The sequence below is a fragment of the Periplaneta americana genome, chromosome 16 (genome assembly GCF_040183065.1).
Source record: "Periplaneta americana isolate PAMFEO1 chromosome 16, P.americana_PAMFEO1_priV1, whole genome shotgun sequence".
Lineage (NCBI taxonomy): Eukaryota > Metazoa > Arthropoda > Insecta > Blattodea > Blattidae > Periplaneta > Periplaneta americana.
Window position 1 is genome coordinate 164,475,407 of NC_091132.1, and position 286,683 is coordinate 164,762,089.

Genomic DNA, 286,683 nt, shown 5'->3' on the forward strand with positions numbered 1-286,683 from the left:
AATAATTTTGTCGAATCTGGATTTTTCTGACGCGAATAGTTTATTGAGCCTGTGAACCTCAATCAAGATTGTTTGTATGTAGACCTTGTCAGCAAGATCCTTGTACATATTGCACAACATTTCCGCAGTATGACAATGATCCTTCGACCGCGCGAAATCAAAATATAAAATCAATTCATGATATTGTTCCAGAATGTTATTCTGTTCATGGTTGGATCACTGGACCACTAACGAGTGTTGCATAATTCAGGAATTCGTATCATTGTTTGGCACTCATTCGTAACTTGATCATCTGTTATTAGTGCAATTTGAAAACTGTGAGGAAGACAATGGACTATTTTCGTGATGAAGTTTGGTTAGTTATAGTATTCTTTACAGTTCTATGGCTAACTCAACATGATTTTACATACCGGTACTTACAGTCTTTATCTCAAATTTGAAGTCCATGAAAAAAGTTTAATAAATAGTTCAGAGATAAGAAACGGGATAATGAGTAAAGTTTCTACGCATTCGAATGTAAAATTTTATTGTGATTCGGAATATGTAAATTTTAATATATTGTGCAGTAAAAAAAAATTAGTTTACTGTCACAGCCTGTATGTCTAAAGAACTAACTGTTTTTGAACACTGATACAATATTGTACGGTTTATCTCCAACAGTTTTTGTATAATTTTTTTTTATAAAATTATAATTTAAGAAGTTATTAACAATATTCCATATTTTTTTCACTCTGTATAATACGATATTAAAGTTTAATTCCTCAGAGTTGGAGTTCGGACTCATTTACTGCATCTGCCATTAAGAGGACCATTTATTCCCAATACAAAACAAGTTTCGTTCCTAGTTTGCTTGATATACACAAAGCTTTGAGGGAGGCTAAGTTAGTTGAGGGTAGCATATGGGTAGTGCGACAAATATTTAAAAAAATATGAATTTCTGTTATGCTAAAAACAGTGTAGGACGAAAATTTTTAATGGAAAAACCCGACATTGTAGTAAAAAGGTGTCATTATTTACGAAAAATGCAAGAACTGAAAGCAAGTGGTCGACCAATCGTTTATCTTGATGAAACTTGGTTGAATGTGAACCATACTACATATATGACACGCCAGATGGTGAAATTGACATAGAGTAACTATGTTTGTCCCTCTGGATAAAGGGCATAGATTTATTATAGTACACGCAGGGTTTTCTGAAGGGTTTGTTCCGAATGGACTTCTATATTTTCTGTCTAAATCCACAAAGGACTATCACGAGGAGATAGACGGTACTGTATTCAGGGATTTTTTTTTTCAAACAAACTCCTTCCAAATATCCCTCCAAATAGTATAATTGTTATGGACAATGAACTTTATCATTCGGTGGAACTAAATAAGGCCCCAATATAATCAAGTTTAAAAACTGAAATGGAAATCTGGTTACGCGAAAAGAATATTGAATACGATCCGAAATCCACCAAAGTAGTATTATATGACATTATCAAAACTAAGAAGACAGGTTCAGAAAATACGAAATTGACAGTATTGCAGAGTTAGCAGGGCACACCGAAGTGCGTCTTCCTCCATATCATTGCAACTTCAGTGCAATTGAATTAATTTGGGCCCAAGAAAAGAACGATGTAGCCAATTATAACGTAACTTTCAGACCTAGTGATGTAAGACTTCTCTTTCAAACAACATTGCCAAAAGTGACACCAGAAAACTGGAGAAAAGCGTATGAAAGTGTAGGAAAGGAGGAAAAGTTTTATTGGGAGAAAGATGGTTTAATTGACGAAGTCATCGATCGGTTTTTGATTAATTTGTAATCAACATAGGAGAGACAAATAACGAGGACGAAGGATGTGAACCAACTAATTAGAAACACGGCAGATAAACCTACCGTTGTAAAAATTCATCTGCTTACAACGTTGTGTATACGCAGGTAGAGCTACGAAAGGAAAAAAAAAGATACTTGTTGTGTGTGCTGCATATAACTGCAATATCTAACGGAAAATGACAACTGATATATCATATTTCAGGTAAATTTTATGAAGTTAAGTCCATAGTTTTGTTAATTAGCAGCATTTTTTCATGCGTAAATGTGTAACAAAGCCCGGCATACATACCGTGTGTACTACGGTATTTTTCTGTTCTTGTAGATTCTCTTTAAAAAAAAAAAGAAAAAGAAAAGAAACTGGTGAAACGTGAAACAGTGGGTAATAAATATGAAATGAGACAAATTGTGTCCCTCCGAGCATTGCTTTTTGTGTTCACGACACTTCTTGTGTCCTTCCTTATTCCTTATAGAAGAAGACGATGTGCTATTGCTTATAAAATGTAGGCATAATTCGAAGACAAACGATAAACGAAATAAATGGTTCACTAGTAATGGACTTAAACTAAATACGGATAAAACTAGTATGCTGCAATTCCGTTTCAAACTCGGTGAAAAACTAATAGTAATAAAATATCAAAATTATATTTCGACACTCGCATCCAAAATTGCGCAGGACTCTCGGGTAGGCCGTATTGTTGTTAGTATTTTGACTGGAAGGACATGAAAGAAGATAATTGGTAACCCACGTGTAATAATTGGGTAAGTATGAATGTATTTCGTAACTACTTATCCCATTATTGCACGTGGTTGTTAATAGTAGTAGTAGTCATAATAATAATAATAATAATAATAATAATAATAATAATAATAATAATAATAATAATAAGCTTGGAGATAAAGATTGTTTACTACAGTTGTGGCCTACTTTCATTCTATCTCTTATGGTATAATAAATAGTTTTGCAACGTGTAGAGACTGGGAAAACAATTTAATAAAATCATCCGAATCATACTCGTTCATTTTGTAGGCAATGTTTTTCTTTTTATTTGGTTATTTTACAACGCTGTATCAACATCTCAGATTATTTAACGTCTGAATGATATGAAGGTGATAGTGCCGGTGAAATGAGTCCGGGGTTCAGCACCGATAGTTACCCAGCATTTGCTCATATTGGGTTGAGGGAAACCCCCGGAAAAAAACCTCAACCAGGTAGCTTGCCCCGACCGGAATTCGAACCCGGGCCACCTGGTTTCGCGGCCAGATGCGCTGATTAGGCAATGTTGTAGGTAGTATTAAAAAAAAAAGCTAGAAACATTAACAATTTCTTCAGTATATTTGCTAGTACTTCTTATACGCACATGACAATTTTGCTTAGGTTATTCTTTTAAGCGTTTCTTCTAGGAATAGCTCAAGTGTTTTAAATTTAGCGCACATAAGTTCTTTATTTTAGATTAAGTTACTAGCACGTATTTGACGAAACACTAGGTTTTTCCACTTCAGTTTAACCGATTAATGCTAACGAAATTTGGAAGCTTTCTTGATTTTAACCTTACTTATCGCCACGCCCATTTTGTTTGGGCGCTTAAGCTAATGGCGGACGGTCGTTCAATTTTCTTCAAACATGGCGGCGCAATGGGCGCTCTATAATCCAACGAGCACAGAATGCATAGAGTAGATATAAACAGCTTGGAGGTGAAGCCGCTTTTGTGGACAGTCGCCATTATGATGCTACCAAAACATTGCGCTCCCGGTTAGCACATGGGCAGTTGATTGTGATGTTGCATCGTTGTTTTAATTAATAAATTAACTAATTTCAATATGCCTACATGTTCTGCGTATGGCTGCACAAACAGGTTTCCAAAAAAAATTCCTGGAATAACTTTTCACGGGTAAATATGCATGTGTGAAATGTACTTATTACCGGTAGGCTAGATACGGTAATGAATGATTTAGCCTAAGCTAGTCGGTTAGATTCGTATTGTTCACGTATTTGTTTGATTAAGAGAAAGGATTAGTGTATTGATATTATTGTAATTCATTTTTATAATCACGAAATCAGACATGCTTTGCAGACTTAGCATTTACGAGCGAAGCTAACCTAACAACCCATGTTGGAAGTTTGTGTCGAGTGCTATAGAAAACTGGTGTACCGAGGTTTCTCTTAAACCGAATGCACGTATTCGTTTGATGAAGAAAAAGAAATAGTGTATTAATATTATTGTAATTAATTTTTATAATCACGAAATTAGACTTATGCTTTACAGACTTAGTAGCTTCATTAACTCGGTCGTGAACTGACTTGACACACTTGGTAATAAAACTTCACTTTTGTTCGCCGTTATAATCTAATTATATACTATAAACGAAGAGCCTATCAAATATTATATGGTTAAGAGCATTCCATTTTTTCTCTAAACAAAATCGGGACATCTATACGAAATACTGGCAAAAGGAAGAGAATGATAATTTGCGTTAAGAAGCAAGTTTCATTATTAAATCGAAGCAAATGGATCAACCTATAAAAGTAATTATTATAGGGTAGCATTTTTATTGGACTAGTAGCAAAATAAGGTCAAACTGTTATTTTCCTTTTTTATCATTATTGTTTGTTTAACCTTCCAGATTATCTATTAAATACCATACTGCAATTTGAAGAGCTGCCAATTTAAATAACCTGTATATATGTGATTTATCGATGACAGTTTCGTAATTTTTGCTAAAAATACGTGCATAGCGATTCTGTATTACGAAACAAACAAGAAAGTGTGAGTCCTACAAGAAATTAGGGACATATGGAATTCTTATTATCATAAGATCTTCTATAACGTAATAGCTATTTTGCAATGTTTTGGTAGCAACAAGATGGCGTCAGGTCCATCAAACCGGCTTCACTCCGTCCAATGGTATTAAGATGCTAGTGTCTACTCTATTGTATTCTGTGCTCGTTGCTATAATTACTAACTCGATGATGTGAACAGTCTAGAGAGGAGTAGGCCGCCACTGACACTTCCACGAACATGCTGGATGGGATTGAGAGGGAGGGGGCAGTACATACGCTGTATCTGTTCAAAATTTTGTCTCAACTTGTTCCTCAAATAGGCCTACTGTAGTGAAAGAGATCATGTGACTAATGGAAAATTGTGACAAGTTACTAGACATGTAAAATAGTTTGAGGAACAGAATCTACTAGATGGTGAACTACAGTAGTATTTTTGAGAAACAGGCCATCTAAAATTACGTACAACCTAAGTTACCTGTTGTATTTTCTGACCGCGGACTATTTTTTAAATATTTAATTAAACTTTTGTTGTCTTATTATTTTATATATGTCATATGATGTGTTATGTAATTTATTATAATTATATTATATTTATTTATATTATTGTCGTGTTCTTCTCTTTTATTGAATATAATCAGAAAGTCCTTATGATTGAAACTGTATCCAGTACAGAACGTTATTGAAGCAGCGTTCGTTACGACAATGAATTTAAGTACCAGCTGCATATTGTTAGAAATGGCCGATATTTCACAAACCGATATTTTGTCACGGGTATTTTTTCATCACAGATAAACCTGTGACTGATGACGCGAAATATCTGTGACAAAATATCGCTATCGAAATCTGCTCCGTATTCAGTACTCTGTCACCGTTGCAACGTCTGTGACTGATATTTTCTCCTCTACGTCGTGGGTTTGCGCATGCGCATGATACAATAACAGCAATCGGGCGGTGGTATTTGATTATTTTTTCGTGATATTTTGTTCAATATTATTTTTGTCATGAATCTGACATTTTGTTTTCATATTTTAGTCTGTATATATGTTTTATAAATATTTTATGTGTTCCCTGAGATCTTCACATTTTCATATTAAGCTTACTGTCAATTTATATTAATTTGTAAGTATTTTCCACTCAATTAAAACCGAACGAGACAAAACTGGTTAATATGATGGGCAACTTATTTCGCTAAACTAACCTTGAGGTAGTTCCCTTCATATTCCCCTTACACACCTTGCATATGCGAATCTGTGACAGGTCAGGTTTGGTTGGTTTAAGCTTTTATTATGCCTAGACATATAGGATCAACGACTAAACTAGCGTTGAGGTAGTTCCCTTCGTACTCCGCATGTACACCTTGCATATACGAATCTGCGACAGGTTAGGTTTGGTTAGTTTAGGCTTTGTTATGCCATGGATATACGATCAACTGCATCTCCACAAAAAATTAAATTCAACGATTTTCACTTCCGAAATCACCTAAACTACCTCAGCGCTAGTTTAACCCGAGGAACTGTCTCTCCACAAAAAAAAAAAAAAAAAAAAAAAAATCCTTATAAATGCAACGATTTTCACATTCGAATTCGCCGAAACTACTTCAGCGCTAGTTTCACCATCTTATTATAAATTATATAATGACTACACGATTTAAATAGTGATAATACCATTGGTTACCAATACTTTATCTTGTGTAAAATCCTGTCTGAACAACAGTTTTGTTTTGTAATTATTTTCCATTGTTTTTCGGAATACTGATGTTTCGTTAATTTTTATTCTGACTCAATATTATAATGTTAATGCAGGATCAATTTTTAAAACGATTAGGATAATCACATAACCTCAATTTCTCCATACCCAACTACATTAAAATATATATATATATATATATATATATATATATATATATATATATATATATATATATATATATATATATATCTACAATCAACTACGATATAACCTCTTGGTATATGAGGTTAACTTTTTACATGTTTCTGTTGAGTTGGCTTAGTATTTATTTGTTAATGGTACATGTACATAACTTATTTGTTGCATTTTCCCATATACACCACTGATGTGTGGCGTGTATAGAGAATTCGTATTCACCAAAGACGTTTTATAGTTTAATTCACATTGCACTGCTCTTCAATATTTCCTGTTAATTTTTATCAGTGTGACAAAATATCGGTGTAATTCAAGCATATTGTGCTTACTTATCGATATAAAATATCGGTGTGACAAAATCACAGATAAAAGTTACAGATATTTAATTGTCACAGTCACAGTTGTCACAGATACTTGGAAATATCGTTTAAGCTCAACTCTACATATTGTAGCAACACCTGGAGGTAGTACAGAGTCATAACAACATTTTAATCATATGAATTCAGATGAACAAAACGAAGTTAAATGAGAAGTCGTGCACAACCTAAATGGGGTATTTAGTGAACCCAAGTCCAAATATTCGAAATGCGATTACAAATAAATATGTAAAAGAACAAATATATACAAAGTGATTTAGAGAGTGTACAGACGTGGACATACTATTAGACTAGTACGTTTTTCTTGGAAACATAATATAATTCGTCATATCAACTATGAGTATAATTTACAGTCTCTATTGTTGTAAATATGATTGTTTACATCTTCTGGTACATTTTTCCAATGGTTAAGTATATTTTGTCTGGCTGTGTTGTTTCTACTGGTGTTTGAATTATATACTGCACAAGATATTCAACAGTCTGTTCTCCCGTGGCCTGCGAGAAGATCGGACATGAACGAAATTGAAAATCTGTGATCTATACTGAAGAAGGAAGTAAACAAAAAGAGGCTTACAACAAAACATAGACTCATTTAAGCATTGTCTGATATCTAGCTAAATGATGCTGATATTCAAAGAAAGTGTCAAACTTTGGTTTCTAGCATCCCTGACAAAATCAACGTGTTAATAAAGAATGAGGGAATGTTCACAAAATATTAGCAACCTCCAGACTCAATTTTCTGTTCATTATTTCTGTGCAAAATATATTTTTTGTTCATTTCTGCCGATAAATACAGCTCAGTTACACATAAAATCACTTCAGTCTAATAATTTGTTTACGTCTGTAATAGTAGAAGCATATCTAGAATAATGACTGAATAGAATTATATTCTGCCAACTTGCAAGCTTATGTAAAAAGTATGGGGTCAGAAAAGACTCCAGATAGGTTGCGAGAGTTAAAAATTGAAAATAAAACATTCTGTCTTTCACAAATCAATTTTGTTTCAACAACGAATAAGTTAGAATGTGTTTCTTTGGATCGAGTCTAATGTTCTTCGTCAGATCGACTTGATGGCATCATCAATGCTTTCTCTGTGAAGGAAGTGCGAAGGAAATCTTTATAATTCACAAGTAAAGTCTTCTGAATCCACTAATTTATTGCTCTGAATTGTAAATTTAAAACTAATTTAAACTATACGTGACCTGTAGGTATTTACCTGCTTTTAAATTTTGTGAGAGTTGGGAGGCGGCAAATTTTAACACTGCTTAGGGGCCGCACTATACCTGAATTCGGCCCTACTGGCAAGGAAGTCGTCACAGACCTTTCCGAGGAGGAGATGAGTGGAAGAAGAGATGCGAGAGGTTAGGAAATCCCGGGGAGACCTAAACTTACTGGGTAAAAATTAGAGGAATGTGAAGAAGATTTGTTGTGGCCCTTTGCTCCAGTGGGAGACAAGGAATTTGATGAATTTGTAAATAAATTTGCATTCTATTTCTAATTTTTCACATACTATTATGATAGCCATGATAAAGCAAGTGTTTTGCTTTCGAAATTCTGAAAATTAGAGAGTATGGAGTAACTGTGCTAGATGACACTTATTTTTTTTATTGTCTCTTAAAAATTTTGTGGCTAACACGACAGAGAATCTTTGGCGCAGTGAGTTCTAATCGCCACATTCACAGAAGCATTGATATGTTTTGTTCCTGAGAGTTCAGGCAGAGGCAATAAAGTTTGCAGTTTCGGTGTATAGTTCTGCATTTGTTCCGTAAGACTGCAATTGTGGGAGAGGTAAGTTCCAATTTTTACGTCGGTGAAGGTTATGTATGCACCTGTCACTATAGGAAATTGCTGAAATGCCTTGGATTTATAATATGGAGTATTGGAAATTGGATGTGATCACTAGGAGAGCTGTATGCTCAGCCAACCCGCCCAAAATACATACCGATACCTTACTTAAATATAGACTGAGCATAATTGCTTTGAGTCAAAGTAGGACTTTAATCACTTCCTTTAGGGAAAAAGTGGGACACCATGATTTTTCTAAAATTCAGTATTAATTTCATTTGAACTTCATCATAAGACAGATACAGATACTAAAATTAAACGTAAATAACATTAAAAGAAGAAACAAATGTTAATTGCAAATTATACTTGATTAAAATAGTATTATAGGAATAAGAAGAAATTAAATGCACTTTCAAATTTATTACTCTCTATTCAAGTCAGAAATTAGACTTCTAAAGGGATTAATTTACTTTCTTTACTACAATCATACTTAACAGAAGCTGCTATTGCATTCAGCAACTCAGGTTTTGCAACCAATATGAATAATTAATACTGCAGTTATATTTGCTGAAGTTGAAACAGTAAAATACACTTTACACTCCTCACAGTGAACCTGTTTCTCTCATCTGTCCATTATGATGACAGTAAACTGAAAACTCTCTCAAAAAGTTTACATTATGTGCTGAGATTGGAAAGAAATATTGAGCTATGTGAAGTAATTCAGTCAACTGTCCATCACATTGGCAAGAACTGAAGAAGCTACATCATTTTTGATGTGCCATAAGCTGATTTCAGTGCTCACTTTCAAATTCAGTTTTGTTTTAAATGAATGGTTTAACATTAATTATTTCAGTGATTAAATTGCAAATTTCTTTCCCGTGTTAATATTTAGGATTTACTTTGCTTGACTAATTTCGAAGTCTTGTGCTTCATTGTCCAATGCCTAGTGGAAAACCGGTAATTTCCTAGAAGACGGGCAAAATCCAACATGGCTGACGAAAACTACCAAAAACGTTCTGCCAACTACGAAATCCAAATGTCACCAAACATCGCAAAATCAAAGATGAAAAATCAAATATATATTCATATTTTTAAAGAAGAACAAGCCCTCCAAAAAAATGAAAATATATTTAATTTTTCGCCTTTGATTTTTTTGGCGTTTGGTGGCATTCGAACTTCATAGTTGGTAGTACTTTTCTGGCAGTTTTCGTCCGCACTTTACCCCCAAAAATCACTAAAACACAAAACAAAACATAATAATTTATCATCTTATGAAATAAAATTCAATTCTCATCGACGTCTTCAACTACAACCTCTTCACTTCCAGTATAAATGACACAGGCTTTAAGGCAATCTAAACTTAAACCATGCAGGCAACAAAGAACTAAACCAACACTTTGTCGTACAGTCAACTTTGCATAAATAAACCACGTGTTTACACTAAATGAAATTCTTTTCGAACACTTATTACATCTTAACTTCTACAGAAAATTCAGTAAATAATTCCTTTAAACCACAGAAAAACAGTTTTCTTCTCAACATTCAACACAATCCTTCTTCACCAGCGAAAGAACTAAACCAAAATAGACACAAAATTTAATAAATTTCAAAACACGGTTTCCTTCCTTTCCCTCTTACTTCAAAATTCCAACCTTGTGCACACAAAATAAATTATTGGCACTGAAAAGTGGCTTTTCGTAAGCATGATGATGCGCATTCGACAAATGCAGACAAATCTACAATGTAACACCACTCACGTCAAACAACCAAGAACAACAGGACAACGTCATTATCCATGAAAAATTAATGAAAATTTTAGAATAAATGATAACTATAACCAATCAAATCGAAAGAAAATAACAAAAATCATAAAATGAGAAACTTTCAATAGCTTTAGCCATCAGACACAACATAACACCACTCACGTCAAACAACCAAGAACAACTGATAACGTCATTATCCATTCAAAATTAACGAAAATTCTAGAACAAATGACAACTGTAACCAATAAAATTAAAAGAAAATCACGGCGACACCTAGTACAAAAACCTAGAACTAACATGTAAAAGTCACTAAAAGATCACTAACATTTAACTCTGAAATAAAGACGTTGGTAATACTTACTACATTCAACCAAGTGCCCGTCTTCTATGAAATTACCGGAAAACCATTATTACATCAAATAATAAACTGTCATTCACAATATTCTTCTTTTCGACTGACCAATTTCGCGGTTCTTTAAGCAACATCCATGAGAAGGTAGAACTTACGTATTTTAGCTAACCAGGAAGGCAAGAACTCAACAACATGAATGAATGTACAAAAAGGAAATAACACTCACTTATAGGAAGATGCCGATCGAAAATTGTTTTATTTTTATCAGAAGCTCCATGATGCTTCAAGTCTGCACTTCCACCATGAGATGCAGACACAACACTGTTACAAATTTTACATTCAGCTGAATAGTTATTTGTCGTAGCTTTAAAACAAGGAAATTTCTTATCAAGCACTTCTGTAAATTTACATGGCCTCTCTAGCATTGTTACGAGTATTGTGCACTTGTTCCAAACACAGTTCTAATGTTCACTATAAAGTCGCATTAAGTTGATTTAAAACCCACACTGATCTTGGCTTGGCAACTGGACAGAAAACTGTAAAAAAATTTGGAATATTCGTTCTATCAATAAACAAAACAGTTAGTACCAACTTAAGAATTGCTATTATTAATAAGTCGATAACATATAGAACTATCTTCCAAGTCGACAGTGTGCAAGTATAATACGTAATAATTATTTTCGGCACACGTAAAAAAGTTTATAACTTACAAACTTACGCCAAAAATTGGAACAAAAGCCTATTTAGGCCTATTAAAAAAAGTCGAGATAGGTCTTTGAAGGTTAAAAAACAGGACAATCCCGACTAATCGGGACGTATGATCACTCTACTTATGTACCAAAATCTTCGTGCATGAATGCAGAACACCACCATAGTTCATGAATGTGACGTAATTTGGGGGACAGATAGAAGGGGGTTTTAGTGTCGCTAACATAATAATAATAATAATAATAATAATAATAATATTATTATTATTATTATTATTATTATTATTATTATTATTATTATTATTATTATTATTATTATTAGTGAGAGGATGCTGATGAAAAGTAATCTTATTTTTCACGTTAGGACGATGCCTATTAATATAGAAATCCTTTCTATGTTAATATCAAAGTAAAAAAGTGATTTATTATATTGCATTTTTTTATGTTTTTGAACTAATAGGTCATTTATATATTTTTCGGCATTTTTGGTTATTTTTAATACTTTGAAAACCTTATAGATCGTGTGGAATGCATTTTACTTTCTTTTTTACTTACAGGTCTCTTAAATCATTTTCTAACCAAACAGGTCAGTAGTAATTACCTATTGAATAAGTGAATAACAGAAGTTTGAGTTTTATAGTTTGGAACACACTCTAAAATTCATCCCTCATTCCACTGAAGGCTTCACTTCACACAACGGAAGTAATATAAAATGCTTGACAGCAGTTTAGTTTAAGTGAGGACTTTGGCCGCTACTATTCTTTTGTCGGTACGAGGATGTCTTCAGAATTTATGTTTGGAAGGGGGGAAACTTTCACCATGTCCTGGACAGGACGTTGTGTCCTCAACATGGTTCGGAAGGGATGTCTATCGTAGTAGACAGTATTTTTAACACAAAGATTGCAAGAATGCACGCTGCGCCCACAATTTGTTTTGTCATTCACGCTTTCTCATCTGGAAGATCTGGTAACAAAAGTGAAGCGCGGAAGGAGACAGAGAATGAAGGCACTGACATGGACACTCTTGGTTGAAACACATTGTAAACCCTGTTTAAAATCTATAGTTTTCCCTTAAAACTTTCATTTTGTTGCATGTTCTTTTCCTTTATCTTAGCCAAATTCCAGAAAGTTGCCTCCTCTCTTAAGTAGATTTTTAGGTCATCAACATCCGGCCTCTAATAATAATAATAATAATAATAATAATAATAATAATAATAATAATAATAATAATAATAATAATAATAATAGCCTACACACCTTACCTAACCTATCATATAATATTATACACCTAACCAAACCTAACCTAGTTGAAGGGATATCTGAGTGACGTGAAGCCGAATACTATGAATTCAATAATTTAAGTGCGTTTTCTCTCCCGTGTATAGTGATGGGGAGATGCCGAAATTTCACCTATGGGATTGTGTTGATATCCTATTTTCAATAAGATCTGCTGGGTTCTGTGCCAGAATGGGACATCATAAAATTTTATGCAATTATTGTTTTTTAGATAGTTTTATTTACTTACATTGTTTTATGTCTCACAGGTTGTGACGTCATCGTTTGTTAAACTTCACGAAAATTAAGCTATATCCAATGATAAAAGAATCCCCAAAAATCGAATACGAAGTAAATTCCAGCACCCTTGATAACTGACAAATTGCAGTGCGATTTTCACAGTTTTTTTTGTTGGCAAGCCTGATTCCTATATTTACTTACGTAAATAGTGTCCCAACAAGAACGCCGAATTCAGTAATGTGAATACTTGGAACGAAACAGATAACAGAATAGAAAACAGTACCATCAAACCAACAACAAGACAAAGGCGCAATATCCCAACAATATCGTGTTATTATTGGGTTGGCGGCACTGCTATCTGCTTTGTTATCTGTTTTAGTTTCATTAAATTTATTCACATTATTAAATCCTGCGTTCTTATTGGGACACGCTATATTATAAGTCCAGAAGTTCTTGTGGACTACTCTCATTGTCAGAATTGCTTACACAAACCGATGTTAAGTATGAAAAAGTGAAACAAAATAGCCTATTTAGGATCTATACAGCAGATTTTGAAGTACAAACAAGAGATTGACAAGACTGAGTGCAGGCGATATTTATTTATGACTATTGTGACATTATGCATAAATTGAATACAAATTACAGTAACTAGAGACCGGATTTTAAAGGGAAAATTTTTCATCAAAAAAGGACAAAAAAGGGGGGGGGGAGTTATAGCCAAAAAAAAAAAAAAAAGGACTTGAAAAAGGACTATATTACTCCCCGAAACATACTTCAGCACATTCATGGATATACATGGCACACACAATCTTACATTTCTCTCTTCACAACATAAGAAAAGTGTTGTATTTGATGTAGTCAAAAAAAGACTTAAAAAAGGACTATATTACTCCCTCGAAAGGGTGCAATTTTAATTGAAAACACACTTCAGCACATTCATGGATACACATAGCACACACAAGCTTATATTTATCGCTTCGCAACATAAGGAAAGTTGTATTTGAACACATTCAACATTTCATTATGTCCGCCTCTTTGAATGCAGAATGTCTTTATAAACATGTAAACTGCTCAACATCAACTGAAACCGGATGTGAAAATTGTATTTTTATCTCGAATCTAAATCAGCACACTTTATTAGTTTTTCGATGTCTGGAATCAGAAGAAGAACGATATTTATTTTTGCTTGCTCAGGAAGTTATAGGCCTATTGGAAAAAAATATAGGGAAAATTATTTAAATGTTTGCGATATTCTGTCAAAAAACGACCAAAATAAGAGATGTTAAAAAGGGGGAAAAAGGGAAGTCACAACCACATAATTTGGTCGATGGGTGATAGTTTTGAACATCTAATTAATTATTTCATTTTTCGTGTTGAAATAAAAAAAGGGATTCCCTTTAAAATCCGGTCTCTAACAGTAACATAAAATTTACAATGTACGCACTAAGAGTAACATTTCCTTCAAAGGCTTAATAATATATGCTTTTGGAGTTAATGGGCAAACTTGGAACAGTGTTTAACTTGGCAACATAATCTTCACTTGTTACTTTGTTGTGCAGGACATTGGTTCTATTACAGTTTGGTGTTACTGTGACAAAATGAAAATACCCTGTGATAACGTTCCAAGTTAAACACTGTTCCAAGTTTGCCCATTTGACGGTACAGTGTGCTCAAATAAGCACATCGAAAGTGAAACACATAGTAAAAATAAACAGATGGTTGATATGTGTCTCCGTGTAATATCTGCATTTTTCAGCAATCCCATTTAATGATAAGTTTACCAGTAGATATATAATTTCTAATGCGTAGAAAAATATTAAGAAAATAATGCAATTATTTTCAGAAAAATATTTAGTCACCACTATTATTGAATTCACTGTTCCTTTGCTTCGAGTATATTCTCCTTAGAGAAAATAAGTGTAGTAGCTAAATTTTTCGTCGTAATATCTGTACTAAATATGTTCCAAGCTTTCGTGTAAGATATTATCAGTTCCTGACGTGGTTAGAAATTGGAGAAGAATTAGTGACAGCAACTTGTAGTAAGCATTTCTCAACTGCTCTGTGTCTTTAGAGTTACCATCCGTCCGGCAAAAGGATGACATGTCCTCTTTTTTTAACCATTTTATTCTGTCCCGCAAGCATTTAAAAAAATTTGAAATGTTCGGTATTTCGCATTTCAACTAGAATTAACATCAATATTGCATAATGTGCGATATTATGCATAGTATATATAAATAAATGGTTAAAACCTATGAAAGAATTTAACTGCTTTCAATGGTTGAAGCTGGAGCACAAAAAAAAAAAAACAAACTATGATGAGCTATTGACATCCGTTGAATTCTTACACTCTAAAAATGTCACTATTCATGAATCTAAGCTATTTTATCAATTTTATTCTGCAATGTACAAAGATATGCCAATCGAGTTAATTTGGACAAAGATTTAAGTTTAGATAAATAATGGTGCAAATTCTTCAATTCCAATAGTTCTGCGAGCACTGAAACTTTCTCAGAAGTCTTAAAAATATGTCAATTCCATTTATTTATCCCAAGTCGCAATGGAAGTGCTGGGAGAGTATTTTTCCCTAATATCTGCTCAATGGACAAAAGAACGAAATTGCATGCTAATATGGAGACAGTCAGAGGTATCATCATGGTGAAGTATAATTTCAAGGACACGTCCTGTGAACAGTTCCATAGTTATTTGTTACAAGATATAAGTTGGTCCCTTCAGGCTCTTGTGCACAAAGTGGGCTCCACCAATAAGTAGGGTACAGATGTAATGCTGATCCAGCAACTAGTGAGAAAACTGACTAACTTGAGCCAATCTTTTTATCTTTAATTTTGTTCATATCAATTTTTTAAAAAGTCCTCCTTTTTCAGTAGTGTCCTCTTATTTTAGATTCCATGTCCACCTATAGAATTTCTTCTCATGGTAACCCTATGTTTGTTTTAATCACTTTCAATTACAGAACACTTTTCTCAGGTGTGATGGATGTGATCAAGATAGAACCTGATGTTGTCCCATTGGACTTCCAACCACATCATAACACATGTGAAACAGAAGAGACTAAGGCTTTACCAGAGGTAACTGAAAAATATTAGAGTATTTTTCTGTCTAATAGTGGGAGAAGTGCATGCATTATTCCACTTTATATTGAGTAGATTACATTAGATTCCCACGCCGTAATTAATTGTGCGATATAATTTGTCCCCTGTGGGTCCCTATCACCAGGGCATGGTGCGTCTTCAGGTTGCGGATAGAGGAGACGCCCTCCAGATATATAGGGTAGCTGCGAATAGCAGTTGCGGACACCCGATGAGTTGGGAGTTGGGAGAAGAGCTAACAACCAATCACCGTAAAAAAACAGCTTGTTACAAAACTCCAACATAAACGATAAGGGAAAACAAGAGAATTTTACTTGAAGCAAGTAAAGAGATAGGTTTGGAAAGTAAATTCCGAAAAGACAAAGTATATGATTATGTCTCGTGATCAGAACGTAGTACGAAATGGAAATATAAAAATTGGAAATTTATCCTTCAAAGAGAGGAAAAATTCAAATATTTTGTAGCAACAGTAACAAATATAAATGACACTCGGGAGGAAATTAAACTCAGAATAAATATGGGAAATGACTGTTATTATTTGGATGAGAAGTTCTTGTCATCGAGTCTGTTCTCAAAAAACCTGAAAATTAGAATGTACAAAACCGTTATATTGTCTTTGTTCTGTATGAAACTTGTACTCTCACTTTGAGAGATAAAAAAGGTTAAGTGTGTTTGAGAATAAGATGCTATTACGCTGTTCAGTCCTGTAGTTTTGTACGAGCATTACTTTTATTACTAGAAACATCAGCAACCACATTTCTTAGTTTGCATATTAATAATACATTAAATTGGGAAAATCATGTTACAGAAATAACCCCCAAACTTAGCTCAGCATGCTTCGCAATTAGGTCGTTACAACAATTTCTAAACAGCAGTATCTTAAAGACAATATATTTCGCCTATTTTCATTCCATTATGTCCTATGGAATAATATTTTGGGGAAATTGTAGAGATAGTAAAAATATATTCTTATTACAAATAAGAGCCATTAGAATAATAGTTGGAGCAAAGGCTAGAGAATCATGTGGACTATTTTTTTAAAAATTAGAGATTATGACCTTAACAAATCAGTACATGTACTCTTTAATAAATTTCCTCTTATGTAAGAAAGAAAATTTTCCAACTAATTTAGCCATACATAATATAAATACCCGCAGAAAAAATTATTTTCATACGCCATCATCAAATTTATCATGCTATCAAAGGTGAGTAAGTTACATGGCGATAAAAATGTTCAATAGTCTTCTTGAAGACATTAAGAATCGTAGCCAAAACCCTGCATTATTTAAGGTAAAACTAAAAACTTACTTAATATCTCACACTTTCTATTCTGTAGATGAATTCTTGACATTTTATAGTACTGTGTAAATATTTTAATACTATTAAATGGTAAACACATTGCATTGTATAAAATATTATTGTCATTAAGGTATTAATTCTGGTCATATGTCATATTTGTATTTTATATGTTAAACGTAAGAATTGGACATTTTCTTTATTCTATGCTAAAAAGCAAATGTAAGAATATTATGGAATGAATATCTGTCTATCTATCTACTAACCTAATATGGACTCCCACGCCCTTATCTTTTGTTCAGAGGTTATGACATCAGTTTGTCTGTTTTCTAGCACTTTCTTATAGTCATTCACTGTCTCAACTAGCTTAAGTGTATCTTCTGCGTTATAGTTTTGATTTCTAACTCGTTTTGAGTTACTTGTTTCTTTATAATAAACTCCGCAGATAAGTGAGTGATGACAAGTTCAGAAATATTTCAACAATTACTGGTATTGTGAATACATTTTATAAACAAAACATCACTGATTACTGATTGGGGCTAGAGGGACCATCACAAAAAGATTCGCGCATTTTTGCAAGCAGTTTGGTCTAGGACAAACTCTTGTGACTGGAATACCTGTCTGCAGTGAAGGGATCTATAAAAATCCTAAGAAACCATCTCTACACGTAAATAGATTGATCTCTTTCCTATGGCGATCTGCTCACTTAAGTTGGATCTTGCAACTAGTGCTAAATAGACGACTGTGATCACCTAATAGCAAATAGATACCGTATTAGGAAATTTTATGTTTTTTTTTTTTCTGGAATTAATGATCTTTTGTTTAGTCGTTTTCAATTATTCATAATTGCGTTATTTCTTTTTCTTTTCTTCTCCATTGTTTTTTTTTTTTCATTATAATTGTGTATCTACCATTTACTAAAAAAAGACAACATTTTTTTGGTAAGCTTTGTCTTCTAGGCAGCCTTCACTTGGCGGAAGCTGAATAAAATAAAATTCAAAATAAATACCAACCTATGTTTCAGTTCGCCAGTTACGGAATAGGTAACCTTGGAATAAACACACTATTCCATTTATTCTACAGATGGGCTATTTCAAGAATAGCTATTCCAATATTTATTCCACGATCGTACAAGTGGGTCTTACATTTATTATAGTATGTAAGTTATTTTCAGATGGAACACCTTGGCTGTTACTAGTCGTTGCTTGTGTTCCTTAAGGTTTGGTTCCCATTCTACCTCCATTTTTTCTCAGAAATTGTTAGCAAATGACTGCCATGCAGAAGCAGATTGATGGCTAGTGTACATGAAGTCAACTTTTAAATAGCTGAATGAAGTTATTTCTTGTGATGCCTTTATGTTCTGTAGGAAATAAATTTATCGAATCTGCAAGTGGAGTGCATGAAGACAGAATGCGTGGACCACAGCTGTAATCCCACATCAGATGTGAATTTTGAAGACACATCGGTGGATTTTAGCTTTGCTGTGGTGAAGTGTGAAGTTGAAGACACTCCAATGCCTATCAGCTCTCCTTTGTTGAAGTCTGAAGTTGATGTAAGTGGTTCATTATCAGTATACAGATGTACAGACAGTGCATTTTGAAGTATATGAGAGCCATTAATTAATTTATAATATGCCTGGCCCATTCAATGCAAAAAAAAAGTATGTTTTTGAACTGTGATGTCTCAAAAGTTAAAAATATTGTAGTAGGTTATTTTGTATGTTCTAAATAAGAATTTCAAGCAATACTATATTTATATCTTTCATAATTTGTCAGCAATCAGAATTTAAAATATTGGTTTAACAAAGAACACGGTTTCATTCATTGAAGTTTTCTTATTATATAAAGGAAGATGGAAAAGTGATTTCAGTGCAATTCGAAAGAGGAGAGCCTTGTTTATAAATATCCTTAAAATGAAAAAAATGTATATATATAATTTTTTAAATAGTTACCCACCGTAAAATAATTAAAAAAAATATAGAACACAAAATGCAATTCATTTTTACAGACGAAAAAACATGCGCTTAATTTTTAGCATATATTGATTCCACTGTGGTGACATAAATGTCATGTCAGTTTTAATAAAAATAACTCACCGGAACAAAGGAGCTCAGCAAGCACAGAATGTTACGTGATCAAGGTCAGGGAGACGGATGTTTGAAATTACTCATCGTTATGAAGTCTCGCGAACACTGTGACCACCACACACATAGCAAGCGATTTTCAACTGTCGGAACAAAAATTAATAGTTTTATTACGTTAATTATTCACAGGTTTTTTAGACAAAGTCATAAAACTTGGGAGATGGATTAGGAATAAGATTTTTTTTAATACGAATGAAATTCGCATGAATTTAATTTGTTGCATTCGAATATAAAACCATTTCTTTTTTTCAATGAGGCGTTTTTATAAGCATGCCTTAATATTATTCGGATTAGTCTTTAAGGTATTAAAATATGATTATTCAGGTTTACAATGGCGTCTATTTAGTTTCGATGACACTTCATATAGGGTGTCTAGAATATTTTAAATGATGGATAACATGTAATTGGTACCCATTTGTCAGTCATCCATATAACTAAAATATGAATGATATGGCGGTCATAGTTCATAGTTTAATTTATTTTTATAATAATATTATTATATTAAAAGTCCAAAAAATTCATGACATCGCTGCAATATACTTAAAAATTTGTGTGGAATAACTGGCCTACTATTAATATTAAATTGTTTGATTTTTTTTCGATATTTCCTCAACTTAAACTGATTTCATTGTTTATTTGAAATAAACTAGTTATTTGCGAAAATATATTTCTGGTAGACAGGAAACAATAATCTAGAAAGCGTGGAGAAACTTTTTGTTCTTAGGAAGAGGATTTCATTGTCACTTTTCAATATATATGGGTAACTAAATCTTTCTTCATTATTTACTCACTTTTGTAGGAAGATTTGTTTCATCTGGACAGAGTTCAGGAGGAACAGAAAGTGGAAGTATCTTCAGTCGAGGATGAAGTGTTCTCTGAAAGGTGAGTGTAATATGCTGGTCATGCTTCTTCTACTACTGATATTTTATAGTTTCATTTAATGATGACGCAGGAAAAATTTTATAATGTGTAGTACAGCTTTATTTCTAATATATTTATGTGCTTATTTATATTGGCGTGTGGACCTGGCTGGCGAGTTGGTATATCGCTGGCCTTCTATGCCGAAGGTTGCGGGTTCGATCCCGGGACAGGTGGATGGCATTTAAGTGTGCTTAAATGCGACAGGCTCATGTCAGTAGATTTACTGGCATGTAAAAGAACTCCTGCGGGACAAAATTCTGGCACATCCGGCGACGCTGATATAACCTCTGCAGTTGCGAGCGTCGTTAAATAAAACATAACATTTAACATTTATATTGACATCTGAACATATTTTGGTACTGAATTGACATAAGATTCAGTAAAATTACCATTACCGTATGTCCTGCTTTACGTATTATTCTACTGTCCCTTGAGAATCATGATGTCTTTTAGTATGCGATCACATGTTATTGCTTTGATTGGCAATATTAGTATTGCAGCTGCAATCTGTGTGCATTGTGCTGCTAGTTCGCTCCTTTTCATGCTGCGCAATTCGAGTGCTGCAAATTTTTCTCCACAAGTTTTTGCATTTTTGTTATAATGCTGACATAATGTAATATACCAATAGCACTATATCCCTAAGCAATGTTGGCAACTTTCCTGTTTGAAATTGTGCCATGGAAAGTATAAAAACTAATTGTGTCATCATCACATACCGTATACGTGTATATATCTTTACTTTATTGCTGCATAATATCAAATATGAAGCAGGAGTTTTTTAGCTGGTACTTCCCGAGTTGCACTGTTGTTCACATGTTGTGATAAGTGCAGTAGAATGAAAGTTCCATCTCCAATTTTCTTAGAGATCTATCTCATTTCTTTGGATTTTTCCATTAGAATAAACATCTTTAATTTCTAACTACGTTCTTACTTGATCTTCTGACTGGTTGTGTTATATCTGCTTTATCTGTCATTCAATTCTATCACTTCACCTACCTATATCAGTGTTCTTTTGGATTTTTGTTACAGCAACAGCACTTCTATATAATTTGTTCAGCCATCATTTCATCTTTATTCACCAGGAATATGTTTGTACATTTTAATTCTAATTGTATCAGTTTCACTCCTTCATTCCATTTTCCCTTACTTCATACTTTTATTTGTTATTCTCTCTAAATACAATATTTATACTTGCCCGTTTAGACTGAAAAATGTTAGATATTTAAATCAAATATAGTAACAGAAACTTTACTTCTCACTCTCATTTCATTATCTACTTACTTACTTAGGCTTTTAAGAAACTCGGAGGTTCGTTGCCGCCCTCACATAAGCCTGCCCATCTCAAACGTCTGTATTTAATGTTCCTAATTATGTCACGTGAATAGAATACGTGCAGTTTTGCGTTGTGTAACTTTTAACAGTTCACACCTGTGGAGTAACGGTTAGCGAGTCTGGCCGTGAAACCAAGTGGCCCGGGTTCGATTCCCGGTTGGGGCAAGTTACCTTGTTGAGGTTTTTTCCGGGGTTTTCCCTCAACCCCATACGAGCAAATGCTGGGTAACTTTCGGTGCTGGACTCCGGACTCATTTCACCAGCATGATCACCTTCATCTCATTCAGTCGCTAAATAACCTAAGTTGTTCATAAAGCGTCATAAAATAATCTACTTAAAAACAGTTTCAACATTCTCCTGTAACTTCATCCCTCGTAGCCCCAAATATTTTTCTTATTCTCGAAAACCCCTAACTTCTGTTCCCCTCAAAGTGGGAGTCCAAGTTTCACAACTACACAGAACATTCTCATTTCATTAGCATCTTATATTTATTTTTCTCGTTCACTTGAAAACTGTGTCGTTTAGCTCCTTTAGCTTTGTTGTAAACATTATTGTTGCGTCCATATGAGAAAAATAATGCCTCTTGGTCTGTAAACATATTTCTGTTGGATTATTCTCGATATTTGTAATGTTTTCTGTGTATTTTTGGAAATTATATGAATGTATCAGATGAAGGTTACATAATGATAGCGTGGATACAGGACACGTGCACTTTTATTCGTGATAAAATATGATACATTTGTGAAAATATTGTTTAAGCTGTTTCGAGTATTAAAGATCTTAAGGAAATTGTTCGGATTGAGAACCAATATAGATCTATTGTTGTTTTAATATGCAAAAGAGCTAAGCTTTCACAATACTAAATCACATTTATAGGCTCATAATCAAAATATTTATATTTTTACATAAGTATGGTAAACAAATGTTATTGTAGTCGAAGAGGATGTTTGCAGTATATTTTGAAGTGTACAAGCTGGTGCATCAATGTATTACAATGGTCAGATATGAACTGCGTATTGGTAAGGTCACCAATATTCAAATTAATTTGTCCTTGACCTTCACATCTAGTCTGCGAACGTAACCCTTGTGTTCTTGATTTGAATACTGTGTCCTCCCATACAGGACTTGTAAGTAATATTTTAACAAGATCACTATAGAGAAAGCACAACTAGAAACTGCTATTAGAGAGAAATCTATTATAACAATTAAAAATATATCCAAACTTTACCTAAGCTTGTAAGCTTTACCCTGGTAGAGGGGAAGAGAAGGCCTGATGGCCTTATCTCTACCAGGGTAAATAAATAAATAGATAAATGATATTTTAACCAGGTCAAGATAGAGGAAACAGAACTATAAAATTCTCGTATGAAATTAAAAAAAAAATACCTGCGCTTGTTATTGTATTTCTAATCATATATAGATTATTTTGCTGCAGTAAAATGTTATAAAATCTACTTATCTGTAATAATATGTACAGAATCTTACATTGGTTGACGTTTCATGTATCAAAATAGATCTAATTTGCAGTAATATAATATAACTGATTTGGAATAGCTGAAAAATTAGGAATGTATATGAATTTTTTGTTAGAGTTCTTATTCATTTTGAGAAAATATTTCTGTTTTAGTCCATGTTCAACTGTGATTGGATTCTACGTATTTTCCTATTGTATTCCGAATCTTACTTCAATTTATTTCGCCATGCAAATTCCCTGCCAGGAAGATCTATTCTAATACAGTACAAGGAACAGAAGCTGATAATCCATTTCCATCTCATTTGGGTAAGGGTTTTGATTGGTGACGCACCATTACATGATCTCTTTGCTGAGGATAGGGACTGATGGTGGGTATATGTGAGGGCGGCAATGAACCTGCAGATTCCTTAAAAGCCATTTGTACTTAAGTATGTAATTAAGTTTTCCAGTAAGACTTCGGAAATATTTAACTGATGTACAGCTTGATTCAGGGATTTTGGCCCCTGGGTTGCACAGCTCAGGCCGCGCAGTCATAATACCTAACACTTCCTCCTTATCATGTCGCAGTACACTCTGTCTTAGAATACAATATTCTTCCACACACCCCGTTACTAACCACTACGTCTATTGACTAAACAATCTCATGATGAGTTATGTTTTCTTGACATAAGTGTTCCTCATCTTCGAACATTGATATTATTTTCATTCTTTCTGTTCCTTCTTCCTCTTCTATGCACGTTTGTGATTAAATTTCTTTCTTATGACACAACACACATCTCGCTCACTAGCCTAACAACCAAGGACAAGGATCAGTAACTTTGAATCGAGCTGTACGTCCAGACAGAGAACTAATTGGTGTTACGTTGTAGGTACCATATAGAGCTCCTTGTCCTGCACTGGGTAGGAAGGACTTCAGAGATGTGCGTTTATTTACATATTTCTTTCTTAAATGGAATGAAGATTAGATTGGAATTTTTCCATTGTTGTTTTTTCAATTAGTTATTTAACGACGCTGTATCTACTACTAGGTTATTTAGCGTCGATGAGATTGATGATAGCGAGATGGTATTTGGCGAGATGAGGCCGAGAATTCGCCATAGATTACTTGGCATTTACTTTACGGTTGGGAAAAACCTCGGAAAAAACCCAACCAGATAATCAGCCCAAGCGGGGATCGAACCCGCGCCCGAGCGCAACTTCAGACTGGCAGGGAGGCGCCCTAACCGACTGAGCCACGCTGGTTGCTCCCATTGTTAATAAATAAACATTTCACAATCAAATGTGAGAAATTTTGTGGAAAGTAACAGTTGGCAATTACACTATCTCTTGGCGTGCCATATGTGAATGTTTGTATGTGTTGCAGTTGAAGCTGGTTATAATCACCATGATTACTGGATTACCTTGGCAAAACTATATATATATAGATTCTTAAAAATTTCATGTTTTTCGTACATTAAACAGCGACTGTTGTTGAGAGCAACTCACTGAAAATTTGTAATGTCATTGGACACCAGTCCTGTTTTCATTTATTGAGAGCAAAGGCTTTTTCGAGCCAAAATCTGGAATTCTAAGAAAAGAGGAAGCGAAACGTTTCTTACAGCAACATTCACACGAAATAAAAATAGTGCTAAATCTATTTTTAAGTTTAGTAACGAGTGGTGTTAATTCTACTCCAATGGTAGCAATGCAGATAGTTACCGAAATCATTCCCATTATAAAATAAATATAAAAACAAAGTACCACACTATTTAGGTACTAATGACACTTCCAAACAATTACTAAAGATCTTATCAGGATAGGAAACTATCTCATATCCCAAGAAGGCTCTTACCAAAGAGTTAAAAATATCCTTAAGAAACATTATTTAGAATTTCCAAATAAATTAGAAAAACTCCCACTTACAAACCATCCACTATCACATTTTACAGTTACAGTTCAATTTCAATGAACACAAAATATACGATGTAAATTATGCCAACCAAACTGCTTTAAAGCAATAGCTTTGTGGACCTCAAACAGGATGCCTTGAAACAGAATGGATTCATGTTTACACAGATGGATCACTTAAGATGAAAATGGGAATGCAGGTACAGGAATTTACAGTAAATTCTTTAGTTTCCAGCTCCAAATTCACATAATTTTTTTAACAACGTGGTGATTTTGAGTGATTGCAAATCAATCCTGCAAGGAATTACACGAACTGAACCTACAAATAGCAAAATTATTGAAATTCAGAATAGTATTACAATTTTATAGATAGAAATAACATTGGACTCGATACATTCCCATTCTAAAATCCAAGGAAATGACATAGCAGACTCCTTGGCAAAGAAAGGAACAAAAATGATATAAAACTCCCTTACAAATGTTCTGTTTCATAAGGTGAGTTTATGCATCAACCACATATTATGGAGACCAATAAAGTTCTATATTCATTTCAGCATTGTGGATAACATTGACGAGAGAGTATCACAAGAACACGTTGACATAGATAATGAAGAAGACAAATTGACACAGTGTGGCAGCAACAGAACAGACGATTCAATCCTACAGACACATGGGATGCCATTTCATTGCGATGAGTGTGGGAAGTCTTTCAGAAGATCGTGGGATTTGAAGAGACATGGACGTATACACACCATGGAGAGGCCATTCATATGCGAGGTGTGTGGAAAGGGTTTTTCAGAATTGACACATTTAAAAATACATGCACGCATTCACACAGGCGAATTGCCATTCAGATGCGAGGTGTGTGGAAAATGCTTCTCAGCATCGGCAAATTTGAAGAAACATGCACGCTTACACACAGGCAAGAGGCCCTTCAAATGCGATGTGTGTGGAAAGTGTTTCTCAGAATCGGCAAATTTGAACAAACATGTACGCATACACACTGGGGAAAGGCCCTTCAAATGCGAGGTGTGTGGAAAGTGTTTTTCTGAATTGGGAAATTTACAGAAACATGTACGCATTCACACAAGAGAAAGGTCATTGAAATGCGATGTGTGTGGAAAGTGTTTTTCTGAATTGGGAAATTTACAGAAACATGTACGCATTCACACAAGAGAAAGGTCATTGAAATGCGAAGTGTGTGGAAAGTGTTTTTCTGAATTGGGAAATTTACAGAAACATGTACGCATTCACACAAGAGAAAGGTCATTGAAATGCGAAGTTTGTGGAAAGTGTTTCTCAGAATCGGCAGCATTAAGTAGACATGCACGCATACACACACGAGAAATGCCAATCAAATGCGAAGTGTGTGGAAATAGTTTTTCAGACTCGGAACTTTTAAGTAGTCATACATGCATACATATAGACGAAAGAAAATTCAAATGCGATGTATGTGGAAGAAATTTCTCACGATTGGGAGACTTAAAGCAACATGTACGCATTCACACTGGAGAAAGGCCTTTCAAATGTGAGGTGTGTGGAAAATGTTTCTCAGCATCGGGGGTTTTAAGTAGACATTCACGCATCCATACAGGCGAAAGACCATTCAAATGCGATATCTGTAGAAAGTGTTTCTCACGTTTGGGACACTTACAACAACATCTACGCATCCACAGTGGGGAAATGCCATTCAAATGCGACGTGTGTGGCAAGTGTTTCTCTGGATCGTCAGTTTTAAGCATACATGTTCGCACTCACACAGGTGAAAGGCCATTCATATGCGATATGTGTGGAAAGTGTTTTTCACAATTGGGAAACCTAAAGAAACATGCACGGATACACAGTGGCTAAATACTTTCAAATGTGATGGGTGTGGAATTTTTTTTTTACAAGCTGGACACATACTGGGTGTTAATTTCAAAGTCTGACATGACGTCACTGTTGTGAGCAATTTGAAGCGAGTTTGTTTTTATGTCAGAGAAGTTGCCTATTAATCAAGGCGTAGTCGACCTGGTTGGCGAGTTGGTATAGCGCTGGCCTTCTATGCCTAAGGTTGCGGGTTCGATCCCGGGCCAGGTCGATGGCATTTAAGTGTGCTTAAATGCGACAGGCTCAGGTCAGTAGATTTACTGGCATGTAAAAGAACTCCTGCGGGACAATTCCGGCCAATCCGGCGACGCTGATATAACCTCTGCAGTTGCGAGCGTCGTTAAATAAAACAAATTAAATTAATCAAGGCGTTGAATCTGAACTCGAGAACGAGTAGGGTATAACTTGAACGTCGTAGCAACAGATGGTGGTCTGAATGGTCTGTGTGCTACTATAACCTCTTTCGAACTCTGTTTTGCTCGGACAAGTCGTACGCAGGGTATTTGTTATCATCGGTTGCGTAAGGCAACATTCCACAATAAAAATCAAATGCTCCGTGTCCATGTTGACCGTCGAAGTTAATGTCAACAAATACGTAAGTAATCGTCTTAACCCTCTCCACATATCCCGACAGTAAGAAAAAAACTCGCCTCAGGACGTGTTTTCAAACAGTTCACAATTCACATTCCTGCCACTACAGGTGTTACTGTACGTATCGGTAAATACTCTTCAGAATGAACGCCGTACTTGCCAGGCAACTTCTCTGGCACATAGGTAATACGCCTCTGTGGAAATGTAGGAAGATTGAATTCTCTAGGCTCAACGACTAGCCACATGACGACATACAGCGAGCCATGATACACTTTGAACTGAACACGCAGTACAAACATGTTCACCTACACATAGGCGAGATATTGTTTAAGTCTTACATCCGCGGAGTTTCTCAAATTTGCGTTGGCTATAGTTTCACGCCCGCTACAGTGAGGCAAGAGACCATTTAAATATGATGTTTGTGCAGTAATCCAGAATCGGGAATTCTAAAGAAACAGTTTCCTTCACAGAGGCGAAATGCCTTTCAAATGATGTATCTGTGCAATATGTTCCAGGTTGAATAATAAGCAAAAAAGTATAAATGTTTACAAGTAAACCAGCGATAATATATATATATATATATATATATATATATATATATATATATAATGTCTTTATAAATCACTGCTGCAAAATTGTGAGTTTCAATATATAAATACGGTGAAGATATTTGTGTTACTTGCTGTTTATCGCAGCTGGTTATTGGGGAACTGATGCAACTACAACCGGAGTATGTAGGGACGGTCGCTGCACATAAGGTTACTACTTTCATTTAGTATTCATATTTTAGCCGAATGCGTAAAATGATACTGTATTTAAAACTAACAATAACAGGCAATAATTTAAAACATGTGCTTCTCGGCGGCAACATACTCCTGCAATGTCCATTGGAAATTTGTTGATAAATCATAAGCACTTCAGGTCTGATTTTAGCAATTTGTCCTCTGATATATTCTTTTAAATTAGCTCAAAATTTACACACAGTGAATGCATCTAGTAACACAGGAAAGAACAGCCACTTGCTGTCAAAGCATCCCTCAATCTACGAGTAACTACAAGCGGCTACCTACATATGCATTATCCTGCCTTGATGATTGAATCCTTGCAGTACACAGCCGTGCTCAATCGGCGCGTTACTCAACCTCACTGTATGTATGCCTTCTTTCATGAGTGCAAAATTTGTGAAAGTGTTTTCTCGCTATGATATGAATTTGGCCAGGGTTTGCTTACATATATTGAAAAAAAAAATTGTCTTACACCATATACAATTTTAAAAATTACAACAGTAGCAATACAAATTCGTTTTTAGTTGCACCTACACTCTTTCTAGCAGATATTGTATTACATTATATTTCCATTAATTTTGCTGATGGAATTGTTACATGGTTTTACAGTAAATTCTGTTACACGCGATGGGCGCGGTAACGTACAGGGGCAGTGAAAAACACACTGTTATGACACATAATATATAAATGAAGTACCCCAACGGATTTTGATGAGAGATCGCCCGTTTTCGGGAAAAAATATGACAATACCTAGGAAAACGTAAAAGTGAAAATAATGAAATTTTTCTTAATTCCTTTCCTTCCATCCTCCCATCTTCCCACACAATCTCCGACCCATACATTCTTCCGCACTTCCTCACATTTCTCCATACTCCGCCTCTCTACTCTTATCTTCTTTATTTCTACATTATCTAGTTTCTCATTAACACATAGTTTTACGTACCTTACTGTTGTCGGCACTCGAACCTTCGTTTTTCCTTTTTGTATTCCGTGATTTTAGCCGTTATGCTGCACGATCACTTACGAACTAGACGCTTGAATAGAACGCTTGGAACTCAAATGTTGTCACGTCACATATTACATCACGCATTAAATCACATCTTACGAAGAAAGACCTTTCACTTCACCGCACAACACGTAATGCCAACATCCGCTGCCGTAAAAAACGACAATCGTCGTGAAAAGCTCTTTTGAATAATAACTTCGTGCCCATATTCGGCAGTAAATACAAACATCACTCCAAAAATAACAACGTATCCCACTAGTCAACTATCCTTGTATCTCGAAAAACAGCAACACCATCACTCTAACATTCAGACTTCGCTACATGATATCCGAACAGAAATATTGAAAGGAAGAGATTCTGTTACATTCCAGACATCATGTATCACACGACTGGTGCTCTGTGCAGGATTTTGTCTCACTTTCTCATTATGTTTATTTGTTTCCTGTTTGTTAGCTGATATGCGACGTTTACTTTCCCTAACATGGCCAAATCAATGACATAGGCCTACTTTATATACATATTTTGCAGAATCCTCCTGTTTCTTTATCCATCTTCGCTAAATGTTTAAAATCATGTACCGGTATACCCCTGTTTTTGTCGAAGCCGCATCAGCTCCGAACAATAAACACGGAAAACAAATTACCGCATTGATATTTTGAAGTTATTTAACACTGTTCTTATTGATATTCGTCCTAAAACTGAAACAGGTTAATTAAGCACAATGTGCAGTCTTAAAAACACAATAACATGACAGCATATTCACTGAAAAATAATGTTTTTGACACAATAAAGAGAACACAACAAACCACGAAGAAATTTGAAATCGCTACATGCATCGCCGTACGGTCCGCATTGGCTGCAGTCCGAACCTGTTTGAATTTACAACACCAATACCCCCACCCAACCGCTCGCACACTGTAGTCAGTCTACAAGCGCGTTACGTGGGCACAGCCCGAGCCACTACGTATAGCCACAGTCTAAGACATACAGTCACGAAACTTCAACACTTTTTCTGCCAACATTCGCGACACTAGCGCCCAAGCGGCAGGCAAGGCACTGGCCATAGTCTCGTTCAGCCAGCACGTGCTTTAAAGGGATGCGAGATGTTATAATAACCTTTTAATCATACATCGGAATAAAGGCAATGTGTGCAATGACGAAAATTGCAGTAACAACAAGTTTAAATCTCCGAATTTGTCGTTCTTCAGATTCCCTAAAGACCATGAGAAAATCATAACTCAGGAATAACCAATAATCCACGTTGTAGGTAGCCTACGTATTGTGTTCTATAAAACATTATTATTACTTATCAGTTACCTATTTGTATGTCAGGAAGGAGAGTTTAAATAAAAACAAAGTAAATACCTGTTACAGTATATTATTTTTTTGTAGAAATCATATGTGTAAATGTGTAACCATTCCGATTTTGGATAATGTATCTACAGTTTTTAATGCAAGTAATTCCATACTTTTTATATTCGTGTTTTTTTCTATATATTTTTCAAAAGTTGAACGTTATATTGCATTCAAGTAGGGATCATGGTGTTAATTTTTCAAGAATTCATGGAGTATTGTAATCCTTTTGCAAAATATTCACTTCTTGAATAAATTCAGACTGTGTCGATAGATTTCTGATGTGTTGGTGTAGATTCATGTGGCAGACGTGTTAAGTTCTCAAGAGCCTTTTTAAATTTAATATAAAAAGCAATCTTTTCTGTAATAATTTGCATGACTGCTATTGGTGTTGATTTTACATTCCCAGTGATTATTTGAGCTGTTCAGAGCAGAAGTGGTGTAAGTCAAAATTAGGTAATGAGATTTAAAGTAAATATTCTGTAAAATACAGCGCGAAGTAGCAATTAATATATCCTTCGTGCTATTCACTGACTACTAATAGTTTAAATAAATTCAATATTAACTGCTACTTTGCGCTGTATTTTAAAGAATGTTTACTTTAACCCTCATTACCCATTTTGACTTACACCACTTCTGCTCTGAAAATAAAATTAGGCCTACATTTTCTGAGTTAATTGAAGTCACAATTTTTTCAACAAAATTGTGTGTTCATTTATTTGTTTTCACCTACGTCATATTAACAGTAAGGGCATGTAAATTACGTATTATATAGGTAGGATAAGTTAAAATTAGGCATTATGTGTGAAAACTGGAAATGTAATGTAAAATGCGGTAAACTTGCCATAAACATTTAAACCATAATATCAGCACTATTTGTCACTCAAAATAATAAAGGAAATACCGGTTCTTAAGAAATGAAAAATAATAAACTTCATAAATCAATGTCTGTCATATTAAGGTTTAAATCTTCCCCTTTTTTTATTTTCAAGTTTACCTCAGCGGCCGAGTTTACCCCAATTTGCGGTATGGAAAATAGTTAATTTCTCAGGAAATAGGGAGAGGCGTTCACCACGCAATGTAATCTACAATTTTGAAGCTACTAATTTTGATTCTTCTCACAGGAAATATAGAGTTCTAATGATTCATAAATATATTCAGGAATGAATTTAATTAACCATCCACGTACGAACAATTATATTATTTCAAACCATGATACGTGAACAGTTCCATGATTCAGTTGTAAGGAGCAGAAAGAATTACGTTTATTCTCAGCTTCTGAAACTTGTAGATTAACTGCGTGTGAAATTCTTCTAGGATTCTAATTTAAAATTAATAAGAATCATATACACTTACTGTATAGCATAAAAATATAAAACAAATTACGCAAAACCCGTTTTCTGATATGTTATCATATGTCGTGTGCACACTTTTAACTTGCCTGCCGCTAGAGGGCTACTGTCGCGCCTGCTGTCAAATGTTGGCATATTTTATACGTATGAGTTGCGTGACTGTATGTCTTAGACTGTGGTATAGCTTAAGGCCCGTAACACACTTGCAGAGTTTTCGCCAGCGAGAAATGTGTTGCGAGAAAATTAAAAAATTGATAACATGGATTCAAATGGACGTCCACACACTGGAAGAGATTTTCGTTCGAGGCAAAAACCTCGCGCGGTTTCTCGCTGGGATCGGTAGCTCAGCGAATTTTCTTGACACATTTATCAAAGATGTTTGACATATTTTATACTCTTTATGACGATTGAATGTAGAAAAAGATATCACAGGTGGCGATGAATTGTATTGTTTTTATTTGAAAATGAGGAAAGATGGCTGATAATTGCAGAAACTTATCGAACTTGTACGATGTCACCCGTAGGCCTATTTATATGTTACACGGGATGAAAACTATAAAAACACGAAACTTAAAGAAGAAATCTGGAGACAAATATCAGATTATCTGAAATAAATAGGGCTATATTTTATTTTGATGAGATTTAATAGCATTGATTAAACAACTGAAATAATGTATCTATATGTCTTAACAGTTTATGTAATTTTAATCAGAACATAGCAAAGAATCCTGTATTATATCATGAATGGCAAAAAACTGAGGTCCATTCAACTTGAAATAATGCCTAAACGTATCATTATTCAAATCGAAACCAGTGTCCAAAACTCGCCCTTATTTTCGTAAGATACAATGTGATTTTCAGGTATTTCTGGCTTTAAGGTTAAGCCTACTTTTTCTTTTCATTAACGAAATATGTTCATGTCGCTCCATTTCCTCATCATCTGAATACTCAGATTCAACAAAGCGTTCGTACGTAATTTGTAAAGTACGACAATATACTTACAGGTTATATATTTAAGTACGACAATATACGTAAATACATAACCTATAATATTTCCCCCAACGAGTGATTACTATGATCAGAAAAATGCTTTCTGCATGAAGGCAGTGCATAGATGATCATAGCGAGGTGTGATCTGTGATAGCGAGAACTCGCCAAGTGTGTGTGGAGGAAGGCTCTTCGCCTCTGTCTTGCAACACATTTCTCGCTAGCGAAAACTCTTCAAGTGTGTTACTAGTCTAAGAAAAGTATCTGCCGGCAGTGCGCTACGTATAGCTTGACACGTTTTGAGAAGACGAAGACAATAGAAATTAATAATATATTCAATGCATAGGCATATCTTTCAGGAATGGCTTACTATTAGATAGGGCTGCAGCTCAGCGGCACCATTTCGTACTTTTTTTAAGGTTATTTTACGACGCTTTATCAACATCTTAGGTTATTTAGCGACTGAAGAGATGAAGGTGATAATGCCGGTGAAATGGGTCCGGGGTCCAGCACCGAAAGTTACCCATTTGCCCATATTGGGTTGAGGGGAAACCAGGTAACTTGCCCCGACCAGAAATCGAAACCGGGCCACGTGGTTTCGCGGCCAGACGTGCTAACCATTACTCCATAGGTGTGGACCTTACTGCTTACTACAATTTGCATATTTAAAATGTATTCCATCAGATAGCTCGGTGTGTCTCACAACAGCAACATCGCTGGATGTAATCCACACAAGGTAAGTTGTACATTAACCCTTTCCGCTCGAATGAGTCCATTTGGAATCAGTAAGTCCAGAGTTGCCAGACGCGAAGAACTCTGTGTGTGTGTGTGCGCGCGCGCGTGGAGGAAAGGCTCTTTGCCGCTTTCTCGCAACACACTTCTTTACTATTTTAGCGAAAACTCTTCAAGTGTGTAACGGGCCTTAGTCGTGCACAGCTGTGTTTGATGGGGAGCCACTTTCAACAACGTCTATGAAAGGTGAGTCCTTTTCAGTAATTTTCTTCTGTATTTATTCTATACTTACACGGGCTACTTTTATCTGCGGCGTCTGTATATCGTAAACAATACTATTTAATCACTTTCCAGCATTTACATTATATAATTCGATAATCAAAGGTTTATTTCGCAAAGAGTTGGAGATTATTTTTCAATTTACTTCATACTTCCTAGGTATCGATATATTCGTAATAACTTTACCATCAACAACCAATGCTTAAAAAGAAAACACAGCCTGGCTTTCACAAATCAATTTTGTTTCAACAATGAATACGTTTGAATATGTTTCTCTGCATCGAGTCTGATGTTCTTCGTCAGATCGACTTTGATGACATCAACAATGCTTAGTGAGGGAAGTGCGAAGGAAATCTTTATAATTCACAAGTAAGATGTATGTATTTTGATTCTAGTAATTTATTGTTTTCTGAATTGTAACATTTAATTTAAAACTAATTTAAACTAAACATGACCTGTATAATAGGTGCTCATAAACTGTTTGTGGTAGTTGGTGGGTGGAAAATTTTAGCACTGCTAAGGGCGGCACTGTACCTAAATACGGAAGTATGACTTGTCGATCTGAAGACGTATCGTCTGTACGAGCAGTTTCATTTTGGGCTGTGGACTTCTGATTAGGTAACTCAACTATAGAACAATTAAAAATTGCACGTATGTGCCTATCCGGAATTTGTTCTTCCACAGTCACATTGATAATAAAAACAAAAGCATGAAGGTGAAGTAATTATTGCAAAATAATTCAAATTTTAGGTTCTATTGTGTCACGGCCATCTGAATCTTAAGTGGGCTAGGATTGTTATAGGCAGTAATAATTTTATTTGTTTGACTTAATTTTCGAAGTACCGGGATCATAAATCTGTGTGTACGTTTGTATTGCTTTGAACTTTATTATCTTACAACACATCATTTTTAATCAAAATTTGCTTTTTTCGTCATTGAGAATTTAGAAGTGAAATAATAGCAGTTTCAAATTAATTTGCAACTTGGTTGTTGGGTACGATATCAGTATGGAACATTCATAATCTCATTAGTACAACAGTATGGTAAATACTAGTTTTAGCTGACTAAACTATTTGTGATTCATTTACTGATCTATTAAATGAACATCAAACTCGTTCACTTACACGAATTGTGGGAAAATAATTAAAATATTTTGCTACTAGTTCTCTTTCATTTATTTTTTTTTACTGTAAATGATACCCCTGATTACGTTATATTGTGATCAGGGATGATACGCATAGGAACGCCAATTCGTAGTAAGTGTACATTGTGAAATCACTCGCATAACCTAGCTATATACGTATTACATATCCCGTAGAAAATATAAGAAAACAACTCCGAGGAATCTATGAAAAGATTTAAATGATTTGAAGATCCTCGGCCTCACGTCACTTAGATATCCACTGAACTAACTCACTAACCTTGTCACATACCGGCGGCCCCTTGCTAGTTACCTTTTCGTGGAACAAATTTCTGGCAAAACTGTTTAAATTCACATTAGGCCTACCGTGGATCACTGCAGCTGTTCATGGCGTTCCTTGTCTTCTTCACTGTTACAAGGATGTTATGTTAAAGTGCAGTTTCTTTTATGCGATGATCGCGAGCAACTGCTGTACGCGTCACAGCATTGACACGGTGAATGAAAACCAGTAGAACCGGTTTGGTTTGTGCATCGAGCCAAGGGCATCGCATGTTTCCGCTACAGTTACTCGTCGGAGACGTGAGGCTGCGGCAGATGCGTGCGTTGTAGTGTTTTTTGTGCAGTTCACGTGATTCAGTTTTCAAAGATTTTGTCGCAGAAATGGATTTCAATATATATGATGACTCAAAACACATAGAACTTGTTTCAATTTAACGTGTGCTCTATGATCCTTCACACAATGATTATAAAAATGTTGTATAAAGAGACAACATTTGGAAAGAGATCGCCTTCAATTTGAAAAAAGGAAAAATCATATTATTTTTTTAGAAAAGTTTTAACTTCAATTTTTATTTATTTATTTATTTATTTTTAGTATAGGTAAATCACAATAAACATGAAAAGTAATTTTCACAGTAAAACCATTTTAACTCCATTTGTAATTATATTGAATTAAATTATTTCATTTCATTTATTATATTCCATAGATCTTACATAAGCAATGAAGCTTTAAGATGTGGAACAAGTCAAAATTTTAGAATATTACAATTAACTTACAATTTTTACAAATTTTACAATATTTTACAATTTTTACAGTTTTACAATTTTGTAATTTTCTACAACTTTTTACAATATTTTGACGAGATGTAGAGAGATAAGGAGAGGTGAGGTGAGGCCCGAGGATTCGCCAAAAGATTACCCGGCATTTGCCTTATGGTTGGGGAAAACCTCGGAAAAACCCAACCAGGTAATCAGACCAAAGGGAGTGAAATGAAGTGAGGCCGAGGACCCGCCATAGACCATCCGGCTTCAGTACCACTGCTGGAGAAAATCTCGGAAGAAATCATTCAATGAGACCAAATGGGGGATCCAACCCAAGCCCAAGCACAGCTCCGGATCAGCAGGCCAGCGAATCTGCAGACTGAGCTACATCGATGGCTCTACTAAAAATAAACAGTACATAGCCAATAAGATTATTTTAATTTACAAACGCGAACGATTATTCATCATTTGAGCTATGACATATCTTACAAAACAAGTCTATTTAAAATCACTAAATTACACTACTAGATACGCAACAATGCAGTACCCAGGCTAGATTCTTGCACATGTTTCACCCCTTGCTTTCAAGTCTTGTTTTATGTAAAAAAAAATTGATAAAATATGTTTTTTTTTTTCTTTATAAGACACTGGCACGTATCTGGAAACATAATCTATTACTCATGTATCATTTTAAATATATTTCTAATGTACATTAACTTTCACAGTAAATACAGTTTAACTCTTTGTATTAAAAATAGTATTGTATAATGTAAGAGAGTAAAATTAGATTTTATCTGCTGTTGGAAAATTTAGCATATAGAGTGTTAGTTGCGAGGCCGGAGGGAAAAACACCTCTGAGGAGGCCAAGACATAGAGATGGGAGGATAATATAAAAATGGATTTGAGGAAGGTGAGATATGATGATAGGGACTGGATTATTCTTGCTCAGGATAGGGACTGATGGCTGGCTTATGTGTGGGCAGCAATGAACCTTTGAGTTCCGTGAAAGCCATTTGTAAATAAGTGGAAAATTTAGTGCCAAAGCGAGGCCGAGGATGATAATTTCCACGAGTGCATAAAATGTGTTTACTCTCGTGTGCCATATATTATTTTATCCACAGCTTGTATCTAAATTTAATTTTAAATTGTACCTTAGCCCTTTTCTTTGTAATGTCTTGTTTGTGAAGAATTGAAAATGTATGAATTTTATTGTTGCTAGTGTTGTTTGTAATGGACAAAGTGATTAAAAAATAATTCACTGCTGTGAATAAAGTTATTGTTTAGGTTGATAAGAACGTCGAAAGAAAGACCAGTTTAGATATCAGTCATCGATAACATATTAAATCTATTTATATCTTGAATTGAAGTACAGTAGTACTGAATTGCACTACTAAAACGCAACAAAATGTAGTACTCAGGGTAGGTTCTGAACATGTTTAACTCAACGTTTTCAACTCTTATTTAACTATGTTCATATAGACTATGAATTTTAGTATAGAAATGATGGTGGGAAATGGAAGTATTTGTAGTCAATTACTGCACCTCACGGACTTATAATTGCATTTCAGGTATGACTGATATATAAAGCTATCTGAATTGATAGCTTTTTATTAGGCCTAAATTAAAGCAGAGCATTTCCAATGTACCACGAACATCAAATATTTAATTCTTTGACACTGTTCTTTCAGTTGTAATGGATGTGTGCAAGACAGAACCTGAGTTCGACCCGTTAGCTGTACAATCAAGTGATGACGCACATACAAAAGAGGCGAATCTTTTGTCAGATGTAAGTGTGAGGAGATCCTGTAGTAAAGTCCCTAAACTCCATATTTCAGTTCACTTTATGTTTATTGGGTGATTCTTACATTATATAATGCAATAAGATTTTATTACATTTCACATATTATTAAACTCACATTTCATCTGTCAAAAGTGACAAGATTCGTATAATTACTGCATGCTGAAGGTCATTAGTCACGGCACGTGCCATTAAATTTGGGTAAAATATAGAGATTCCAGATTAAACTTATTGTGTTATTGGTTGTAGGTAATAAGGAAGAAAATGAAAGAAACTAGTAAATATAATAGAAAACTAATAGTGAATATGATGCCAATATCAGTGGCGAAGATCTTAAATGGCTTAGCCTACTCAAAAAGTTTGAGTTATTATTTTTTTTAAGTAGATTACGACGCTGTATCAACATCTCAGGTTATTTAGCGTCTGAATGAGATGAAGGTGATAATGCTGGTGAAATGGGTCCGGGTCCAGCACCTTAAGTTACTCAGCATTTGCTCAAATTGAGTTGAGGGAAACCCCCGGAAAAAACATCAATCAGTTAACTTGCCCCAACCGTGATTCGAACCCGGGCCACTTGGTTTCCCAGTCAGATATGCTAACCATTACTCCACAGATGTGGACAGTTTGAGTTATATCTAGTAACAGTATAAGTTAAGTACAATAAATTAAATCAAATTGACAATTTAAGGAGGACTTTGGAAAAATGCTACAAGTATAAGATGAATGTGCATTTATTCTTCATCGACTTCCAATAAGCCTTTGATAGCCTGGATAGAAATAAAATCTGTGTTATACTTGAAGAGTTCGGAATACCTTGGAAATTGATATGCGTGATTAAAATGAAATTAGATTTGAGATTAGCCAAAGTAATAGTAGGCATTCAAATTACGAACGCATTCACAATAACCTCTGGAGTAAGACAGGGTAATATTTTATCTACTACTCTTTTTAATCTACGATTACATAAAATAATTAGTAAATTAGAAGTTACAGGAACAGTTGCATGCACATCCAGGCAAGTTTCTGGGTTTGCTGGTAATATTGTGATTGTAGGACGCAACATCTTCAATTTAAAAGAGATGTTTAGGATTTTAGATAATGAAGGAGAACAGTTGGCTTAAAAGTAAACGAAAGAAAAAAAATATATATATATATATGAGATTGGATAAACAGAGAAATGTAAGAGAAATTGTGAAATGGAGGATTATAATTTCGAAAGTGTTAAAGAATTCACCTATCTTGGATCGTCAATCAGTAATGAAAATAAAATGGAGAATGAAATTCATAAAAGAATAATGTATGGAAATAGAGCTTATTTCTCGTTCTCACACTGTTCACATCAAGAAGGCCATCTGAAGGAACAAAACTTAAACTATACAGAACACTCACTCGTCCAGTAGTTACTTATGGAGCAGAAACATGAACAATGAAACTGGAAGATGAGAATAGCCTTCTCATGTTTGAAAGAAAAGTTGTACGTAGGATTTATGGTCCAGTGTATGATAGGAGAGATTGGAGGAAAAGAGTGAACAAATAGATTGATCAGCTATTGAAAGGCGAGAATATTTTAAAGCTTTATTAAATCTATTACGCAGAGATGGTTAGGACGTGTAGTGAGAATGGAGGAGGAAATGCTTCCTAAGACGATGATAAACTGAAGAATGGAGGGAGAAAGCGGTTGATGGACGATGTATTGCGAGATGTTACAAGCCTGGGAGTGAGGAATTGGAGACTGGCTGGGCACAAAGGGAAGTGGAGAGCAGTTGTGAGAGAAGCAAAGGTCCACTTTGGACTGTAGTGCTATGATGATGTTGATGAACAGTATATGTTCGTAATAACGATATATTGTAACACTTGGTTTCACTTCGATCATTTCATATATTAAAGTCACTGTTGCGAGAGGCTTGTGGCAAAAACTTTGCAGCAGTGCGTGATGGCCTCGCTCACAGGGGCTAGCACTCACAAGCTCGAGGGAAGGCCAGAGAGGAAGTGGAATCGATTTGCTACGACTCAGTAGCAGGATGCAGGGCTAGCCTCAACCGCGATATAATATTTGTCTTCTGTGAAAGTGCTGCAGTGTTGAGTGTTACTTTAATCAAAAGTGTATGCGTGTTACATACTAATTTTGTGTAAAATGGCTCATACTGAGAGAATATTGAGGCCATTCTTTGCAAAATTGAATGAAAAACCCTTTTCATATTGGACGTATGAAACAAAACGAGCTTCCAATGATAGGAGATCGAGATTACATTTACATATTAAAATAGCGGCTGGAGGAAGACAAAAAGAAAATTTCAATTTTCTTGGTATAAGAAATATCCCTTGGCTAACAGAGTGTTCAGAAACAATTAAGTTGTACTGTTATACCTGTATTCTATTTGGGAATGAAAATGAGTGGTCATTATTTTCTTGTGGGATCTTTGTCACAAAAGATTTTGATAGAATAGCCGAGAAACATTGGCTGAATAAAACGACATAAAGTAAGCAGATTTTTTCGGCCTACCCAATATTTGTACCATATCTTTTCCACAGAGCAGTCCACACCTGTAGAGTAACGGTTAGCGCGTCTGGCCGGGTTCGATTCCCGGTCGGAGCAGATTACCTGGTTGAGGTTTTTTCCGGGGTTTTCCCTCAACCCAATATGAGCAAATGCTGGGTAACTTTCGGACCCCGGACTCATTTCACCGGCATTATCACCTTCATCTCATTCAGACCCTAAATAACCTAAGATGATGATAAAGCGTCGTAAAATAACCTACTAAAATAAAAATAAAATCCACTGTGCAATATACGTATCTTTACGTAGTTTAGCATGATTAATTAAAAGTTTCCTTTCACCCATTAACATTGGATTAAATATTAACGACATTAAAACAAAATATATGGCAATCATTAAAACAAAAGGAATCCCCAGTAGCCTTAAAATAAAAAGGTTATACTCTTGAAACAGTCAACCAGTTCAACTGTCTTGGTGTTTTCATAGACAGTTCTAATAACAGAAAATATGGAATACTTCACAGACTACATAATGCAAACAAAACTTTTATGCTGTTCATAAATTATTATCTTGCTTTTTTTTACCAGAAATTTAAAAATCATTTTGTACAAAACACTAATCTATCTTGTACCCTTAAATGGATCGGAAATATGGAGCTTAACTAAAAGGAAAAACACAAATTAAAGGTTTTTGAAAACAAAGTGTTGAGGAAAGTTGTTGGTCCAATTTTTTACCCACTTGAAAACAAGTGGAAAATTCGACATAATAATGATATTCACAAACTTCATAATCAACCGTCAACTTTAGATGTAATACAGACCAAAAAATTAAATTGGGCAGGACATGTTACACGTATGGATGACTCCAGCAGCAAAAAACGAATATATATGAACACCTTTAACAACACAAGACCACTGGTAACGCCTCGAAGTAGATGGGAACATGAAATTCAGAAAGAATGTATGAAAATGGGAATTACCAATTGGTGAGAACTAGCAAAAGAGAGAGCAGAGTGTAAGAGTTTTGTGAAATCGACATGGAGTCAACATGCTCCATAATGTCCTTTGATTGATTGATTGATTGATTGATTGATTAATTAATTGATTTAACCCATGCAAAATGTAAACAGGGTGAAATTCCTTATTTTTATTTTTCTAAGAGAAGCTTTTGTACTGCACTCTAGGAAAACGGAATATCTGATTTCGTGTATTTCACTACATTAGCATGGGATATACATCACAATGGTCCACAGTAACTGACACTAACTTCCCTGCATTAAGACATCAGATATACGAATCATCACAGTTGAAATATATAGTCAATCTAGTCTCGATTGCAGTGACATCTTGGGAGGAGACTGAGTTTTACATCATCAAGATAAACTATACGCTGCTCTTCATTCTTATGGTTTGCTGCATTCTGTGTGTCGTGTTAAGGGCCTAACAAATGAATTGATCTTCTAAAGGAGTATTATTATTAAGGGTCGTATTCATAGACGACTTTGGACATTTTCCTATTCATAGTCGACACTATGACGAAAGTAAACTTCATTGGTGACTTTACTTCGAAGTCGCCTAAAATCTAGACTTTGACTTTGACTTTCGTTCGTAGACACAAGGAAAATGACTGATATTTGGGAAATTATTGAATTTGCCGAGAATATTGAGGACATCCAGAAGGTTATTAAAGCTTCCCATGTACCTTAGCATATTATTATAGATTATAAATTCAAATCAAGTTACAGATTTGATAAACACAGTATTAAATCTGTGGTGTTTGGGTAAAGGGAGATAAGTCATAAAAATGAGTTCGGAGATAAATGAAAATTAAACTTGGAACCCTTATTACAAATAATTTTCTACGCAAATAAAAAACATCAACTGCTAGTATTCTTTGATTTTTGCACACCCACTTGTATAATTTAACTTGTGTGTTCATCTGGGGAACAAAATTCCACCTGGACGAAAAAATGACTTATACCCCTTTACTCGAACACCACAGAAATATCCTCGTCATGTTTCTACTTTCATTGATGAATATGAAAAACGATTATCTGTTCCACCAATAAATAATACAGTTTATTTTATCGCGATTTTACGCTATAAAGATTGATAGCTTATAATGATTTTGACAATTTAATTCTATAAAGGATAGGTTATACAGTTGGCTATGCAGTTAATTTATAATCCTGCGGTCGTCATAATAATGTTTTCTGCATATTGATTTCAGATAATTTTTAAGTAATTTCTGCAGACATGCAGAGAATAACTCTGCCAACTGACAGCAGGATAATATGTCTCTTTCATAGTCTGTCATTGGTGGCAAACTCTTATCTTCTATATCTTCAGAATAAAATTATTTTATATTGAAATAATTTGAGAGCTTAATGTGAAACTAATGTAACTACAATCGTTGTTTTAGTCACAACAAAATTCTTAACAGGCAATACTATTTCCTACCATCATATTTTGTAGTTACGAATTGTGTTATATACAAGACTTTTCGAACTAAGTTACGATTTTTTGTGGCCAGTTAGAAGAACAAATTATTTTCGATTGGTGTAACGACCTAAAAATGTCAATTTTTGTACTTATGTTAAGTTCACAATAATCCCTCGAATAATTATTCTTATGTAAAGCTGCAAGAACGGTAAACAATCGCTTAACATGTACCGATGTTCAATTGTTTCATTGATTTGTGACTCAAAAGATGGCTTTGATTGTGGCAGTGCCTACTCTATTTCAACTATCTATTAATTTAATTCGTTTACAAAGCAGTGATTTTGATTGTCAACATTAGAACAAGATCGTCAAATCTCGACTTACCAAAGTCAAAGTCTCGGGAGTATTGTCTATGAATAGGACTTTTAACAAAGCTAAACTTTACTACGAAAGTTGACTTTGGGAAGTCTTCATCCAAAGTCTCGTTTATGAATACGAGCCTAAGTACAAATGTCTGATGTCTGTATTTTACAGGAGGGGTTAGGAGCCGAGAGCACGGACTCCAACTATGATTTGAAGTGGGAAGTGAAAATTGAGGACACTGCAGTGCCAATTACATTTCCTGTAGAGAAGTGTGACCCTGAGGTGAGTAAATGTATTGATTGTTATGTTCTTAAGTCTCTTAATATCGAGCTCGTGTTGTGTTTCGCCTCTCACAACATCCGCACAGAACTTCGCTCACAATTCTCTGATAGACATTATTAAGGCTTAAAAGTATCACGACACTGTTAATTATGTCTCATATTTATGGGCTGTAGAAGATTTTCATTTCGGTTTGAAGAGATTTCCTCACTTATTTTACTTGCAATGGTTCTTGATGATACCCACTGAACATTGCATGAAAATTTTTGTAGAAAAAAATATATACAGTATTATAATTAAAAAAACACCAGGTTTCTGGCTGATACGCAAATCTATTATCAGGCAGTACATCTAACTTGACGATATGTGTCAGAGGAAGAACAATTTGTGTGTCCACACCTGTGGAGTAACAGCTGGCGAGTCTGGCTGCAAAACCAGGTGGCCTGGGTTCGAATCCTGGTCGGGCAAAGTTATCAGGTTGAGGGTTTTTCCGGGGTTTTCCCTCAACCCAACATGAGCTAATGCTGAGTAACTATCAGTGCTGGACCCCAGACTCATTTCACCGACATTCATAGATGTCGGGGGGGGGGGGGGCAAAGCAAAACCATAGAATCCCCATATAACGGGGTTATGGGAGACATCATTTACCTCCTCATATGTTATAGCTTGACTGTGGTACAGTGTATCGGAATATGATCATTTAATAAAGGTATTTTCAGGGGCATATTTCTTACAGTGTTACATCCATATCCGCGATGTTTCTGACCGAGTTGTATAGGACTTGAACTGTAGGTCTACTACAAATTATAATAGGGCATAGCTTAAAACAATCTCCCTCTTTTTCTCTCTCGTACAGAAACACATGCGTACACGAATAAAACTACGTAATAGTGCTAACAGAAACTTTTTTATGTGAAGTTTATCTTCCTGAAGATATATTATGTAGTGTAAATTCTAATTATTTTATTTAATCTCGTCTTTAAGTTTACACATTATACCGGGATCACTTTACTTCTTTCTGCATTGCTGTGCATTATGTTATTATTATTTCTCTAAGTGGCGGCCTGAACACCTGCAGACTTCTAACACATGAGTACAGGCTGCTACAAAAAAAATTACATTCCTCAAATGAGCTATAGAAATTCTTACACATTCAGAAATTTAAATAAATTATAGTCCAGACACATGGTCTGAAGATATTAATTCATCAACTTAAGCACAGAAACTTAATCATAAACAAAAGCAAAAAAGATCTTTTGAATTCAATATTTTCTAATGTTAATAAAAAAAAAAAAAGAGGTCAGACAACTTTGAGGGGGCAGTGCCCCCCCCCCCCATGCCTCTCCGTAACTCCACCTATGCCGGCATTTTCACCTTCATTTCGTTCAGACGATAAATAACCTGGGATGTTGAACAGCATCGTAAACTAAGCCCCTTAAAAAAAAACAATTTGTTTCTATGCATCTGAAGTCTGATTAGTGTAATATGTAGCTAGTCTGCAATGTATGCAATGGAGGGGGAAAGGAACTGTGCCTTCTTGGTATCATTGTGAAGTTCATATCTACCTTTGGACAGTTGGGAAGATATTCTGGGTCTCGTTTAGTTTCTGACGAGAATGCGCTGTCGGTTCATCCACTAAATACATTCGATGAGACATATTATTTCGGCATTCTGTAGTGCATTTGAGTCATACGGAATAGGGAATAAACAGCTGGTGCTTTTCGAATTACAGTCGCATTACCACTAGTCAGCAGAAGTGAGGTATCATTATCGAACTGTGAACTGCTTTAAGTTTAGTTATTATGGGTATTGGTCTCTCCACCGAATCACCGAATAGGGATTACAAAGAATGAACACTGAGCGAATTTTCCTGTTTTGTTTCTCTGTATACCGGCATTTAGTTTCACTTTCAAACGCTAGAGGTTAGTGTAATCGAACACACTCTAAGATAATAATTGAGTTTAGAGTTGAGACACAGGATCCAAACATCACCTACCTTATTCCATAATCCTGTAACGCTTTGCTTCAAATAAATTCAAGTTAACAGCTTTTCCTTATTTCTCAGTGACAAACTAGTTGTAATAATAATTTTTTATATTTTATATATAATAAATTATATTATAAAATAATATATTGCATTATGAAATTATGCGTCAAATTCGTTTAATATTTGTATACAATATAATATAGGTATATATGGTTTTACTTCTCATAGGAGTTTTGTTTTTCCATTTCGAGCGCTATCAAATCATTACATATTTTAATTGTTGTTCGGGTCATCGTCTCAACTGTCATTATGAAGGAACTCTAGTTAATGACGGATTTATTATTTCATCGGTCCAATTTATTTTATTTGAGTACATAATGTAGCTAGATGTATTAATTGTATATGTTGTATTTCCGCTGTGTCGACTGCTAGCTGGTGTGATGTCAGTGCCAATTCCTGGGAGAAAGCAGAATCTCACGCTCAAACTGGTTTGAAGGTCATTGAAATCAGTCCTGCTACATCAAAGGTACCGACGCGAAGTGTCCATACTGTATAATTATGTATACACTGGTCTCCCTAACAGAGTGTTGCAGCAGTTGAAACGTTTGCAAACAAGTTCAGTTAAGTTACACAGTCAGAGTTTAAGTAATATTACGACACACAGGGCCACTGGCGTAGTTCAGTCGGCAGAGGTGTTTACTTTCTGATCTGAAGCTGTGCTGTAGTGTGAGTTCTATTCCACTTGGGTTGATTACTTTGTTGGGTTTCCTCGAGGTTTTCCCCAACTCTAAAGCAAATGTCAGGTAATCAATGGCAAATAGGGATATTTTATGCGAAGTTTTACTGTTAGATGGCAGGAGCATTTCTTGCGGCACAACATGTTGTAGGGCTATATTATGTCGTATGCTACAGTTGATTACGTTTTCCCACTTTCTGTGCGTGTCAAAATTATATTTACAATCATTCTGTATAACCTAGTATAATTTAATATAATTCGGTATTTTCTTATCTCATACTGTAATTTAATTTAATTTCAATAAATAACAGCGTAAATCTGTATTACTGAGCGATTCCTCTTAAGAGATGAGTGGGGAAATCTGCAGTATGCAGAATATACTGTAGATACGAGTAAATTGAATGTTCATGAACCAAAACAAGAACTTTGAGAACGAAGTGCACGAATTAAAAAATACCGTAGGAACTTTGTCGAAGGTGAATGTTGCCTCTTTAATCATAAGTATTTAAGTACCGGATATGCAGCCACCAATGTGTTTTTTTTATAGCGAAGGGATTATCGAGATTGAATTCCTCGTATTTTTTCTGTAGTTGCAGAGAGATGAAGTGCAATGTTCGATAGGTTGATGTAATATGATCGCAGTACTGTAGTATCACTATTATTCATGCGTTTTGTAAGTTAAGGACATGCAATTTTGAATACTGTGTAGGATGATTTTGAAAATTTGAAGTTAGAACGTGGTTTTAATAATTAGTCTAGAGTACATTAAAAACATTATTCATGAAATGGATTTCACTACGGATTGTCCTGGATAATAAACATCACAGTTTATCGAGAGTTTACTGCAGGCGTAAACTTCGGAGATTCCTACAACTACTGCATATAATCTATGGTATCTAAGCTAACATAACTCGCTGTAGAGGTTGCATATGTTTTTATTAAGTTTTTTTTCCCCTCTTCCTAAATGAAACTGTAGCCAGCAATTCCTTATTTGAAGTAGATACTTTTGTTTAATAGCGCAATTTAATTAGGTCTATTTTTTAAGGTTTAAAGCATATATTCAGAATATTTCGGGACCTGAATGAAGATAAAAAGCTTTTCCTAGTTTTTACATGTAGTAACATAACAAAACTTTGGCATTTTGAGGTATTTTTAAGGGTATTTAATATACTAATACACTACGTATATCCTCAATGTTTATATACCGAAAAACAAATGCACACGAAAAGCGCATCCCTCAAAGTACACATGCGCTATCTGTTGGTGCTAGTTCAAGATATATCTATTATCAGCCTCATCTCGCCAAATACTAACTCTCTATCACCAAATCCTTCTATGGTAAATAAGATAGTAGCTGATACAGCGATGTTAAATAACCAACTGAAAAGAAAACAAATTAAAACGGATCACCTAGAAAAACTTCGTTATTGTCATTCCTACATGACATAGATGAGTTGTGTATGACACCTTACAAAATTCAGCAAATGGCCTTACATTAAAACCAATGGGAAATCCTCCTAAAGCTTATAATGTTTTCCTCCTAGAATGGAACAATATTTGCAAAATCAGATGACATGTCACGCAGATTGTTTTAAAATAGTAATTCAGGAGTTAACTTAAACTGTGTAAAATTTTTTATCCTTGTACGTTAATGTATAGATCTCGGAAGCAGGGAATACCGACAGAAGGATTGCGAATGAAACACTGCAATAAGGAAGAGCGGGCGACAGGAAACGTCACGAGATAGCTTGAATTATATTCAAGAGTACAGTCGGAAGAGAAACGACTTCGATAGAATCAGTCTTGCGTTGTGATAGTTACATTACGGTTTTAGTTTGTTCACATTGCATATAAGTACGTGTCTTGTATCACACGGTATTATTATTTCATTCGTAAACATATGTTGTACGTTTAATTAGTTTCAAATTTTTCTCTTGCTACGTTCTTTATTTTCACAGCGATGTCCTCATTTGTTCATCTTCTTGGAAGAGACAGTACTTCCATCGGCTCGCACCTCTCCCTCCTCGATGTGCCTACATACACACGTCAAAACAGACAGCAACGCCAGCATTGCTTTTCGGTAATCGTTCCTTGTGCGAGCTATATCTACTAATTATTGTAGTAAACATATTGTTCCAAATTTTGTTTTTCTGTCACGTAGTTTTGCGACACACTATATTTACTATCACAGATTCTTTGTGCAGGAACAGTCAAGTGGTGTTGGAGCATCACGTTGAGTCTTTCCTACTGTCACAAGACATGATTCAGTCAGGATCTGTTTAGAGTGTGATAAATGCTGAGAAGACATTACTTGATTTTACAGTAAATCGACTTACAAGCAAACATTCTTATGGGGGCAGAAGTTAATTTTTTTCTTCTATGATGTTAATATTGTCAAAGGAAGTGCTAATACAAATTTGACCACTTGACCGCAATTATGAGACCTTTCAGTAAGTGATATTCCCTGGGGCCGTTTACAAAAACACACAATTTCATGGAAAGATTTATTGAAACAGATACAAAAATTGTTGCGCTATTTGTCAGCATATCCTCCACTGGAATTGAGACATTTGACATACCATGGGATCAATTTTTGTATCGTTGTGTCGTAGAAGTCAGCTCCCTCAGATCGGAATGAGCATTTGTAAGTTCTCTGCACCTCTCTATCGATCCCATGATATGAGAAAAAAATGTCTCAATTCCGGTGGGGAATATTCTGAAAAATAGCTCAACAATTGGTGTGTCAATTCCAATAAATCTTTCCAGTCAAATTGTGTTTTCTTTCTTTTAACAGCCCCTGACGAACTTATTTTTTTACGGCCCTCGTAATTGCGGTCAATTGGCCAAAATTTGTGTAACATGATGAATTTAAATATTTAACTTTTCTATCTGCCTCCATCAGAATGTTTGCTTGTTGGCACGAATGGCAAACAACTGGCTCAAGTCTCCAACCATAATAATGTTCAATCTACTAAAACTTCGTCTGTCTTCTGCACTCTGCTTCATTCTCCCATCCACTTGATGATAAAGTTTAACACTGATCATGCCGGCTTCATCTGTGATGAGAACTGTAACATATCTAAACAGAGGGGCAGAGAAGGCCTGACGGCCTTATCTCTACCAGGTTAAATAAATAAATCTAATCTAATCTAATCTAATCTAATCTAATCTAATCAGAGTCTTGTACTGTCGCAATGCATATTTTAAGATTTCTGTGAATGGTCGCCCATCAGTAGAGGCCGCCACTTCTCTGGTAACATGCAGCATATGTACAGTAGTGGCAAAAAAGAAAAACAGACCGAATCTCGTAGCTGATTTCAGAGCCTTGTTCACTCCTGAGCACGATAGACTGGTAACTAAGACTTTCGTGGTTCGAATCCTGCCTGGGAAGGAAACGTTTTTTGTTCCTTATTAAAATTTATTCCCAATACTTTCCGATAGGTGGCAAAATTCATGTTCTGGGAATAATAAGTTAATTAAGTAGTAACATATCGTTGCAATCGAAATGTATTGGGAATAAATTTGAATAAGGCACAAAAAAAGTTTCATTCCCAGGCAGGATTCGGACCACGAAAGTCTTAGTCACCAGTCTATAGTGCCCTGGAGTGAACAAGGCTCTGAAATCAGCTAGAAGGGTCGGTCTTGTTTTTTTTTTGCCACTACTGTACTCTTTGCCATATCTAACAGTAGAAGAGAAGTGATTCTATATTTCCACGAGTAGATGAGTTAAAAATATTTTTTTCGCAGTCAGCTGGGTTCCTGATGAAAATCTGTAAAGTATCATAAGATGCTCATGAAGTATGAATCACGTGCATTGCCAGTGCTTATTTACAATGTTCTTTAATGCGTCTTTAATCCAATTTTGTCACTCATTCTTGCTCTTATATTTCACCTCACTGCATATAATTCAGGATACATGTTGCGTTTATTACTTATCTTCTTTGTTATATTTATTTGCAGGAAAAGACATTTGATGTGTCTACAGTAAAAGAGGAGTCTGTGCTGGAAGTTACGACAGTGGAATCTGATGTCTTGACTGAGAGGTGAGTCTATGTGCATGTATTCGTTTTGTGCTTGTTTTGCTGGTTCAAGTAAATGATGACGTAGAGCATTAATCTCATGTGTTGCCGCAATGTATAGTAAGATAACAGCAAGTCTCCTGTAATTCTTCGACCATCGCTACTCAGAAGCCTGTGATATCATTAGTGATGCCATGAAGAAATGCAAAGTTTTTGTGCACCACAAAACGTGGGGTGAATAAACATTGACAATTATTTTCGCCAGTATACAAATACCGGTATTGAATATTTAGAATTTCAATTTGTCGCTTTTCAGGAGGTTTCGTTCTTCTTCACTCCTTTATATGGAGAAATGCCGTGTAAGTAGTGTAATACGAGTAAAGGTTTTGCAGAGCTCGTCTTGTTCGCCGAAGTGTATTCGCAATTGTATTACTCAGATTTTACTTCTTAATATTGGGATCTGATTTGCATTATTGAGGTATGGAATGTCTTCACATAGTAAAGCAACAATCTAGTACAGTATATTCAGTCACGAAGCTCAATAGTAAGAAATATGAATCCATAGATAGTTGCTAACCACTAGGATCGCTACTATCGCCTCATCACAGACAATGCAGAAGAGTGCCTGCACAGTCTATTGTTCCTAGTACCCTCAACAACTCAAGCTTCGTGACTGTATATACTAGATGTTGGTAGAGCCACGGAATTCTTGCTCTGATATTCTGTACAAAATCCTTACATTATCGATTTATAATTTATGAATTTACTACGTTACACAACTTCGTTTCAGTTTGATTATTTCTCCTGTCTTCAGGATTTGCAACTTCGCTATTGTGTTCTTTTTTTATTACAGCATTTTAGACACTGACGAGATTCAAACACCGCAGGAGAAACACATCAGTCCAGAGAATTGTGTCGCTTCAGAGAACCGTTCTTGTTCCGAAATTGCGTCTGAATCGAAGATTTACAGCCACTTGCATACAAGAAAGAACAATTTGGTGTCACAATCCCACAGTCACACCGAAAATAGGACATTCAATTGCGATGCATGTGGGGAACAATTCTCAGAACCGGGCTCTCTTACAAGCCATGTACGCACGCACACGAACGAAGAGTCATTCAACAGCAATGGCTGTGGCAAACGTTTCTCAACATCGGGGAATGTCGGAAGTCATGTACGTAAACACACTGGTGAAAAGTCATTCAAATGCGATACCTGTGGAAAACAATTGTCAAAATATGGAAATCTTCAAACCCATGTACGTACGCACACTGGCGAAAAGCCATTCAAATGCGATATCTGTGGGAAAAAATTTTCAAGATCTGAAAATATCAGTACGCATGTGCGCACGCACACTGGAGAAAAGCCATTCAAATGTGATACCTGTGGGAAATGTTTTACACAGTTATGCTCGCTTAGAATCCATGTACGCATGCACACGGGCGAAAAGCCATTCACATGTTATAGCTGTGGGAAAAGTTTTACAAAATCTTGCTCTCTCAAAATCCATGTACGCATGCATACGGGCGAAAAACCATTCACATGCGATACTTGTGGGAAATTTTTCTCACAATTGAGCTCTCTTAGAAGACATGCACGCACGCACTCTGTAGAAAAGCCATTCAAATGTTATACGTGTGGAATTATTTTTTTCACAGTTCGAGCTCTCTCAATGCATGTACGCACGCATACGGGTCAAGAGTAATATAAGTTCGATATTTGTGGGTAAAGTTTATCAGAATTCGACTCTTATAAGCTATGTTCGCACACAAACGCAATACTTCCGGGAAGTTTTTCTCAAAATTTGGAGAATTCGAAATTCATGTAGGTACGAAACTCCATTTAAATGCCATGTGGAAAAATGCTGACAGTCTACATCTCTCAAAATCCATACTGACGAAAACCCTTGGAAATGCAATACCTGAGGCGAAGATTTTTCAAATTCTGAGACGTTGGACTATATGTTGCCAACAGCCTTTTAAATATGATATCTGTAAGAAACTTTTTCAGAATTAGGATTTCTCACAACCTATTTTCTCACATTCTGCAGCGCCAATAGGAAATATTTATGTCTATATGTATAATTGACGTCATATGTGCTATTACACAAGTCACTAGCATTTCAAATGATGATATCGGTATTAGTGAGGGGCAGAGTATTTAAACCCTACCCAGTAATGAGCATAATTGAGACTTCGTTCAGATGTGGTATCTCTAGGCTTGCCAACAGTCCCGTATTTTCCGGGACAGTCCCGATTTCGACCATTGCGTCCCGCGGCCCGAAATAATTTGCATACGCATCAAAATATTCCGTTTTCATGTCGTATTAGACATTAAATTTACGACTGACTTTCGTTCCTATCATACTGTTGGATTTATTCTGGATTGGAAGATACTTCCGGACAGTATCTTACAAACATGCTTCCAATACGTGATGAAATGGAGAAATGACTCTAGTAAGCATGTTCAAGGCAGAAATTGAATTCTCGTTTATGTGTCAAAGGAGTGACAGGTGCAGTGATCATAATACACAAGTTAGAGCAAGTTTGATCACAGGATACTTACTGAATCATCTATCCTCTGTGCTCATCTTATGCACTTGATTTTATTTTGGCGCCATACAGTATTATCCCCTCTTTGTTCCACTTGATGCGTCATTCATTGATTTCAGCAAAAAGGGGGGGGGGAAAATACAAATTTATACGACCACTTCTACGATACATATAGATATCAACGACGACAACAAAAGGCTTGTACAATACCGTAGCCCTTCAAGTCTTATAGGATTTGATAGCTCTGGTGGTAAATCACGTAAACGTCTCTGTGTTTTCCGAGAAGAGTGGCTGAAATGTTTTGTATAGGTAGGTTGGGTTAGTTTGTGTTAGGTTACGCTAAGTTAGATTAGTTTATATTAGGTTAGTAATTACATCAATAGGATGGGTTCATAGTTTCCAACGTGTTAACATTTCTTTTATAAAGAATTTATACTATTTTTGAACTTCTTATATGGTGATTTTGGTAAGTTTTGAATTTTTTTTTTACATATGAATCGAGGTGGTACTGTATGGATTGGTGTGTGGAAATAATTAGTGTAGTAAAATTATCAGTAACATTATTTGTGTCCCTAATTTTTACTGACGAAAGTTGACAAGCCTAGGTATCTGGGAAATGCTTTTCATATTATACCAGTAGTAATTACTTACTTACTTATGGCTTTCAAGGAACCCAGAGGTTCAGTGCCGCCCTCACATAAGCCCGTCATCGGACTCTATCCTGAGCAAGATTCCTACGATCATATCCTATCTCCCTCAAATCTATTTTAATGTTATCCTCTCATCTACGTCTCGGCCCCCACCCAAAGGTCTTATTCCCTCCGGCCTCCCAACTAACACTCTACATGCATTTCTGGTTTCGCCCATACGTGCTACATGCCCTGCCCACTCAAACGTCTGGATTTAATGTTCCTAATTATGTTAGATGAAGAATACAATGCGTGCAGTTCTGCGTTGTGTAACTTTCTCCATTCTCCTGTAACTTCATCCCTCTTAGCCCCAAATATTTTCCTAAGAACCTTATTCTCAATCATCCTTAATCTCTGTTCCTCTCTCAAAGTGAGTGTCCAAGCTTCACAACCATAAAGAATAACCATTATACTAGTAGCACCTAAAAAATTTAATTAGCCTTCAATTATAAAATCCATGGGAAAGGTTTCACACATTTAGAAACTGCAGAGTTTTATGTTTGCCAGTAGAAATAAAAAGGCGATCAAGCATCTTGCGCAAGTTACTAAAAATGACGACATAAAAGACCCAATATCCACAGGGAGAACTCATTGTATGGATACTCTGCATTAGAACGAGTAGTTGTTTCCTCCATTTCGTCGGCCCTATCCTGGAATATCATGATTAAATACTATAAACTTTATTTCTACAGACTTGACTCCTTGACATTTCAATTTTTCTTAGTAGTACAATATGGTCTACTACATAGAAAGCCTTACTGAAGTCTAGGAATATTCCCATTGTTGATTTTTTCTCATCGATGGATTTGACCGCATTAAAATCAAACTGTACATACAACTAGTAAAGCGTTAATTTTTCCTGAATGCTTGCAGCAGTTCAGTGTTAAGATTGAATTGTTTCCTGAAATTTTTTTATGTCTATATAGGATTACACTTTCAAAGATTTTAGAGAGTAATAGCAGTGGATAGTGGATAGTAATAGCAAATGTTATATGATATTTTATTGTGTGTAAACAGTTTTTAAATTAGGAGTTAGAATTAAATTAATTAAAAAGTTAGTCTGCTATATACTGTACAGTATGTGATTAGAAATGGTTTTCGAATTTGACTATTTTCCAAAAAATAAACAAATATCTCAGGGACGATTTTTTTGCCGTCCATAGGCACATGCGCATCTGTTCTCTCTGATCCCCATTTCATTTCTAGTAATATCTGCATCTCGCTCCCCTGAGCTGTTTTCTGTGGTCACTCATGACATGTCAATTTAATGAAAACATAAAGTAAAATCTTCGGTACACCATGCAGTGATAATTGTACTTTTATCACAACGAATAATTGTAGTAATTTATTTATTTATTTATTTATTTATTTCTCGTAATGTCGTATAATATTTGATTTGGCTTGGAGGATGAGGGGAGTACGTTACACTAAACTCGCATCCTAAGTAATGCAAATCGTGTGTCATTATTCAGCAGTAATAATTAACCATTGTCGTGGAATATTTCGCCACTATAAATGATGGTAAATCATACTCTTTTCCTCAAATAACCCTACTGATTGTCTTAAGGCAAGACAAACTAATAATTATACTAATTGAATAATAATAATAATAATAATAATAATAATAATAATAATAATGGTTGTTATGTTTATAATCTTCGTACTCGATCCGTAATGCAAAATTAATCAAAGAATTTTGACGATACACAATGCTTAGTAATGGAACTATTCATCATATAATAGGATTGCGAGGCGAACCTAGCGGCAGAAATTGTCATGACGCTCAGAGACAGCAATGATACCTCTGTCATTTGTCTGTGAATGATACAGAACGTAGACCGTAGTTTGTGGAGCAGTTCGGCAGCATCGATTGATGTTGATGGTGGCTATTTCAAATACCCACATTAAGCTACAATATCCGAATCTAATCTCGATTTGTTCCAAAGTTATTAATGAACAAAAAGGGTATACATTTTGTGGGCTATTCTGTATGTACAGAAGATTTTTATAATAGAGTCTACTATTATAACACAAAGGTTTAGTATCAATATTCAATACAAGTTTTTGCAGAGAAGAAGGAAAAGCGATTGGAAATGATACACAAAGTGTTAGTAAGGTACGTGTAGGCCTATATTAAAAATAGTTATTTATATACTTATTTTCTATTTTGAAGCGCGTGATATACAAAATGCATCTTCATTTCAAACATGAATGAATCTCCACTTCAGGATTCGCAAATTAATAATCGAGTTTTCTCTTTCATAAAAAAATCTTGGCGTTCCCATTGCAGAAGTCTACACTAAACCATTGAAAGGAGAGATGAGGTTAGGTCACTACGGAATACTTAAGCTTAAGTACAATATTATTGAAATAAAAAGAACAGAAATACCTATAGCCTACGTAGGTAGTTATAGAAATACCGTTACTACAGCATTTTCTGAGGGATGACTTGGAAGAATTTTGTTTTAGCTCTTTTCTCAAAGTTAAAACTCCGTAATTCTAGGAAATATCTGCGGTGCATCTGTTCGAAGATTATGGCAGTAAGTTATGTTTATCCATGTGTTTAGTTAAAGCAGTGTTGCCAATATAGCCACGTAGTAGCTAAATCCAGCCATTTCGAATACTGATCTAGCAATTCTGTGCTTCATTTAGTCGTTCCTGGCCATTTTGAATATTTTTATATTAACTCCAATGTTTATTACTTGTACAAGCATACGTGGATCTACTTCTCGATCTATAACTTAACAACGGTCACAACATTGCACAATAGCATGCAATGACGCATTGCAGCATCGGTATTGGACACTTCCTCCGATCCTCTCCCTTCCCACCGAGCATGTGATGATGTCATGAACTCATTATATATTTCACACCATTCAAGGTTGCATGTGCGTTGAGATTTGTGTCTGCAGACTGCATTGCATTCAATCTTAAAATAATATTAGTTGCTATGTGATAGTTCAGCTAGGTATCATACTGTGATGTGATGTGATTGAAATTAGTGATTGTGTTTTAATTAAATTTCACGTGAGTAATAAAATATAACATTAATCATTGCGAAACTTAAATGTACTCAAAAGTATCGAAAAGAATAGGAGAATCTGGGGGAATTAAAAGACTGGATATGACCTGTTCCTACAGACAGTGCTTTTTGTAAATTCTGTAAGTCATACTTCTGCGTTATCTTTGTCCCATTCGAATGCTGAAGTAGAGAGAGTTTTCAGTCAAGTCATTATCGTTAAAAACAAAGTGAGGAACATAATCATAATCATTTATTACATCCACTGATCATATACATGATATGGGACATGTCATGTTTACAAACTAATAATTAATTACATAATATACATAAAAGTAATAACTATAATTAAATGCAACACAAATACAAATATACAGAACTTGGAACTTGATTGAAGAAACCTACAGGTCGGTCGTTTTCGGCTATAAGTCCCGTTTGCAGTATGTTTTGAAGTCAGGAGTCAATTCAACCATCGCGTCTTTCATGAGAAGACATCCTTCTCGAAGTCAGGATCTGGAAAAGAGGAAATAACGTTTTTTGAAGTAAGGCGTTCTTTTTCTATTCAGTTATGACAATTTTCAATCAATTCGGTGAATGTAGAGTATCCAACGCCCACTGAACGAATATTTCACTTTTATCACTGCCAATGTTGCGCTATAATCGTATATGCAAGGTAGGCTATAACAAAAACCTAAACTAACCAAACCTAACCTGACAAAGAAGCAACAAGTTATACTAAATATGTGTAAAATTGGCCTATGTCTCTATATTGGGCGGGACATAAGTAACATTGACCTAGAATTGTGTTAAAACTTTAAATAAAAATATTATCTTTATTTCTTGTATTGTACTGGTGTGTGTCTGAATTTGTAGGAAAGCTATGATGATGAAAATAAAAACATTGTCGGCTATTTTGAAGTTTGGATCACGCCGTATGCAAAACTCTAGATCATAGTATTACAGATTCCTCAAGCCCATGCTAGAATTTGTAGCATGTGGAAAATAACGGACGCCACAGTCCAATAACCAATATTAGATGGCAGAGTACCTGACACGTACATAGAGTAATACGGCTGTGGTAATACTTTACCACAGTCTAGTATATACAGTCACGAAGCTCAATATGTAATAAATATGCATCCATAGATAGTTACTAACCACTAGGATCGATACTATTGCCTCATTACAGACAATGCGAAATAGTACCTGCACAGTCTATTGTTCCTAGCAACCTAAACTCAGGCCGTGTCTCAAAGCTCAAGTCCATACTACACACTAGTGGCTAGCAACTAGGTGACTTGTAAACTACACACTAGGGAGCTTTGGAAATGTATGCTTGAAACATGGCCTTCTTTATAGACTATTTTTTCTAAAAACCATGACTCCACGGTGCAGCACTGAATTAAGAAGGCAGAGTCCTGATGCAGGTTCATTACGAGTTATGTGGAAAAGATAAGAACTTAATATATTACAATAATATTTAAAACATTGCACAGAAAGTACTAACAATGTCAATGTTCAAAATTAACGTGTTATTATACATAATATTTATATTATTTCACTTCCAAAGCATTTTCAGATTTCAAAACCCCAATACCATGTTTGTTTAGTGAACAAGTCAACAATCAAGCAAGCATTTTCGTTTACTAGCTACTACGGACTTGATTGCTATGCACTATGTAGCTTTGGATCATAATTTCTGACGCCACATCCGGCTATTTAGTCAACAATCTAGTTCACTTCAGCTGAAAATGTAGCTTTGAGACACGGCCTTAATCTTAATGACTGTAAGCTTATATACTAGACTGTGACTTTACCACACAGTCACCTGTGACTTTACTTCATGCCATCCGCGAATTCCTTTCTCACTGTAATGTGAGGTTATGTTAGAATGTACTTTAATGTGTCGCTAAATTGTAGCATACAGAAGCCTGTTTTACCCAAATTTTTCAACACATATAGATGATGTGGGAAAATTTCAGTATACGGATACCTCACTGGCAACAGTTATCTTAAAAGACTGAAAAGAGGAGATTTGCCTATGTTTGTCGAATGCGCATCGTGCTTACGAAAAGACACTATTTATTTTGTGTGCACAAGGTCGGAGTTTTGAATTAGAAAGCAAAAGCAGGTATCCGTGTTCTGAAATTTATCCGAAAGGGGAAGAATTATTGCCCCCCCCCCCCAATATGTTTCCTCTTTTCTACGCCTACATGTTTTCATTTTACAGCTGTATTATATTATCCGATATAAAAGCAGATAAATAATAACTGTGTATCCGTCCACATTAAATCCATTGTGTGTTCATAATGTCGGCGTAATATATTACTTTATGTACAGCTGTCAAAAGAAAAAGTGGCCGCTCTCCTGTATCAAAGTTCCCTTCGGATATCTTCGCTACAATTCGGAGACAGGCGATGTTACATGTTGTTGGACCACGTTGCCTGATATCTACAGTTATAATTGAAGTATACTGTGTGTTATTCGATAGCATAATGGTAGCGTTCAGGCCTCTTATTCATGAGGTCCTGCGTTCGACTACAACCTCGTGCTTTTTATGTCCTTTTTTGTTCTGTTTTTGAGAGAGACAAACTAGACATAATGGCTCCTTTCTCTTTTATGATTATTTTAGTAATTAACATCAGGTTCATTAATATATTATGCCATGACTTTATCATTATCATTATGATATTGTGGCTGCAAATGGAAAGAAAAAATATTTTATTCTCAATAAAATATCTTTCGTGGCATAAACATAACAAATTTACTGGCGTCGGCCTTAAAACATTCAAACAATTAAGCGTTCAAAAAACAAATCAAAAAGCCACAATTCAATATTTAGTCTATCTTCCTCTTATCTCGATCATCTTGCAGTCGAGTGGGCATGGAATTGACTAGTCTTTGCAAATAGCGACTGTTCTTAGACACGATATTCCAGGCATTCTGAACATACACACATAAATGTTCTGTCCATGGGCAGGTCTTACATTGCAAACCCAGCAATCTCTTTCCTATTTTCTGCCTTCCTCTTAGTCTCCGCATATGATCCACATATCCTAATGTCGTCTATTATTCTTTTCAACCAGAGACCCAAACAATTCCTTTTTCTCTTTCTAATCAGTTTCAACATCATTCTTTCTTCACTCACTTTTTCAAATACAATTTTATTTCTTATTCTGCCTGTCCACTTTACACGCACCGTTCTTCTCCACATCCACATTTCAAATGCTTCAATTCGTTTCTCTTCATTTCGTCGTAATGTCCATGTTCTTTCCCCATACAATGCCACACTCCACACAAAGCACTTCACTAGTCTCTTCCTTAGTTCTTTTTCCAGAGGTCCGCAGAAGATCCTTCTTCTTCTATTAAAAGCTTCCTTTGTTCATGTTTGCAGTTTTCTTGGGAAGGATAGGCCTAAATGCGGTAACATCCCGTTGCTTTCCGCACACCACTATCTCTTTCGCATCTTATTAAATTCCAAGGGGCCCAAGCGTGGAGATGAGAAGAGTGGATTTGACTAATTGGGCCCTCCAGACTTCACCGAAAGTCACGGCAAGGGTTAAAAATATTAATTCTATCAGGATGTTTGACCCGGTCAGAGACCGGGAAATCTCAATTAGCCTTTACCCCCCCCCCCCCCCCCGCATCCTGGACTAGCTTCTACGAATCATCAGAAGATCTTAGAGTGTGATTGGGCCAATTTTTCCAAACATGTTTCCACACTTTTGCTCTCGTAGCTCAGCGGACGAACGTCGGAATTTAGATGTCAACGTCTCAGGTTCAATTCCTCGTTACTCCTTTTCATCTTATTGTGGTTCAAGGTAGCATAATGTAATAATACAAAAAGAAAAACTAATACCAGTATTATGCAACTGGATTTTTCCAAACCTAATATTAAATTTATGTTATTTATACAGTATCACTAAAGAACGATAACAGAATATAAATGATAAATATCGGTTTGTTTAATTAATATATTGCAAAAGAACAATAACAATATAAATAACTTGAATACTGTTTTATAATGCTAATGAAGGAAAACAGAATATAAATGATAACTTGAATATTATTTAAATCGCTAAAGAACGATAACAATATAAAAAACGTGAATATTATTCATATCGGAATTTCACAGATTTATTACTGATGTATTTAAGAAATTGTAGAAGAATAGTAAATAGTAAGTGTCCTATTTATTCTTCTTGGAGCCAAATTTGTAACTTTTAAAAGTGTGGTTACTATGTTGAAGTGTATGTGTTGTAACGGATGCTTGATTTGTTATGTATGTGAGTCAGTCATGAGATGCTTGTTGTCGTCGCAATGTCGTAATTATAATTTGATTGTGTTTGTGTGACTATTGTGTATTAATTTATGATGTATGGTACGGAAAGCTGCATATTTGTGTTATAGAAGTGTTACGTATGTGTGTTGTTAATGTTTTTGTATGTTACAAATTGATACCTGATATTTGTTTTGCAATCGCAATGCCTAATTTATGGATTGTTTATGTTTTGTTTACATCGCGTAAGCTAATTTAATTTTCTTTTCCATTTCTCTTTATGCTTATCTTTTTTGTGTATAAAACTATAGCCCTAACATACATATGTAAAATACGGCTAGCCCCTATTGGAAATACAATAATAATTATTATTCATATCGTTATAATACGATAACAGAATACAAATGATGACCTGAATTTTATTCATATCTCTGAAGAACGATAACAAAATATAAATAACGTGATATCCATAAAGAACGATAACTGGATATAAATGATAATTTGAATATCATTTACATAGCTAAAGAAAGATTAAAAAATAAAATGAAAACTTGAAGAAGGCCCGAACCCACGACCTTTGAATCATTAAACAAGCACTCTACCGCTGGTCTACGAGGCGTAGATATGGAACACTTTCATAGTTCCGGAACTGCTTGTACAAGCACATGCATCGTGTAACATCGCCGCGACCCGAAGTGGACTTTGAAAATATTCGCTGTTCACGAGTGCGGCCACTTTTTTTTTTGACAGCTGTACATTACACAACTGACAGATTTTTTTTTTTTTCGTTTACGAATTAAGAGGTTATACTAATAATTTTCTTTTCATCTGAATTATTGCTACAATATGCCTTTGTATTTTTATTCGCTCTGTATGTTATTAAAATTGTACATCGTCGTTGGTTATCAGATTGTTTTAGTATTCGTTGTATGTCAGACTAACGGTATTGAATTATGTCCATAACGTGGGCGGGATATTATCAGGCTGCAAAATTCGCTCGGAATGCATTTTTTACAGAATTTTCTTTTTTTTTTTTTTTTATTAGATTTACGATACCCCGTGAGGTTTTTCTGTTGATGCAGTGTTAATTGCAATGTACGGTAATTCTGTTACTTTTCTAGACAGTTTTATATCCATTATCGTAAACGTATTGATTTAGATCCTTTACCCTACTGTAGGTATTTTGCTCTCTACAAATGAAATAGAATAGTTGTTTGTAACGACTCCTAGTAAGCTTATGCAACCACGATGCCTTCTGACTGCCTCCCTTACGAATTTCTTTCTCACTATCATCAAATTTCCTTTATACTGGTCCTTAAATTGATGAAACTAGCGCTGAGGTAGTTACGGTGATTTCTGATGTGAAAATCGTTCAATTTATAAAGCTGAATTCGAAAACAATTTTTGTAACTTCTCCTTGTCCTTACTTGGAAATCTAAGTACATATTACGACAATATCTTTTCCGTCTTCTGCAGTTGACATAATCACATGGACATTCTGACTGAATAATTTGTTACACAGAGAACTTTGAGACAATAATAACACTTGAAGTTCTTTATACAGGGTGTTTCAAAAATACGGGGGATAATTTCAGGTACGTATTTCCCACATGTAGACAATCAAAATAGTTCATTACAACATGTGTCCGGAAATGCTTTATTTCCGAGTTATGGCCTTCACAACATTGAAATTCACAGGAACGTTTTTCTTTCCGCAGGTCGTTGCCGTCAAAGGAGACATTAAGAGGGCACTCTGACAGTTCATTCCGAGGCGAAGGTTACATTCAGTGTTGTGTAGGCGTTAGACTGTGCGACATGTATTCAAATCAATTGCTTGGCCTTCACGCTCACCTGATCTGAACCCTCTCGATTTCTAGTTGTTTTTTTTTTATTGGGTTATTTTACGACGCTGTATTAACATCTAGGTTATTTAGCGTCTGAATGATATGAAGGTGATAATGCCGGTGAAATGAGTCCGGGGTCCAACACCGAAAGTTACCCAGCATTTGCTCTTATTGGGTTGAGGGAAAACCCCGGAAAAAACCTCAACCAGATAACTTGTCCCGACCGGGATTTGAACCCGGGCCACCTGGTTTCGCGGCCAGACGCGCTGACCGTTACTCCACAGATGTGGACAATTTCTAGTTGTGGGGCCATTTAAAATCATTGGTTTATTCGTCTCCGGTGCCTGATTTGTAATCCCTTCGGAATCGAATTGTGGCATGTTCTGAGGACATACGCAATACTCCTGGAGTTTGGGATCGTGTTCGCAGGTCAATGAGACATCGATGTGAGGTGTGTATTCAAGCAGGAAGTGGACATTTTGAACATCTTCTGTAATGACGACCTGCGGAAAGAAAAACGTTCCGGTGAATTTCAATGTTGTGAAGGCCATAACTCGGAAATGAAGCATTTCCGGACACATGTTGTAATGAACTATTTTGATTGTCTACATGTGGGAAATACATACCTGAAATTATGCCCCGTATTTTTAAACACCCTGTATAATAATTCATCTGTAAGGGTTAAACTAGCGCGTGGGTAGTTCCCTTCGTACTCTACTTTTACACCTTGCATATACGGGTCTGTAACAGGTCTGGTTTGGTCAGTGCTGTCATGGTAATTTTTCTCTTGGCCATACGCCACACCCCTTGTTTTCTTCCTTGAAATATATTTTACTCTCCTCTCTCTATCTCTCCAACTGCCATTTAATAATTTTGGTGAATGTTACTTATGTCCCGCCCACTATAGGAGATATAGACCAGTTTTACACTAATCCTAAACATATTTAGTATAACTTGTTGCTTGACAATAGATATCTCAGTCATGACAACCTCATAAAATATCCTATCAATTGAATAATCAATCTTGCTACGTACAACATAATTATATTATATTATTACCCATTTCAGCGAGTACTACTGACGACCTCTGCAAAATACGACAATTTGGTCCAGGGAGCATTCTCTTTTGGCACAAGGATGATTTATGTAACATGTTTCTAAATTATTAGTCTTTTAAGTACCGGTACATTCTTTAATAAATCATTGGAAAACAAATGTGAATATAGGGATGTGGAGTGAGTACGAAATTATTATTATTTTTGGCGCATCATTTTTACGTAAATAACGACAAATAAAAACTAACATGCCACATATTTTAAGAAATACAGGAAACATGCATGAATATTATTCACCATTCTTAATGATCTTGGGATAGGAAAAAAACGTATGGAATAGAAATTACATACAATTAATGTGCGTGTAATAAACAATAAGCAAACCATCTTCGATTAATCATTTCAAAACAATGTGAATATAGCGTGGATTGTGTAGGAAAATAATTTCTTATATGTTGCTCCCAATGTGCATCATTGTTAACTTACGAAAACAAATGAAAATTAACATGGCATATAAACACTATTTGAAGAAAGATAGGAGATATTAAGTAATATTCAGTGTTCTAAACGATCTTTGGGTGGAAAATAACAATGAAATATGTATCAAATAGAAATTACATACAGATGACGATATAAAAAACAGTAAGTAGAATCATATCTGATTAATAAGCTTAAATTACTCAGGTTTAGTGTAAGAGTGGTCTATAACTAACAATGTCTTCCAGCAAATTACTTAATTCATAAAAACGAAAGAATCTTGTTAGAAGATTGAATTTGTGTATTTTCTCTGAAACTTTCCAAATATCTGTAGGCAGTCTTTTACATTAGATTGCCGAAAATTGGTTTATAGCGCAGCATTGGCAGTGATAAAAGTGTGAAATATTAATTCAGTGGGCGGTGGATACTCTACATTGACCATAATTTTTTTAATATTAGAGAAGAAGTAAAGAAATTGTTTTGCTTTACATTTTAATTGTACAACAAGCTTGATTTAAGGAATAGCGTATACCATGTAGCCACACTGTAAATGCACACTTGTCTCGAATCTTGGAGTGTGTATTTGCAGCACTTATTGTTTTTCAACCATTATTTTTTATAATCCTGGATTCCAGTCCTGCAGAGGTGGACAGTTTTTGTTTAGGAACATCAAACAAAATACATTAGGAACAGCAAGAGATGATCTAAGATCTGTACAGATATCCGCGTACAAAACTTAGGCACCCATATGCTGTATGGCTCCGTACAGAAAAAAATTTTCTTTTCCCCATATGATAATTAAAAAAAAAAAAATTGTAGGTTCCCATATGATGTATGGCCCTAATTAAAAAAAAAATTGTAGGTTCCCATATGATGTATAGCGTCCATGACAGCACTGGGTTTGGTTAGTTTAGGCTCTTTTATGCTTTGCATATACGCTCAACTGCATCTCCAAAAAAAAAAAATCCCTTAAAATTGAATGGTTTTCACTTCAGAAATCATCAGAACCACCTCAGCGCTAGTTTCACCCAGATAAGTGGTTACCAATTAATCATTTGAATGAAATAGCATCACACAATGCTGCCAAAAAAATTTATTTATTTATTTATCTATTTATCTATCTATATGTCTTATTTGTTTGTCTGTTTGTTTGTTTGTTTATTTATCTAATGCAGGGCAGCAAAATATGTCAAAATGCGGAGAGATTTGCAGGTGACGAAAATCAACACTTCGTGCATTGTAATGCAATGTATTATAAGTTATCATGTAATTAATTAATTACTAATTCTAATTACTTAAATTGATAATGATCGGGTGTAATATATATATATATATAGATTTATAAGTATACGTTTGCTTAGATATGCTTTATGGGTCATTTAATGTCAAACCAAATCAGTCGCTCAAACCTGACCTCAGATTTTTATGAAACGTTCAGGAATTATTCTTCCCAAAGATCTAAATTAAAATATATTTTTAGAAAAATTGTCTCTTGTGAGGTTTTGACGTTGAAAATGTGCGAAAAAAAATTCGTTTGCGCTAACGTTTTCAATCTTTAATAACTCCAATTCTGCAAGTTGGTTTACACCTCATTTTAAAGGGAATTTCACGAGCTTCAATTTGATATCTAACTTTGACTATGTTTGGTCAAATAATACGAAAATGGAAGAGATCAAAATCTATTTTTTTTTCAAAATATTATGAGATTTTTTTTTTTTTTTAATTTTGAAAAAATATATTTTCTCATTATTGTTACAAACTACAAAACCTGAAACTTTTAAAACAGGATATCAATGGGATCAGGGATAGAGGAAAAGATACAATAAGCAAACGCAATAAAGGGTGGATACTCAACAATTCTACAATTACAATCCTGTGAATGAGACTAGAGTTTTCGTGAAAAGCTACTAATTTTCAGAGGTTTTAGTTGGTTATTTTACGACGCTTTATCAACATCTTAGGTTATTTAGCGCCTGGATAGATAGAGGTGTTAATGCCAGTGAAATGATCTAGCACTGATAGTTACTCAGCATTTGCTCATATTGGGTTGAGGGAAAACCCCGGAAAAAACCTCAACAAGGTAACTTGCCGCAACCGGGAATCGAATCCGGGCATTTTCAGAGTAATCAAGAGTATTGAATTATTACAGGGAGCTACTTCCTGAAAGCCAGATTGGTGTAATCAAGAGTATTGTCGGTTTTGTTGCCTGCCAATGCTGAAATTAATGTGTATTGTTGTGTATTAGGGGTAGAAAGCAATGAAGTAAAAATAAGTTTTCTGGAACCACGTGGAGTCGACCTGGTTGGCGAGTTGGTATAGCGCTGGCCTTCTATGCCCAAGGTTGCGGGTTCGATCCCGGGCCAGGTCGATGGTATTTAAGGTGCTTAAATGCGACAGACTCATGTCAGTAGATTTACTGGCATGTAAAAGAACTCCTGCGGGACAAAATTCCGGCACATCCGGCGACGCTGATATAACCTCTGCAGTTGCGAGCGTCGTTAAATAAAACATAACATAACACCACGTGGACCTTCTCCGTTCTTGAAATATTCAAATTTCCTGATATATTAGTTCTGCACAAAATTGCGGCATTGACTAAGTGGATCCTACAACAACAACAACAGGAAGAATTTATTGTCTAAGAGAACATGAAACTCGAAGAGCAAACAAGAAATTACTTTTAAAATCAACACAGAAGAAATGGGACCTTTGATAACAGAAGTACATATCAAATTGAAGCTTGTGAAATTCCCTTTAAAATGAGGTGTAAAACAAGTCTGTATTACTTACAGAATCAGAATTATTCCAGATTGAAAGAGTTAGTGGAAACGATATTAAAAATGAATTACATCAAACCTAACAAGATACAATAAGTTTTCTAAAAGTTTATTTTAATTTAGACCTTTGGGGAGAGAATTCCTGAAAGTTTCATTACAATCCAATGTGGTCAGGTTGAATAACTCTTTAATAAGTTTCGTTGGTTTGGCATGGAATGAACCTTACAGTAGGCGTGGGTGTTATTTATACGCCTATACGTTTATTTTATTGCTGTCATTATTGTAATTTTATTGTATACTAGCCGCACCCATGCGCTCCGCTGCACCTATTAGAAATAAATATAAAGTAATTACATAATTAAAATAGGACGTTTGATCCAGGGAACAACATTTACAACAGCGCAAGATAATCTGCTTCGCTCATTACCCAATTTTTTTTGCATTGCATTTATTGAATATATATTTTATGTATTTTAACACGATTCAATTGAGCATAGTTAAAATTTGAATTATAAAATAATGGATTGCTAAGCTAACGTACTATTACTGCATTCTAAATCAATACACTCTCGTTGTTCGTTAATTCTCTGAGATTAAAATGAGCGTACATAAATATTATTTTAAGAAATACAGAAAACGAATGTACAAAATAGCCTATCAAATTTTCTGTGCATAAGAAGCTATTTTAATCTTACCTGTCCTCGATTTACTCAGACGTTACTGTAATAACATTATAGCATTATGTCCATCTAGAGAAACTACACTTTCCAATGGTGAAATAATAATTAATTATACAAATCGGTTAATTTAGCTTCTGATATTACTTCATACTAACACAGAAACATTCTGTGTAGGCTATGTTTAATAGCTTTCGATTGTTGATGTCCAAGGCCCCTGTTTCGATTGTTGTTGTCCAAGGCCCCTTATAGACGAAGTCATTTGTTCTTAATTCATTGCACCGTCTTAGATGTTGTTATTTTAATTTTAAAACTCATTTATCTCATTAAATATAAGTCCTATCAAAATTTTGTAAAGAATAAAACTTATCGGAAATCATTTTTAAAGAAACTTTGGTATTATCTTCCCATCTACGTCTCGGCCTCCCCAAAGGTCTTTTTCCCTCCGGCCTCCCTACTAACATTCTATCTGCATTTCTGGATTCGCCCATACGTGCTACATGCCCTGCCCATCTCAGACATCTGGATTTAATGTTCCTAATTATGTCAGGTGAAGAATACAATGCGTGCAGTTCTGAGTTGTGTAACTTTCTCCATTCTCCTGTAACTTCATCCCTCTTACAAGCAAACGTTCTGATGGGGGCAGATAAAAAAGTTAAACTTTTTCTTCCAACATATTAATGTCAAAAGAAGTGCTTTTACAAAGTCCACTCGACCGCAGTTACGAGGGGCGTAAAAAAATAAGTTCGCCAGGGGCCATTAACAGAAAAAAAACACAATTTCATTGGACAAATTTATTGGAACAGACACAGAAATTGTTGAGCTACTTTTGAACATATTTTCCATCGCAATTGAGACATTTCTCATATCATGGGATCAACAGAGAGAGATGCAGACGCAGTCAAACGCTGGTTCCAATCTGAAGCAGCTGACTTCTACGACACTAGAAACTGATCCCATGGTATGACAAATGTCTCAATTGCAGTGGGGGATATGTTAACATATAGAGCAACAATTGCTGTATCTGTTTCAATACATATTTTCATGCAATTATGCTTTTTTCTATAAACGGCCCCAGGGAAAATCACTTTCTGGACGGCCTCGTAATTGCGGTCGAGTGGCCAAAATTTGTATAAGCACTTCTTTTGACATTCTTAACACGGTGGAAGAAAAACAAATAACTTTTTTATCTGCCCCCATCAGAACGTTTGATTGTTAGCCCCAAATATTTTCCTAAGCACCTTATTCTCAAACACCCTCAACCTATGTTCCTCTCTCAAAGTAAGAGTCCAAGTGGTAATGGATTAGGCCTATTTATTTTATACATTTTATAATTAACTATTATATTGTTAAAGTACCTAGTAATAATATATTATATACAGTAATATTGTAAAGGAGGAATTTCACAGATTGCAAACTAGATAATCCTTGTTTTTGTATAATTATAGGAACATGTAGGAAACAAGACTATCATTGCTTAGGTTGGGATAGGATTACTTACATATTGTAATCAGGCTATATGCACAAATTTTCCAATATACTACTACCATAACTATGTAATGCTAACATTTATTTTCATATTTTTTTATGGTCGACCATGCCGAAATGTAGTAATTATACACCTGGTAGCAGTCCTTTAATAAATGTCATTAAAGTACACCTATTGATTAAAGTTCAGGTTTTCGATTATTCTCGGATATGCAATCGAAAGAAAACTAGCAAAAACGTCAAGCAGGTTGGAAATCCAATACTGTCGCAGAAGGTTATGTTCTGTTACTATAATAATTAGCGTTAATTGTAAATAATATTCAAATAAATTCAATTTTTCATCTCGTTTTTCAATGTAGAATTCAATTTCAAGGTTATATCAAGTTTAACGTTTGTCTTACTTTCTAGATTATATCAAGGTCGTCGACATTCGCTGCCCGGAAAAAATCAATACTTTCGCGTCTGCGCACAAATGTCACAATTATGAGATTGCACAAGGTCAGTTCGCTCCCCAGTCACATAAGAATAACATGAAAACTTATGAATAATTTCAAGTTAGAAATATGGTCGAGCATAAAAAGTCGTATGAAACTTGCCTATAATGGTAATTAAGATGCTCGTATGAAAATTATGACACTCGCTTGCGCTCGTTTCATAAACATCCTCGCGTCTTAATTACTATAATTATAGGCTCGTTGCATAATGTACTATTTGTGGTGCAAATTAAGTAACAAAACTCCGACATTTATATATTATGAATGCCAAATTATCTATTTTTATTTATTTTTGTATTTATTTATTTATTTTAGTGTTAATCCCTATTTCCCGTTGTCCTTTAGATTTATTATCGGTAAAATATCAATTAACGCATAATAGTATGATACACTCAGTTGATAAAATAGACAAATATATAAAAACAAAAAAAAAATATTAGTTAACGAATCACAATATTGACGATGGAGAGCGTTCTGGCTGGTTCGAATTGCAAGCATGGACTGCGCATTAGAATACATTGGCTTGGTCTGACCAGTGCAGGGTTGCCAGATAAAGGAATCGAAACCGTCGTACTAACTTATAAAAATTATCATACTTCAGCGTAAAATTGTCGTACATTTCTCAGCTTCCTAATATACTTCTAGTCCACCGCTGTGTAGTAATGGTTAGCACGTCTGACTGTGGAACGAGCAGGCCAGAGTTAAAATCCCGGATGAGACGAGTCATTTGGTTGACGTTGTTTCCAGTTTTCCCTCAACCCATTAAGAGCAAATGCTGGTTAACTTTCGGCGCTGGAGTCATTTCACTGGCATTATCACTTTCATGTCGTTACGCGGGTGATAAAGAATCGCAAAATAAATATTACTACCAGTAAATTTTAGTTCCAAATAAAAATACTACTGATTATAGTTCACAGCCACATGACATTCAGCATTGAAACAAATCACCACCCATTTCATCATCATCAATACTCTCATCGCAGTAAGGCGTGCACGATGACGCTTGGTTTGAAACAGAAACAGTCAGCAGAATTTGATCTTTGGCCGGCGCCGCAGCAGATAGGCCAATAAATGTGGCGGCTGAAAATTATATCAAATTAATTCATCTACAGTTGACTCAAACCCGACACCTCTATAATGTCGGCGCGTTTAGACTTATTAATGCTACTGCGGTACTATTCAATTAACTAATTTTGTATTTATTTATTTATTATTTTGCTCATAATTATAACATATGTTATATATAGAAAAAAACTTTAGCTCGCCCCTGAAAGAGGAGAACTCGTGCTCAGGGACGGGTTCCTGAATTGAAATTAATAAGTATACAATACAATTTGTCTTACGTCTACTATGCAATTATAGTATATACATTTAAATTAACAATTTTTCAATTTTTATAAAATCCATACATAACTTTTAAAATTTAATACTAGAACTATTAGAAGTGACAAGATTAGGATATTTAAATATCAATTTGTTATATATTCTTGGGCCTAAATTACTACTATGATGTCCACACCTGTGGAGTAACGGTCAGCGCGTCTGGCTGCGAAACCAAGTGGCCCGGGTTCGAGTCCCGGTCGGGGCAAGTTACCTAGTTGAGGTTTTTTCCGAGGTTTTCCCTCAACCCAATACGAGCAAATGCTGGGTAACTTTCGGTGCTGGACCCCGGACTCATTTCACCGAAATTATCACCTTCATATCATTCAGACGCTAAATAACCTAGATGTTGATACAGCGTCGTAAAATAACCCAATAAAAATACTACAATGATTAAATACTGTAACAGTGTTGCATTTTGGTTCAAACAATCTGAAAGAATTCATACCTTTTGTTTCATAACTATGAGAATACAATTCAAAATTATTTCGATTTTTATGTATGAATTTTATTAATACATATAATAAATTTGTCTTACGTTAAGTACATTAAAGTCTAAAAACAAATTTTGAGATGGAAAATCAATAGGTTTATGAAGACACATTTTAATTATTTTCTTCTGTAATAAAGAAAGTGGATTAAAATTGGATTTAAATGAGCTACCCCATCCTATAATTCCATACATAATTACCGATTGAAATAAAGTTAAATGTATTGTGCGTAATAAACTTATTGACAAGTAATTCCTCAATAAAACAAAATAATATACTACTTTACGTAATTTATTACGAAGGTAATTAATGTGTTGGTTCCATTTTAAATGATTATCGAAAATTATGCCTAAATACTTAACTTCAGAGGACTCTTTAATAATCGGACATTTACACTGTATAAGTCAACAATAAGAATTATGTAATTTAATACTTAATATAGATGTAGGAGGTTTGTTACATTTTTCAGATAATGAGAATGGAATAATTATGGTTTTATTTTCGTTGATAGAAAAGTAATTTATGTCAAACCATTTTTTTTATTCATTTAAGTCCATTATTTGAATTATTATATGCATCATACCAAGTTTTTCCACCAAACAGTAAAACTGTGTCATCTGCATAAGAATAGTGAACACCATTGTATTGTTGTAAGTCAATTTTTAATAAGTCATTAATATATATTAAAAATATAATAAGGCCTACAACTGTGCCTTGGGGAACACCTATATTAATAATTGAAGGTTCACTTGAATAATTGTGAATTTTCGTTATTTGAATTCTGTCGTTAAGATACGATTTTATTAAGTTTAAAGCATTACTTTTGATTCCTAATAAGTCTAATTTCTTAATTAAGATATCATGTTTCACTGTACCAAATGCTTTTCTTATGTCCAGGAAAATACCAATACATTTGCTACCTTGATATATTGCATTATCTGTACTGAATTTTTTTCGAAAACCAAATTGATTATCACTTAATATATTATGTTTATCAAGATAATTCATTAATCGAACTTTAATACATTTTTCTAGTAATTTTGAAATACATGAAAGTAATGATATTGGGCTATAATTGTTCATATTTCTTTTGTCTCCTGTTTTAAAAATAGGTTTCACAATTGCATTTTTAAATTTATTTGGGAATTTGCCATTTAGAAAACATAAATTAAAAATGAGTTAGAAGTTTGGCAATATAATTTATAACCATCTAAAGTATTTTAGCACTTATTATCAGGACCAGGTGATACATTATTTTTTAAAGTTTTGGCTATATTGATTATTTCATCATCTGTTACGGGGTAAAGATACATACAAACATTTACTGAAGTTATATTTCTAAGAAAATTGTTATTTTTTATAGACGATACAATATCCAACCCAATGTTTGTAAAATACGAGTTAAATTCTGTTGCAATATGTATTTTATCACTTAAGATTAAACACTTTCTAGAAACAATCTCAGTATATTGTTCTTTTTATTTACTTCAATATTTGCCGCTTCTCGCACAGTTTGCCAAAACATTTTAGAATTATTGCTATACTAGCCGTATCCGTGCGCTCCGCTACACCCGTTACAAATAAATATAAAGTAATTACATAATTAAAATAGGACATTTGATCCAGGGAACATTCGTGTTTGATAGAAGGATAAATCTTTTAATATGTTACTTAATTTAAATTGCATCCAAATAATTAAAATGCGATCATTTTGGTCCAGAGACACTCACTTGGTGCAATGACAATTCCTTTAACATGTTTCTTAATTTTTATTACATGCAACCATAGTTTAATGAAGATTGACATCATTTAGATTTAATGTGTATATTTTATTTTACTTGTTATAGGTTTCCATTGAATTATGGTAATAACTTAATTTTAACCCTTGTTTTCTACGTATTCAGTAAATGGTGCTTGGCCCACTATGGTTCTGAACCCTTGAAATAACTTAAATTATATTATATAATATTACATATTATGTTATATTATATTATATTATATTATATTATATTATATATTATATTATATTATATTATATTATATTATATCAGAAGTTACTGTAATAACATTATAGCATTATGTCCATCTAGAGAAACTACACTTTCCAATGGTGAAATAATAATTAATTATACAAATCGGTTAATTTAGCTTCCGATATTACTTCATACAAACACAGAAACATTCTCTGTAGGCTATCTTTCATAGCTTTCGATTGTTGCTGTCCAAGGCCTCTTATAGACGAAGTCATTTGTTTTTTAATTCATTACACGGCCTTAGATGGCAGTTATTTTAATTTTAAAACTCATTTATCTCATTAAATATCAGTCTTATCAAAATTTTTCAAGGAATAAAACTTACCGCAAATTATTTTTAAAGAAACTTTTGTTTCACAAAAATCAATAAGTGAGATATTTCGATTTATTTAATTCATGCCCCCTTATGACTCCCCTTTTAAATAATGTATTTTGAATGCCATATAGCCTAAAATCTAAGTTACAACGAACTTAATTTATATTCCAATTTTCATCGAAGTCCGTTCAGCCATTATCGCGTGAAAAGGTAACAAACATACAGACAGACAGACATACAAACAAAAATGTCAAAAAAGCGATTTTCGGTTCCAGGGTGATTAATTATATATGTTACGAACAATTATTTTTGGAAAATTGAAAATTACCAGAAAATTTTCGGCTACAGATTTATTATTAGTATAGATTTTTCTAATTTGATAGAGAAATAATTAGCTTTCGCTCTCTTTATTATGTTAGATAATATGTTACGAAATTTTTTTAATTTGTTTTTTAAAATAATATTAAATGGTTCTTTTCTTAATTTGCATGCGAGTTTGTCTTTCATACGGATTGATTTAACTGTACCATTTGTAATCCATGGTTTAATCTTTTTAAACTTACAAGAAACTTTTTGAGTAGTTTTATTTGTGTGCTTTATAATATTCGTATTTAAAATTTGGTAAAAAATTTCGATACCATTATCGGATCATTACAACTCAGTACAGTATCCCATGTTTCATTACCTATATCTAACAATAGGTCATCATAATTGATATTACTGTTATATATAAGTCTCGGAGTCTTCAAAGTCTACTTTATTAATAAATGTAATTAAAGCAATGGTAGTGTAATGGTCAGTAATATTGCTATGATAAACACTTGGTATAAATTCAAGTAGTTAAGTAGTAATTGATAAAATATTTCCTTTATCGAACAAACAAGGAAGTTAATAAAATTAAACTCGTATTATTTTGATATAACCGCGCCGTCTACGTGAAACCTAGAGGTCAAGATGACAAATTATGACTTGCATGGCAAGCATAGTTACAGATCGATTTTCAAAGCATCCCCCCCCCCTTAAAAGCATGTTTCTTTCATATTAGTCCAGGACATATTAAATGAAGAAAACTTATCTGAAAGGGATGGATTAACCATAAATTTCATTTTTAATTACAGACCAACATTATAAGTTCCCAATTATTTTTTTCCCTTCAGTGAAATAGTCGTACAAAATTGCGTACGACATAGAGTGCGGTCGTACCTCGTAGAACGAGTCGTATGCGTACGACTATAGTCGTACGTATGGCAACCCTGGACCAGTGACCCGGGACGGCTGGCAGGCGAACTCTCTTCCCTTCGCCCACGAGGCTACTATAATTAGTTGACTGCCGTCCCCAACTTGTCAAGGTCTTTATAGCGCGCGCAAGGAACGCAGTGGTGAACTGGTGACGTTATTGTCTGTATTTAGGCACGCCGAGAGGTGCGGGCCGATGAAAGTACTACCTCTTCCAAGAAGATAAACAGATGGAGACATCACCAGGAAAATGAAAGCGTAGTAAGAAAAGAATTCGAAGCGAATTAAACGCGCAACATTATATTTACGAATAAAATAACGATACTCTGCGAAGGGAACGCTCCATCGCTACATACCGTATTTGCTCGCGTAATTTGCGCCCCCACGTATATTGCGCACCCTAATTTTTAAGGGATTATTTTGAACTTTATTTTTGCTCCGTGTATTTTGCGCACACATTTTACGTACATATTTTTTTCAGTGTAGTAGGGATTACGTACATTTTTTTTTTTTTTTCAGTGTAGTAGGGATTTTCCTTCCCTACAGTCCATTGTAGGTCATTCACCAGCAACTGAAGTACCTGCTTCAGAAAGAAACCCCAAAGTCCCGCTACTTTAACAATGCTTGTCCTTGGTAGAGACAAGTTACCGGTATAGAAAATTAGCCCTACCGTAAATACTTACCTATACATATGCTAATTGAGATAAACTCAGAACAGGACCTCTTATTTGAAAAATCCGCATATTTTACGCACCCCAATTTTTCAGTGGCCAAAGTTAATTAAAAAGTGCGCAAATTACGCGAGCAAATACGGTAATAAAATAAACAAGACATGTATTCACATGCAGTGGAACTGAAACTAGAACCGTAATGTAACTATCACAACGCAAGACTGATTCTGTCGATGTCGTTTCCCTTCCGACTGTAGTCTTGAACGTCATTCAAGTTATCTCGTGACCTTTCCTTTCGCCCGCTATTCCTCAAGCCTCGTTCACATTTTTCAAGTATAGGTCGCGCCAGGGATTTTGGCAGATGGATTTTCTTAATGTGAACTGGAGAGAGAGTCCTCACCGCTGCAAGATCGGCTGTTTTCTCTGTCGCAGTGGAATGGGTAGGACATAAGAGTAAACATGCACGCCCGAGTATTTGTGCACTATGGACAGTCACCTCCAAAAACTAAACAAATATTACAGTAGTCTATATGTGTCTTTGGTATTCCCAAGAAACTTGTTCGATTAATTAAAATGTGTCTCAGTGAAACTTACAGCAGAGTACGTATAGGCCAGTTTCTATCTGATGCTTTTCCAATTCACTGCGGGCTAAAGCAAGGAGATGCACTATCACCTTTACTTTTTAATTTCGCTCTAGAATATGCCATTAGGAAAGTTCAGGATAACAGAGAGGGTTTGGAATTGAACGGGTTACATCAGCTTTTTGTCTATGCGGATGACGTGAATATGTTAGGAAAAACTCCACAAACGATTAGGGAAAACACGGAAATTTTACTTGAAGCAAATAAAGCGATAGGTTTGGTAGTAAATACCGAAAAGACAAAGTATATGATTATGTCTCGTGACCAGAATATTGTACTAAATGGAAATATAATGTTATATATATATATATATATATATATATATATATATATATATATATATATATATATGGAAATATGTTAATCCTTAGTCAATAGATAAGACTGAGTTTTACGAAATACGAACATTAAGGGATGCAAAATGGGAGGCAGTAATGTTAAAAATAATTATACCGATTTATTTTTTAACCAGCAGACGTGCAGCCTTTAAATTTAAAACAAAGATTCATTCATAAAATTGGGTTAGACTATTCATCTCATCTCTCAGAATTGTTTCTAAAATGTATAAGGAAAGTAAAAAAAAATTCAATTTCATGTAGGCTACTCCTTTGAAATAACGTCAGTTTTTTTTTTTTTTTTTTTTTTTTTTTGCCGAGCAGAGAGGAGAGAGAAAGAAGTCGACGATTTTAAAAATTCACTAAACTATATTTAACTAGAGACGTAAAATTTAAAATGAAGGTTACTCTCTACGATATTGGTTAAACAATCTTAGATTTTTTAAATACCATATCCTAAGATACTGATGAAAAGGCAGAAGGAAGTGAGAAATCTCATGTCATCCGATCTCGTTGAAACTCGATATCTGGGGATCTTTGCGATCACAGAATACGAATAAGGTATTATTTAGTCCGACTTTGTCCCTAAAGTGGTGGAGTGGGACAAAAATGGGCGAAAAATTAAATTAGATATCTTAGTTTTCGAGACGAAAATTACGAATAATACAATTTGTGCGAGTTCAATATGGCAGTTTCAATACTATGAATTATATTTTAAAAAATTGAACATCGGATATCGCACAAGTAACACATGTACAGTATTTAAGGGTGTATGTAACACCTTTCGATAGTATGCCTATACATTTAGTAAAATCCAAAGTGTAATTTCTACATATTCTAAATGAATGTTGTGCTGGAATTTAGTATAGTCATCAGCCAATACCTCTAGATTAATAAACAACTTTTTAGAATCCATAAAATACAGTATTTATTGTGAATGGTAATTATATTTTTCAATTGGTGCAATTTGTGCAGGGAAAATTGGTTTCTCCGATATTTTGTACGATTTCGGATATTTTAAAATGCTTTCTTCTCTGTTTTATTCACAATGTGCGTGTGAAGAAATTATTGCCCTTGTAATATCCATTACAATCCTATTTATTATACTCTTATATAAATCTAACTTCCGCAGCATGCAATTTTACCCAATTAACCAAATTATATTATGATTGTTAAGAAGAATCGTAATTTTATTAACTTGAATTGTCGCACCACCAGTAGACGATCCTAGATTATTACTGGACAAATCTTGTATATTGATCTGGTAAGGGTAGGATTGAACTCAGCTTCAAAAAATAAGGTACCGGTAAGGATTTTCAGGTTTTATAAAAATGTTAACATAATTCAGAAAGCAATTAAATTTATGTAATTTATGGCAAAAGTTGGAAAAGACCCTTCTACAGTCGACCTGGTTGGCGAGTTGGTATAGCGCTGGCCTTCTATGCCCAAAGTTGCGGGTTCGATCCCGGGCCAGGTCGATGACATTTAAGTGTGCTTAAATGCGACAAGCTCATGTCAGTAGATTTACTGGCATGTAAAAGAACTCCTGCGGGACAAAATTCCGGCACATCCGGCGACGCTGATATAACCTCTGCAGTTGCGAGCGTCGTTAAATAAACCATAACATTTTAACCCTTCTACAGACGAGCTTCCCCTACTCTTGGACCCACGCCTCGCCACTGGATTAGGCCTAAGTGCAGCGTTACTGATGTTACTCTTGTCTAATCCATTATTGTTACTGTACCGTATTTGTTTTATTAAATTTAAACTATTGTGCCCTTTTTATGTGTGAATAACCAACATTGTAAATAATACGACGTTTGATAATTTACACAATTTGAATTTAAAACGAGATACATATAGTATATTACGAAAAATTATACCGTATAGTTTTCATTACTGTTACAGTACCTAATATTGTAATTAATTGAAATAAAACACGCACACTGCATTACGAAATTCTTGCACATTCATTTATGCACCTTTCAATAATTTTCAGTTGCATCGCACTCATATTTTGAGGTGGAATTATAGGTTATGTTTACCCTATCAGTACTTACCTTATTTCTATATTCGCAATTATGCATTATAATTAAGCATAACGCTACGTATAACTTGTAATAGTAATATGCGTTACAAGAGCGGTATGTTGAAGTTTTCATGTTCGAGGAAACGTTTGAAAAAGCGAAACGTAGTTGAGCTTTTTCAATTTCCGAGAATTGAAAGAAAACATACCGCTCGTGTATCGTACATTATTTTGTGCGAAGATCGTTTATTATATACCTGAAAGAGGAATTTCTAATTAGTTGCAATGAAATCTCCATCTTGGTTTCTGTTCAATGACGGCAAATTAGCAAAACAAAAATATCTATCTTCAACATTGTTGCTTTAAAATGTTTTCTGTGTTTACTATACTCCAGCAGACCGTGATATACGTCTGTCTTTTTTTTCCCCCAGTCTATAAATGCGAACTTAAAACAAACGGTAAGGTTATGTAATGATTTAGAATTTACTTAATTTTTGCAAATATTTAAAAACAATAATTAACAGTGCAATTTAGATGAAATTGCAGTGGTAAGTTTCCAATTTATAATTATTACTATATTGAACGTCTCTAAAAATAATATGTTTAAAGCCTGAAGCAGTAAAATCAATATGTCACTTAAGCGGTAAGAAGAGGGAAATTGTTGTGTGTGTTACGTTGGGAATACTGAATGTGGAATTTTAGACTTTACGCGGATTGGTTTTGTGCGGAAACCAAGCAAATACGCACGATCTCGCAAAAATAAAATTTGTCTATATTTCAGTTTTATTTATTCGTTTCATACGGTACTTCAATCTGAAGTCTGATTAGTTCAATATGTTATTAGGGCTAAACTAGCGTTGAGGTAGTTCCCTTCGTACTCATACACCTTGCATATACGAATTAGTTTGATTAGTTTAGGCTTTTATTATGCTTTGCGTACCTATAGGATCAAATGCATCTTCACAAAAAATAAATTCAACGGTTTTCACTTCAGAAATTATCGGAACTACCTCACCGCTAGTTTCCGTCATAGTCAGCAATGTATGCAAAGAAAGGGAAAAAGGAACTGGCCACCCTACCCCCATTATCTCTTGGCTTAGTTGCTTTATGAGTGATACCTTATTGGCCTTCGGACAGTTGACTAAACGACAGCTGTACTGCAATAAGGCAACCCCTAAGCATCTGTCTAGATATACAAGTTTATGTTATCATGTCGAATGTGAAAGCACAATTATTCAAATTGCAGACTACTTCATTAATATATGTATAAATATATTGCTGAATAATTATTTTAGAGTGAAAGCAAGCATTTGCGTTAAGAAATCTTCACACAAACTAGTTATAGACACTGACAAAACATTTCCGGAAAAAGATCATGAATGCTTAATGTATTTAGTTTAAATTAGGAAGTAGTTACATAAAATAACTGTAATTTTGATTTTCTCCAATGCCCTATCATTCCATAGCTACGTTATAATGCCATATAGATATTATAGGTCATGTTTACTGTATTTACCTTATATTCACAATTATACATTACAATTAAGCATAATGTCATGTATGATACTCCCTCACGCTCAATTTGTATTTTAATTAATATATTATTACGATACTGGGTTGTACTGAACTGTATTTATCGACTATCTACGAGGGGAAATAATGTAACCGTACGAACATTTCATAGGAGGGACTGTGGTGAGGTAACCGTGTTCTGAAGTTTATCCTAAATATATTCTTTATTAAATCTCAAAATAGCTTTCGTTCTCAACTTAAAATGTTGACGCAAATAGGTTATGTTAACATGATGAATTCTCTTCACATAAAAATAACACAGTTTTATAATTATTCCTGCAACATATTATGCAATAAATAAATTGAACTTATGGAGACATTACACTGAATAAAAATCTAATAGTATTATTTATTTGTTCCCTACTATACTGGGTTGTATTGAATTGTATTTATGTAACCTACCAGAGGAAGTTACACACAACTGTACATACACTAATTTCATAGGAGGGACTGTGGTAAATTTACTACGAACAAGAAGGAAGATAGATGTGCTAAATTAAAATCACAATATAAATAATTCTTCTTTATTAAATCTCAAAATAGCTTCCATTGCAAACTTAAAATGTTGATGCAAACAGGTTATGTGAACATGTAAAACTCAGTTCACATTAAAATAACACAGTTTTGTAATTATTTCTGCAACATATTATGCAGTAAGAAGTTAACGGATGTTATGCACACATTACACTAAATAAAATTGAGCACAGGCACGCAATAAAGTAATATATTTCACTGAGCTCCGTATACTCAAATACAAAAGCCCGACCCTTCGAGTGACGTCACACAACCTGCATTACGGTCTGGTCTACATCGAGAAGCATCCCCGTTTCTCCCTCACGCAGCTCCTAGGCGTGGGCAAAGCACCTAAAGACGGATGAATTTAATCGGCAGAAGAAAAATAAATAATTTTTTGACTTCGTCACAAATTTAATTACCTTACAGCTAATCTAACCTAATATGAAATTATGTAATTCAGTGCTCACCAGGTGATTTCAAGAGAGCCGATGTATGTAACTAATAGGAGTGAAATATAGGAAAGGTAGTAGCGAAAATTAAAAAAAAAATATCCAGTAATAAATTATTGAGAAAAATTCATTTGAAATTGGAATTAACAAAGAGAACTTTTGAAAACTGTAATTATTAAAACTACAAATACCGGTAACCTCTTAGCAAGCAACATAATAATTAAAGAATGACACTAATAGAAAGTTACTCATGATATTAACTCACCACATTTATTGAAAAGATAAGATACTTACGATTAACATTGCTATCAGAAACAACAGGAGCCACAGCTAGCTACACTTCTTTTCGCGTGATGGAGACATCGTGTAGTCTAATATAATTTGAAACAAATATTGTCGCGTGATGGAGACATCGTGTAGTCTAATATAATTTGAAACAAACATTGATCTCACACGTGTCTCGCAACTTGGCAGAGGCTTTTGCAGAATAAAACTGTTCTTACATTATTTTGAACAATAATGACAAATTGTGTGTGATGCAAGTGCTAACTTTCCTCTTTGTTAACAAAGATAGCCCTACGCATTAATAAAAAGAAAATTGGAGTAGGTCCTATAAACACAATAAATCTAAACTCTCGATTTTTTTTATTTTATTGGGTTATTTTACGACGCTGTATCAACATCTAGGTTATTTAGCGTCTGAATGATATAAAGGTGATAATGCCGGTGAAATGAGTCCGGGGTCCAGCACCGAAAGTTACCCAGCATTTGCCCGTATTGGGTTGAGGGAAAACCCCGGAAAAAACCTCAACCAGATAACTTGCCCCGACCGGGATTCGAACCCGGGCCACCTGGTTTCGCGGCTAGACGCGCTGACCGTTACTCCACAGGTGTGGACTAAACTCTTTATGGTACAAACTTATTAATACAGATATTTCGCTTATGCTCAGTCCGTCTTATCCTATAATTCTCTGCGGCAATGGTACCTGTATTGAAAGGGTTTAATTATCCAGCAACGAATGTTATGATTTACAGTACATTTCATTTAAATCCGAGGGAATGAGACATTTTTGGAAATTTTAAAGTCTTAATTATTACTTTTTCATTTATAAATCAGCTTTTTACAAAACCTATAGCGAAATGTTTAAATTAAATATTGATGTATCTGAAAAATATAATACATGTACCAGCTCGTTGCAGTGTACCTCTGATAAGCAATCCTTGCAAAGGCTGGCGGTACTATAGACCGCCATGTTTTTTAGGGAACGATCCATAGTACTGTTGGCCTCCGCAGGGAGCGCTTATCAGAGGTCTTCAGCCTCTCTATAGTATCTAACTCGTTGCCGTAAACGCTCTGGTTGTATTTTCCTTGCAAGTTGCACGTTTCGACTTTTGGCTTTTTTTTTTTTTTTTTTTTGAAACGTCAGATTTCTCACTTTTATAAATTTGTATCTCGAAATTTTCTTTTCTTATGCGTCCCTTAATCTCATATTTTTTTCCGTCCTCTAGTCAGTTACCACCACTCATCGTGTAATACAAATACATGACATAATCGCAATATTGTATCCATATATAACTGCGTAGAGACCATATTTTTCCATCTACATCATAAACATCACATCAGTAATAATTATTATTATAATTATAATTATCATGGACCGTGAACTAAATATCCCGTCCTAAATAAATGCACTGTCTTTACGGCCACGGTGTCCCATTTCAGACTTTGCGCTGGTGTGTTCTAATTACTTTTAAACATATTATTTTTTCCGATCATATTAGATAAGTAGCTTATGAAGTCATTACTTACCCAGCAGTTGGTAATAGGCCTACCACCTTGCGTAGTTGACCTGGCACTTTATCCACGGTGTCCTTACTTACTTACTTACAAATGGCTTTTAAGGAACCCGAAGGTTCATTGCCGCCCTCACAGAAGCCCGCCAGCGGTCCCTATCCTGTGCAAGATTAATCCAGTCTCTATCATCATACCCCACCTCTCTCAAATCCATTTTAATATTATCCTCCCATCTACGTCTCGGCCTCCCTAAAGGTCTTTTTCCCTCCGGTCTCCCAACTAACACTCTATATGCATTTCTGGATTCGCCCATACGTGCTACATGCCCTGCCCATCTCAAACGTCTGGATTTAATGTTCCTAATTATGTCAGGTGAAGAATACACGTATGGGCGAATCCAGAAATGCGTGTCCACTTAAAAAAATGAACACTTGCTATTCGATGCTGCTTTTGAATTTGACACGCAAGTACAGATTTTTTGTATGTCTGCGAAAGCACTGGCAATTCACAGTCTTTATCTCCCGAATGTTCTGGGAGCACCACATTGAACTTCTCCTTTAAAGCGGCAAATTCAAAGCGAAGAATCAATCGTTGCATGGCAAAGCCTAAAACTCGTGGACAAAAACTACACCACTTCTGTAGTGACATTGGGCACTTTTATAAAACTGTTGTATATGAGATATTTACTTCCTTTTACGTACTTGTCAATACAGTATGCTTCTTTGTAATCGGATTTATAGTTTAAAGATGATATTCATTGAAATTTATATTTTGTAGTGGGACATCCACGGTGTCCACATGTTTGGGTATTCCAAGCTGTGCATGGCGTCAAGAAAATGTAATATCGACCTATGTTTATGGTGGATAACTAGGTGTAATATATATTATTTACACAGGAGATATTTCCCAAGTTAAAAGATATTACAGAAATCAATGCAGGGGAAAGAAATGTGATGGGGTTTCGTGAGAATGACCCAAATAGGCCAACACAATACACATTACAGAATGTATAATTTTACGATAATCAGCATATTGTTAGATTTCAGAGAATCGAAAATTATATTAACATACATTACTTTTAGATCACAAGACATATATATATATATATATATATATATAATACAATATATATATTTTTATATACAGGGACATCATTTTATTTTTACTTCAATTTTTATTGTACCTGAGTTTTGGAATGTACTTCACTCCCACCCCTTCTACTAGTAAACTTCCAACCGTTCACGACACAGAGCAGAGGGCGCGTAAGCAGTACTGAGTTACTGAGTATAGTACGTTTCAGAAATATGTTCGCGTTTTCCAGTGACGAAAGAGCTTTCAATATTGAATCATATTTTCGTACGGGTACTGTCGTCCGTTTCCCTATGTCGCATCCCGGTTTCCCCCACCTGCTTCTGTTCGCCCCTTTGTAGCTGGGCTATCTTAGCTCTTTTCTGAAAACATTAATTTCTGTTAGGAATTGGACGTCTACGTAATATTATTGAAGTGTTTAAAATAACTTAAATAAAAGGGCCTCCTTAAGTAATTAATTGTCACGTGATTCCCCCCCCCCCTTTCTACAACCCTGCGACAAAACCACTTGAACGGACAGTAGATAGCATTTCTGAGTGATTTTATCTTTTCGGATCGGGCAGAAGTGAAGAATGAATTTACAGTACGTAAGGTACTCTTTTATAGAGTAGGTACAGAATTATTTCAACATGAGTTACTCGTACGAAGGACGAAACTGGTAATTGGAATTAGGTACAATAGTCTATAGTGCGATAATATGCACAAAAGAACTGAAGCCTGTATCGAAATGAACGGCCACCATTTTCTAAAATGTGTTTAAATATCCATATTATAATTATTTTTCAATTTAACTTCATTCTCTATATAGTACGCTAATGTGCTGTAACAGTACAATATACACTGCATAATGAATACTTCCGAATGGATGGCTCAATTCGTGTGTAATACAATAAGAGTTGATACAGTACTGTATTTTGATTAAATAAAAACCTAATGAAAATTATCAAACTCAAAATTGCGATATTTCCTAGTTTACATAAATGGATAAACTACTTTTCTTCCCTCCTATACCTAGTAAAGTGATTTGTATTTTACCCCAGTATCATCGAACTCCAGTCGTGGAAGGGGTAGCAAACGGTGTTTCCTGTTTCAATCGTTAATAGAAAGGTATAGCCAGGTTAATATTAAAAATGTTAGTAAAAATAAAATGATGTCCCTATACATACACACATATATGCACCTTGTTTACACAAGTTCTTTTTATAATCAAGTGAAATAAGTATGAAGACATTATTACAAAAACAGACCTAGTCATTTTTTATGAAATTCAGTTAATGATACATTTGCTACTATTTTAAATGTTTATAGACTCCAAAAACGCCCCATGTCGAGTGCAATAGACACAAGGACAAAACACCAGTTGAATGGAAATAGTTAACATGTGTTATTCTTTTATTTTTTATTGTTTTCCTGAAGAACAGCAATTTTTACACGGGTTATTTTTTTAATGTCTTCATATGCGATAATCAGTAGCCTATAGACCTATTGTTAAGCTTTAGAGAATCTAAAATTATATTACCGGTACTTTTAGACAACAGAACATAAATATTATAGTAAAATATGCGCAAAGGTAGCCAAATTGCATTGCATTTGTAAGTCATTCTTCATTTAATAAAGGGAATGCTATCAATTAAAAAAAAATGCCGGTACCTAATACATTGCAAATAATAGGTAACGTGAAGACCTAAAAACTAAACATAATCAGCTTATGCAAAAAATATACTTTTTACGACTGGATTTCTTTACATACTGTATTGTTATTTTAATAAATAAATATGTATTATATATAATCATTGCCAGGGGCGATTTCTCAGGGCATGCTATGCTTGCTGCGCAAGCCCAATATTTTCGTACAGTGTGTATTTCTCAAAATGGGATTACGTACATTAAAATTAATTTTGTTTTTTGGAATATTGTATAGGCGTAATACCATTTGCAGCTATCGCAATGCTTGCTCGTTTCTCGGAGCTACAGGAAAGACGTAGAAATAGCGAGAATATGATGCGCGCGCAAGTGCCTTCCTCCTTAGTCCGTCCTAGGCGCACATGCTTCTGTTATGTGTTGTTTGAAGCTCTGGTCCGAGAGCTACACCAACGACTATTTAACGTTACACAGAGCAGTATTGACAGCGGGAATGTGCTGTGATTTGCGACTGCAATGTAATTGTATGAGCGGAATGCTAGCTGCTACATGTATGATTGACTCTTAAACATTAATTTGAAGTATTGCAATGAGTTCGGAATTGTGTGTTATTGAAACCTTATTATTGAATCCATTTTCCCGAAGGACTATTCAAGAGAAGACAGCCATTATAGAGAATATGTGTGCTCGTTCAGTGCAGCTGAATACAACAATATGCATTGGTTGGCAGGGTCGAAAAAACTAAATGAACTGTTTTGTTGGCCATGTTTGTTACTCTATATTATATCGAACTTCTACATCTCATAAGCGAATATGATCCATGACTCATAATGATTTCATAATTATAAAATAAATTATTTATGTGGGTCTGATTATTTTTATTAATTATGACATATATTCCCATCTTCCTCTATGAATAAAAGAGCAAGCCTAACTTTCGTGACTAGCATTCGCCCCTGATCATTGCTTGCGGAGTGATGGTACATAATTTTTATGCACATATGTAATATCAATAGGATGGCATTCCTTACTTTTTTAATAAGATATGGCGGGCAAAATATAAAAAAGATTATTTATAGGTGAACTGTATACATTTATAATCCCCAGTGAAAAAATAATACACTAGGATCTGCAAAAACAAAACAAAAAATTGCCATGCGATTGGCAACATAGAAGTCTCACAAATATTATATATATATATATATATATATATATATATATATATGAATTATATCGACACCCTCACTATTCCCTCTTTTCATCCCCCATCCTCTCACTCTACACCATTTTACTACACTATCTTTCTCACATATTTTATTCTACTTCTATCTTTCACTCTCTCTACCTACTATATTCTACGAACTATTTCATATTAAATTGAAATATACAACTCACCTTCAAATACACCGGGATTCGATCCTAGGACCTTTCGTTTAGTAAACCATAGTCATTATGGTACGAATTCGTTAATGAACAAACCCTTAAAAATTATACTTAGACACAATTAACATAATATACTATCAAGGACTGCCGAACATTGAAATCTTTCAAATCCAAATTAGAAAATTATCTTATGACGAGTTGCCAAACTAACTTACTATTATGACAAGTGTTGTGTTGCTTGTTTCCACGTATTCACGGTTTTTTATGTTCTAGTGATATTTAACTTATTTTATCTTTTTGTTTTCATATTTTCCGATAATGCTATATCTATAATGTGATAACTTGAGCTATATATAATCATAATTTTCCTTACTGTGTGTACCTAAAAATATTGTATTCATTGTATGCTTTGTACTGCACTATTTTATTACTATTATTATTATTATTATTACTACTACTCTTATTATTATTATTATTATTATTATTATTATTATTATTATTATTATTATCAATAATTGTCTTATTTTTTATACTTTGTATGCCTCATTTATTTTGAACTGCTGTTCACATTTTATCATGCTTTTCCCTTTCTTTTTGTATGTTATATATTATGTCTGATTTCTACTTACTTGTTGTTTACATTTTATTAATATTATCTTATTCAGTTTTGTGTGTAAAATTGTAGTGCACTTTGTAAATTTGTAGTGGTTTTTTTTTTGTAACGCAGTTTTACTCCTGGTTGAGTGTTAGAGAAGGCCATGTGGCCTTAACTCTGCCAGGTTAAATAAATCGTTATTATTATTATTATTATTATTATTATTATTATTATTATTATTATTATTATTATTATTACTTCCAAACGCATGAAAAATACAAGTCCATTTGCAACTGATTCATTAGTTTGCTACTAATTTTTTCGTACATTGAAATGTAACAAATAGATCACAAACTATTTAACTTGTATTGTACAAAAAAGTAATATCTTAAATATCCGAAAGATGGCGTTACTCCACTTATCCACTATCAATTGTCTCATTATACATAATTAAATCGATTCACTCTTGACTATTTACGATGGCTAGTTTGTTCCATGTGCCTAGTGCATCAAATATATGTGTACTTCACGCATCACAGAAGACCATAAACTTTCGCGAATTATGGAAAGTCATCGACACAAATAACTAAAGTTGTGTAAGTTGGTGCATCGAACAAGGATTAATTCCAGATAAAACACCTTGTAGTAATTGTGGCGCTGCAGGAAAAAGTAATATGGCAACATCGAAATATAAAAATTTTCCGTACTGCCGTAAATGTAAGCAGTGTAAAACATGGTGTACGATAACAACAAACACGTTGTTTGGAAACTGTAACATTAGTTTACATTTGGGTTAATGGGTGTACAAAACAAGATGATCAAATGTTCCTCAACTTCACAAACGACATTAAAAAAGCATAGCCGGGCTATGGACAAACATCATTAACATCCAGAACTTACGATGAAAGAGTAATGAAACGGAGAAAAATTCCCTCCGGCGCCGGGATTTGAACCCGGGTTTTCAGCTTTAGTGCTGATGCTTTATCCACTAAGCCACACCGGATACCCACCCCGGCATATGAGAGAATCGTCTCAGATTAAGTTCCAACTCTTGGGTTCCCTCTAGTGGCCGCCCTCTGCACTACGTCATAGATGTCTATGAACGTAGGACTGAAGTCCACGCATGTGCTGAGATGCACTTGTTATGAGTGACTAGTTGGCCGGGATCCGACGGAATAAGCGCCGGCGCCGGAGGGAATTTTTCTCCGTTCCATTACTCTTTCATCGTATGATGACGCAGAATATCTGCATGAAAATATCATATGTACTTCGGTACATTAAATAATATATCCAGAACTTACATCAACACAAAATAACAACAATGAGGTAAGTTAAATTGCTAAAATTGTATGAAAACAATTTTTCGTACTTGCAATATTATGTGTAGATATATGTAACGTCATGTAAACCTCTTACTTTATCCAATTTATTGATCGGGAAAACAGCGACTCCATCTTGAACTCCATCTCCAATAAAAACAAACTTGATTTTGGCATAATGTTGTTGGATGTATACTGGACTCAATGAAATTAAAAGTGACAAAAGTTCTTTAAAATTTCCCCAATTAGTTGAAGATGAACTTTCATCATGTCCGTGAAAAGATAGCCCAAAAATAAGACTTCATTAATTACTACACGCAACACTCATCTGTTCAATTTTCTTTCAGAGCGTCATAAATAGGATTCTGATTTTTCTCCAGGTGTATTAATTACAAAGCACACTTGAGATGTTCTGCAGAATCTGAATGTTTGTTCAGTGATCGGTTGATAATTAGCAAGTCACAAAATCCATCCGAGTTCCATGCCGATTTTTTTTATCCCAACTAACAAACAGGGCCAACAAAACAGTTATTCCAAATAAGAACTACCGCACAGCCAGTGATATTCAATGTAGGACGTACTTTTAAAATGTTTGGTATAAGATCTTGCACCTTTCCTTTCCAACTTTTTTGCCGATATATTAAGAACAGGTGTTGGTTTTCCCGCTAACAATATATCTCTTTCATCACCTTCACTCCACCCCGAAAATGGTGTCTGTAACACGCTACACACTATATCGTTTATAGAATACATTCCTCATTGTTAATAAAAATATTTGAGTCACCATTTTTTAAAATAATGACAAAACTATAACTTACTTACTTACTGGCTTTCAAGGAACCCGAAGGTTCATTGCCGTCCTCACATAAACCCGCCATCGGTCCCTGTCCTGTGCAAGATTAATCCAGTCTCTATCATCATATCAGACCTCCCTCAAATCCATTTTAATATTATCCTCCCATCTACGTCTCGGCCTCCCCAAAGGTCTTTTTCCCTCCGGTCTCCCAACTAACACTCTATATACAATTCTGGATTCACCCTCACGTGCTTCATGCCCTGCCCATCTCAAACGTCTAGATTTAATGTTCGTAATTATGTCAGGTGAAGAATACAATGCGTGCAGTTCTGCGTTGTATCACTTTCTCCATTCTCCTGTAACTTCATCTCTCTTAGCCCCAAATATTTTCCTACGAACCTTATTCTCAAACACCCTTAATCTCTGTTCCTCTCTCAGAGTGAGAGTTCAAGTCTCACAACCATAAAGAACAACTAGTAATGTAACTGTTTTATAAATTCTAACTTTCAGATTTTTTGACAGCAGACTAGATGATAAAAGCTTCTCTACCGAATAATAACATGCATTTCCCATATTTATCCTGCGGTTAATTTCCTCCCGATTATCATTTATATTTGTTACTGTTGCTCCAAGATATTTGAATTTTTCCACCTTTCGAAGGATAAATCTCCGATTTTTGTATTTCCATTTCGTACAATATTCTGGTCACGAGACACAATCATATACTTTGTCTTTTCGGGATTTACTTCCAAACCGATCACTTTACTTGCTTCAAGTAAAATTTCCGTGTTTTCCGTGTGTGGATTTTCTCTCCTAACATATTCACGTCATCCGCATAGACAAGCAGCTGATGTATATAACTAAAAATAAATAACTACTTAACTTAATCTTCTAATATATCGTTTTAACAACAAGACATAACACAATCATTCTATTCACACGTCTCTCAAACTGAAATGAAGAGGTATAAAGAAGTGTGAACACTATGAAAGAAAAGGAATTTATCTTATTATATTCGCGTGCCGTTATTTTCATTTCAAAAGGGCCAAGCCAGGAGGCTGTAAGGCTGCTTGCAGCTACAAAAGAAAAATTTTTTGTCAGCGTTTCAAGTACCCTCGAAGGGAGACTCTCTATAGAAATCTTACAAAAGTTCGTTGCCATGGCTACCCGTAAACAAATCCGCAAATTGAGAAGCTCTGCCTCCGAAAGAGGGAAATAGCTGCAATCTTCACCCTTCCCCACTCCTCTCTGCGCCAATCAGTAGTGACAAGTTACTGTATAATGGGACTAGTGTTACATAATGTATAATACCCTAGATCATATATGTAACAGATAACTCCTCGCTACGTTAAAGTCGCCAGCACTTTGAAGAGAACAGCCGCCAGGATCGCCACCCGGCCACCGTAAACGAACACGAGATGGCAGCACAGTCGCTAATGCAATTCAAATGGGAAGTATGACGTGACCCCTTATGTAACAACTAGATGACAGCGTAGTAAACCTGACAAAAGTTGTTAACCTCAAAGCCTATAAGCGCGACATATCTGTTACATATATGATCTAGGATAATACCCAGTTTGGAAGTAAATCCCGAAAAGACAAGGCATATGATGATGTCTCGTGACCAGAATATTGTACGAAATGGAAATATAAAAATTGGAAATTTACCTTCTGAAGAGGTGGAAAAATTCAAAATCCTGGGAGCAACATTAACAAATATAAATGATATTCGGGAGGAAATTAAATATTGAATAAATATGAGAAATGCCAGTTATTATCCGGTTGAGAAGCTTTTATCATTCAGTCTGCTGTCAAAAAATCTGAAAGTTAGAATTTATAAAACTGTTATATTACCGGTTGTTCTTTATGGTTGTGAAACTTGGACTCTCACTTTGAGAGAGGAACATAGGTTAAGGGTGTTTGAGAATAAGGTGCTTAGGAAAATATTTGGGGCAAAGAGGGATGAAGTTACAGGAGAATTGAGAAAGTTACACAACACAGAACTGCACGCATTGTATTCTTCACCTAACATAATTAGGAACAATAAATCCAGACGTTTGAGATGGGCAGGGCATGTAGCACGTATGGGCGAATATAGAAATGCACATAGAGTGTTAGTTGAAAGATGGAGGGAAAAAGACCTTTGGGGAGGCCGAGACATAGATGGGAGGATAATATTAAAATGGATTTGAGGGAGGTGTATATGATGATAGAGACTGGATTACTCCTGCTCAGGATAGGGACCATTGGCGGGCTTATTTGAGGGCGGCAATGAACCTCCGGGTTCCTTAAAACCTGTAAGTAAGTAAGTAAGTAAAATGCAGAACATTTAAGTGTAGAACATATCACAATGCAGAAGGTAAAAGACAAAAATGAAGTGAAATAAAATACGATATTAAAATACTTTTAAATAAGTGAAGTTGCGCTTAGTAAACAGGTGAAGTGCCGCTTCACGAGTTTTACCCGAAAAACCACTCCTGCTCTTTATGCATTGCAACCAGTTCATATGGTTCAGCACGTTGTATGAGCTGCAAATACAATGACTGTCCAAAGCCATAGGTGGCGTTAGTGAATCCGGTTCTGACAGGTGAGCGATCCCTGATACAACTAGGTCCCATCCGCAGACGTGTAGCTTGATATGCCCCAGGCCCCTGAATCTCAAATCATTTCTGTTTCAGCTTCGGAAACCTCAAGATTTCAGTCCAACTTATTTGTAACTGTATTGCTGATTACAGATAAAATAATGGGAAGATGAAGAGTGTTGGTGGAATGGTAGAGAGAAACGGTAGTACCCGAGAAAACCGTCTGATACGTCTGCTTTTTTCACCACAAATTCAATCACGTCCATGCCGTGGATTGAACCAGGACCACCTGGATGGAGGACCAACTCACTAATGCTTAAGCTACAGATGTGGAGTGTGTTGGCAGAATACTGATAAAGCTACAAATGGTACCATAAAACTCAGGAGATGCGAACTACTCGAAACTTAATATATTTGTTTCGTAACTTGCTTCAGTAGCTCAGATGTAGTGTGATGGACTTGAAGTAGAGTGGTGAATCCAACCAAAGGTAAGTTTAATATTAAATGCGATTAATTGAAAGACCTACCTTTGGGCAGAACACTAAATGAATGAAAATTAATAATTCAAATTAAGATAATGGGCGATGGGATACCTAGTATGTTGGCCTGCTCATTCCCCTGACATTAATCCATTGGATTTTTGGTTGTAGGGACACTTGAAGGCTTTGGTGCATGCATCAGTGATGTAGAATCAGTACAGGAGCGCGTCATAAATGCCTGCCAGTACATCCGAGATCAACCAGGAGTGTTTCAAAGAGTGCGTGAATCCGTAGGACAGAAGGATGCATTACTATGAACGGACATCACATTGAGCACCTCCTCTAGCGATGTTGAAGAAGTGCTCATAGCTCTTAAGGTATGAGTTTTAGGATCCATGTTTGTTAGATTTTTTTTTCCTGTTTTGGTGTATACTACCTTCTCTGAAAATATGGAATATGCCCCACCACCCGGTTTGTGAGGTGATGAACGTCTCTTATCTACATCTCTCATAATGCAGATCCCAATGTTACGTCATTAATTGCGATCGGTGACCTTGTCTCACGTCAGCAGCATATGGTAACGTCAGATTCACATTGTGGCGAGACGTTTTACCAAAAAAATGCATCTAGCTCCGCCATCATTCGAAAACGTACCTATGTTCATATGAAATTCTTCACTCAAAATGGCCAAAGGTATCGTATCCTAAATTTTTTACCTTTTCTCGGGAATCACCCTGTAGACACAGACGATACACAAACATGTACTCAATACATAACTAAATTTCAGCTCTCACACACTTTTCGATATCATAATAAGCAACAAGAAGTCATCCCGACCATCCCCACTTCCAGAATCCTAGAAGACAGCAGTCGAGAAAACACAAGCATATCCACACCTGTGGAGTAACGGTTAGCGCGTCTAGCCAGGTGGCCCGGGTTCGATTCCCGGTCGGGGCAAGTTATCTGGTTGAGGTTTTCTCTGGGGTTTTCCCTCAACCCAATATGAGCAAATGCTGGGTAACTTTCGGTGTTGGGCCCCGGACTCATTTCACCGGCATTATCACCTTCATCTCAGCAGTAGTAAGTCCGCTGAAGACGAAGCAGAATACTTTTCAACTGTCATACAGCGTAATTAAGGTTCATTACCTGTAACACTATGAAGTTTAGAAGCTTTTAAGTTTAAAAGCTTCTTCACATAAAAAATAATAATAAATTCGGAAATCACAGAGGACATCGGAATTTTTGCCATTGTAATCATAACTAAATAGAACATCTAAATTAGAGATGAACAAAACTAACTGCTGCTCTCGCTTGCAGTGTTCATTGAATTTGTCTTTCGAGTCTCGTTTTGTCATTCTCGAAATAGCATTTGGTCGGCGTGGAACGATTCTGTTACTTTGAATAACATACATCGTTGAAATAAATAACATTATAAATGTTTAAGTGAGACAAAAAGACAAAACAGAACAGTATCTTAGTTATTAAAATGTTCTGGCTCTATTATATTATCAAGGTTATATAAATAGAAAAAAAAAACAATTCTCAAATAAATTTGCATTTCTAAGAAACATAAAACATAACAATATCTATTTACTTGAGATTGCACACTTAATCTTAAACATATGAAAAGAAAATTCCTAGACTTTTAATAAGGGCCTAGAAGTCCACGCCAATTCGGAAGGCGGGTTGTCTGCTAGCGTTTGCGTCGAGAGAGACAGGTAGAGAGAGCAAGGCAACGTACAACCACAGTCTAATACTTACAGTCGCGCAACTTCAACACCTTTTTTGCCAACATGCGCGACACTAGCGCCCAAGCGGCAGGCAAGGCACTGGTAATAGGGTTGATACAATCTCGTTCAGCCAGCACGTGCTTTAAAGGGTACGAGATGTTATAAACGTTTTAATCATGCGTCGGAACAAAGGCAATGTGGGCAATGACGAAAATTGCAATAACAACAAGTTTAAATCTCCGATTTTGTCGTTCTTCAGATTCCCTAAAGACCAAGAGAAAATCATAACTCAGTCTTAACCAATAATCCACGTTGTAGGTAGCCTACGTATTGTGTTCTATAAAACATTTATTAGTTATCAGTTACCTATTTGTATGTCAAAGTAGATATCTTTTCACTATTATTTTTTTGCAGAGATCATATGTGTAAATGTGTAACCATTCCGATTTTGGATAATGTATCTAGAGTTTTTAATGCAAGTAATTCCATAATTTTTGTATTCGTGTTTTTTTCTTTATATTTTTCAGAAGTTGAATGTTATATTGCATTCAAGTAGGGATCATGGTGTTAATTTTTCAAGAATTCATGGAGTATTGTAATCCTTTTGCGAAATATTCACTTCTTGAATAAATCCGGACTGTGTCGATAAAATTTCTGATGTGTTGGTGTAGATTCATGTGGCAGACGTATTAAGTTCTCAAGAAATAAAAGAGCCTTTTTAAATTTAATATAAAAAGCAATCTTTTCTGTAATAATTTGCATGACTGTTAACTGTTATTGGTGTTGATTTTACATTCCCAGTGATTATTTGCGCCGTTCAGAGCAGAAGTGGTGTAAGTCAAAATTAAGTAATGAGGGTTAAAGTAAACATTCTGTAAAATACAGCGCAAAGTAACAATTAATATATTCTTCGTGCTATTCACTGACTACTAATAGTTTAAATAAATTCAATATTAACTGCTACTTTGCGCTGTATTTTACAGAATATTTACTTTAACCCTCATTACCCATTTTTGACTAACACCACTTATGCTCTGAAAATAAAATTAGGCCTACTTTTTTGGAGTTAATATTGAAGTTACAATTTTTTCAACAAAATTGTGTGTTCATTTATTTGTTCTCACCTACGTCATATTAACAGTAAGTGCATGTAAATTACGTATTATATAGATAGGATAAGTTAAAATTAAGTTTACGTGTGAAAACTGGAAATGTAATGTAAAATGCGGTAAACTTGCCGTAAACATTTACACCATAATATCAGCACTATTTGTGACTCAAAATAATAAAGGAAATACCGGTTCTGAAGAAATGGAAAAATAATGAACTTCATAAATCAATGTCATATTAAGGTTTAAATCCTCCCCTTTTCTTTATTTTCAAGTTTACCTCAGCGGCCGAGTTTACCCCAATTTGTGGTATGGAAAATAGTTAATTTCTCAGGAAATAGGGAGAGGAGTTCACCACGCGATGTACCCTACGAGATATGGCCTACAATTTTGAAGCTACTAATTTTGACTCTTCTCACAGGAAATATAGAGTTCCAATGATTCATAAATATATTTAGGAATGAATTGAATTAACCGTCCACGTACGAACAATTATATTATTTCAAAGCATGATACGTGATCAGGGCCAAGATTCAGTTGTAAGGAGCAGAAAGAATTACGTTTATTCCCAGCTTCTGAAACTTGTAGATTAACTGCGGTTGAAATTCTTCTAGGATTCTAAAGTAAAATTAATAAGAACATATACACTTACTGAATAGCATAAAAATATAAAATAAATTACGCAAAACCCGTTTTCTGATGTATTATCATATGTCGTGTGCACACTGTTAACTTGCCTGCCGCTAGAGGGCTATTGTCGCGCCAGCTGTCAAATGTTGGCATATTTTATACGTATGAGTTGCGTGACTGTAAGTATTAGACTGTGGTACAACATTGCCACATCGTACTTCACGCACGTGCAATACAAATAGCGCAGGAGAGAATTTAAATTATCAAAAGACAATAATGACCTTAGCCGTTGATTACTGTAAGCAAACAAACCCTCTTTCCTTCACTAACAATATTCTTTGCACGTTTCTCAATCCCACACCACATGCTTCTGCAGTCGTTTCCTGCCCGTTGGCAACGTTGCTGCCAGCATCAAGATGGCCGGCAGCATTCTGCTCGTTAACGTTTTTATAATAATTATACACCTTAAACACTATTTTCCGCGCCTGCTTGTGTAATACTTGTGTTTTTACAGTCTCTTCCATTTATTTATCTTACATACACACAGTAATTGTTAGTTTTACTTATTCAATGTATTGAAACACTCGCACGTAAACAAACGAACTCAGGAACTGCTTGTTATAGACTGATTCTGATTGGTTCTACTGTACAAGCTTGTGATGTCACATACCAGAAATGCTACAGCGCATATAGAAGCTAACCGCCTTCCGAAATGACGTCTAGTCTAGTAATTAAATAAATATTAGGAAACACTGAAAGGTAGAGATGTTTCAAATAGGCTACTTGATTGTTTATACATATTATAACAGTTGCCAAAGTAAATAAAAGTTCAGTCAGGTATAAACAAATGTGGTGATTCAAGGCTGTTTGATTTCGGGACTTCGGGAGTCATCAGTAACGAGTCTCGGAACACTCACAACCAGTCTTTACGTCAAGGACACGACGTAATAATGCGGGTTTTCGGCTTTGCGGGTGCTGTTAGTCTCGCTTTCTCGATCGTTGTTCATCTCTAATCTAAACATATACAAAGTAGACAGATTTTCACAATAAATTTTGAAATGTAAACCAATGGGAAGTCTGGACATAGGCAGGCTTGGTAAAAGTGGAACTGGTCATGGAGGTACTGTTGTTTAAGCCCTAACCAGAATAAAACCTAGACTCAAATTTATTCGTCACCACGTCACATTTTGCACGTTTTACTAATAAAGATTTTCTATATTGTGTTTTCTGAGTTTTCAATTTAACACTGTCCCATAATGTTCTTCTTCTATGAACTGCTAACATGAAATAATTGATAATAAATTAATGTTTACAGATTAATTGAAACAACTTAGCCACATCAGTGAGAGCCCCACCTGCGATAGAAATGGCCATGAGAGAAAAAGCTGTAAGTATCTGACTCAGACAAGACACAAGACTGTTTAGCCTGGTAATATTATCTTGCATTTGCAACTAATGTTTAGCAGCAAATCTAGTCTTTCAGGTAAGGCTCCCTGTAAAGGAGACTTGAATAATTTCGAGGGAAAAATTGTTCCGGGGCCGGGTATCGATCCCGGGACCTCTGGTTGAACGTACCAGCGCTCTTTCCAACTGAGCTACCCGGGAACTCCACCCGACACGGTCTCAACTTTTCCCTCTATATCCACACAACTCGCGTGGGCAGACGAAACGCCAGAGACCCACATCGAGTGCACACATTCTCTGTGTGGCTTGGAATTGTGGTTTTCTGTTAACGTACACAGTGACGTATATATTATACAAATCTAGTCTTTTAGGTAAGGCTCCCTGTAAAGCAGATTTGAATAATTTCAAGGGAAAAATTGTTGGGGGGCCGGGTATCGATCCCGGGACCACTGGTTGAACGTACCAGCGCTCTTTCCAACTGAGCTACCCGGGAACTCCACCCGACATCGTCTCCACTTTTCCCTCTATATCCACACAACTCGCGTGGGCTGACGAAACGCCAGAGACCCACATCGAGTGCACACATTCTCTGTGTGGCTTGGATTTGTGGTTTTCTGTTAACGTACACAATGACGTATATATTATGCAAATCGAGTCTTTCAGGTAAGGCTCCCTGTAAAGCAGATTTGAATAATTTCAAGGGAAAAATTGTTGGGGGGCCGGGTATCGATACCGGGACCTCTGGTTGAACGTACCAGCGCTCTTTCCAACCGAGCTACCCGGGAACTCCACCCGACACCGTCTCAACTTTTCCCTTTATATCCACACAACTCGCGTGGGCTGACGAAACGCCAGAGACCCACATCGAGTGCACACATTCTCTGTGTGGCTTGGAATTGTGGTTTTCTGTTAACGTACACAGTGACGTATATATTATGCAAATCTAGTCTTTCAGGTAAGGCTCCCTGTAAAGCAGATTTGAATAAGTTCAAGGGAAAATGGGCCGGGTATCGATCCCGGGACCTCTGGTTGAATGTACCAGCGCTCTTTCCAACTGAGCTACCCGGGAACTCCACCCGACACCGTCTCAACTTTTCCCTCTATATCCACACAACTCGCGTGGGCTGACGAAACGCCAGAGACCCACATCGAGTGCACACATTCTCTGTGTGGCTTGGATTTGTGGTTTTCTGTTAACGTACACAGTGACGTATATATTATGCAAATCTAGTCTTTCAGGTAAGACTCCCTGTAAAGCAGATTTGAATAATTTCAAGGGAAAAAGGGCCGAGTATCGATCCCGGGACCTCTGGTTGAACGTACCAGCGCTCTTTCCAACTGAGCTACCCGGGAACTCCACCCGACACCGTCTCAACTTTTCCCTCTATATCCACACAACTCGCGTGGGCTGACGAAACGCCAGAGACCCACATCGAGTGCACACATTCTCTGAGTGGCTTGGATTTGTGGTTTTCTGTTAACGTACACAGTGACGTATATATTATGCAAATCTAGTCTTTCAGGTAAGGCTCCCTGTAAAGCAGATTTGAATAATTTCAAGGGAAAAATTGTTGGGGGGCCGGGTATCGATCCCGGGACCTCTGGTTGAACGTACAAGCGCTCTTTCTAACTGAGCTACCTGGCAGCTTTAAGAGGAAGCATTATAGAACTATAGAACCCGTTATACTGCAGACAGATTCTTTTGGATCTGTGGAGGGACAGATGAAGGTCAGAATCCATTTTTTTTCTTCGACTTTAGAAGTGTGTTGCATGTAAGACGACTTGTAATAAACGAGTCTGCCAAAATTCTGGTTTTTTGCTTTACTACTTATTCTGATGTACATACGAGTACCAACATTACCATTATTATCAGCAAACTAGTATTATCAGTGGTATCGGTACTACTAAGAGAATCTTTTGGATTAATTCGTCTAACACTCTTGCAGTAACAGTAGGAGCTAAGGTTGAGTCGAATTTACCGTCTTCTTCCTTGAAATGTTTTTCAAAATTGAAAATAACATGTTCTGCTTGTTTATGAATAGGTTATGTGAAGTCTGTATTGTCTGATGGTTCATTAAATGTTTCCTTTGGCCTGCACATAATTATTTCAATATTCTTTCCCGTAGTTTAACCTCTCCCTTTTAGGTTCATTTACACGACCCACACCACACGGGCCTTACAGGGCCGCGACCTGTCGGGAGAGGAATTAATCTATGGATCACATACATACTTTTTTGACCACACAAGGACATGGAGGACCTCCCCGGACGAGGGATCAGCTCAGTGCCAGGGCCACCTCCGATACAACACAAACATTTGAGACATTACACAGCATTCACTCATACATATGAAAGGATTAAGGGAAGGATCGCCGTCCATGGCCGGACTTTTAAGAGGTACAATCCTGGCATTTGCCCAGAAATAACTGAGGAAACCATGAAAAACCTCAGTTAGGATTGCCGGCCCATGGGATCGAACCCCAGACCTCCCAAATGCAAAGCTAGGCAACTCATAATAATAATAATAATAATAATAATAATAATAATAATAATAATAATAATAATAATAATAATAATTTATTATTAATTGTTTGGCAATGTCTCAGAAGACGGGCACCTGCTTGGATGTAGTATTACGAACTGTTTTACTTCAGAGTTAAATGTTGGTGATTTTTATTTAGTTATTTTTATATGTTCTAGGTTTTTATACAAGATGTCGCCGTGATGTTCTTTCATTGTGATTGGTTATAGTTGTCATTTGTTCTAGAATTTTAGTTAATTTTGAACTGGTAATGATGATGTTAGTTGTTCTTGGTTGTTTGACGTGAGTGGTGTTATACTATGTCTGATGGCTGAAGCTATTGAAAGTTTGTCATTTTGTAATATTTGTGAAAGATGTGTGAACATAGAACAGAGTATTAAATTTTGTGTCGATTTTGGTTTAGTTCTTTCGTTGTTGAATAAGAATTGTGTCGTTTATTATTAAATTATTTATTGAATTTTGAGAGATTTTTGTAGAGTATTATTTGTTCTGTATACGATGTTGTAATTTAATTTCTTCAATGAGTTTGCAATCTTGTGTGTGTTTTTGTTTTCGTATGTTAATGTGATGTATTTTTTGTGTTGTTTTGTTTTTGTTGTATTCTTATGTTTCTTGTGATTATGTTTTGTCTTACGTATTATGTTGTTTATTATGTTAAGGTTGTATCCGTTTTCTTGTGCTTGTGTATTTGATTGTGTTTAGTTCTTCGTTGTAATCCTGTTGGTTCATTGGTATGTTGAGTAGTCTGTGTACCATTGTTCGGAATGTAGCTTGTTTGTGTTGTGTTGTGTTGGGTGGTTGGATGTGTTGTGTATATGTGTTGTTGTTGTTGGTTTTTTGTACACTTTGAATGTGTTTGTTGTCGGCTTTTGTTATTGTGATGTCTAGAAAATTTTAGGAATTTGGTTTTTTTTTTTTTTTTCAATTTCTAATTTGTAATGTAGCTTTGGGTGTATCTTGTTTATATGTTGATCAACATATATATGTTTTTCCCCTTTATGAAAACAGCAATGATTAATTTAATGAAAACACAAAACATTTTGAAACTCTAAAAATTAATGAAAACACTTCACTCTTAATGTAACATTTGTGAGTAAATGTAAATAACTTTATTTATTAAAAACAATTTCCTATGAATTTACCTTAATTAAGTCATTTACAGAGTAGAAAGGATTACTTAAAAGCCAATTATAAAATCTAGTTTTGAAACTAGTGGTTGGTATTTTATAATATTGACTGGGAAACTTATTGAATAATTTCGAGGGAAAAATTGTTCCGGAGCCGGGTATCGAACCCGCGACCTTTGGCTTGACGTACCCTCGAAATTATTCAAATCAACTTTACAGGGAGTTATACCTGAAAATCTTGATTTGCATAATACACGTCACTGTTCGTTAACAGAAAACCACAATTTAAGTCACACGGAGTTAGTGTGCACTCGAAGTTGGTTGCTTGACGGTTGTCAGCCCACTTTGAGGTCTGTGGATATAGAGGGAGAAATTGGATCGGTGTCGGTTAGAGTTCCCGAGTAGCTCAGTGGTAGAGCGTTGGTACGTCAAGCCAAAGGTCCCGGGTTCGATACCCGGCTCCGGAACAATTTTTCCCTCGAAGTTATTCAAATCAACTTTACAGAGAGTTATACCTGAAAATCTTGATTTGCGGGAAACTTATTATATAATTTCATCCCCATGACAGCAAAATTTGTACTGTACTAGTTTTATATAATCTACAGCATGGAATATTAATTTGTTCACTATTTCTAATTTTATGATCATGTATATTGAGTAATATCTATATCTTGTCGAGTATAAAGGACTACGTCGTATATATATATATAAATTTATGACTGTTAATATCTCTGATTGTTTGAAAAGTGATCTACAATGTTCAAGATAGTTTGATTGACACAGATTTCTAATGGCTTTCTTTTGCAAAATCAAGAAACTCCCAATTTTGCTACCATTTCCCCAGAAAATTAAAGCATATCGAATTATTGACTGTAAGAACGAAAAGTAGGCTCATCCTAAATTATTTTGAGAAACGCAAGTCACTAATTTCTTTAATAAAAATATAAATCATGATAACTATTCGATATGTTTTCCCCATGTCAAACTGGAGTAAGATATTTTACTATCAACTTCAAATTAGTGTAACTCTGAAAATAATAAGATTAGGACACATGTTTATATTATATTTCTTGCTCAGAATGTATAATGGTATGTGTATGTGGCAATCTCAAGAAACTTCAAGCTCGACTAAGTCGTGTTCGACCACATCGGGAGAAGCAGGATGTTCTGCTATTGCACGACAACGCATGGCCACAAGTCAGTCACAAAACCATAGACGACATCAGAAAACTTTGATGGACAACACTGAAACATCCACCTTACAGTCCTGATATGGCACCATGCGATTACAATCTCTTTGGCAAACTGAATGAATCCCTTCACGGGACAAGGTTTGAGGATGACAACTCCTTCGTGCACGCTGCTGAAAAGTGGCTCAGACGTGTTGGTCCATACTTTTATCATGCAGGTAGACAGACTCTCGTTCCAAGGTGGCGGAAGGCAGTCCCCATCCGGGGGATTATGTGGAAATGTGACATTTTGTTTCTAGAAGGTGTAGCTACATTCTGTGAAAATAGCAAAGCTGTAGGCTGGGCTAAAAATGTAATTTTAAATGAATGTTGTGCATTACTTTTGGGGTTATCTTCACATGTGTTGTTACTGCAATCTTTTGGGTGTATTCCAAGTTACCATTGATGAAATGCAGAGATAAGACACTTCAGTAGTTGAGTTGTAGTTAGTATTTGTCAATGTAAGAACTTCAATTGAAGATAGAATAGCTTCGAAATGTCTTCCTTTGTAAGTAAAAAATATTCTGTCCAAATGGATTGAAGAATGTCCTAAAGATGTATGTACAAACTTCAGCCAACAAATTTCACAGTTTTATTCTTTGTGCCTAAAATATTTGAACTTGGTGGTTGAACAGTTAACGAATTTTCTCCATTCAATTGTATGAGCCTGAATGGTCCAATAATTTGGAAAACAATTTGAACTTGCTATTCATTGTGTTATTTCAAGGAGAGTGCGTACTGATGATACAAAATGTTTCGACGATTTTTTGCCATCTAGAACGATTTCTGAAAAAGAAAATGAAGCTGATAATCAGTTCTGTTTCAAATTAGCACATGAAAAATGGGCTCGCTATTTCAGTACATGTGAAAATTTTATTAATCACCATGAATTGTTGAAAGTTGTCCAGTTTTGTTTTGCTATTCGAGCTTATAATGACAATGTTGAGAGAGTATTTTCTCTAATGCAGATGCAGTGGTCCAACGAAAAACAAGCGAACTTCTGATTCTGTTAAGAACATTTTAATTCTTCAGTATAACTTAAAACATATTCTTGTAAACAATTTCACAATTATGTGAAAGGAATTCCAAAATTGTTGAGTAAAGCAGGATCATCTAATAAATAAAAATTGACAGAAACAAAAAAAAAAAAATATTCATATACTTCATTGAGCTATATTTTGATATATATATGCAACAAGTTTCATTAAATTGTCTGAAATTAATATGAAGGTATATTTAAGCATAATATTTTAGCAGGTATATTTATTTTCGTATAAAAATGTAATTGGTATGTTAATTTGTTTAAGTTATGAAAAAGAGTTCCCTTTTTTATGACACAAAGAATGATAACTCTGCCTTCTATGCCACTGTGACCCATCACTTAGATGAGTTTTACTTCACCATGTTCTGCACCATGAGTATTATAATGTTTTGCACGTCGCATAATTCCAAACTGATGGAGGAATTGAATATTAAAGACAGGATATTTTCATATTAATATATAGAACTCTTCAATATTTAAGGCAATATTACACTGCATGGAATTGTAAAATAATTATACATATACTAGTTGGATATATAAATTTTACTAGCTACATTACATGTATGACTCATTTAACAGGTTATATACAGTATATGTCAAAGTAGTGAGTCTAAAGCATCTTACACAGATACTGCTTATGTTTTGTTTATTTACAGGATTACGAGAAGACTGATGGAGCCTGCAGAATTGAAGGGTATATGTATGAAGTCAAAATGGCTGGACTTATTTTCCTTAGACTAATCAATGAAAGAAAAAGTTTCCATATTGCCTCCAATATGGATGCGGCTGGAAAGTTCGATGATTTAGTGCTGAGCATTGATGGTAAAGTAGCTTTTGTACAGTTCAAACATAAGCTAGGGGCACAAACCTCAGCAGAAAAGAGGTACACATTATGCAGAATCTTCGCAATGAAGAAGCACTACAGTTCGTACTACGATCTCAAGAAGAATTGGGAAAAGAAAACTGATCTACAACAGTGGGGTCCATTCCGCGATGTTCAGTTTGTTGTTTACACAAATGCTGTTGTGGCTGTAGGTGAAGCTGTTGATACTGACGTCCAGAATGTTCTCATGACAGGAGGAAAATGCTTACGTTTCTCTGAAAATGACTTCCCCGAGTTGAAGAACGAGCCTGACTTCAACCAGTTCCTCCATCAGTTCAGGTTATACACAAAACAAGCAAGTGAGAAGGAGCTCGATTTCTTAATCAGAACTGAACTTGTTAGGGCATTGGGGACGGATTCTCAGTTCCAGAAATTTCTGACTAATATAACGAACTGGATGGAAGACCCGGGTTCTTACCTCACGGAAAATGTTGAGTTTTGGACGAATATAGTGAAGTGCAGTGTCGATGACTTAAATAAAGCAAAAATAGATCAGCTTGCAAAATTTAATCTGCAATTTGATGAAAGAGAGTTAAACTTATTTAGACAGCAGTTACCTGAGGGCGGAGGACTTCTGAGTGTTCAGAATTCTAACGTTCTCACTTGTCTCAAAGTTCACCAAAGTATTGACAAGAAGATTCTGGTAGATGCCATCGTATTGGAGGATAGAATGAGTGAAGTGTTGGCCTTGTGGGGTCGGTGGTCTGAATGTGATGTACTTGTAATTGATGGCTGGGTTGAGACAATAGGAAAGATAATCGACTCTTTAGGTTCAAGAAAGACTCTTGTTGTGATTCATGACAGTGATAAGTTGTGGCAATTAAAACCTCTCAGTCACGAAGATGAGTTTCATTTTCGTCAATTGAATGAGGAGTCAAAGAAACATGTATTAGATTGTAAAATAAATTTCCAAGGTGAGTCCATGAAACTTAACATATTAGTTGACGACGCAACATTCGACGAAGTAGCGAACGCTGAAATTGTAACTCACTTGGTCTCTGGAATTAGTGAAAGCATTGGAGATAAACTCCCTCAACAAAATGACCACTATATACCTCGTAAATTTTCTAATAGAGAACATGTGAGCAACACAATATTTTCTGATGATTGAGACTGCTTAGTTGTAAGTGGAGTTTCACTGCAGACTCTGAGGAACATAGTCCAGCCTGAGAAAGAAGTAGAGCTATTTGATGAAACGAAACTTTCTGAAAAATGTGTGTGTCGCTGTTTTGTAATTGGAGGAAAAGAGGATTTCGAGAAGGCCAAAAACGTATTCAAAAGAGTCCATTGGCTTCATAAAGTAGAAACTGGTTTTATTTGGAAAGAGTGTGGCAGTGTGTCCTATATTAAGTCTCACTTAATGGATGTGACCTCGATCAGAGGCCTTCAGGAAGTGATGCTCCTCCCTGACAAGGTCAAGTTGCTTGTGGCTCACCCTGGAATGGGAAAATCAACAGAAGTTGTGAATTTAGCTCAGGAATTCAAGCGACGTGAACCAGCATATTGGGTGGTCACCGTAGTTCTGAATGAGCATACTGATTATCTGAGTAACTGTGGAGATTCAGCAGTTGAACTTCTGTTACAGGCAGGGAAGTTCACAAGTGACTTCGCTACATCACTGTTCAAACACGAGTTACATAATGGTGGCAATGTTGTGATACTGATAGATGGGTTTGATGAAATCAGCCCAGATTATGCAGAGAAGGTCGTGCACATGTTTAGGCAACTTATCATCGAGTGCAAATTTAAACAGATTTGGATCACTTCTCGTTCTTTAATGAAGGACATGCTGGAAGAAAAGTTCTCCTGTCTTTCGTTTGAACTGCAGCCTTTCACAAAACAGGATCAACGTGATTTTCTTGCTAATCTTTGGAATGATATAAATGTTGGTGCATATAACTTAGACATATTTATTACCAATTTGTTGGAAGTGACAGGGAATTCGTTAAATGACAAACTTGGCCAATTCACAGAAATTCCTCTGCAAACTTTCATGCTGGCTGAAGTATTTCGTAGTGAAGCTAATCATTTTTGTCAGTCAAATGAGATGAAGTTCGACAGCAAACTGGATTTGTTGGAATTGTATAACAGATTCGTGGATAGAAAGTGGAATATCTTTGTTTATGAAAAGGGGCGAGTAGATGCAACAAATTTGGTGCAGCATCGGTTACTGCAACTGCACAAGGAAGAGTATGAGAAAGACCATATGGCATGTGCCGTGCATTCCTTGCTGAAGACTGAAGACTTTAACAAACTACATTTCTCCAAGGATGTTATGAGACGAGTTGAAGGTTTCCAGGACCAATTTAGAAATGGATATGAGAAAATTGGAATTGTTGCTCAAATTGTAAATTCCACAGCAGTGTTCACTCACAGAACATTTCTAGAGTTCTTTGCCGCAAATTGGTTCACAAAATATTTCAAAGATGAAAGAGAATTTATAGAAGAGATATTATTTAGAGAAGAGTTCGTAATCGTGAGAGAATTTTTTGATAGAATTCTAGCAGAAGGATTTGAATTGCATACTGCCATTCTAAATGAAGACAAAAAATATGTACTCGAATTGTTGTCTTCCCCTGAATGTGATGTGAAAGAAAAGGATAAGGGTGGCAGGACACCCTTGCACTTGGGAGTTATCAATTACACTGAAAGTCATGACTTTTCACCAAATAAAGTTATATGTGAAATCCTAGAGCTATTATTGCAGAATCATTGTGATTGTAGAGCAGAAGAGGGAGTGTTCCACTGGCGACCGCTGACACTTGCTGACAAGATACAAGCGTGGTCAGCTGTTGACATGCTGCTGGGCAGTCGTGCTAAAAGTAGCGACATGATATTCACTATGGAATTGATCAAGGGTGAAGAGGGTAATGAGTTTTTGTCCAGACTTTTGAAAATTGTTGCATTACAGGGATATATGAATATTGCGAAATTGATGTTTAAATATGGAATATGTGTGAATCATCCCATTAAAACATATGTTAATGTTAATGTATATCGGAGATATGTTACTGCCACAATGTTACACATTGCATCTTCTGCGGGACAAATGAAGCTCGTCGAATTTTTGCTCGAGGCTGAAGAAACGCAAGGATTTATAAACAAAAGCACTCTGGCGTGGGCTCTTCCCCTACGTCATCTAGAAACAGAGGAGACTTCGACACTTACAGTCAAAATGCGTTTAGAATCAAGAGACTCTGATTACAAAACACCTTTGTCATGGGCTGCTTACAAAGGTGATCTAGAAATGGTGAGCTTGCTAGTTGAGAAAGGTGCAGATGTTAATGTATACGATTCGTGGAAATTAACTCCTTTTTATTATGCAATTACTGGTTGCCATTTGAATGTTGTGCAGTTCTTAATAGAAAATGGCGCTGATGTTAATGCATTTAATAATAATAGTGACAGTCCAATACTCGCTGCTGCTGCAAAACGAGATAATGTGGATGTTGTGAAACTCCTGTTGGATAAAGGCGCTGATGTTAATGCATGTAACAAGAATGGTGAAAGTCCAATACTCGCTGCTGCTGCGAAACGAGGTAATGTGGATGTTGTGAAACTACTATTGGATAAAGGCGCTGATGTTAATGCATGTAACAAGAATGGTGAAAGTCCAATACTCGCTGCTGCTGCGATACGAGATAATGTGGATGTTGTGAAACTCCTATTGGATAAAGGCGCTGATCTTAATGCATGTAACAAGAATGGTGAAAGTCCAATACTCGCTGCTGCTGCTGCGAAACGAGATAATGTGGATGTTGTGAAACTCCTATTGGATAAAGGCGCTGATGTTAATGCAGGTAACAAGAATGGTGAAAGTCCAATACTTGCTGCTGCGAAACGAGATAATGTGGATGTTGTGAAACTCCTGTTGGATAAAGGCGCTGATGTTAATGCATGTAACAAGAATGGTGATAGTCCAATACTTGCTGCTGCGAAAGGAGTTAATGTGGAAGTTGTGAAACTGCTGTTGGATAAAGGTGCTGATGTTAATGCATGTAACAAGAATGGTGATAGTACAATATTTGCTGCTGCGAAAGGAGTTAATGTGGATGTTGTGAAACTCCTGTTGGATAAAGGTGCTGATGTTAATGCATGTAACAAGAATGGTGAAAGTTCAATACTCGCTGCTGCTGTAAAACGAGATAATGTGGATCTTGTGAAACTCCTATTGGATAAAGGCCCTGATGTTAATGCATGTAACAAGAATGGTGAAAGTGGTATACGCGCTGCTGCGGAACGAAATAATTTGGTTGTTGTGAAACTCCTAATGGATAAAGGCGCTGATATTAATGCATGTAACCAGAAAGGTGAAAGTGCAATATTTGCTGCAATACAACGACGTAATGGGGATATGGTGAGATTCCTAATGGATATAGGCGCTGATGTTAATGCATGTAACAAGAATGGTGACAGTGCAATATTCGTTGCTACAGAAAGAGCTAATTTCCAAATGGTGAGATTCCTAATCGATGAGGGTCTCGATGTTAATGCATGTAACAAGAAAGGTGAAAGTTCAATATTCAGTACTGCGAAACGATATGGGGATGTTCTGAAATTCCGAATGGGTAAAAGCGCTGATGTTAATGCATGTACATCTGGTGAAAGTCCAATATTCGCTGCAGTGGAAGGAGATAATGTGGATGTTCTGAAATACATATTGGATGAAGGTGCCGATGTTAATGCACGTAACAATTGTGGTGACAGTCCAATATTCGCTGCTGTGAAGCGAGGTAATTTGGATATTGTGAGAGTGCTAATGGATAAAGGAGCTGATGTTAATGCATGTAACATTTATAATGAGAGTCCAATATTCCTTGCTGTGGAACAAGGAAATTTGGATGTTATGCGATTCCTAATTGATAAAGGCGCTAATGTTAATGTATGTAAAAAGTATGGTTACAGTCCAATATTCACTGCTGTGGTACAAGGAAATGTGGATGTTGTGAGACTCCTAATAGATAAAGGAGCTGATGTTAATGCATGTAACATTTATAATGAGAGTCCAATATTCCTTGCTGTGGTACAAGGAAATGTGGATGTTGTGAGACTCCTAATGGATAATGGTGCTGATGTTAATGCATGTAACTTGTATGGTGAGAATCCAATATTCACTGCTGTGGAACAAGGAAATGTGGATTTTCTTCGACTCCTAATGGATAAAGATGCTGATGTTAATGCATGTAACAAGTCTGGTAGAAGTCCATTATTCGCTGCTGTGAAAGAAGGTAATGTGGATGTTATGACACTCCTAATGGATAAAGGCGCTGATGTTAATGTATGTAACATTTATGGTGAGAGTCCAATATTCACTGCTGCGAGACAACGAAATGTGGATGTTGTGAGACTCCTAATGGATAAAGGAGCTGATGTCAATGCATGTAACATGAATGGTGATAACCCATTGTCAGTTGCACGAAAGAAAGGTAACCTAGATATTGTAGAGATCTTGTATAAAGCGCAGTGCTGATGTTAAATTAAGTAAGAATAATTATTATGGGTTTCCATTCTTTGTAGCATTCGACATAGAAGTGGAAAAATAATAAATGTAGTGTTCCAGCCAAAGTGTCTCCATGCATTTAACTTGTTCACATTTCTGTGTGTTGGGGAGAGCACAGGACTTTTAACTGAAATGCATTTGCAGGCTTTGTTTCAGTGATTAAACAGTCACTCTGAAGAATGGTCAACTTCATATTCATTGCAATTTATATTGCAACTAGAATCAGTACCATTCCCAATTGTAAGAATATTGTGTCATAGTTCTAAGTCATTGTTAAGTAGTTTATCCAGTGAGAAAAAATTATAAAACTATAAACTTGTTCATACAAACAGTAAAATTTAAGCAGTTTCATATTATAATAATGTGATACTGGCATTACAATATAATTATGCAGCTGCACATTTTCCTTTTACTCTTGCCGCGACCGCGTCAATGCGATAACAAAACAATATCCGACTTCCACAAGGTGTTCAAGAACAAACTTCAGAAAAGATTTACCAATAAGTGGTTTAAAAACAAATTTCACTGTAAAAAAATGAGTGAGAAAATGCCGCCCTTCTGGAAATTGTCCCCCTAGGAAACTGCCTGGGTTGCCTAGGCCTAAATCCGGCACTGCCCCTAAGACATCTCAAAACAATTGATAGACAACCAGTCCCATGGACGGAAATGTACGATATTGTATTGTGTTATAAGTTTTGTATAACAGAATATTGCAAATGTAGCCCAACTAACCTCATTGTTTGTTACAAAAATAAAATGTTGGAAATTTAATAGACATTAATACTACTTAGTATTTATATCGTTTATTTGACAAAAAAAAAATGCAATAATAAAATTATTATATTTCGTAGTTCTTATAAATTACTGCAGATATACTCTACTAGAACAGCTGTCATGGTTCCATTTGCATTATGGTCTGGGATTTTTCAAACAACTAATTTCGGAACAATGTAACAGTTAGGTGATCGTTACATTCTGTCAGTTGCATGTTGTCATTTTGAAATTGTTCTTTCGAACTTACTAGTATAGTGGAAGGCCTTCGTTTTTCATGAATGTTTGTAAAAACTATTAGGCAATCAAAGGTGATTTAATATGTTTGTACATAGACCTACTGTATTGTACGTTATTCGTCTTCTGTGCCCACCCCTTCCTCGGCGATGCAATCAGTGCCGAGCGATAATCAGTGACTTGTAGACAGAGGACGTGGTGTAAGCAGCCGGTTGAGTACAAACGCTTTACTTGTCTTTAAGCATTGGAGGAACACACAGCAGATACCCTACAAGTTTCAACTTAAAGTTTTGTCTGACAAGTATTATTCAAGATCCACTTTCACAAATGAAATGATTTTGAAAGTAACTAGTCGTGGATAGAGGGGATTTTGAACCTAACAGTGATTTCAGCAAGCCTTTTGCATGAAATTTAGTGACTTTTGGAACTTAAAGAAATATAATTCAATAAAACTTATATTTGGCCATGTATTGGTGCGCATAACTCAGTTGTGGAAATATGTCCTTAAACAGTTTTAAATATAGAGTACTCTTGTAACATGTGTTAGTATTTGTTATTTTGCATTATATTTTGTGTACAAATTGCTGTATTGTGTATTTCTTTAGTACTTGTGGTCATTGGTTTTTTTTTTATGATGAGTGGGGAAGATTTATTTTTGTTAATTGTGTTCATGATTGGTTTTACACTTAATTAAATAGTGCATATGCTAAGCTGTATGGTGGCAATGGGAAGGAGGATGGTCTGCACAAGAGGGAAACAAATTACGAAATATAAAGAATACTGTTTGAGTTTGGGATTTGTCCACAAGATCGTCACGACACGAGGAGGTTTTACTAACCCGGTTGAGGATTGAAGATTGGCTACTGTCATCTGACACATGGCCATCTCCTACGTGGCGAGCCTCAGCCAGGGTGTGATATGTGCCGTGTTCCACTTACGGTGGAACATTTTTTATTGCTTTGCAGAAAATATGACTGTCTGCCGGCATTATGGTATTCGGCTGACATAGAAGTTGAGAGAAAAGAGAAGATGTGAGGAAAATTTTAGTCAGACTCTTTGGTTAGAATTTGCACATTGAGACATCTGCATTGGTATAAAAACTCTTCTTCGATCCTGTTCCTAATGTCTTGGATGAAGAGGAAAATTTAATGGGATGTTTAGAAGATGATTGTGGTTTTCACATTTTAAAAAATGGCCTATGAAGGAATATTTGATCAATGTAGTTTAATTAGGTAAATTGGTTCCAAAGCTACTTCATAAAATGACTGCAATAATCTTTCGATGTGTACCTTAAATCAAAAGGACAAGCATGTCCAGCATTGTCACAAGCAATACCAATAGTCTCAGAACTTCGAGCATTAAAGTTCGAAGACTCAGAGAAACCGTTTCCGTCAAAATCAACGAAACTCTAGCTCGTTGGTCAAAATTGACGGATTTTCAACCTAACGGAGGGAAACAAATGGCTTCAGTCGCCCGTCAAAGCCATTTGTTAAAAGAATTAAAAAGCACAGTAGCTAAAAAAGTCAAAAGGGGATATAAATCGTATTTTATAGCGGAAATTACGATATACATCGCCTTTTGACCTTTGTAGCTACTGTGGTTTGTAATTCTTTCATTTTTCTAGGGATTTTACTTTCTCTTTGAACAGCCCTGCCCGCGCTGTATCATGTTAAGGATTCACCTGTTTCAGATATCCTGGTAATCAAGTCAGAGGTTGAAGAACTGCTATTTTAATCAAGACTGCTAAATAAGTTGTGATAAAATTTGCTTTTTATTATATATTGATATGTTGAGTGGGACTTGTTTACTTTTTTTTATTATTTTGACGGATTCTGACGGATTTCAAGGTGTAAACCAGAGTCTAATATATACAGTCGCGCAACTTCAACACTTTTTTTTGCCAACATTCACGACACTAGCGCTCAAGCGGCAGGCAAGGCACTGGTCATAGGGTTGATACAGCCAGCACGTGCTTTAAAGGCATGCGAGATGTTATAATAACGTTTTAATCATGCGTCGGAATAAAGGCAATGTGTGCAATGACGAAAATTGTAGTAACAAGTTTAAATCTCCGAATTTGTCCTTCTTCAGATTCTCTAAAAACCAAGAGAAAATCATAATTCAGTCATAACCTATAATCCACGCTGTAGGTAGCCTACGTATTGTGTTTTATAAAACATTTATTAGTTATCAGTTACCTATTTGTATGTCAGGAAGGAGAGTTTAAATAAAAACAAAGTAAATATCTGTTACAGTATATTACTGTTTTGCAGAAATCATGTGTAGGCCTAAATATGTAACCATTCCGATTTTGGATAATGTATCTACAGTTTTTAATGCAAGTAATTCCATAATTTTTGTATTCGTGTTTTTTTCTTTATATTTTTCAAAAGTTGAATGTCATATTGCATTCAAGTAGGGATTGTGGTGTTAATTTTTTCAAGAATTCATGGCGTATTATAATCCTTTTGCAAAATATTCACTTCTTGAATAAATCCAGACTGTGTCGATAAATTTCTCATGTGTTGGTGTAGATTCATGTGGCAGACTTATTAAGTTCTCAAGAAATAAGAGAGCATTTTTAAATTTAATATAAAAAATCCAAGCAATCTTTTCTGTAATAATTTGCAAGACTGTTATTGGTGTTGATTTTACATTACCAGTGATTATTTGAGCCGTTCAGAGCAGAAGTGGTATAAGTCAAAATTAGGTAATGAGGTTTAAAGTAAACATTCTGTAAAATACAGAGCAAAGTAGCAATTAATACAGTATATCCTTCGTGCTATTCACTGACTACTAATAGTTTAAATAAATTCAATATTAACTGCTACTTTGCGCTGTATTTTACAGAATGTTTACTTTAACCCTCATTACCCATTTTTGACTTACACCACTTCTGCTCTGAAAATAAAATTAGGCCTACATTTTCTGAGTTATTTGAAGTTACAATTTTTTCAACAAAGTTGTGTATTCATTTGTTCTCACCTACGTCATAATAACAGTAAGTGCATGTAAATTACGTATTATATAGGTAGGGTAAGTTAAAATTAACCCTAGGATGCATAACATGGGTCCATTGGACCCAGCGGAATATTTAAGAATTATTATCTATATAACTAATTCACATTGTGACTCTGCCCTCTAGGTATGCTACTCTTGTTACTTCCTTTATACACCTATAGCACATTTGGTATTTTATTCATTTGTTTTATATACGTTTTTTATTCGTGTTCATATATACTACACTTTTACATGACATGGGTCCAATAGACCCGTTGCATTAAATTATTTTATTACCGTAAGAATTATTGTCGTCTGCCATCTAAACAGAATCCTATGAACTACAAGAGCATATTTTCATGAATTGGCAAGATTGCAGCACTTGGAAATTAAAATTTCGACGATGATTAGGAATATATATCTCCAGCAAATGATGAAAATACTCCGGATGAAGATGAAGTTTCTTCTGCAGAACTGGATAGTGATGGTGTAAGAATGAAGATGAAAGCTGGATGCCTATTTCACACCAGGTCGACAATCAAAACACATCAGTAGGATGACATGGAGGACAAAAACTCCTGCTCAGAGTAAACATCCTGTCCACAACACTGTAAGATTTGTATCAGGTTCTTGAAGGGGTATAGAAACAGCTACTCTCAGAGGTGCCTGGGATTTATTTATCACAGAGTATTTTGGATGAAACTGTGAGATATACCAACTAAGAAGCAAAAAGGTTTTACCTGCTGAAGGAAATAAATTGGTAAGAAATATCAATAGATGTAATGGTTGCTTTTTTGGAATTTTGTTGCACATGAGAGCAGACAAATCTTGGGATATTCCAATAAAAGAACTTTTTCTTGGCAAATTTTTCAATCCATTATATAGAGCATTATTTTATTTACCTCGGGCTAGCGTTTCTTACCCGAGGAGGAGACACTACACTATGGTGTATTCACAGCTGCTGGCGGGTATGCTCTCTACCTCTTCCTGCTGCATGACGGGGCACAGAACGTTGCTCCGCTTACCCTTTACTCATTTCAGCGACTGCTGACGACTACTGATATAGAGCTAAAATGTCTGTGAATCATTTTGAAGTATGAGAAGATTTTTAAGTTTCGATGGTATGAGAACACGGAAGGTTAGATTACAAACAGATAAACTTGTTTTATTTCTTATGTGTGGCAAATATTTACGGAACTGTGCAGAAAAGTAATGGTCCCACAACCAAATGTCACAATAGATGAACACCTGGTTTCGTTTAGAGGCCGTTGTAGTTTTGTACAATATATGCCAAAGAAGCCAGTGAAATACGAGATAATAATTATGTAGATGTGTGAAGGAGAAACTGGCTATGCCATTCACGGGATTGTGTATACAGGGGAAAAAAACCGAAGAACCGCCACAGAAGGATTTGGCTCTCAATATTGTGAAGTTTCTAAATCGCTCTGAGCTTGGTACAGCCCGAAATATCACCATGGACAATTATTTTATGTGTACCTTTGGCGCAATATATATTGGAGAAGAAAATGACAATAAGTGGGATCAATTAGACCAAACAAGAGAGGCATTCCAAAAGAAATGAAATCCAATGCAAAACCGGCCAGTGAACAAAAGTGTATTTATATTTCACAAGGACATGACAATAGTTAGTTTTTGCCCAAAGAAAAACAAATGCGCTATTCTGCTAAGTACTCTAATAATGCTGTTCACGAACATCACCCAAAAAGAAACCTGAGAATGTAAAATTCTATAGTCGCACTAAGGTTGGTGTTGATGTAATGGATCAGAAACTGCACAATTATACTTGTAAAATGCAAACCAAACGCTGGCCCATGGAACTTTGGTGTAACATTTTGGATGTAATTGCATTCATTCTGTATTGTACCCAGCACCCCAGGTACCATAGGACTTTTACACAAGAGGAGACTATTCATCAAAAAGATATCAATGAAAATGGTCCAACCATACATAATTAGAAGATCGTTCAATCCCGTCTGCGTAAGTCGATTTATGTGGACATGGAGAAGTACATCGCTAACCTAGGTAGTAGTGTGCAAAGTAGCAGTAACAGTGGTGGCAACCATCAAAACAAGAACAGGGGATGTTTCCTATTTCCTACCGTGACAGATAGAAATACCAAATCTATCTGCTATGTGTACAAATAATGTTTGTCAGGAACATAGTACAATCGCAGTGGCGTCGTGGTCTAAGGCATCCTGCCTAGTACTCGCGTTACTGAATGCACGCTGGTTTGAATCCTCATGGGGGAAGAAATTTTCTCATGAAATTTCGGCCAGTGTATGGGATCGGTGCCCATCCAGCATCGTGATGCACATGGGGAGCTACGATAGATAGCGAAAATCCGGCTATGCTGTGAGGATCATTGTGCTAACCACACGATACCTCCGTTCTGGTTGGATGATCGTCGACCTCTGCTTCGGCATGTGAACGTGAGGACGGCATCCAGCTGACCAGTCTTCACACTTCATGGGCTATATCGCCATAGATTTACTTTACTTTACTATAGTACAGTCGTGTGTAGTAATTGTGAAGACTGATAAGATATATCTGTAATTGTGTGGTTATTCCTTACTGTTTCTTCTTCTTCTATCTCGTGGATACATTATATTATCATCTTATATAAATGAATATATGTGTTTGTGTTGCAACAAGAAATTATTTTCACTTGCTACTTAGTTATAAATCTATATTATTTCCTTTGCCCACAAAAAACTTTAGGAACCTACATCATATTCTTGTAGAAATAAATGAATATAATATATGTTTGTATATCCACATGTTACTTAGTTATAAAATTGTCTATTATTTTACACAATTAAAACTCCTAAATTCAAATTAGATAAAATAATTGATTAATATTATTCCATTTTACGTGTAATTCCTCATTAAATAGCATACGGGTCCAATGGACCCATGTTATGTAAATGTGTAGGAAAAGTAGCTCATGCATCCTAGGGTTAAGCTTATGTGCGAAAACTGGAAATGTAATGTAAAATGCGGTAACTTTCCATAAAAATTTAAACCATAATATCAGCACTATTAGCGACTCAAAATAATAATAAAAAAAAATTGAAAAATAATGAACTTCATAAATCAATGTCTGTCAAATTAAGGTTTTAATCTTCACCTTTTTTAGTTGTAAGATTACCTCAGCGGCCGAGTTTACCCCAATTTGCGGTATGGATGATAGTTAATTTCTCAGGAAATAGGGAGAGGAGTTCACCACGCGATGTACCCTACGAGATATGCGCTACAATTTTGACTCTTCTCACAGGAAATATAGAGTTCCAATGGTTTATAAATATATTTAGGAATGAATTGAATTAACCGTCCACGTACAAACAATTATATTATTTCAAACCATGATAAGTGATCAGGGCCATGATTCAGTTGTAAGGAGCAGAAAGAATTACATTTATTCCCAGCTTCTGAAACTTGTAGATTAACTGCGTGTGAAATTCTTCCAGGATTCTAAAGTAGAATTAGTAAATACCTATACAATTATTGTATAGCATAAAAATATAAAATAAATTACGCAAAACCCGTTTTCTGATGTGTTATATGTCGTGTGCACACTTTTAACTTGCCTGCCGCTAGAGGGCTACTGTCGCGCCAGCTGTCAAATGTTGGCATATTTTAGACGTATGAGTTGCGTGACTGTATCTATTAGACTGTGGTGTAAACTCTGATACAATTTATGTCTTGGCAACACTGGTGCTCTTTTTTTTCACGGCATCATTGTTCTCTGTGCTTGATTTGTTTCTATGGCAATAAAGTTCTACTCTGTGTTTCAGCTTTCGTACAAGTGCAATAAATTGTTGATGAGGTAGGTTACAATTAATAATTCTAAGAGATATTAAACATTTAAAAGTATACAAGTTTAATGTTTTTACTCTTCTTCCAGTTTCATTATAACCCCTGAACTGACCCACTAAGCCATGGTTACCGTAAGTCAGCATTTATGCGGACATGGCCGCTTTTTGATAATAAAAATACTCGTCCGCACACATTTTTGGAAATCCTGTAATTTGATAAAGTTTTATTTGTTCAATTCTGAGGAAATTTCAGTATACGGATTCCTCACTGACAATTATATCTTAAAATACAATAAAGAGCAGATTTGTCTGCGTTTGTCAAATGCGCATCATCATGCTTACGAAAAGGCTGTTTCCAGTGCCAATAATTTATTTTTTGTGCACAAGGTTGGAATTTTGAAGTAAGAGGTAAAGGAAAGAATCCGTGTTCTGAAATTTATCCCAATTTTGTTTCGTTTGGTCTCGTTGCTGTGAGTTGTGAGCAGCAATTGCAGTGTATATGATTGTTAAATGTATAAATCTTATTTATCCCAGACGCATCCTTCAATAAGTTAATTGTAAATTGTAGTGAGGTTATCAAGCAAATTATTCAATTTCCTGGATTAGACTTACCACCTATTCTGTGGAAGACTCGTTTCAGTGAAATTTAATTTTCGACATTTTATATGCAAACCTATGTTTGACTATTTGTATAGTAAGTAATAAGGAAGTGTTAAATAAAATTCGATTTAATAATAAATATGCAGGAGCAACAGAAGTGATATAACTGACGTAATAACGTTTCAGCTATCTAACAGACGTTAATTAAATTTTACACAGTAGTTACAGGTAGCATATATGTTTTGTACAGAAACTCTAATTACGTTGATATAAGGGGAACTGCCTCTTATATGGAGCGCTATTAAACAAAATTAGTAACTTTTCTCCGATCTGACAGATTTTTATGAAATTTTACACAGTAGTTATAGGTAGTACATTTGTTTTGTATACAAACTTTGATGACGTTGGCATAAGGGGAACTGCCACTTATAGGGGGATGCATTTAGACAAAATTAGTAACTCTTCTCCGATCTAACAGATTTTTATGAAATTTTACACAGTAGCTACAGGTAGTAGATTTGTTTTGTATACAAACTTTGATGACGTTGGCATAAGGGGAACTGTCACTTCTAGGGGGATGCATTTAGACAAAATTAGCAACGTTTCTCTGATCTAACAGATTTTTATGAAATTTTACACAGTAGCTAGAGGTAGTACATTTGTTTTATATATAAACTTTGATGACGTTGGGATAAGGTGAACTGCCACTTATAGGGGGATGCATGTAGACAAAATTAGTAACTTTTCTCCGATCTAATAGATTTTTATGAAATTTTGCACAGTAGCTACAGGTAGTACATTTGTTTTGTATACAAACATTGATGACGTTGGTATAAGGGGAACTGCCACTTATATATAGGTGGATGGATTTAGACAAAATTAGTAACTTTTCTTCTACCTAAAAGATCTTGATGAAACTTGATACAATAGTTACAGGTAGTACATTTGTTTAGTATAGAAACTCTGATGACCTTGGTATTAGGTGAACTGCCACTTATATGTGGATGTATTTAGTAAAAATTAGTAACTTTTCTTCTACTTAAAAGATTTTCATGAAACTTTACACAGTAGCTACAGGTAGTACATTTGTTTTGTATACAATCTCTAATGCTCTGGATTGACTTTGTTTCGACTTCAAATTTGCTGTTTTTTTCCAGGGGTAATTTTTCTCTAAATTGTCATTACTATCACGATGAGAACCTAATTTAATAATAAGTAGCTCACTAAGCCAATGTTCATTTCCTTAAAGAAATCTCATATGCTTTATTCTTTTGCTCTCCAACGATGAATTGTCTTACGGGAAAATGTAACATTTTATGTGCTATTGTACCTTTTGGGCATTCGGAAGCTTATCTGATACACAATTAATAATCTGTCACCTTGCATTCCTGAATTGTACTTTGGAAGCAGATTTGGGTCTCAGATATTTAATTAACTGCAATCGAGAAAAATTGCACTACAGCTCCTGGAAATAAAAAAATATATTTTAATTTAGACCTTGGAGGAGAATGATGTCACGGACATGATGAAAGTTCATCTTCATCTAATATGGGAAATTTTCAAGAACTTCTGTCACTTTTAATTTCATCGAGTCCATTAGACAGAGTCTGTCACTTTCAATTTCATCGAGTCCATTAGACAGAGTAATCCACTTTTATAACAAAACTCCGACACATATAATATATTATGAACGTCAAATTATCTATTTTTATTTATTTACTAGCTGAAAGCACCCGGCATTGTCCAGGTTGTCCTTTTTTTTTTTCTTTTTATAATTAAATTGGCTGTTAGACTTTTCGGAAAACTCAGAAACTCAACTATAAACAACCAAAACGAATTGTCTTTATTAAGCTTTTCTCGCCATAAAGATGAGTTTTTAAATAGTGTCACTTACATGAACTAATGAACTTCTTAGCCAAATGTTTGAAAGGATTTACTCAATTTAAAACAACTGTAGATCAGGCAACGAAAGAAAACATTTCATCTCTTACCTTACATTCAAACGTTTTTTAATTTCAATGTGTGTGTGTGTGTGTGTGTGTGTGTGTGTGTGTGTGTATATCTAGTTATTTATTCTGGCGAAGTTAAGGCCATCAGCCTTCTCTTTCACATCACCAAAAATACAAATAAAATAATAGAACAATAAAACTATAATTAAAGTAAAACCAAACGAAAATTTATACAGGTTAAATGAGTTGGAATTGTCTTGCAGCAAAACAAAAACACTTCTCGATCCCTATACACCCACTTAGCAGTATCTCAATGCTCTACAGATCTTACATTATCTCTGCTGGTCAGTAACTCCTAAATTTCTTAGTCGTGGGAGTTAGTGTATTAAAAAACATTACAATCTTTCGGCCGTCTCCTTTCATCCCCGCCGCAAATGTGACGTTGAACAGAGGCAGAGATAAAATAATTATAAGATCTGTACATTGATCTGAAGCTGTATATTTCACGCAGTTTCATGTCTGTGTGTGCTTTGACTTGAATTTCAGAGACAGCTGATGATAAACAGGGAATTCCCTTGTTCCTAGTTTGAACCCATTGGGATGTCATTATGAGCCAAAATTTCTCTCTCTGTCAGTCGTACTGAAGAATCAATATAATATACGTAGGATAATATTTAATTTATACTGGAGAATTGTTTACCATTTTACCGCTGTACATCCACTTATATCATACCCAGTTTTGTTTAATCTGAATTGAGAAATTACATCTCACAAATTCAGAACATAGGCTATTAATTATATTACTTCTTATTTTATATAATTACAAAATACAGATAGGTCCTACAATATAAACTCGCAATAAGTCATTTTTTAACATAAAGACTAATATTCTGGGGGATGTGTACAGGTATTTTAGAAATTAAGTGACTGTTCTTTCCACAACGCGTAACATGTGATTATACACTTCAAATTTCGCAATAACACGTTTTCGGTCATGAGCAACAGTATTTTGAGAGAGTATATTTTAGAATTAATGCAATGTTATTTTCAGTCATATTACGTACTCGTACATTCACATAATCTACTACATTAGGAACATGACAAAATTATCATTGATTTGCTTTTCGATGTGTAAAACTTTTATTTTTTCCATTCCTTTATATAAAATATAGTTGAAACACGCAGTTTTTAAGTTAATGTCTGCTACTCTAAGCGACTGTCCTTGACCATAATTTTGATGTGGCCATTACAAGTGCTAGTCGCACTGAAATTGCAATTACTTAAAATCGAAAGGCATGTTAGTGGTATCATAGGAATACGTGAGATAAAACCATCTTCTCCTTTCGTTTTTCCAGTTAATATTGTCACTTCTATTACTACGTTTCGAATGAGTTTTTCACACCAATTCTTGCTCCTTTGCATGATTTGGTGGGTCATTATTTCGCAATAGTACTATCGGTGATTCAATATTAAGTATTAAAATAATTATGTGGTCTCAATCCTTGTAGTCTCAAAGAATTCAAGAATTCAGTTGAATAAAACACAGCTTGCTCACTACCTACAACTGCATCGAGAAATTCATAATATGGTCCTGGACTGTGTAAAGGTATTTATTGCATGAATTGTCTAGATTTTAGCCTTCATGCTGTATCAATAATATTATTTCGTGTTATAATTTCCAAGGTCTCGTGAAAGTCTATGTTGAATACAACAGACAATAATAAAGAACAATTGACTGTAGAAGATTTTGCATTTTAATATAATACATGAATATTTGATCTATTTATTTTTATTTTTTATATATTTAATTAATTTAACGTCAATTTGCACAATTTTAATATAGCCTATGTTCTCCTCCTGGTTATGAAGGTTAAATGTGCAAACTTTGGCACATACCGGTCAAAGCGTGTAGATTTGTATAGAGAACATACATACATACATACCCACATTCAATTTTATATATTAAGATTTATTTATTTATTTGTTTATTTGCTTATTTCTTTGTTTGTTTATTTATTTATTTATAGTGTTTAGTCCCTTTTCCCATTGTCCTTTAGATTTATCATCTGTAAAATATCAATTAACAGATAATAATGTTATACAATCAGTTGATAAAATAATACTCACGACAAATATATAAAAACAGAAGAGGAAAACTACTAGTTAACGAATCACAATATTGACGACCGATAGCATGATGGCTGCTTGGAATCGTATGCTTGGACTACGTATTAGAATACATTGGCTTGGTCTGACCAGTGACCCGGGATGACTGGCAGGCGAACTTTATCTTATCTCTTTGCTTCGCCCACTGCTGACCCCAGCTTCTTCCCAACTTGTCAAGGTCTTTAATAGCTCGCGCAAGGAAAGCAGTGATTGCGTTACTGTCTGTTTTGACATGTGTTTGTAGGCACGCCGAGGGAACGAGAGATGCGGGCCGATGAAAGTACTACCTCTTCCAAGAGGATGAACAGATGGAGACATCACCAGTGGAAATGAAAGCGTAGTAAGAAAAGAATTCGAAGCGAATTAAACGCGCAACATTATATTTACGAATAAAATAATCATACTCTGCGAGGGGAACGCTCCATCACTACATAATAAAATAAACGCACTTGGAACAAGACACGTATTCACATGCAGTGGAACTGGAACTAAAGCCGTAATGTAACTATCACAACGCAAGACTGATTCTATCGATGTCGTTTCTCTTCCGACTGTACTCTTGAATATCATTCAAGTTATCTCTTGACCTTTCCTGTCGCCCGCTATTCCTTATCGAATTGCTTGGTTCGCATTACTGTCGTCAGTAATCCGCAAGCCCCTTGCCTACAGTCTCGACTACGCAGAACGAGGAACCGGGCGAATTGAATGCTACGCTTGCCGCCATGTTGATGGACAGTAGGCGCTTAATAGCAGTAGGTACGTAAATCACGCAATGATAAAAAAAAATTGAGAGATTATGGCCATTTTCGACGTTTAACGTAGAATTGATACGAAATAAACTTATTCAAAGTTTCATTGATGCGTCAGAGCATTAAAGGAAAGAAAATACGTACGTAGCAAGTTATAAAAAACATGCTCATACATCCATAAATAAGCCTACATAATACATATTATAGAATGTATAATTTTACGATAATCAGCATATCGTTAGGTTTCATAGAATCGACAATTATGTTAACATACATTACTCTTAGATCACAACACATAAATACATACACCTTGTTTACACAAGTTCTTATTATAATCAAATTCTTAAGTGAAATAAATATGCGATAATCAGTATGCTATAGACCTGTTGTTAAGTCTTAGAGAATCGAAAATTATATTACTGTTAGGCCTACTTTTAGACCACAAGACGAAAGTTATGTGGAAAAATATAATGCGCAAAGGTAGCCAAATTACATTGAATTTATAAGTCATTTTTCAATTAATAAAGGGAATGGAATCAATTATGAAAAGTACCCGGTACCTAATACATTGCAAATAACAGGTAACGTGAAGACCTAAAAACTAAACATAATCACCTTATGCAAAATAATAAACATACTTTTTATGTGCGGATTTCTATACATACTGTATTGTTATATTAAAACACACACACACACACACACACACACACACACACACAGGGAGAGAGAGAGAAAGAGCGAGAGATTAGCATTACTTGCGGAGTGATGGTACATAATTTTTATGCACATATGTAATATCAATAAGTTGGCATTACTTACTTTTTTAATAGGGTATATCCAGCACTCCACACCTGTGGAGTAACGTTCAGCGCGTCTGGCCGCGAAAAGAGATGGCCCCGGTTCGAATCCCAGTCGGGGCAAGTTACCTGGTTGAGGTTTTTCCGTGGTTTTCCCTCAACCCAATACGAGCAAATGCAGGGTAATTTTCGGTGCAGGACCCCAGAATCATTTCACCGGCATTATCACCTTAATTTCATTCAGACGCTAAATAACCTGAGATGTTGATACAGCGTCGTAAAATAACCCAATAAAATAAAAAAGATATCCGGAAAAATATAAAAAGGCTATTTATAGGTGAACTGTATACATTTATAACCCCCAGTGAAAAATAATACACAAGAAATATGTGCAAAAACAAAAATTGCCATGCAAATGACAACATAAGAGGACTGACAAATATAAAATAATTTTGGTAAAATCTAAGATCTAGTCGGTATTTTCCTGGACCAATTGGAGAACGATGACATAATATGACGTCACGCACGATGCTAATACTTCAAAATATGAATTATATCGACACCCTAACTGTTCCCTCTTTTCATCCCCCATCCTCTCACTCTACACCATTTCACTACACTCTCTTTCTCACATATTTTTTCTAATTCTATTATTCACCCTCTACCTATTATATACTATTAAATTGAAATATACAGCTCACCTTTGAATACGCCGGGATTCGATCGTAGGACCTTTCGTGTAGGGTCAATTACACTGTGACGGGTGTTACGTCCAGAAAGAAAATCTTCGGAATTTAACTGGAATAAAATAATTAAAAAAATATTTATGCTAGTTCTTTTGTACTTCAATGAATCTCCACTTCTTCCTTGTCAGATACAACTAGTTATTTTTTTTTTCTAACCATTATTTGTTAGGGGATATAAATGAAATAAACAATGTGACGGGTGTAACATGAAAAAGACATGAATAAATTAGTGATACAGTTGAACTGATAACTCTGTGAAGTTCACAATTTGAATTAATTGTGTTACCTATTTTCAGTGAAAGGAAAGTTAGAGGAATCGAGTGATATAATGGATGTAATTAAATTATTAAGCCTTGCCCTTATAATTTAATTAATTTTATGTGACGGTGTTACTTGTCTGAAGAAATTTCAGATTTTTTTTTTTTTTGATACAAGTTTTAAGAGTGTGCATTTTTTTTAATTTAACTTTCACTTAGTACATTACAAATATGATGTTGACAGGTTCAAAATTGTACTTCTACTTTAAAGTAAATTAATACAAACATTTAATTGAAACAATAAAAATACATACATAAAATCAAAATAGTGTGGCTAGAAAAACAGATCCATATTTGATATTAAACTGTTGTTCCTAACATAAATTTACTTTTTTGTATGCTCACTTAAACAGGTGCTAAATATAAAATTTATAATTCTCACAACAGAATTTAATAAATTTTACTAAAACTATAATTACAAAACAAAATGTAATAACTTAAGCAGCATCATACTTGAGAGCTGTCTCAATTTTTACTCTTCCTCTCTGATCAACAACTCCATTTAAATGTTATCATCATTTTCCACCCAAGCAACGTCATCTTTCTCGGGATACTTACTTACTTACAAAGGGCTTTTAAGGAACCCGAAGGTTCATTGCCGCCCTCACATAAGCCCACCATCGGTTCCTATCCTGTGCAAGATTAATCCAGTCTCTATCATCACACCCCACCTCCCTCAAACCCTTTCTGATATTATCCTCCCATCTACGTCTCGGCCTCCCTAAAGGTCTTTTCCCTCCGGTCTCCCAACTAACACTCTATATGCATTTCTGGATTCGCCCATACGTGCTACATGCCCTGCTCATCTCAAACGTCTGGATTTTAAGTTCCTAATTATGTTAGGTGAAGAATACAATGCGTGCAGTTCTGTGTTGTGTAACTTTCTCCACTCTCCTGTAGCTTCATCCCGCTTAGCCCCAAATATTTTCTTTCTCGGGATACTTACTTACTTACAAAGGGCTTTTAAGGAACCCGAAGGTTCATTGCCGCCCTCACATAAGCCCACCATCGGTTCCTATCCTGTGCAAGATTAATCCAGTCTCTATCATCACACCCCACCTCCCTCAAACCCTTTTTGATATTATCCTCCCATCTACGTCTCGGCCTCCCTAAAGGTCTTTTCCCTCCGGTCTCCCAACTAACACTCTATATGCATTTCTGGATTCGCCCATACGTGCTACATGCCCTGCCCATCTCAAACGTCTGGATTCTAAGTTCCTAATTATGTTAGGTGAAGAATACAATGCGTGCAGTTCTGTGTTGTGTAACTTTCTCCATTCTCCTGTAGCTTCATCCCGCTTAGCCCCAAATATTTTCTTTCTCGGGATACATAAATAAATTTAAAGATGAACAATTTCTCCTTAAAAAGTTTAGTTTGATCATATCTCCTTTTTCGTCTATTTCTAGAACTTGGCCAACATAGTACAAAATCCTTGATTTTGTGGCAAATTTCACCAAAGTGAACTCACCAGGAGACATACATTTCAAATTTGGATTGTCATTGTTAGAATAAGGTGTGTTCTTGCCAGATTGTTTGCAGTCCTTTACAGTGATGTACAGCTCATCTTCAGTGCTAAATGAGAATTTTTTGCCAACTATTTTGCTTTCACCAGAAGGAATAATGCAGTGCAATGTTTGTGTAGCAGGAACAGCATTCACTTTTTCCCAGAGGGAACTAAGTTTGTTCTTTTCTGATACCATCTCTATTTCTTCTTTGGAGATGACTACTGTCTTTATATTTGGACAGACTTGTTTTGCTACTGTAGCAAATGATTGATATCCTGTCACTAATTCCCTCCGGACATTAACCATAGTGCCAACTCCTCTCTTGATCGTTCCTCCTACTCCATCAACAGCACCTTTGCCATGAGAAGTGGCGAAGGAATGCCACTTCAGAACAGATTGAACTGTGATTCAAGAAGGTAAAGGGCTGCAGACATATATTTATTTTTGAACTGTGAAGCAGCACCATCACTGAACACATCCACATGCTTGGACCCTTTCTCAGCCAAAGTGCCAATGAGGTATTTCATAAATGCATACACGGCATACCTGTCATGACTAAAAGAATCACTAACAATAGCATATGACACAGAGCCTGTATTAGTCCATGCAACAGCTGTAAATACAGTCACTTGCAGTTGATTCCAGTGGGCAGATTGTATTTCATCTTGGTTCACAATGGAATAATTTTCTGAAAATTCAACCTGCAGTACTGCGCTTTGCTCATTAGAGCCAATATTTTGTTTTATATTTGAAAAAAATGAAATAATTTGCTGCCTTTTAATTAAAACATGCCACAAAAACTTTGGCATTTGGCTCAAGATTTTTTCAAGAATGTCGGTGGACACAATACCTTCCTGCATGATCTTTAGAGTTCTTCCCTCAGAATTTATGTCCCACTGCAGCTAAGAAATTTGCTTACATTTATCTTCCTCTGAAAATTTGTCAGTAATATTTGATTTGACAAGTCCTAAATGTTTACCTGTCTCACATTGGTTACTCATACAAACGGAAGAGATTTCATCACAAACGCTGAATTTAACTAACTCTGTTAATGTCACACATTTCTTTGGTAGTTTTGATTTTAGACTCTGAAGTAAAAGACTGGTATTTTCATGATATCTGCAGAGAGATGCATTTCTTGGCATTTCAGATTATTTCAAAACATGAGCAGGGCGCAGTTCTGCAAATTTTGATTTGCCAATTTTTAAACCTACATTTTCATAACAAAACACTCTATATGCTTCTACAACTGACATGCTTAAATGTCTCTTCTGAGTTCTCTTCTAGACGTCAGGTCCCCGTGTTATTACAGCATCTCTCTTAACCTGCAGCCTGCCGTGAAATGTCATCTCTATTGTAAAAGTCTTCCACTGCCTTAATTACATCGTTAGATAATCTTGATCTTTTTATTAAAGGTAACTCGAACCTTTTCGGATGAAATTATTGTTTTAATAACTTCTTTTCTTTTTCGGGGGCTTTTTGGAAGAATTCTATTTACTCTTTGGACAGCTTTTCCGAGTGACTGTGGAGTTTTGTACACAGGTCAATGACTGGAAATACTAGTGTTTATTAATGCAGCTTTTCTTGCTCTGTAGTTTCGAACTCTCAGTTTTGTTTTCTCTCTATGGGCAGTAAGTTCCTTTCTCGAAAGCTCCTTTATTCTCCTAAGCTTGTCCCTCTCTCTCTCCTTCTGCAAATAGTCTTCATATTTATCTTTATGTAATTTTCTTCTCCTACGACATTCAGCTTGCCTTTCAGCTGCTGATTTCCCCATTCTGCAATTAAATATATGTACTGTATCCAGCTAGCTCAAAGCATTACAATAATTAACTGCATGGGTAACTTGCAGCTTCATGCTTCTTTAAAAATGCAGCAGCTCAATCTACATAAGTTATTTGTAGGTTATGCTAGTGGTTAATATCTTAAGTAATTCATTCCCTGTTAACTAAGCAAGAAATAGTGTTACAGAATAGAAAAGTAATATGATTAACTAAAATAGAAATATATATTTAGTATTTACGGTGAATGTAGAGTATCCAACTCCCATTGAACGAATATTTCACTTTTATCACTGCCAATGTTGCGCTATAATCGTATATGCAAAGTAGGCTATAACAAAAACCTAAACTAACCAAACCTAACCTGTCAAAGAAGCAACAAGTTATACTAAATATGTGTAAAATTGGCTTAAGTCTCTATAGTGGGCGGGACTAAGTAACATTGACCGTATTTATCTTTGTATCCTACAATTTTTTAGATAAATTAGAGCCTTCGACGAAACATTCAGCTTAATGTAAATTTGGTGGGAAATTTTTCAGACAAGTAAGCTTTTGGAGGGAAACAGGTATTGACAACTATTGATAACTTAAAATTCAGTTTTACCAACATTTGAAACCTATTTAATAATGTGTTGTGGGAACTACCTGCAATAAACCAAAATACAGAATTCTTCATGCTCTAATTTTTGTAACACCCGTCACATTAAAACACTTGTTATTTTTAGTTAAAAAAAATTAAAAACATACTGTACTTTTGGCATAATATTTTGACTTTGCTTTCAAAAATTAGTGCCTTCAGGACAAAAATTGAGAGCAAGAGAGTACTTTAAGCATATTCTGTGACGGATGTTACATAAAAACGCTTATTTTGTAAATAACAAATTTTTAAACTCACTGAAATTCATAAAAGTCTTCTCTTTTTGTTAATAGAATTACAAGAGAGAACAGCCTGGTTTATTAATTTTAAGTTGTGGTTTGGCAACAAACTGTCAAAGTAAATTTGGCAGATCAACTGTACACTCTAAAAATATTCACTTCAGATGTCTGTAAAGCAATAATTAATTAAATAAATCGGACTTTTCTGCTAATTTCTAAAAATTTGAACTTTCCCGAAGAAAATGATATAAAGAACATATATTTGAACACAAAATTTAAATTTTAACTTCAATGTCCAACCTATCGTGGAATTGACCATAGTAAACCACCATCATAGTCATTATGCTACGAATTCGTTAATGAACAAATCCTTGAAAATTATACTTAGACCCATCATCATCATCATCATCATCATCATCCTTCACGAATTAGGCCTCTGTAGACCTGTTTCGGCCCTATCTAGCAGTCTTCTTAAAGGTTTTCCTGGTCGACGATGTCCTCTAGGTTTATACTGCATCATAATTTTTGGGATTCTTGAATTTTATATTCTTCTTACATGATCTAGCCAATTGAATTTGTATCTGCTGATTTTTTCTTCTATTGACTCTACTTCTAATTGTTCTAAAATTTCTTCATTCCTTTTTCGGTCTAAAAGAGTATATCCTGCTGTCCTGAAAAATTTCATTTCCGTTGCTTTGTTCTGTTCATGTCTTTTTTCTTTAATGTGCAAATCTCGCTTCCGTATAAAAGGGAGGGTAATGCTAGTGTATTATATAGTTTTATCCTTGTAGATTTTTGTACTAATTTAGCTTTTAATGTATTGTTTATTATTCCTAGAATTTGTGTAAATTTGGTAATTTTCTTGTTCACATCTTTTCCATTTTGATAAGATATTTCACAACCCAGATAATTGAAATTTTGCACTTGTTTGAGGCATTGGTTATTGTGTATTATCTTACTTCTGACTGGGTCTTGTCCTAAAAATGCCATTGCTTTTGATTTTTGTGCTGAAATTTCCATCCCAAAATCTTTTAATATTTTATTTAATGTATACAATCCTCTTCGTAAATTATCCTCTGAATTGGAAATTATGACTTGATCATCGGCATAGAGTAAGGTATTTAATGTTAGAGCACTGGTTATTTTGATACCTGATGTGTACATTTGGTTCCATTTTAAAATAATTTCATTTATATAGATATTAAATAAAGTTGGTGATAGTGGACAACCTTGTCGAACTCCATTATTAACTAATTTTCTTTCGGATATACAGTTATTTATTTTGACACTTATTTTGCTGTCTGTGTAGATTTCTATTATATTTTGTAATAGCAAATTTGGAATATTTTTATCTTGTAATATGTCGAATAAAAGGTCTCTTCGGACTTTATCAAAAGCTTTCACAAAATCAATAAAAGCTATATGGGTTTCTAAATTAAATTCTTTTCTTTTTTCTAACAATAGTTTGATACTAAATAATGGATCTACACATGATCTTCCTTTTCTAAAGCCATTTTGACACTCCAGAAGGAAAGTTTCAGCATGTTTTTTTTAATTTTTCATTTAAAATCCTACTAAATATCTTATAACATGTGTTGAGGATACTAATCCCTCTATAGTTATACTTAGACCCAATTAACATAAAATACTTCCAAACGCATTAAAAATACAAGTCCATTTGAAACTGAATTCATTAGATTGCTACTAACTTTTTCGTACATTAAAATATAACAAATAGATCACAAACTATTTAACTTGTATTATACAACAAAGTAATATCATAAGTATCCGAAAGATGACGTTACTCCACTTATCCACTATCAAATGTCCTTTTATATAGAATTAAATCGATTCACTCTTGACTATTTATGATGGCTAGTTTGTTCTGTGTGGCTAGTGCATCAAATATGCTTGTACCTCACGCTGACAGAAGACCATAAACTTTCGCGAATTATGCAAAGCTGCCGACACAGATAACTAAAGTTGTGTAAATTGGTGCATCGAACAGGGATTAATTCCAGATAAAACACCTTATACTAATTGTAGTGCTGCAGAAAAAGTAATATGGCAAATAAGATCGAAATACAAAAATGTTTCGTACTGCCTTAAATATAAGCAGTGTAAAATAGAGTGTACAATAACAATAAACATGTGGTTGGGGAAACTGTAACATTAGCTTACTTTTGGGTTAATGGGTGTTCAAAACAAGCTGATCAAATGTTCCTCGACTCCATAAACAAAATTAAAAAAGCATACCCAGGCTATGAACAAACATCATTAACATCCAGAACTTACACCAGCGGTCTCAAACATGAGCTGATCGGGCAGACCTTGCTCCTTCCGGAATAACGCTGCCCTCACTGGGACAACTAGATAAGCGTTCGGGTATGTTCGTGCCAGTGACGTCAAACACCACGTAACATGAACAGATCGACTCGGTCACCACATTGCTTTCCGTTTGTGTCCATAGAGGAATGGCTCTGTTAAAGTGGCTAGGAAATCTGAAAACTGGTTTATGAGAAAGTTTGGAAAAAGATTATTTGTTTACAGAGAGTAGAACTAATAAGGTTGAAATGAAGGAATTTTAGACAGTCTTTAAGCACCCAGTACCAGAGCTTATTAATGAGGAATGCATACAAGATTTAGTCTTTCTTAGTGATATCACTGCGCATCTGAATTGTCTTAGTCAAAAGCCTATAAGGGAAAGATAGCTTAATAACTGACATGTATGATAAAATCAAAGCTTTAATTATGAGGCTCACATTGTGGGAAGCCCAGCTGAAACTCTGGAACGTTAAAGGGTTATCTGGTTTAACAGAACAGCAACATCTTAGATACAGCGAAATTTTGAAAGATCTTAGAATATCATTTGAGCCTAGATTCAAGGAGTTTCATCTTTTTAAAAAGGATTGTGAATTATTTACGACTCCATTTTCGGTTCAGACACTCAAAGTTTCTGAAACGTTACAAGTTGAAGTCATATATATGCAATGTAATACCCTGTTAAAAAAAAAAGCTTTCACTCTATACAAATCTTAGAGTTTTACAGTCTTTTGGGTCCCTATAATTCTCCCCTTTCAAGAAAAGTGGTCATTAAAACCATAGCCTTGTTTGGTTCCACTTACGTGTGTGAAAGATTCTTCTCTTTAATAAAAATGATTAAGACACCACACAGATCCCACCTTACACAGAGGAAACTCGTTTTCACACTGCGTTTTATGTCGTCACAAAAGCTGGCACCATGCATAGAGAGCATTCTTGGACGGAAGAAAGTTGAGAATTCCGAAAATGTTGGTCCTAAAATTTAATAAATTTAATCATAGGAAAATTACGATTTCATTTTATACAAATAGATTGGTGGGCATTATTTCTTTTTCATTCTTATAAATAGAATATTATATATAATCTATAGGTCTCTATGTTATGTACAGTATATATATATATATATATATATATATATATATATATATATATATCTATCTGTGTGCGTGTGTTCATTTATATAATTTTGTATAGTTGAGTACCTTTCATCATTTTTAATTCACAATTTTAATTTTAATTCCGAGGCCCTTTAACCTGAATATTACAGTGTACAACTAAGTTATTTTATCATTCCCAAATATGAATGAATGCACATATATGGAAAACATCCATTCAGAAAGCTTACTCTTATTTTCCTCACGCAGAGACCACTCACGGTGTTACACGCTACGTATTATGTACATGCCTAACGTGAAATATAATACGTTAATAACATGTTATGAATCAAAAGTGATGTGGGTGTACATCTTATCACAGAAGTGTTACAAGCAGCGCCCAAGGTTACATCATTCTACGATCAGGTTCCTTCGGTTTCACAGTGACTAATGACGGTTTGCCCAGCGAATAGGGATTATAAAGAATGGACACTGAGCGAATTTTCCTGTGTTTTGTTTCTCTGTGCGCCAGCTGCTAGTTCCACTTTCAAGCGCTAGAGGTAGTGTAATCGAGCATACGCTGAGATAATAATTGAGAATAGAATTAAGGCACAGGATCCAAACATCGCCTACCTTATTGCATAATCCAGTAACGCTTTGCTTCAATTAAATTCAAGTTAACAGCTTTTCCTTATTTCTCAGTGACAAACTAGTTGTAATAATAATATTTTATATTTCAGATATCATAAATTATATTATAAAATAATATAATACATTATAAAATTAAGTATCGAATTCGTTTAATATTTGTATGTAATATAATATAGGTATATGGTTTTACTTCTCGTAAGAGTTTTGTTTTTCCATTTTCAGCGCTATCAAATCATTACTTATTTTAATTGTTGTTGGGGTCAACGTCTCAACTCTCATTATAAAGGAACTCTAGAGTCTAGACCTTACAGTTAATGAAGGATTTATTATTTTATGGATCCAATTTATTTTATTTGAGTACATAATGTACCTAGATGTATTAATTATATGTGTTATATTTCCGCTGTGTCGACTGCTAGCTGGTGTGATGTCAGCGCCAACTCTAGGGAGAAGGCAGAATCTGACGCTCTAACTGGCTTGAAGGTCATTGAAATCGGTCCGGCTACATCAAAGGTACCGACGCGAAGTGTCCATTCTTTATAATCCCTATTCGCTGGTTTGCCCAGTGCAGTTTTAACCTTGAGACCCCTGACTTACAGCAACACAAAATAACAACAGTTGTCTCTCTACCACCATTCACTACGGAACTACCATCACCACACACACGATAGTAAGTTTGATTATAGATTACTTTTTAATTTTCATACCTAAGATAACGCTACCCAGACAAATTTATAATAATTTTACAACTCATTAATCCCCGCTCTAATTAAACTATTTTACAAACATCATTTAGATTAATCACAAGTGTTCCATGCCCTTGCCTCCATAATTCACTATGCGAAGTTTGTAACCAGATTTATATACTTTTATATTAACCTTGTTAAAGATTCAACAGTATTAAGATTTACATCAGTACATCTCATTGTTATTGTTTGTAACTTCCTCATTATGTACTGTATGTATTATATTGGCCCACATTTTGATACATTCTCATCCCGTATTACAGTTGAATTATCTCCATTCAAGACACCATTGAAGCTTTGTCACAGATGGTTCAGCAAACTGCAACTCAGGATAACATTTTATATTTTAACATTTTAATATTTTATTGACCACAGCTTATAAAGCTTTTTATTTTAACCACATTTTAATTAATTTGAGTCCACAATTGTTTATAGTAAAGGCTCATTATTAACTCATTGTTCACTTTGTACTACATAACACGCATGTACCAATCATATGTATTCTCGGGCATAATTTTCTGAAGATGGCTTATTCAAGCCGAAAACGTTCAAGCTAATAAAATGTGATAAGTATTTTAATATTTAATATTTGTTAAGTAGATAAGCATAGACGGACCCTGCTGATCCCTAATTAAAAATATATATATATATATATATATATATATATATATATATATATGTATATATATATTAGCTTATCGGTCCTCATCATGTCTCTTAAACAAACAGGTAAGTTAAATTGTCTAAATTGTATGAAAACAAATTTTTCGTACATACAATATTATGTGTAGATGTATGAACGTCATATAAGCCTGTTACTTTATCCAACGTATTAATCGGGAAAACAGCGACTCCATATTGGACTCCATCTTCGGTAAAAACACATTTGATTTTGGCATAATGTTGTTGGATGTCTAATGAACTCGATGAGGGATGAAGTTACAGGAGAATGGAGGAAGTTACACAACACAGAACTGCACACATTGTATTCTTTACCTGACATAATTAGGAACATTAAATCCAGACGTTTGAGATGGGCATGGCATGTAGCACGTATGGGCGAATCCAGAAATCTTGCTCAGGATAGGGACCATTGGCGGGCTTATGTGAGGGCGGTAATGAACCTCCGGGTTCCTTAAAAGCCAGTAAGTAAGTAATGCAGAATACCAAAGTGCAGAACATATCACAATGTAGAAGGTAAAAGACAACAATGAAGTGAAATCAAATAAGATATTAAAATACTTTTAAATAAGTGAAGTTGCGCTTATTAAACAGGTGAAGTGCCGCTTCACGAGCTTCACCCGAAAAACCACTCCTGCTCTTTATGCATTCCAACCAGTTCATATGGTTCGGCATATGAGATATATATACAGTGACTGTCCAAGGCTGATAGGTGGCGTTAGTGAATCCGGTTCTGACAGCTGAGCGATCCCTGATATAACTAGGTCCCATCCGCAGACGTGTAGCTTGATACGCCCCAGGCCCCTGAGCCTCAAGTCTTTTCTATTTTAGTCTCGGAAACCTCAAGATTTCACTCCAACTTATTTGCAACTATATTGCTGATTACAGATAAAATAATGGGAAGGTGAAGAGTGTTGGTGGAATGCCAGAGAGAAACGGTAGTACCCGAGAAAACCCTCTGAAACGTGTGCTTTTTTCACCACAAATTCAATCACGTCCATGCCGTGAATTGAACCAGGACCACCTGGATGGAAGACCAACTCACTAGTGCTTCAGCTACAGATGTGGAGAGTGTTGGCAGAATACTGATAAAGCTACAAATGGTACCATAAAACTCAGGAGATGCGAACCACTCGAAACTTAATATATTTGTTTCGCAACTTGCTTCAGTAGCTCAGGTGTAGTGTGATGGACTTGAAGTTGAGTGGTGAATCCATCCAAAGGTAAGTTTAATATTAAATGCGATTAATTGAAAGACCTGCCTTCGGGCAGAACACTAAATGAATGAAAATTAATAATGGAAATTAAGATAATGGGCGATGGATTGGTCGGAGAGTCCTAGTATGTTGGCCTGCTCATTCCCCTGACCTTAATCCATTGGGTTTTTGGTTGTAGGGACACTTGGAGGCTTTAGTGCATGCCTCAGTGATGTAGAAGCAGTACAGGAGGGCGTCATTAATGCCTGCCAGCACATCAGAGACCAACCAGGAGTGTTTCAAAGAGTGCGTGAATCCCTAGGACAGAAGGATGCATTACTATGAACGGACATCACATTGAGCAACCCCTCTAGTGATGATGAACAAGTGCTAATAGCTCTTAAGGTATGAGTTTTAGGACCCATGTTTGTTGGTTTTTTTTTTTTTTTTCGTGTTTTGGTGTATACTACCATCTCTCAAAATATGGAACACCCAATTTTTTAACAACCTGTATACAGGATCAATATGAAAGATACAGACACATAAGACACAGAAACGTGTGCTCAATACACAACTAAATTTCAACTCTCACACACTTTCTGATGTCATAATAAACAACTAGAAGGCATTCCGACCACCTCCACTTCCAGAATCCTAGAAGACTACAGTCGAGAAACACCAGCATGAAGCATTAGTAAGTTCACTTACAACGAAGCTGAACCCTTTTCAACTGTTGTACAGTATAATTAAGTTTCATTACCTGTAACACTATGAAGTTTGGAAGCTTTTAAGTTTAAAAACTTCTTGACATAAAAAATAATAATAAATTCCTAAATCAGAGAGGACCTCGGAATATTTGCAGTCATAACTAAATAGAACATCTAAATTAGAGATGAACAAAATACTGCCGCTCTCGCGCACTGTGTTCGTTGCATTTGTCTTTCGACTGTCGGCTCGTCATTCTCGTGCGCTTCGAGTCTCGCTTATCATACGATGAAAGAGTAATGGAACGGAGAAAAATTCTCTCCGGCACCCGGGTTTTCATCCCGGTGTCGGACAGAATCGTCTCAGTTTAAGTTCCACCTCTTGGGTTCCCTCTAGTGGCCGCCTTCTGCATTACGTCGTAGATGTCTATGAACATAGGACTGAAGTCCACACATGTGCTGAGGTGCACTCGTTATGAGTGACTAGTTGGCTGGGGTCTGACAGAATAAGCACCGTTTTAAATCACGAAGTGATTTACGCATATCATATATATTATTTTAATGTATCGAAGTACATTAAAATGATATATACTCGCTCATCATTCTCGAAATAGCATTTGGTCGACGTGCAAGGATTTTGTAACTTTGAATAACATACATCATTGAAATTAATAACATTATATATGTTTAAATCAGACAAAAAAAAACAGAACAGTATCTTAGTTATCAAAATGTTCTGATTATATTATATTATATTATCTATGGCTATGTAAATAGAAAAAAAAAAAACCAATTCTCAAATAAATTTGCATTTCTAAAAAAGATAAAACATAACATTAATATTTTTTTACTTGAGATTGTACACTTGATCTTAAACATATGAAAAGGAAATTCCTAGGCTTTTAATAATGGCCTAGTAATTAAATAAAGATCTGGGAACGGATTATTACACACTTAAAAGTAGAAATAATGTCTCAAATAGGCTACTTGATTGTTTATACATATATAACAGTTTCCAAAGTAGATAAAAGTTCAGTCAGGTATAAACAACTGTGGGGATTCAAGGCTTCTTGATTTCGGGACTGGTCATGGAGGTATTGTTTTAAGCACTAATCAAAATAAAACTTAGACTCAAATTTATTAGTCACCACGTCACATCTTGCAGGCTTTACTTATTAAGATTTTCGATATTGTATTTTCGAGGTTTTGAAATTAATACTGTCCCATAATGTTCTTCTTCTATGAACTGCTAACATGAAATAATTGATAATAAATTAATGTTCACAGATTACTTGAAACAACTTAGCCACATCAGTGAGAGCCCCACCTGCGATAGAAATGGCCATGAGAGAGGAAGCTGTAAGTATCTGACTCAGACAAGACACAAGAATGTTTAGCCTGGTAATATTATTATCTTGCATTTGCAACTAACATTTAGCAGCTGTTAAGAGGCAACTTCATAGAGCTATAGAACACATTATACTGCAGACAGATTCTTTTGGATCAGTGGAGGGACAGATCGAGTTTAGAATTCATTTTTTTTTTCTTTGACTCTAGAAGTGTGTTGCATGTAAGACGACTTGTAATAAACGAGTCTGCCAAAATTCTGTTTTTTTGCTTTACTACTTATTCTGATGTCGCATACGAGTATCAGCATTACCATTATTATCAGTAAAGTAGTGTTATCAGTGGTATCGGTACTGCTAAGAGAATCTTTTGGGTTAATTCGTCTCACACTCTTGCAGCAACAGTAGGAGCTAAGGCTGAGTCCAATTTACCGTTTCCTTCCTGGAAATGTTTTTCAAAATAAAAATAATATATTCTGCCTGTTTATGAATAGGTTATGTGAAGTCTGTATTGTCAGATGGCTCATTAAATGATTCCTTTGGCCTGCACATAATTATTGCACTATTCGATTCCTCTTATGCAACTCATAATAATAATAATAATAATGATAATAATAATATTAATAATAATAATAATAATAATAATAATAATAATAATAATTTATTATTAATAGTAGGGTAATGTCACAGAAGACAGGTAAGTGGTTGGATGTAATATTTTACCAACTTTTTTACTTTAGAGTTAAATGTTAGTGATTATTTAGTTAGCTTTATATGTTAGTTCTAGGTTTTTATACTAGGTGTCGCCATGATGTTCTTTCAATTTGATTGGATATAGTTGTCATTTGTTCTACAATTTTCGTTAATAGGGATATCTTATGCGAAGTTTTACCGTCAGATGGCAGGAGCGTTCCATGCGGCGCAACATGTTGTAGGGCTATGTTTTGTCATATGCTGCAGTTGATTACGTTTTCCAGCTTGTTGGTTTTCTGTGCGTGTCAAAATTATATTTACAGTTATTTTGTATAATCTAGTATAATTTAATATAATTCAATATTTTCTTACCTCATAATTTAATTTAATTTAATTTACAATAAGTAATAACATAAACCTGTATAATATTGAGCGATTCCCCAAGATGGGTGGGGAAATCTGCAGTATGCAGAATATAAATACGAGTAAATTGAATGTTCATGAACCTAAACGAGAACTTTGACAACAATATGCACGAATAAAAAAATAGAAAATATGTCGAAAGTGAATATTGCCCTCTTTAATATAATTAGTATTTAAGAACTGTACGCTAAAAACAGGATATGCAGCCACCAATGTGATGTGTTTATTTTATAGGGAAGAGACTATCGAGATTGAATTCCTTGTATTTTTTCTGTAGTTGCAGAAAGATCAAATGCAATTTTTAATAGGATGATATAATATGATCGCAGTAGTATCACGATTAGTAGTGTGTTTTGTAGGTTAAGGACATGCAGTTTTGAATACTGTGTGGGATGATTTTGAAAATTTGAACTCAAATATGGCATTAATAATTAGGGTACATTAAAAGCATTATTCACGAAATGGATTTCTCTAGGGATCGTCCTGGATAATAAACATTCCAGCTTATCGAGAGTTTACTGCAGGCGTAAAATTCGGAGACTCCTACAATTACTGCATATAATCTAAGCTAACATAGATTGCTGTCGAGGTTGCATATGTTTTTATTAATTTTTCTTTTTCCTCTTCCAATATGAAACTATAGTCAACAATTCCTTACTTGAAGTAGTTACTTTTGTTTAATAGCTAGCACTTTCGAGGCCCAATTTTATTACGTATATTTTTTAAGGTTTAAAGCATATATTCAGAATATTTCGGGACCTGATTGAAGACAAAAAGCTTTCCCTGGTTTTTACATATGGGAACATAACAAGAATCTGCCATTGTTAGTTGTTTTTAAGAGTATTTAATATACTAATACACTACGTATATCCTCAATGTTTATATACCAAAAAACAAATGCACACGCAAAGCGCATCCCTCATAGTACACGTGCGCTATCTGTTGGTGCTAGTTCAGGATATCCCTATTTTGAATGGGTAATGACGTCAGTTGTTCTTGGTTGTTTGACTTGAGTGGTGTTACACTATGTCTGATGGTTGAAGCTATTGACAGTTTGTCATTTTATGATATTTGTGAAAGATGTGTGAACATAGAACAGAGTATTAAATTTTGTGTCGGTTTTGATTTAGTTCTTTCATTGTTGAATAAGAATTGTGTCGATTATTATTAAATTATTTACTGAATTTTGAGAGATTTTTGTAGGGTATTATTTGTTCTGTATACGATGTTGTAATTTAATTTCGTGATTGAGGTTGCAGTCTTGTGTGTTTTTTTTTTTTTTCGTATGTTAGTGTGATGTATTTTTTGTGTTCTTTTGTTTCTGTTGTATTCTTATGTTGTCTATTATGTTGGGGTTGTATCCGTTTTCTTGTGCTGTGTATTTGATTGTATTTAGCTCTTCTTTGTAATCATGTTGGTTCATTGGTATGTTGAGTAGTCTGTGTACCATTGTTCGGAATGTAGCTTGTTTGTGTTGTGTTGGGTGGTAGGATGTGTTGTGTGTGTTGTTGTTGCTTTTCTGCAGACTTTGAATGTGTGTTTGTTGTTTACTGTTGTTATTGTGATGTCCAGAAAATTTTAGGAATTTGTTTTTTTCAATTTCTAATTTGTAGTGTAGCTTTGGATATATCTTGTTTATAAGTTGATCAACACATATAATATGTTTTTCCCATATATGAAAACAGTAAACTTTAATTAGAATGAAAACACAAAACATTTTGATACTCTAAAAATTAATGAAAACACTTCACTCTTAATGTAATATTTGTAACTAAATGTAAATAACTGTGACGAGAATATTGTACGAAGTGGAAATATAAAAATTGGAAATTTATCTTTTGAAGAGGTGGAAAAATTCAAATACCTGGGAGCAACAGTAACAAATATAAATGGTACTCGGGAGGAAATTAAACACAGAATAAATATGGGGAATGCCTGTTATTATTCGGTTGAGAAGCTTTTGTCATCTAGTCTACTGTCAAAAAATCTGAAAGTTAGAATTTATAAAACAGTTATATTACCGGTTGTTCTGTATGGTTGTGAAACTTGGACTCTCACTTCGAGAGAGGAACATAGGTTAACGGTGTTTCAGAATAAGGTACTTAGGAAAATATTTGGGTCTAAGAGGGATGAAGTTACAGGAGAATGGAGAAAGTTACATAGCACAGAACTGCACACATTGTATTCTTCACTTGACATAATTAGGAACATTAAATCCAGACATTTGAGATCGGCAGGGCATGTAGCACGTATGGGCGAATCCATAAATGCATATAGAGTGTTAGTTGGGACACCGGAGGGAAAAAGATCTTTGGGGAGGCCGAGACGTATATGGGAGGATAATATTAAAATGGATTTGAGAGAGGTGGGATATGATGATAGAGATTGGATTAATCTGGCTCAGGATAGGGACCAATGGCGGGCTTATATGAGGGTAGCAATGAACCTCCGGGTTCCTTGAAAGATAGTAAGTAAATGTAAAAAAACTTCATATATTAAAAACAATTTCGTATGAATTTACGTTAAGAAACTCATCTAGAGAGTAGAAAGGATTCATTAAAAGCCAATTATAAATTCTAGTTTTGAAACTATTGGTTGGTATTTTATAATATTGACTGGGAAGCTTATTATATAATTTCATCCCCATGACAGAAAAATTTGTACTAGTTTTATGTAATCTACAGTATGGAATATTAATTTGTTCAATATTTCTAATTTCATGATCATATATATTGGCTACTAATAAGTAATTGTCACTAATTTCTTTAATAAAAATATAAATCTTGATAACTATTCGATATGTTTTCCCCATGTCAAACTGGAGTAAGATATTTTACTATCAACTTCAAATTAGTGTAACTCTGAAAATAATGAGATTAGGACACATGTTTATATTATATTTTTTTGCTCAGAATGTATAATGCTTTGTGTATGTGGCAATCTCAAGAAACTTTAAACTCGACTAAGTCGTGTTCGACCACATCGGGAGAAGCAGGATGTATTGCTATTGCACGACAACGCACGGCCACAAGTCAGTCAAAACCACAGACAACATCAGAAAACTATGATGGACCACACTGAAACATCCACCGTACAGTCCTGATATGGGGCAATACAATTACCATCTCTTTGGCAAACTGAATGAATCCCTTCACAGGACGAGGTTTGAAGATGACAACTCTCTCGTGCACGCTGCTGAAAAGTGGCTCAGACGTGTTGGTCCATACTTTTACCGTGCAGGTATTCAGACTCTCATTCCAAGGTAGCGTAAGGCAGTCCCCGTCCCGAGGATTATGTGGAAAAGTGACATTTTGTCTCTAAAGGATGTATCTACATTCCGTGGAAATAGCAAAGCTATAGACTAGAGTAGAAATATTATTTTAAATTAATGTTGTGCATTACTTTTGGGGTGACCCTCGCATGTGTTGTTCCTGCAATCTTTTCCAAGTTACCGTTGATGAAATGGAGAGATAAGACACTTCAGTAGTTGAGTTGTAGTCAGTATTTGTCAATGTAAGAACTTCAATTGAAGATAGAATAGCTTCCAAATTTCTTCCTTTGTAAGTAAAAAATATTCTGTCCAAACTGATTGAAGGAAGTTCTGAAGATGTGTGTACAGACATCAGCCAATAAATTTTACAATTTTTTTTCTTCGTGCCTAAATTATTTGAACATGTTCGTTGAGCAGTTAACGAATTTTCTCCATTCAATTGTATGAGCCTGAATGGTCCAATAATTTGGAAAACAATTTGAACTTGCTATGTAGTATGTTATTTCAAAAGGAGAGAGTATTGATGATACAAAATGTTTTGACGATTTTTTGCCATCTATAACGATTTCTGAAAAAGAAAATGAAGCTGATAATCAGTTCTGTTTCAAATTAGCACATGAAAAATGGGCTCGCTATTCCAGCTCATAATGACAATGTTGCGAGAGTATTTTCTCTAATGCAGATGCAGTGGTCCAAAGAAAGAAACAGGCGAACATTTTATTCTGTTAATAACATTTTAATTCCTCAATATAATTTAAAATACTGGTATATTTTTGTGAACAATTTCACAATTATGTGAAAGGAATGCCTAAATTGTTGAGTAAAGCAGAATCATCTAATAAATAAGATTTGACAGAAAAAAAAAGAATTATTCATATACTTCATTGAACTATATTTTGAGATATATTTGCAACAAGTTTCATTCAATTGTCTGAAATTAATATGAAGGTATATTTAAGCATAATATTTTAGGAGCTATATTTATTTTCGTATAAAAATGTAATTGGTATGTTAATTTGTTTTAAGTTATGAAAAAGTGTTCTCTTTTTCATGACACAAAGTATGGTAACTCTGCCTTCTATGCCACTGTGACCCATCACCTAGATGAGTTTTACTTCATCCTGTTATGCACCATGATTATTATAATGTTCTGCACTTCGCATAATTCCAAACTGATGGAGGAATTGATTATCAAAGACAGGAAATTTTTATATTAATATATCGAACTCTTCAATATTTAAGGCAATATTACACTGCAAGGAATTGTAAAATAATTATATACTAGTTGGATATATAAATTTTACTAGCCGCAATACATGTATGACTTCATATAACATTAAATACAGTACAGTGCCGGAAAAATTAATAGCAACTCGGTTATTTTTTCCTCCAGATTAAGTTATGTCATGTTTTAATGTGACAGGTGTTTAAAAATTTAAACAATTTATATATATTCTGAAAGCTTGTTTTATTTCCTTTCTAATGGTATGTAACAAATTCTTTTATGGCTGTTTATATGGCAATCTGTGTAGTGTTTGTTAAATGAAAGCAAAATACAAAAATTTTGCATTTTATGGGTTAGTGTGTATTGTGCTGCCAGATGGCAGTAAATGGCACGAAATGCTTTTGCTAGTTTTATTCATTGTCCACACATGTTTCTGTAGTGCATACAGTTGCTAATATCTACCTTCTGTTCCTTCTTGTCTGTTAATAATCCCTATGAATGTTCACAGGAATTTTTCGTGATTACCTGTTGTGTTTTTGCGATTGAAAGAGTTTGATTGACAAATTATAATTAAAAAACGCGTAAAAATATGATATAACACCAAGAAAGGCTACGCAGATAGTGACATTAAGTGAATGTGGCAAAACTAATAGTGCAATAGCTCAAATTGTGTGGGTGAATAAAAGTACAATTGAGAGATAGTTGGCTAAGTTTCGAGAGAGGGGTGCTGTTATGAGTAGTAGAACTCAAAAATGTGGCAGAAAACTGAAAATTTCACCCAGATTCGACAATGCTTTGCGTCGTTTATGTTTGGAAGACAGATTTGCTAACTCGTAAGAGTTTACGGAAAATTGAAAGGAAACTTCTGGGGTTAATATTTGTTCTAGAACTGTAAGGAAAATATTGCGAAAATTTGATTTGGTGTCCAAGAAGCCAGTGAACAAGCCAATGCTCACTAAACAACGTATGAAACTTTTACAGGGGCTAAAGAACATCAGCACTGGCCAGCTTGGTAATAACGTAAAGTTCTCTTCAGTGACGAATCTAAAATCAACATTGGTAGAGGTGATGGGGTTGTACAGTGTTTCGGAAGGCAAGTGAAACACTGAATCCAGCATGTACTGTAAAACTGTGAAGTTTCCTACTAGTGTTATGCTTTGGGGAGTGTTTCTCTTAAAATGGTATTGGGAATATCGATGTCCTGGAATCTACCGTCAATGGAGAGAAGTACAAGACGATTTTGGAGAAGATGTTACCATCAGTAAGGGATTTGTTTGCAGGACAACCATTCACTTTTTAGGACGATTCAGCACCCTGCCATCGTGCAAAAATGGTGAAAGAGTTCCTACGTGAGCAAGAATATGTCATAGCACTGTCTTGGCCTGGCAATTCACCAGATGAAAAATCCTATTGAAAATGAGTGGATGATTTTGAAGAATAAAATAAGAGAAAGGAAACCCCGAACAAAAGTGCAATTGATTGAGATCATTGTGAGCATCTGGTAGCATGCAATGCCCATGGAAACTCTGCAATGACTAGTAGAGTGCATGCCAAGACGGTATCAAGAAGTTGTGAGGTCAAAAGACTATCCCACCAAGTACTAGTGCCGAGATAAGAAACTAATCCATGAAGTGCTAAATTTTGATCTTGTGCTTTCAATTCACAGATGCTACACAGACTGCCATGTAAACAGACAGAAATGAAGTTGTTACATACCATTAGAAAGGAAATAAAACAAGCTTTCAGGAAATATATAGATTGTATTATTTTCTAAACACTCGTCACATTAAAACATTATATAACTTAATCTGAAGGTAAAAATAACAGAGTTGCTATTAATTTTTCCGGCACTGTATACGCCAAAGTAGTGAGACTAAAGCATTAACACAGATACTGCTTATGTTTTGTTTATTTACAGGATTACGAGAAGACAGATGGAGCCTGCAGGATTGAAGGATATATGTATGAAGTCAAAATGGCTGGACTTCTCTTCCTTAGACTAATCAATGAGAGAAAGAGCTTCCATATTGCCTCCAACATGGCTGCAGCTGGAAAGTTCGATGATTTAGTGCTGAGCATTGATGGTAAAACAGCTTTTGTTCAGTTGAAACATAAGCTAGGGGCACAAACCTCAGCAGAAAAGAGGTACACAGTATGCAGAATCTTCGCAATGAAGAAGCACTACAGTTCGTACTACGCTCTCAAGAAGGATTGGGAAGAGAAAACTGATCTACAACAGTGGGGTCCATTCCGTAATGTTCAGTTTGTTGTTTACACAAATGCTGTTGTGGCTGTAGGTGAAGCTGTTGATACTGATGTCCAGAATGTTCTCATGACAGGAGGAAAATGCTTACGTTTCTCTGAAAATGACTTCCCCGAGTTGAAGAACGAGCCTGACTTCAGCCAGTTCCTCCATCAGTTCAGGTTATACACAAAACAAGCAAGTGAGAAGGAGCTTGATTTCTTAATCAGAGCTGAACTTGTTAGGGCATTGGGGACGGATTCTCAGTTCCAGAAATTTCTGACTAATATAACGAACTGGACGGAAGGCCCTGGTTCTTACCTCACGGAAAATGTTGAGTTTTGGAAGAATATAGTGAAGTGCAATGTCGATGACTTAAATAAAGCAAAAGTAGATCAGCTTGCAAAATTTAATCTGCAATTTGATGAAAGAGAGTTAAACTTATTTAGACACCAGTTACCAGAGGGCGGAGGATTTCTGAGTGTTCAGAATACTAACGTTCTCACTTGTCTCAAAGTTCACCAAAGTATTGACAAGAAGATTCTGGTAGATGCCATCGTATTGGAGGATAGAATGAGTGAAGTGTTGGCCTTGTGGGGTCGGTGGTCTGGATGTGATGTACTTGTAATTGATGGCTGGGATGAGACAGTAGTAAAGTTAGTCCACTCTTTAGGTTCAGGAAAGACCCTTGTCGTGATTCATGACAGTGAGAAGTTGTGGGAATTAAAACCTATCAGTCACAAAGACGAGTTTCGTTTTCGTCAACTGAATGAGGAATCAAAGAAACACGTATTAAATTGCAAAATAAATTTCCAAGGTGAGTCCAAGAAACTTAACATATTAGTTGACGACGCAACATTCGACGAAGTAGCGAACGCTCAAATTGTAACTCATTTGGTCTCTGGAATTAGTGAAAGCATTGGAGATAAACTCCCTCAACAATATGAACACTATATACCTCGTAAATTTTCTAATAGAGCACATGTGAGCAACATAATATTTTCTGATGGTCGGGACTGCTTAGTTGTAAGTGGAGTTTCACTGCAGACTCTGAGGCAAATAGTCCAGCCTGAGAAGGAAGTAGAGCTATTTGATGAAACAAAACATTCTGAAGAAGGTGTGTGTCGGTGTTTTGTAATTCGAGGAAAAGAGGATTTCGAGAATGCCAAAAACATATTAAAAAAAGTCCATTGGCTTCATAAAGTAGAAACTGGTTTTATTTGGAAAGAGTCAAATGGCAGTGTGTCCTATATTAAGTCTCACTTAATGGATGTGACCTCAATCAGAAGCTTCCAGGAAATGATGCTGGTGTCTGACAAGGTCAAGTTGCTTGTGGCTCATCCTGGAATGGGAAAATCAACAGAAGTTGTGAATTTAGCTCAGGAAATCAAGCGACGTGACCCAGCATGTTGGGTGGTCACTGTAGTTCTGAATGAGTACACAGATTACCTGAGTAACTGTGGAGATTCAGCAGTTGATCTTCTGTTACTTGCAGGAAAGTTCACGTGTGACTTCGCTGCGTCACTGTTCAAACACGAGTTACATAATGGTGGCAATGTTGTGATACTGATAGATGGATTTGATGAGATCAGGCCAGATTATGCAGAGAAGTTGGTGCACGTGTTAAGGCAACTTATCATGAAATGTAAATTGAAACAGATTTGGATCACTTCTCGTTCTTTAATGAAGGACATGCTGGAAGAAAAGTTCTCCTGTCTTTCGTTTGAACTGCAGCCTTTTACAAAACAGGATCAACGTGATTTTCTTGCTAATCTTTGGAATGATATAAATGTTGGTCCATATAACTTGGACATATTTATTACCAATTTGTTGGAAGTGACAGGGAATTCGTTAAATGACAAACTTGGCCAATTCACAGAAATTCCTCTGCAAACTTTCATGCTGGCTGAAGTATTTCGTAGTGAAGCTTCTCATTTTTGTCAGTCAAATGAGATGAAGTTCGACAGCAAACTGGATTTGTTGGAATTGTATAACAGATTCGTGGATAGAAAGTGGAATATCTTTGTTTATGAAAAGGGGCGAGTAGATGTAACAAATCTCGTGCAGCATCGGTTACTGCAGCTGCAGAAGGAAGAATATGAGAAAGACCATATGGCATGTGCCGTGCATTCCTTGCTGAAGACTGAAGACTTTAACAAACTACATTTCTCCAAGGATGTTATGAGACGAGTTGAAGGTTTCCAGGACCTATTTAGAAATGGAAATGAGAAAATTGGAATTGTTGCTCAAATTGTAAATTCCACAGCAGTGTTCATTCACAGAACATTTCTAGAGTTCTTTGCCGCAAAGTGGTTCACAAAATATTTCAAAGATGAAAGAGAATTTATAGAAGAGATATTATTTAGAGAAGAGTTCGTAATCGTGAGAGAATTTTTTGATAGAATTCTAGCAGAAGGATTTGAATTGCATACTGCCATTCTAAATGAAGACAAAGAATATGTACTCGAATTGTTGTCTTCCCCTGAATGTGATGTGAAAGAAAAGGATAAGGGTGGCAGGACACCCTTGCACTTGGGAGTTATCAATTACACTGAAAGTCATGACTTTTCACCAAATAAAGTTATGTGTGAAATCCTAGAGCTATTATTGCAGAATCATTGTGATTGTAGAGCTGAAGAGGGAGTGTTCCACTGGCGACCCCTGACACTTGCTGACAAGATTCAAGCGTGGTCAGCTGTTGATATGCTGTTGGGCAGTCGTGCAGAAAGTAGCGACATGATATTCACTATGGGATTGATCAAGGGTGAAGATAGTGAAGAGTTTTTGAGCAGAGTTTTGGAACGTGTTGCGATACAGGGATATATAAATATTGCGAATTTGATGTTTAAATGTGGTATATGTGTGAATCATCCCATTAAAACATATGTTAATGTTAATGGATATGGGAGATATGTTACTGCCACAATGTTACACATAGCATCTTCTGCGGGACAAATGAAGCTGGTCGAATTTTTGCTCGAGGCTGAAGAAACACAAGGATTTATAAACGAAAGCACTCTGGCGTGGGCTCTTCCCCAACGTCACCTAGAAACAGAGGAGACTTCGGCAATTACTGTCAAAATGCGTTTAGAAACAAAAGACTCTGATTACAAAACACCTTTGCATTGGGCTGCTTACAAAGGTGAGCTAGAAATGGTGAGCTTGCTAGTTGAGAAAGGTGCAGATGTTAATATATACGATTCGTGGAAATTAACTCCTTTGTATTATACAATTACTGGTTGCCATGTGAATGTTGTGCAGTTCTTAATAGAAAATGACGCTGATGTTAATGCATGTAACAATAATGGTGACAGTCCAATATCAGCTGCTGTGGAACAAGGTAATCTGTATGTTGTGAAACTCCTAATGGATAAAGGCGTTGATGTTAATGCATGTAACAAGAATGGTGAAAGTCCAATACGCGTTGCTGCGGAACGAGATAATTTGGTTGTCGTGAAGCTCCTGTTGGATAAAGGCGCTGATGTTAATGCATGTAACAAGAATGGTGAAAGTCCAATACTTGCTGCTGTGAAACGAGATAATGTGGATGTTGTGAAACTCGTGTTGGATAAAGGCGCTGACGTTAATGCATGTAACAAGAATGGTGAAAGTCCAATACTCGCTGCTGCTGCGAAACGAGATAATGTGGATGTTGTGCAACTCCTATTGGATAAAGGCGCTGATGTTAATGCATGTAACAAGAATGGTGAAAGTCCAATACTTGCTGCTGCGAAACTAGATAATGTGGATGTTGTGAAACTCCTGTTGGATAAAGGCGCTGACGTTAATGCATGTAACAAGAATGGTGAAAGTCCAATACTCGCTGCTGCTGCTGCTGCTGTGAAACGAGATAATGTGGATGTTGTGAAACTCCTATTGGATAAAGGTGCTGATGTTAATGCATGTAACAAGAATGGTGAAAGTCCATTACGCGCTGCTGTGGAACGAGATAATTTGGTTGTTGTGAAACTCCTAATGGATAAAGGCGCTGATATTAATGCATGTGACCAGAATGGTGAAAGTGCAATATATGCTGCAATGCAACGAGGTAATATGGATATGGTGAGATTCCTAATGGATAAAGGCGCTGATGTTAATGCCTGTAACAAGGATGGTATCAGTGCAATATTCATTGCAGTGGAAGGAGGTAATGTGGATATGATGAGATTCCTGATGGATAAAGGCGCTGATGTTGATGCATGTAACAAGAATAGTGACAGTACAATATTTGTTGCTACACAAAGAGCTAAATTCCATATGGTGAGATTCCTAATCGATGAAGGTCTCGATGTTAATGCATATAACAAGAAAGGTAAAAGTTCAATATTCACTACTGCGAAACGATATAATGTGGATGTTCTGAAATTCCTAATGGGTAAAAGCGCTGATGTTAATGCATGCAAGTCTGGTGAAAGTCCAATATTCGCTGCAGTGGAAGGGGATAATGTGGATGTTCTGAAATACATATTGGATGAAGGTGCCGATGTTAATGCACGTAACAATTGTGGTAACAGTCCAATATTCGCTGCTGCGAAACGAGGTAATTTGGATATTGTGAGATTCCTAATGGATAAAGGCGCTGATGTTAATGCATGTAACATTTATGATGAGAGTCCAATATTCCTTGCTGTGGAACGAGGAAATGTGGATGTTATGCGATTCCTAGTGGATAATGGCGCTGATGTTAATGCATGTAACTTGTATGGTGAGAGTCCAATATTCACTGCTGTGGAACAAGGAAATTTAGATATTCTGCGACTCCTAATGGATGAAGATGCTGATGTTAATGCATGTAACGAGTCTGGTAGAAGTCCAATATTCGCTGCTGTGAAAGATGGTAATGTGGATGTTATGACACTCCTAATGGATAAAGGCGCTGATGTTAATGTATGTAACATTTATGGTGAGACTCCAATATTCACTGCTGTGAAACGAGGAAATGTGGATATTGTGAGACTCCTAAGGGATAAAGGCGCTGATGTTAATGTATGTAACACTTATGGTGAGAGTCCAATATTCACTGCTGCGAGACAAGGAAATGTGGATGTTGTGAGACTCCTGATGGATAAAGGAGCTGATGTCAATGCATGTAACGAGAATGGTGATAACCCATTGTCCGTTGCAGGAAAGAACGGTAACCTAGATATCGTAGAGATCTTGTATAAAGCACAGTGCTAATGTTAAATTGTGTAAGAATTATGGTTTTCCACTGTTTGTAGCATTCGACTTAGAAGTGGAAATTATATAAATGTAAAGTGTTCCAGCCAAAGTGTTCTCCATGCATTTAACTTGTTCACAGTTCTGTAAGTTGGGGAGAGCACAGGACTTTTAACTCCAATGCATTTGCAGGCTTTGTTTCAGTGATTAAACTGTCACTCCGAAGAATAGTCAACTTCATATTTTTTGCGATTTATATTGCAACTAGAGTCAGTACCATTCCCAATTGTAAGAATATTGTGTCTGTTATAGTCCTAAGTCATTGTTAAGTTATTTATCCAGTGAGAAAAAATTATAAAACTATAAACTCGTTTATATAAGCAGTTAAATTTAAGCAGTTTCATATTATAATAATGTGATACTGGCATTACAGTATCATTATGCAGCTGCACATTTTCCTTTTACTCATGCCGCGACCGCGTCAATGTGATAACGAAACAATATCTGACTCCCGCAAGGTGTTCAAGAACAAATTTTAGAAAAGATTTATCAACAAGTGGTTTAAAAACAAATTTCACAGTAAAAAAAAATGAGAAAATGCCGCCACTCTGGAAATTGCCGCCTTAGTCAACTACCTGGGTTGCCTAGGCCTAAATCCGGCACTGCCCCTGAGACATCACAAAACAACTGACAGACGACCAGTCCCACTGACAGAAGTGTACGATATAGTATTGTGTTATAAGTTTTGTATAACATAATATTGCAAATGTAGTCCAACTAACCTCATTGGTTAAAAATAAAATGTTGGAACTTTAATACAGATTAATATTGTTTAGTATTGATATCGTTTATTTAACAGAAAAAATAATGCAATAATAAACTTATTATATTTTGTAGTTTGTTCTTATAAATTACTGCACATGTACTCGACTACAACAGCTGTCATGGTTCCAGTTGCATTATGGTCTGGGATTTTTCAAACAACTAATTTCGGAACAATGTAACAGTTAGGTGATCGTTACGTTCTGTCAGTTGCTTGTTGTCATTTTGAAACTTACTAGTACAGTGGAGGCCCTTCGTTTTTCATAAATGGGTGTAAAAACTATTAGCCAATCAAAGGTCATTTAATACGTTTGTACATAGGCCTACTGTATTGTATGTTATTCGTCTTCTGTGACCGCCCCTTCCTCAGCGATACAATCACTGCTTGTCGGTAATTCAGTGACTTGTAGACAGAGGACGTGGTGTAAGCAGCTGGGTGAGTACAGATACTGTACTTGTCTTTAAGCATTGGAGGAACATGCAGCAGATACTCTACAAGTTTCAACTTAATGTTTTGTCTGACAAGTGAGTAAATGTATTATTCAAGATCCCCTATATCCAGTTTCACAAATGAAAGGATTTTGAAAGTAACTAGTGGTGGATAGAGGGGATTTTGAACCTAACAGTGATTTCAGTAAGCCTTTTGCATGAAATTTAGTGACTTTTGGAACTCGAAGCAATATAGTTCAATAAAACTTATATTTGGCCATGTACTGGTGCGCATAACTCAGTTGTGAAAATATGTCCTGTAAAGGGTTTTAAATAAAGAAGACTCTTGTAACATGAGTTAGCATTTGTTATTTTGCATTTCATATTGTGTACAAATTGCTATAATGTGTATTTGTTTAATAATTGTGATTGATGATAGTTTCTTTTTTATGATGATTGCGGAAGATTTATTTTTGTTAATTGTGTTCATGATTGGTTTTACACTCAGTTAAATATCTTGGACACTGCATATGCTAAGCTGAATGGTGGTAATGGCAAGGAGAATGGTCTGCACAAGAGGGAAACAAATTACGAAATATAAAGAATACTGTTCGAGTTTGGGATTCGTCCACAAGAGCGTCACGACACGAGGAGGTTTTTCTAACCCGGTTGAGGATTGAAGATTGGCTACTGTCAACTGACACATGGCCATCTCCTACGTGGCGAGCCTCAGCCGGGGTGTGATATGTGCCGTGTTCCACTTACGGTGGAACATTTTTTATTGCATTGCAGAAAATATTATTGTCTGCCGGCATTATGGTATTCGGCCGACATAGAAGTTGAGAGAAAAGAGAAGATGTGAGGAAAATTTTAGTCAGACTCTTTGGTTAGAATCTGCACATTGAGACAGATCTGCATTGGTATAAAAACTCTTCTTCGATCATGTTTCTAATGTCTTGGAAGAAGAGGAAAATTTAATGTGTGATGTTTAGAAGATGATTGTGGTTTCCACATTTAAAAAAATGGCCTATGAAGGAATATTTGATCAGTGTAGTTTAATTAGGCCAAATTGGTTCCAAAGCTACTTCATAAAATGACTGCAATAATCTTTCGATGTGTATCTTCAATCAGAAGGAACAAGCATGTCCTGCACTGTGACAAACAATACCAACAGTCTGTTCAATCAAAAGCAACTCTGTCCAACAGTCTCAGAACTTCGAGTATTAAAGTTTGAAGACTCAGAGAAAGCGTTTCCGTCAAAATCAACGAAACTCTAGCCCGTTGGTCAAAATTGACGGATTTTCAACCTAACGGAGGGAAACAAATGGCTTCAGTCACCCGTCGAAGGCATTTGTTAAAGAATAAAAACCACAGTAGCTAAAAAAAGTCAAAAGGCGATGTAAATCGTATTTTATAGCGGAAATTACGATATACATCGCCTTTTGACCTTTTTAGCTACTGTGGTTTCTAATTCTTTAATTTTTCTAGGGATTTTACTTTCTCTTTGTACAGCCCTGCCCGTGCCGTATCATGTTAAGGATTCACCTGTTTCAGATATCCTGGTAATCAAGTCAGAGGTTGAAGAATTGCTATTTTAATCAAGACTGGTAAAAAAGTTGTGATAAAATTTGCTTTTTATTATATATTGATATGTAGAGTGGGACTTTTTTTTTTTTTTTTTTTTTTTTTTTTTTTTTTTTTTTTTTTTTTTTTACGGATTTCCAGGTGTTAACTCGGATACAATTTAGCCTATGTCTCGGCAATGATGCCGTGAAAAGGAAGCAGCACCAGTGTTGCACTGGTGCTGCTTAACACTGGTGCTGCTTCCTTTTCACGGCATCATTGATCTCTGTGCTTTATTTGTTTCTATGGCAATGACGTTCTACTATGTGTTTCTGCTTTCGTACAAGTGCAATAAATTGTGGATGAGGTAGGTTACAATTAATAGATGTAAGAGATACTAAGCATTTAAAAGTATATAAGTGTAATGTTTTTACTCTTCAGTATGATTATCCTTCCAGTTTTATTATAACCACAGAACTGACCCACTAACCCAGGGTTACCAAGTCAGCATTTATGCGGACATGGCCGCTTTTTGATAATAAAAATACTCGTCCGCATACATTTTTGGAAATTCTGTAATTTGTTAAAGTCTTATTTGTTCAATTTTGAGGAAAATTTCAGTATACGGATTCCTCACTGACAATTATATCTTGAAATACAAAAAAGACCAGATTTGTCTGCGTTTGTCAAATGCGCATCATCATGCTTACGAAATGCTCTTTCCAGTGCCAATAATTTATTATTTTTTTTTTTTTGCACAAGGTTGGAGTTTTGAAGTAAGAGGTAAAGGAAAGAATCCGTGTTCTGAAATTTATCCCAATTTTGTTTCGTTTGGTCTCATGTTGCTGTGAGTTGTGAGCAGCAATTGCAGTGTATATGATTGTTAAATGTATAAGTCCTATTTACCCCAGACACATCCTTCAGTAAGTTAATTGTAAATTGTAATGAGGTTATCAACCAAATTATTCAATTTCCTGGATTAGGCTTACCACCTATTCTGTGGAAGACACGTTAAAGTGAAATTTTTTATTTTCCGCATTTTACATGCAAACCTATGTTCGACTACTTGTATAGTAAGTAATAAGGAAGTGTTAAATAAAATTAGATATACTGATAAATTATGCAGAAGCAACAGAAGTGATATAAATGACGTAATAACGTTTCAGCTATCTAACAGACATTAATTAAATTTTACACAGTAGTTACAGGTAGCATATATGTTTTGTACAGAAACTCTCATTACGTTGGTTTAAGGGGAACTACCTCTTATATGGGGCGCAATTAGACAAAATTAGTAACTTTTCTCCGATCTAACAGATTTTTATGAAATTTTACACAGTAGCTACAGGTAGTACATTTGTTTTGTATACAAACTTTGATGACGTTGGCATAAGGAGAACTGTCACTTACAGGGAGATGAATTTAGATAAAATTAGTAACTTTTCTCGGATCTAACATATTTTTATAAAATTTTACACAGTAGTTGCAGGTAGTACATTTGTTTTGTGTACAAACTTTGATGACGTTGGCATGAGGGAAACTGCCACTTATAGAGGGATGCATTGAGACAAAATTAGTAACTCTTCTCCGATCTAACAGATTTTTATGAAATTTTTACACAGTAGCTACAAGTAGTATCACCTTTACTTTTTAACTTCGCTCTAGAATATGCCATTAGGAAAGTTCAGGATAACACAGAGGGTTTGGAATTGAACGGGTTACATCAGCTTCTTGTTTATGCGGATGACGTGAATATGTTAGGAGAAAATCCACAAACGATTAGGGAAAACGCGGAAATTCTACTTGAAGCAAGTAAAGCAATAGGGTTGGAAGTATATGATTATGTCTCGTGACCAGAATATTGTACGAAATGGAACTATAAAAATTGGAGATTTATCCTTCGAAGAGGTGGAAAAATTCAAATATCTTGGAGTGACAGTAACAAATATAAATGACACTCGGGAGGAAATTAAACGCAGAATAAATATGGGAAATGCGTGTTATTATTCGGTTGAGAAGCTTTTGTCATCTAGTCTTCTGTCAAAAAATCTGAAAGTTAGAATTTATAAAACAGTTATATTACCGGTTGTTCTGTATGGTTGTGAAACTTGGACTCTCACTCTGAGAGAGGAACAGAGATTAAGGGTGTTTGAGAATAAGGTTCTTAGGAAAATATTTGGGGTCAAGAGGGATGAAGTTACAGGAGAATGGAGAAAGTTACACAACGGAGAGCTGCACGCATTGTATACTTCACCTGACATAATTAGGAACATAAAATCCAGACGTTTGAGATGAGCAGGACATGTGGCACGTATGGGCGATTCCAGAAATGCATATAGAGTGTTAGTTGGGAGGCCGGAGGGAAAAAGACCTTTGGGGGAGGCCGAGATGTAGGTGGGAAGATAATATTAAAATGGATTTGAGGGAGGTGGGATATGATGGTAGAGACTGGATTAATCTTGCTCAGGATAGGGACCAATGGCGGGCTTATGTGAGAGCGGCAATGAACCTCCGGGTTCCTTAAAAGCCAGTAAGTAAGTAAGCTACAGGTAGTACATTTGTTTTCTATACAATCTCTAATACTATGGATTGTCTTTGTGTCGACCTCATACTTGCAGTAATGGAAAAGCTTTCTTCGGCAGCCACGTCTTTTTCCAGAGGTAAGTTTTCTCTAAATTGTCATTACTTTCACGATGAGAACCTAATTTAATAAGTAGCTCACTAAGCCAATGTTCATTTCCTTAAAGAAAACTTATATGCTTTATGCTCGTGCTCTCCAACGATGAATTGTCTTACGGGAAAATGAAAAATTTAATGCACTATTGTACCTTTTGGGCTCATCTCATACATAATTAATAATCTGTCACCTTACATTCCCTGAATTGTACTTCGGAAGCAGATTCGTTTCTCAGGCATTTAAATAACTGCAATAGAGAAAAATTTGCACTACTGCCCCTGGAAAGAATAGTTTGCATAATTTTTTACTTCCGCAAATGTGCGCACCTTAAGACTTGTTTTAAAATAGCGATAATTATTCGAGGAAGTGAAAAGAAAATGGTTTTTGGACGGAAAAAATGGTGTTTTTTTCTCTACCTTAGCTAAGTCTGCACTCAGTGGTTATATTTATATTTTGTCCCGTGTCCATTCATGCTAATCTGACATGTTATAACAATACTGAATGTAACAAAAACAATGTTACATATCTAAAGAACCACTTGACATGTTGATATCAAAATATGATGGAAATCGACCAGTTACAGCAGAAAGAAAACGGTAGACTCGAGGCACTTGCTGAGTAAGAACGCTGGGTGGTCGAAATGTGGCATATTACTGGCTTCTTATCTCACTCTGCAGCCAGCTCCCCTGGAAAAGATAATGAATTGAGTGTAACTCAGTTATATAAGAAAAATATAATTTAAGGGTTTTATTTCTTTTCTTGACACGTCATTTCTCTGCTTTTGTCGTCCTAAATATGGATTTTGGAGCACTGTCCAGTGGTCCATTGCTAATTAGTAATTACCGACTGCTGTGTAACACGGAAGTCAGTTGACAAATTGGAAAAATTTACTTTAATTGGAAATACAATTGTGTAACTACAGTATTGTTACTACCGCAGATGTTCAAAATGTGCTTTATTTACTTGAAGACAGTACCTCTGCCGATCCCGACGTTCTTCCGTTAAAAGTTGGGATGTGCTGGATAACATTGGTGATCGTTTCCTTCAAGTCATATAGATTTAGGTTCTGTCTGAGAAAACGCTGTTTCACAAATCGCCATAGAAATAAATAAGAGGTGTGAGGTGTGGTGACCGTGAAGGCCATGACAGTACCACCCTAGTGCACATCGAAGATCTCATTTAGTTTCTAGCGAACTGTTAGAGCATAATGTACCGTGCCCCCATCTGTTGAAACCACATTCTTATTAGTTTGTTCAGTGACAAATCATACAGCAACTCCATTACAGTGCTGTCCAGTAAGTCTCCATATGTGTCTTGGTTTACATTTCTATCAAAGAAATATGGTCCCACAACCATATCACCTAGTATTCCAAACCACACCATAACGTTTGGAGCAACAGGGTTGTAAATTCTGGCACGTGAGAAGTTAATGAGATTGTGTTTAAAAGTGGATAATAGTTAAAGCATTGTTTTGAAAGTATCATTCTTGAATTCGCCCTCATTGATTACTAATTTCGGTGACATCCTGAGGAAGAGCAGGGTTTATCCAGTCTGAATTTCAGTGAAGCATATGAGCTTGCTTTCATACACAAACATACTCTTCCTATTGATTCTATAAGGAAATGGGATCTCATTTTGCACAACATTAGTCTGCATGTCCAATCCATGGCGACTTACCGCTAATATCAACATGTCTTACGTTCCTGCGTAGTATAGCCGATAATTTGTTCAGAACAAGTTCGGAGTATTCAGCAAACTATGTTGCAGCCACTATAAATAAGACTCCTCTAATGTCTTATATCCTACAGATGAATGTCACTCTCTATAAATTCCTGTTCCAGTTGAGATGGATGTGATAAAGATGGAACCCGACATCAACCCATTGTCTATGCAGACAAGTGATGCAGAAGAAAAGCCCTTATCAGAGGTAAATGAAAAGTGATATTATGGTCTGTCCAAAACTACTTCCGACCTGACAAATGGCGCCTTTAGCATGTTACCATGGCTACCATTCAAATCAACCAATCACGAGAGACGCGTAACCATGGTAATGGGACGGTGTTGCCATGTCTATGTTTACATGCTGCACGTGAATACCACGGCCTAGTGGTGAATTAAAATATGATTTTGTTGTATTACTGTTTTAACGTATCGATAATTATTGTTTAAATTATATTAGACATATTATCTTCGTTGTTATTGGTGGAGTGTGTGACTAGTGTGTGTTTTCTAGTTCCTGCGAGATTTTCTAAACAGGTGTCTTGTGTAATGTCGGAAGGAAGAAAAGCCAGGCAGAGAACAAGGAATATTGGACAACGTGCGCTGTTAAAGACTCAAGTGCGAGAGATGATGTGTAATGTAAGAGAGTATTTAGAGAGGGAAAAAGATAATGGTGGGCCTCTTTTACCGTTGGCACAAGTCGTAATGAGAAATACTGCTTGTTTTAAAATTAATAAGAGTACTTTTATTGATATTGGAAAGAAGAAGGCCGTGTAGAGTTTCAGTCATATATATTTTTACAGTTTGCAATTTTTTCACCGCCTTTTTAACAATATTACATTGAAGAATACAGGCACTCATAAAAGTAAAATTAAATTTAAACCTGTTTTTACAGTTTACATTCCTTTCGACGCTTTTCTAACAGAATTACATTGCAGACTACTATCACTACTACTACTGCTACTACTACTACTACTACTACTACTACTACTACTACTGCTGCTGCTGCCACCACTGCCACTGCCACCGCCACTACTACCACAACCACTATCACTACTACCACTGCCACTACTACCACTACCACTCCACTACTATCACAACTACTACTACTACCACTACTCCTGCTGCTGCTACCACCACGACCACCACTACCATTGCCACTACTACCACTACTACTATTAACATCACCACTACTACCACCACCACTACTACTACCACTACTACTACTGCTACTGCTTCTACTAGTACTGCTTCTTCTTCTACTACTACTACTACTAGTTCACACCTGTGGAGTAACGGTCAGCGCATCTGGCCACGAAACCAGGTGGCCCGGGTTCGAATCCCAGTCGGGGCATGTTACCTGGTTGAGGTTTTTTCCGGGGTTTTCCCTCAACCCAATACGAGCAAATGCTTGGTAACTTTCGGTGCTGGACCCTGGACTCATTTCACCGGCATTATCACCTTCATATCATTCAGATGCTAAATAACCTAGATGTTGATACAGCGTCGTAAAATAACCCAATAAAATAAATACTACTACTACCACCACCACTACTACCACGACTACTACTATTACTACTACTACTATCACCACCACTACCACTACCACTACTACCACCACCACCACCACCACCACCACCACTGCCACTATTACCACTACTATCACTACCAGTCTACTGTTACTGCTACTACTATTACTAGACTAATACAATGATAATGTACATTTATTTTAATTCCCATGATTCAACAATTTGGTTCATGTCAGCGAAGATCCGTCGATGAGTCAGATCTTCGCACGCTGCCATATTTGCGCCAACTCTTAGGTTTGTTTACATTGCGCTATGGTTGGGTTGTGGAAGGAATTTATGTTTAAATTTATATACTTCATAAAATAAGTTTCCAAAACAGATATTTCGATAACTTTCGGAGAACGATCTGCTTGACAACAGCATCCGAGGGCGCAATGATGGCGGACATTAGCAGAGTGGGATGAGAGGACTTGACTAAGAGCTGTTCGTCAGCGACATCTAGCGACCTTGATGTCAGCCGTTCATTACTGCACTCTATCAGCAGCACGCTCGCTTACACGAAAGATGGGCAACATGACAACATTCTTTCCCCTTCTCTGTAAGCTGTCAAGTCTGAAGTAGTTTTGGTCAAGGTATAGGTGTCTTTGCTATGTTCGAGATACATAACACTGTAAACTTTGACACAATAACTATAAGCTATATGTTTCAATTTATAGTTAGCAGACTGAAGTAGGCCTACACTAACAAAATTCAAGTCAACAGTAACTAGTGCTGCTGGCCATCACGTCACAAGTTACATTCTTGTATTACGATATTATAACTGTTAAAGATGGTCTGCAGAACCAGATTTCGCCAGCTGTAGTAACTGCTCATATTCATCACAATGCTTGGTGGATTAAGATAAGACATGATGTGATATTTGTTATAGTTCACAGACAAAAAAAGTATACATACATAAAATCATACAAACCTTAGATTACATACGATATAATTTACATATAGATATACTTACTTACTGGCTTTTAAGGAACCCAGAGGTTCATTGCCGCCCTCACATAAGCCCGCCATTGGTCCCTATCCTGAGAAAGTTTAATCCAGTCTCTGTCATCATATCCCACCTCCTTCAAATTCATTTTAATATTATCTTCCCATCTACGTCTCGGCCTCCCCAAAGGTCTTTTTCCTTCGAGTTTCCCAACTAACACTCTATATGCATTTCTCGATTCGCCCATACGTGCTACATGCTCTGCCCATCTCAAACGTCTAGATTTAATGTTCCTAATTATGTCAGGTGAAGAATACAATGCGTGCAGTTCTGTGTTGTGTAACTTTCTCCATTTTCCTGTAACTTCATCCCTTTTAGCCCCAAATATTTTCCTAAGCACCTAATTCTCAAACACCCTTAACCTATGTTATGCCTTCCCATCTAACCTAACCTCCTGTACTCCCACAAATTCTATTCTATATCTAGCTAGTTCTTTTGCTACTAATGTTACCCCTCCTGTTCTATATAGACTTGTAACTTTCCAAGTACCAAATCTGATACCGGTACCTTATTCCTTAGCTGTGGTGGTGCCAGAGAATCAGTCCCATTCCGAGGCTTATTTTGAGGTTTCGAAACGAGCCGTTTTTTACGGTAATGGGTTGTTAGCCCTTCGCCCTACCCCCAAGCTGGAGGACCCCCCCCTCATCGGCTGTCCACGACTGCTTATTCAATATATTCGCAGCTATATCTGGAGAACGTCTCCTCGATCCGCAACCTGAGGACGCGCCATGCCATGGTGATAGGGACCCACTATACATGGACATATATATATACACAGAATCAGATTTCGCCAGCTATAGTAGCTGCTCATATTCATCAGAATGCTTGGTGGACTGAATATGATATGATATGATATTTATTATAGTTCACAGACAAAAAAAAAGTATACATACATGTAATCATTGAAACCTTAGATTACATACTTTACAATTCACATAGAGATATACAATTTTTAATATAATTTCTAAACTTAACTATTTAATATAAGATGTTTTATCTTGCACTTGCGACTAGTTTTGTGCAAGACTCAACTCATTTTAGTATGTTGATACAATTAGCCTTTGTTCACTTGCCTAAGATGTACTTCACGTTTCAATCTGCAAGGGGCAGCTATCATTCATAAATCTTCCATTATTCTAGTATATTAAAAATTTTTGAATATAGAGCTTTTATTTTATTTATTGATAGTACTATTCAAAAATTAAACCTTTTATCTTATCCAAAGACCTGTTTGCCTTTGCAACTTTATGTTATTATTATTCATAAGTTTTTATAGCTATTTCCAGTGGCGGCTCGTGAACTTGTGGATTGGGAGAGTTGCAGTAGATTTCGGTACATACAAATTTCACTTCTTGATACCATTACTAATAAGTATAGGACAAAAATAAATGCACTACATATCGAAAAACCAAAACTTCCTGACTTAGTTGGGAGATGTCTGTAGGATCATTTGCTAATCCCTAAGAAAAACTAATACCCTCGATTTCAGTCTGAATTTCAGATCGGCAGACACTCAACTTACAATCTACCAGTTCATTCTGAATTGTCTTAGAATAACCTTAAACAGTGACATGTTCCAAATGATTTTTGAGAGGCTCGTTTAGATTACTCACGAATTGTAGCAACCCACGAAACACACCAGGGTTCTTCGAATCGTTTTTTCATCACGTCCCCTAAGAGGAAGTTCATATTGGCCACAAAATTTGATACAATCAATTTTTTTAAAATAATTTCACGATTTTTTATCACTTCTTGATTATGTTTGAGAATGTTTGTTCTGTTCGTTTCATTTAATTGCACAGCAGTATGAGTTGCGTAACATAGCCTATGAAACAACATTTTTCAGGTGAGACTGCGAAGATTCGTGCATTTTGCTTTTTAGGGGCAAATGCCCTAAATCTGTCACACCACTCCAAGTGCATGCAGTATCACCACCGAAGAGGAGGCAAGGAAAACAAAATACAGATTTTTTTTGTTCACATCCACGTAACCACAAATGCTTAGCGTAAATTTCATTGTTATACTTCCTTACATATATGCACTATTTCGGCTGGATGAAGCTTAAGTAAGATTTAAGTCGGATAACGGACGACCCTTTAATTTCACTTCATTACATCAATATTCTCCGCAAGGGGAATAAAAAAATTAATATTCTCTAATTCACACACACTCATGCTTGCACATTTCCACTGGTTAAGGTACGGTATTAAGACGTCACACCAAAGCAACACTCAGATATACTGATGGTCAACAATTTTCTAAAACTGGAAAAGAAGTCTCTTTCGTATTTTACGTGCTATATCAAAAGGATTCTACTCGTGCAATCATTTTGAGTTAAGGCAAATATTAGGTTCTGCTGGAGGCTGGATATATACGTAATAATAAGGCAAAAGAGAATATTAATTTCCTTATATTAACTCGATAAGATTCTACAACAATAAGTATGTGAAAAGAAAATAAAAATTTTGTCATTAAGTTTCAAGGGAATAGAGAATCCATTTGACGCAGCATTACAATAGCGGTGTGGGAGGAGAAGAAAGATCCCTTGTTGCCTGGCTCTGCAAGCCACTGCAGCGAAATATGGGTTTTAAACAGCGGCAGTTTTCCTCTGCTCCCCTTCACCTCTCTACCCCCTGACCAAGCAAGACACACTCTCTATGAGCTGACCACCCTGCAGATCCCAGGATGACTTTGAATGCATTGTCAATTCCAATACAGTCGACGCACAAAAAGATTATGCATAAGATAATAGTACATATTCCCAGCCAGATGAAATATAAAGCAATTTACCAATAAAAGCTGTAACAATTCTTCTAAAAGTTAAAATAAATATTATTTTATTTCCCTGTCAAAGCAGGGAGTGCTGCAGCTCCTCAGCTCTTACGGACGAGCCGCCTCTGGCTACTTCTATATTCGTTTGTAGGAACTTTTCACTTATAAATTTCATCCGTATTTCTTTTGTACATTGACATTCAAAAACAATTTGAATGTCATCTTCCCTATGTCCACATAATGGCACGTGCCTTGAGGTATATTACCTCTATTATGTCTTAATCTCCAAATTGGTGGAATAAGATATCACACAGTACAGCGGTTAAAGTTTCATGACAAAATATCTTCCCCAATGAAGACTCATCGGCTAGTGAGTCTGCCAGATTCAATTCTTTAACTGGAAGAATAGGTTGTTTCTTTAGTTTCACCATCAAGGAGATGTTGCTGCTTTAAACATGGCACTGATTTATTTCTTATCTTGGTCATAGCTTTGAGTTACAGATTAAATTGCCTCCATTCGAGGTTAAAGGTTATGTTTTATTTAACGACGCTCGCAACTGCAGAGGTTATATCAGTGTCGCCGGATGTGCCAGAATTTTGTCCCGCAGGAGTTCTTTTACATGCCAGTAAATCTACTGACATGAGCCTGTCGCATTTAAGCACACTTAAATGCCATCGACCTGGCCCGGGATCGAACCCGCAACCTTGGGCATAGAAGGCCAGCGCTATACCAACTCGCCAACCAGGTCGACCCTCCATTCGAACTTGTGTCGCTGTAGTAATGTAAGAAGAGATGTTAGAGATCACAGTTATTTTCTGCTTGAATTAATATTAAACAGAACAACTCTACTACTATTCTGTCACTCATTTCTCGCAGGAAAAACATCTAACACAATAACTCATTTCAAAACATATTTTACATTTCCAGGCATACTTTTTAATCAAGGGGAGAGGATGGTATTTTTTTTAACTTTTTTCCTATATGGTGTAAAATATTAATTGTTTTGTATGTAGAGAAGTCATAGCTGTGGCAACTCAACCAATTAGAAATATAAAAAAAAAGGGAATTGGGGGGCCCAAATTTGAAAAAAATATATCCAATACAGAATTGTACTAAAACCGATATATCTAAACCGTTTTTAAAGATAGAATCAAACAGTTTTTTGCAACGTATTTCCAAAAACATGTTCTACAAACTGTCTGTAACAGAATTTTGATATTAGTCCCTACGTTTGTAAAATAAACAATTAAAATTTAATAACAATTTTCTGATATCCTTTCTTGCAAACAAACGGACGTATTTTTAAAATGAAATCAATTAACAAAATTTTGTTACAGAGAAAAGTTTCCTAATAGTCCAAAGAATGTATGTTCTAAATTTCATGCATGTATCTTTAATAGTTCAGAAATTATATCCATTTTTGTCTGGCAATGTAGCAAAAAAAAATGAAGTTACTGGAAACCGATAAAAGCGGGCATGTGATTTAAAAATCCATAGCGCAGGAAGTTTAAAAATGACGTCTCAACATCCGATAAGGGCATAAATACCCACGAACTGTTACGCAATGTATTCCACACATATCAAAGGGTATTTTAAAGAAAAAGATAATTTTTTGGAAATTTAATTTACTGGAAACAATAATAAAAGTGGGCGAGTGATTTAAAAATCCATAACGCAGGAAGTTTAAAAATGGCGACTCAACATCCGATAAGCGCACAAATACCCACAAAATGTTATGCTATGCATTCCATACATATCACAGGGTATTTTAAAGAATTTTTTTTTTTAATTTACTCATTTTTCACCAAAAAATACCATGCTCTCCCCTTATGTTATGCTGAAGTGAAATATACTTCTATGTGGAAATATAAAAAGAAGTAAACATATATTTGAACAAAACAAAATGATATTACAGAGCCATTCGCTTACATGTTGTATTACAAGGATTTTTGTACAACTTATATTTCACTATTGACTCTGAAGTGTGTTCACGTTCGTTCGTTGACATCAGGATCTAATAATAATAATAATAATAATAATAATAATAATAATAATAATAATAATAATAATAATAATAATAATAATAATAATAGAGTTATGAGACACTAGAAATGGTCTCTGATTTTTTGTGAACGATTACATATAATATATTTAATAAGTATAATGTTTTGTGTGCTACAGGAAGGAGATGTATTAGATCAGCACTTCACTGAAATAAAGACGGAATGTAAGGGCCACAGTTACGATCTGACATCAGAGATGGCGTTTGATAAAATCCCTGTGCTAATTGACTTTGAAGTCAAAAGTGAAGTTGAGGTGAGTCAGTTTATTAGGTGATTTGGTCGGTAGTTCTCACTCTGTTATATACTGGCAGATGTGACTGACATTCAGGTGACCAGGAGATACGATTTTTGTTGTCATGCTGTCCATTTCTTCATCCTATATCATTCGTTAATCTTTTCTACTCCAATTTTAGCATAAAAATTGCAATGCTGAACGTTCACTAACTCTTACATTTTGATGATTTCATCCCTGCTGATAATGTTTGACATGTTGCTTTTAATTTAATTGACAATCCAGTATGGAATGGAGATCACTCTCAGTTAATCCCACGGATGGTGGCCAAACTGGTGGTTTGCACCTTGTTTTTGGAAGTACACTTAATTGTGATTTTTTAAATACATTGGTTTATTAGCCAAACTCCATATATTTGGTGTCTATTTCTTGGGACCAGTTGTTTCTAACTACGCATTAATATTACAAGTCACAAAGACTACTTAATTGTGATTTTTTAAATACATTGGTTTATTAGCCAAACTCCATATATTTGGTGTCTATTTCTTGGGACCAGTTGTTTCTAACTACGCATTAATATTACAAGTCACAAAGACTACTTCATAGTTCCTTTTCCATCCTAGCATCATTACACTGACTGTCACCTGGCGACAAAGTATTATTCCTGTCTTCCCCACCAACACCTTCAGTAAACCAACGCACAAGATTATGAACAATAAAATCATTGTGGACGAGGCCTTTCATACAAATTATATGACTACTGACTCTGGAGTGTGTTTACATGCATTCATATCGGAATTTAATAATAGATTGGGGATACATTAAAATAGTTACAGGTGTTTCGTGCACAACTACATAATTGAAGGTTTCAGAGCCATAGTAGGCCAAGTGCCATTTATTAAAAACGGAGAAAGAAAGGGTTAAAGTTAAGTAAATACTAATAATTGAAGGGTTCAGAGGCATAGTGGGCCAAGCGCCATTAATTGAAAACGGAGAACGGAAGAGTCAAAGTTAAGTAAATACCATAATTGAAGGGTTCAGAGCCATAGTGGGACAAGCGCCATTAATTATAAACGGAGAAAGAAAGAGTTAAAGTTAAGTAAATACCATAATTGAAAGGTTCAGAGCCATAGTGGGACAAGCGCCATTTATTAAAACTGAGAAAGAAAGGGTTAAAGTTAAGAGAATACCATAATTGAAGCGTTCAGAGCCATAGTGGGCCAAGCGCCATTCATTAAAAACGGAGAAAGAAAGTGTTAAAAGTTAAGTAAATACCATAATTGAAGGGTTCAGAGCCATAGTGGGCCAAGCGCCATTTATTAAAAACGGAGAAAGAAAGTGGTAAAGTTAAGTAAATACCATAATTGAAGGGTTCAGAGCCATAGTGGGCCAAGCGCCATTTATTAAAAACGGAGAAAAAAGTGTTAAAAGTTAAGTAAATACCATAATTGAAGGGTTAAGAGCCATAGTGGGCCAAGCGCCATTTATTAAAAACGGAGAAAGAAAGTGTTAAAGTTAAGTAAGTACCATAATTGAAGGGTTCAGAGCCATAGTGGGCCAAGCGCCATTTATTGAAAGCGGAGAAAAAAAAGTTAAAGTCAAGTAAATACCATAATTGAAGGGTTCAGAGCCATAGTGGGCCAAGCGCCATTCGTTAAAAACGGAGACAGAAATGGTTAAAGTTAAGTAAATACCATAATTGAAAGGTTCAGAGTCATAGTGGGCCAAGCACCATTTATTAAAAGCGGAGAAAGCAAGGATTAAAGTTGTTATTACCTTAGTTTAATGAAGACTGACATAATTTAGTTTTAATGTGCATAATTCTTGTTATTGCTATGTGTTTCATGAAATTATGGTATTAACTTCATTTTAACCCTTGTTTTCTACGTCTTTAATATATGGCACTTGGCCCACTATGGCTCTGAACCCTTCAATTTATTGAAGATTGACATATCATTTAATTTTAATGTGCATATTTAATCTTACTTGCTACATGTTTCGTTAAATGAATGGCTGCCTAGAATAACGTTGTAAGTCAGTTCTTACAGTTTGTCAGGAAATTAAAAATATGTTTATTCCATATTAACATTGTTAAATATTACAAAATATGACAGTGTTAGGTCTGTATTAATACTTCAGTAAGTATTCACACCATTTATATATATGTATTGTCTTAATCTTCCAAATAACACAACTTTTTGAACATTTACAGTAGAAAAACGTTGTATGTCAATCCAGAAGAACAACGTTGTAGAGCAAAGATACTTAAATACTGTCCATATTTCCTGGTAGATTCTTAATGGTTGTAACATTTGAGTACATTAAATAATAATAATAATAATAATAATAATAATAATAATAATAATAATAATAATAATAATGATAATAATGATAATAATAATTAATAATAAATAATAAAAATAATAAATAATAATAAATATTAATAATAATAGTAATTTTTATTTATTTATTTATTTATTTAGATATACAATATCAATTATAACTTACACAGACAAGAATCCTTTTTTTTTTTTTTCTTTTTAGGCCATGACGGAATTCCGAGTAACCATGACATTATCTTCAACTATTCTCCTTTAGCACTCTATAGGCCCACATTGACTTACAACATTATTCTACTCACCAGTTCAGCTCGTTTCACAGCTGGTTTAACGTCGTCTTTCTTCGAAGTATATTCTTTCCCCTGATCCTTTAGTGCCTTACTTACATTATCCTTCCATTCCATGATATTAATCTTACGTTTTATCTTTCTATTTACGTTTTTTATGAGACCATGTGAGACGCTATAAGTATGATTGTGCACAATTTTATTTGCGTTACAGTGTTATTCAGCTCAGGAACACAATCAAAATACTACAGCTCTCGAAGTAGTGTGAATATCAGCAAGATGATGACAGCACATGATGCAAGATATGCGATTCAACATTTTTTAGCCGAAAATTTAGTTTGGCCAAAATCGGACGTACAACGTTATTCTAGGCAGCCATTCAAATTATGGTAATCATTTTATTTCAACTCCTGTGTTCTCCATTTTTAATAAATGGCCCTTGTCCCCTCTATGGCTTTGAACCCTTCAATTATGATATATTTAATAATTATTATGAATTGTGTGTTGCAGGAAGAAAATGTATTAGATCTACATATGACTGAAATAAAGACGGAATGTATGGACCGCAGCTATGATCTGAAATCAGAGATGACATTTGGTGATACTCCTGTGCCAATTGACTCTCCAATCATGAAGAGTGAAGCTAAGGTGAGTGCTGTTTGCGAAGTGTGTTGGTCGGTAGTTCACACTGTGTTACCAACTGGCTGACGTGGCTCCTACACTCAGATGACCAGGGAGTACGATTGTTGCTCTGATGCTATCCATTTCATCATCCTGCTGTCCTTTGTGAATTTTTCTGGTAGGGACTGCAATCCTGAACATTCACTAAATCATACACATTTTGAATTTTTAACTGCACGCATTGTATTCTTCACCTGACATAATTAGGAACATTAAATCCAGACGTTTAAGTTGGGCAGGGCATGTAGCACGTATAGGTGAATCCAGATATGCATATAGAGTGTTAGTTGGGAAGAAGACCTTTGGAAGACCGAGACGTAGATGGGAGGATAGTATTAAAATGGATTTGAGGGAGATGGGATATGATGATAGAGAGTGGATTAATCTTGCACAGAATAGGGACCCATGGCAGGTTTATGTAAGGGCAGCAATGAACCTACGGGTTATTTAAAAGCCATTTGTAAATAATTAATCACCGGTAATAATTTTTACCAGTGTTCACTCTGATTTAATGATCAGTCCCGTATAGAGTGGGATCAATCTCAATTACTCTGGCGGTACGTGCCAGTTATTTTGTGCAAAAGGCTGGATTGGGAACTATAATATCAGCAAAGTAAAAATTCAAGGACCATAAGAGATGTAATTAAACATAAGAGTAGGCAGAAGAATCACCCTGAATATTCGCATGTGAGATAATTTCTTCCATTGTTCTATACACATTCTGAATTATTTTCCCTTAGATTTTCAAACTCTCTTAGAGTTTTACAAACCTTAATTTGTTTAGCTTAGTTGTATGCTTGATACAAATCCAGAAATATCTGAAATAGTTTCGAACTTTAGTAAGAAAACTTTCCATTATCTATCAGTTTTACCATAACAGTTTGATTACCTGTCAACTTGGTCTTCGTGAATCCTACTCACATATGATCATCCATCATACCATTCTAGTGTCTCTTACAATTGACTTCTTGTTTATGCAATTCTTATTTAAAACGGGATGTTTCTCAGATAATGCCATATTATTTTCTCTTTTAATTGGCATTTTTCACCGACAATGTTTGAACTTTTTCCTGAATTAAGTAGGATTTAAAATCAAGTCTACAGCATATAAACTGCAGTGCACTGATCCTTGAACTACTATTGTCCTATAGCTTCGTTTTATAAAATTACTTGCAGGAGGAGACACATGAGTTTGATCAAGTGGAGGAGGAGGTCAAACTGGAAGTAACGGCAGAAGAGGATGAAGTCTTTACTGAAGGGTGAGTGAAGTGTGTGAACCTTTACTTTGTTGTTGGTTTCTCCGTTATGTTTTAGTTATAACGTCAAAGAACATAAATATGTACTTAAAATGAACATGATCTTTGTTCAAATGAAGGTCTCAGTATTCTGAACTGCCATGTCTACCTGTAAATGTGTCTGTATGTCTCTTTATGTGTTTGTCTATGTTTATGTCTGCATACCTGGCTTTCACGTATAGCACCCTGTCAAGTAGACTTGAATAATTTGAAGGGAAAAATTGTTTCGTGGCCGGGTATAGATCTGTAGGTACGTTACCAGAAAAAAAAAACACAATTCAAGTCACACAGTTTGTGTGCACTCGGAGTTGGGTTTCTGCCGTCTTGTCAGGCCACGTGAGTAGCTCAAATGGTAGGGCGTTGGTGCACTAAGGCAAAGGTCATGGGATCGATACCTGGCACAGAACAATTTCTCTCTTGAAATTATCTTTGTCTGTCTTTGTAGCTCTCCGTCTGTGTCTTCAACATTCCGCCTATCCATTCTTCGATCTATCCACCCTCCCACGCATCCACCAGTGTGAATATAAATTCCTGTATGAAGCAATTTGTGAGTATATTAATTTCAGTTTACTGTCATTTGCCATTTGCAAACTCCAGACCCTAGAAGTGGATCAGAATAATCTAATCGCTCAGTATTTTTACTTTAAAGTTTCATTATTTTTACGTCATTATTTATCTAATCTATCTATCTGTCTGTCTGTCTGTCTGTCTGTCTGTCTGTCTGTCTGCCTGCCTGCCTGCCCGCCCGCCCGCCCGCCCGCCCGCCCGCCCGCCCGCCCGCCCGCCCGCCCGCCCGCCCGCCCGCCCGCCCGCCCGCCCGCCCGCCCGTCCGTCCGTCCGTCCGTCCGTCCGTCCGTCCATCCATCCATCTTTCTTTACGTAATGGCGGATTAGATTTTACGTCATTATACAGTGAGGCCACAAAGTTCCTTTACCCCTATTATAAATAAACTAAAATGAACGGCAATTCTTTATAGTAATTTTTATTTAAAACTTACAATGAATTTAAGATATATTCTGTGGTACTGACATTAAATATATCAGTAGGCTCATTGTGCGCTCCAACATTCTCAAAGGCAAAGGCAAAGAATAATACGCTGTCAAGTTCTGTGCGATATTTTTCGGAGCATTCCTGGCATATCATTAGGGAAAGCACGTGTCACAGCATCAGTGGTGTAATTATTGTCAGGCCATTGGATCTGTGCCCCTTCAGCGCTGTCGTCGTTCTTGAAAAAGTTAACACCTGTACTCACACCATTCCACCCGCTTTCCTCCCACCACGTCAAACAGCAGGCCACGAACCTTGCCGAATAGAGATGTTGTCAAACTTCCGGCAAATGGTGTCATAAATAACTAGCCCTCCGTGCTACAATATAATTTCTTTCAATCAAAATACATCTTGTATTTCTACATGTCTCGAATCACTTTCCGTAGTGTTTCTCTCCAACCTTGGAAATTATTGCTTCTCTCGCAACCTTCAGTAATTTCTTCAATGTCGGAACTGCATTCTGCACGGTATAAAATTCTTGTATCTTTCTTCTTACAATACATCGGTTCATATCATCTACCAGAATTAAAGCTTCCCTTGATCTGTTCTTCCATGGTGATTCTAGCTTTTCATCTCTTGCGCAGACTCTCTCTTTCTTGATTTTCTTAATTAGGCACTCTGACCTGCCTATGTTAATTACATAACATGTTATATGAGTATTAGTTAAGTAAGTAGTTTTAATAAGTAATCAATTGAAATGAAGTAAGCCTCACCTGTGATCGCAGTTGCCATTTTCGTTGCCGGATTGATAGGAAGCAGATACTGATTGAGAAGGAATTGGAGTTCAGTTCGCATATCTTACAGGGTCACAGTTCCAATGGTCCGACAATAGACGTATCCGCCATCGTTATATTCTTATGATCTATATGAAACTAAAGTACATTTACGTAAAGGGTAAAGGGACTTTGTAGTCTCACTGTATGATTCAGTTGCTCCAGCAGGTGGAACTTATCAACTGTTTTGCATTTATTGTCAAGAAATATCGTCCGAGTTAGTACAAATTTATTTGAAATGTAGAATTTTCGTTCAATTCCCCATCTCATTTGGCTTAAAATTCCCTAATGACTTACCTTAACAAGGACTACAATACTACTTCATGACATTACATGCTACAATTTACTGCACACTCTTACCTGTTAAAGGGGTGTTCGTTCTCTCGGCAATGTTTAGTTTTGTAAACAAGAGCACATCATGAATCGCTTCTTGTGCGGAACGAGTAAAGCATATGATGTTTACAACGAATGGAGTCAGTGGCGGCTTGTAATCAATATTCCCAATTATCTCGCAAAAGGCTGATTTGCGGACCCATGTTTACAGGAACATTCTTGTTTCTGTTTATTGTACGCTTTCAGTTGTTTCAGTTTTCACTATTAATTTTGATACACCCCGTGTATAATACTGCTGACAAGTATTGAAACATGTTGAGGCATTAATCTCAAGAAAATTGTATGTGGTGTTACATCAAAAGAAAACCCCAGGTCTTATCAGAAAAAGTGTTGTCTTTTGAACTAGCCAAATCAGGCGTCTCGAAAGTTATATCAGGAAAATCGCAATGCTGCGTACTTCAGAAGAAATTCTGGTTATGTGACCACTAAAATGACACTGTATACAGTGAAATGTACAGTGAATAATGAAATTGAGAACTGAGTCCAAAATTAAAGCCACAGTAAAAAATAAATGTGAAGATTTAATATATAAAGATGTTAAAGATCAATTCCAGATAACCTATGCAAATCACAAGTTGGAAATGTCAGGTTATCTACTGTACATGACTGTCTCGTCAGTCACTTTCCTGTAATTGCTATACGATGTTCATCCAGAAAGTAAGTTCCAATGGCCGATAAAGAAGACAAATAAAACAATAAGGAAGAAATATTTATTTCCTTATCTACAGAGATTCATTGGGTACTTCTCAGAAATTACTTTATCCTGTTGATATTATTAGTTAAGTTCAATTTATCGTAATATTATATTTGAACTTTACTTCAATGTTAAATGTATGATCCTTCTGTACGCTTTTGCGGTAATTTTAAAGGTATGATGCAAAGATATGATGTGATAGATGACGTCACTACTACCGTCATACGAGAATTAACTAAAATTATTCTCCTTTTTTCCTCTTTTCACTTTTTCTTTTCTTCTCTGTTTTTATCTCTCTACATATCCACAATTACACTCAACTTTTATATATATATTAACTACCTATATTGCATTTTATTCACTCATCTGTAAATTTTAAATGACATAAAACATCGTGCTTAGTAATGTTGGCTTCATGGAATGGCTTAAGAAATATTTTGTAGTGAAACTGATTAAAGCATACTTGCAGGTTATACTAGTGAAGTAAAAGTAGAAATGCATGATGAATAAAACAATGGTGAGTACGAAATATTATATACGCTTAATTTAATGCCATTAATTCCATAAATATTTAATGAAATCGTCAATTTAAAAAAACAACATTGCTGTTCGTAACTATTATAACTACCTTGTGACGTCATCTAAGACATCATAACCTTCCATCGTATCTTTAAATTTACCGCGTTTGCCATACAATATGTAAAATATAAATCATAAATTTAATATTAGATCAAAATAATCACGTTATCTAATATTGGATGCTATGTCGACACTGCAAATCGGTTACAAAGCAGACGGACTTGTTCCACAGTTACGAATTTTCGCTGTTCATGGTTGTGTATCTAAGATGCCCTGGGTCTGGGAGTAGCGGTTAGCATGTCTGACCATGAAACTAGTGGGCCTGGGTTGAAGTCCTGGTTGGGACAATTACGTGGTTGAGGTCTTTTCCTGTGTTTTCCATCTAATGAGAGCAAATGCGTGGTAACTTCCGGTGGTGGACCCTGTAGTCATTTCACTAGCATTATCATTTATCACCTTCATCTGACTCAGACAACAGAAACTATAGCTGTGATAAAGCGTCTTAAAATATATCACTAAGAAGCTATTTCCGAGAATTAACTTGTTTGCAATTGTATATAACGACGTAATTTTTGGCATTATTAACTAATGTGTAAGTATAATATATTTTTGTGGATGCAGGTTCTTTTTGTGTTTTATATTAGTTTAAGGTATGGTCACACTTCGCTACTTTTGCAGCGCAACATTTGTTTTGCAGCTGCAAAAGTCGCGTGTTGTGTTCACACGTAAGCCAAAAGTACCGCGCTGCACGCTGCTTTTCGTGCTGCGCAACCCGAGTGCAGCAAAAGTTGCAACTGGAGGTTGCGAGTCTGTTCACACACACGGCGCTACTTTTGCAGCCGCGGTCATGCTGCAGGTTTCAATCTCCGTATTGACTTCTCAATATACATTTTGTGGTTATGTTCGCATTATTAAGAAACTCATGCGAAAGCTTCCTTATCTATTATTTGCTTTTCTGTTGTATCTAGTATTCAGAACTTGACATTATTTTTAATATAAACCTTTTAAAAACGCCTATGTACTTAAATGATAACCAACAGTATATTCACGTAATGAATGTTGGCAACCCTCCTGTTTGGAACTACGCTACGGAAATTAAAAAAAAAATTAATTATATCGTCAGCAATTATGCTCAGACTGTGTTGTGTATTTAATAACTGTTACAAATAATTTATTTTCATCACATTTAACATTAAAATATATCCAAACAATAAAAGTATCATTGGCACATTTGGGTGGTAACACTGGTTGCAACCGCAGCAAAAGTTTCAACAAAACCGACATCAAAAATGCTGCGGCTGCAACCTTAAGAACCCTGTTCACACGTCGCTAGTTTTAAGCTGCGCGCAGCATGGAAAAGTAGCGGGCAGCAGGTTCGACAACCCCTACTTTTCGGGTTGCACCATTGTTCTCACGTCGCAGTACAAGAGTTGCGCAGTTTTTTGTACTGCAGCGCTGCAAAAGTAGCGACGTGTGACCGTACATTTAGTCTTCACTGCTTGAACTAAGGGGACATTTTCTTCACAGCACTGGACTGCCACCTTTCTGCGACAGTATTAAAGAAGATGACTACTTGGAAACAGGTGAGAAGACATTCAAATGTGATGTTTGTGGAAAGTGGTTTTTCGAGTCGGCAATGCTCAATAACCATGCTGTTCTACATATGCGCAATAGATCATTCATTTCCGATGTCTGTGGTAAGGATTGTTTGCAATTGGATAATCTCAAAAAGCATGAACGTCTACACACAGGCAAGGAGTCATTTCGATCTGATTTATGTGGAAAAAATTGTTCGAAATCGAATGATTTGAAAATACATTTACATGTGCACAAAGGCGAAAATACGCAATGCTCTAGACTGAAAAGAAACGTTCTCTTAAACACTAGGCAGAAGCCATTCACTTGTGATATATGTGGAAAGAAATTTTCTGATTCGAGTATTCTGAAAAGGCATGTACTTATTCACACTGGTGAAAAGCCATTCTGTTGTGATATTTGTGGAAAGAAATTTTCTCAATCTTATAATCTTATAACTCATGCACTTGTACACACAGGAAAGAAGGCATTCAGTTGTGATATATGTGGAAAGAAATTTTCGCTATCTGGAAATCTAAAAAAGCATGCAGTCGTACATACAGGGGAGAAGGCATTCAGTTGTGATATATGTGGAAAGAAATTTTCGCATTCTGGCAGTCTAAAACTGCACGAACTCAAACACACAGGGAAGAAAGCATTCAGTTGCCATATATGTGGAAAGAAATTTTCGCAATCTGGTGCTGTAAAACGGCACTTACTGGTACACACGGGACAGAAGACATTCAGTTGTGATATATGTGGAAAGAACTTTTCGGAATCTGGTAACTTAAGAAAGCATGCAATTATACACACAGGCGACAAGGCATTCAGATGTGATACATGTGGAAAGAAATTTTCTCGAAAGGGTTGTCTGAAAAGGCATGCACGTGTTCATACAGGCGACAAACCATTCTGTTGTGATATTTGTAGAAAGAAATTTTCTGAATCTGGTAGTCTAAGAGCTCATGTATTACTACACACAGGGGAGAAGGCATTGAGTTGTGATATATGAGGAAAGAATTTTTCGCAATCTGGTTGTCTACGATCCCATGCACTCGTACACACAGGGAATAAAACATTCAGTTGTGATGTATGTGGAAAAAAATTTTCGCAATCCAGTAATTTAAAAATTCATGCATTCGTACACACAGGAGAGAAGGCATTCATTTGTGATATATGAGGAAAGCAATTTTCACGATCTGTTAATTTAAAAAAGCATGCACTCATACACACAGGTTACAAGGCATTCAGTTGTGATATATGTGGGAAGAAATTTTTTGAGTCGAGTTTTCTGAGAATTCATACACGTGTTCACACCGGAGAGAAGCCATTCTGTTGTGATATATGTGGAAAGACATTTTCTGAATCTAGTAGTCTTAGAAATCATACTTATGTTCACAAAGGGAAGAAGGCATTCAGTTGTGATATATGCGAGAAGAAATTTTCGCGATCTTGTGCAATAAATAAGCATGCATGCACATAGGGAAGAAGAGATTCAGTTGTGATATATGTGGAAAAGAATTTTCGCAATCAGGTACTCTAAAAAATCATGCTGTCGTACACACAGGAGAGAAGGCATTCAGTTGTGATATATGTGGAATGAAATTTAAGCTATCTGGTAATGTAAAAACGCATGCATTGATACACACGGGAGAAGGCATTCAGTTGTGATATATGTGAAAGAAATTTTCATTATCTGGTAATCTACAACAGGATGCATTGATACACTCAGGGGAGAAGGCATTTAGTTGAAATATATATGGAAAGAAATTTTCGGAATGTGGGACTCTAAAAAAAGAACGCCTTCGTACACACAGGGGAGACGAAAAGAAATTTTCGCTATCTGGTACTTTAAAAAAGCATGCAACAAGGAATAAGACTTCAGCTGTGATATATGTGGAAATAAATTTTCCTAATTGATAGTCTACAAAAGAAAGCAGTCGTACACACAGAGAAGAAGTCATTCAGTTGTGTTATACAATACTGTTTGTGAAAAGTGTAACACCCAGAAAGAACGGCCAGAACAACTCCAAATTCGGGAGATGTGTAGAACAGTTACCACCAATATTTGATTACGTTTCCAGAGAGATGGCGTACACATATTCCCAAGAGTGAAGTCTCTTGTGTCACCAGCAAGGGGAGAGTTATGCTTTGCTGAGTAATAGCAGGTGGAAACGTGAAACGTACTACAGGTATGCCTCGTCGACGTGGAAGGGCGCAATATCAGCACGTGAGTGATTTCGAACGGGGCAGAATGGTTGGTCTCCAGGAATCAGGTTTGTCATACCGTGACATTTCGGCTTGTACAGGGCATGCTGCTACGACAGTGATGCGTGTGTGGAACCAGTGAACAAAATAATATTTTTCCTGTGTATGTACCAATAACAGAATTCTTTAGAAAGTAAGAATGAACAGAAAAATTTCTGTAAATTTGATTTCGTAATAATAAATAAGTCCTCTCATTATCTTTGAAAATACGGTACTTGAAAACCATTAATTTGACATTTAGTTTATTAAGTCTGCAAACAGCACTTCAAACATTCTGCAAATCTGCCATGCCAAGAAAAAACTAATGCGAACAATTATTTTAGGGGTTAGGTACAGCTTACAACAGTAAAATTTTTGGAAATATTCAATATTTTTTCCCTCCATTAAGCTTACTGTATCTTGTACAATAATGAAAATTGGTATGTGTAAAACACTGTCCTCCTGCTATATGAAAAAAATATTTTACGATTAAAAAAAAAAATGTATTTTTTTTTTTTCAAAATTCAAAATTGTGACAGTTTACTGTGCAGTGATAAAGAGTTTCTCTCATAACTCATATTTGTTAACATTTTCATATTCTCTCTCTTTTATTTTATTGCTAAAACTCATGTTTACAATATCATGCTCCTTCAACTACATTCCGTAATAAGTAATATAATTTCTTTTATTTTGTACTGATATTTGACCATTTTTTAAAATGAATTTATTTTTTATCACACTTTTTCATATTCGCTCTCTTTTATTTTATATATATATATATATATATATATATATATATATATATATATATTTTGTACTGAAATTTGACCATTTTTTAAATGAATTTATTTTTTATCAGACAATCTATCAAAGGTAGAGGGGTGATCTTGCATCGTATTGTAGATATGACATGCATAAATACACATAAAAAATTTCGTCACAGAATGTTGGATATAGTCTGCGTTAAAATTTTGAAGGCGGTTAACGTGTGTGTATGTTCCCTGGTTTGTACTCGTGAGACATCGCCATTGGTAAATTATGCACATATAATATCAGAATGTGTAATATCGAATTTATGTGTTCTTGATTTATTGTAATCATAAAACACTTTTGTTGTCATAATGTACTTGTTAAAATCTTATTAAAGTAACCATAACTTTACATATTAGTCTTGTTATTTCTTATTTGTACATATTCATGACCATGGAAATATGATGATATTAAACAGTGTGAAATGTCGCTTTGTACTACAAGACTGCGAAATATAACGGGCTGTGTGAACTATACTGTACTAAGTATAATGAGTGGAACAAACAGAATCGATATGAATGTGGAAACAGATTAATTTCTTCAACTGTTGCATACAACAATTAATAACCTGTTCTTATTCAATCAAGCCTGTATTTTCCTTAAAATAATATATATGTATATATATATATATATATATATATATATATATATATATATAGACACACACAGTATATGTAAATCACTTGAAGTTAACCTTCCAAGAGTGAACCATTATTGTGTTAAAGGTGTTATGTTTGAAATAATATCGTATGAGGATTTTATAATAGTACATTATGCAACGAGCCTATAATGGTAGTAATTAAGACGCGATTATGTTTATGAAACGAGTGCTTGCGCTCGTTTCATAATTTTCATACGACCGTCTTAATTACCATTATAGTCAAGTTTCATACGACTTTTTATGCTCGACCTTATTTCTAACTTGAAATTATTCATAAGTATTCATGTTATTCTTATCTGTCTGAGGAACGGAACTGACCTTGTGCAATAACTCGTAAATTGTGAGATGTGCGCAGACGCGAAAGTATTGATTTTTTTCTGAGAAACAAATGTCTACATTGACGTTGATATAATCTAGAGAGTAAAATAAACATTAATCTTTATAGAACCTTGAAATTGAATTAGAGATTGAAAAACGAAATGACAAGTTCAATTTATTTGAATATTATTTACAATTAACGCTAATTATTATAGTAACAGAACTGACTTTATCTCAAATATAGGTGATTTATTGATTAATTGTTGTCTTTCGATTGCATATCCGAGAATAATCGATACTTGCGCTTTCATATTGCTACGATGGTATTTTCTGATTGGTGGAACACCTGAACTTCATTGAATAGGTGTATTTTAATGAGGTCCATTAAAGAGCTGCTACCAGGTGTATAATTACTGCATTTCGGCAAGGTCGAGCATAAAAAGATTTATATTCATTCTTTAGATAATCCATCATATCTGACAAGTCCCTCTCTTTCTGGCTGAAAGCCTGTTTGATGCTATTAAAGGCTGCAGATCGGAGGCAATATTGTTCACATTCAGGAAATATGAACAACGAACATTTCCCAGGACCAATATGTCTGCTCGTGTTAACATCCCGTCCCATGGCTCTTTTGTAGTGATTCCCTTTATTGTTTGTCAGCAGCATTCAGCCCCTGCTGTAAAGGACGCTGAATATCTTCCCTGTTAGCTGCACTGATATTTCCAAATATTTATATAGATTGTTTTTTATTTTTCGGAGAATCTCGCTTTTAATTTGCATTTCAATAGTGGGCAGATCTGCGACTCTGGACTCTGGGATATGATCTACGTTGACGATAACACAGATGAAACAACAACCATTTCGAAGTGTATTTTCTTGTTATTACAAAACAGCTCTTCTATCCTCTTTCGTGGGTTTGCATTACAACAGTTGAAGACTTCCCTCGGATAAGGGTGTAAACAACAAATCTACAAGACATGTTTCAAGAGAAAGACAAGAATGCCAGGGTTATATCACAGTCTAGTATATACAGTCACGAAGCTCAATACTTACTAAATATGCATACATAGACAGTTGAAATATGCATCCATAGATTGTTGCTAGCCACTAGGATCGCTACTATCGCCTCATCACAAACTCTTTCCCTAGCAGACGATAAAATGTATTATACTTTCGATATCGTGTTCTTTTGAAAAAATAACACCTTCCACTATTGAAATACGAAATATATAAGGTTCATATATTATTTTCATAAAGCATATATTATATTTTATAAACTCACCTTTCTGGATCTTTCGGAAGAAGGATGACTCTGATCTCTTTTTCTTAGAATTTATAGTGCAATGTACTTTTATTATTTTTAAGAATAAAAAATAGTACGTTTTCACAGTCTAGAACATTTTGCATACTTTTGAATTAATATATATATAATTTTTTTATTTTACTAGGTTATTTTACGACGCTTTATCAACAGCTTAGGTTATTTAGCGTCTGAATGAGATGAAGGTGATAATGCCGATGAAATGAATCCGGGGTCCAGCACCGAAAGTTACCCAGCATTTGCTTATATTGGGTTGAGGGAAAACCCCGGAAAAAACCTCAACCAGGTAACTTGCCCCAACCGGTAATCGAACCCGGGTTTCGCTTCCAGACGTGTTAGCCGTTACTCCACAGGCGTGGACTATATATATATATATACGAGGCTGTGAGTTCCAAAACTTCATCATTTTTCGGGAAACAAATAAATAAAACAGCTTAGCCTCTCTGTTTCACCAAACTGCAAATATTGAATTGGCAACAAAATAAAGAAAAGTTCATAATAGTAATTTAAGTTGACTGTTACACATTTACTACGTCACACTACTTTTGACCAATAAAACGGTACGAAGGGACGTCTTTCAACCATTCATGGCTGCTTATCGCGTCCCTAGCGTTTGTTTATTTTTATCACTACCTTAGCATATGTTTCTTTGTTTGCCAACATTTCAAATTGCACTGGTCTGGACGTCAAAAAACAGAAAATTACAAACCACTCCAGTCGATGCATAGCACTTTCAAATATTATTCGCATTGGCATTCAGGAACAAGAATTAATAAAGATCACTGGTCATAGCCATGCATCTTCCATGAAATCCTATTTATAAATAAATGAAGAGCACCATTCGGAAATCCTGAGTAAGTTGAGGGATAAACCAAGTACATCAACGAGTTCACTTCTTTTACACACATGTCCAATATAACATCAACTGAACCACCAACCACTAAAACATTCTAATTTGAAAATTGTACTTTCAATAATTGTTTCTTTTAAAATTATTCATTTTTATTTTTTATTTCATCGTCGTTATTTAAAACGTTTCTTGTTTATATCATCATCCTTAATTAAACCTTTTCTAACACTTGTTTATATTATTTAGGTTATGTCATAGCTTCTGCTATATGATATTATGAATAGTCACGTATCAGAGATTGTTTAATACTAAGATTTATTGAAAATCATCTGTCAAGTGATGTTCATTACTGGGATCGATATAATTGAAGTGGAATGTAACTGTTTTAATAAAAATGAAATTGAATCAACAAAGCCTTCTTGACCAGTAACCGTCCACAGAGTTCAATGAAGATTCCATAGTTGGCACAACTGATAACAAGAAAACAGCTAACCATAACACACTACTGCCATCTACTAACGTATTATTTGTAATGTTGTGATGGTACAAATTTGAAGACAGTTTTGTATTTTCGTAAGTCAATTAATATTTTATTGTATTGGAGTACTTACTGTAGTTACTTCTAATCTTTATATACTTTCGCGTTCCACTCGCAGATTTATAGATAAAATCAAAACCTCTAGTGAGATTACTGTTGATAAAATAAGTTCATGATTTCCTCATAAGCTTTAAAATAATAAAACACTGAAAATGTCCATGTATCAAGTTTAATGCCAAAGACCGAATGTTTCGAAGTTTTATTCAGGCCCAATTTTCTCATACGCAGATCGAGGTAGCTGCTCTGGGACGACAGAATTTAGGTGGTGACATTTTATCCCGAAAGGTTTGCGAAACATTCGATAATTTCGTCATGAGTGAAGAAAAAGAAAACTTCAAAATCAGTAACATATTCATTATTTTTTACGAAATTCTTTCCGAAACAACCATAATATGACATTCGAACAAAACCAATACGCATACATTAATACTTTTGGTAACAAAGAGTGATTTCCAATTCATTTTGTGAATTGGCGTGCGGTGTCGCTCTCATCCTGAAAGCAACAATAAACATGTAGCATGCTTTAAGACAGTCGGTGTATTTGTTCATATTACACTAAAAATAGCAATATCAATAACACTTTGATATTCTAAAAAAAAAAAAAATTGAAAAGGGATTGCCGAGACTAACATTGGCCGTGCACTTAGAGTTTGTAATATAGCATACCGGCACTCGATCAGACAATAAAATTGTGCTCACTCTCGAACTATTCACGATACGTTTGTTTGCAACTTCACAGTTTCGTATGTGGAATGTTGGTAGCCTGGTAGATTGGTCAGTTGGTGTGTGATTTAGTGATTATTAAAGAATAAGTGACCGTGGTGGAGTTATAATAAGTTGTACGCAATACAAAAATCAATCAAAGGAAGGACAGTTTGGAACAATGCATTAATCAGAGAAATCTTAAAACTAGCACTATTTTTTAAGAACTCCAATTCGAAAAATTCGGCCCAGCAACCTGGTACTTCTGAGTCCACTGCTTTCAACTTAAGTGGTAATATTACTGATTCATTTCATACAGATACAGTAGACAACAATTTTTCCCTAGTACCGTAGCCTAAATGTTAGTGGCATTTCATTTCCCCTCGATAAGCACAAAGTAATAAAAGGTAAGTAAGATTAATTTATCGAAAATTTTAGTTAACTCTTGAGAGCTACATTTTCAAGCTACTCATCACAAAAGTGATTTTTTTTTTTCCAGTAGTTCATTAACTTCTTCGAGTTTTGTCGGCAGTAAACAGTGTTGTGAATTCAGATCCAAGAAAAAATATAAATATTCTTTAAAATTGCAGGGAAAACGCTAAATCAGGTAATGTTTCCTTTAGAATTCCATGCTGATATTATACAATTTCTGTTTTACCAGCGGTATGGAATGTGAAGATGGTATGACATTTTAGAAGAAACCAAGCATTTGTGTCATCTAAATAAATAAGAATGTCTGAAGCTTTGACTTGAAATAGCCATTCTTGTTTAGTTCGCCTTAAGGAATAGAACGATTTTCTCATTTTAATTCATTATGGGTGGATTTACAATCCTCTTGCATAGAACGTCTGAAAATAAAGTGAAACAACTACGACAACATTTCTCAAGGATTCCCACTGGCCACTACTTCTCCTTCACGGCATCATTGATCTCGGTGCTTGATTTGTTTCTATGGCAATAAGGTTTTGGTATGTCTTTCGACATTCGTACAAGTGCAGTAAAAATATTGTTGATGAGGTAGGTTACAATCATCAGTTTTAAGAGATATTACGAATTTAAACGTACATAAGTTACTATATGTGTTTGCTTTTCAATGTGATTGTCAGTCCAGTTCTGTTATTATTGCATAACTCTTTGGTAACTTGTACAAGGTAATTACCAACTACAATGTGACACAGAAATCAGTTGACAAATGGGAAAGATTAATTGATAATAGAATTGAATATAGCAGAAATTATCAACTTTGAGAGACCGCGGCCCGGTAAATTATTTTTCTGTAGGAACATGGCCCGGTTCCAACAAATTTACTCTTAAATGCCTTTCCAATTTTTTTTTAAGTTCACACATTCAATTAACGTAAGCATTAATAATTAAGTATGGCCACAGTCTAGTATATACAGTCACGAAGCTTGAGTTGTTGAGGATACTAGGAACAATAGACTGTGCTGGTGCTATTTCCCCATTGTCTTTAATAAGGCGGCAGTAGCGGTCCTAGTGGTTAGGAACTATCTATGGATGCATATTCCCTACGTATTGAACTTCGTGACTGTATATACTAGACTGTGGTATGGCGTAATATTAATACATAAAGAATACTGGTACAGTATGAAAACTGTGACTTGTTTACAAATAATTTAATTATGAATCACTGGATTAATGAAATTTTGTACCATATTGGTGTTTCCTCGAGCCATTATAATTAATTTATGCTAATTTTCATTAACATATCTCTTTCTGACCACCAAAAGATTATAACATTTATAACATTGTGTATTTAAATTGGTTTTCATTATATTGGTTTGAAACGGGAAAGATAATGGGAAGAATGATTTTGCACTGTAACTCACCACCGAAGTAAGCTGAGCAGTGGAAGCAGCAGAAAGGTGTCAACATAACGGCGAAACATACAGGCCTACAAATGAAAATTATTTATATGTTTTATATTTGCGTTGGTATAAGGGAAACTTTTCCTTATATGGGGCGCAATTAGACAAGTTAGTAACTTTTCTCCTATCTAACATATTTTCGTGAAATTTTATACAGTATTTACAGGTAGTTTTGTTTTGTGTACAAAATCTGATGACGTTGGTATAAGGGGAACTGCCGCTTATAGGAGGATGCATTTAGACAAAATTAGTAACTTTTCTCCGATCTAATAGATTTTTATGAAATTTTACACAGTAGTTACAGGTAGTACATCTGTTTTGTATACAAGGTGTGATGATATTGGTATAAGGGAAACTGCCACTTTTAGGGGGATGCATTTAGACAAAATTAGTAACGTTTCTCCTACCTAAAAGATTTTGATGAAACTTTATACAGTAGTTACAGGTAGTACATTTGTTTTGGATACAAACTCTGATTATGTTGGTATAAGGGGAACTGTCACTTATAGGGGGATGCATTTAGAAAAAATTAGTAACTTTTCTCCGATCTAACAGACTTTTATGAAATTTTACACAGTAGCTACAGGTAGAACATTTGTTTTATATACAAACTTTGATGACGTTGGCATAAGGGGAACTGCCACTTATATGGGGATGCATTGAGATAAAGTTAGTAACTTTTCTCCTATCCAACAGATTTTGGTGCAACTTTATGCAGTAGTTACAGGTAGTACATTTGTCTTGTATACAATCTCTGATTCTCTGGATTGTCCTTGTTTCGACCTCATACTTGCTGTAATGGAAAAGCTGTCTTGATCAGCCACGACTTTTTCCAGGGGTAAGTTTTCTCTAAATTGTCTTTACTATCACGATGAGAATATAATTTAATAAGTAGCTCACAAAGCCAATGTGCATTTTGTTAAAGAAGACTCATATTCTTTATCCTCTTGCTCTCCAGTGATAAATTATCTTACGGGAAAATGTAACATTTTATGCACTATTGTACCTTTTGGGCACTCGGGAAGGTTATCTGATACATAATTAGTAATAACCTGTCACCTTACATTCCCGGAATTGTACTTCGGAAGCAGTTTCCGTTCTCAGATATTTAAATAACTGCAATATAGAAGAATTGTAATACTGCACCTGGAAAGAATAGTACGCATAATTTATTACTTGCGCAAATCTGCGCACTTTAAGACTTCATTTAAAATAGTGATAAATGTTCTAGAAAATGAAGATAAAAATCATTTAGGGACGGAAAAAATGGTGTTTTTTCTCTACCTTAGCAAAATATGGTTATATTTATATTTTGTCCCGTGTCAATTCATACTAATCTGACATGTTATAACAATATTAAATATAACAAAAACAATGTTATATATATATATATATATATATATATATATATATATATATATATATATATATATATATATATATAGAACCACTTGACATGGTGATATCAAATATGATGGGAATCGACCACTTACAACAGAGTTACAGCACAAAGAAAACGGTAGACTCGAGGCACTTGATGAGTAAGAACGCTGGGTGGTCGCATGTGGCATGTTACTGGCTTCTTACCTCACTCTACAGCCACCTCCATGATTAAGATAATCAATTGAGTGTTACTCAGTTATATAGAAAAAAATTAAAATTTTTATTTTATTTTTTTTGACGTGTTATTTTTCTACTTCCTGCTAAATATAGATTTTGGACCACTGTCCAGCGGTCCATTGCTAATTAGTAATTCCAAACTACCGTGTGACACAGAAGTCAGTTGCCAAATGGGAAAAATTACTCTAATTGGAAATACAATTGTGTAATCATAGTATGTTTTTACCATCGCAGATGTTCAAAATGTGCTTCATTTACTTGAAGACAGTGCCTCTCCTGATCCTGACATTCTTCCGTTATACTTAAAAGTGTTGCAGGTGGGATGTTCTGGATAACATTGTTATCGTTTCCTTCAAGTGATACATAGATCTAGGTTCTGTCTGAAAAAACGCTGTTTCACAAATCGCCATAGATATATGTAAGAGGTGTGAGGTCTGGTGACCGCGAAGGCCATGGCAGGTCCAACCAAGTGCACACCGAACATCTCGTTTAGGTTCTGGCGAACTGTTAGAGCATAATGTTCCGTGTCCCCCCCCCCCTGTTGAAACCACATTCTTATTCTTTTGTTCAGTGACTTATCATACAGCAAGTCCATTACAGTGCTGTCCAGTAAGTCCCTATGTGTGTGTTGGTTTACACTTGTTTCAAAGAAATATGCTCCCACAACCATATCACCTAGTATTCCAAACCACACCATAACTTTTGGAGCAACAGAATTGCAAATTCTGGCACGTGAGAACTTAATGAAATGGTATTTAAAAGCGGATAGTAGTTACAGCATTGTTTTGAAAGTATCATTCTTAAATTTTCCCTCATTGATTACTAATTTGGGTGACATCGTGAGGAAGAGTAGGGTTTATTCAGTGAAGCATATGAGCGCGCTTTCACATACAAACACACTCCTCCTATTGATTCTATAGGGAAATTGGATCTCATTTTGTAGATGAGGAGTCCGAGTGTCCAATTCATTGCTACTTACCGCTAATATTAAAATGTCTTATGTTCCTGCGTATAGCAATAATTTGTTCAGAACAAGTTCGGAGTATTCAGGAGACTATGTTACAACCATTATAAATAAGACTCTTCTAATGTCTTACATCCTGCAGATGAATGTCACTCTCTATAAATTCCTGTTCCAGTTGAGATGGATGTGATAAAGATGGAACCCGACATCAACCCATTGTCTATGCAGACAAGTGATGCAGAAGAAAAGCCCTTATCAGAGGTAAATGAAAAGTGATATTATGGTCTGTCCAAAACTACTTCCAACCTGACAAATCGCAACCATTCAAATCAACCAACCACGAGAGACGTATAACCATGGTAATTGAACAGTGTTGCCGTGTCTATGTGTACAAGATGCACGTGAATACCACGCCCTAGTGGTGAATTAAAATATTATTTAGTTGTATTATAGTTTTAGTGTATCGATAATTATTGTGTTTAAATTATATTAGACGTATTATTTTCGTTGTTATTGGTGGAGTGTGTGACTAGTGTGTGTTTTCTTGTTTCTGCGTGATTTTCTGAACAGGTGACTTGTGCGACAGAAAAGTGTACTGATTATTAAAATAATAAAATACTCCTTCCTTAACAAAAACAAAACAAAGCTAGCTTACCTTCTAAATTATGTGTTCAAATTGGTAGCCCTTAGCAGCTTTACAATGTGTCACTTGATCATAGAAACCATTTAAGGAATGATTTAACCAGGTTTTAGGAATATCTTGCACCACTTTCATTTTTATTTAGCAACACTGAATTTTTACAGAAGTAGAAGTGTGGGTACTTTTTGAAAAGCTTTTAATGAGAATTAATTATATATATTGGGTGTTCCATTTAAAATAAGGGCGTTGGAGTTACTTCCGGTTAAACCGGAAGTAGAAAAAGCTCGGTAATACCATTATTGAGTTCTTAGCATATGGTTATCCTCACATACCAAGTTTCATGTCACTGAACCGTATGCTTCAAAAGTTATTTAGGTAGTGCATTTATTACTTTAATATTTGATACACTTTTCTGTTTTCTTGACTTAGCAACACCGAATTTGTACAGAAGTATCAAGTGTGGGTAATTTTTGAAAAGCTCTTAATGAGCTTTATTCAAAAATAAATAAATATAATGGGTGTTGCATTTAAAATAAAAGAGTTGGAGTTACTTTCGGTTAAACCGGAAGTAGAAAGACCTCTGTAATACCATTACTGAGTTCTTAGTATATGGTTATCCTCACATGCCAAGTTTCATGTCACTGAACCACATGCTTCAAAAGTTATTTAGGTGGTGCGGGACTTTTAACTAACATTATATACACACAATTTTGTAATATAATTTCTAAACTTAACTGTTCAATATAAGATGTTTTATCTTGCACTTGTGACTAGGTTTGTTTAGGACTCAACTCATTTTAGTATGTTGATACAATTAGTCTTTGCTCACTTGGCTAAGATGTACTTCACGTTTCAATCTGCAGTGTGCAGCTATCATATATACAGTAAATCTTCCATCATTCTAGTATATTTAAAATTTTTTAATATATCTCTTTTATTTTATTTATTGATGGTACTAATCAAAAATTAAACCTTTTATCTTATCCAATTTTTTCTCATTCAATTCTAGTTATTTCATTTATTCTTTCCATTCTAATTTTTTTGGCCAAAAGAAGATATAGACCTATTTGCCTTTGCAACTTTATGTTATTATTATTCATAAGTTTTTTATAGCTATTTCTTTATTCATTTATAGGAACTTTTCACTTATAAATTTCATCTGTATTTATTTTATATATTGACATTCAAAAACAATATGAATGTTATCTTCTCTATGTCCACATAATGGGCACGTGCCTTGAGGTATATTACTTACTTACTTACAAATGGCTTTTAAGGAACCCGAAGGTTCATTGCCGCCCTCACATAAGCCCGCCATCGGTCCCTATCCTGTGCAAGATTAATCCAGTCTCTATCATCATATCCCACCTCCCTCAAATCCATTTTAATATTATCCTCCCATCTACGTCTCGTCCTCCCTAAAGGTCTTTTTCCCTCCGGTCTCCCAACTAACACTCTATATGCATTTCTGGATTCGCCCATACGTGCTACATGCCCTGCCCATCTCAAACGTCTGGATTTAATGTTTCTAATTATGTCAGGTGAAGAATACAATGTGTGCAGTTCTGCGTTGTGTAACTTTCTCCATTCTCCTGTAACTTTATCCCGCTTAGCCCTAAATATTTTCCTAAGCACCTTATTCTCAAACACCCTTAACCTATGTTCCTCTCTCAGAGTGAGAGTCCACGTTTCACAACCATACAGAAGAACCAGTAATATAACTGTTTTATAAATTCTAACTTTCAGATTTTTGGACAGCAGACTGGATGATAAGAGCTTCTCAACTGAATAATAACAAGCATTTCCCATATTTATTCTGCGTTTAATTTCCTCCCGAGTGTCATTTATATTTGTTACTGTTGCTCCAAGATATTTGAATTTTTCCACCTCTTCGAAGGATAAATTTCCAATTTTTATATTTCCATTTCGTACAATATTCTGGTCACGAGACATAATCATATACTTTGTCTTTTCGGGATTTACTTCCAAACCGATCGCTTTACTTGCTTCAAGTAAAATTTCCGTGTTTTCCCTAATCGTTTGTCTATTTTCTCCTAACATATTCACGTCATCCGCATAGACAAGAAGCTGATGTAACCCGTTCAATTCCAAACCCTTCCTGTTATCCTGAACTTTCCTAATGGCATATTCTAAAGCGAAGTTAAAAAGTACTTGAGGTATATTACCTGTATTTTTACTTAATCTCCAAATTGGTGGACTAAGATATCACACGGTGGTTAAAGTTTCATGGCAAAATATCTTCCCCAATGAAGACTCATCAGCTAGTGAGTCTGCCAGATTCAATTCTTTAACTGGAAGAATAGGTTGTTTGTTTAGTTTCGCCATCAAGGAGACGTTGCTGCTTTAAACATGGCACACATTTATTTCTTATCTGGTCATAGCTTTGAGTTACAGATTAAATAGCATCCATTCAAATTTGTGTCACTGTAGTAATACTGTATCAGCAGAGATGTTAGAGATCACAGTTGTTTGCTGCTTGAATCAATATTAAACAGAACAACTCTACTACTATTCTGTCATTCATAACTCTCAGGAAAAATATCTAACACAATAACTCATTTCAAAACATATTTTACATTTCCCGGCATACTCTTTTTTGTTATAAATTAACGGGAGAGAGGATGGTGTTTTTTAAAACTTTTTTCCTATTTCGTGTAAAATAGTAATTTTTTGTATATAGAGAGCTCATAGCTGTGGCAACTCAACCAAATAAAAATATTTTGAAAAAAAAAAAAAAATATATATATATATATATATATATATATATATATATATATATATATATATATGGGGGCCCAAATTTGAAAAAAATATCCTAATGCAGGATTGTACTAAAACCGAAATATCTAAACCGTTTTTAAAGATAGATTCAAACAGTTTTTTGCAATGTATTCCCAAAAGCATGTTGTACAAACTGTCTGTAACAGAATTTTGATATTAGTCCCTACGTTTGTAAAATAAACAATTAAAATTTAATAAGAATTTTCTGATTTCCTTTCTTGCAAACAAATGGACATATTTTTAAAATGAAATCAATTAACAAAATTCTGTTACAGAGAAACCTTTCCTGATAGTCTAAATAACGTATGTTCTAAATTTCATGCATGTATCTTTAATAGTTCAGCAATTATACCCATTTTTGTCTGGCAATGTAGCAAAAAAAATGAAGTTACTGGAAATCGATAAAAGCGGGTGTGTGATTTAAAAATCCATAGCGCAGGAAGCTTAAAAATGACGTCTCAATATCCGATAAGAGAACAAATACCCACAAAATGTTATGCAATGCATTCCACACATATCAAAGGGTATTTTAAAGAAATTTTTTTTTTTTAATTTAATTTACTGGAAACAATAATAATAAAAGTGGGCGAGTGATTTAAAAATCCATAACGCAGGAAGTTTAAAAATGGCGACTCAACATCCGCTAAGGGCACAAATAGCCACAAAATGTTATGCTATGCATTCCACACATATCACAGGGTATTTTAAAGAATTTTTTTTTTTGTTGAAAATTTACTCGTTTTTCACCAAAAAATATCACCCTCTCCCCTTAAGTTATGCTGAAGTGAAATATACTTCTATGTGGAAATATAAAAAGAAGTAAACATATATTTGAACAAAACAAAATGATATTACAGTGCCATTCGCTTACATGCTGCATTACAAGGCTTTTTGTACAACTTATATTTCACTATAGACTCTGAAGTGTGTTCACGTGCGTTCGTTGACATCAGGATCTAATAATAATAATAACAACAACAACAAGAACAACAACAACAACAACAATAATAATAATTTATTTATTTATTTATTTATTTATTTATTTATTTATTTATTTATTTATTTATTTATTTATTTAGGATATTAACGTGCAAAACAACAGCACAAGGCCAATTACTGTTTAGCACAAGATACAAAACAAATCAACAAATGATGATGAGAATGAATGATAGAAAATGGCAGTGAGATGAAATACAATCAACATAATAGTCTATAAGTAATATTGTAAAGATATGCAATTGACAAGAATGGTATAATGCATATATTTTAACAAATGGCATAAATTAATAAAACTGACATAAAAACTCAAAATATATACTACACATTAAATGGATCCAAGTTCAATCCATGCAAATTAGCATATTTAATACATCTGCAGACCGGAGAGAGAGATTTAGAATTTCTATTATAAAACAATTTATGAAACCTTAAACCATTAGCAGGAATACGAAGACTGATATTGCTTATGAATGATTCACAATCAATATCACCCTTAATGACTTTACAAAAAAATAAATAATCAAGATCCTGACGTCTGGTAAACAAACTACCGCAATTGAAATATTTGCAGTTAATCTCATAGTTATAATCGGAATTTGGTAAAAATCTATAAGAACACAAGGAAATAAATTTTCTTTGAATATTCTCTAATTTATCCGAGTCAGTGGAAGTAATGGAGTTCCACACAACAGATGCATATTCAAGCTTGGATCTAACCAATGTATAGTATAAAATTAATAAACACATAGGAGTAGAAAAAGGAATAAGTTATAGATCTAATTAGACCACGCATTCTTAATGAATGGGTATAAATATATAATAATAATAATAATAATAATAATAATAATAATAATAATAATAATAATAATAATAACAATAACAATAACAATAATAATAATAATAATAGAGTTGTGAGACACTAGAAATGGTCTCTGATTTTTTGTGAACGGTTACATAATATAATATATTTAATAATAATTATGTTTTGTGTGCTACAGGAAGGAGATGTATTAGATCAGCACTTCACTAAAATAAAGACGGAATGTAAGGGCTACAGCTACGATCTCATATCAGAGATGACGTTTGATAAAACCCCTGTGCTAATTGACTTTGAAGTCAAAAGTGAAGTTGAGGTGAGTCAGTTTATGAAGTGATTTGGCCGGTAGTTCTCCCTCTGTTATATACTGGCTGATGTGACTGACATTCAGGTGACAAGGAGATACGATTTTTGCTGTCATACTGTCCATTTCTTCATCCTATATCATTCGTTAATCTTTTCTACTCCAATTTTAGCATAAAAATTGCAATGCTGAACGTTCACTAACTCTTATACATTTTGATGATTTCATCCCTGCTGATAATGTTTGCCATGTTGCTTTTAATTTAATTGACAGTCCAGTATGGAATGGAGATCATTCTCAGTTAATCCCACGGAAGGTGGCCAAACTGGTGGTTTGCACCTGGTTTTGGAAGTACTCTTAATTGTGATTTTAAAAATAAATTGGTTTATTAACCAAACTCCATATATTAGGTGTCTATTTCTTGGGACCAGTTGTTTCTAACTACGCATTAATATTACAAGTCACAAAGACTACTTCATAGTTCCTTTTCCATCCTCCTCCTTTCCATCCTAGCATCATTACATTGACTGTTACTTGGGGACAAAGTATTATTCCTGTCTTCCCCACCAACACCTTCAGTAAACCTACGCACAAGATTATGAACAATAAAATCACTATGGACGAGGCCTTTCATACAAATTATATGACTACTGACTCTGGAGTGTGTTTACATGCATTCATATCGGATACATTAAAATAGTCACAGGTGTTTCGTGCACAACTACATAATTGAAGGTTTCAGAACCATAGTGGGCCAAGTGCCGTGTATTAAAAACAGAGAAAGAAAGGGTTAAAGTTAAGTAAATACTATAATTGAAGGGTTCAGAGGCATAGTGGGCCAAGCGCCATTAATTGAAAACGGAGAACGAAAGGGTCAAAGTTAAGTAAATACCATAATTGAAGGGTTCAGAGCCATAGTGGAACAAGCGCCATTAATTATAAACGGAGAAAGAAAGAGTTAAAGTTAAGTAAATACCTTAATTGAAGGGTTCAGAGCCATAGTGGGCCAAGCGCCATTTATAAAAACGGAGAAAGAAAGTGTTAAAAGTCAAGTAAATACCATAATTGAAGGGTTCAGAGCCATAGTGGGCCAAGCGCCATTTATAAAAACGGAGAAAGAAAGTGTTAAAAGTCAAGTAAATACCATAATTGAAGGGTTCAGAGCCATAGTGGGCCAAGTGCCATTTATTGAAAGCGGAGAAAAAAGGGTTAAAGTTAAGTAAATACCATAATTGAAGGGTTCAGAGCCATAGTGGGCCAAGCGCCATTCGTTAAAAACGGAGACAGAAATGGTTAAAGTTAAGTAAATACCATAATTGAAGGGTTCAGAGTCATAGTGGGCCAAGCACCATTTATTAAAAGCGGAGAAAGCAAGGATTAAAGTTAAGTTATTACCTTAGTTTAATGAAGATTGACATATAATTTAGTTTTAATGTGCATATTTCATCTTATTTGTTACGTTTTTCATGAAATTATGGTATTCACTTCATTTTAACCCTTGTTTTCTACGTTTATAATACATGGCACTTGACCCAGTATGGCTCTGAACCCTTAAATTTATTGAAGGTTGACATCATTTAATTTTAATGTGCATACTTAATCTTACTTGCTATATGTTTCGTTAAATGAATGGCTGCCTAGAATAACGTTGTAAGTCAGTTCTTACAGTTTGTCAGGAAATTAAAAATATGTTTATTCCATATTAACATTGTTAAATATTACAAAATATGACAGTGTTAGGTCTGTATTAATACTTCAGTAAGTATTCACACCATTTATATATATGTATTGTCTTAATCTTCCAAATAACACAACTTTTTGAACATTTACAGTAGAAAAACGTTGCATGTCAATCCAGAAGAACAACGTTGTAAAGCAAAGAAACTTAAATACTGTCCATATTTCCTGGTAGATTCTTAATGGTTGTAACATTTGAGTACATTAAATAATAATAATAATAATAATAATAATAATAATAAATAATAATAAATATTACTAATAATAGTAATTTTTATTTATTTATTTAGATATACAATATCAATTATAACTTACACAGACAAGAATCCCTTTTTTTTTTTTTTCTTTTTAGGCCATGACGGAATTCGGAGTAACCATGACCTTATTATCTTCAACTATTCTCCTTTAGCACTCTATAGGCCCACATTGACTTACAACATTATTCTACTCACCAGTTCAGCTCGTTTCACAGCTGGTTTAACGTCGTCTTTCTTCGAAGTATATTCTTTCCCCTGATCCTTTAGTGCCTTACTTACATTATCCTTCCATTCCATGATATTAATCTTACGTTTTATCTTTCTATTTACGTTTTTTATGAGACCATGTGAGACGCTATAAGTATGATTGTGCACAATTTTATTTGCGTTACAGTGTTATTCAGATCAGGAACAGAATCAAAATACTACAGCTCTCGAAGTAGTGTGAATATCAGCAAGATGATGACAGCACATGATGCAAGATATGCAATACAACATTTTTTAGCCGAAAATTTAGTTTGGCCAAAATCGGACGTACAACGTTATTCTAGGCAGCCATTCAGATTATGGTAATCATTTTATTTTAACTCCTGTGTTCTCCGTTTTTAATAAATGGCCCTTGTCCCCTCTATGGCTTTGAACCCTTCAATTATGATATATTTAATAATTATTATGAATTGTGTGTTGCAGGAAGAAAATGTATTAGATCTACATATGACTGAAATAAAGACGGAATGTATGGACCGCAGCTATCATCTGAAATCAGAGATAACATTTCGTGATACTCCTGTGCCAGTTGACTCTCCAGTCATGAAGAGTGAAGCTAAGGTGAGTGCTGTTTGCGAAGTGTGTTGGTCGGTAGTTCACACTGTGTTACCAATTGGCTGACGTGGCTGCTACACTCAGATGACCAGGGAGTACGATTGTTGCTCTGATGCTATCCATTTCTTCATCCTGCTGTCCTTTGTGAATTTTTCCCACCCAGTTTTTCTGGTAGGGACTGCAATCCTGAACATTCACTAAATCATACACATTTTGAATTTTTAACTGCACGCATTGTATTGTTCACCTGACATAATTAGGAACATTAAATCCAGACGTTTAAGTTGGGCAGGGCATGTAGCACGTATAGGCGAATCCAGATATGCATATAGAGTGTTAGTTGGGAAGAAGACCATTGGAAGACCGAGACGTAGATGGGAGGATAGTATTAAAATGGATTTGAGGGAGATGGGATATGTTGATAGAGAGTGGATTAATCTTGCACACAATAGGGACCCATGGCAGGTTTATGTAAGGGCAGCAATGAACCTACGGGTTATTTAAAAGCCATTTGTAAATAAGTAATCACCGCTAATAATTTTTACCAGTGTTCACTCTGATTTAATGATCAGTCCCGTATAGAGTGGGATCAATCTCAATTACTCTGGCGGTACGTGCCAGTTATTTTGTGCAAAAGACTGGATTGGGAACTATAATATCAGCAAAGTAAAAATTCAAGGACCATAAGAGATGTAATTAAACATAAGAGTAGGCAGAAGAATCACCCTGAATATTCACATGTGAGATAATTTCTTCCATTGTTCTATACACATTCTGAATTATTTTCCCTTAGATTTTCAAACTCTCTTAGAGTTTTACAAACCTTAATTTGTTTAGCTTAGTTGTATGCTTGATACAAATCCAGAAATATCTGAAATAGTTTCGAACTTTATTAAGAAAACTTTCCATTATCTGTTTTACCATAACAGTTTGATTACCTGTTAACTTGGTCTTCGTGAATCCTACTCACATATGATCATCCATCATACCATTCTAGTGTCTCTTACTGTTGACTTCCTGTTTATGCAATTCTTATTTAAAACGGGATGTTTCTCAGAAAATGCCATATTATTTTCTCTTTTAATTGGTTTAAATCGTTTGCATTTTTCACCGACAATGTTTGAACTTTATCCTGAATTAAGTAGGATTTAAAATCAAGTCTACAGCATATAAACTGCAGTGCACTGATTCTTGAACTGCTATTGTCCTATAGCTTCGTTTTATAAAATTACTTGCAGGAGGAGACACATGAGTTAGATGAAGTGGAGGAGGAGGTCAAACTGGAAGTAACGGCAGAAGAGGATGAAGTCTTCACTGAGGGGTGAGTGAAGTGTGTGAACCTTTACTTCGTTGTTGGTTTCTCTGCTATGTTTTAGTTATAACGTCAAAGAACATAAATATGTACTTAAAATGAACATGATCTTTGTTCAAATGAAGGTCTCAGTATTCTGAACTGCCTTGTCTACCTGTAAATGTGTCTGTATGTCTCTTTATGAGTTTGTCTATCTTTTTGTCTGCAAACCTGGCTTTCACGTATAGCACCCTGTGAAGTAGACTTGAATAATTTGAAGGGAAAATTATTTTTGGGCCGGGTATAGATCTGTAGGTACGTTACCAGAAAAAACCACAATTCAAGTCACACAGTTTGTGTGCACTCTGAGTTGGGTTTCTGGCGTCTTGTCAGGCCACTTGAGTAGCACAAATGGTAAAGCGTTGGTGCACTAAGGCAAATGTCATGGGATCGATACCTGGCACAGAACAATTTCTCTCTTGAAATTATCTTTGCCTGTCTTTGTAGCTCTCTGTCTGTGTCTTCAACATTCCGCCTATCCATTATTCGATCTATCCACCCTCCCACGCATCCACCAGTGTGAATATAAATTCCTGTATGAAGCAATTTGTGAGTATATTAATTTCAGTTTACTGTCATTTACCATTTGCAATCTCCAAACCCTAGAAGTGGATCAGAATAATCTAATCGCTCAGTATTTTTACTTTAAAGTTTCATTATTTTTACGTCATTATTTATCTAATCTATCTATCTATCTATCTATCTATCTATCTATCTATCTATCTATCTATCTATCTATCTATCTATCTATCTATCTATCTATCTATCTATCTATCTATCTATCTATCTATCTATCTATCTATCTATCTATCTATCTATCTATCTATCTATCTATCTATCTATCTATCTATCTATCTATCTATCTATCTATCTATCTATCTATCTATCTATCTATCTATCTATCTATCTATCTATCTATCTATCTATCTATCTATCTATCTATCTATCTATCTATCTATCTATCTATCTATCTATCTATCTATCTATCTATCTATCTATCTATCTATCTATCTATCTATCTATCTATCTATCTATCTATCTATCTATCTATCTATCTATCTATCTATCTATCTATCTATCTATCTATCTATCTATCTATCTATCTATCTATCTATCTATCTATCTATCTATCTATCTATCTATCTATCTATCTATCTATCTATCTACCTGTCTGTCTGTCTGTCTGCCTAATCTGTCTATCTAATCTATCTATTCTATCTAATCTATCTATTCTATCTAATCCATCTATTCTATCTAATCTATCTATCTATCTATCTATCTATCTATCTATCTATCTATCTATCTATCTATCTATCTATCTATCTATCTATCTATCTATCTATCTATCTATCTATCTATCTATCTATCTATCTATCTATCTATCTATCTATCTATCTATCTATCTATCTATCTATCTATCTATCTATCTATCTATCTATCTATCTATCTATCTATCTATCTATCTATCTATCTATCTATCTATCTATCTATCTATCTATCTATCTATCTATCTATCTATCTATCTATCTATCTATCTATCTATCTATCTATCTATCTATCTATCTATCTATCTATCTATCTATCTATCTATCTATCTATCTATCTATCTATCTATCTATCTATCTATCTATCTATCTATCTATCTATCTATCTATCTATCTATCTATCTATCTATCTATCTATCTATCTATCTATCTATCTATCTATCTATCTATCTATCTATCTATCTATCTATCTATCTATCTATCTATCTATCTATCTATCTATCTATCTATCTATCTATCTATCTATCTATCTATCTATCTATCTATCTATCTATCTATCTATCTATCTATCTATCTATCTATCTATCTATCTATCTATCTATCTATCTATCTATCTATCTATCTATCTATCTATCTATCTATCTATCTATCTATCTATCTATCTATCTATCTATCTATCTATCTATCTATCTATCTATCTATCTATCTATCTATCTATCTATCTATCTATCTATCTATCTATCTATCTATCTATCTATCTATCTATCTATCTATCTATCTATCTATCTATCTATCTATCTATCTATCTATCTATCTATCTATCTATCTATCTATCTATCTATCTATCTATCTATCTATCTATCTATCTATCTATCTATCTATCTATCTATCTATCTATCTATCTATCTATCTATCTATCTATCTATCTATCTATCTATCTATCTATCTATCTATCTATCTATCTATCTATCTATCTATCTATCTATCTATCTATCTATCTATCTATCTATCTATCTATCTATCTATCTATCTATCTATCTATCTATCTATCTATCTATCTATCTATCTATCTATCTATCTATCTATCTATCTATCTATCTATCTATCTATCTATCTATCTATCTATCTATCTATCTATCTATCTATCTATCTATCTATCTATCTATCTATCTATCTATCTATCTATCTATCTATCTATCTATCTATCTATCTATCTATCTATCTATCTATCTATCTATCTACCTACCTACCTACCTACCTACCTACCTACCTACCTACCTACCTACCTACCTACCTACCTACCTACCTACCTACCTACCTACCTACCTAATCTATCTATCTATCTATCTATCTATCTATCTATCTATCTATCTATCTATCTATCTATCTATCTATCTATCTATCTATCTATCTATCTATCTATCTATCTATCTATCTATCTATCTATCTATCTATCTATCTATCTATCTATCTATCTATCTATCTATCTATCTATCTATCTATCTATCTATCTATCTATCTATCTATCTATCTATCTATCTATCTATCTATCTATCTATCTATCTATCTATCTATCTATCTATCTATCTATCTATCTATCTATCTATCTATCTATCTATCTATCTATCTATCTATCTATCTATCTATCTATCTATCTATCTATCTATCTATCTATCTATCTAATCTATCTAATCTATCTTATCTGTCTATCTGTCTATCTGTCTATCTGTCTATCTGTCTATCTGTCTATCTATCTATCTATCTATCTATCTATCTATCTATCTATCTATCTATCTATCTATCTATCTAAATCTAAGCTAATCTAATCTAATCTATCTAATCTATCTATCTAATCTATCTATCTTATCTATCTATCTATCTATCTATCTATCTATCTATCTATCTAATCTATCTAATCTATCTAATCTATCTAATCTATCTGTCTGTCTGTCTGTCTGTCTAGCTACCTACCTACCTACCTATCCGCCCGCCCGCCCGCCATCTATATCTCTCTCTCTCTGTCCTTCTGTCCTTCCGTCCGTCCGTCCGTCCATCCATCCATCTTTCTTCACGTAATGGCGGATTAGATTTTACGTCATTATACAGTGAGGCCACTAAGTTCCGTTACCCCTATTATAAACAAACTAAAATGAACGGCAATTCTTTATAGTAATTTTTATTTAAAACTTACAATGAATTTAAGATATATTCTGTGGTACTGACATTAAATATATCAGTAGGCTCATTGTGCGCCCCTACATTCTCAAAGGCAAAGGCAAAGAATAATATGCTGTCAAGTTCTGTGCGATATTTTTTGGAGCATTCCTGGCATAACATTAGTGAAAGCACGTGTCACAGCATCAATGGTGTAATTATTGTCAGACCATTGGATCTGTATCCCTTCAGCGCTGTCGTCGTTCTTGAAAAAGTTAACGCCTGTACTCACTCCATTCCCCCCGCTTTCCTCCCACCACGTCAAACAGCAGGCCACGAACCTTGCCGAATAGAGATGTTGCCAAACTTCCGTCAAACGGTGTCATAAATAACTAGCCCTCCATGCTACAATATAATTTCTTTCAATCAAGATACATCTTGTATTTCTACAATTTTTATACCTGAATCCCATGTCTCGAATCACTTTCCGTAGTGTTTCTCTCCAACCTTGGAAATTATTGCTTCTCTCGCAACCTTCAGTTATTTCTTCAATGTCGGAACTGCATTCTGCACGGTATATATATTTTTTTTATTTTTATTATATTGATGCTGTATCAACATCTAGGTTATTTAGCGTCTGAATGATATGAAGGTGATAATGCCGGTGAAATGAGTCTGGGGTCCAGCACCGAAAGTTACCCAGCATTTGCTCGTATTGGGTTGAGGGAAAACCCCGGAAAAAACCTCAACCAGGTAACTTGTCCCGACCGGGATTCGAACCCGGGCCACCTGGTTTCGCAGCCAGACGCGCTGACCGTTACTCCACTGCACGGTATAAAGTTCTTGTAACTTTCTTCTTAAAATATACATCAGTTCATATCATCTACCAGAATTAAAGCTTCCCTTGATCTGTTCTTCCATGGTGATTCTAGCTTTTCATCTCCTGCACAGACTCTCTCTTTCTTGATGTTCTTAATTAGGCACTCTGACCTGCCTATGTTAATTACATAACATGTTATATGAGTATTAGTTAAGGAAGTAGTTTTAATAAGTAATCAATTGAAATAAAGTAAGCCTCACCTGTGATCGCAGTTGCCATTTTCGTTGCCGGATTGATAGGAAGCAGATACTGACTGGGAAGGAATTGGAGTTCAGTTCAGTTCGCATATCTTACAGGGGCTCAGTTCCAATGGTCCGACAATAGACGTATCCGCCATCGTTTTGTTCCTATGATCTGAAACAAACTAAAGTAAATTTACATAAGGGGTAATGGGACTTTGTAGTCTCACTGTATGATTCAGTTGCTCCAGCAGGTGGAACTTATCAACTGTTTTGCATTTATTGTCAAGAAATATCATCCGAGTTAGTACAAATTTATTTCAAATATAGAATTTTCCTTTAATTCCCCATCTCATTTGGCTTAAAATTCGCTAATGACTTACCTTAACAAGGACTACAATACTACTTCATGACGTTACATGCTACAATTTACTGTACACTCTTACCTGTTAAAGGGGGTGTTCGTTCTCTCGGCAGTGTTCAGTTTTGTAAACAAGAGCACATCGTGAATCGCTTCTTGTGCGGAACGAGTGAAGCATATGATGTTTACAACGATTGAAGTCAGTGGCGGCTTGTAATCAATATTCGCAATTTTCTCGCAAACGACTAATTTGGGGAGCCATGTTTACAGGAAAATTTTTGTTTCTGTTTATTGTACACTTTCAATTGTTTCAGTTTTCACTATTAATTTTGATACACCCCGTATATAATACTGCTGACAAGTATTGAAATATGTTGAGACATTAATCTCAAGAAAACTGTATGTGGTGTTACATCAAAAGAAAACCCCAGGTCTTATCAGAAAAAGTGTTGTCTTTTCAACTAGTCAAATCAGGCGTCTCGAAAGTTATATCAGGAAAATCGCAATGCTGCGTACTTCAGAAGAAATTCTGGTTATGTGACCACTAAAATGAACTGTATACAGTGAAATATACAGTGAATAATGAAATTGAGAACTGAGTCCAAAATTAAAGCCACAGTAAAAAATAAATGTGAAGATTTAATATATAAAGAGGTTAAAGATCAATTCCAGATAACCTATGCAAATCACAAGTTGGAAATGTCAGGTTATCTACTGTACCTGCCTGTCTCGTCAGTCACTTTCGTGTAATTGCTATACGATGTTCATCCAGAAAGTAAGTTGCAATGGCCGATAAAGAAGACAAATAGAGCAACAAATATTTATTTCATTATCTACAGAGATTCATTGGCTACTTGTCAGAAATTACTTTATCCTGTTGATATTATTAGTTAAGTTCAATTTATCGTAATATTATATTTGAACTTTACTTCAATGTTAAATGTATGATCCTTCTGTACGCTTTTGCGGTAATTTTAAAGGTATGGTTATACTAGTGAAGTAAAAGTCGAAGTGCATGATGAATAAAACAATGGTGAGTACGAAATATTATATACGCTTACTTTAATGCCATTAATTCCATAAATATTTAATGAAATCGTCAATTTGAAAAAACAACATTGCTGTTCGTAACTATTGTAACTACCTTGTGACGTCATTTAAGACATCATAACCTTCCATCGTATCTTTAAATTTACCGCGTTTGCTATACAATATGTAAAATATAAATCATAAATTTAATATTAGATCAAAATAACCACGTTATCTAATATTGGATGCTATGTCGACACTACAAATCGGTTATAAAGCAGACGGACTTGTTCCAAAGTTACGAATTTTCGCTGTTCATGGTTGTGTATCTAAGATGCCCTGGGTCTGGGAGTAGCGGTTAGCATTTCTGACCATGAAACTAGTGGGCCTGCGTTGAAGTCCTGGTTGGGACAATTACGTGGTTGAGGTCTTTTCCTGTGTTTTCCATCTAATGAGAGCAAATGCGTGGTAACTTCCGGTGGTGGACCCTGTAGTCATTTCACTAGCATTATCATTTATCACCTTCATCTGACTCAGACAACAGAAACTATAGCTGTGATAAAGCATCTTAAATTATATCACTAATAAGCTATTTCCGAGAATTAACTTGATTGCAATTGTATATAACGACGTAATTTTTGGTATTATTAACTAATGTGTAAGTATAATGTATTTTTGTGGATGCAGGTTTTCTTTTTGTGTTTTATAATAGTTTAAAGTACAGTCACACATCGCAACTTTTGCAGCGCAACTTTTGTACTGCAGCTGCAAAAGTTGCGTGTCGTGTTCACACGTAAGCCAAAAGTACCGCGCTGCACGCTACTTTTCGTGCTGCACAACCCGAGTGCAGCAAAAGTTGCAACTGGAGGTTGCGAGTCTGTTCACACACAAGGCGCTACTTTGGCAGCCACGGTCATGCTGCAGGTTTCAATCTCCGTATTGACTTCTCAATATACATTTTGTGGTTATGTTCGCATTATTAAGAAACTCATGCGAAAGCTTCCTTATCTATTATTTGCTTTTCTGTTGTATCTAGTATTCAGAAATTGACATTATTTTTACTATAAATCTTTTAAAAACGCCTATATACTTAAATGATAACCAATAATATATTCACGTAATCAATGTTGGCAACCCTCCTGTTTGGAACCAAGCTACGGAAATAAAAAAAAAAGAATTATATCGTCAGCAATTATGCTCAGACTGTGTTGTGTATTTAATAACTGTTACAAATAATTTATTTTCATCACATTTAACATTAAAATATATGCAAACAATAAAAGTATCATTGGCACATTTGGGTGGTAACACTGGTTGCAACCGCAGCAAAAGTTTCAACAAAACCGACATCAAAAATGCTGCGGCTGCAACCTTAAGAACCTTGTTCACACGTCGCTAGTTTTAAGCTGCGCGCAGCATGGAAAAGTAGCGGGCAGCAGGTTCGGCAGCCGCTACTTTTCGGGTTGCACCATTGTTCTCACGTCGCAGTACAAGAGTTGCGCAGTTTTTTGTACTGCAGCGCTGCAAAAGTAGCGACGTGTGACCGTACATTTAGTCTTCATTGCTTGAACTAACAGGACATTTTCTTCACAGCACTGGACTGCCACCTTTCTGCGACAGTATTAAAGATGACTACTTGGACACGGGTGAGAAGACATTCAAATGTGATATTTGTGGAAAGTGGTTTTTCGACTCGGCAATGCTCAATAACCATGCTGTTCTACATATGCGCAATAGATCATTCATTTCCGATGTTTGTGGTAAGCATTGTTTGCAATTGGATCATCTCAAAAAGCATGAACATCTACACACAGGCAAGGAGTCATTTCGATCTGATTTATGTGGAAAAAATTGTTCGAAATCGAATGATTTGAAAATACATTTACACGTGCACAAAGGCGAAAAGCCTTTTGATTGTGATAAACATGCGAAAGAAAATACGCAATCTTCTAGACGGAAAAGAAACGCTCTCTCAAACACTAGGCAGAAGCCATTCACTTGTGATATATGTGGAAAGAAATTTTCTGATTCGAGTATTCTGAAAAGGCATGTACTTATTCACACTGGGGAAAAGCCATTCTGTTGCGATATTTGTGGAAAGAAATTTTCTCAATCTTATAATCTTATAACTCATGCACTTGTACACACAGGAAAGAAGGCATTCAGTTGTGATATATGTGGAAAGAAATTTTCGCTATCTGGCAATCTAAAAAAGCATGCAGTTGTACACACAGGGGAGAAGGCATTCAGTTGTGATATATGTGGAAAGAAATTTTCGCATTCTGGCAGTCTAAAACTGCACGAACTCAAACACACAGGGAAGAAAGCATTCAGTTGCCATATATGTGGAAAGAAATTTTCGCAATCTGGTTCTGTAAAACGGCACTCACTGGTACACACGGGACAGAAGACATTCAGTTGTGATATATGTGGAAAGAACTTTTCGGAATCTGGTAATTTAAGAAAGCATGCAATTATACACACAGGCGAGAAGGCATTCAGATGTGATACATGCGGAAAGAAATTTTTTCAAAGGGGTGGTCTGAAAAGGCATGCACGTGTTCATTCTGGCGACAAACCATTCTGTTGTGATAATTGTGGAAAGACATTTTCTGAATCTGGTAGTCTTAGAACTCATGCATTGCTACACACAGGGAAGAAGGCATTTACTTGTGATATATGTGGAAAGAATTTTTCACAGTCTGGTGGTCTACGATCCCATGCACTCGTACACACAGGGAATAAAACATTCAGTTGTGATGTATGTGGAAAAAAATTTTCGCATTCTAGTAATTTAAAAATGCATGCATTCGTACACACAGGAGAGAAGGCATTCATTTGTGATATATGTGGAAAGAAATTTTCACGATCTGTTAATTTAAAAAAGCATGCACTCATACACACAGGTTACAAGGCATTCAGTTGTGATATATGTGGGAAGAAATTTTCTGAATCGAGTTTTCTGAGAATTCATACACGTGTTCACACCGGGGAGAAGCCATTCTGTTGTGATATATGTGGAAAGACATTTTCTGAATCTAGTAGTCTTAGAAATCATATTTATGTTCACACAGGGAAGAAGGCATTCAGTTGTGATATATGTGGAAAGAAATTTTCGCTACTTGGTAATCTAAAAAGGCATGCAGTCGTACACAAAGGGGAGAAAGCATTCAGTTGTGATATATGCGAGAAGAAATTTTCGCAATCTTGTGGAATAAATAAGCATTCATGCACATAGGGAAGAAGACATTCAGATGTGATATATGTGGAAAAGAATTTTCGCAATCTGGTACTTTAAAAAATCATGCTGTCGTACACACAGGGGAGAAGGAATTCAGTTGTGATATATGTGGAAAGAAAGTAAGGGGAGAGTTATGCTTTGCTGAGTAATTGCAGGTGGAAACGTGAAACCTACTACAGGTATGCCTAGTCGACGTGGAAGGGCGCAATATCAGCACGTGAGTGATTTTCGAACGGGGCAGAATGGTTGGTCTCCAGGAAGCAGGTTTGTCATACCGTGACATTTTGGCTTGTACAGGGCATGCTGCTACGACAGTGATGCGTGTGTGGAACCAGTGAACAAAATTATATTTTTCCGGTGTATGTACCAATAACAGAATTCTTCACAAAGTAAGAATGAACAGAAAAATGTCTATAAATTTAATTTCGTAATAATAAATAAGTCCTCTCATTATCGTTGAAAATACGGTACTTGAAAACCATTAATTTGACAATTAGTTTATTAAGTCTGCAAACAGCACTTCAAACATTCTGCAAATCTGCCATGCCAAGAAGAAACTAAAACGAACAATTATTTAAGGGGTTAGGTACAGCTTACAACAGTAAAATTTTTGGAAATATTCAACATTTTTTCCCTCCATTAAGCTTACTGTATCTCGTACAATAATGAAAATTGGTATGTGTAAAACACTGTCCTCCTGCTATATGAAAAAAATATTTTACGATTTAAAAAAAATTATTTATGTTTTTTTTTTTTCAAAATTCAAAATGGTGACAGTTTACTGTGCAGTGATGAAGAGTTTCTCTCATAACTCATATTTGTTAACATTTTCATATTCTCTCTCTTTTATTTTATTGCAAAAACTCATGTTTACAATATCATGCTCCTTCAACTACATTCCATAATAAGTAATAAAATTTTTTTTATTTTGTACTGATATTTGACCATTTTTTTTAAATGAATTTATTTTTTTATCACACTTTTTCATATTCGCTCTCTTTTATTTTATTGCAAAAGCTCATGTTTACAATATCATGCTCCAACTACATTCCTTAATAAGTAATATATATATATTTTTTTTTGTACTGAAATTTGACCATTTTTTAAAATGAATTTATTTTTTATCAGACAATCTATCAAAGGTAGAGGGGTGATCTTGCATCGTATTGTAGATATGACTTGCATAAATACACATAAAAATTTCGTCACAGAATGTTGGATATAGTCTGCGTTAAAATTTTGAAGGTGGTTAACGTGTGTGTATGTTACCTGGATTGTACTCATGAGAGATCGCCATTGGTAAATTATGCACATATAATATCAGAATGTGTAATATCGAATTTATGTGTTCTTGATTTATTGTAATCATAAAACACTTTTGTTGTCATAATGTACTTGTTAAAATCTTATTAAAGTAACCATAACTTTACATATTTGTCTTGTTATTTCTAATTTGTACATATTCATGACCATGGAAATATGATGATATTAAACAGTGTGAAATGTCGCTTTGTACTACAAGACTACGAAATATAACGGGCTGTGTGAACTATACTGTACTAAGTATAATGAGTGGAACAAACAGAATCGATATGAATGTGGAAACAGATTAATTTCTTCAACTGTTGCATACAACAATTAATAACCTGTTCTTATTCAATCAAGCCTGTATTTTCCTTAAAATAATATATATATATATATATATATATATACACACAGTATATGTAAATCACTTGAAGTAAACCTTCCAACAGTGAACCATTATTGTGTTAAAGGTGTTATCTTTGAAATAATATCGTATGAGGATTTTATAATAGTACATTATGCAACGAACCTATAATGGTAGTAATTAAGACGCGATTATGTTTATGAAACAAGCGCATCGAGTTTCATAATTTTCATACGACCGTCTTAATTACCATTATAGTCAAGTTTCATACGACTTTTTATGCTCGACCTTATTTCTAACTTGAAATTATTCATAAGTATTCATGTTATTCTTATCTGTCTGAAGAAGGAACTGACATTGTGCAATAACTCGTAAATTGTGAGATGTGCGCAGACGCGAAAGTATTGATTTTTTCTGAGAAACAAATGTCTACATTGACGTTGATATAATTTAGAGAGTAAAATAAACATTAATCTTTATAGAACCTTGAAATTGAATAAGAGATTGAAAAACGAAATGACAAGTTCAATTTATTTGAATATTATTTACAATTAACGCTAATTATTATAGTAACAGAACTGACTTTATCTCAAATATAGGTGATTTATTGATTAATTGTTGTCTTTCGATTGCATATCCGAGAATAATCGATACTTGCGCTTTCATATTGCTACGATGGTATTTTCTGATTGGTGGAACACCTGAACTTCATTGAATAGGTGTATTTTAATGAGGTCCATTAAAGGGCTGCTACCAGGTTTATAATTACTGCATTTCGGCAAGGTCGAGCATAAAAAGATTTATATTCATTCTTCAGATAATCCATAATATCTGACAAGTCCCTCTCTTTCTGGCTGAAAGCCTGTTTGATGCTATTAAAGGCTGCAGATCGGAGGCAATATTGTTCAAATTCAGGAAATATGAACAACGAACATTTCCCAGGACTAATATGTCTGCTCGTGTTAACATCCCGTCCCATGGCTCTTTTGTAGTGATACCCTATATTGTTTGTCAGCAGCATTCAGCCCCTGCTGTAGAGGACGCTGAACATCTTCCCTGTTAGCTGCACTGATATTTCCAAATATTTATATAGATTGTTTTTTATTTTTCGGAGAATCTCGCTTTTAATTTGCATTTCAATAGTGGGCAGATCTGCGACTCTGGACTCTGGGATATGATCTACGTTGACGATAGCACAGATGAAACAACAACCATTTCGAAGTGTATTTTCTTGTTATTACAAAACAGCTCTTCTATCCTCTTTCGTGGGTTTGCATTACAACAGTTGAAGACTTCCCTCGGATAAGGGTGTAAACAACAAATATACAAGACATTTTTCAAGAGAAAGAAAAGAATGTCAGGGTTATATCACAGTCTATTATATACAGTCACGAAGCTCAATACTTACTAAATATGCATACATAGACAGTTGAAATATGCATCCATAGATAGTTGCTAGCCACTAGGATCGCTACTATCGCCTCATCACAGACTCTTTCCCTAGCAGACGATAAAATGTGTTATACTTTCGATATCGTGTTCTTTTGAAAAAATAACACCTTCCTTCCACTATTGAAATACGAAATATATAAGGTTCATATATTATTTTTATAAAGCATATATTATATTTTATAAACTCACCTTTCTGGATCTTTCGGAAGAAGGATAACTCTGATCTCTTTTTCTTAGAATTTATAGTGCAATGTACTTTTATTATTTTTAAGAATAAAAAATAGTACGTTTTCACAGTCTAGAACATTTTGCATACTTTTGAATTAATATATATATATATATTATTTTTTTTATTTTACTAGGTTATTTTACGACGCTTTATCAACAGCTTAGGTTATTTAGCGTCTGAATGAGATGAAGGTGATAATGCCGATGAAATGAGTCCGGGGTCCAGCACCGAAAGTTATATTGGGTTGAGGGAAAACCCCGGAAAAAACCTCAACCAGGTAACTTGCCCCAACCGGTAATCGAACCCGGGTTTCGCTTCCAGACGTGTTAGCCGTTACTCCACAGGCGTGGACTATATATATATATATATATATATATATATATATATATATATATATACGAGGCTGTGAGTTCCAAAACTTCATCATTTTTCGGGAAACAAATAAATAAAACAGCTTAGCCTCTCTGTTTCACCAAACTGCAAATATTGAATTGGCAACAAAATAAAGAAAAGTTCATAATAGTAATTTAAGTTGACTGTTACACATTTACTACGTCACACTACTTTTGACCAATAAAACGGTACGAAGGGACGTCTTTCAACCAATCATGGCTGCTTATCGCGTCCCTAGCGTTTGTTTATTTTTATCACTACCCTAGCATATGTTTCTTTGTTTGCCAACATTTCAAATTGCACTGGTCTGGACGTCAAAAAACAGAAAATTACAAATCACTCCAGTCGATACATAGCACTTTCAAATATGATTCGCATTGGCAGTCAGGAACAAGAATTAATAAAGATCACTGGTCTTAGCCATGCATCTTCCATGAAACCCTATTTATAAATAAATGAAGAGTACCATTCGGAAATCCTGAGTAAGTTGAGGGATAAACCAAGTACATCAACGAGTTCACTTCTTTTACACACATGTCCAATATAACATCAACTGAACCACCAACCACTAAAACATTCTAATTTGAAAATTGTACTTTCAATAATTGTTTCTTTTAAAATTATTCATTTTTATTTTTTATTTCATCGTCGTTATTTAAAACGTTTTTTGTTTATATCATCATCCTTAATTAAACCTTTTCTAACACTTGTTTATATTATTTAGGTTATATTATAGCTTCTGCTATATGATATTATGAATAGTCACGTATAAGAGATTGTTTAATACTAAGATTTATTGAAAATCATCTGTCAAGTGATGTTCATTACTGGGATCGATATAATTGAAGTGGAATGTAACTGTTTTAATAAAAATGAAATTGAATCGACAAAGCCTTCTTGACCAGTAACCGTCCACAGAGTTCAATGAAGATTCCATAGTTGGCACAACTGATAACAAGAAAACAGCTAACCATAACACACTACTGCCATCTACTAACGTATTATTTGTAATGTTGTGATGGTACAAATTTGAAGACAGTTTTGTATTTTCGTAAGTCAATTAATATTTTATTGTATTGGAGTACTTACTGTAGTTACTTCTAATCTTTATATACTTTCGCGTTCCACTCGCAGATTTATAGATAAAATCAAAACCTCTAGTGAGATTACTGTTGATAAAATAAGTTCATGATTTCCTCATAAGCTTTAAAATAATAAAACACTGAAAATGTCCATGTATCAAGTTTAATGCCAAAGACCGAATGTTTCGAAGTTTTATTCAGGCCAAATTTTCCCATGGGCAAACCAAGGTAGTTGCTCTGGGACGACAGAATTTAGGTGGTGACATTTTATCCCGAAAGATTTGGGAAACATTCGATAATTTCGTCATGAGTGAAGAAAAAGAAAACTTCAAAATCAGTAACATATTCATTTTTTTTTTTTACGAAATTCTTTCCGAAAACAACCATGATATGACATTCGAACAAAACCAATACGCATACATTAATACTTTTGGTAACAAAGAGTGATTTCCAATTCATTTTGTGAATTGGCGTGCGGTGTCGCTCTCATCCTGAAAGGAACAATAAACATGTAGCATGCTTTAAGACAGTCGGTGTATTTGTTTATATTACACTAAAAATAGCAATATCAATAACACTTTGATATTCTAAAAAAAAAAAATGGAAAGGGATTGCCGAGACTAACATTGGCCGTGCACTTAGAGTTTGTAATATAGCATACCGGCACTCGATCAGACAATAAAATTGTGCTCACTCTCGAACTATTCACGATACGTTTGTTTGCAACTTCACAGTTTCGTATGTGGAATGATGGTAGCCTGGTAGATTGGTCAGTTGGTGTGTGATTTAGTGATTATTAAAGAATAAGTGACCGTGGTGGAGTTATAATAAGTTGTAGGCAATACAAAAATCAATCAAAGGAAGGACAGTTTGGAACAATGCATTAATCAGAGAAATCTTAAAACTAGCACTATTTTTTAAGAACTCCAATTCGAAAAATTCGGCCCAGCAACCTGGTACTTCTGTGTCCACTGCTTTCAACTTAAGTGGTAATATTACTGATTCATTTCATACAGATACAGTAGACAACAATTTTTCCCTAGTACCGTAGCCTAAATGTTAGTGGCATTTCATTTCCCCTCGATAAGCACAAAGTAATAAAAGGTAAGTAAGATTAATTTATCGAAAATTTTAGTTAACTCTTGAGAGCTACATTTTCAAGCTACTCATCACAAAAGTGATTTTTTTTTTCCAGTAGTTCATTAACTTCTTCGAGTTTTGTCGGCAGTAAACAGTGTTGTGAATTCAGATCCAGGAAAAAATATAAATATTCTTTAAAATTGCAGGGAAAATGCTAAATCAGGTAATGTTTCCTTTAAAATTCCATGCTGATATTATACAATTTCTGTTTTACCAGCGGTATGGAATGTGAAGATGGTATGACATTTTAGAAGAAACCAAGCATTTGTGTCATCTAAATAAATAAGAATGTCTGAAGCTTTGACTTGAAATAGCCATTCTTGTTTAGTTCGCCTTAAGGAATAGAACGATTTTCTCATTTTAATTCATTATGGGTGGATTTACAATCCTCTTGCATAGAACGTCTGAAAATAAAGTGAAACAACTACGACAACATTTCTCAAGGATTCCCACTGGCCACTACTTCTCCTTCACGGCATCATTGATCTCGGTGCTTGATTTGTTTCTATGGCAATAAGGTTTTGGTATGTCTTTCGACATTCGTACAAGTGCAGTAAAAATATTGTTGATGAGGTAGGTTACAGTCATCAGTTTTAAGAGATATTACGAATTTAAACGTACATAAGTTACTATATGTGTTTGCTTTTCAATGTGATTGTCAGTCCAGTTCTGTTATTATTGCATAACTCTTTGGTAACTTGTACAAGGTAATTACCAACTACAATGTGACACAGAAATCAGTTGACAAATGGGAAAGATTAATTGATAATAGAATTGAATATAGCAGAAATTATCAACTTTGAGAGACCGCGGCCCGGTAAATTATTTTTCTGTAGGAACATGGCCCGGTTCCAACAAATTTACTCTTAAATGCCTTTCCAATTTTTTTTCAAGTTCACACATTCAATTAACGTAAGCATTAATAATTAAGTATGGCCACAGTCTAGTATATACAGTCACGAAGCTTGAGTTGTTGAGGGTACTAGGAACAATAGATTGTGCTGGTGCTATTTCCCATTGTCTTTAATAAGGCGGCAGTAGCGGTCCTAGTGGTTAGCAACTATCTATGGATGCATATTCCCTACGTATTGAACTTCGTGACTGTATATACTAGACTGTGGTATGGTGTAATATTAATACATAAAGAATACTGGTACAGTATGAAAACTGTGACTTGTTTACAAATAATTTAATTATGAATCACTGGATTAATGAAATTTTGTACCATATTGGTGTTTCCTCGAGCCATTATAATTAATTTATGCTAATTTTCATTAACATATCTCTTTCTGACCACCAAAAGCTTATAACATTTATAACATTGTGTATTTAAATTGGTTTTCATTATATTGGTTTGAAACGGGAAAGATAATGGGAAGAATGATTTTGCACTGTAATTCACCACCGAAGTAAGCTGAGCAGTGGAAGCAGCAGAAAGGTGTCAACATATCGGCGAAACATAGAGGCCTACAAATGAGAATTATTTATATGTTTTATATTTACGTTGGTATAAGGGAAACTATCCCTTATATGGGGCGCAATTAGACAAGTTAGTAACTTTTCTCCTATCTAACATATTTTCGTGAAATTTTATACAGTATTTACAGGTAGTTTTGTTTTGTGTACAAAATCTGATGACGTTGGTATAAGGGGAACTGCCGCTTATGGGAGGATGCATTTAGACAAAATTAGTAACTTTTCTCCGATCTAATAGATTTTTATGAAATTTTACACAGTAGTTACAGGTAGTACATCTGTTTTGTATACAAGGTGTGATGATATTGGTATAAGGGAAACTGCCACTTTTAGGGGGATGCATTTAGACAAAATTAGTAACGTTTCTCCTACCTAAAAGATTTTGATGAAACTTTATACAGTAGTTACAGGTAGTACATTTGTTTTGGATACAAACTCTGATAATGTTGGTATAAGGGGAACTGTCACTTATAGGGGGATGCATTTAGAAAAAATTAGTAACTTTTCTCTGATCTAACAGACTTTTATGAAATTTTACACAGTAGCTACAGGTAGAACATTTGTTTTATATACAAACTTTGATGACGTTGGCATAAGGGGAACTGCCACTTATATGGGGAGGCATTGAGATAAAGTTAGTAACTTTTCTCCTATCCAACAGATTTTGGTGCAACTTTATGCAGTAGTTACAGGTAGTACATTTGTCTTGTATACAATCTCTAATTCTCTGGATTGTCCTTGTTTCGACCTCATACTTGCTGTAATGGAAAAGCTGTCTTGATCAGCCACGACTTTTTCCAGGGGTAAGTTTTCTCTAAATTGTCTTTACTATCACGCTGAGAATCTAATTTAATAAGTAGCTCACAAAGCCAATGTGCATTTTGTTAAAGAAGACTCATATTCTTTATCCTCTTGCTCTCCAGTGATAAATTATCTTACGAGAAAATGTAACATTTTATGCACTATTGTACCTTTTGGGCACTCGGGAAGGTTATCTGATACATAATTAATAACCTGTCACCTTACATTCCCTGAATTGTACTTCGGAAGCAGTTTCCGTTCTCAGATATTTAAATAACTGCAATATAGAAGAATTGCACTACTGCAACTGGAAAGAATAGTACGCATAATTTATTACTTGCGCAAATCTGCGCACTTTAAGACTTCATTTAAAATAGTGATAAATTTTCGAGAAAACGAAGATAAAAATCATTTAGGGACGGAAAAAATGGCGTTTTTTCTCTACCTTAGCAAAATATGGTTATATTTATATTTTGTCCCGTTTCAATTCATACTAATCTGACATGTTATAACAATATTAAATATAACAAAAACAATGTTACATATATATATATATATATATATATATAAATGTTATGTTTTCTTTAACGACGCTCGCAACTGCAGTGGTTATATCAGCGTCGCCGGATGTGCCGGAATTTTGTCCCGCAGGAGTTCTTTTACATGCCAGTAAATCTACTGACATCAGCCTGTCACATTTAAGCACACTTAAATGCCATCGACCTGGCCCGGGATCGAACCCGCAACCTTGGGCATAGAAGGCCAGCGCTATACCAACTTGCCAACCAGGTCGACTATATATATATATATATATATGTATATATATATATATGTGTGTATATATATATATATATATATATATATATATATATATATATATATATATATATAAAACCACTTGACATGGTGATATTAAATACGATGGGAATCGACCACTTACAACAGAGTTACAGCACAAAGAAAATGTCAGACTCACGGCACTTGCTGAGTAAGAATGCTGGGTGATCGAATGTGGCATGTTACTGGCTTCTTACCTCACTCTACAGCCACCTCCATTGATTAAGGTAACAATTGAGTGTTACTCAGTTATATAGAAAAAAAATAAATTTTTTATTTTATTTTCTTTGACGTGTCATGTTTCTACTTCCTGCTAAATATAGATTTTGGACCACTGTGCAGTGGTCCATTGCTAATTATTAATTCCAAACTACCGTGTGACACAGAAGTCAGTTGCCAAATGGGAAACATTACTCTAATTGGAAATACAATTGTGTAATCATAGTATGTTTTTACCATCGCAGATGTTCAAAATGTGCTTCATTTACTTGAAGACAGTGCCTCTCCTGATCCTGACATTCTTCCGTTATACTTAAAAGTGATGCAGGTGGGATGTTCTGGATGACATTGTTATCGTTTCCTTCAAGTCATATATAGATCTAGGTTCTGTCTGAAAAAACGCTGTTTCACAAATCGCCATAGATATATGTAAGAGGTGTGAGGTCTGGTGACCGCGAAGGCCATGGCAGGTCCAACCAAGTGCACACCGAACATCTCGTTTAGGTTCTGGCGAACTGTTAGAGCATAATGTTCCGTGTCCCCCCCCCCCGTTGAAACCACATTCTTATTCTTTTGTTCAGTGACTTATCATACAGCAACTCCATTACAGTGCTGTCCAGTAAGTCCCTATGTGTGTGTTGGTTTACACTTGTTTCAAAGAAATATGCTCCCACAACCATATCACCTAGTATTCCAAACCACACCATAACTTTTGGAGCAACAGAATTGCAAATTCTGGCACGTGAGATCTTAATGAAATGGTATTTAAAAGCGGATAGTAGTTACAGCATTGTTTTGAAAATATCATTCTTGAATTTTCCCCCATTGATTACTAATTTGGGTGACATCCTTAGGAAGAGTAGGGTTTATTCAGTCTGAATTTCAGTGAAGTACATGAGCTCGCTTTCATACACAAACATACTCTTCCTATTGATTCTATAGGGAAATGGGATCTTATTTTGTACACCAGGAGTCTGCATGTCCAATTCATAGCTACTTACCGCTAATATCAACATGTCTTACGTTCCTGCGTATAGCAATAATTTGTTCAGAACAAGTTCGGTGTATTGAGGAGACTATGTTACAACCATTATAAATAAGACTCTTCTAATGTCTTACATCCTGCAGATGAGTGTCACTCTCTATAAATTCCTGTTTCAGTTGAGATGGATGTGATAAAGATGGAACCCGACATCAACCCATTGTCTATGCAGACAAGTGATGCAGAAGAAAAGACCTTATCAGAGGTAAATGAAAAGTGATATTATGGTCTGTCCAAAACTACTTCCGACCTGACAAATCGCAACCATTCAAATCAACCAACCACGAGAGACGCATAACCATGGTAATAGAACAGTGTTGCCGTGTCTATGTGTACAAGTTGCACGTGAATACCACGCCCTAGTGGTGAATTAAAATATTATTTAGTTGTATTATGGTTTTAGTGTATCGATAATTATTGTGTTTAAATTATATTAGACGTATTATTTTCGTTGTTATTGATGGAGTGTGTGACTAGTGTGTGTTTTCTTGTTTCTGCGTGATTTTCTGAACAGGTGACTTGTGCGACAGAAAAGTGTACTGATTATTAAAATAATAAAATACTCCTTCCTTAACAAAAACAAAACAAAGCTAGCTTACCTTCTAAATTATGTGTTCAAATTGGTAACCCTTAGCAGCTTTACAATGTGTCACTTGATCATAGAAACCATTTAAGGAATGATTTAACCAGGTTTTAGGAATATCTTGCACCACTTTCATTTTTATTTAGCAACACTGAATTTTTACAGAAGTAGAAATGTGGGTACTTTTTGAAAAGCTTTTAATGAGAATTATTAATATATATATTGGGTGTTCCATTTAAAATAAGGGCGTTGGAGTTACTTCCGGTTAAACCGGAAGTAGAAAAAGCTCGGCAATACCATTATTGAGTTCTTAGCATATGGTTATCCTCACATACCAAGTTTCATGTCACTGAACCGTATGCTTCAAAAGTTATTTAGGTAGTGCATTTATTACTTTAATATTTGATACACTTTTCTGTTTTCTTGACTTAGCAACACCGAATTTGTACAGAAGTATCAAGTGTGGGTAATTTTTGAAAAGCTCTTATTGAGCTTTATTCAAAAATAAATAAATATAATGGGTGTTGCATTTAAAATAAAAGAGTTGGAGTTACTTTCGGTTAAACCGGAAGTAGAAAGACCTCTGTAATACCATTACTGAGTTCTTAGTATATGGTTATCCTCACATGCCAAGTTTCATGTCACTGAACCACATGCTTCAAAAGTTATTTAGGTGGTGCGGGACTTTTAACTAACATTATATACACACAATTTTTAATATAATTTCTAAACTTAACTGTTCAATATAAGATGTTTTATCTTGCACTTGTGACTAAGTTTGTTTAGGACTCAACTCATTTTAGTATGTTGATACAATTAGTCTTTGCTCACTTGGCTAAGATGTACTTCACGTTTCAATCTGCAATGTGCAGCTATCATATATACAGTAAATCTTCCATCATTCTAGTATATTAAACATTTTTTAATATATCTCTTTTATTTTATTTATTGATGGTACTATTCAAAAATTAAACCTTTTATCTTATCCAATTTTTTCTCATTCAATTCTAGTTATTTCATTTATTCTTTCCATTCTAATTTTTTTGGCCAAAAGAAGATGTAGACCTATTTGCCTTTGCAACTTTATGTAATTATTATTCATAAGTTTTTGTAGCTATTTCTTTATTCATTTATAGGAACTTTTCACTTATAAATTTCATCTGTATTTATTTTGTATATTGACATTCCAAAACAATATGAATGTTATCTTCTCTATGTCCACATAATGGGCACGTGCCTTGAGGTATATTACTTACTTACTTACAAATGGCTTTTAAGGAACCCGAAGGTTCATTGCCGCCCTCACATAAGCCCGCCATCGGTCCCTATCCTGTGCAAGATTAATCCAGTCTCTATCATCATATCCCACCTCCCTCAAATCCATTTTAATATTATCCTCCCATCTATGTCTCGTCCTCCCTAAAGGTCTTTTTCCCTCCGGTCTCTCAACTAACACTCTATATGCATTTCTGGATTCGCCCATACGTGCTACATGCCCTGCCCATCTCAAACGTCTGGATTTAATGTTTCTAATTATGTCAGGTGAAGAATACAATGTGTGCAGTTCTGCGTTGTGTAACTTTCTCCATTCTCCTGTAACTTTATCCCGCTTAGCCCTAAATATTTTCCTAAGCACCTTATTCTCAAACACCCTTAACCTATGTTCCTCTCTCAGAGTGAGAGTCCACGTTTCACAACCATACAGAAGAACCGGTAATATAACTGTTTTATAAATTCTAACTTTCAGATTTTTGGACAGCGTACTGGATGATAAGAGCTTCTCAACTGAATAATAACAAGCATTTCCCATATTTATTCTGCGTTTAATTTCCTCCCGAGTGCCATTTATATTTGTTACTGTTGCTCCAAGATATTTGAATTTTTCCACCTCTTCGAAGGATAAATCTCCAATTTTTATATTTCCATTTCGTACAATATTCTGGTCACGAGACATAATCATATACTTTGTCTTTTCGGGATTTACTTCCAAACCGATCGCTTTACTTGCTTCAAGTAAAATTTCCGTGTTTTCCCTAACCGTTTGTGTATTTTCTCCTAACATATTCACGTCATCCGCATAGACAAGAAGCTGATGTAACCCGTTCAATTCAAAACCCTTCCTGTTATCCTGAACTTTCCTAATGGCATATTCTAAAGCGAAGTTAAAAAGTACTTGAGGTATATTACCTGTATTTTTACTTAATCTCCAAATTGGTGGACTAAGATATCACACGGTGGTTAAAGTTTCATGGCAAAATATCTTCCCCAATGAAGACTCATCAGCTAGTGAGTCTGCCAGATTCAATTCTTTAACTGGAAGAATAGGTTGTTTGTTTAGTTTCGCCATCAAGGAGACGTTGCTGCTTTAAACATGGCACACATTTATTTCTTATCTGGTCATAGCTTTGAGTTACAGATTAAATAGCATCCATTCAAATTTGTGTCACTGTAGTAATACTGTATCAGCAGAGATGTTAGAGATCACAGTTGTTTGCTGCTTGAATCAATATTAAACAGAACAACTCTACTACTATTCTGTCATTCATAACTCTCAGGAAAAATATCTAACACAATAACTCATTTCAAAACATATTTTACATTTCCCGGCATACTCTTTTTTGTTATAAATTAAGGGGAGAGAGGATGGTGTTTTTTAAAACTTTTTTTCCTATTTCGTGTAAAATATTAATTTTTTGTATGTAGGGAGCTCATAGCTGTGGCAACTCAACCAAATAAAAATATTTTGAAAAAAAAAAAAAATATATATATATATATATATATATATATATATATGGGGGCCCAAATTTGAAAAAAATATCCTAATGCAGGATTGTACTAAAACCGAAATATCTAAACCGTTTTTAAAGATAGATTCAAACAGTTTTTTGCAATGTATTCCCAAAAGCATGTTGTACAAACTGTCTGTAACAGAATTTTGATATTAGTCCCTACGTTTGTAAAATAAACAATTAAAATTTAATAAGAATTTTCTGATTTCCTTTCTTGCAAACAAATGGACATATTTTTAAAATGAAATCAATTAACAAAATTCTGTTACAGAGAAACCTTTCCTGATAGTCTAAATAATGTATGTTCTAAATTTCATGCATGTATCTTTAATAGTTCAGCAATTATACCCATTTTTGTCTGGCAATGTAGCAAAAAAAATGAAGTTACTGGAAATCGATAAAAGCGAGTGTGTGATTTAAAAATCCATAGCGCAGGAAGCTTAAAAATGACGTCTCAATATCCGATAAGAGAACAAATACCCACAAAATGTTATGCAATGCATTCCACACATATCAAAGGGTATTTAAAAAAAAAAAAATTTTTTTTTAAATTTAATTTACTGGAAACAACAATAAAAGTGGGCGAGTGATTTAAAAATCCATAACGCAGGAAGTTTAAAAATGGCGGCTCAACATCTGATAAGGGCATAAATACCCACAAAATGTTACACAATGCATTCCACACATATCAAAGGGTATTTTAAAGAATTTTTTTTTTTTTAAATTTAATTTACTGGAAACAATAATAATAAAAGTGGGCGAGTGATTTAAAAATCCATAACGCAGGAAGTTTAAAAATGGCGACTCAACATCCGATAAGGGCACAAATACCCACAAAATGTTATGCTATGCATTCCACACATATCACAGTGTATTTTAAAGAATTTTTTTTTTTGGTGAAAATTTACTCATATTTCACCAAAAAATACCATCCTCTCCCCTTAAGTTATGCTGAAGTGAAATATACTTCTATGTGGAAATATAAAAAGAAATAAACATATATTTGAATAAAACAAAATGATATTACAGAGCTATTCGCTTACATGCTGCATTACAAGGCTTTTTGTACAACTTATATTTCACCATTGACTCTGAAGTGTGTTCACGTGCGTTCGTTGACATCAGCATCTAATAATAATAATAATAATAATAATAATAGTAATAATAATAATAATAATAATAATAATAATAATAATAATAATAATAATAATAATTATAATAGAGTTGTGAGACACTAGAAATGGTCTCTGATTTTTTGTGAACGGTTACATAATATAATATATTTAATAATAATTATGTTTTGTGTACTACAGGAAGGAGATGTATTAGATCAGCACTTCACTGAAATAAAGACGGAATGTAAGGGCTACAGCTACGATCTCATATCAGAGATGGCGTTTGATAAAACCCCTGTGCTAATTGACTTTGAAGTCAAAAGTGAAGTTGAGGTGAGTCAGTTTATGAAGTGATTTGGCCGGTAGTTCTCCCTCTGTTATATACTGGCTGATGTGACTGACATTCAGGTGACCAGGAGATACGATTTTTGCTGTCATGCTGTCCATTTCTTCATCCTATATCATTCGTTAATCTTTTCTACTCCAATTTTAGCATAAAATTGCAATGCTGAACGTTCACTAACTCTTATACATTTTGATGATTTCATTCCTGCTGATAATGTTTGCCATGTTGCTTTTAATTTAATTGACAGTCCAGTATGGAATGGAGATCACTCTCAGTTAATCCCACGGATGGTGGACAAACTGGTGGTTTGCACCTGGTTTTGGAAGTACTCTTAATTGTGATTTTTTAAATAAATTAATTTATTAGCCAAACTCCATATATTTGATGTCTGTTTCTTGGGACCAGTTGTTCGTAACTACGCATTAATATTACAAGCCACAAAGACTACTTCATAGTTCCTTTTCCATCTGCAGTAGTATCCTTACACTGACTGTTACTTGGGGACAAAGTATTATTCCTGTCTTCCCCGCCAACACCTTCAGTAAACCAACGCACAAGATTATGAACAATAAAATCACTATGGACGAGGCCTTTCATACAAATTATATGACTACTGACTCTGGAGTGTGTTTACATGCATTCATATCGGAATTTAATAATAGATTGGGGATACATTAAAATAGTCACAGGTGTTTTGTGCACAACTACATAATTGAAGGTTTCGGAGCCATAGTGGGCCAAGCGCCAATTATTAGAAACGGAGAAAGAAAGGGTCAAAGTTAAGTAAATACTATAATTAAGGGTTCAGAGGCATAGTGGGCGAAGCGCCATTAATTGAAAACGGAGAACGAAAGGGTCAAAGTTAAGTAAATACCATAATTGAAGGTTTCATAGCCATAGTGGGCCAAAAGCCATTAATTAAAATCGGAGAAAGAAAGGGTTAAAGTTAAGTAAATACCATAATTGAAGGTTTCATAGCCATAATGGGCCAAAAGCCATTAATTAAAAACGGAGAAAGAAAGGGTTAAAGTTAAGTAAATATCATAATTGAAGGGTTCAGAGCCATAGTGGGACAAGCGCCATTAATTATAAACGGAGAAAGAAAGAGTTAAAGTTAAGTTAATACCATAATTGAAGGGTTCAGAGTCATAGTGGGACAAGCGCCATTTATTAAAACTGAGAAATAAAGGGTTAAAGTTAAGTGAATACCATAATTGAAGGGTTCAGAGCCATAGTGGGCCAAGCGCCATTTATTAAAAACGGAGAAAGAAAGTGTTAAAGTTAAGTAAAAACCATAATTGAAGGGTTCAGAGCCATAGTGGGCCAAGCGCCATTTATTGAAAGCGTAGAAAAAAAGGGTTAAAGTTAAGTAAATACCATAATTGAGTTCAGAGCCATAGTGGGCCAAGCGCCATTCGTTAAAAACGGAGACAGAAATGGTTAAAGTTAAGTAAATACCATAATTGAAAGGTTCAGAGTCATAATGGGCCAAGCACCATTTATTAAAAGTGGAGAAAGCAAGGATTAAAGTTAAGTTATTACCTTAGTTTAATGAAGATTGACATATAATTTAGTTTTAATGTGCATATTTCTTGTTATTGCTATGTGTTTCATGAAATTATGTTATTCACTTCATTTTAACCCTTGTTTTCTACGTCTTTAATATATGGCACTTGGCCCACTATGGCTCTGAACCCTTCAATTTATTGAAGATTTACATATCATTTAATTTTAATGTGCATACTTAATCTTACTTGCTATATGTTTCGTTAAATGAATGGCTGCCTAGAATAACGTTGTAAGTCAGTTCTTACAGTTTGTCAGGAAATTAAAAATATGTTTATTCCATATTAACATTGTTAAATATTACAAAATATGACAGTGTTATGTCTGTATTAATACTTCAGTAAGTATTCACACCATTTATATATATATGTATTGTCTTAATCTTCCAAATAACACAACTTTTTGAACATTTACAGTAGAAAAACGTTGTATGTCAGTCCAGAAGAACAACGTTGTAGAGCAAAGAAACTTAAATAATGTCCATATTTCCTGGTAGATTCTTAATGGTTGTAACATTTGAGTACATTAAATAATAATAATAATAATAATAATAATAATAATAATAATAACAATAATAATAATAATAATAATAATAAATAAATATTAATAATAATAGTAATTTTTATTTATTTATTTATTTAGATATACAATGTCAATATTAAACTTACACAGACAAGAATCCTTTTTTTTTTTCTTTATTTTCGTTTTAGGCCATGACGGAATTCAGAGTAACCATGACCTTATTACCTTCAACTATTCTCCTTTAGCACTCTATAGGCCCACATTGACTTACAACATTATTCTACTCACGAGTTCAGCTCGTTTCACAGCTGGTTTAACGTCGTCTTTCTTCGAAGTATATTCTTTCCCCTGATCCTTTAGTGCCTTACTTACATTATCCTTCCATTCCATGATATTAATCTTACGTTTTATCTTCTATTTACGTTTTTTATGAGACCATGTGAGACGCTATAAGTATGATTGTGCACAATTTTATTTGCGTTACAGTGTTATTCAGCTCAGGAACACAATAAAAATATTACAGCTCTCGAAGTAGTGTGAATATCAGCAAGATGATGACAGCACATGATGCAAGATATGCAATACAACATTTTTTAGCCGAAAATTTAGTTTGGCCAAAATCAGACATACAACGTTATTCTAGGCAGCCATTCAAATTATGGTAATCATTTTATTTTAACTCCTGTGTTCTCCGTTTTTAATAAATGGCCCTTGTCCCCTCTATGGCTTTGAACCCATGAATTATGATATATTTAATAATTATTATGAATTGTGTGTTGCAGGATGAGAATGTATTAGATCTACATATGACTGAAATAAAGACGGAATGTATGGACCGCAGCTATGATCTGAAATCAGAGATAACATTTGGTGATACTCCTGTGCCAATTGACTCTCCAGTCATGAAGAGTGAAGCTATGGTGAGTGCTGTTTGCGAAGTGTGTTGGTCGGTAGTTCACACTGTGTTACCAATTGGCTGACGTGGCTGCTACACTCAGATGACCAGGGTGTACGATTGTTGCTCTGATGCTATCCATTTCTTCATCCTGCTGTCCTTTGTGAATTTTTCCCACCCAGTTTTTGTGGTAGGGACTGCAATCCTGAACATTCACAAAATCATACACATTTTGAATTTTTAACTGCACGCATTGTATTGTTCTCCTGACATAATTAGGAACATTAAATCCAGACGTTTAAGTTGGGCAGGGCATGTAGCACGTATAGGCGAATCCAGATATGCATATAGAATGTTAGTTGGGAAGAAGACCTTTGGAAGACCGAGACGTAGATGGGAGGATAGTATTAAAATGGATTTGAGGGAGATGGGATATGATGATAGAGAGTGGATTAATCTTGCACAGAATAGGGACCCATGGCAGGTTTATGTAAGGGCAGCAATGAACCAACGGGTTATTTAAAAGCCATTTGTAAGTAAGTAATCACCGCTAATAATTTTTACCAGTGTTCACTCTGATTTAATGATCAGTCCCGTATAGAGTGGGATCAATCTCAATTACTCTGGCGGTACGTGCCAGTTATTTTGTGCAAAAGACTGGATTGGGAACTATAATATCAGCAAAGTAAAAATTCAAGGACCATAAGAGATGTAATTAAACATAAGAGTAGGCAGAAGAATCACCCTGAATATTCACATGTGAGATAATTTCTTCCATTGTTCTATACACATTCTGAATTATTTTCCCTTAGATTTTCAAACTCTCTTAGAGTTTTACAAACCTTAATTTGTTTAGCTTAGTTGTATGCTTGATACAAATCCAGAAATATCTGAAATAGTTTCGAACTTTATTAAGAAAACTTTCCATTATCTGTTTTACCATAACAGTTTGATTACCTGTTAACTTGGTCTTCGTGAATCCTACTCACATATGATCATCCATCATACCATTCTAGTGTCTCTTACAATTGACTTCTTGTTTATGCAATTGTTATTTAAAACGGGATGTTTCTCAGATAATGCCATATTATTTTCTCTTTTAATTGGCATTTTTCACCGACAATGTTTGAACTTTTTCCTGAATTAAGTAGGATTTAAAATCAAGTGTACAGCATATAAACTGCTGTGCATTGATTCTTGAACTGCTATTGTCCTATAGCTTCGTTTTACAAAATTACTTGCAGGAGGAGACACATGAGTTTGATCAAGTGGAGGAGGAGGTCAAACTGGAAGTAACGGCAGAAGAGGATGAAGTCTTTACTGAAGGGTGAGTGAAGTGTGTGAACCTTTACTTTGTTGTTGGTTTCTCCGCTACGTTTTAGTTATAACGTCAAAGAACATAAATATGTACTTAAAATGAACATGATCTTTGTTCAAATGAAGGTCTCAGTATTCTGAACTGCCATGTCTACCTGTAAATGTGTCTGTATGTCTCTTTATGAGTTTGTCTATCTTTTTGTCTGCAAACCTGTCTTTCACGTATAGCACTCTGTGAACTAGACTTGAATAATTTGAAGGGAAAATTATTTTTGGGCCGGGTATGGATCTGTACGTACATTACCAGAAAAAAACCTCAATTCAAGTCACACAGTTTGTGTGCACTCTGAGTTGGGTTTCTGGCGTCTTGTCAGGCCACGTCAGTAGCACAAATGGTAGAGCGTTGGTGCACTAAGGCAAAGGTCATGGGATCGATACCTGGCACAGAACAATTTCTCTCTTGAAATTATCTTTGCCTGTCTTTGTAGCTCTCTGTCTGTGTCTTCAACATTCCGCCTGTCCATTATTCGATCTATCCACCCTCCCACGCATCCACCAGTGTGAATATAAATTCCTGTATGAAGCAATTTGTGAGTATATTAATTTCAGTTTACTGTCATTTGCCTTTTGCAATCTCCAAACCCTAGAAGTGGATCAGAATAATCCAATCGCTCAGTATTTTTACTTTAAAGTTTCATTATTTTTACGTCATTATTTATTTATGTAATCTATCTATCTATCTATCTGTCTGTCTGTTGTCTGTCTATCTAATCTATCTATCTATCTATCTATCTATCTATCTGTCTGTCTGTCTGTCTGTCTGTCTGTCTGTCTGTCTGTCTGTCTGTCTGTCTGTCTGTCTGTCTGTCTGTCTGTCTGTCTGTCTGTCTGTCTGTCTGTCTGTCTGTCTGTCTGTCTGTCTGTCTGTCTGTCTGTCTGTCTGTCTGTCTGTCTGTCTAATCTATCTATTCTATCTATGTATCTATCTATCTAATCTATCTAATCTATCTAATCTATCTATCTATCTATCTATCTATCTATCTATCTATCTATCTATCTATCTATCTATCTATCTATCTATCTATCTATCTATCTGTCTATCTGTCTATCTATCTGTCTGTCTGTCTGTCTGTCTGTCTGTCTGTCTGTCTGTCTGTCTACCTAGCTACCTATCCGCCCGCCCGCCATCTATCTCTCTCTCGCTGTCCTTCCGTCCGTCCGTCCATCTTTCTTCACGTAATGGCGGATTAGATTTTACGTCATTATACAGTGAGGCCACAAAGTTCTGTTACCCCTATTATAAACAAACTAAAATGTACGGCAATTCTTTATAGTAATTTTTATTTAAAACTTACAATGAATTTAAGATATATTCTGTGGTACTGACATTAAATATATCAGTAGGCTCATTGTGTGCCCCAACATTCTCAAAGGCAAAGGCAAAGAATAATACGCTGTCAAGTTCTGTGCGATATTTTTCGGAGCATTCCTGGCATATCATTAGGGAAAGCACGTGTCACAGCATCAGTGGTGTAATTATTGTCAGACCATTGGATCTGTATCCCTTCAGCGCTGTCGTCGTTCTTGAAAAAGTTAACGCCTGTACTCACTCCATTCCACCCGCTTTCCTCCCACCACGTCAAACAGCAGGCCACGAACCTTGCCGAATAGAGATGTTGCCAAACTTCCGTCAAACGGTGTCATAAATAACTAGCCCTCCATGCTACAATATAATTTCTTTCAATCAAGATACATCTTGTATTTCTACAATTTTTATACCTAAATCCCTTGTCTCGAATCACTTTCCGTAGTGTTTCTCTCCAACCTTGGAAATTATTGCTTCTCTCGCAACCTTCAGTTATTTCTTCAATGTCGGAACTGCATTCTGCACGGTATATATATTTTTTTAATTTTTATTATATTGGGTTATTTTACGATGCTGTATCAACATCTAGGTTATTTAGAGTCTGAATGATATGAAGGTGATAATGCCGGTGAAATGAGTCTGGGGTCCAGCACCGAAAGTTACCCAGCATTTGCTCGTATTGGGTTGAGGGAAAACCCCGGAAAAAACCTCAACCAGGTAACTTGTCCCGACCGGGATTCGAACCCGGGCCACCTGGTTTCGCAGCCAGACGCGCTGACCGTTACTCCACTGCACGGTATAAAGTTCTTGTAACTTTCTTCTTAAAATATACATTAGTTCATATCATCTACCAGAATTAAAGCTTCCCTTGATCTGTTCTTCCATGGTGATTCTAGCTTTTCATCTCCTGCACAGACTCTCTCTTTCTTGATGTTCTTAATTAGGCACTCTGACCTGCCTATGTTAATTACATAACATGTTATATGAGTATTAGTTAAGTAAGTAGTTTTAATAAGTAATCAATTGAAATAAAGTAAGCCTCACCTGTGATCGCAGTTGCCATTTTCGTTGCCGGATTGATAGGAAGCAGATACTGACTGGGAAGGAATTGGAGTTCAGTTCAGTTCGCATATCTTACGGGGGCACAGTTCCAATGGTCCGACAATAGACGTATCCGCCATCGTTTTGTTCCTATGATCTGAAACAAACTAAAGTAAATTTACATAAGGGGTAATGGGACTTTGTAGTCTCACTGTATGATTCAGTTGCTCCAGCAGGTGGAACTTATCAACTGTTTTGCATTTATTGTCAAGAAATATCATCCGAGTTAGTACAAATTTATTTCAAATATAGAATTTTCGTTTAATTCCCCATCTCATTTGGCTTAAAATTCGCTAATGACTTACCTTAACAAGGACTACAATACTACTTCATGACGTTACATGCTACAATTTACTGCACACTCTTACCTGTTAAAGGGGTGTTCGTTCTCTCGGCAGTGTTCAGTTTTGTAAACAAGAGCACATCGTGAATCCCTTCTTGTGCGGAACGAGTGAAGCATATGATGTTTACAACGAATGAAGTCAGTGGCGGCTTGTAATCAATATTCGCAATTTTCTCGCAAACGACTAATTTGGGGAGCCATGTTTACAGGAAAATTTTTGTTTCTGTTTATTGTACACTTTCAATTGTTTCAGTTTTCACTATTAATTTTGATACACCCCGTATATAATACTGCTGACAAGTATTGAAACATGTTGAGACATTAATCTCAAGAAAACTGTATGTGGTGTTACATCAAAAGAAAACCCCAGGTCTTATCAGAAAAAGTGTTGTCTTTTCAACTAGTCAAATCAGGCGTCTCGAAAGTTATATCAGGAAAATCGCAATGCTGCGTACTTCAGAAGAAATTCTGGTTATGTGATCACTAAAATGAATTGTATACAGTGAAATATACAGTGAATAATGAAATTGAGAACTGAGTCCAAAATTAAAGCCACAGTAAAAAATAAATGTGAAGATTTAATATATAAAGAGGTTAAAGATCCATTCCAGATAACCAATGCAAATCACAAGTTGGAAATGTCACGTTATCTACTGTACCTGCCTGTCTCGTCAGTCACGTTCGTGTAATTGCTATACGATGTTCATCCAGAAAGTAAGTTGCAATGGCCGATAAAGAAGACAAATAGAGCAATAAGGAACAAATATTTATTTCATTATCTACAGAGATTCATTGGGTACTTCTCAGAAATTACTTTATCCTGTTGATATTATTAGTTAAATTCAATTTATCGTAATATTATATTTGAACTTTACTTCAATGTTAAATGTATGATCCTTCTGTACGCTTTTGCGGTAATTTTAAAGGTATGATGGAAAGATATGATGTCATAGATGACGTCACTACTACCGCCATACGAGAATTAACTAAAATTATTCTCCTTTTTTCCTCTTTTCACTTTTTCTTGTCTTCTCTGTTTTTATATATCTACATATCCAGAATTACACTCTATATATATATATATAAACTACCTATATTGCATTTTATTCACTCATCTGTAAATTTTAAATGACATAAAACATCGTGCTTAGTAATGTTGTCTTCATGGAATGACTTCAGAAATTTTTAGTAGTGAAACTAAGTAAAGCATAGTTTCAGGTTATACTAGTGAAGTAAAAGTCGAAGTGCATGATGAATAAAACAATGGTGAGTACGAAATATTATATACGCTTAATTTAATGCCATTAATTCCATAAATATTTAATGAAATCGTCAATTTGAAAAAACAACATTGCTGTTCGTAACTATTGTAACTACCTTGTGACGTCATTTAAGACATCATAACCTTCCATCGTATCTTTAAATTTACCGCGTTTGCTATACAATATGTAAAATATAAATCATAAATTTAATATTAGATCAAAATAACCACGTTATCTAATATTGGATGCTATGTCGACACTACAAATCGGTTATAAAGCAGACGGACTTGTTCCAAAGTTACGAATTTTCGCTGTTCATGGTTGTGTATCTAAGATGCCCTGGGTCTGGGAGTAGCGGTTAGCATTTCTGACCATGAAACTAGTGGGCCTGGGTTGAAGTCCTGGTTGGGACAATTACGTGGTTGAGGTCTTTTCCTGTGTTTTCCATCTAATGAGAGCAAATGCGTGGTAACTTCCGGTGGTGGACCCTGTAGTCATTTCACTAGCATTATCATTTATCACCTTCATCTGACTCAGACAACAGAAACTATAGCTGTGATAAAGCGTCTTAAATTATATCACTAATAAGCTATTTCCGAGAATTAACTTGATTGCAATTGTATATAACGACGTAATTTTTGGTATTATTAACTAATGTGTAAGTATAATGTATTTTTGTGGATGCAGGTTTTCTTTTTGTGTTTTATAATAGTTTAAAGTACGGTCACACATCGCAACTTTTGCAGCGCAACTTTTGTACTGCAGCTGCAAAAGTTGCGTGTCGTGTTCACACGTAAGCCAAAAGTAGCGCGCTGCACGCTACTTTTCGTGCTGCGCAACCCGAGTGCTGCAAAAGTTGCAACTGGAGGTTGCGAGTCTGTTCACACACAAGGCGCTACTTTTGCAGCCACGGTCATGCTGCAGGTTTCAATCTCCGTATTGACTTCTCAATATACATTTTGTGGTTATGTTCGCATTATTAAGAAACTCATGCGAAAGCTTCCTTATCTATTATTTGCTTTTCTGTTGTATCTAGTATTCAGAAATTGACATTATTTTTACTATAAATCTTTTAAAAACGCCTATATACTTAAATGATAACCAATAATATATTCACGTCATCAATGTTGGCAACCCTCCTGTTTGGAACTATGCTACGGAAATTAAAAAAAAATGAATTATATCGTCAGCAATTATGCTCAGACTGTGTTGTGTATTTAATAACTGTTACAAATAATTTATTTTCATCACATTTAACATTAAAATATATCCAAACAATAAAAGTCTCATTGGCACATTTGGATGGTAACACTGGTTGCAACCGCAGCAAAAGTTTCAACAAAACCGATATCAAAAATGCTGCGGCTGCAACCTTAAGAACCCTGTTCACACGTCGCTAGTTTTAAGCTGCGCGCAGCATGGAAAAGTAGCGGGCAGCAGGTTCGGCAGCCGCTACTTTTCGGGTTGCACCGTTGTTCTCACGTCGCAGTACAAGAGTTGCGCAGTTTTTTGTACTGCAGCGCTGCAAAAGTAGCGACGTGTGACCGTACATTTAGTCTTCATTGCTTGAACTAAGGGGACATTTTCTTCACAGCACTGGACTGCCGCCTTTCTGCGACAGTTTTAAAGAAGATGACTACTTGGAAACAGGTGAGAAGACATTCAAATGTGATATTTGTGGAAAGTGGTTTTTCGACTCGGCAATGCTCAATAACCATGCTGTTCTACATATGCGCAATAGATCATTCATTTCCGATGTTTGTGGTAAGGATTGTTTGCAGTTGGAGCATCTCAAAAAGCATGAACATCTACACACAGGCAAGGAGTCATTTCCATCTGATTTATGTGGAAAAAATTGTTCGAAATCGAATGATTTGAAAATACATTTACACGTGCACAAAGGCGAAAAGCCTTTTGTTTGTGATAAACGTGCGAAAGAAAATACACAATCTTCTAGACTGAAAAGAAACGCTCTCTTAAACACTAGGCAGAAGCCCTTCACTTGTGATATAATTGGAAAGAAATTTTCTGATTCGAGTATTCTGAAAAGGCATGTACTTATTCACACTGGCGAAAAGCCATTCTGTTGTGATATTTGTGGAAAGAAATTTTCTCAATCTTATAATCTTATAACTCATGCACTTGTACACACAGGAAAGAAGGCATTCAGTTGTGATATATGTGGAAAGAAATTTTCGCTATCTGGAAATCTAAAAAAGCATGCAGTTGTACACACAGGGGAGAAGGCATTCAGTTGTGATATATGTGGAAAGAAATTTTCGCATTCTGGCAGTCTAAAACTGCACGAACTCAAACACACAGGGAAGAAAGCATTCAGTTGCCATATATGTGGAAAGAAATTTTCGCAATCTGGTTCTGTAAAACGGCACTCACTGGTACACACGGGACAGAAGACATTCAGTTGTGATATATGTGGAAAGAACTTTTCGGAATCTGGTAATTTAAGAAAGCATGCAATTATACACACAGGCGAGAAGGCATTCAGATGTGATACATGCGGAAAGAAATTTTTTCAAAGGGGTGGTCTGAAAAGGCATGCACGTGTTCATTCTGGCGACAAACCATTCTGTTGTGATAATTGTGGAAAGACATTTTCTGAATCTGGTAGTCTTAGAACTCATGCATTGCTACACACAGGGAAGAAGGCATTTACTTGTGATATATGTGGAAAGAATTTTTCGCAGTCTGGTGGTCTACGATCCCATGCACTCGTACACACAGGGAATAAAACATTCAGTTGTGATGTATGTGGAAAAAAATTTTCGCAATCTAGTAATTTAAAAATTCATGCATTCGTACACACAGGAGAGAAGGCATTCATTTGTGATATATGTGGAAAGAAATTTTCACGATCTGTTAATTTAAAAAAGCATGCACTCATACACACAGGTTACAAGGCATTCAGTTGTGATATATGTGGGAAGAAATTTTCTGAATCGAGTTTTCTGAGAATTCATACACGTGTTCACACCGGGGAGAAGCCATTCTGTTGTGATATATGTGGAAAGACATTTTCTGAATCTAGTAGTCTTAGAAATCATACTTATGTTCACACAGGGAAGAAGGCATTCAGTTGTGATATATGTGGAAAGAAATTTTCGCTACTTGGTAATCTAAAAAGGCATGCAGTCGTACACTAAGGGGAGAAAGCATTCAGTTGTGATATATGCGAGAAGAAATTTTCGCAATCTTGTGGAATAAATAAGCATTCATGCACATAGGGAAGAAGACATTCAGTTGTTATATATGTGGAAAAGAATTTTCGCAATCTGGTACTTTAAAAAATCATGCTGTCGTACACACAGGGGAGAAGGAATTCAGTTGTGATATATGTGGAAAGAAAGTAAGGGGAGAGTTATGCTTTGCTGAGTAATTGCAGGTGGAAACGTGAAACCTACTACAGGTATGCTTAGTCGACGTGGAAGGGCGCAATATCAGCACGTGAGTGATTTTCGAACGGGGCAGAATGGTTGGTCTCCAGGAAGCAGGTTTGTCATACCGTGACATTTTGGCTTGTACAGGGCATGCTGCTACGACAGTGATGCGTGTGTGGAACCAGTGAACAAAATAATATTTTTCCGGTGTATGTACCAATAACAGAATTCTTTACAAAGTAAGAATGAACAGAAAAATTTCTATAAATTTAATTTCGTAATAATAAATAAGTCCTCTCATTATCGTTGAAAATACGGTACTTGAAAACCATTAATTTGACAATTAGTTTATTAAGTCTGCAAACAACACTTCAAACATTCTGCAAATCTGCCATGCCAAGAAGAAACTAAAACGAACAATTATTTAAGGGGTTAGGTACAGCTTACAACAGTAAAATTTTTGGAAATATTCAACATTTTTTCCCTCCATTAAGCTTACTGTATCTCGTACAATAATGAAAATTTGTACGTGTAAAACATTGTCCTTCTGCTATATGAAAAATATATTTTACGATTTAAAAAAATTATTTGTATAGTTTTCCAAAATTCAAAATGGTGACAGTTTACTGTGCAGTGATGAGGATAATCCTTCGTAACTCATTAATTTGTTGACTTTTTCATATTCTCTCTCTTTTATTTTATTGCAACAACTCATGTTTATAATATCATGCGCCTTCAACTACATTCCGTAATAAGTAATATAATTTTTTAATATTTGACCATTTTTTAGAATGAATTTATTTTTTATCAAGCTTTTTCATATCCTCTCTCTTTTATTTTATTGCAAAAGCTCATGTTTACAATATCATGCTCCTTCAACTACAGTCCTTAATAAGTAATATATATATATATATATTTTTTGTACTGAAATTTGACCATTTTTTTAAATGAATTTATGTTTTATCAGACAATCTATCAAAGGTAGAGGAGTGATCTTGCATCGTATTGTAGATATGACATGCATAAATACACACAAAAAATTTCGTCACAAAATGTTGGATATAGTCTGCGTTAAAATTTAGAAGGTGGTTAACGTGTGTGTATGTTCCCTGGTTTGTACTCATGAGAGATCGCCATTGGTAAATTATGCACATATAATATCAGAATGTGTAATATCGAATTTATGTGTTCTTGATTAATTGTAATCATAAAACACTTTTGTTGTCATAATGTACTTGTTAAAATCTTATTAAAGTAACCATAATTTTACATATTAGTCTTGTTATTTCTTATTTGTACATATTCATGACCATGGAAATATGATGATATTAAACAGTGTGAAATGTCGCTTTGTACTACAAGACTACGAAATACAACGGGCTGTGTGAACTATACTGTACTAAGTATAATGAGTGGAACAAACTGAATCCATATGAATGTGGAAACAGATTAATTTCTTCAACTGTTACATACAACAATTAATAACCTGTTCTTATTCAATCAAGCATGTATCTTCCTTAAAATAATATATATATATATATATTTTTACACAGTATATGTAAATCACTTGAAGTAAACCTTCCAACAGTGAACCATTATTGTGTTAAAGGTATTATGTTTTAAATAATATCGTATGAGGATTTTATAATAGTACATTATGCAACGAGCCTATAATGGTAGTAATTAAGACGCAATTATGTTTATGAAACGAGCGCAAGCGAGTTTCATAATATTCATACGACCGTCTTAATTACCATTATAGTCAAGTTTCATACGACTTTTTATGCTCGACCTTATTTCTAACTTGAAATTATTCATAAGTATTCATGTTATTCTTATCTGTCTGAGGAACGGAACTGACATTGTGCAATAACTCGTAAATTGTGAGATGTGCGCAGACGCGAAAGTATTGATTTTTTCTGAGAAACAAATGTCTACATTGACGTTGATATAATCTAGAGAGTAAAATAAACATTAATCTTTATATAACCTTGAAATTGAATTAGACATTGAAAAACGAGATGACAAGTTCAATTTATTTGAATATTATTTACAATTAACGCTAATTATTATAGTAACAGAACTGACTTTATCTCAAATATAGGTTATTTATTGATTAATTTTTGTCTTTCGTTTGCATATCCGAGAATAATCGATACTTGCGCTTTCATATTGCTACGATGGTATTTTCTGATTGGTGGAACACCTGAATTGCATTGAATAGGTGTATTTTAATGAGGTCCATTAAAGAGCTGCTACCAGGTGTATAATTACTACATTTGGGCAAGGTCGAGCATAAAAAGATTTATTTTCATTCTTTAGATAATCCATCATATCTGGCAAGTCCCTCTCTTTCTGGCTATAAGCCTGTTTGATACTATTAAAGGCTGCATGCAGATCAGAGGCAATATTGTTCAAATTCAGGAAATATGAACAACGAACATTCCCCAGGACCAATATGTCTGCTTGTGTTAACATCCCGTCCCATGGCTCTTTTGTAGTGATACCCTCTATTGTTTGTCAGCAGCGTTCAGCCCCTGCTGTAAAGGACGCTGAACATCTTCCCTGTTAGCTGCACTGATATGTCCAAATATTTAAATAGATTGTTTTTTTTATTTTTCGGAGAATCTCGCTTTTAATTTGCATTCCAATAGTGGGCAGATCTGCGACTCTGGAGTCTGGGATATGATAGCACATATGAAACAATAACCATTTCGAAGTGTATTTTCTTGTTATTACAAAACAGCTCTTCTATCCTCTTTCGTGGGTTTGCATTACAACAGTTGAAGACTTCCCTCGGATAAGGGTGTAAACAACAAAACTACAAGACATGTTTCAAGAGAAAGAAAAGAATGCCAGGGTTATATCACAGTCTAGTATATACAGTCACGAAGCTCAATACTTACTAAATATGCATACATAGACAGTTGAAATATGCATCCATAGATTGTTGCTAGCCACCAGGATCGCTACTATCACCTCATCACAGACTCTTTCCCTAGCAGACGATAAAATGTATTATACTTTCGATATCGTGTTCTTTTGAAAAATTAACACCTTCTTCCACTATTGAAATACGAAATATATAAGGTTCATATATTATTTTCATAAAGCATATATTATATTTTATAAACTCACCTTTCTGGATCTTTCGGAAGAAGGATAACTCTGACCTCTTTTTCTTAGAATTTATAGTGCAATGTACTTTTATTATTTTTAAGAATAAAAAATAGTACCTTTTCACAGTCTAGAACATTTTGCATACTTTTGAATTTAAGAAAATATATATACGAGGCTGTGAGTTCCAAAACTTCATCATTTTTCGGGAAACAAATAAATAAAACAGCTTAGCCTCTCTGTTTCACCAAACTGCAAATATTGAATTGGCAACAAAATAAAGAAATGTTCATAATAGTTATTTAAGTTGACTATTACAATTTTACTACGTCACACTACTTTTGACCAATAAAAGGGTACGAAAGGACGTCTTTCAACCAATCATGGCTGCTTATCGCGTCCCTAGCGTTTATTTTTATCACTACCCTAGCATTTGTTTCTTTGTTTGCCAACATTTCAAACTGCACTGGTCTGGACGTCAAAAAACAGAAAATTACAAACCACCCCAGTCGATGCACAGCACTTTCAAATATGATTTGCATTGGCATTCAGGAACAAGAATTAATAAAGATCACTGGTCATAGCTATGCATCTTCCTTGAAACCTTATTTATAAATAAATGAAGAGCACCATTCGGAAATCGTGAGTAAGTTGAGGGATACACCAAGTACATCAACGAGTTCACTTCTTTTACACACATGTCCAATATAACATCAACTGAACCACCAACCACTAAAACATTCTAATTTGAAAATTGTACTTTCAATAATTGTTTCTTTTAAAATTATTTATGTTTATTTTTTATTTCATCGTCGTTAATTAAAACGTTTCTTGTTTCTTTCATCATCCTTAATTAAACCTTTTCTAACACTTGTTTATATTATTTAGGTTATGTTATAGCTTCTGCTATATGATATTATGAATAGTCACGTATCAGAGATTGTTTAATACTAAGATTTATTGAAAATCATCTGTCAAGTGATATTCATTACTGGGATCGATATAATTGAAGTGGAATGCAACTGTTTTAATAAAAATGAAACTGAATCAACAAAGCCTTCTTGACCAGTAACCGTCCACAGAGTTCAATTAAGATTCCATAGTTGGCACAACTGATAACAAGAAAACAGCTAACTATAACACACTATTGCCATCTACTAGCGTATTATTAGTAATGTTGAGATGGTACAAATTTGAAGACAGTTTTGTATTTTCGTAAGTCAATTAATATTTTATTGTATTGGAGTATTTCGTTACTTTTAATCTTTATATACTTTCTTCTAATCGTGTAGTAGTCAATTAAATCCCACTCGAGTTTTGATTTTCTCTAGATAAATCAAAACCTCTAGTGTGATTACTGTTGATAAAAGGAAGTTCATGATTTCCTCATAAGCTTTAACATAATAAAACACTGAAAATGTGCATGTATCAAGTTTAATGGCTAAGACCGAATGTTTCGAAGTTTTATTCAGGCCCAATTTTCTCATACGCAGATCGAGGTAGCTGCTCTCGGACGACAGAATTTAGGGGGTGACATTTTTTCCCGAAAGGTTTGCGAAATATTCGATAATATCGTCATGAGTGAAGAAAAAGAGAACTTCAAAATCAGTAACATATTCAAATTTTTTTAACGAAATTCTTTCCAAAAAAACCATGACATGACATTCGAACAAACCCAATGCGCGGTGTCGCTCTCAGCCTGAAAGCAACAATAAACATGTAGCATGCTTTAAGACAGTCGGTGTATTTGTTTATATTACGCTAAAAATAGCGAAATCAATAACACTTTAAAATTCTTAAAAAAAAAAAAAAGAATGGAAAGGGATTGCCGAGACTAACACTGGCCGTGCACTTAGAATTTGTAATTTAGCATACCGGCACTCGATCAGACAATAAAAGTGCGCCACTGTCGCACTATTCATGATACGATTGTTTGCAACTTCTCAGTTTCATATGTGGAGCAGTGGCGGCTCTACAATAAGAACTGCAGAGTTGCAGAACCGCCATTTAAATGGACCTGTAAAATTAAAAATGTAAAACGTGCTTTTATGTAATCTAGTTCATTGTCTCATTTATTTTTCCAATTCATTCTCCTTTGATTCGAGATTTTACTGTCTGTAGGAGCCTGGAACTGCTGGAGAATTTTATCTGTAGTGTACTTTTCGGATCTGTGATCGGCAGTTCCTGGAGCTCAACGCAGGGTAGTCGGCAGCAGGAAACAGGTTTTGTTCACTGCCCCATAAGACTGCATTGGAGCTGCAACCGAAGCAGATCTGTTCGAATATACAAAAAAAAAAAAAAAAAAAAAAAACCGTCAACACCCTCATCTCTTTATGACCTGCGTTAGAACACACAGGCTTCTGGATTACTGTATGTCATTACGGTTCCAGTAGTACTGTGGGTGGTGTGATGTGATTAGTCAGTGTGTCTGAGGAAATATTTTATATTAAAAATGAATGAAATGAATATCTAATCGACCAACCCTTTTCGAAATTAAAAGAGAAATTCCACGTTAACTTAAGAAATTAGGACATCCTACACCAATTTTAAACATTGAAATTTCTGGAAAAAGTCGAGGAAATCATGTACCCTACTAGTCATTTTAATACCGAAATGTGTAATGGAAACGATTGGTTTTTTGCCGTGCTCATGAAAACGCTTTCTTCCCCACCCGTATATTCTGTTTAGAGGAGAAAATACATGGACAAAGACCGGAGTGAAGGATTTAATTAATTTGACTTAAAAACTGTAAGAGCATGAAAATTCGAAAACTCATTTCAAGTCGAACAGATTTGTCACTGCTAGCGATATTAAAATATCCTAACACAGCTTGATTCTGCGTATTGGATTAACATTCAGAAACAAGAAGAAAATGTTTCTAAACAGAGATATGGTCTATCTAAATTAATTAACTGTGTGAAATTGTGTGCCGCATTTGAATTAGCGATGCGAGGACTTGCTGAGTCAGGAGATTCAACAAACCGCGGTATATTTCGGGGTTTGACTGATTTTACTCCACATTTAGATTAAACTTTCAAAGATCATTTATAGGGGGTCGTCACAATTCAAAGGAACTACGAAAATAATTCAAAATTAATTGCTGGATAAGAATAAAATTATTGGAAATTTCTCTTCATTGCCACCAAAACATGACGCTGAAAGTTTGATGCAAACTATCTTAATGGAATATAGGCTTAACGAAAATTCAGTCATAATTGAACCACATGAATTAATTGTGCTGGTTAATGGCGGGGCCAACGTAATGAGTGGGAAACACGGAGGATTTGTATTGTGTCCCACAGCTCATTTCTTGCCAAAGAATTAAATTTAATAATGCAACAAACATGTTCACAAACTGGTCAAGTTACGATACTTTATTGCAAATCTGTAGGAACTTCCAGCTCTCTGTTTTATAATTCCGTCTGCCGGTACGGGTAAAGGCTAGAAAAGTTGACGTAAAGAAATTCGGTAGGCGTTAAAAGCGTTCGAACGATAGAAAGTTCCTGATGGTTGTTCATTCAGGTATAAATGTGTGGGGCACATCTCCACTACGTAACTGGTTGTGCCATGTGGGAGAGGTGTAGCGCACGGGATGGGTAGGATGCGCGAATTGTTGGACGGGTGCACAGTCAACTTCGAGAAGGGGCTGTAATTACACGCGTTATCCGATTTAGATGCAATAAACAGCATGTGTTTGCTAAATACACTATTTTTCATGCAGAACTGCCAACCTTTATAACCGCGGACCGCTACTGATGTGGAGTAATGTTAGCCTGATAGATTGGTCAGTTGGTGTGTGACTTAGTGATTATTAAAGAGTAAGTGACCGTGGAGTTATAAATTGTATGCAATACAAAAATCAATCAAAGGAAGCACAGTTTGTAACAATGCATTAAACAGACAAATCTTAAAACTAGTACTATTTTTTTAAGAAATCCAATTCGAAAAGTTCGGCCCAGCAACCTGGTACTTCTGTGTCGACTGCTTTTGACCTAGTGGTAATATTATTTATTCAATTTATACAGATAGAGGAGACAACAATTTTTCGCTACTACCGTAGCCTAAATGTTAGTGTAATTTCATTTCCCTTCAATAAGCACAAAGTAATGAAAGGTAAGTTAAATTAATTTGTCGAAAATTTCAGTAAAGTCTTGAAATTTACATTTTCAAGCGACTCATCACAAAAGTGATTTTTTTTCCAGTAGCTCATCAACTTCTTTGAGTTTTATCGCTAGTAAACAGTGCTCTCAATTCAGATACAAGAAAAAACATTAATATTCTTTAAAATTCCATGCTGATATTGTAAAATTTCTGTTTCACCAGCAGGATGGAATGTGAAGATGGTATGACATTTTAGAACAAAACAAGCATTGTGTCGTCTAAATAAATAAAAATGTCTTAAGCTTTGACTTGAAATGGCCATTCTTGTTTAGTTCGCCTTAAGGAATTCAACTATTTTCTCATTTTAGTTAATTATGGGTGGATTTACAATCCTCTTGCATAGAACGTCTGAAAATAAAGTGAAACAACGACAACGACATTTCTCAAGGGTTCCCACGTGCCACTACTTTTCTTTCACGGCATCATTGATCTCTGTGCTTGAATTGCTTTTATGGCAATAAAGTTTTGGTATGTACTATGTGTTTTGTCATTCGTACAAGTGCAGTAAAAATATTGTTGATGAGGTAAGTTACAATTATCAGTTTTAAGAGATATTACGAATTTAAACGTACATAAGTTAATATATGTTTTTGCTTTTCAATGTGATTGTCATTCCAATTCTATTATTATTGTATAACTCTTTGGTAACTTGTACAAGGTATGTGACACAGTGTTGCCAACTGGACGGAAATTCCGTCAAAATTGACGGAATTTTAAGGTAGCGGACGGGAAAAAAATGGCTTTGACGGGTGACGGATTTTCTGGCGGAAATTACGATTTACATCGTCTTTTGACATGTTTAGCTGTTGACATGTTAATTGTTTAATTTTTGGGAGATTTTACTTTTTATTTGAACAGCCCTGCCTCTTCCGTACTATGTTTAAGAATCCCCTGCTACTGAGTTGCTCGTAATCAAGTCAGATGTTGACGAATGATTATTTTCATCAGAATTGGTAAGTAAGTTGTGTTAAAATTTGCTTTTATACAGTACAACCCCGTTTATCCGTCACCCTATTAACAGATTGGCGGATTATCCGATTATCTTTCTCTCGCTCGTTTTTTTTTTTTCGCTACAGAAACGTATGAAGTTGATACTGTTGTACGCTATATTAGTATACGTATTTTTTTCTAGAGTGTTATTACAAACATTTACACTTAGGCCTACACAGTTTTGGTCTACTGTTCGAGTTGCTGTACTCTATTACTTCTATATAAAATGTTTTCCATGAGTTTAAAAAAAACGTGTTGTGCTAAGTGTCGAATAAAATCTAAATAACTAAGTGGTTGGGGAAAGAGAAATTGTGAGTCATCTCGCATCACGATACGAGACTGATGTTACAGCTATGAGCGATTTAATAAAAATCAAGGATAAAGGGTATACAGTATGTAAATCTACAACATGAGACCTTTACTATTCCTATCTTTCCGCTGACACCCATTAAAAGGAGTTTCTTTTACCTCTTAAAAACACGTCTTTGACAACCGAACTTAAATTAATGAACTTCTGACTCACTACCTAGCGTATTAAACACAAGACCACGGAGAAAATAACCAGTGTTATTCACTTAATTTACGAAACTATTTCATGGTACGGATTATCCGATTTTTCGATTAACCGTTCAGTCAACCCCCTTCATTACCGTGAATAATAGGGGTTCTACTGTGTGTGTGTGTGTGTGTGTGTGTGTGTGTGTGTGTATATATATAATTTCTTTTTAATTTTGACGGATTCTGACGGATTTCCAGGTGTTATACTGACGGGGATACAATTTATGTGTTGGCAACACTGATGTGACAAGGTTAGTGGGTTAGTTGAGGTGATATCTAAGCGAAGTGAGGCCGAGGATCTCAAATAACTGAAATCTTTTCACATATTCCTCGGCCACACGTCACTTAGATTTCTCCTGAACTAATCCACTAACCTTGTCACATATCTTGTAAAAGACCGGCAGCCCCTTGCTAATTAGTAATTACCAACTTCCATGTGACACAGAAATCAGCAGGGTTGCCAGATTTGTATAACTAAAAGTAACGAAAGCTCGCTGGAAAAGTAGCCAAAATTCAGAAAAAGTAGCCCAATATAAATGGCAAATTTATATTTCGCGGATTATATACTGAATCGGAATGTTTTTTTTTCAAGTCTCCTTTATGAGCACTAATTTGAACTTTATAAACTTTACAACCTGCTCTATTGCTGTCGCCTTTCACATCCTGAAGCCTGAGAATGAAGTGCTATTTAACCACTGCCTATTAAACGTTTTGGTATACTTCTCCCACTTTCCCATTTTCAGCACTACAGAACGAGATAATAAATATTTCCTTTTTCAGTATAATCACAAAACAAAATAAATGTATAAAAAAAGTTATTCACTATCACAATTTAAAAATGTTACTGTATATCACTTCTATAACAAACACAGTTCTCTTAAAATTATTTCACTATAGGACTCAGAATTGAATAATTAGCCTACATTATAACTAGGATACAGAAAAGTAAAAAAATTAATTCTCTAATATAACTTAAAAATTGTATATCACTTTTACAAAAGATCCGAGTTCCTAATTTAAGATTAGTGTAATAAACTACAACGGCATTCACAAAAATACTAACGCTTGAATTGGAGGAAAAACAGCAACTGGTTATTATGTGCCTGCAGGCTGCACTTCGCCACTCCATTTCTGTTGGCGCTGGTCATGGTAAAACGAGAAAATCCCCTTACACTGGCTTAGATATGTGACATGTACAATAAATATATATTTCGCATAGGTATGTCGTTTCTCGTGGTTAAGGTGGTGGTGGTGGTGGTGGTGGTGGTGGTGGTGGTGGTGGTGGTGGTGGTGGTGGTGGTGGTGGTGGTGGAATAAAGCGAGACGTACACTGTAACAGGTTTTTTCACTGAGAGGAAGACTGTAACTACACCTATTATTATTAATTTTCCACAAATTCAAATCAGAAAAAAAAAATAGCCCCGAAATTTTTTGAGTAGCCCAATGGTAAAAATCAATAGCCAATTAAGATTTTAAGTAGCCCAATTGGCTACTTGTAGCCCAATCTGGCATTCGTGGAAATCAGTTGACAAATGGGAAAGATTAATTGAAAATACAATTGAATATAGCAGAGATTATCAACTTTTAAGAGACCGCGCCCCGGTAAATTATTTTTCTGTAAGAAAAGGGCCCGTTCCCAACAAATTTACTCTCAAATGCCTTTCCAATTTTTTTAAAGTTAACACATTCAATTAACGTAAGCATTAATAATTAAGTGTGGCCACAGTCTAGTATATACAGTCACGAAGCTTGAGTTTGTTGAGGGTATTAGGAACAATAGACTGTGCCGGTGCTATTTCGCATTGTCTGTAATGAGGCGATAGTAGCGATCCTAGTGGTTAGCAACTATCTATGGTTGCAAATTCCCTACGTATTGAACTTTGTGACTGTATATACTAGACTGTGGTATGGCGTAATCTTAAGACATAAAGAATACTGGTACAGTATGAAAACTGTGACTTGTTTACAAATAATTTAATTATGAATCACTAGATTAATGAAATTTTGTAGCATATTGTTGTTTCCTCGACCCATTATAATTAATTTATGCTAATTTTCATTAACATGTCTCTTTCTGACCACCAAAAGCTTATAACATTTGTCACTGTGTTGTTAAATTGGTTTTCATTATATTGGTTTGAAACGGAAAAGATAATGGGAAGAATGATTTTGCACTGTAATTCACCACCGAAGTAAGCTGAGCAGTGGAATCAGCAGAAAGGTGTCAACATATCGGCGAAACATACAGGCCTACACATGACAATTATTTATAAGTTTTATATTTACGTTGGTATAAGGGAAACTATCCCTTATATGGGGTGCAATTAGACAAATTAGTAACTTTTCTCCTATCTAACATATTTTCGTGAAATTTTATACAGTATTTACAGGTAGTTTTGTTTTGTATACAAACTCTGATGACGTTGGTATAAGAGGAACTGCCCCTTATAGGAGGATGCATTTAGACAAAATTAGTAACACTTTTCTCCGATCTAACAGACTTTTATGAAATTTTACAGGTAGTACATTTGTTTTGTATGCAAGCTCTGATGACGTTGGCATAAGGGGAAATGCCACTTATAGGGGGATGCATTGAGGAATTGTCATTACTATCACGATGAGAACCTAATTTAATAAGGAGCTCACTAAGCCAATGTTCATTTCGTTAAAGAAAATTCATATGCTTTATCCTCTTGTTCTCCAACGATAAATTATCTAATGGGGAAAAATGTAACATTTTAGGTACTATTGTGACCTAGCCACTGTCTCCACTTGGGCGGCCAATTTCGGACTCGCACTTAATCCAAGTAAGACTCAAGCTATAATTATTGGACATAAGCGTTTAGTTAACTCCCTTAATAACAGCAATCTTTTAGTTGTTACCCTTAACAACACGCTAATCTCTTATTCATCTGTCGTAAAAAATCTTGGCTTCTTTTTTGATAATAATCTAAGTTGGAATTTTCAAGTTAAAGAAACGATAAAAAAAATCTGTTCCTCCATTCACTGTTTGAGTCGCTTGAGAAACTTCTTGCTCCAGCAACTAAAACTTACCCTAGTACAAACCCTAGTAATGCCGCACTTTGATTATTGTGACGTTTTGTTAAGTGACCTAAGTTCTGAACTGTCAGTCAAGTTACAGCGAGCTCAGTATACGTGCTTCAGATACGTGTGCAACATCCGACGATATGATCACATATCACCGTCCTTAGCAAGTCTTTCGTGGCTCCGACTTAAAGAACGTAGAACTTTACACTCTTTGTCTTTACTCTTTCGAATTCTGCACACCTTAACACCAAATTACCTTTCGTCTCGTTTCTCTTATCTATACTCTAACCACGACGTAAATACTAGATCTCTTATCTTGTGGCACGCTAAGTATACCTCTTCATAGAACATCTTGTTATTCATCATCTTTTACACTATCCACCTCGCGTCAATGGAATTCCTTGTCACAAAGTGTTAGGGGCTGCAAGACAATAAACACCTTTAAGAACAGCTTAAAAGATAACCTTATTAGCATTTCACTCCAATCATACTGATTTAAACTATCACTGACTACATTGTTACTTCTTTCTTTTAGACATCATTCTGATTGTGCTGTATTTTCAAAATTGTCTCATAATAATCTCTTTCTATTATCTAATATTATTTGAAATATATTAACATTCTATGTATTTTAGCTTAATTCTGCTACACAGTTTATTTCAGTGTTTAATTAATAGTTCATAGTATTTTGTTGATTAATTCGTAAATAACTTTTGTATACATGTAACTCTCACCTAAATCAAATTGTTGAATTCTTTGTAAGTTCATGCATATGTATATACTCTTTTTGCTGGTTGAGTGGAAGAGAAGGCCTTATGGCTTAACTCTGCCAGCTAAAATAAATTATTATTATTATTATTATTATTATTATTATTATTATTATTATTGCACCTTTTGGGCACTTGGGAAGCTAAACTGATACATAATTAACAATCTCTCACCTTACATTCCCTGATTTGTACTTCGGAAGCAGTTTCCGTTCTCAGATATTTAAATAACTGCAATATAGAAGAATTGTATTACTGCACCTGGAAAGAATAGTACGCATAATTTATTACTTGCGCAAATCTGCGCACTTTAAGACTTCATTTAAAATAGGGATAAATATTCGAAGAAATGAAAACAAAAATCATTTTGGGACGGAAAAAATGGTGTCTTTTTCTCTACTTTAGCTAAATCTGCACTCAATGGTTATATTTATGTTTTGTCCCGTGTCAATTCATACTAATCTGACATGTTATAACAATATTAAATATAACAAAAGCAAACAATGTTGCATATATATAGAACCTTTATATCAAATATGATGGGAATCGACCAATTACAACAGAGTTACAGCACAAAGAAAACGGCAGACTCACGGCACTTGCTGAGTAAGAACGCTGGGTGGTCGAAATGTGGTATGTTTCTGGCTTCTTATGTCACTCTACAGCCACCTCCCCTGATTAAGATAATCAATTGAGTGTAACTCAGTTATATGTGCTTCATTTACTTGAAGACAGTGCCTCTCCCGATCCTGACATTCTTCCGTTATACTTAAAATTGTTGCAGGTGGGTTGTGCTGGATAACATTAGTGATCGTTTCCTTCAAGGCACATACAGATCTAGGTTCTGTCTGAGAAAACGCTGTTTCACAATTCGCCATAGATATATGTAAGAGGTGTGAAGTCTGGTGACCGTGAAGACCATGACAGTTCCAACCAAGTGCACACCGAACATCTCATTTAGTTTCTAGCGAACTGTTAGAGTATAGTGTGCCGTGCCCCCATCTGTTGAAACCACATTCTTATTCGTTTGTTCAGTGACAAATCATACAGCAACTCCATTACAGTGCTGTCCACTAAGTCCCTATATGTGTGTTGGTTTACACTTGTTTCAAAGAAATATGCTCCCACAACCATATCACCTAGTATTCCAAACCACACCATAACTTTTGAAGCAACAGGATTGCAAATTCTGGCACGTGAGAACTTAATGAAATTGTATTTAAAAGCGGATAATAGTTAAAGCATTGTTTTGAAAGTATCATTCTTGAATTTTCCCCCATTGATTACTAATTTGGGTGACATCCTTAGGAATTGTAGGGTTTATTCAGTCTGAATTTCAGTGAAGTAAATGAGCTCGCTTTCATACACAAACATACTCTTCCTATTGATTCTATAGGGAAATGGGATCTCATTTTGTACACCAGGAGTCTGCATGTCCAATTCATAGCTACTTACCGCTAATATCAACATGTCTTACGTTCCTGCATATAGCCGATAATTTGTTCAGAACAAGTTCGGAGTATTCAGGAGACTATGTTACAACCATTATGAATAAGACTCTTGTAATGTCTTACATCCTGCAGATGAATGTCACTCTCTATAAATTCCTGTTCCAGTTGAGATGGATGTGATAAAGATGGAACCCGACATCAACCCATTGCCTATGCAGACAAGTGATGCAGAAGAAAAGACCTTACCAGAGGTAAATGAAAAGTGATATTATGGTCTGTCCAGAATTACTTCCGACCTGACAAATGGCGCCTTTAGCATGTTACCATGGCAACCATTCAAATCAACCAATCACGAGAGACGCGTAACCATGGTAACGGGACGGTGTTGCCATGTCTATGTTTACAAGTTGCACGTGAATACCATAGCCTAGTGGTGAATTAAAATATTATTTAGTTTTATTACTGTTTTTAGTATATCGATAATTATTGTGTTTAAATCATATTAGACATATTATCTTCATTTTTATCAGTGGAGTGTGTGACTAGTGTGTGTTTTCTAGTTTCTGCGAGATTTTATGAACAGGTGACTTGTGCAACTGCCTCCGTGGTCTGTTGGTCAGCATGCTGGCTTCCAGATCAGGAGGTCCCGGATTTGATTCCTGGGTTCAGCTCTCGGTGAATTTTTCTTGAAGAACAAAAATTATCTGCGTGTCTAGAGTCTGGAAATTTGTATGAATATGTGTGATTTTGAATGTGCCGGGTTAATATTAATTAATTAAAAAAAAATACATCAGGAATGTCGCTGGACAGTAAGTTTTTTTTTTAGTTATTTTACGACGCTGTATCAACATCTAGGTTATTTAACGTCTGAATGATATGAAGGTGATAATGCCGGTGAAATGAGTCTGGGGTCCAGCACCGAAAGTTACCCAGCATTTGCTCATATTGGGTTGAGGGAAAACCCCGGAAAAACCTCAACCAGGTAACTTGCCCCGACCGGGATTCGAACCCGGGCCACCTGGTTTCGCAGCCAGACGCGCTGACCGTTACTCCACAGGTGTGGACAACTGGACAATAACATGAACACACGTTTCAACATCACATTGTTGACAAGTAATTCCATTTGTTAGCACAGCCATAAAGCATCTAATAGATGCTATAACGAACAACGAAAAAAAAAAAAAAAAAAAGTGACTTGTGCAATGTCGGAAGGAAGAAAAGGCAATCGGAGAACAAAGAATTTTGGACAAGGCGCGCCATTAAAGAGTGATGTGCGAAGATGGTGTGTTATGTAAGAGAGTATTTTGAGAGGGAAAAGGATAGTGGCGGGCCTCTTTTACCGTTGGCACAAATCCTAATGAGAACTGCTGCTTGTGTTCAAATTAATAAGAGCACTGTTACTGATAACGGAAAAGAAGAAGGCCGTGTAGATTTTTAATCATAAATATTTTTACAGTTTATCATTTTTTCAATGCCTTTCTAGCAATATTAATTGAAGATTACCGACTCTGATAAAAGCAAAGACTTCGTATTAAATTTAAACCTGTTTTTACAGTTTAGAGTCCTTTTGACGCATTTCTAATGGTATTACATTGAAGACTACTACCACTACCACTACTACAGCTACTACTACTAAGATAAGATAATAACTGCCTCCCATTGGAGGTAGCCCAGAAGGACACAGTATACTCTCCTACATGAATTTCACAATATCAAATGTTTACATAAATTCTGTAGAAAGAAAATTAAAATAAACATATATGAATATAAAGAGAATAAAAAAAATTAAACGGAGTGAATATGATGACTACCACTACTGTTGCTGCTGCTGCTGCTAGACTAATAATGTACATTTATTTTAATGGGCAGTGTTCAACAAATTGGCTAGAAATATATGTGTTCATGTCAGCCAAGGTCCGTTGATAGGGCAGGTCTTCACACGCTATCATATTTGCGCTAACTCTTAGGTTTGTTTACATTGCGCTGTGGTTGGGTTGTGGAATTAATGTTTAAATTTATATATTTAATAAAATAAGTTTCTAAAACAGATATTTCGATAACTTTCGGAGAAAGTTCTGCTTGACAACAGCAACCCAGGGCGCAAAGATGGCGGATATTAGTGGAATGGGATGAGAGGACCTGATTAAGAGCTTTTCGACAGCGACATCTAGCGATCTTGATGTCAGCCGTTCATTACTGCATTCTATCGGCAGCGTGCTTGCTTTCACAAAAGATGGGCAACATGGCAACACTACTTCCTCTTCTCTGTAAGCTGTCAAGTCGGAAATAGTTTTGGTCAAGGTATAGATCTTTTCTATGTTCGAAATACATAACATTGTAAACTTTCACACAATAACTATAAGCTACATGTTTCAATTTATAGTTAGCAGACTGAAGTAGGCCTACACTAACAAAGGTCAAGTCAACAATAGCTAGTGCTGCTCGCCATCACGTCACAAGTTACATTCTTGTTTACGCTATTATAACTGTTACAGCTGGTGTGCAGAAAGATTTCACCAGCTATAGTAGCTGCTCATATTCATCAGAAGTCTCAGTGAACTAAAACATGATATGATATTTATTATAGTTCACAGACAAAGAAAAAGTATACATACATATAATCATTGGAACCTTAGATTACATACTTTATAATTTACATATAAATATACTTACTTACTGGCTTTTAAGGAACCCGGATGTTCATAGCCGCTGTCACATAATGTCGCCATTGGTTCCTATCCTGAGTATGATTAATCCAGTCTCATATCCCACCTCCCTCAAATCCATTTTTAATATTATCTTCCCATCTACGTCTCGGCCTCCCCAAAGGTCTTTTTCCCTCTGGCCTCGCAACTAACACACTATATGCATTTCTGGATTCGCCCATACGTGCTACATGCCCTGCCCATCTCAAACGTCTGGATTTAGTGTTTCCAATTACGTCAGGTGAAGAATACAATGCGTGCAGTTCTGTGTTGTGTAACTTTCTCCATTCTCCTGTAACTTCACCCCTTTTAGCCCCAAATATTTTCCTAAGCGCCTAATTCTCAAACACCCTTAACCTGTGTTGCTCTCTCAAAGTAAGAGTCCAAGTTTCACAACCATAAAGAGCAACCGTTAATATAACTGTTTTATAAATTCTAACTTTCAGATTTTTTGACAGCAGACTGGATGATAAAAGCTTCTCAACCGAATAATAACAGGCATTTCCAATATTTATTCTGCGCTTAATTTCCTCCCGAGTATCATTTATATTTGTTACTGTTGCCCTCAGGTATTTGAATTTTTCCACCTCTTCAAAGGATAAATTTGCAATTTTTATATTTCCATTTCGTACAATATTCTCGTCACGAGACATAATCATATACTTTGTCTTTTCGGGATTTACTTCCAAACCTATCTCTTTACTTGCTTCAAGTAAAATTCCCGTATATTTCCTAATCGTTTGTGGATTTTCTCGTAACATATTCACGTCATCCACATATACAAGCAGCTGATGTAACCCGTTCAATTCCAAACCCTCTCTCTTATCCTGGACTTTTCCAATGGCATACTCTAGAGCAGAGTTAAAAAGTAAAGGTGATAGTGCATCTCCTTGCTTTAAGCCACAGTGAATTGGAAACGCATCTGACAGAAACTGACCTATACGGACCCTGCTCTACGTTTCACTGAGACACATTTTAATTAATCGAAGTAGTTTTTTGGGAATACCAAATTCAATAAGAATATCATATAAAACTTCTCTCTTAACCGAGTCATATGCCTTTTTGAAATCTATGAATAACTGATGCATTGTACCCTTATATAGTTTCCTTCCCCATAATGCAACAAATAATCTCCTATTTGTATTATGCCGTTCCCATCAAATCTAACCTCCTGTACTCCCACAAAGTCTATTCTTCATCTAGCTAGTTCTTTTGCCACTAATGTTGCCCTTCCTGTTCTATATAGACTTGTGACATTCCAAGTACCAAATCTCATAACCTTATTCCTTTGCTGTGGTCGTGCCAGAGAATCAGTCCCATTCCAAGGCTTATTTTGAGGTTTCGTAGGAAGCTGTTTTTTGCGGTGATGGGTTGTTAGCCCTTCGCCCAAACTGGAGGACCACCCCTCATCGGCTGTCCATAACTGCTTATTCAATATATTCGCAGCTACCCTTCATATCTGGAGGCCGTCTCCTCGATCCGCAACCTGAGGACATGCCATGCCATGGTGATAGGGACCCACAATACATTGACATATATATATATATATATATATATATATATATATATATATATATATATATATACAATTTTTAATATAATTTCTAAACTTAACTATTTAATATAAGATGTTTTATCTTGCACTTGCGACTAGTTTTGTGCAAGACTCAACTCATTTTAGTATGTTGTTACATTTAGTCTTTGCTCACTTGCCTAAGTTGTATTGTCCGCGCAACTTATCTAGGCACCTCTGTCGCTGCCCCGTATCTATCTGCTGGCTGCCTGACGTCGCTGCAGCAGTTGTACGTACAATTACAAAAAACATAATTCGGTATTTAATTTCAGTGCATTCCATTGCATATGGTAGGTATAAGTATATGGTTTCACAAAATAACAAACATAAATAAATTACATTTTTCTTCTTCTGTGTGCAATACAGTATGATTACAACTGCAATTATTACAATATTCGTATCTGGCCGCCAGCTACTGATGGTAAGCGATGCATGAAGTCTTTAACTAGAAGCACAGGTCTGTAGTTGTTCGGTTTCCAAAAAGTTCACTTTCACATAGAGTCATTATCAATATTCTTCTTCTTCTTCTTCCTCCTCCTCTTCCCTTCATTATTATCAGCATCATCATCATCATCATCATCATCATCATCATCATCATAGTCATCAGTGCTGGTGTCGTCTAGACGTATTATAAAATCCATAAATAATTAGGGAAAACACTTGAAGCAAGTAAAGAGATACGTTCCAAATAAATCCCGAAGAGACAAAGTAGGCCTATATGATTATGTCTTGTGACTAGAACATAGTACAGCAACAGTAACAAATATAAATGACACTCGGAGGAAATCAAAAGCAGAATAAATAGGGGAAATGCCTGCTATTATTAGGTTGAGAAGCTTTTGTCATCCAGTCAGCTCTCAAAAAAGCTGAAAGTCAGAATTTATAAAACATTATCGGTTGTTCTGTATGGTTGTGAAACTTGGACTCTCACTTTCAGAGAGAAACAGAGGTTAAGGATATTTGAGAATAAGATGCTTAGGAAAATATTTGGGGCTAACAGGATTGAAGTTACAGGAGAGTAGAGAAAGTTACACAACGCAGAACTGGACGCATTTTATTCTTCACCTGACATAATTACAAACTTTAAATCCAAACGTTTGAGATGGGCAGGACATGTAGCACGTATGGGCGAATCCAGAAATGTATATAGAATGTTAGTTGGGATGCTAGAGGGAAAAGTCCTTCGGGGAAGCCGAGACATTGATGGGAGGGTAGTATTAAAATGGATTTGAAGGAGGTGGGATATAATTACTGTAGAGACTGGATTAATCTTACTCAGGATAGGGACCGATGGCGGGCTTATGTGAGAGTGGCAATGAACCTCCGGGTTTCCTAAAAGTCTTAAATGAGTCAGTAGTAAGTAAGAAAGACATTTCTCTTTTGCCTCTTGATCGCAACTAACAACCACTGACCTTATTATCTCCCTCTCCTTACTGTGTATGCTATATTAAAATTAAATTATGGTTTATTTAACGACGCTCGCAACTGCAGAGGAATTTTGTCCCGCAGGAGTCCTTTTACATGCCAGTAAATCTACGACATGAGCTTGTCGCATTTACACACACTTAAATGCCATCGACCTCGGCCGGGATCGAACCGGCAATCTCGAGTATAGAAGGCGTGTATAACCTTTTTGCATCTCTTATTACTACCGGCCATTGCATAAATATGTCTTCACAGAACGCAAAATTACTGTAAGTACAGATCACACTAAGCAAGCAAAGGTAGTTTACCCACCTCGTAGAACATCCTTCCCTCTCCTGCCCCGCTACCGCTACAAGCAACCCCGCTATACCCCGCGCCCCTCTCTTTTAGCTGCCCAGATAAGTTACGCGGACAGTACACGTTTCAATTTGCAGTGTGTAGCTACCATATATAAATATTATTCTAGCGTATTTAAAACTTTTGAGTATATATGTTTTATTTTATTTATTGATAGTACTATTCAAAAACTAAACCTTTTTTCTTATCTGATTTTTTCTCATTGAATTCTAGCTATTTCACTTGTTCTTTCCATTCTAATTTTTTGGCCAAAAAAGATATGGACCTATTTGCCTTTGTAACTTTGTTATTATTATTCATAAGTTTTTTTATATCAATTTCTTTCATCGTTAACATATCGATCTTTCGGAACTTCAGGATATAGCCATTAATGTTTTAAGGCATTCCTTGTTAATTGTAAATAACCTTCTCTACTGTTCTATGTATGAAAAATAAATTATTAATGTCGAGGATAGCTGCCCCCTCAGAAATAAATTAAATTAAAATAAATTAAAAATTGAATTAAAATTTAAAATAGAATATTGTTGTTCTGCAATTAATTTATGTGCTGTTACCTCTCGGTACTGCTTTTTCAAGGGCAGCTATCCTTTTTGGATTCTTCTCTCTCATTTGTAGGAACTCTTTTATAAATTTCATCCGTATTTCTTTTGTATATTGACATTCAAAAACAATATAAATATCATCTTCTCTATGTCCACATAATGGGCACGTGCCTTGAGGTATATTAACTATATTATTTCTTAATCTCCAAATTGGTGAACTAAGATATCACACAGTGGTTAAAGTTTCATGGGAAAATATCTTCCCCAAAGAAAACTCATCGGCTAGTGAGCCAGATTCAATTCTTTAACTGGAAGAATAGGTTCTTTGTTTAGTTTCACCATCAAGGATATGTTGCTGCTTAATGTATTTTCATTTTAATTCTTTTATATTCATAATGACCTTGAACATTCAATTTTAGTTCAATTATGTCTTTAAATGTACATTCCAGTGACTACAAATCCAAAACGATCATCAAACTTGGTATACCTTAAAAATAATTAACATGAATGAATGCCACACCCATTCCACACGTACATAATACGTGAGTTTCTAATTCAGTTTATTTAATTCAATTGAAACATTCATGTATGTAAATGAAATAATATTCCATCACATTTTGTTCAAGAATTATAACAGTATGATACGAAAGATTGTCAGTTACATTAACATATCTTGATTTAGTCATTAAATTTATTCAAATACATATATGTTACAGAAGTCAAGAACCTGGTGAACAATAATATAATTATAGAAGATTTTCAACAAATGTGTTGCATATAAGACATACGCTATTACAACATTTTAATCGTAATATCAGTAATATTTTGCATAATATCACTTAGAATCTGTCTCACACAGATATTAAGTACAAATATTTCAAATATTTTATCAATTTTAAAAATTTACATTATATGTAATAATGACATTCAGCAAAATGTAACATGAGTTGTATGTAATTGACATTCATATTTTATAATTTTTCTTTTCCGACAAGTCGGCGAGACTACACAAATCAGTGAAATTGAGCAATTGTCACACCAGTATCAGATTTTATTACATATAACTCATGATTAATTATTGAAATCATTGCTATGCTTATTACTATGAATACCTTATTGACTTACGTGTCCACATCTGTGGAGTAACGGTCAGCGCGTCTAGCTGAGAAACCAGGTGGCCCGGGTTCGATTCCCAGTCTGGGCAAGTTACCTGGTTGAGGTTTTTTCCGGGGTTTTCCCACAATCCAATATGAGCAAAAGCTGGGTAACTTTCGCTGTTGGACCCCGGACTCATTTCACCAGCATTATCACCTTCATCTCATTCAGACGCTAAATAACCTAAGATGTTGATAAAGCGTCGTAAAATAAACTACTAAAATTTAAAAAAATAAAAAATTGACTTACGTTTAGATTTCGTTGTAACATTTTCAATATCTTATGATGCCATATAGGCGAAAACGTTCATAAATTTTCTTCTGTAAGATCTCGTAGCAAATAATAATTTGCAAAATAAAAATGATAAATCATATGTTTGAGAAACTTTAAAATAAGTTTATACGGTTTGTAGTAGTTCAGGAAGTACACTTAATTGTGATTTTTAAATTTTTATATATTTGTTTATTAGCCAAACTCCACACATTTGATGTCTATTTCTTGGGACCAGTTGTTCGTAACTACGCATTAATATCACAAGTCACAAAGACTACTTCATAGTTCCTTTTTCATCTGCAGTAATATCCTTACACTGACTATTACTTGGGGACAAAGTATTATTCCTGTCTTCCCCACTAACACCTTCAGTAAACCAACGCACAAGATTATGAACAATAAAATCATTCTGGACGAGGCCTTTCATACAAATTATATGACTACTGATTCTGGAGTGCGTTTACATGCATTCATTGACATCAGAATTGTCACGGTATGTTTGGATCTTTAATATTGTAATCCGACAGAATGAAAATTCGGCTATCTTTCCTCTACATATATATTTATAAAACGGTTTCCGGTGTATCAATCTTTAACTGTTTCGGTTCGCATGCGTCGATCCCCTTCGACCTCCTACTTGAATGCTCGAGAGCAGGGGGATGGTCGTGGGAAGGACAGTCGGATCGCGGCGCCAGTTGGAGAGTTGGCCTCATGTGAGTCGTTAAGAGGGTAGAATCAACTGAGTTGGAGAGATCAACCAACCGAAACTTGACCTCTGGTATGTTATGAGTATACACCGGAAACTTGGAGATTGCGATTGTGAGATGGGTTATGTTGTAGGTCGAGAGATTTTAACAGATATGTAAAAGAGCTCTTGCTGAATAAGATAGTCTTGTTATTTATTTTTGCAAGTTTGCTGTTAATTCTATTTAAGAGAAAGATTATAATACTGGCAGATATTCTTGTTACTTATTGTTGAAAGTTTGCTGTTAATTCTATTTAAGAGAAAAATTATAATACTGGGAGATATTCTTGTTACTTATTGTTGAAAGTTTGCTGTTAATTCTATTTAAGAGAAAAATTATAATAATGGGAGATATTCTTGTTACTTATTGTTGGAAGTTTGCTGTTAATTCTATTTAAGTCTGGTTGGAGAGAACTAATGTTGAACTGTTTTCTTGTTTTATGTTTTAAGTAAGAAAATCAAATTGCTTGTTACACTTACTCTGAATTGTTGCCAAGCTATACATTCCCACAGGGCATTTGAAAGAATGTTGTTCTTAAGGACACGACTCCTTTTTGTCTTCTCTGCGCCTTTGTCTAAAATTCTCAATACTTTTACCGTTTCCAAATAATTGTTTTGGTTGTAGATGTATGTACAAACATTATCACCTCTCTTCATTTCTTTTTTACCCACTTTTTTCTAAATATTTATATATTTGCAATCTATCGTTTGTATAACATTACCTTATTCGTAGAGAAAAAATATTTTGTAATTTTACGATAAATTATATAGCAGATTTCGAGTGGATTCCAGAATAGGTTCTAAATTTTGCAAAATGTTCTGATACATATGTGCAGGTTCAGCATGCATGTTATTATTGTCCATTTTATTTATTCCTATTATTTTAGTGAAGTTCATTTCATTTTAATACACACAGAGAAATGTAAAATTTGAAACTCCAATTTCCCAATTTCAGAATTATTATAAATAAAGATAATGTATTTGAATTTTATTGTAGTCCTTATTAGTAGACTCCAACTTGGTTAAAATTGTCGGGAAAGTTATCAAGTTCACGAAATGGTTGAACGAATTTTCTAACCAATTTTTTCTCTACGATATAATGATCATTATGGTCATACCAAAGGAATCTTTGTGTTCTGGAGCTTTAGTATTAATGTATAGTTCATGTTTTTGACTGGCAGAAATTATGAAGCTAAACTGGAATTATTAGTCAGGATTAACATTGTTATTAGCTTGTGCACAACATTTAATTATCAGTAGAATATGTTTGTGAACTGCTGGCATTATGAGTACAGAGGTACTTACTTACTGGCTTTTAAGGAACCCGGAGGTTCATTGCCGCCCTCACATAAATCCGCCATTGGTCCCTATCCTGTGCAAGGTTAATCCAGTCTCTACCATCATATCCCACCTCCCTCAAATCCATTTTAATATTATCTTCCCATCTACGTGTGGGTCCACACCAGTGGAGTAACGGTCAGCGCGTCTGGCCGCGAAACCAGGTTCGAATCCTGGTCGGGGCAAGTTACCTGTTTGAGGTTTTTTCCGGGGTTTTTCCTCAACCCAATACGAGCAAATGCTGGGTAACTTTCGGTGCTGGACCCCGGACTCATTTCACCGGCGTTATCACCTTCATTTCATTCAGACCCTAAGTAACCTAGATGTTGATACAGCGTCGTAAAATAACCCAATATCAGCCACATGGTTTCTCGGCCAGACGCGCTGACCGTTACTCCACAGGTGTGGACTATATGCATTTCTGGATTCGCTCCTATGTATTACTACATGCACTGCCCATCTCAAACGTCTGGATTTAATGTTCCTAATTATGTCAAGTGAAGAATACAATGCGTGCAGTTCTGTGTTGTGTAACTTTCTCCATTCTCCTGTAACTTCATCCCTGTTAGTTCCAATTATTTTCCTAAGCACCTTATTTTCAAACACCCTTAATCTCTGTTCCTCTCTCAAAGTCAGAGTCCAAGTTTCACAACCATAAAGAACAACCGGTAAAATAACTGTTTTATAAATTCTAACTTTCAGATTTTTTGATAGCAGACTGGATGATAAAAGCTTCTCAACCGAATAATAACAGGCATTTCCCATATTTATTGTGTGTTTAATTTCTTCCCGATTATCAGAGCAACTATCGGAAGCAAAACTGAATCAGATCATTATATACCTGGTAATGTAAAATTTATAGTCATACAATGATATAGTGTTGGACATTGTCACAAAAAAGGGGATTGTACGAATTTCGTCCAAAGCTGTGCCATTACAATTAGCATGTCTGGTCGTCAAACTGGCGAACTAGGACAAGATACCTGGTTGAAGTTTTTTCTGGGATTATCCGTGAACCCATTGAGAGCAAATGGTGGTTCACTTTCGGCACTCGACCCTGGACTCATTTAACTAACATTAGCATCTTCATTTCATTCAGACACTACATAAACATTGCAGTTGATAAAGTGTCGTAAAATAAATAAACAACTTACAAAATTCACCAATTTTGTGACCAGTAATCAAATTATTCGTTCATAGATGATTTCTGCTATAATACAGTTGTTAAATACTTATTCTATAACAGCCGCTTTCCACGAGTTTGCCATGGCGCACTCGAAGGATCTGCTGGTGTGCGGCAGAATACCAAATGTGACTCAAGTCAGCCTTCAGTGAACACAGAGTAGGTGTGCAAGCAGCAGAGACGATAATGACTGACGCGCAGCTAGGATAGCTAGATCAGTAAAATTAGAATAATGTTCCAATCTTAAAAGTATCGTATTTTATTTGGATTTATGAAAGAAAATGTTTCGTGCATTAAATACCTTAGCAAACATGTAATGATATTGTATGTTTTCGTATTTCCTCGGTAAGAAATTAAGAAAACATGCTTAAATATCAGACAGATATTGCTTTGGAATAGTTGTCTGTAATTAAATTTTACATTTCTATCATAACTTCAAGTAAAAATACAAAACTTATTAAAATTTCTTTTAATAATATGTATTTGGTTCTCTTCTCAACCTTCCTTTCAACATGCGCCTGTTCACCATTCTTCTAATTATCATTCCTCGGTATGTTCACTCAAAAATAATTCATATTCAACTGATAATATTTTATTCAGTGTATTCATGAATATACATTTATCTCATTTATTTGTATTTTATAGTACTCATGCCCTCCTAACCCTTCAAATTTATCCGCATGCCTGGAAACAACATCTTTAGATTATATGAGTGCATTGCAGAATTTTGAATTACACTTTCCGTGTCCCACATATGGTAAAAGTTTGAAAAACGCTGTGCTATAAGCAAAAGAATTACCCTATGAAAAATCTGCCCCAAGAATTGTCTTGTGTTAGCTAAAATTCTACTAGGCCCAGTACTCTTTAAATGGAGTTCTGTGGCATCTAAAACAGACGCGCTTTTGTTAATGTGAATTATGCTATCTTTTTGTTCTGTGTTTTTAGGAAGAGCAGACTGAACTACACACAGTGAATGAGGAGCCATGGGTGGAGGTAACGGCAGAGGACACCGAGGTTTTCACCGAAAGGTGAGTGTGGTGTGTGAGTCTTCACTCAGGAGTTCATTGTGTTTGAAGTTTCCGCTTCCTTGAACTGTCTAAAAACACCTTCAGAAGAACTGTCCTTTTTTCTCTTTTTTCCTATTTTTCAATATAATTCCTTTGCTCCTGTCTCATCTTCAGAGGAGCTATCTGTCTGAATCATCCAGCAATAATCTGTTATCACAACCACATTCCACTTCTCTTGGTATCCGGTTTCCATAATGTACTGTTGAATCCTTTCTTAATGTTCTTCACTAAAAGTGCCTAGATTTTCAGGAAAGTAATGTAGATGGACTTGCTAGAAGTGGGCCTTTACACAGTATTGCAGTCCAGGACTTGAAACTCTCCAACATAATTTCTACAGTTATTTATAATTGAAGTCTTCATATTTCCCTAGGAAATTATGAACTAACATTTCGAGTTCATTGCAAGAGCTTTTCTGCTAATAGTTCATTATATTTACAAAGTCACTGTGTAACATTAATTTGCTTATTTGATTTATTCTTTTAATTATTTATTCTTTTTTTATTTGTTTGTTTATTAGTTTATTTATCTATTTAATTATTCATTAATTCATTAAATCATTGATTGGTTAATTGTTTAATTAATTAATTTGTATATTTATTTATTCATTTGTTTATTTATTTATTTGTTTATTATTTGTTTATGTATTCTTTTATTTATTTGTTTATTTATTTCTTTAATCACTTATTGATTTATTCATTTATTTATCTGTTCGATCATTCATGCATTCTGACACAATCTTTCACTTTCTCACCACCAGAATTACAACTACAATAATACATACAGTGGTTCTGGAACAGTGTTGTTTCATCAGGTTCTGATTTCTTTCTGTTTGGTCACTGTTTCCCCTTCCACTTCTTCCCCTTCAGTGTCCCACTCACACCAACTATGTTAGTATTCTATTCTTTAACTTTTTTGTTAAATTTCACTGCTTGTATATTTGTGACCTGGTAGAGTGTAAGAGAAGGCCCTATAGCCTTAACTCTGCCAATATAAATAATTCAATTATTATTATTATTATTATTATTATTATTATTATTATTATTATTATTATTAAGTTCCAGTGAATGAAGATTCTGTATTATCTTCCATATACCTGAGTTCATAATTTAATGATTTGTAAATGAGCCTAACTTTTCCCATTCTTAAAAAAAAAAAAAAAACATATTGGCATTGAAGTGTTATGATGGAAACTGCAGTCACAATGCGTGATAACTACAATTGTGCGATTTTTCTTGCACACCTATGTGGTGAAATATGTAATAGGCCTGCAGATTATTCTGTGGTGGATATTAATAGCAAATGCTGTAATATCTTAGTGTGTGTAAATATTTTTTTAAATATGAAGTTAGAATTAAATCAAATTAAATTAGGAAGTTGGTCTGCAACATATGCGATTAGAAATGGATTCCCCATTTGCCGATATTCCAAAACATAAAGAAATATCTCAGGAAGGTTTTTTAGAATGTTGCCACAAAAAGCCACATGCGCATCTGCTCTCCTCCGTTCCCCATTTGTCTTATAGTAATGTGTGCATCTCGGTGCCCTTAGGTGTTTCTTAGTAAGTTATTTTACGACGCTTTATCAACATCTTCGGTTATTTAGTGTCTGAATGAGATCAATGTGATAATGCTGGTGAAATGAGTCCGGGGTCCAACACCTTCATTTCATTCAGACGCTAAATAACCTGAGATGTTGACATAGCGTCGTAAAATAACCCAACAAAATAAAAAAATGAGGGGACTATGTTACACTAAACTCGGCATGCACAACATTAAAATTGCATATGTGTCAATATTCTGCAGTAATAATTAACCATTGTCGTAGAATATTTCGCCATTACGAATGATTTTTAATAAAACTCTTTTTCTCGAAAGTATTGAATAACGCTAGTGATTGTCTTAATGCAAGACAAACGAAGAAGTACACTAGTTTAATAATAATAATAATAATAATAATAATAATAATAATAATAATAATAATGATGATGATAATAGATGATGATGATGATGATGATGGTGATGATGATGATGATATCTGAAAGTAGAAGGCACTGGTACTTCACTATCAGCAGTTCAAACGAATTAGAGGGAACGAAATCTGAAGGAAAAACGCGGAACTGAAAACCGTCAACTTGCCAGAGTAAATTAACCAGATGAAGAATGTAGTTGGAAAGGAAAATTTTTTATTAAGAAATCCAGACAAAATTATAAATTATAAATTCCATTAGATCACATTGAAATTCCGCATACTGATATTTGAAAAGTCATCAATCAATCTCAAATAAGACTGTAATATGCTTGACTTGATTATAATCGGTGTACTCGATCAGTAATGCAAAATTAATGAAATAATTATCACTATACACAATGCTTAGTAATGGAACTATTCATCATTTTGTAGAAATGCGAGTCGAACCTACCGGCAGAAATTGTAATGAAGCTCCGAGTCCCACTCTTGACCATGCTATTTGCCAGCTTGTATAATCTCGTAAGCAACACTTTAGACAGAGGTTTATTAAAAGGGAAAGACAACTAAGTGTTTACTAACGTGGTGTAATCCTTATAAAATTTGATGCACAGGTGAAGACCAATATGCCGAGACAATTTTGATACTTCCAACATTAATCATAAATTAGTTATATAAGAATGTACAGTAACCTTTAAAAAGAATGAGACGATTCTTGGTTGTCGGAAGTTAAAGTTCTACAGCGCGTTTCACTCGATATCGACGTACCAAGACAAATAGAACAAGAATTGTTACAAGGACCACAACAAGGACAAGGATTAGTTTAAGGATCACGAAGAAGACAGCCATTTAAGGCCACGATTTCATAACATAGCTCGGGTAACAAAATATCATTGCTTCTCTGTACCGAATTGTAAATGCCTGCTATCGGATCTAGGCCCTACATTCTGGACTGCTGCTGTCACTGTCTTGTCTCGGTAGCTCATATAGTAGCGTGTCGGTTCCACCATATAGCCGAAATGTTTCGTGTTCGATCCCAGGTAAAACTATTTTTTTTATTGAGGTGTAATTGATTTGTTCAGAGTTCCTCGACTGTATAATTTTTCGAAAAATATGGAGAAATGAGGGATGACGATAATACTTAGTGTAGACAATGACTATTTAGTGTGATATAGAATTATTGAAATAAGGGGCTTCTTGCACAGTAAGAGTTAATAAATCAACCCTAAATTAAATATTTAAATAACAGGATATAACAGGAAGTCCAATTATTGTTGCGAAACTAATCAAATTAAATCTAATTACGTTAAGTAAACAAATCCCAAGTTATGACACCACATTGCTACAGCTAAATTCTATGTTATTAACATAAGCATTGAATAGGTCCGTGCTTATGCGTTGGATGACATAACCAAACATCGAAAGTTCGAATGTTGCCGCGGAATGTAACTTCTTGCTTTTTATAATGTAAACCAGACTACTAACTACAATCATTCATATTCCTTACATTATTTATTAATATTTATAGCCAACATTGAATTTATAAAGAAAAGACTTTAGAAATCTCATATGGAATTTGTGATCTGTAGTGACATAAACATAGATTATCTCTCCTTGAAACTGGAGCCATTTTGCCACCAGCATACAAGCTGAAGTAGCACAGCCATTGATAAAAGTTTTGTACACAGAATTAGACTGAATTCCTATTCGACAGAACCTATAATCGATGGCTTGTCTGAACATGATAAATAAATCCTAAGTGTTTCCAATGTCACTGAACAATTTCAAAATATTAATTCAAAAACTAAAAAAGGGTCGTAATGCTGTATCTAGTGACTATTCACATTTATGTCTACAAAATGAATCTTGGAAAAACGTATATGATACTGGTACTACTGATATTAAGAGTAAATGTATTGTATTTTTCACTTTCATTTCAGAATCACTTTAGTGGATGTTTTCCACTCAATATTGTGAAAAAATTCAAAAGTAAAAACATGTAGATAACGCAGGGACTTAAAAATCTCACGTATTAAAAAGAAAAATCTATATGTAATGAATTGCAATGTAATGATCCGCATGTTCTTAAATACTACAAGAAGTATGGTGTAATTTATCAAAAATTATGAAAGAGGGAAATAGAATACATTCGAATAGAAAAGTACAACATTCAGATAATGCAATTAAAGCTATTCGGAATATTATTGAAGTTAAACTTGTAGATATTCTAAGAAAGAAAATATTTTTTCATTAAAACCAGTGATTATAAAGTAGAGGATCCCAAATCTATTGCAAATTCTTTTAATGTCTTATAGTATATAGTACAGAAATATTATTGACATTCAAGATTTAGCAAAAAATACTGCAATTGGTTATTTAAGAGATGCATTTAATAATTAGTATTAATATATGTAATTAGTCAATAACTGCAAAAGTGCTTTTTCATTCAATCATAACATGAATAAAATTGAATGAACATTAAATTAGACACTATTGGAAACACGTAGGTAAAATAGTTAAAATCAACTGAAGGGGTGAGAATGAAATAATCCAAAGCCACACTTTTAACAAAAATTTTTCAGTTCCAGTGCATTTCTTACACATATGGGAAAGCTACTAATAAAATATTGTAATAATTACTCAACAAATGACATAGCCTAAGGACTCTAAACCTGTGTAAAAGTTTGTCTGTGTGGCTTAGGAATATTTTTAATTTCATTTTAATTGTTAGTTTTTAATATATATATGCATTTACATTGTATGTGTGTGTATGTATAAATGCATTCATTAGATTAACGTTTACAATATTATAACTTGTTATTTTTTTATTGTCTGTGATCATTAACACTTATAACTTGTAAAACTCTATTTCAAAGTTATTTAAACAAAAAAAAAATCGTTGTGTAGACTAGGAATCGAACTCGCACTCTTCTACACGAGACGCAGAAGTCTTAGAGACTGAGCTATGGAAACGACACGAAAGCTTTCCTTTCTTTGCGGAGTGTCGATCTAGTCATGAAGGTCCATTTTCGATTTAACTACACGATTTATGTATATATTTATCTTTTATTTACGTAATATCATATTTTTGCAGTTTTTGAAGTGAATTGCGGAACGATGCTAGTAAGAAACCAAATAGCCTGAATTTAAGTAACTCAATATTCGTTATCTTGTGTATCAGTGCTCTGGTCTCTTATCATGCTCAGTGTCTTACATCTGAAACTTAGGAATATTCAATCGTCTCATGCTTTTCTAGGGAAACTGTACGTCTATGTATCTCTAATAGTAATATACCTTCCCATGTAATAGGTTTGCTTGGATTTGAATATTGAATAATTCAGTATATGTTTATTGCAACTATTCTATAGACTGATAGTTTATTTCCTTTAGGATTGCAGGTACCTTTGAGAGGTCAAATTCCGGTCACCTAAGAATTCATGAACACCTACATACAGGCGAGAAACGTTTGATATGTGAAATCTGTGGCATGTCTTTGTCGGATATGACTGCCATGAGAAGCCATGAACGCCACCACACAGACGAGAAACCTTTCAAATGCAATGTTTGTGGAAAGTCTTTTCCAATACTTCATGGCTTAAAACTTCATGAGCGTGTGCATACAGGCGAGAAACCTCACAAGTGTGATGATTGTGGCATGTGTTTCTCGCAATCTAGTAACCTGAAGAAAAACAAATTATTGCACACTGGAGGGAAACCGTTCAAGTGTGATGTTTGCGACAAGTGTTTCTCCCAGTCGCGTTACCTGAAGACACACAAGTTATTGCACACTGGAGAGAAACCTTTCAAGTGTGATGTTTGTGACAAATGTTTCCCGTTGTCGCGTTACCTGAAGACACACAAGTTATTGCACACTGGAGAGAAACTTTTCAAGTGCGATATATGTGACAAATGGTTTTCCCAGACTGGTAATCTCAATGCGCACAAATTATTGCACACTGGAGAAAAACCTTTCAATTGTGGTGTTTGTGATATCTCTTTCTCGCAATTTAAAAACTTAAAGTCCCATTTACGCCATCACACTGGCGAGAAACCTTACAAATGCAATTTTTGTGATAAGTCTTTCACTACGTCTGGTAACGTAAAACGTCATGAACGCCAGCATACAGGCGAGAAACCTTTCAAATGTGATGTCTGTGGTAATTGTTTCTCTCAGACTGCTGGCTTAAGATATCATAAACGCCTTCACACAGGCGAGAAACCTTTCAAATGTGATGTTTGTAGTAAGTGTTTTACAAGTTCTAGTAACCTAAAGAGTCATGAACGCCTGCATAAATCCTAGAAACCTTTCAAATGTGATATTTGTGGTAAGTATTTCTCTCACTTCGGTGGTCTAAATGTTCATGAACGCCGCCGGCATGGAGACGAAAAATCTTTGAATTGAGATGTTCGTATTGATCATCTCATTCAAGCAGTTTAAAACCCACACACTGGCTACAAAAATTCTAATTATAATGAGTGACAAAAGAATTTCGCTAGCATATATAGTTTAAGTGTTCATGAACTCAGACATATTCTCAAAAACCCTTATGTAAGTTTTGTGGTTAGTATTTGTGTCGGTAGTGTTACCCAAAAAGTTATGAACGCCCATAGGTGAAAATTCTTTGAAATGTGATGTCTCTCTAACGTGTTTCTTTTGCAAGACTATTTGAAGTATGTTTTCAAACATACTGACGAAAAGATTTGGTAATGCGATGTCTGTGAAATGTGTATATCTCAATCCTGTAAGCTAAGAACTTCATGAACTCAATCTTGGGCGAGAGCTTTTAGGACTTGTCCACAATAAACCGGAAACGGAACGACAGAAGAACGGGAAAATGTTAAATACATACATTGAAACTGGACATTTGCCATTAAAGGGAAACTTGCACGGATCATGAAACTTAATTACTGTGTTGTCATCTTGTAAGTACCTTTTCATCGTATTTGTTGTAGCAAGAAGGGCGTAACATGACATCTTCATACATCCTGTGTAACTCAGAAATTCAATAGGATTATTTTCAGTATTCTACGTTTATCTGAACAGATTACCACGTGATTTGAATTCTTAAATATTTTGTCATGAATTTTGAAGTTATGTTTATGTTAACTGCCTTGTACTCATGAGAGGACGCCATTGGTAATTTATGCTCAAATAACATCTAAATGCGTAATGTCGACTTTACATATCGTTATTGACATTCTTATCGACATGCATTGTCGTTTCAGTTCTTGGGTTATTGTGGATTAAGAAATAATTGTAGTAGGTAAATCTAAAAATTTTATTAAAGTAACCCTAATTTTACATATTTATCGAGTTATGTCCTATTTGTACTCATTCATGCCCTGTGAAATATAAACCACGGTGAGATGTACTTCTTCATGACCTATGATATATAAAAAAGGGTAAAATGAGGCTTTGTGCTACAAGACTACGATATATAACGTGCTATGTGAACTATAGTGTACTAAGTGTAATTGGGTGAAAGAAAGTGAATCAATATGCATATGGAAACAAATTATTGTCTTCAACTCTATCATACAAAAAAATTAATAATCTATACATATTCATTCAACAATATACTCTCCTTAAAATAATAAAAAATATAAATTACTTGAAGTAACAGTTTGCGGTTTGTTAGATTTTCTTAAAAAAATAGGAGACGCAAGATTAATTTCTTTTTGCAGAAATAAACTGTTGAGTTCCGAAGTATATGCTCCTATGCAAGAGTGTGTCAGCAAAATAGCACAACCCATTTGTAGTGGCAGTAATGTGTAACCCTGCAGTAGTGTCGAATGTGACATTGAAGTTACTGAAATGGAGAAAAATTAATTTATTATCCATTTCAACGAGACATTAAAAAATGTTGGCGACAAACGTAGTCCACTGAAGGAGAAAAGTTTGTTTACAAAACTATTCGCAGAGCGAAGTGCAAAATATAAGCAGAACATTGAGATATAAAAATGTTGAACGGAAGGAGAATACCGAGTCGTAACAAGATAACAGGGAAGATGTTTTTGACAACATGGAGAAAAATGTTTCTAATACAAAAGATAGATGTTACGGAATTCGAATTTCAACATTGCAGCCTTTGTCTCGGACAATAATGCAAATTGGAAAACTTTAATTACAATAAACATATGTTGCAAACCACCAAAGGGCTGTTATCTGTGCATTTCGAATTGGCGGCTCAAGGTCAAGGAACGGACTGCATTTGCTATGTGCGATCACCCCAATCCTGATCCATTCTCGTCAACTAATGTCAGCTGGGACAGCCGGAATTACCAGTGCTTTAGTTCACAGTTTTCGGTTTAGTGGCTCGTGCGTGTTTTGTACGTGACCTTGATCCCCAGTTCGATAATAGTAAAACAGAATTAGTAGCATTGGGTACTCCACACAGGTAGAAAATCTGAAATCTCTGCTATAGGCTGTTATGAAACTATTGACATATTTCTACGGGTCACAGGATATCAGTCAAGCTATGCCTGTTGGGAAGGATTTTGTCCCAGTTAGAAAGGTTGATTAGAAAATGAAAGTAACACCGTGCTGTTTCATCTGACGAATATGAGCCACCATAACACAATGCTATTCTTACCTCAAAAACGTGCAGTATATGCCATATGTTTGTAACAGTATGTATGAAAAGACTGTATAATAATTAGAGTAATAAGGGTACAGTAAATTATTTGTGTACTTGTTTGTGTTCTTGAGTTTTGTAATTACGTGTGAGTTTCTCAGTGCCTGTTATCCCCAGAATGCTATCGTCATTGAGTGGTACTGAATTTGCTACTATTATTACTAATTGTGTAATAGGGGAAAAAATTGTTTTTGAGCTCTATGTCAGTTTCAGAATGTAATATTTATTTCCTTCTCTCTTTGTAATTTTATATGTTTAGGTTGACTTTTTGTTTCAAATCTTTATTTTAAGAAAATAAGCAAAGGTGAAATATAAAATCATATAGACCTAACTACAAGAAAATTTTTCTGATTATAATTAATTGTCTTTGGTTTCTTTACTATTTTTGTTTTTGTTTCTAATTTCCATTCATATCGAGTAAATTGACAGGAAAAAAAAAAGTAATAAATCTACCCACAAGAAAATATTTGTGAATATAATTTAATTGCTTTCCTTATTTTATTTATTTGCTTTCTTTGTTTGTTGATTAATTTTCATTAAATGTAAAACAACGGATTGTTATGAATCATGGTTTTAGTGGCAGCCCTAGAATGCACCGACCAATCTGCAAACATGTTTGATACAACATATTGTGCTGAGCATTATCGTGCTACTGTGTTTAACTGATCAGCTACATTTGAATTGATGATAAAGATACGCGAGAGCAGCTCAGGCAGGAAGGAAAACTTTCTCTTATAAGAAGAGTCTGGGAAATTTGGCTTCAAAATTCTATTACAGATTTATTGCTGGATTTTCAGAATAGGAATTCTCTCCAGCTTCAACTGGAGGTGTTTTGGTCGAATTTCGTTCACTTTCTTTCCTGAATATGTGGTGAGTTCCCCGTTTTGTGTTTTCTTGCTTCTTTTCCTTCTTTCTCCATTCGCTCGTTTCCTTCAGTTTAATCTCCATCTCTCGTGCTGGATCTTCCATTGATATTTGACCTTGAGCTGCAACTTCATCCCGATAAGTATTCTGGAGCCTTGTCACTGTCACAGACTTCATCGTCAAACTCTGCATTGTCTTCAGCAGTACCATCTGAACTTTCATCTATAATTCGCAGGATCATCACGTAAGTTTTCATCCTTTGTTACTGTGTTAGATAAAATACAGTTACAACAAAATAAATATAAACTGCACTGACAGAAATTATTTTTATTAATATTTAAATCTGATGTTTACATATCTTTTAATAACTTGGCTGAGCGTGTAAGTTGCAACCTGCTGTCACGACTGCTAGTCAGCAACTAACAGATGGAGGTATAGCTAGAAGGAGGAGGGGCTCGTTCGGTGTAAAATGTAGTGAGGATGGATTGATGACCCATTTATACGTCAAAATTACGTAGGGTTAATGTAGGTATATATTAAGGAAATTAAATAGGTACAATATGCTTAACACGTGTCCTTTTACGAAATATAGTGACGTCCATCAGTATTCCTTTGCAAGGACATTATATAATCGGCAGATGAGATAACTGGTTTGAATAATATTTATACATTTTATATTCTGCTCCGCATTATGAAGACAAAAAAATATATTTTATTTTCCGTTACATCTTAGTCTAGCCTCGTAGTTAATAGAGGTTATAGCTAACGTTTACTAAAGTAAGTGATATTGCTGAGGAAGTCAATCAATGACAATTCCCATGTTGCTGATGAGCTCGAAGTCTATGCGGAAATAATGTATGTTGAATAAAGCTCAAATTTTGGACGTCAGAATCGTTGAGTGATCTTTACTGTATTGTATTTATTGCATTCCATGATATTCGTACATCATTTCACAGCTAAAATATGGAACATGTAAAAAAAAAATAAAACCTTAATAGTACTACAAAGTGTTAATTCTTAATCACAATCTAGTTGAAATATATACAAAAGTGTTTTCCAGTATACTAGAACAACACACGGGGTTAGTATTGATAATTAATACTAGTAAATATCCATGCATAAAATACATATACAGATTAAAAGACGTGAGAAATTAAGCCTATGTACTCACTGATTCACTTTACAAATTCTTTACATTGTTAACTTTTTAGGAAATTAGGCACTCTTTTAATTTTGTCCTACACAGAGCACAGAAGGAGCAAATAGTCCCACGAAGGAAGCGCAAAAAATATAATTGGATAGAATATAGCCTGACGAAAGAGTACGCATGGAGATATCGGCAGAGATGACCTCGGAAGACTTGGAGGTGAAGTTTAGAAGAGATGCAAGAGACTAGAACATGCCGGGCAGCCTAAACTTATTGGATAAAAATATAGAGAAAAGTGGAAAAGATTTGTTGCGGCCTTTTAGGCCTACTCTAGTGGGAGTAACGGTATTTAATAGATTAAATTAGGATTTTATTTTTCATTTTTCATATTTCTATTATTTTAGCTATGATAAAGCAAGTGTTTCGCAATACAAATTCTGAAGAATATTACGTATGGGTTACCAGTAACATAAAACTGTGCTAGATTTAACGCTATTTATCTATCGTCTGTCTTAAATGCTTTGTGGCTAACATGCCAACACATAATTGTATCACCGTCACTTCAACACCTGGAAAGCCGTCAGAATCCATTAAAATTAAAAAAAAAAGTAAATAAAACCCATTGAATATATCTATATAGAAATAAAAAGCCAATTTTAACACAAGTTACTTAACAATCTTGATTAAAATAATAATTCTTTAACCTCTGACTTGTTTACGAGGATATCTGAAATGGGAATTCTTTAACATGAGACGGCACGGGCAGGGCTGTTCAAAGAAAAAGTAAAATCGTTCAACAATTAAACAATTAAAAACAACAGCTGAAAAGTCAAAAGGCGATGTAGATCGTAATTTGCGCCACAAAATCCATCATCCGTCAAAGCCATTTTTTTTCCGGCCGCTAAGTTGAAATTCAGTCACTTTGACGGCATTTCCGTCCCGTTGGAAACAATGCTAACACGACAGCGCATCTCTGGAGCAGTCAGATCTGTTTTGCAGCGTTGCCCACACACAAAATGTATCCCAGTCAGTCAAACATTTGGAAATCCGTCAAAATTGAATAAATATGATACCCACTCAATAAAAAGTATTAACGCAAATTCCCTACTAATCTTGGTTAAAATAATAATTCAGCCACATCATCTGCCTCCATTTCTACAGTTGATATCCTAGGTTGGTCTACGTTCTCCCCAAACATTAAAGAGTTAAAAATAACACCAGCTGAAACACGTCAAGAGACGATGTAAATCGTAATTTCCGCCAGAAAATCCATCACCCGTCCAAGCCTTGAAGTGGCATGAAACTGTTTTAATAAAAATGAAACTGAATCAACAAAACCTTCTTGACCAGTAACCGTCCACAGAGTTCAATGAAGATTCTATAGTTGGCAAAACTGATAACAAGAAAACAGCTAACCATAACACACTACTGCCATCTACTAGCGTATTATTTGTAATGTTGAGATGGTACAAATTTGAAGGCAATTTTGTATTTTCGTAAGTCAATTAATGTTTTATTGATTTGGAGTATTTCGTTACTTCTAATCTTTATATACTTTCTTCTAATCGTGTAATAGTGAATTAAATCCCACTCTAGTTTTGATTTTGTCTACATTAATCAACACCTCTAGTGAGATTACTGTTGATAAAAAGTTCATGATTCCCTCATAAGCTTTAACATAATAAAACACTGAAAATGTGCATGTATCAAGTTTAATGGCAAAGACCGAATGTTTCGAACTTTTATAATTCAGGCCCAATTCTCCCATGGGCAGACCGAGGTAGTTGCTCTGGACGACAGAATTTAGGGGGTGACATTTTTTCCCGAAAGGTTTGCGAAACTTTCTATAATTTCGTCATAAGTAAAGAAAAAGAAAACTTCAAAATCAGTAACATATTAAAAATTTTTTTTACGAAATTTTTTCCGAAGAAACCATGATCTGACATTTGAACAAACCCAATGCGCGGTGTCGCTCTCTTCCTGCAAGCAACAATGTACATGTAGCATGCTTAAGACAGTCGGTGTATTTGTTTATATTACACTAAAAATAGCGATTTCATTAACACTTCTATTTTCAAAAAAAAGAAAAAGAAATGGAAAGCGATTGCCGAGACTAACATTGGCAGTGCACTTAGAGTTTGTTATATAACATATCGACACTCGATCATGCAATAAAATTATGCTCACTCTCGCACTATTCACGATACGTTTGTTTGCCACTTCTCAGTTTCATATGTGGAATGATAGTAGCCTGGTAGATTGGTCAGTTGGTGTGTGATTTAGTGATTATTAAAGAATAAGTGACCGTGGAGTTATAAATTATACGCAATAGAAAAATCAATCAAAGGAAGGACAGTTTGGAACAATGCATTAATCAGAGAAATCTTAAAACTAGTACTATTTTTTAAGAACTCCAATTCGAAAAATTCGGCCCAGCAACCTGGTACTTCTGTGTCCACTGCTTTTAACTTAAGTGGTAATATTACTGATTCATTTCATACAGATACAGTAGACAACAATTTTTCCCTAGTACCGTAGCCTAAATGTTAGTGGCATTTCATTTCCCCTCGATAAGCACAAAGTAATAAAAGGTAAGTAAAATTAATTTATCGAAAATATTAGTTAACTCTTGAGAGCTACATTTTCAAGCTACTCATCACAAAAGTGATTTTTTTCCAGTAGTTCATTAACTTCTTCGAGTTTTGTCGGTAGTAAACAGTGTTGTCAATTCAGATCCCAGAAAAAATATAAATATTCTTTAAAATTGCAGGGAAAATGCTAAATCAGGTAATGTTTCCTTTAAAATCCCATGCTGATATTATACAATTTCTGTTTTACCAGCGGTATGGAATGTGAAGATGGTATGACATTTTAGAAGAAACCAAGCATTTGTGTCATCTAAATTAATAAGAATGTCTGAAGCTTTGACTTGAAATAGCCATTCTTGTTTAGTTCCCCTTAAGGAATAGAACGATTTTCTCATTTTAATTCATTATGGGTGGATTTACAATCCTCTTGCATAGAACGTCTGAAAATAAAGTGAAACAACTACAACAACATTTCTCAAGGGTTCCCACGGGCCACTACTTCTCCTTCACGGCATCATTGATCTCTGTGCTTGATTTGTTTCTATGCCAATAAGGTTTTGGTATGTTTTTCGACATTCGTACAAGTGCAGTAAAAATATTGTTGATGAGGTAGGTTACAAGTATCAGTTTTAAGAGATATTACGAATTTAAACGTACATAAGTTACTATATGTGTTTGCTTTTACACAGTAGCTACAGGTATAACATTTGTTTTGTATACAAACTTTGATGACGTTGGCATAAGGGGAACTGCCACTTATATGGGGATGCATTGAGATAAAGTTAGTAACTTTTCTCCTATCCAACAGATTTTGGTGCAACTTTATGTAGTAGTTACAGGTAGTACATTTGTCTTGTATACAATCTCTAATTCTCTGGATTGTCCTTGTTTCGACCATGAGGTCGAAGTATGAACGTGCTGTAATGGAAAAGCTGTCTTGATCAGCCACGACTTTTTCCAGGGGTAAGTTTTCTCTAAATTGTCTTTACTGTCACGATGAGAATCTAATTTAATAAGTAGCTCACAAAGCCAATGTGCATTTTGTTAAAGAAGACTCATATTCTTTATCCTCTTGCTCTCCAGTGATAAATTATCTTACGGGAACTCATATTCTTTATCCTCTTGTTCTCCAGTGATAAATTATCTTACGGGAAAATGTAACATTTTATGCACTATTGTACCTTTTGGGCACTCGGGAAGGTATTCTGATACATAATTAATAACCTGTCACCTTACATTCCCTGAATTGTACTTCGGAAGCACTTTCCGTTCTCAGATATTTAAATAACTGCAATATAGAAGAATTGTAGTACTGCACCTGGAAAGAATAGTACGCATAATTAATTACTTGCACAAATCTGCGCACTTTAAGACTTCATTTAAAGTAGTGATAAATTTTCGAGGAAATTAAGACAAAAATCATTTAGGGACGGAAAAAATGGTGTTTTTTCTCTACCTTAGCTAAATATGCACTCAATGGTTATATTTATATTTTGTCCCGTGTCAATTCATACTAATCTGACATGTTATAACAATATTAAATATAATCAAAAACAAACAGTGTTACATATATATAGAACCATTTGAAATGTTGATAGCAAATATGATGGGAATCGACCATTTACAACAGAGTTACAGCACAAAGAAAACGGTAGACTCGAGGCACTTGCTGAGTAAGAACGCTGGATGATCGAGTGTGGCATGTTACTGGCTTCTTACCTCACTCTACAGCCACCTCCATGATTAAGATAATCAATTGAGTGTTACTCAGTTATATGGAAAAAAAATAAATTTTTTATTTCATTTTTGACATGTCATTTTTCTACTTTTCTCCTCCTAAATATGGATTTTGGACCAATGTCCAGCGGTCCATTGCTAATTAGTAATTACCAACTACCATGTGACACAGAAGTCAGTTGCCAAAAGGGAAACATTAGTCTAATTGGAAATACAATTGTGTAAGTACAGTGTGTTTACCACCGCAGATGTTCAAAATGTGCTTCATTTACTTGAAGACAGTGCCTCTCCTGATCGTGACATTCTTCTGTTATACTTAAAAGTGTTGCAGGTGGGATGTGCTGTATAACATGAGGGATCGTTTCCTTCAAGTCATATATAGATTTAGGTTCTGTCTGAAAAAAAACGCTCTTTCACAAATCGCCATATAAATATATGAGGTGTGAGGTCTGGTGATCGTGAAGGCCATGACAGGTCCAACCAAGTGCACACCGAACATCTCATTTAGTTTCTGGCGAACTGTTAGAGCATAATGTTCCGTGTTGTTATTCGTTTGTTCAGTGACAGATCATACAGCAACTCCATTACAGTGCTGTCCAGTAAGTCTCTATATGTGTGTTGGTTTACATTTCTATCAAAGAAATATGGTCCCACAACCATATCACCTAGTATTCCAAACCACACCATAACTTTTGGAGCAACGGGGTTGTAAATTCTGGCATGTGAGAACTTAATGAAATGGTATTTAAAAGCGGATAATAGTTACAGCATTGTTTTGAAAGTATCATTCTTGAATTTTCCCTCATTGATTACTAATCTGGGTGACATCGTGAGGAAGAGTAATGTTTATTCAGTGAAGCATATGAGCGCGCTTTCACATACAAACACACTCCTCCTATTGATTCTATAGGGAAATTGGATCTCATTTTGTAGATGAGGAGTCCGAGTGTCCAATTCATTGCTACTTACCGCTAATATTAAAATGTCTTACGTTCCTGCGTATAGCAATAATTTGTTCAGAACAAGTTCGGAGTATTCAGGAGACTATGTTACAACCATTATAAATAAGACTCTTCTAATGTCTTACATCCTGCAGATGAGTGTCACTCTCTATAAATTCCTGTTCCAGTTGAGATGGATGTGATAAAGATGGAACCCGACATCAGCCCATTACCTATGCAGATAAGTGATGCAGAAAGAAAGCCCTTATCAGAGGTAAATTAAAAGTGATATTATGGTCTGTCCAAAGTACTTTCGACATGACAAATGGCGCCTTTAGCATGTTACCATGGCGACCATTCAAATCAATCAATCACGAGAGACGCGTAACCATGGTAACGGGATGGTGTTGCAGTGTCTATGTTTACAAGTTGCACGTGAATACCACGGCGTAGTGGTGAATACAGTTCCCAGAATGACTTTCGAGTTGGCTGGTTAGGGAGTGCTTTGTGTGAATTAAAAATATTATTTAGTCATTTTATTGTTTTAGTGTATCGATAATTATTGTTTTTAAATTATATTAGACATACTATCTTCGTTGTTATTGGATGTGTGTGAGTAGTGTGTGTTTGGTAGTTTCTGCGAGATTTTCTAAACAGGTGACTAGTGCAATGTCGGAAGGAAGAAAAAGCAGGCAGAGAAGAAAGAATATTGGACAAGGTGCCCCGTTAAAGAGTTAAGCGCGAAGATGGTGTCTAATGTAAGAGAGTGTTTAGAGAGGGAAAAAGATAATGGCGGACCTGTTTTACCCATTGCGCAAGCCATAATGAGAATTACTGCTTGTGTTAAAATTAATAAGAGCACTGTTATTGATGTTGGAGAAGAAAAAGTCCGTGTAGATTTGTAATCATAAATATTTCTATAGTTTACAATTTTTTCAACACCTTTCTAACAATATTACATTGAAGAATACCGACACTCATAAAATAAAGGCTTCCTATTAAATTTAAGCCTGTTTTTACAGTGTACAGTTCTTTTGACGCTTTTCTAACGGTAAGGTTATTACATTGAAGACCACAACCACTACTACTGCTGCTGCTGCTTATAATAATAGACTTATTAAATAATAATGGATACCAATTTTAATGCCCAGTGTTCAACAAATTGTTTAGAAATATTTGTGTTCATGTCAGCTGTTCATTACTGCACTCTATCGGCAGCGCGCTCACTTACACGAAAGATGGGAAACTTGACAACACTGTTCCCCCTTCTCTGTAACCTGTCAAGTCGGAAGTAATTTTGGTGAAGTTACCTTATAGATGATCTTTTCTATGTTCGAAATATAGGCTATAACACTATAAAATTTAACACAAGAACTATAAGCTACATGTTTCAATTTATAGTTAGCAAACTGAAGTAGGCCTACACTAACAAAATTCAAGTTAACAGTAGCTATTACTGCTCACCAACACGTCACAAGTTACATTCTTGTATTACGATTTTATAACTGTTACAGCTGGTCCACAGAACCAGATTTCGCCAGCTGTAGTAAATGCTCATATTCATCAGAATGCTTGGTGGATTAAGATATGACATGATATATTTATTATAGTTCATAGACCAAAAAAATAGAGTATACATACTTATAATCATTGACACCTTATATTACATACTTTATAATTTACATATAGATATGCTATTTTTTAATATAATTTCTAACCTTAACTATTTAATATAAGATGTTTTATCTTGCATTCGCGACTAGTTTTGTGCAAGATTCAACTCATTTTTTTATGTTGTTAGAATTAGTCTTAGTTCATTTGCGTAAGATGTACTTGACGTTTCAATCTGTAATGTGCAGCTATCATATATAAATCTTCCATTATTCTCGTACATTTAAAACTTTTTCATATATAAGTTTTATTTTATTTATTGATAATACTATTGAAAAACTAAACCTTTTTTCTTATCCATTTTTTTCTCATTCAATTCTAGCTATTTCATTTTTACTTTCCATTCTAATTTTTTTGGCCAACAAAAGATGTAGACCTATTTGCATTTGTAACTTTATGTTATTATTGTTCATAAATTTTCTTATAGTTATTTCTTTATTCATTTGTAAGAGCTTTTCTTTTATAAATTTCACCCTTATTTCTTTTGTATATTGACATTCAAAAACAATATGAATGTCATCTTCTATATGTCCACATAATGGGCACGTGCCTTGAGATATATTACCTCTATTGTTTTTGTTAATCTCGAAATTGGTGGAGTGTTGTTGTTGTTGTTTTCTAATGCCAGGCGTTTGACAATAAAGTCATTTGACCTCTTGCACTCCAATATTTTTCAAAGATATTATCATGGCCAGCCACTGAAGCACAGATTTAAATTGGTGGACTAAGATATCACACAGTGGTTAAAGTTTCATGACAAAGTATCTTCCCCAATGAAGACTCATCGGCTAGTGAGCCATGCCAGTTTCAATTCTTTAACTGGAAGAATAGGTTGTTTAGTTCGTGCTTAAAACATTGCACTCATTTATTTCTTACGTTGGTCATAGCTTTGAGTTACAGATTAAATAGCATCCATGTCTCTCTGTAATAATATACAAAGAGATGTTAGAGATCACAGTAAAGTATTTGCTGCTTGAATCAATATTAAACAGAACAACTCTACTACTGTTCTCTCACCCATTACTCTCAGGAGAAACATCTAACACAATAACTCATTTCAAAACATATTTTACATTTCCCGGCAGACTCTTTTGTTGTTATAAATTAAGTCATTCTGAAGTGAAATATACTTCTATGTGGAAATATAAAAAGAAGTAAACATATATTTGAACAAAACAAAATGATATTACAGAGCTATTCGCTTACATGCTGTGTTACGAGACTTTTGTACAACTTATATTTCACTATTGTCTCTGAAGTGTGTTCACGTGCGTTCGTTGACATCAGGATCTAATAATAGAGTTGTGAGACATTAGAAATGGTCTCTGATTTTTTGCGAACGGTTACATATAATATATTTAATAATTATTATGTTCTGTGTGTTATAGCAAGATGTATTAGATCACAACTTCAGTGAAATAAAGGCGGGATATAAGAGCCACAGCTACGATCTCATATCAAAGATGGCATTTGATAAAACCCCTGTGCTAATTGACTTTCCCGTCATGAAAAGTGAAGTTGAGGTGAGTCAGTTTATGAAGTGAGTTTGTCGGTACTTCTCCCTCTGTTATATACTGGCTAATGGTGACCAGGTACGATTTTTGCTGTCATGCTGTACATTTCTTCATCCTATATCATTCGTTAATTACAATGTATACTTACTTACTTACTTACAAATGGCTTTTAAGGAACCCGAAGGTTCATTGCTGCCCTCACATAAGCCCGCCATCGGTCCCTATCCTGTGCAAGATTAATCCAGTCCCTATCATCATATCCCACCTCCCTCAAAGCCATTTTAATATTATCCTCCCATCTACGTCTCGGGGTTGCGGGTTCGATCCCGGGCCAGGTCGATGGCATTTAAGTGTGCTTAAATGCGACAGGCTCATGTCAGTACATTTACTGGCATGTAAAAGAACTCCTGCGGGACAAAATTCCGACACATCCGGCGACGCTGATATAACCTCTGCAGTTGCGAGCGTCGTTAAATAAAACATAACATTCAACATTCTACGTCTCGGCCTCTCCAAACGTCTTTTTACCTCCGGTCTCCCGACTAACAATCTATATGCATTCCTGGATTCGCCCATACGTGCTACATGCCCTGCCCATCGCATACGTCTGGATTTAATGTTCCTAATTATGTCAGGTGAAGAATACAATGCGTGCAGTTCTGCGTTGTGTAACTTTCTCCATTCTCCTGTAACTTCATCCCTCTTGGCCCCAAATATTTTCCTAAGTGCCTTATTCTCAAACACCCTTAACCTATGTTCCTCTCTCAGAGTCAGAGTCCAAGTTTCACAACCATACAAAACAACCGGTAATATAACTGTTTTATAAATTCTAACTTTCAGATTTTTTGACAGCAGACTGTATGATAAAAGTTTCTCAACAGAATAATAACACGCATTTCCCATATTTATTCTGTGTTTAATTTCCTCCTGAGTAACATTTATATTTGTTACTGTTGCTCCAAGATATTTGAACTTCTCCACCTCTTCAAAAGATTAATTTCCAATTTTTATATTTCCATTTGGTACAATATTCTCGTCCCGAGACATAATCATAGACCTTTTCGGGATTTACTTCCAAACCGATCGCTTTACTTGCTCCAAGTAAAATTTCCGTGTTTTCCCTAATCGTTTGTGGATTTTTTCCTAACAAATTCACGTTATCCGCATAGACAAGAAGCTGATGTAACCCATGCAATCCCAAAGCCTCTCTCTTATCCTGGACTTTTGTAATCTCATACTCTAGAGCAAAGTTAAAAAGTAAAGGTGATAGTGCATCTCCTTGCTTTAGCCCGCAGTGAATTGGAAAAGCATCAGATAGAAACTGACCTATACGGACTCTTCTGTATGTTTCACTGAGACACATTTTAATTAATCGAACTAGTTTCTTGGGAATACCAAATTCAATAAGAATATCATATAATACTTCCCACTTAACCGAGTCTTATGCCTTTTTGAAATCTATGAATAACTGATGTACTGTACCCTTATACTTCCATTTTTTCTCCATTATCTGTCGAATACAAAAACTCTGATCAATAGTCGATCTATTACGCCTAAAACCACACTGATGGTCCCCAATAATTTCATCTACGTACGGAGTTAATCTTCTCAAAAGAATATTGGACAAAATTTTGTACGACGTCAGCAAATGTGATATTCCTCGAAAGTTACCAGAGTTGGTTTTGTCCCCCTTCTTAAAATAGGTACAATTATGGACTCCTTCCATTGTTCTGGTACAATTTCCTTTTCCCAAATAGCAAGTAGGTACAAGGTTATAAATTTCGCTATTTAATGCACTTCCACCCTCTTGTATTAATTCTGCTGGAATTTGATCGATACCTGGAGACTTGTACTTTTTCAGATTTTCTATCGCAGTGTCGACTTCTGAAAGCGTGGGTTCGGGTATAAATGGCTCAGCAGTTTGTATTTCAATTTCGTCCCTATCATTTCTATTTGGCCTATGTACATTTAGTAGTTGCGCAAAATAGTTTTCCATCTGTTTAGGATTGATGGAGAGTCTGCAAGCAAGTCACCATTCTCATCCTTGATCACGTTTACCCTTGGCTGATATCCATTCTTAAATTCCTTTATACCCTTATATAAATCTCGAATGTTTTTATTCTTACTATTTGTTTCTACCTCATTCAGTTTTTCCTTCAAGTAACCTCTCTTTTTATTCCTAAGTGTACGACTTGCTTCCCGTCTTTCATTGAAGTAATTATCTCTCTTCTCCTCAACTGGATCCTGTATGAATTTCAATTTTCCTGTTTCCTTCTTTCTAATACCATGCAAAAATTTTCATCACACCACGGTTTCTTTTTCTTAGTTTCATAATAACCTGTGCTCTGCTCAGCTGCAATTTTGATACTATCTCTGATATTTTGCCACACGCTATTAACATCTAATTCTTTCTCAACTTCGTCGGAACTTTCTAAAGTGGCAAACATATTCGAAGTTTCGACCTGATAATTTCGCTTAGCTTCCTCGTCCTTTAATTTCAAAATATTGAATTTAGTAATATTAACTTGTTGCTCTACTCGCTTGGCTCTTAATTCTCCAATCACCAAATAATGGTCAGAATTACAGTCTGCACCCCTGAAAGTTCGAATATCTACTATACTAGTATGTCTCCGTTTATCTATGAAGATGTGATCTATTTGGTTGTGTGTCAATCCATCTGGAGAAGTCCAAGTATATTTATGTATATCCTAATGGGGGAATGTTGTACTCTTGACAATGAAATTTTTCGATGTGGCAAAGTTGACTAATCTAACTCCATTGTCACTACTAATTGCGTGTAGGCTCTCTTTTCCAATAGTTGGTCTAAAAGTATCCTCCCGTCCTACTTTAGCGTTGAAATCCTCCAATAAAATTTTCATGTGATATCTAGGTAACTGATCAAATGTATGTTCCAATTCCTCATAGACGCTATCCTTTTTATGGTCGTCTTTCTCTTCTGTAGGGGCGTGAGCATTTATAACTATGATGTCTCACCATCTACCCTTAAGTACTAAATATGATAACCTGTCACTGATAAATTCGACCTTTTTTACTGCTGATTTTATTCTTTTATGAACAAAGAATCCTGTTCCTAATTGGTGATTATTGTTTCCTTCCCCATAATACAACAAGTAATCTCCTATTTGCGATATGCTATTCCCATCTAATCTAACCTCTTGTACTCCCACGAAGTCTATTCTATATCTAGCTAGTTCTTTTGCTACTAATGTTACCCCTCCTGTTCTATAAAGACTAGTTACGTTCCAAGTGCGAAATCTCAAAACCTTATTTCTTTGCTGTGGTCGTGCCAGAGAATCAGTCCTATTCCGAGGCTTGTTGTAGGGATTCGTAACAAGCTGTTTTTTACGGTGATGGGTTGTTAGCCCTTCGCCCAACCCCCAAGCTGGAGGACCACCCCTTATCGGCTGTCCACGACTGCTTATTCAATATATTCACAGCCACCCTCCATATCTGGAGGCCGTCTCCTCTATCTGCAACCTGAGGACGCGCCATGCCATGGTGATAGGGACCCACAATACATGGAATTGCAATGTATTTTCACTTTAATTCTTTTATATTCATAATATTCTTCAACATTCAATTTTAGTTCAATTACGCCTTTAATATGTATATTCCAGTGACTAGAAATCCAAAACGATCATCAAACGTTGTATACCTTAAAAATAATTAACATGAATGAATGCCGCACCCATTCCACACGTACATAAAACCTAAGTTTCTAATTCAATTTATTTAATTCAATTGAAAAATTCATATATGTAAATAAAATCATATTCAATCACATTTTGTTCAAGAATTATTACAGTATGATACGAAAGATTGTCAATTACATTAACATATCTTGATTTAATCATTATATTTATTCAAATATATATATGTTACAGAAGTCAAGAACCTGGTGAACAATCGTATAATTATAGAAGATTTTCAACAAATGTGTAGCATATAAGACATACGCTATTGCTACATTTTAATCGTAACAGCCGTAATATTTTGCATAATATCACGTAGAATCTGTCTCACACAGATATTAAGTACAAATATTTCAAATATTTTACATTTTATCAATTTTAAAAATCTACATATATATAATAGTGACATTCAGCAAAATGTAACGAGTTGTATGTAATTGACATTCATATTTTATATTTTTTACTTCCCGACAAGTTGGCGAAACTACACAAATCAGTCAAATTGAGCATTTGTCACACCAGTATCAGATTTTATTACATATAACTCATGATGAATTATTGAAATCATTGTTATGCTTATTACTATGAATACCTTATTGACTTACGTGTCCGCACCTTTGGAGTAACGGTTAGCGCTTCTAGCTGCGAAACCAGGTGGCCCGGGTTCGATTCCCGGTCGGGGCAAGTTAACTGGTTGAGGTTTTTTCCGGGGTTTTCCCTCAACCCAATATGAGCAAATGTTGGGTAACTTTCGCTGTTGGACCCCGGACTCATTTCACCGGCATTATCACCTTCATCTCATTCAGACGCTAAACAACCTAGGATGTTGATAAAGCGTCGTAAAATAAATTACTAAAATAAAAAAATAATAAAAAATTGTCTTACATTTAGATTTCTTTGTAACATTTTGAATATCTGATGATGCCATATAGGCGAAGATGTTCATAAATTTTCTTGTGTAAGATCTATTAGCAAATAAAAAAAAAAAAGAAGATAAATCATATGTTTGAGAAACTTTAAAATAAATTTATAAGGTTTGCAGTAGAAGTACAATTAATTGTGATTTTAAATTTTTTTTATAATAGTTTATTAGCCAAACTCCAAACATTTGATGTCTATTTCTTGCGACCAGTTGTTCGTAACTAGGCATTAATATCACAAGTCACAAAGACTACTTCATAGTTCCTTTTCCATCCTCCTCCATTCTGCAGTAGCATTCTTACACTGACTGTTACTTGGGGACAAAGTATTATTCCTGTCTTCCCCGCCAACACCTTCAGTTCATTCATTCATTCATTCATTCATTTATTTATTTTATTCCATAGATCTTACATGAGCAATGAAGCTTTAAGATGTGGAGCAAGTCGAAATTTTACAGTAATACAATTACAATGTTTACAAATTTTTATAATTTTACAATTTAGTAATTTTCTACAAATTTTACAATTTTGTGCAAATTTTTACAATATTTTGGCGAGATGTAGTGAGATGAGGTGAGGTCCGAGGATTCGCCAAAATATTACCCGGCATTTGCCTTTTGGTTGGGGAAAACCTCGAAAAAACCTAACTAGGTAATCAAATCAAAGGGATTGATGCCAAGGACTCGCCATAGACCATCCGGCTTCAATCCCACGGATGTGGAAATCCATTAAGTGAATGCACAAGATTATGGACAATAAAATCATTCTGGACGAGGCCTTTCATACAAATTATATGACTACTGACTCTGGAGTGCGTTTACATGCATTCATTGACATCAGAATTGTCACGGTATGTTTGGATCTTTAATATTGTAATCCGACAGAATGAAAATTCGGCTCTCTTTCCTCTACATGTATCTTTATAAAACGGTTTCCGGTGTATCAATCTTTAACTATTTCGGTGTGCATGCGTCCATGCCCTTCGACCTCCTACTTGAATGCTCGAGGGGAGGGTGATGGTAGTGGGAAAGACAGTTGGAACGCGGCGCCAGTTGGAGAGTTGGCCTGATGTGAGTCGTTAAGAGGGTAAAATCTACTGAGTTGGAGAGATCAACCAACCGAATCTTGACCTCTGGTATGTTAAGAGAAGGGAACGGAATTTGGAGCAATAAAAGCTAGTATTGGCATCTACACAGCCATTTGTTCACAACCCTTTATACAAAGTCCTTCCCACCATGACATACTCGCAGATCTCTGCACGTCAACAACAGGTGAACGGGACAGTTGTCGCTGTTCAAAGTAGTGAAGTGCAAGTACAATGCCGAAAGTGAAACCAAATAACAATACAAAATTGAAAGACTATATTTGTAAAAGTTCCAGATCGAGTATAAAAATTCAGGAAACAATTCCCTAAATTGTCGCTTCCCCCATGTCCAGTTTTTAAGAGCTGGTGGTCATGGTTAGAAGCTTGCAATTATTACGCACATCACCTCCAATCTGTGGAGAAAGTGGTCCAGTCTTTCGATCCCAATGACGCGGCTGCGATTCAAATATGCCAGGAACTGCTAAATGTTAGAACAAACGAGAAAGAAGTCACCGAAATAAGTCAAATTTTTTATATTTACCGGATGCCATTATTCGATTAGAAAAGTCAGGAGTAGAACTAGTTGAGCAACTAAATATTATGAGACTATTGCAAAGAAACTGAGTGCAGTAGAAGGTGAAGTAGGAAAATGTGTTGGTGAAAAAATGAACAGATTTTGATTAAAAATGATGGATTCAGTATTCTAGGTTGGATTTCAGATGTACTAACAAAGACGTGTCCCAATGGCGTCATTCAACATGTGAATTTAATTGACGTATCTTGTTTCAAGTACTTATTCTCCAATTGCCTCTGCTGATGTAGAGCAGAGTTTTTCCATGTTAAAAAATTTCCTCCCTTGCAGTAGAACAAAGTTGTATTTTGAAAATTTGAAAATGATATTTACAGTTTATTATAACCAGGCACAGCAGGAATATAATTATTTCATCAACAAAACATAGCATTAATTGAAATTGCCATATCGTTTGGTTCTACATATTCAGAGGCGAGTTTCATACAGAAGACAACTGTCTATCAGCCATCAATGTTTCCACTGACACGCGAGGACGCAGAGATTGATATTTAATTATGTATAAGTTATTTGTAATATTGTTTACTGGTGTCTTGTGCGTTGCCAAGAAAAACACATGTAGTTCAAAATGAAATGCCGATTATGTATGTAGGCCACTATAAGTCATTAAACTATAACAATTGTTTATTCTGAAATACGTTTACAGCACGTTGCGTGTAAGTTTGTATGAAGTGGCCTGTACTCGTCCATGCTCTGTGGCGCAGCTCGCTTGACAATCACTGAGTTACGAATATCTATACTGCGTTTCACCATTCGTTATAATACTTCAAATCCCTTTCCCTGGTTATGACTATACACCGGAAACTTGGAGATTGCGATTGTGAGATGGGTTATGTTGTAGGTCGAGAGATTTTAACAGATATGTAAAAGGAGCTGTTGCTGAATAAGATAATCTTGTTATTTTTTTTTTCAAGTTTGCTGTCGATTCTATTTAAGAGAAAGATTATAATACTGGGAGATATTCTTATTGCTTATTGTTGGAAGTTTGCTGTTAATTCTATTTTAAGAGAAAAATTATAATACTGGGAGATATTCTTGTTACTTATTGTTGGAAGTTTGCTGTTAATTCTATTTAAGAGAAAGATTATAATACTGGGAGATATTCTTGTGGCTTATTGTTGGAAGTTTACTGATAATAACTATTTAAGAGAAAAATTATAATACTGGAATATATTCTTGTGGCTTATTGTTGGAAGTTTACTGATAATAACTATTTAAGAGAAAGA

General features: G+C 35.1%; 7 protein-coding genes and 2 non-coding genes across 18 annotated transcripts; 8 read left to right on the top strand and 1 right to left on the bottom strand.

Moving 5' to 3' along the window:
• Positions 1-8,503: 8,503 nt before the first annotated feature.
• LOC138691751 (zinc finger protein 678-like) lies at positions 8,504-30,845 on the top strand. The gene is made up of 5 exons (XM_069814087.1): positions 8,504-8,643; positions 15,948-16,062; positions 18,746-18,931; positions 20,322-20,404; positions 25,691-30,845. Exons 2-5 carry the CDS (start codon positions 15,967-15,969, stop codon positions 26,985-26,987), a joined length of 1,662 nt encoding a protein of 553 aa, XP_069670188.1. The 5' UTR covers positions 8,504-8,643; positions 15,948-15,966; the 3' UTR covers positions 26,988-30,845.
• A 2,919-nt stretch (positions 30,846-33,764) lies between these two features.
• On the top strand, positions 33,765-111,877 carry LOC138691753 (serine/threonine-protein phosphatase 6 regulatory ankyrin repeat subunit B-like). 2 transcript variants are annotated; one of them, XM_069814095.1, is made up of 8 exons: positions 33,765-33,815; positions 37,961-38,058; positions 43,543-43,653; positions 50,334-50,416; positions 92,764-93,098; positions 93,261-93,466; positions 97,874-97,945; positions 104,558-111,877. In XM_069814095.1, exon 8 carries the CDS (start codon positions 106,145-106,147, stop codon positions 110,252-110,254), a length of 4,110 nt encoding a protein of 1,369 aa, XP_069670196.1. In that variant the 5' UTR covers positions 33,765-33,815; positions 37,961-38,058; positions 43,543-43,653; positions 50,334-50,416; positions 92,764-93,098; positions 93,261-93,466; positions 97,874-97,945; positions 104,558-106,144; the 3' UTR covers positions 110,255-111,877. The 2 variants fall into 2 exon arrangements, with proteins under 2 accessions (XP_069670196.1, XP_069670195.1); XM_069814094.1 differs by lacking the exons at positions 33,765-33,815; positions 37,961-38,058; positions 43,543-43,653; positions 50,334-50,416 and adding an exon at positions 55,323-56,661.
• TRNAF-AAA (transfer RNA phenylalanine (anticodon AAA)) lies at positions 88,846-88,916 on the bottom strand. Its single transcript has one exon. It is a non-coding gene; the product is annotated as a tRNA-Phe (tRNA).
• On the top strand, positions 102,026-102,097 carry TRNAD-GUC (transfer RNA aspartic acid (anticodon GUC)). Its single transcript has one exon. It is a non-coding gene; the product is annotated as a tRNA-Asp (tRNA).
• A 5,393-nt stretch (positions 111,878-117,270) lies between the features above and the next one.
• On the top strand, positions 117,271-153,033 carry LOC138691752 (uncharacterized). Of its 5 annotated transcripts, none has more exons than XM_069814088.1 (5): positions 117,271-118,139; positions 135,995-136,329; positions 136,502-136,707; positions 138,294-138,365; positions 145,883-153,033. In XM_069814088.1, the coding sequence occupies exons 4-5, from the start codon at positions 138,345-138,347 to the stop codon at positions 151,382-151,384; spliced, it is 5,523 nt and encodes a 1,840-aa protein (XP_069670189.1). In that variant the 5' UTR covers positions 117,271-118,139; positions 135,995-136,329; positions 136,502-136,707; positions 138,294-138,344; the 3' UTR covers positions 151,385-153,033. The 5 variants fall into 5 exon arrangements, with proteins under 5 accessions (XP_069670189.1, XP_069670193.1, XP_069670190.1 ...); XM_069814092.1 differs by lacking the exon at positions 117,271-118,139 and adding an exon at positions 122,986-123,183; XM_069814089.1 differs by lacking the exon at positions 117,271-118,139 and adding an exon at positions 123,190-123,599.
• A 1,398-nt stretch (positions 153,034-154,431) lies between these two features.
• Positions 154,432-178,889, top strand: LOC138691754 (gastrula zinc finger protein XlCGF57.1-like). 4 transcript variants are annotated; one of them, XM_069814099.1, is made up of 7 exons: positions 154,432-154,544; positions 158,696-158,781; positions 166,102-166,236; positions 169,352-169,489; positions 170,699-170,781; positions 175,832-175,887; positions 177,964-178,889. In XM_069814099.1, exons 2-7 carry the CDS (start codon positions 158,701-158,703, stop codon positions 178,035-178,037), a joined length of 567 nt encoding a protein of 188 aa, XP_069670200.1. In that variant the 5' UTR covers positions 154,432-154,544; positions 158,696-158,700; the 3' UTR covers positions 178,038-178,889. The 4 variants fall into 4 exon arrangements, with proteins under 4 accessions (XP_069670200.1, XP_069670197.1, XP_069670198.1 ...); XM_069814096.1 differs by having other exon boundaries at positions 154,443-154,544; positions 175,832-178,889; XM_069814097.1 differs by lacking the exon at positions 166,102-166,236 and having other exon boundaries at positions 154,443-154,544; positions 175,832-178,889.
• A 5,400-nt stretch (positions 178,890-184,289) lies between these two features.
• On the top strand, positions 184,290-208,349 carry LOC138691756 (zinc finger protein 99-like). Of its 2 annotated transcripts, XM_069814100.1 has the most exons (6): positions 184,290-184,403; positions 188,032-188,117; positions 193,296-193,430; positions 196,103-196,240; positions 197,473-197,555; positions 205,047-208,349. In XM_069814100.1, the coding sequence occupies exons 2-6, from the start codon at positions 188,037-188,039 to the stop codon at positions 206,689-206,691; spliced, it is 2,082 nt and encodes a 693-aa protein (XP_069670201.1). In that variant the 5' UTR covers positions 184,290-184,403; positions 188,032-188,036; the 3' UTR covers positions 206,692-208,349. The 2 variants fall into 2 exon arrangements, with proteins under 2 accessions (XP_069670201.1, XP_069670202.1); XM_069814101.1 differs by lacking the exon at positions 193,296-193,430.
• Positions 208,350-213,155: 4,806 nt separating this feature from the next.
• LOC138691757 (zinc finger protein 271-like) lies at positions 213,156-235,129 on the top strand. Its single transcript, XM_069814102.1, has 6 exons — positions 213,156-213,232; positions 217,154-217,239; positions 221,720-221,854; positions 224,738-224,875; positions 226,095-226,177; positions 231,834-235,129. Exons 2-6 carry the CDS (start codon positions 217,159-217,161, stop codon positions 233,398-233,400), a joined length of 2,004 nt encoding a protein of 667 aa, XP_069670203.1. The 5' UTR covers positions 213,156-213,232; positions 217,154-217,158; the 3' UTR covers positions 233,401-235,129.
• A 6,207-nt stretch (positions 235,130-241,336) lies between these two features.
• LOC138691763 (zinc finger protein 235-like) lies at positions 241,337-270,752 on the top strand. The gene is made up of 4 exons (XM_069814115.1): positions 241,337-241,436; positions 247,892-247,977; positions 259,968-260,050; positions 265,445-270,752. Exons 2-4 carry the CDS (start codon positions 247,897-247,899, stop codon positions 266,352-266,354), a joined length of 1,074 nt encoding a protein of 357 aa, XP_069670216.1. The 5' UTR covers positions 241,337-241,436; positions 247,892-247,896; the 3' UTR covers positions 266,355-270,752.
• The last annotated feature ends 15,931 nt before the right edge of the window (positions 270,753-286,683 follow it).

What these genes read in the sequence shown, in the direction of transcription:
- LOC138691751 (XM_069814087.1), top strand. Translation starts at nt 15,967, where the DNA reads ATGGATGTGATCAAGATAGAACCTGATGTTGTCCCATTGGACTTCCAA. An exon ending in AGACTAAGGCTTTACCAGAG is followed by an intron (nt 16,063 to 18,745) that starts GTAACTGAAAAA and finishes TATGTTCTGTAG; the next exon opens with GAAATAAATTTATCGAATCT. An exon ending in TGTTGAAGTCTGAAGTTGAT is followed by an intron (nt 18,932 to 20,321) that starts GTAAGTGGTTCA and finishes TCACTTTTGTAG; the next exon opens with GAAGATTTGTTTCATCTGGA.
- LOC138691752 (XM_069814088.1), top strand. Translation starts at nt 138,345, where the DNA reads ATGGCCATGAGAGAGGAAGCT. An exon ending in TGGCCATGAGAGAGGAAGCT is followed by an intron (nt 138,366 to 145,882) that starts GTAAGTATCTGA and finishes GTTTATTTACAG; the next exon opens with GATTACGAGAAGACAGATGG.
- LOC138691754 (XM_069814096.1), top strand. Translation starts at nt 158,701, where the DNA reads ATGGATGTGATAAAGATGGAACCCGACATCAACCCATTGTCTATGCAG. An exon ending in AAGAAAAGCCCTTATCAGAG is followed by an intron (nt 158,782 to 166,101) that starts GTAAATGAAAAG and finishes TGTGTGCTACAG; the next exon opens with GAAGGAGATGTATTAGATCA. An exon ending in AAGTCAAAAGTGAAGTTGAG is followed by an intron (nt 166,237 to 169,351) that starts GTGAGTCAGTTT and finishes TGTGTGTTGCAG; the next exon opens with GAAGAAAATGTATTAGATCT.
- LOC138691753 (XM_069814095.1), top strand. Translation starts at nt 106,145, where the DNA reads ATGGATGTGACCTCGATCAGAGGCCTTCAGGAAGTGATGCTCCTCCCT.
- LOC138691756 (XM_069814100.1), top strand. Translation starts at nt 188,037, where the DNA reads ATGGATGTGATAAAGATGGAACCCGACATCAACCCATTGTCTATGCAG. An exon ending in TCATGAAGAGTGAAGCTAAG is followed by an intron (nt 196,241 to 197,472) that starts GTGAGTGCTGTT and finishes AATTACTTGCAG; the next exon opens with GAGGAGACACATGAGTTAGA. An exon ending in GATGAAGTCTTCACTGAGGG is followed by an intron (nt 197,556 to 205,046) that starts GTGAGTGAAGTG and finishes TTTTCTTCACAG; the next exon opens with CACTGGACTGCCACCTTTCT.
- LOC138691763 (XM_069814115.1), top strand. Translation starts at nt 247,897, where the DNA reads ATGGATGTGATAAAGATGGAACCCGACATCAACCCATTGCCTATGCAG. An exon ending in AAGAAAAGACCTTACCAGAG is followed by an intron (nt 247,978 to 259,967) that starts GTAAATGAAAAG and finishes CTGTGTTTTTAG; the next exon opens with GAAGAGCAGACTGAACTACA. An exon ending in ACCGAGGTTTTCACCGAAAG is followed by an intron (nt 260,051 to 265,444) that starts GTGAGTGTGGTG and finishes TATTTCCTTTAG; the next exon opens with GATTGCAGGTACCTTTGAGA.
- LOC138691757 (XM_069814102.1), top strand. Translation starts at nt 217,159, where the DNA reads ATGGATGTGATAAAGATGGAACCCGACATCAACCCATTGTCTATGCAG. An exon ending in AAGAAAAGACCTTATCAGAG is followed by an intron (nt 217,240 to 221,719) that starts GTAAATGAAAAG and finishes TGTGTACTACAG; the next exon opens with GAAGGAGATGTATTAGATCA. An exon ending in AAGTCAAAAGTGAAGTTGAG is followed by an intron (nt 221,855 to 224,737) that starts GTGAGTCAGTTT and finishes TGTGTGTTGCAG; the next exon opens with GATGAGAATGTATTAGATCT.